Below are 204,605 nucleotides of genomic sequence, written 5' to 3' on the forward strand. Positions count from 1 at the left end.
ACACTTGTTGGGCCAGTCCGTCTTTCAACACGTACAAACAATTTCAGAAGCTGGAAAATATATGGCTAAATGCGCGGAGCTCTACGTACGCGGGCTTGAAGAAAGAGGCCATCATGACGCTGCCTCATTCTTTGAAGAAGATTCATTTAACAGGCGATGTGGAAGCTTTGCATGTGAGCCTTCGTTTACTTGCTAACAGGTACAAAGAAGGCACATTGCCTAAGCTCCGCGAAATTGCTGTAGGATGCTGGTGCGACGATTGTGTAGAGACTCGTCGAGCATTCCGACTGGCTGGTGTTGAGAGTGTCAAGAAAGGGGTTTCCACGCCGAACAACTGGTTACTGACATAATTATCTCTTCAGAGCTATCGTCTACATCATAGGTGATTGTCTTCGTTCTGAACGCAATGTAGCAATAAATTAGTTCAGGATCGCAACCTATTGTCGCATACCTCCCAGACCAGAGCGAGTAGCCAGGCGCGGAATTGAGAAATGCCGAGTAAGGTGTGGGAGTAAACCGCTCGAAAATATGATTCAGATCCCCAGATCTTAGTCTCATCATATAAAAGGTCATCTTCAAATATAGTGATGATATTACAAACTATTTGCCATAGATCTCATCAGAAGCCCGGCATCGTGTCCACTTCCTTCCAGGCCCGCACGCCGACCTTGGCAAGCGCTTCACAAGTTAGTGCAAGGAATTGCTCTGCAGATGGGTCGCTGAGCATCATATCCTCGAAAACAACCTCCCGAAGATGCGGCAGCAAAGTTGGCTTGCAACTCTCAGCGAGCCATTGCATGCCGTTGAGGATACGACGTGGTTCGCCGGCCAAGTGCAGGCGTTTTAGAGATGAGGGGAGAGCTTTCAAAACGTCTTCTTCAAGATCTTGGAGACTGTTGCAAGTCGCTCCGTTCACCTCATCGTCGTCCTGGTGGCCCTGTTCAAGCATCGCGGCGAAGTAACTGAGGTCGAGGAATAGATGCTCCAAATTGGACATGTCCTTGAAAATGTCTAAGGATTCCCCTTCTAAAACGAAAAAAAGGGAAGAATAATAACAGAAAGTCTTTAATGTCGAAGCGTGTTGTTCCAAGGCCTTCACGACTTTTCCACATGATAAAGGCGAATCTTCGATGTCGATAACCAGGTATTTGAAGGCTCTCAGATTACGGAGTTGCTGAACGGCCTCGCGCAACTCTGCCACTGTGGTTGAGACATCTCGCAGAGTTATAGAAGTGATGTTGTCGTTTGCCTGCTTCGGCATGCAATGGGGGACAATGGCGTCGAGGAGGAGATTGCTAACCCAGACTTCGGAAAGTTTGGGAAACAGATTCAGCCCCATGAAAGACTTCCACAGATTGCATCCATAATTATGCCCCTTCCAATCGAAGACGGATGGGTAACAAACGCCTACAGCCAAGGATGTCAGCCTTGAAAGGCTCAAGCATTTCTCTGGGTTTTGTGTTGTGTATGTGTCCACCAGCTGGGCTGCAAATTTGAAAGTGCCGGGTGTTGCTGTCACGCTCAGGCCTCTGACATCAGGAATGTTGAGGAGAAGGAGGAACAGAAGGTAGCCTCGCCATTTTTCCACGGCACCTGATCCAGGCGCTGCTTCAATCGCTTGCCTCAAGCATGACTCGAATTCTGGGCCAACAATATTGGCGATAGATTGCCACGGAGGTGTGATTTTGCCTTCACCGTCCCAAACATCAGGTAAGATGTCACCATAGGACAAAAAATGCACGTGGATTTGCCGAACCCAACCACGAACATCGCGTCGTTCCTCGAGCAAGCGTATGAAGTTTAGCAACTTGTAAGCGTTCTTGTCCTCTGTCAGAGGCTGCAGATTGAAGACAGTCAAGTTGTAGCACGCCTCGGGTTCAACAATAGACCTGAGAGCTTTGCAGGCTCCTGCAAGACTTAAAAGTGATGTCGTCTCAAGCTTCAGTGCTGATTCAAGCTCGCGAGGGTCCGTCTCGGCCCGGATCAAGGGCGAGTCGAAAGACCTCATGCGTTTCGCGATTTTGATCACAATTTCTGGTGGGAGATCTGGCAGGTTCGCCATGATATCTTCAAGAAGCAACAGTTGTTGAGATGCGAGCGCGTCGTACGTTGATGGTGAGGATGAGACTCGGCGATAAATTTGGCGCCTTCCATTTCAAGTTTTGTTTCCTTCTTCCCATATTTCCCGTCTCAGTCGTACAACAGTCAACAAGGTGCGCCTCCAGGCGGCAAACTGCAAAAGAAAAGTTTGAATGGAAGAAGAGTTACGTGAGGTGTCACCAGAGGTGGCTCACCAGGTTTGGGCGATTTCAGACCAGACGTTGCCATCAAACAAAAAGGTCAATGGCGTTGAAGAGGTTGATGCATCCTGGACCCACTATTGTAAGCTTTGTAGTTTCCTATTACGCCCACATTTTCATCCGATTCGCCAGCATGGCCAAGTGGTAAGGCATCGCACTTGTAATGCGGGGATCCTGTGTTCGATCCACAGTGTTGGCATTAATTTTTGTTTTTGGCCCTCTCGTGCACTCTCCATACATACAACCTTGGTGGTTGTGTATTTTTATCAATGATGAAATATTCACTGGATTGGATTAAATATCTGAACTTTACCCCTCTACGTATCTAGTTTCAAAGTCTACTTCGCGCGCCACAGTTTCAGGAAAAACCTCTTTATTCTCACAAGTCTTGAGCTTTTACTTGTATCACCCATGACCCATTTCGCATTACGCTTACGTTCCCTCCACGCCCATCGACATCGACATAGCAATCAGTCATGCTGCATCATGGTCGGTTCTCAAGCTGCCAGCCCACGAAATCTTTAATCCCAAACGTCGCATCAGCTCAACCCAACGACCATGACCCATCAAACCCCTCCGCATCACCAGGTGCTACTAAGGCTTGCATTACGAGCCTCCCAGAGGAGCTCACGCTCCAAATCTGCCATCATCTCCTAAGCGACCTCCGCCCATGGAGGTATCTGTATCTACTCGATGACCGATATCAGATGTCGGAGGTTATACAGCAGCGGCAAGAACACTGCCTATGGATTTTCAGTCTTACTTGCAGGCGTCATCGTCGAATCGTACGCGGCTTTTTAGGAGACACTATTGCCATTTCGCGTTTCGATCATCAACAACGCATCATCAACCAGTTGCGGCAAATCGAAGACAAGGAAGCCACTACCGATGGCGTCAAAAGAATGATTTTCTGCCTTCCTTCTGAGCTTGATCTCAAACAAGTTGAAATCCCGTTAGTCGAGCCCATGAAAGTCAAGGCGGAGTTCCCAAAGCAATTCGGCAAACTTCCGCTGGAAATGCCTGCTTCAAGAGTTACATATTACGGCTGCCTTGCAGCAGTTATTCTCTGTCAACTTCACAATCTACGACATATCGCACTGGCGAGCTCGGGGCGCTACCTAGAGCAGATCGTTGAAGCCTGCAGCTCCGCCAATGAGCCGCCCCTTCCGATGCTCCAATCCGTCACTTTGAGGTCTGAAAGAGCTGGTAGATCGCAGGAAGTTTCCAAAATTCCGCAAGAGATGATCACAGCATCAACATTATCTGGTATTCTACGTCTTGGAAAGCAGGTCTCGGAACTCTGCATACAAGATTTCGACATTTCACGGTATCAACGAATACCCGCTGTCGATCATTTGAAATCCGTCACGTTGAAAGAAACGCTCCTTGAACGAGAGGAATTTCAGACACTATTTGGTCAATGTGAGCACATGGAGCACTTTGTTTATGTTCGCAAGTGCAACTACTCGATGGAAGTGGAGGCGTCAGATATTGCAGCCGCACTGGGGAAGAGCACCAAGACTTTGACGACACTTTGCATACACACTTTGAAGTATCCCTGGTGGCTCTATCCATTTGTGCCGCCCTTTTCTGTTGAGGAATTCAAGAATTTGAGGAATTTATGGATCGACACCTTTAGCACCGCCAGTTGTGTGACTTGCATACCTCACTATCCTCCTGTGACTGGCCAAGATATAGCCAGCACCTTTATGTCGACGCTTTTAACATCATTAAGGAAACTGCATTTAAAGGGTATGTTGTAATTTTGCCTGTGTCAGCGTTGGAGGCGAGGACACGTGCGCGGGGTGGCAGCTCTGTGGAGATTTGACGCTTTTGGCGGATGATGGTGTCTGGGGAAAACTGCCCAACTTGGAAGAACTAGCGGTCGAGCAGAAATATATCTCAGTGGACATGGGAGGAGGGTTTTGCGGAAATGGGAGAAACCTGGTCTTAGAATTTTGCGCGACGCTGATGCGTTTCCGGAGCTTTGGTAAGGCCTGAAATGGGTACCGCTACGACATTTCATGAAATGTCTGAATAGTGAACTGAGTCGGATCATTGTTTCTGAATCTAGAGTGGGCAGTGGGAATGAAAATGATGAATGACCATTGACGGTGCTGAAGCACAATCAGTTGCTGCTAACAATAGAACCAAATTTTCTTTAATCTGCCAGCAGCGGCCATATTATGGATGACATTCCGTATTGGCAAATGCGAAATGGACTGGAAAACACTTTGGGGCACCAGGACACATCAACATGGTTCGTTCGGACATCATCAGCTGGCAGCAGGTGCCTCTGTGCGAATCATCCAGTGTAACGAAGACAAATACTCGTCTGCGGCTGACTCATCTCAGATTGGGGCAGCAACGGTTCGAAAGAAGAACGCCACAAGCTCAAAGGGGTTCGCGATTCCTCCGAAACTCACCAGACATTTCATAAACCCAATTCAGCAAAGCAAGAAGTGCGAGCGAACTCTTCACCACCTCCTTACCTCAAACACAACGTATATTCTTCCAAACTCTTATCTCAACATCGAACATCGAAGAGCGTTCTTGATCATGACGGATCGCCAAAACTTTTCCGCGTCGCATCTCGTGGCGCCAGCTTCGCGACAAGAGCTACCTCAGGCAAAACAAACCGATATTGCGAGCCGTGCCCACCTGCTCGAGCTTCCAGCGGAGATAATCCTTCAAATCGTCGACGCTATATTCAACAGCGATCTCAAGTCGCTAAGGAAGGGCTACGACGAACCCGAGGAGTGTGAAAATGGCTGGTACCCGGATTTCAACCGTTTTTCGATCTGGAGAACGGCCATCAGACTCGCCAAAACTTGCAAGGCCCTTAACTCTATCGTGACGCCTGCCATCTACCAGGCCGACATCAAATGGAACCGTGGCTCGAGTCTCCTCTTAGGAGCCAAGACTGGCAGCGCTTCGACCATTCAAAAGGCTCTCGAAGCTGGTGCTGAGATAGACATGTGGGACTTCACGGAGCTTTACGACGACTTTTTTGAACTTCAACAATCAATGTCCAACCGGGACGTCACAAGAAACCCGACTGAAATTGACATGACGGCCCTACACTGGGCCGCATATCACCGGAATGTCGATGCAATCACTGTTCTGCTCGAACACGGCGCGAACGTCAGGACAACAGGCGCTCTTGGCCCTCATTCTCAGGACATATTACGATTTGCATGCGCAGCTTGGTTTCGAGTGGTATCATACTTCAAGAAGTACTTTCCAATCCTTCAGAAGGGCGGGTATCGAACTTGGCTAGACTACATTCTGCAAGGACTCGCAGAGGGCAAGGGTCCAAATGTGCTGTACTACGCATTAACACAGAAATATGAGACAGAATGTTGGTACGGATTGGTCGCCTACACCAAAGATCAACAAGACCGACGACAGAAAAACAAACTGGGGGCGGTTAAGACACTACTGCAGGCGGGAGCTTCGATGACGACGCACTCTACCACTCTTCTCCATGCGCTGCACCAGGCATGTGGCAATTGGGACGAGGAAATAGTGGCGTTCTTGCTGGAGCAAGGGGCGGACGTCAATGTCAGGGACAGACTCGGAAACACACCGCTTCACTTCGTGTCCATGTGCAAGCATCACGAGGAACCGCCTCGAGAGGTCGTTCGCGTACTGTTGCGTTACGGTGCCGATATCAACGCCACGAACATTTTCACTCGGACACCGCTCCAAGTCTGTTTCGAAGATGAATCCAGGCCAAACTTTGCAACAGCCGTCGCGCTTCTGGAATCGGGGGCTCGACTATTTCCTGGAATCAAGACGCGGATGAAGCGGGGCTCGCACGACGGTTTCAACAACAGCATACAACGATACTCTGACCGTGTCAATGCTCTCCTTTTGGAGAAGGAAGAAACCGCCGTGGACGAAAAGCAGTACTTTCTGGATGTTCCGACTCGTCATGCGTTAGAGAAGAAGGCGATGTATCTTGTTACGTATGAGATGCTCCGTGACTACTCGTTCAATAAGACGCGTTACCCTGAGACTTCGAAAAGCTTACAAAATTGGTCGATCGAGGATTGGGAGGCTTACTGGAGCGACAAAAGACGATTTACGGACCATAAAGGAGTATTCCTGGGGTTCCACTGAATAAGTTCCTCATCGCATTCAGGCATGTCTCAAAACAATCGGTATTTTGGGATTATATTCTCCATCAACCGTCGTGGTGAGGTGGAGGTTTGGGTCAAATGTCTACTTGCATTCTCTGGGGCTGAATTATGGATCTCGAGTGCTTGAAATAGGCGGATATGGCCGTCGTTGGTATGGTAGCACTTCCCAGTGCTTTCCTTTCTTCTTCCTACCCCTTGGGATTACTTATTTTAGTACTACTGTATTGTTCAAAGAAAAGACAGTACATCACAATGATCGCTCTCATGGCCTCATTAGGGCCGTCCCTTATCGACACATTAGAGCAGCTATACCAGCCTATAGCCAGAAGAATAACACTAACAAAGATCCTAAGAAACCATTTTGTGAAGAATTCTTTTATGAATTTTTATATAACTAGGGATATATAAGAGGTCCCTCTTACTCTAACTACCCCCTATATATCTAACTACTACTATACTATAGCGATTATATATATATCTTTAAGTTCTTTTAATAAAGCGCTATACTTTAATAATATAAAATACTTAATTTAATTAATATTATATAATTTATTTATTTTAAAGTTTATTTTAATATATTTAAAATGTTACGGGCTACGCCTATTATTAACGTCTAGGCGGTGCTATAGACCTAAGAGAATTCTACCCTTAGTAACTATATTTACTTAACTACTACCCTATACCTATTTTTCCTCTATATAAGAGGTTTCTTAGAACTCTCCCCTCTTTAGTTTAGATTCCTATAATTAAGGTACCCCTAAATTAAATAAACTAAAAACTAGCTCCTTATATATTTAAGCTTAATTTAAATACTTATTTTGCTAATTATATAGAGTAATAGATAGTAAGTAGAAAATAGAGCTAATTAAGCTAGAAGTAGTTAGCCTAAAACTAATATTAGTAAATAAAGAGGTATTTAAAGTAATCTATATAGCTATTAATAAGCTTAGTAACTAGCTTAATAACTTAATAATCTTATAGTAGATTAATAATAAGCTAGCTATAGATCTAATATAAATAATAGTAACTAATAATATATTAGTATTAGTAATACTAAACCTTATAATAACTCTATTAGTATTACTACTAGTATTACTACTGCTTCCTAAACTAAATATTACTTAGGAAATAAGTAGTATTTAGTACTTAAAACCCCTTTTTAACCCCTCTAAATTTAAGGGAAGTTATAATAAATATACTATATAAACGTAATAGATATATAATAAGATTAGGATAGATTAAGCTTTCTACCTAAGTAACTAAGAAATATAATATCTTATTAACTCTTACTTAAAACCTAAAGTATAGTTAATAGTTATAGCTTTTTATAACTTAAGAAGTAGTAATAGCTTATTTAAGCTAGATGCCTTTTTAGTATACTTAAATTATACTTATAGTAACCTAAATATAGAAAATAAAACCCTTAGAAGACTATTAAAGCTTAAAATAAAATATAATAAAGCTTTTACTTTATTTCTTTCTTACTTTAAATATATTATTATAGAGGTAAGTAGTATAACTTAGCTAAATAGTATTTAGATTAATTACCTATATAAAGTACTATTATATAAGCTTCTTAATTATCTAGTTAACTACTTAACTCCCTATAAGTATACTAAATATATAAACTTTATATAGGATATTATATAGAAATTAGAGGGATTATACTATATTTATAATATTTCATACTAGCTTAAGACCTTTAGAATAAAGTTATTACTTCTAAAAGTAGATATAAATAAGGATATTAGGATAATAGGTTTAATATATACCTTATATAAAAGAATAGATAAAAACCTTAGTAAGGAAATATATTATTATTTTAAGTATAATTAAGTTAGCTATCTATAGAAGGACTACTAAAAAACTAAGAGGTTAAAAGATAGCTTTAGAGTAGTAAAAGCTATTAAAGAAATAATATATTTAAACTTAAAAGAGACTAAAAAAGAAGAAAACACTTCTAACTTAGGAAATAAATAACCTTAGTGTGAAATTAAATATTAAGGATAATAAAAAAAGAGTAAGCTAATTAGAAATAGTTCTAGTTAGAATATAATATAAGTAAACCTTCTATAATATTAGTAGTTAAAGTTAATAAAAGTACTCCTACTAATATTTTAATAAACTATAACTATAATATCTATATAATAGTAGACTACTAATATACCTACTACCTCTATTTACTATATATTAACTACTAAGTATAGTAATTATAAGGCTTTATTAATAATTTAGCTTAAACTATTATAAAAAGAGTAACTATATTATACCTTAAAATTAAGGGCTATATATAGTAACTTTTTACTTATATAGTAAGAAAGTTAGATACTAACCTCTTCTTAGGGAAACTATAAATAGAATAAAATAATATTATTTATAATATAGTAGAGAAATATATATTCTATAAGAAAGTAGAGGTTATAGTTACTTTATAAGGATAGAAAAAGCCCTAAAAGGTGAGGGAAATCTAAAAAACTTATTAATTAAACGCTACTTTATTTATAGTAATCTACTAGAAAGTTAGTAGAAATAAGCTATTTAAAGTAGTAGTAGAGATATAAGCTATAAGTTTAAAAGATATTAAGAAAGTGCTTAAAGTAAAGAAACTAAAAGATTATTCTAAGAGATTACTATAATATATTTATAAAGAATTTATAAAGCTCTTTAAAGCTACTAAATTATATCCCCTACTCCTAAGTTACTTTAGTATAAATTATAAAATCTACTTTAATTATAATACTTCTAGTTAAGAGGTGCTCTTACTTTAAAGCTCTCTCTATAGTATATTAAAAGAAGAGTTATTAATACTTAAAAAGATACTTACTAACTTACTTAATAAGAGGTTTATTTAAGCTAATAAATTACCTATAAGTATACTAGTCCTCTTTATCTAAAAACTAAATAGGGGATTATAGTTCTATTATAATTATAAAGCGTTAAATATAATTATAAAATAAAACTATTACCCTCTACTTTTAATCTAAGAGACCTTTTAGAGAGTTAATATAATAAAGTAGTATACTAAACTAAATATTATAGTAGCTTTCTATAAGATTTATATAATAGAAAAGTACTAAGAGAAGACTACTTTTTATATATAATATAAGTTTTTTAAATAGCTAATCTACTTATTTAAGCTAAGTAAAGCCTTAGTAATATTCTAATAATATATTAATAGTATACTTTAGGAGTTCCTTAATAACTTTATAATAGTATATATTAATAATATACTAATTTATAGTAATAGCTCCTAAGTAAACTATAAGTAAAAAGTTTATAAAATCTTTTAAACGCTTAAAAAAGCTAATCTTAACCTTAACTTAGTAAAATATAAGTTCTCTATAAAAACAGTAAAGTATATAAAGTTTATCCTTAAAATAAGAAAAAGTATTACTTATAATATAGAGAAAATATAGGTAATTATTAAATAAGAAGCACCTACTTCTATAAAAAGGCTATAAAGTTTCCTTAAGTTTACTAATTATTACTAAATCTTTATATTAGAGTATTTAGAGGTTACTAAACCTCTTACTCTCTTTATAAAAAAAAGAGTTCTATTTATCTAAAATAAAAAATAAAAAGATATATTCTAAACGCTTAAATACTATTTTTAGACTATATTAATATTATACTACTTTAATTTATAAACCTTAATAACTATTAAAACAGACTACTTAAAGTTTATACTAAGAGGAGTATTAACTTAAGAAGACTTATAGAGGTAATAATATCCTATTACTTTCTACTTATAGAAGCTAACTCTAGCTTAATATAACTACTTAATCTATAATAAAAAGCTATTAATAATAATTATATACTTAAGCATATAAGATATAAAATTAAAAAGCTACCCTAAATTTAAGGTCTTAACTAACTATAAAGGCCTTAAATACTTCACGTAAAAGTAATATTTAATAGAACGCTAAAATTATTAGATAGAATAGCTTTTAAGATATAACTTCTTCTTAAAATACTAATTAGGTTACTTTATAGTTATACTTAATACACTCTTATACTATAAATAAAACATTCTAAAAAGTTAAGAGGATAAATAAGAAAAAGGAAAAGTAATATAAATAATCCCTAACTTTATTTTAAGAAAAGTATATAGATTAATACCTATAGAAGCCCCTAAAATATTAATATTTAAAGACCTAGCTTTTTAGTACACTTAGAATAAAGTATAAGTAAGTAATAATTAATACTAAAAAGCTTATTCTATAATAAAAAGGAGGAATTAAAGTTTCCCCTCTTAGTTAAGCTTAAAACTATAAATCGCTAAGTATAATATAAACACCCTTAACTAATTAATATTTAGAGACTAAATTTAAGTATTAGGATTAATAAATAAAAACTACTTATAGAACACCCTCTAAACGCAGTTAATCTAAAAGTATTATAACTTAGTAATAATAAGCTATTTTAGCTAAAATAATATACTAGCTATTTTAGCTTAGTAGTACTTCTAGCTAGAGTAGTCTATAACTATTTATTATTTTATAAAGAACTATAATAGCTATAACTAGGGAATAATATAGTAATAAGTAAAATATAAACTCCTTTAGCTATTACTAATAGTAAAATAGCTATATTATAACCTTACTATAAACTTTATAATAGATCTTCTATATATAGTGAAAATAAGATCTAAATATCTCTAAATAATAATTAATAAACTCTTAAAAATAATAACACTAAAAAGGATAATATTAATAAATATAAAAGTATATATAAAATACTTTATAAACTATTATTATTAGTTCTATAGTATACTAAAGTTAATTATTAGTAATAGAAGTAGTAACTAAATAAACTAATTCTAGTAATAATTCTATATACTTATTAAGATTAAATAATATTTAAGTACTACCTTCTACTTATAGATAGATAAAATAACTAAACGCTTTAACTAAGAGATCTAAGTAGTCCTATAGATAACAGTTAACTTTACCTAAGATAACTAAAAAGTTTACTTACTATTTATTTAATTAGTAATTAATAGTTATAATATAGCTATAATAAGAGTAAGCTTATTCTTCTTTACTTATAAGTATTATATTAACTTAATATTAGTAATTTAGCTTATATTAAAGCTAGCAAACTTATATAAGTTAGCTACTAATAAGTTTATTAGTAAACTAAGGTTAACTGTAAAATTAGCTTAAACTACTATTATAGTAGCTTAATAGATAATAGAGTAATTAGTAAATACTAAAAAGATATTAATAAAGCGCTATAAAATAAGTAATAAGGTTTAGTTATTATTAGCAAACTTCTATATAAAATAACCTTATAAGAAGTTAGATTAGTTATATCTAAAATATAAAATAACTAAAGTAATCTTACTAACTATAGTTAAGTTAAATATTCTAAGTAAAATCTATAACTATTTTTATATTAGTTTATTATAATATATTATAAATAACCTACTCTTAGGTTAAAAGGTTAATAATCCCTAACTACTACCTATTTTTAAAGATAGAAAAGATAAATAAGAAGTTAAATTCATTCTAGTAGCATAGTAAAAATATATAAGTAGAAGTAAACGCTATAAGTTACTAATTAAGTAGTTAAGATATAGCTAGCTTACTTAAAAACCCTTATAATCTCTATAAAATAACTAAGTAGTAAATAAGTTTAAAAAAAAATATAGCTCTATAGATAAAAATAATAATAACCCCTAATATAATATTATAATTAAATAATAGTAAGTAAATATAAATAGAATAAAGAGAAGGGTAGTAAAGTAGTTTATAAGTAAAAAAATAAAAAGTAGTAAAAAGACTTTATTATAGTATAAAGCTATAAAAAAGCGTAATAAAGCTAAGATAAGCCTAAAATAAGTAAATAAGTAAGTAAAATAAAAACTCTAGAAATAAACCTTTTACTCTTCCTATTTAGTATAAGTAATAGTAGTAATATTAATAAGCTAAAAAGAGTTAAAATACTAAAAATAGAAGTAAAATAAAAATATAATAAACCTTATAGAGAACCTTAACTATATCTAAGTAAGCTTAAATAAAATAGTATAGCTAAGCCTTATTAAGCTTAACTAAGAGAGATATTAAAGTAGAAGTAGTAGTAAGAGCGCTAAAGATAAAAGTAGCTAAAAAATTAGTAGAAAGTATAAGGGAAATATTAGTATTAATAATAGCTTTAGTAGTAACCTTAGTAGTATACTTTTCTTTAACCTTAGTATAAATCTTATAGCTCTAAATAGAAGTAATATAGAGGAGCTTTATATAAGCCTTAACTTATATAAAAAGCTAATAAAAAAGTTAATAACTTTATTAGAATAATAAAGTAATAAGGACTTATTAAGGTTTCTTTATTAATATTATAATAAGTAAAATAGTTATAACTAAGAGAAGTAAACTCCTCTTAGTAGTAAATTACACTCTTATTACTCTAATAAATTATTAGCTTTATAGTATTAGAATAGTAGAAAATAAATACTTATATTAATATAAGCTAATTTAATAAACTTATTAAAGTAATAGATATATTAAGTAATATTACCTAAAGAAATAATTAGTTTTAAAATAAACCTAAAGCATAAAAATAATACACTTTACTTAAGGATATTATAATAAGCTATAATATTACTAAGCCTCTTAGCTTTAGCTATAGTAGATATATACTTTAAGTAAGGGACTTTATAAAGAGGTCCCTAAGTATTATCTAAAAGGATATTACTAAAGATAAGCTAGTATAAATAAAAACCCTAATAGAATATTAAAAAAGTAATAGAAGAATAAAATAGAAATATATAAAAATAGGTATCTTAATAATAAAGTAGGAAGAGAGAGGCTAATTAAAATAAGTATATAAACCTTAACCCTCTAGAGTATAGAGGAGGTTATTAAAGAGGTTAAACTCCTTAAGAATAAGCTTTTTATAGTTAGAAAAACTAGTAAACTTAAAACGCTTAGAGAATAAAGTATTACTAATAATAGTAAAAAGAGATTTTATCTCTATATTAAAGTCTAATAAAGTAAGCTATATTAAGTTAATTATAATAAAATAATAGGGAAAAAGTAGGTATTTTTATATAAGTAGCGCTATTATAAAAATAGAGAGAGTAGATTAATTAGATCTAAATAAGTTAGTAATTAATAAGGATTAAAAGTTAATTAACTTATATAAATAATAAGCTAAAAGTATACTAGAAATACTACTAAAATAATAAAAAGTTAGCTAAAATAATATTATAATTAATTAATTAACTTACTACTATATAAGTTAATAAGAGAAAGAAAAATAAAAAACAAACTAAGTATAAAAAATCCTATTATTATATTATTTACTTATAGGGCGTAAGGTAGTTAGTAGCTTAAATTAATATAATACTAGCCTTATTTATAGCTTATACTAACTACCCTTAGCCTATACTATAACTATACTTATATAAGAGCTAGAAAGGGGGGTATATATTATAGACTACGCCTATTATTAATATCTAGGTAGTACTATAGACCTAGGAGAATTCTACTCTTAGTAACTATATTTGCTTAACTACTACCCTATACCTATTTTTCCTCTATATAAGGGGCTTCCTAGAACCCTCCCCTCTTTAGCTTAGATTCTTATAATTAAGGCACCCCTAAGTTAAACAAACTAAAGGCTAGCCCCTTACATAAAATATCTCTATATTTTAGCTTAATAATATATTATTTTATTAAAGTATATTAGTAAAAAGTAATAATATATTTAATATACTATTAAACTTTATATTAAAGGATTAGATTATATATATAAAAATCTATATACTTTATTTTAGTTCTTTTAAGTAATTATAAAAAAACTATTATTACTTTTAAAATAATAATAAATAGTATTAATATAATATAGTAATAATATCTTAATATTAAAAGAGTAATAAGTTATAGTAGTATAATAAAAGAGATATTTACTCTCTATAATTAAAGTAATTCGCGCTCTTTTTATATACCCCTATAAGTAGCTATAGAGGTTTCTCTATAAACTATCCTAGCTTTTAATTATTTCCCTATAAGAGTTATATAGTAGTTAATAAGGTGTGCTTCTAGGTAGTAAACTGCAGAAGAAAAGTTAGAAGGGAAGAAAGATCCTAAGAAACTTTGAAATCTCAGCCGAAACAAAATATAAGAATGCAGATTATTGTTGTACTAACTCCATGTCTTGATAGTATCTAATGATCATATCTGTCTTAAGCAGTTGTTTGGACCGCCGCGTGGAGCGTGAAGGAGCAACATGAAGGTCGCGATGTAGGTAGGTCCTTACTGAGAAACGAAACTTAGCGGGTTTCCGACTTCGAATCCGGAATACTCTGAATAGTTCTGCAGAGTGAGTGCATGTCTTAGCGCGTCAAAGAGGCGGGTGGTTCCATTCACCTCTGTTTGCACCTTCCGGCAAACGGCAAACCGCGTCTGCCTCCTGCCTCCTACCTCACCTTCGCACCTGCCCACCTCCTCAATCAATCTGCAATTTCACTTCACCTTTCACTCCCAAACCAAGTCAAAATTCTCCCTTCCTCTCCCGACTCGATCTTCCTTCCGTTCCTCGGGATCCCCTTCATTGCACAATCAACACAGCCAGCACTTGGTTCCCCCATACTTTGATATTCGCAGCAATCAAGAGCTCCTTGCCGTCTGTGGGCTTACTGCCGCCGTCCACCGAAACTGTGAGTTCTCAAAGCCGCCGTCCGGGATCAGTTCGAACTGACACACTTGCAGAAAGACAGCAGCGAATCCAAGCGCTTCGACCAAGCTTCCCTATTCTCCTCCCCCTCCTCCTCCTCCTCCTCCTCCTCCTCCTCCTCCTCCTCCTCCTCCTCCTTGCCGCTGCTGCTGGAGCGGTATCGCAAGTCATCTGCGTCCTTTTCCATCCCGTCCATCGTCTGCGCTATCTGCGTCGTCGCCTCCCGATCAATTCGTACAAATCATCGGATTCGCCAGAGGTATTCCCACTCGTCAAGGGCGCCCTCCGCCACCCTCGGCCGTCATTCACACCATTGCCTTCTTCGTCGTCCTTGTCGTCCTTGTCGTCCTTGTCGTCCTTGTCGTCCTTGTCGTCACTGTCGTCACTGTCATTTTCGTCTTCCTGGTTGTTCTCGTCCACTTTCGCCATTATCGATCGTCGCTCTTGAACAGATGATCCATCAACTTGAAAAATGACGGACAAGCAAAGGATCAGGCCCGCCGCGGCAGCTACTCGATGGGAACATAAAGCGTTCAGGAAGTTGTGTGCGCTTCTCGCTCAACTTCAAGGGTTGAACACATATCATGGCAGCAAGATTTCGCTTGACGGACGCAAGCTCATCGCCGCTGATTTGGGTGCAGAAGGAAATCAGAAGCGGAGAGAATTCGAAGTGCTTGAGTGTCTTTCGGGCTTAGTCCCAGGTCTTATGGCATTCACGCCTTCGGCTGTCGGTGATGCACTGATGAAGGGTTCAGACCACGGTTCATGGGTGATCTTCGCATCCATCAATTCCCAGTGGGGAGAGGTGGAGGAGTCGGATACTGCTCTTCCCAAGAATGGCCCCCGGCTCTTCGTCAATTTTCAAGATATCGGCGAAACGCCCGGTCTGATTGAGATCCTCCAGAAGGAAGGAGGCGTGGCCTTTTGGTTCGACCAAATCAGCGAGGGCCACAAATTGACGTCCAACGAGATGCTGCTTCGGCATTCGAAGAACCTCCTTGCAATTCTCAAGAAGCACTACCATGCCGCCGATCAATTAACATCTACACCGGAAGGAAAAGGCAAGGGGAAGGCTGTCACTTCGCCTACGCCAACCGTCGACGGCCAATTCTGGGCCCATGCCTTCTCAGACTTGACTCACACTTGGATGTTCCCCGATGTTATTGACCGTATTGAGCACGGTTTCGAGCGACGAAATTTCGGTACCATCTTGGCCACTTCAGTCGATGATGTCTTCAAGGTTCAATCGAAGCGCGACGGCGCGAAGGCATTGGTGCCAGAGGATGAAATGGGCGGGCTGAAAGCACACGTCTGTTACGGACCCGAAGAAACGAATCGAGCCAAATGTTCCGTCAACGGTATTGCTTTCTCGAAGGGAGGACGTACGCATGCGCAAGACTTTCTAGACGTCGCTCATCGTATGCGTCAGAGCAAAGTTCAGGCAGAGGTTTTGTCCAGCATCTACGACCAGATTTCCACGTGGAAAGCCAAAGGCATCATCAAAGTTGACGACGACACGAACATCGAATGGATGACAAGCCCCCTCAATGCGCAAGGTGATCCTGAGAAGATCTTTTACGACATGTCCGGTCGTTTGGCATTTCAGTCTCTTCTCTCGACAATTCTGACTACAGTAACTGCTATGGCCAAAAAGGCCAAGCAAGCGTTTCGAGAGTTGAGCGAGGAAGCTGCAAAGCACAAGTCGATGATCGCAAGGAGAAGACTTGGAAGGGAGCCTACTATTGCCAAGGAGCAAGAGCGCAAGACAGAGCGGCAGAGACTGACTGACAAATTCGTCGACGACTTGCATGCTTACATGGAAGCGTCCCTCTGTTTGGTCTTTCTCAGACGTCACTTTTCGGATATTCTACAATCTCACTGCCGTTGGCTTGAAGAGATCTTCCGTCCCACTTCGACGCATCTTCCGGGAAAAGGTTGGCTAGCTCCGACGGTGATCAAAGCCAACGAAGGCAAAAAGAAAAAGGGGCAACAAGCTCAGGATACATCTCAAGGCCAAACCCCTACCGCAGGCCCGTCCAATCCCCCGACAACGAAGCCAAACCGCAAGTCGATCTTGAGCGAACCGGGATCCGCGAGCAAGCCCTTCTGGCAGTTCGCGTCCGGGTCGAATACCCCCGCTTCTGACGTTCCGACCGCTCGACAACAGAAACAGTCGACTGCTCCCCCGACCGAGGGCATCCAAGATCTGAATATTTCGGGTTCTTCAAAGACTGAAGAGAAGGACACTGACGATGAAAAGTTGTTTCTCGATCAAGTCTCCGATCAATACAACTGGAACACCGGCGCATTCGAGTGTTTGGGGCTAATTTGCCGACTCCAAGAAGCAATTCACAGCGTTCTCAATGTTGAAGAGGACCTACGTATTCAACTCAAGCAGGCAATCATACAGCCAGTTGTTGCAAGTCTTGTTCAACGTGATATGGAGATGATCTCCACCACCGAATTCTTCACGCACTTCCCGCCAAAGGGTGTCACGTTGACGGACGAGGAGGTAGCAACCCTGGCGCAATGGTTCGACGATAGATTCAGCGGAGGGACCGAATATTTCAGCGGCGCCGCTGCTCATGCTGAAGCGTTGTTTCTTGTTTTCTTGCTTTTCAATTGGAGAAAGAAAGAGAGCAACATTACCGAACCGGAAACGGATTACGACTCGGGCTTGACGCTTCCCAGTCAAGAAGTCATCGACGCCTTTGAGAAGCTTGGGCCTGCTATCGCGGTAAACAAACGTTGCTGCCCAATTTGATTCCGCCTGTTGCAGCACGTGGAGCGTGTCACGGGTGTGAAGTTCCTTTACGCTGGCGACCATAGTGATTGGTCAAGTGTCAGTCTCCCCCCGTTCACACCAAAGGAAGACTTCGATGCGATTTTTGAAGATGCTCTGCAGGAGCTCTGGAGGCTTCACCACGTACGTGTCGAGGCAGACCGCATGGGTCGTTCGACGGAGAGCGGAGGCGCCCGGAGTGCGCCCACAAGGACGACCCCTAGCGACGCACATCCCACCCTCGGCCATGAACTCCGAGGCGTTCGTCAGTATGAGAAGATGGCCCCTGGACGCCCGACCTCCACCACTCCCATCGCCACATCTACGTCTGGAAAGTCGGTCGGCACTGTCAGCCCCTCGGATAGACGTAAGGATACCTTAGAGAGGAAGAGAGAGGCAGTCGCAGACGCTAAGGAGGCCCGCCAAACACCACTTGGATGTACAGAGACGAAGACGCCAGCGGAGACAAAGGAGACCGCGAAGGCAACGGAAACAGAAAAGGCGAAGGAGACCGAAGAGGTGAAGGAGACCGAAGAGGTGAAGGAGACCGAAGAGGTGAAGGAGACGGCAGAGACGCTGGCGAAGACAATGGGGAAGCCGGCAGAGGCAAAAGAGACGACAGCAGAGGCGCAGGAGACCCCGGCAAAGGCAAAGAAGACCTCAGCAAAGGCCTCGAAGACGCCTGTAAAGGGAAAGGAGACGTCAGAGACTCCAGAGTCCAAGGCATTGAAGTCGTCGGAAAAGAAACGCCAACCCCTATTGCCGCCTTTGAGGCACGATGTGCTCACGAATAAGTGGGTACGCGACCAGGAACGCTTCCACACAGGCCTTCAGCCATCTACCCCGATCAACCGCGATACTGGACCCTGGAACGTTTCTCGTCCAGCTTCTGCGCTTTTTGATACGCCTTCCCAAGGTTCCGGCTCAGCCTCTCAGCCTCACTCGGCCCCTCGCCCCCCCTCGGATCCATCTCCCTCGATCCCTCCACCGCCCACCTTCCCCCGACTTCCTTCAGCCTCTCAGGAAGTCGATGTCAGACAGCCGCCAACGTCTGACCCCTTCTTCAGCGGTTCGATTCCAGGTACCATGGGCGCTTGGGCCTCCAACAGACTTGCTTCAAGCCTGTTTAACCCAAACAATCCACGCGCTCCTCAGCCCCCTTCCAAGCGCCAAGCCTCAACGGAGCTGCCACGTGACGCGGATCCTCCATCGCCGTCGAAGAAGCGTCGGGACTAGTAGACCAGAGCCAGCGAATCAGGATAGATGCAGCGGCTCTGTCTCTGGGCTCCGTCTCTGGGCTCCGTCTCTGGGCTTCGTCTCTGAGATCTTTCTCTGTCTGTTTTGGGCTCTGTTTTCGACCGTCTTTCTGGTTCCATGCTCTCGTTGGTCTTCAGGTCATCTAGTCCGCTTGGAAGGAGTCTGAGACGCTGACTTGGAGACGGCATACCACCGACCGAGGAAAGAGATATTTTGTTGCTTTGTTGGTTCGCACCAGGCCGGGGGTATACCCTGAACCCACAGGACACAAATACGGGGGAGGAAATGCAGAAAGGAAAAGAAAACGACAAAAAGAAAATAGACGAGGGGATCGGCAGGCTGTTAATATTGTTTTAACTTGTGTTGGATTCTATTGGGATGGGGGCATACTGCCACGGATGGCTATGGAAAAGGAAAAAGGAAAGAGCCTCTCACGCTTGGAGGAGCTATTAGAAGGAAGGGCCCATCAGATTGTTTTGTCAACTCCAGTTGGCTTCGGGAACCCTTCTCTTCTCTTCTTGAAGGGCATTAATAGAACATTAGGTAGTCTCAAGGATTGATTTTCTTGATGTGAGTTTCTCATTTGCGTGGTTCCAGGTGAGACATTGATGAACTTGCTTCCCATGTTCTAGAAGAACAACGAAGACGAACAACGAAGACGAACAACGAAGACGAACAACGAAGACGAACAACGAAGACAAAGACGGGAGAGAAGTCGTCAATGATAAAGAACTACATCAAAGAGGGGCAACAAACAGAAATATCGCACATGGTATCTGGACTTCTTTACAACTCCATCAGAATGCACTCGAGCAACAAAGGGCGTCCCCTTCATGGTCAGTATTTGATGGCAAGCGTCAGCGGACACCAGACCTCTGGTGATATCTCCCGTAAAGTCCGGCATCAAGATGTCAATTTGAACGAACGCAAACGGCAAGAATTCGCCGAAAACACGGTGTTCCGGAGTCATTAATATCGCCGGCCCGATCCCGTCCTCGGTTTCGGTTTCGGCGCCGGGTGTGGTGGCTTGGACCCGCTGCGGTCACGGCGGGTCCTTCGGCAGGCATTTGGGGATGTGTGACTCCTCGCCGTCATGGGCAGCGGGAGATGATCTCCATGCCGATCGCGAAGAGCTCGATTGTTTATCTCGCGTTTTGACCTTTGCTGGCTGGGGAAGTGGTGCTCGGTGGGTGTAGGACTCCATTATCCCTTTGGTCTTGAACCTCTTTGTTCGTCCTCATTGTCTCTGTTGCTCGAATTGAACCTACTGTCCTCATTCTAGTGGCTGCTGTTACTTACCAAATCCTCCATGTTTCTTTTCCCTCCGGCCGTACATGTCGTCCCTTCCGATCCAATCCTCCCAGTTGATCTGCAGTGGGAGCGCAAGGTCGAATGTAACCCAGATCGTACCCGTAGACCTACCGCGTGCCCTACGCAAATTGAGCCTAAAGCGAAGGCAGATTGAGCCCCCACTGCGGTAGCACCGGCGCCTCGCATTCGGTTTGCAGAAAAGGGGGCGCAAGAAGAATCTATCAATGATGATGAACTGAGCCACACATGTCAACCCGACGACTGGTGAAGAGAAACCGAGATTTCGTGACGGATGATGGGCGAATACTTATACCTGGCGACATGCCAGACTATAGGGATGTTTTACTTGCCTTGGCATTGCTTCAGTGTTGATTATCGTCTCGAAACATATTGGCAATGTTACGCAATAACCTCTCTGTCTTGCTTGCAGCAATTCATGCCGCGTCTGCGGCGGCAACAACCAACGCATCATGTAAATGCGTAAGTAATCCATCCCAGCCCAACTCTTGAACCACGAAGACGCCCGCTAACACGACTCTCGATCCCAGGCACCAGGAGACGCCTGCTGGCCCTCCCCTTCAACATGGGACGCCTTCAACACCTCTATCTCGGGCAAACTCATCGCAACAAAACCCGTCGCCATCTCCTGCTACCCAGGCTCCGACTACAACCCCTCCGCCTGCGCCAGCGTGCAGCAGAACTGGTTCACCGGAAGCTGGCAGTCCGCCAACCCCGTCGGCCTCGACTACCCCCTGAACATAACCTGCCTTCCCCCCTCCTCGACCGCAACAAACTCCACGGCAATGGGATCCTGCAACCTGGGCACTAACCCGCCCTTCGCCGTGAACGTCACTAGCACAGACGACATCGTCGCGGCCCTCCGCTTCGCGCGGGAGAATAACCTGCGCGTGGTGGTCAAGAGCACCGGCCACGACGTCCTGGGCCGCAGCGACGGCCTGGGGGGATTGGAGATCTGGCTGCGCTACTTCCGCAACGGCATCGACTTCCAGCCGTCGTACGCCTCTTCAACTGGGTGTGATGCGGCCTCATGGACGGGGAGCGCGATGAAGTTGGGCGGTGCCTACATGTGGGGCGAGAGTTACGCCGCCGCGCGCGAGAACAACGTCGTCGTCGTTGGCGGCGGGAGCTCAACGGTCTGTAGTACCGGCGGGTGGATGCAGGGCGGTGGGCATGGGCCCGCGAGCCACACCTTCGGCCTCGGCGCGGACCAGGTTCTTGAGGCGGAGGTAGTGCTTGCGAACGGGACGCTGCTCACGGCGAACGCGTGCCAGAATCAAGACCTCTTTTATGCCATCCGTGGAGGAGGGCCGGGGACGTACGGGGTTGTGGTGTCGACTACGATCAAGGCGTACCCGCAGCTCAAGGCCACTGTTCAGAACCTGCAGATCGCAGCGAAAGACGGCGCGTCAAGAGACACTTTCCTCGACGCCCTGACGACGTTGTACACCTCCATCCCGGAGCTCGTCGAGGCGGGCTTCGCAGGGTACCCCCACTGGCAAGTCGACGGCCCCGCGCCCTCGTTCAACAACTTCACAACCGCCTACTCCCACGCCATCTACGCCTTCAACAAATCCCAAGACGAAGTCGAGGCGGCCGGCAAGTTCCTCCTCGACCGCATCAGCAACTTCAGCGACGTGCTCTTCGTCAACTCAAGCTACGTCAGCTACCCCGACTACTGGTCCTTCTTTGGCAACACCAGCGTCGACGACAACCCCGTCGGCCTCATGGCCGCCTCTGGCTCGCGCCTCCTCGACACCGCCGCCGTGAGCAACCGCACCGCCGTCCGCTCACTTCTCAACGTCTTAGCAGGCGCGCCGGGCGAATTCGTAACCAACGTAATCTCCCTCGTCTCCGGCGGGCAGGTCTGGAAAGACGGCAGCGACAAGTCGTCAGCCGTCCTCCCGGCGTGGCGGACGGCGGTACTGCACCAATCCGTCGCGCGCATCCTCAGCAACGACGTCAGCGCGGAGACGTGGGACGCGGTGCACCATGACGTCACGTACAATAAGATCGGGGCCATGAAGGCGTTGGCGCCCAGGATGGGGTCGTATATGAACGAGGGCGACGCGCTTGATCCGGACTGGAAGGCGAGCTTTTACGGGGAGAACTATGATAAGCTCTTGGGGATCAAGACTGTGTATGACCCCGAGTCGGTGTTTTATTGTCCCACGTGTGTGGGAAGCGACATGTGGGAGGCGGATGGTGCTGGGCGGCTTTGTCGAGCGTTGTGAGTGGTGGTTTGAGATAGAAGCGCTCTAATATAGTGTGGAATAAAACGCCTGCTAAATTTTGTGAATCAATATGGCTGTGCTTTTTGTGTACTTCGTATGTGTGAACTTACATTTCGATTGAGGGTGACTGCAATGAGCAGCAGGAGTCATGGCGACGACAGTGGACGACGACAGAGGACAATCCCATTGGCCAAGACGACGATGGCCAATACGATGACAACGGCCAATATGATGACAACAGCCAAGTAGACGATATTAGCCTAGACAATGTTGGCCAAGGAGACGACAACGGCTAAGTAGATAATATTAGCCCAGACGACAATGGCTAAAGAAAAGACAATGGCCAAAGAAACGTCAATGGCCGAAGAAACGACAATGGCCAACATGATATTGACCGATACGACCATGACGGCAACGACGGCCATAGTAGGGAAGACATTGGGACAATAATCTATTCTCCTTAAAGGAGACTTGGTAGTCGTGTCTGACGGCCTATAACTATAACAGCAGCAATTACATGTAATCCATCCGGCCTGTCCGTTGAAAACGAACAATAGGCATAGTCAAACCCGGGTATCCATACCAAACAATAGCAACCTAACGCCATACCGTCCCTTGATTTCACACCTGTTCCTGAGAGCCTAAGACCGTCCCTTGACCTTATGAGCCTCGAAGCCGTCCTCGTCCTTGCCGACGACGAACTTCTGACCATTTGGCGTTTCAACCTCAAGGCCGCCCTTGGCACTGACGGGAGACATCTCGTAGAGCCATCTGGCAAGAAGGTAACTTCCAGCGGCCCAGGTCCAAACGAGGATGCCAACGGAGCATGTGAAGAAGAGCGTGGGCACGAGAACGAGGAGGGCGACGCCGACCCAGAATAGAGCGAAGATGACGGCAGCACCAAGGGCGAAGACGAGGGTGGAGACGGCAAAGGTCGAGAAGACGATGATGGGCAGGGAGGAGAAGATGGCTTGGGCAACAATGAAGGCCTGGACAAAGTCAATTAGCGAGGTCATCCAATTGGAAGCCAGGTGGGCTTACGAAGAGGAGGGGTCGCTCCTGGGCGAAGTTGGAGACGTTGGAATAGGCTCTCTGTCTGGTGTCGAAGCTGACGACACGGTTTATCTGGCGCTGTCCATAATTGTAGACGCCGACGGCACTGTCCTTGGCAGTGGTCTTGATGTCGTTGTAGTCGGAGTGGGTGGCCATTTTCGGATTGCAGATGGGGGGCTTCTGATGCAAGTTCGTGGGGATATCAGGGGGTGTTGGAGATGTGACTGGGGTTTGTAGATCGGGATTCGGGTGTCTGGTCATTTATCAATCGAACAATCAAGGGATGACGGACGGCACTAGAGAGGACAAGGACAGAAGAGGGGTCGGGGGATGACGGGCGACGACGGGGGACGACGACGACGGACGACGGGGAAGGGAGACACTACAGAAGGCAGGTGCAGTGGGGGATGAGGTGATGCAGGTGCAAGTCAGCGGCTGAAAAGGAAGCTAAACGGAAAGAGCCCCCTCAGTGTCTCTGGAGGCAGGTGCAGTACTGCTGACGTTGTGGTGACTTCCTTCCTTCCGTCTGGGCTTGGTGCAGGAACGGACGGCGACGTGGACGGGAAGTCGCGTCCGGCCGGCGTTGGCGCGTCTGCAGGTCGCAATTTAGCTCCTTCGTGCCTGCAGTTTCCCCCCAGCTTAATTGGCATGGGCAGGCACTTTCCACTGCCACTTCCACCTCCACAGCCCACTTTCACCTCGGCAGGTGGTGCGAAAGCCACACCACAAACAGCAGCAGCGAGCAGCAGCCACAACCCTGCCTCCTGCTGTGATTGGATCCGGAGCTTGGGCCAGTTGCACCCGTGCGGATCTCAGGGAAGGTACCCACTAAAGTTCCCATTCCAGCAAGACACTACCTAGGTACGTACCTATCCGCGTACCTTCGGTCCTTCCCAGATCTCTCACGGCTCCCACCTCCTTCTCTCCCCAAAGGAGTCACGTGCTCGTATCGGCCGGCCCGGAACGGCAAGGTCGCCCAAGTCCGTGACATGGTCGAGAACCTACCTCTCCTCCTCCCCTTTTTCAACGGCTGTCAAGCAATTCCGTCATCTTTCTGATGTCGCGCCTTGCCCGTTGAGAGGGGTTGAAAGAAGCTCAGCAATCTGAAGGCTGATACGATACGGATCGCGCTCGGTCGACCTCGCTGCTGTTGTCGTGCATGCTGCAAGGCACATACATGGGTCCCGACCCGTAACACCAAGCTTGGAACACCACACTAGGAACGCAGCAGGACCCGGGTACCTCGTACCTCCACTTCACTCCTCGTCCTGATGCTCTTCCTCTCCACCACCAACACTACCACTACTTCCACAACCACCATTTGAGTACCACCTCGCGCTGTCGCGCATGCCATGCAGCCCGGCAGTATGAGAAGACGCCACAAGCTTGGGGATCAGATACCTTGGATCACCTCAGAGTCCAAGCGCCAAAACATTCCTTGAGACACACAAACATTCCGTCATTCGCGGATCGACCAGGAACACCTTCGTTCCTCATCCTCTCAACGTCCAGCCCTCTCACCACGCCCAAATGCCAGTGCCATGAACGGCGACTCCCCAGGGACAGACTCGCCCTCTCTCAAGGCGGAGGTCACCCGCCTCGAAAATGGAAATGGGAACGCGAACGGCGGGAAGCAGAAGACGGCGTCTGGCGTGCGCGGCACCCGCATCGGCCACAAGAAGTCGCGGAACGGCTGCCAGCAGTGTAAGAAGCGCCGAGTCAAGGTCAGTTCATGAGTGGGACCGGGGTCGGTCGGGGTCCTACCTAAGGTCGAAGGATGCCAAGTCCCGACACTAGATGGCCCAATTGCTTGCGAATGGGAGCTAACGGTTCTCAGTGCGACGAAGCCCGCCCGTGTCGGAACTGTGTCCGGCACGATGTCAAGTGCAGTCTGGTCCTGACTCCTTTTGCCCCGCAGCTTCCCGCTGTCACCGAGTCGCCCAAGCCGGCCCCGGAGGCGGCGAGCACTGCGACCCCCGGCAGCGTCGGTGAGGCTTCAACGAGCAGTCGCCCGGCCAGTCGGCGGGACAGGAACTCGCCTCAGCTATCGTTGTTGAAGGAGAAGCTTGCTGCCATGCAGGGGCTCCTGTCCGAGTTCTCAGCCGAGATGGATGCGCTCAACCATCAGGGAGTAAACGGAAACTCGAGCGAGACCTTTTCGGAATCGACGCGAGGAGACTCTGGGGACTCTCAGGGGGTTCCTCAGGCAGATTGGCTCACTGACATGCAGCTGGTTCACCACTTCACGTCTAATACGGCACACACCCTGTCAGAGAATCCGGACTTCATCCACTTGTGGACAACCACTGTGCCGCAGATTGCGTTCGCCAACGTAAGTCGACATCATGACATTTGTCGTTGCCTGCTGACTCGGGCAGGACTTTCTCCTTCACGGCATCCTCGCCGTTTCGGCCATCCACCTTTCACACCTCAACCCTGAGAAGAGGGACGAGTACACAACCATCTCCACACGGCACCAAAACATCGCCCTCAGCAAATTCTCTCCCGGCTTGAACGATATTGGAGAAAACAACGCGGACGCCTACGTCCTCCACGCCATCTGCATCTTCCTTCTAAACACATACTCAATAGCACATCCTCATGGTCCCATCACATCCAAGGACGTGGCTCAGTCCTTCATCTTGCTGCAGGGTGAGGTTTCATCCGTATGATTTCAAAGGGAAGCTAACAGGCGTAGGCATCAAGAGTATCCTTACACTACCTTTCGCTCATCGCTATATCTCCAACGGACCACTAGCACGATGGCTTTATCAGGGCGGTGTCGAGCCGGCCGTGGGTGGAAACTACGCCACCAAGATCGACGATCTCCTCAACCTTACCCGAAGCATGGCTCCATCCGAAGATACGTCGATGTGCCAATCCGCCCTCGAAGGCCTCAAGCTCACCTTTGCCGCCGTCTCAACGCCGTCCCACCGATCCGGCCTCGTCTGGCGATGGGCAGTCTCGCTTCCCCAGTCCTTCCTCGAACTCATGAGCCAGAACCACCCCATGGCTCTCGTTATTCTCATGTACTACGCCGCATTGGTTCACGCCTTTGAGCGAAAGCTATGGTACCTCAATGGATGGGGTGTGAATGTTGCTTCCGCCCTGGACAAGGCGATCCAGGAGCCGTGGAGAGAGTGGATTCAATGGCCGTTGCGGTGTGTCCGTGACGGCGTTGACATCAGGCAAGTCGAGCCTAACCCGCCGCCAGACACAATACCCAAGCCGCTGTCGCCCAGCATCATGCCTCCATTGTTCAAGATGGATCTATTCAGACTGGGCGAGCCTCCACCATGAACAGCCATAGCCTTGAGCCGATCGGTCCAGAGCTCGCTGCGGGCTTCACAAGACCGGAAACGCTCATGTATAACACCTTGAACCATTTACATCGACAGCGGCTAAGACCAACCCAGTTGACGAGAGATCAACGAGCGCCACGAGTTGACGCGCTTTGAGCATGCCGGGCGGGCCAAGAGAACTGCTGACTCGGAAACCCCGAGAAAACACAGCAAGCAGCGTGCGCGACACGGCCTTGTTGATGTGGGCATGGGCCTCGAGTGGTCCCGGGGCAGATCCGGGCTGCTGCCCAGTGTGAACTGATATCGGCTCGAGCGCCGAAGATATCGCGCCTCCGACACTTGTTGAGAACCAATCGTCACATCAGAAACGCCAACGTGCCGCCCCCTACTTGGGTCCATTCACCAAACATAGGACGCCTCGTACCACCGGAGCCTAGTGTATTGCTGGAGCTTTGTCGCACATTCGTGTAAATAACCATACATACATTGGACATATGATGACCGAATAATTATATCCTTGATACCAGATTTTGTGCAGGAGCGCAGACGCGGCCTTCAGGGGCGTCGTGGTGTCTCGATGAATGAGGACCTTGTCTGGGTGCACTCAGATCTTTGAGTGCGCCGGCCGACAACTGGACTGCGAATTAAGTAAAAAAAAAAAAAAAAAAAACACAATGCGACCGGCAGGAATGAGCAAATGATTGACGGTAAGAAGTGTCAAAAAGCAAAAGGATGTCCTCGGAGAGGCTCGAACTCTCGACCTTTGGATGTCTCTATCTGTGACAGAGTCATATTGAGTAATATGAGACCAACGCTCTACCGACTGAGCCACGAAGACTGGGTTGATGAAGGGCGGCAGGTTTGTGGACTATGTTCCTTGCAGCGCATCTTGGCCAATCAGAAGTCTTGCTCGCCCGGTCGCCCCACCCCGTCCACTCGGCCCCCTCCGCGGTTCCATCCCGCACTTTGAATCCTCCCGACCGCCATCCACATGGAACCTCACTGACAACACCCACGATCCTCACTTACAACACCAAGGGCCCCTAATCTCAGCATCACCGCACCCTCTTTATCACTTTGTCTGCAAGGCCCACGACGACACTTACGCGTTTGACAGGACCCCCGGACCCCATCACCCAAAACTCTGTGCTTCTCTTCATCATCAACAACGTCTGCCACCACCACCGCCATCACCCCTCCTCATCCACGAACCCTTCCCTTCTCCCTTTGTTTCCCGCACCTTACCTTACTCCAGCCCCTCGAGCTAGAACCCCAAAGGGCCGCCTACGCACTTACCACATGAAACAAACCTTGCACGCAGCACCCACCAGCAACATGGGATGATATCTCGCGCGCCTGCTCCAAGCCTAATGAACCCCTGTCCCGCAGCCCCTCATCCAGTCTCCTTCTCTGCTCCGTCCCGTGTGCGCCTCCACGAGTGTCGCCCCCGCGCCTAGGCCTCCGTACGCAAAATGCGCCTCGTTGATTATGAGCAATGAGCACGGGAGGGCATTGTCTTTTCCCGGACACACGCCCCATTGGACGAAATTCAAAAACGAATCACCCACCAGAGTATTTCCCGGTTTTCTTCGTAAGGCCAGACCCAGCGACGCCCAGAACCCAGACCTTAGACCCCTCGCCGCCGCACACCATCTTTCCCACAGATTTCGCTTCGACGCCCTCTTGACTCCAACCCAGGCCTCTCGTCCCTCCCCTCCCCAGGCCACATCCATGATGACGCTCCAAGACTGTCCAAACTCCCTCCCATAGCACCGCCCGTAGTCAGTAGACCAAAACGTATATCATCACCCTCAAACCTCACCTCGCCTCTTCCCCCCTCTGCCCTCCTCTCCTCTCTCCATACCCATCATCCACCTCATGATACCTTCAAAATGCCTTCCTACCAAGAAGACGACCTCCAATCAATAGGCCCCGCGCCCTCCTACACCTCCCGCACATCCACCCTCCGCCGCCGCCTCAAGAACCCCTTCCACCGCTCCTCCTCCTACCCGAAACCCCCCGGCCGCGGCGTCTCCCACCACGTCCACCGCGTCACCACAACACTCGGCCACCCCATCAACCGCGCCGCCCACCTCCTCGGCGCCGAGGGCTTCATGCCCTCCACCATGCCCAACGAGTGCGCCAAAGCAGCCCGCATCCTGCACGCCTTCACCGACGACCCCTCCCCGCCCCCGTCCGCCCGCGGCGGCCAGCCCCTCCACCCCCTCGGCCTCTCCACAAAGTCCCTCGTCTCCATCCCCCCCAAGATCCTCGCCTCCTGCGCCGGCCTCGCTATCTTCAACACCCTCCGCGCCGGCGCCTACATGGGCTCCCTCTCCGCCGGCTCCGGCCTCGTCGTCGCCCGCCGCCCCGACGGCTCCTGGTCCCCGCCCTCCTCCTTCGTCATCTCCACCCTCGGCGCGGGTTTCATGATCGGCCTCGACATCTACGACTGCGTCCTCGTCCTCTCCACCGCAGCCCAAGTCGCCGCCTTCACCCACCCGCGCGTCTCCCTCGGCGCAGAGTCCTCCGTCGCCATCGGGCCCCTCGGCACCGGCGGCGCCGTCGAGGCCGCCCTCTCCAAGACCTCGCGGCCCATGTTCTCCTACATCAAGTCCCGCGGCTTCTGGGCCGGTGTGCAGGTCGAGGGGACCATCATCCTCGCGCGGCAGGACTGCAACGCCGTCGCGTACCAGGACCGGCGCACCTCCGCGAAAAAGATCCTCGCCTGCCAGGCCGAGTGGCCTGAGGGCTCGCAGCCGCTGTGGCACGCGCTCATGGCCATGGACGGGTACTACTCCGCCGTGATGGACGCGGACATTGCGCGCGAAGTGGCGCTGCTGGGCCCGCCTGGCGACGGGGAGGTGCCGCAGGGGTACGCGAGCCCGCCGCCCGACGTGGAGGACGACACGCCCGCGCCGGCGTACACGCCGTCCGTGGCGTCGGCGTGGCGGTACGGGAGCGAGGAGGGCGTGACGGAGGCGCCGCTGCCGCCGGTACCACAACTGCCACCGCCGCCACCGCCGCCGCCGCCGGTGCCGGTGCCAGTATACGACAAAGACAGGTTGCGAAGGCTGGTGCAATGATGAACAAAAAGTTTAATCCGTGAATATCTTCATTTTGGGCAGAGGGGAGTTCGTTTCATTCGGGACGGGGTGTTAGACTGTACCTTTCCATAGCGGCAATACCAAATTCCATCAAATTCGCACTCTCAAGATTCCCATCTTCTGCAAGAGGGGGAAACCCAAACATTCGCCTTCGTTCCCCAGGGCCCATCCCTGAGCCGAAACAGCCGCAGCTCACCCTCTCGGTAAGCACCCATATCCTCAAATCATGCGTTTTGCCGTGGGGCGAAGTTAGAGTTCGTCTCTTTCCGCGTGGCCAACGTTGCCGAGACCGGGGATTGTGCCAGCTCTGGATGCGGGCCCAGGGTCAATTCTGCCCGGCCTAGACCCGTGGTGAGTTTTTGGGGTTGAGGGGTATTAGTAAGTGATGGTTTGGGAGGCGGTTCGGAAGCATGCGAGCGTTTTGGTGATGATGGTTTGGCTGGTAGTTGAATGGCCGGTTAAGGTCGAGATTGTTCGTTCTTATTATAGACCTGCTTGGTGATTGGAGGGAGTTGTTGCTCTGCAAGCAAAGACAGTGACAGCTTGTCCGCGTCCTTTTTCGTCCTCGATGACCGGGGTGCTGCTTGTCCTCTGCTTGGCCACCGACGGACTCTAGCTGCTGTGGCCATCCTTCCCCGTACTGGAAGGCAGAGAGCACTTCCGACATGTCTATGAGAGTGAGTAGTCGTGGCCTTGGTAGGTTCGTGCCGCAAGCAGGAGAGTGTGCCGGGAGGCTTGTGTTTGTGTCTGTCCCTGTCATCTCGTGAGTGCATCTACACCATAGTTCGAAGGTCAGTATAGTTTCTATTGGGTTTCCCATGAGCATTGGAAGGGACTGGTGCCAACTTGAAACGGCTCAGATTCCTGCTTAGTTCGCAGGACTCTCGGTTCCCTCTCAGTCCTTCCAAAGCTGGTTGCTTTTATACCCTTTCAAAAGGCCACGCCTGCATCACTGTCATGCACGATGCGGGCTATCATCAGACATGCTTGCTATTATCTCTATCGTAGCTGTCTGTCTCCGCCGTCGTCCGGCTTCGTCCGCCCTCGTCCTCGTCCGTCTCTATCTATGCCAGTCATACACGTGAAACTCTTACAAGTACAAGCCCTCGGGCTCGCTCTCCTGCTTAGTGCGCAGGACTCTCTCCCTAGCAGACCGGAAGTCCGCCATCTGCACGCGCATACGGCGCTCGCGCAGGGCAAGCAGACCGGCCTCGGAGCAAATGGCCTTGATGTCGGCACCGGAGAGATCGTCCTTCTGCGAGATGAACTCCTCGAGGTCGACGTCATCGTTGAGCGACATCTTGGAGGTGTGCAGTGTGAAGATCTTGCGCTTGGTGTTCTGGTCGGGGTTCTCGAAGAGAATCTTTCGGTCGATACGTCCGGGACGGATCAGGGCAGGGTCGAGCGTCTCGATCTTGTTGGTAGCCATGATGACCTTGACGTCACCACGGTCGTCGAAACCGTCGAGCTGGTTCAGAAGCTCCAGCATGGTTCTCTGGACTTCACGCTCACCTCCGGATGTCGAGTCGTAACGCTTCGTGCCAATAGCATCGATCTCGTCAATGAAGACGATGGAGGGGGCGTTCTCGCCGGCAACCTAGTGACGTTAGTAATATGACAGTAGCAGAGAGTGATTGTGCGTACCTGGAAGAGTTGGCGAACGAGACGGGGACCGTCACCGAGGTACTTCTGGATGAGCTCACTTCCGACTATACGCAGGAAGGTGGCCGAAGTCTGGTTGGCAACTGCCTTGGCGAGCAGGGTCTTTCCGGTACCGGGAGCACCGTAGAGAATGACACCCTTGGGCGGCTTGATACCCATCTCCTCGTAGAGCTCGGGGTGGAGCAAGGGCAACTCGACCGACTCTCTGACTTCCTGGATCTGTGTCTCCAGACCACCAATATCGGCGTATGACTCTGTGGGTGCCTTGTCCAGCTTCATGACGCTGACGAGAGGGTCGGCGTCGTCGGTCAAGACACCAACGATGCTGACGCTCTTATGGTGAAGCAGCACACTGGCACCAGGCTCGAGCAGATCCTTGTCGACGAAGCTCATGATGCTAACATAGTACTCGGGACCAGTAGTACTGCTCACGATGGCGTGGTCGTCATCAATCATCTCCTCGAGCGTGCCGACACCCATTGGGCTACCACGCATGTCATCGACCCGACCGCGCTCATCGGCGAGACGGTCGACATCGCCTTCGGGGCCGACGGCAGCTCCTTCCTTAGCCGCCTTGGCCTTGCGGAGGCGCTCCTGGTTCTCGACGTACTCCTCCTCGAGGATGAGATGGTCGTGGATTCGTTGCATTCGCAGCAAGCGGAGCTTGCATCTGCTCGTAGGGAAGACGGCCGGGAGCTTGGCCGCAGCGCTGGTGCCGGCAGCCTTTCTCTTCTTGCGGCCGACTCTGGTGGTAGGGCGTGGGGGAGGCTCGTACTTGGGCTTCTCCTTCTGTAGAGATGCCAGTTAGATTGATAATTGATGATCGGATTCACTTCAACGTACCTTCTTGTCCTTGTCGTCCTTGCCGTCGCCTCCCCCGCCCATTCCACTCTGGTTCTGTCCCATGGCGTCTCTCTAGCTGTCGTCCGTCGTCTCTGTGGCTCTTGTGTGTGTCGTGTGTGAGTAAACAGCAAAAAATGGACGGCGTGGTGGTGGTGGTGGTGGGAGCTCGTGATGATGATGGAGTTGGGTGGATGCGAGCGACCAGGCCAGGGTAGAGGTCGACGAGGTGCGAGGCTGCTACTGCTTGCGTCTTGCGTAGGTAAGCACGTTGGTGGCCGTACCTGCCTCGTACCTTCCTTGAGCACAGACCCTCCACGGCAGGCGCCAGAGGAACGCGCAGCTTCCCTCCCTCGGGCTATCCCTTTTCCGGAAAGAACGCTCCAAAATCACGTGCCCTCCCACACTGATTAGTCACCTCCAAGGTTAGAGGTAGGTGCGACCCGATGCTCCGTCCCTCGGCGCCGGCTTCTCCACTTTTAGGGCGGCCGGCACCCAGAACACGGAAGCTGAACGAAGCTTACTCTACTATGTAGACCTGCCCATTTATCTCAATTCTTACACCCTGTGGTGGTCATTCGACAGATCTACAAGCTGCTGACTCTTGTGACTCGTCCTCGTCATTCTTTTTGTCCTCATTGTCCTTGGTCTTGTCGTCCATCATCGTCGTCCGTCGTCGTCGTCCGTCGTCGTCGTCCGTCGTCGTCGTCCCTCTTCGTCTTCGTTGCTGTCCTTGTCGCTCTTGTTGTCCTTACTCTTGTCGTCCTTTATCGTCTGTTATTATCTCCTCTATATTTACTTCTTCCTGCTACCTACCCTTCCCTTTATCTACCTCACTATCTACTCACTTCACCACCTACCTACTTCTCCTTTTGCTTACCTCTTCCTTACCTACCTTAATCTTATCACCTCCTCAATATTTACGCAGAATCGTGACGGCACGATATTTAATCCAAAAAGCCTCTGCACGCCTTGTACATCCCCTGTAATATCTCATTTGACGCTGGAGTCCGCCATTCAAGCCGGCCTGCCCGGTTCTGAACCTTTCGGTAACTCCGTGCTTGCCATCGTGGTTTAGCATTCTTGCATCAGGGCAACTAACCCAGCGAATCGTTTTGCGCCTCCACTCCCGGAGCCTCGCCACTGGAGCGTCGATGAGCTCGCGTGACGTCGAAGGGGTACAAATGAAGCATTTCCTTTCCCTCAAGGTTACGGAAGATAGATCCACAAGAGTCACGCGGTAAACAAGGTTTCATGAACTGACCGTAAGACTTGCAAATCCCGAATAAATATCCAGCACCTCTTTAGCTAGAACTTCAAATTAGTTGACGATAAAAGACCGCCTGTGTACCATACCTTACTTCTTCTGACTTTCCACATCGGACTGATCCTCGTCACTCACAACACCATGTCTCGTCAAGGATATCGAACCGCACAATGGGAAGGACAACCCCCTCCGATTGAGCAGCGTCCGTGGTGGAACGTCCGACATCCAACTGCAGAGAAGTCCCCCCACGGTCACGACAAAGACAAACCCTTCCCGTGGATGATTTCCTCCAATCATGTGGCCCCAGGCTTTGATCACCCATTCAAGCAAGAGAACTCGCCGTGGTGTCTGCTTCTCAGATTCATGCTGATGGACCTTCAACATCAGATGATGCATGGTATAAGCCTTCGGCCATGGGCCGAGCATCCCGTCCCACAAACCAAAGCAGCCCTCCAACGCCCTTCTGATATTGCTCCCTATGGCAAGCAACAGCAGAGATGGGGCCGCCGGTTTCTATTTTCACCACCGACCTCCAGCCAATCTCACGAAAGCAACGGGAAATGGCTGGTTGTTGCTTATCTCTGGGGGGAGAGCGAGGAGTGGCTAGACACCGTGGATATAGGGTGACTCGTAGCGTCTTCGCATTGTATTTGGTAAGAAAATGCAAGTTCCAACGGTAAAACAAGGTTGACTGACATTTCCAGCCACAAGTTTCATGAAAGGTTGCTTGACTCCCCCTCAGGTACCAAACATCGTCAGGATTGGTACAAGATGTACGAATTTCGGCGCATATCGGCCGGACATTCGATCACGCTAGTCGATCTCCTGCGTACAAAACCAAAGTCTTATGCGGAGAAGAGGGAACAGGTCGGCGCAGAACCTAGAATTTTCTCCGATCAACTCAGAGCGTACATTAACGCATTCTGCGACATTCTGGATAGCGGCGGAAGGCAAAAGCCTAGTTCAACCGCCCAAAAGCTACCTGAAAGAGAAGCCGAAGTACATGCTGAGGCTGTGTGTCAAGGTAAGATCCCTCATGAAAGGGAAGTTGAGGGACATATTGAAGCCGTTAGTCCTAATTAAGCATGATCTGAAAAGCGCGTTAAGGGAGATATTCTCAGTTTCACGTTTGCGATTGGGGTCACTCCAAGATATTAGCCAGTCATGTACAACGATGAACTCTTGTGGTAGCTTCGCAAGGCTGACGTTGGTGGGATTTATTAAAGCTTCAATTATGCTACGAGGTATGTAGTACGCGTAAAAGCGCTTCTTAAAGAGCTGGCAAAGGCATCGCAAGACCATTAGCAAACTCTCGTAGATCCAGTGAATAATCTTAAAAAATTGTTTGCTACTTTCTTACAGATTCATACCTTATGCTACGATTGCTGGGCGAATCCGGGTCTACAGCCCCTTCATACGTTACCACTCCATTCTCGTTGATATTGTATCATGCCTCTGGAAACTACTACATCCACTCGCTGAATTTCTCTTTTAAGTTGCAAGAAGAAGTCTCGTATTATCAAAGCTGATAGATTGAAGTAAACAATCCACAAGGTTGTCGGCTACATTACTGTACAGGTTCCACCTCTAGCCTTAGGCTGGCTTTCAAGCTTCTCAACCACGACGGCCTCGTCTTCAAAAAACTCTTTCATGTGAACTTCATCGGCTGTCGGAGCGATGGACTTATCCTCAGAAGACTCATTGACAGGAGCCTCGTCAACTATCACATATGACGAGTCTCTCGCACACGGACACGACCCCGGCCGCTGTCGCTTCTCATTAAGAACCTGGGATTCATTCATCCTCAACTGCCTGAGGTTTTGGTTTATTGATGCAAGGTTTCCCGTCAATGTCGCCGTCGTAAAGGCCCCGTAATCTTCGTCATCAACTGGCTCATCGACAACATCACGCGACTTGCCATCTTTGGATACCTTCTTCTGGTAGACCAGGTCCCAGTGATGAAGAATGAGGTTATCTGGGCCCTTTTCTTCGACCCGGTGGTGAACATCGTGGCTGGGACTAAGATTAGCCGAGTTCCCTACGCGTCGGATTAGAGATGCGGACGGGAGTGGCTCACCGTATGATTGGGGAGAAGGCTGCCAGGCGTCTGATATCGACGCTGTCTACCCACTCTTGGCTCTCTCCCCATACGTAGGCAGCTATAAGCCAACTACCAACGCATTCGGGATTGCCAACGCAAAACATGCCGTCAGACTTTTGGGGTGCTACGTCTGCGAACACAGTTCGGCGGACCCATTTCTGGTTAGCCTTGTTTGTGGGACTGTTCAGAGGCTGCCGTGTTAACGGTTCTGGCACTAGATGATCCTCCTCGTCGTCCCACGATTGTAAAGTGCCGTCGGTCTTTTCCTGATGCGGGTCAATCAACATTGACACGAGTAAGAGACGCCAAGGTGAGGCCGCTGGTCGGGTCTGGAAGCCCGGGGCGACGTGGAAGGACGAGACTTTCCATTTGAAAGGACCCTCTGTGTTCTCTTTGATGTCGGAATCTAGGATGTCCCAGTATGGAAGATGATTTGAGGGAGGAGGACTGCGGCCTTCACCCTCCACGGTCTGAGTTGCTGAACGAGGCATGCTGGCGATGATGATACTAGAGGAGAATGTTGAATGAATTTGGGAGGTACCGGAAAGTGATCCGTCACAGCTGCTTAAATATTGAATAATAAGCCACCTGGGTCATGGGGTTACAAACTTCGCAGCAGACCACAATGGTGGGTTTGAATTTTCAGCCCACACACGGTCTCCGACAGCCTCAACCGTCAATATTTGGCCACACAACCTTGGGGCGAGCGGCAATTGAACCAAGGTTAGAATTAAGTGAAGCCATAAATGCAGGAAGCTCATCAAGGAAATATGCGGGCATCTTGATCAAAACAGTTGGAAGGGCATCACCCAGGTACATCACATATTTGTAAGTATACGGCGTCGGGGTTAAACTTTAGCAGCCGACACAAACACATGCGGGCATTCTTCAACGTCCATGATATCGCAGCTAGATCAGAGGAAGAAATTCTCTCAATAGAAAGTTCGAACGATTGGGGCCGTGGGGACTTTGTACATTGAGGAGAGATAAGTACTGTAATTACAACACCCATACTGGCACTCAAAATTTGGTCTTGCCACTTGCTGTGGTAGTATTCGAGGTTCCTAAATCAGTTACTTGGCATAGATATCTTAGAGAAAATAACTGAACTTCCATCGCAGATCTTCTTCTCAGTTATTCCTGTTGTGTTTGTGATCTCTTATTGTTTTCCCTGTCCCTTTGTCCCTGGGATCCTTATTGTCACTTCTTTCATCTAGGATTTGGGAGTCTTCATGTAACAAGACAAAGCAGAAAATTGCTCTCATTTGACATGTCAATCTTCACTGATTCGTTAAATATAGCAGCCCAATCACCATCAACCATCAGTACTCAGCTCTGTGCAGCACATAATAATTGGCTGCAATAAGACGTTCAAACATGACAGCACCAGTGACATATGCTCCAGAACCCCTCCGAACCCCACAGACCCGTTCCAGGTCTTCCCCTCCAGCGGGTGCAAGGGCGCTAATGTTAGTGCCGGTCCGCACGGACCATTCCAGCATTATCTTTCTGAGGGGCACGTCCGCCCTCCATCTTTCCACCTCCCGCTTTGCAGAGACCAGACCCAAACACTTCAGTGCGCCTCACTTGACCTCACCACCTTTTAACTGCGAATCCCCACGAAGAGTCTTTGAGGGAAGACATCTAGCACGACGACAGGTGTGAGAGACAGCATCAATACCAGCAACAGCAGTTCAAATACCCAATTCCATCATCAGATAACTAAGCCACCCACCATGTCGAGCCCGAAGGAGAGGCGAATCCTCAAGGAGCTGAGCGACATCAGGAGCGACCAGGATAACTCTGGCGTCTTCGCCCAGCCGATTCAGGAGAACAACCTGTTGCACCTGAAGGGCACCTTCCCCGCGCCCCCCGACACCCCCTACGCTGGCGGCCAGTACACGGTCGACATCAAGATCCCAGACAGCTACCCGTTCAAGTCGCCCATCATCAAGTTCGACACCAAGATCTGGCACCCCAACGTCAGCTCCCAAACCGTATATCTTCCCTCCCCTTCCCTTCGTGGCGTCAGCTAACCAAATTCCCCCACCAGGGCGCAATCTGCCTCGACACCCTCGGCTCCGGCTGGTCCCCCGTCCAGACGATCAAGACAGCCCTCCTCTCCCTCCGCATGCTCCTCGAGTTCCCGAACCCCAAAGACCCGCAAGACGCCGAGGTCGCCAAGATGATGCTCGAGAACCCCGAGGCCTTCGCGAAGAAGGCGCACGAGTGGGCCGTCCTGCACGCAGGCGCGCCCTCGAAGGACTTTGACACGACAAAGTACCGCCAGGAGGCGGCCGTAACCAAGGGCGACGACTCCCAAAGGTGGGTTTGCTTGATGTTTGAGCAGAATGGAACATCCGACTGACAGTGGAAAACACAGGTACATGGGCTACAACAAGGACCTCGTCGACCGCTTCGTGAACATGGGCTTCGAAGTCGACGCCGTCGTCGAGGCCTTCGTCTTCGTGGGTATCGACCGCAACGGCGGGGAGGACTACGAGCTGGAGGAAGCATATATGGGCGATATCACGGCTCGGCTCCTCGGCGAGCAATGATCCCCGTGATCCGAAAACAGCGACATCACTTTGCATCATCACAGATGGGGAAGCATCACAATGTGAAATGGAACATGAGGGAGAGAGGGGGATTGCATCGAACAGGGAGTCACACTTAACATTATAGAATCAGGGCGGGTCGGGCATCGAACATGGCTGGCGAGCGGACGGGGAAGAGGCCGGATCTTGCTTTTTTTTCACGCACAAGAGGGGAGAGGACTGTGCCGCAACGCATGGACTCGGCATACATATTCTTTTCTTACGAGGCTGCCGGACTTTGTGTCTTCCCAAACCTCATGGCGGCACGACAAACACGCAGCTTCCGTGGCATGCGTTTCGAAGGGCGGCCCCGGGGGTTAGGCGGGAATTAGGCCAACGGCCGGAGCACTCTCCCTCCATCAGACATTGGCTAAAAGTCATCAGAGACTTTTGTTTCTTACCTGCATCACGGATATGGCGTTAAAGGAGGAGGGAGTTTACAGTTGGAACCGCATGGGGACACTCTTACAGTCGTCTTTTAGTTTCTCGCTTCTCCAAATTTCAAGCTTCAAAAGTAGAGCACTCCCTTTTCATCGTGTAAAATGCATCAAGCCAATGCATGGAATGTTGCATCCAGCGCTTCCAAGCTGCAGGTCACGTTCCCCGATTACGGATCCCTCACAATGTGAAAGGTCAGGCAAGGCTGTCTGAGGTGTCTGCCAAATGCCTGCATCCATTGATCCGGCGTCTGCTCGCCCCATATTTCTACCTGCGTCGGGCCGGCCCAGGCGTGATTGTTTCCCCTCGGGGTTCGGAGACGGACGACCCCTGGCACTCCCCTCCACCCCCGGTATGGGGAGTCGTACGACGGGACGAATTAGATGCGGGAGGGGTGCTGTTTTGTGTAGCAGTCGGCAAGGACGCCAAAGCAGCAAAATATATAAGGCACTTCCACGATATACGGCGCACGCGAGGAACAAAAACCGGGGCATTTTCTCTAATTCTTTCTTGAATTTCCCTCCCTGCCCAGCGTTGCCGAATTCCAGTCTATCGAGTTTCATGGTGGGGGAAGCGGCGCGGCGGCAAACATCTCGACGACGTTACACACATACGACACACGATGCAGGAAAATCGCCTCGTTTCCTCCACGCCCGGATGAGCGCGCCTTTGGGCACCGCGTCGGCGGACTGCTACCACGCTTCAAACAGGTCTCTTTAACATGTTACATACACAGGTTCACTTAGTATTTTCCTCCTCTTCTTTACGGTTTCGTCCCACGCAGGAGGTGATGGTTTCATCGAGAGTTCTGAACGTCGAGCGCGCGATTTACAAGAGGTCGCGGCGGACGAACTCGTCGTACAGGGCCTTGCCGAGGCCGGCGGGGGAGGGCTCGACGATGACGCCGGCGGACTTGAGGGCGGAGATCTTGGAGTCGGCACCGCCCTTGCCGCCGGAGACGATGGCACCGGCGTGACCCATGCGGCGGCCGGGGGGCGCGGAGATACCGGCGATGAAGGAGACGACGGGCTTGCCGCCGTTGACGGTGTTGTTGGCGCGCAGGAAGTCGGCGGCGTCCTCCTCGGCGGAACCACCGATCTCGCCGATCATGATAATGCCGTCCGTCTCCTCGTCCTTGAGGAAGACGTTGAGGCAGTCGATGAAGTTGGTGCCGGAGAAGGGGTCACCGCCGATGCCGACGACGAGGGACTGGCCGAGGCCGGCCTGGGTGGTCTGGTTGACGGCCTCGTAGGTCAGGGTGCCGGAGCGGGAGACGATACCGATGCGGCCGCGCTTGTGGATGAAGCCGGGCATGATGCCGATCTTGCACTGGCCGGGGGCGATGATGCCGGGGCAGTTGGGGCCGACGAGGCGGGTCTTGGATTGCGTCTTGAGCATGTTGGTGATGCGGACCATGTCTGTCGAGGTGAGTGTGAGCTTATCGGAGCTTGCAAGTGGGGAAGCTTCGGTGTGGGATGTGAGGTGAGTATCACGACGTACCATGCTGGGGGATACCCTCAGTAATGCAGACGACGAGGGGGATCTCGGCGGCGATGGCCTCCTCGATACCGGCGGCGGCCAGAGGGGGGCTGTGTGCTGGGGTGTCAACTCGGATCTCTTGATATGTTCAAGCAAGCTTCTTTCGCGACGTGATGACGTACGGGACGAAGATGGCAGTGGCAGTAGCGCCAGTCTCCTTGACGGCCTCGCTGACGTTGCCGAAGACGGGGAGACCGAGATGCTCCTGGCCGGCCTTCTTGGGGTTCGTTCCACCGACGACCTTGGTGCCTACACGGGTGGGGGAGAAAAGATATCAGCCTCGGAGATTGTCTTTATAGACGCGCGGGATGCGCAATTGCGGTTCGGAAATAGCATCGCGTACCGTAGTCGATGGCCTGTTGCGCGTGGAAGCTATCGCGAGGGAGATAAGTGTTAGCCAGCTTGCCCACACCATTGCTGTTGCGTCCTGATATCGCCAGCCGGCCGAGCCAGGGGCGGCGGGCGTCGGACAAAGATAACACCACTTACGTTCCCTGCTTGCCGGTGAAGCCCTGGAAGAGGACCTTGGTCTCGCCGTTGATGCGCAGGTTGTCGATGGTCTTGGTGTAAGGGCCGGCGGCGGCGCTGTAGGACCGTCTGGCGGCCTGGTTCAGCAGCTTGCCTGCCGGGCGCATCTGTCTCGAGAAGGACTGCATGCTGGGCGTCTGTGTGGTTGCGTGTGGGAAGTGCGTTTAAAGGAGAAGGAAAGGATGCGCAACACAAAACGGTGTGGCGCAATTAAAGAGACCGAGTCGGTGGGGGGGCGGTGGGAGAACGGAGGATGGAGGGGAGAGTGGCCGAGGAGAGCGAGATGCTGCAAAGTTGGAGTATCTCGGTAAGGTAGGTATCGTAAAAAGAGACAGGACAGGAGGAGCTGCAGCAATTCACGTCACTTTCCGAAAAGAAGGGTCGAACTGGCACCAAGCAAAACTTGAACCGAGCTCTTTCGAGACAATCGGGTCTGCAGCGCGAGCCACGGGGCCTGCAGCCCGGGAAAACCCGCACCAGTCGGTCACTCAGGATAATCCGGCCGGGCCAATAACCGGCTGCAGATTGGGGCACGGTCAGCACCCCACTGCTGTCTGACGTGTGGCGGTGCGTTTTCTCTCATTGTGTGGCTGATTACCCCACCATCCCACGCCAGCGACCTGCATTTGACGGTCCCTCCAAAATTTCCCAAAAGTGAGGGACAGCGACTAGTGGTGACTCCAGCTCTTTGACCTTGCGGAGATTGATATTGCAAACAACAAACCCCACGACGAGCCGGACGAAACGAGCCCCCCAAAAATTGCGGATCGAAACGGAACTTCCATCTAACCACCCACATCATCGCCCAACATGGCGACCGCGACCGCCACCGTCACCAAGACGCGGACCTCCAACGTCAACCTGCCCCCCGAGAACGAGCGCTTCCTGCGATGCTGCGCAGACATCGCCAACGCCCTGATCGAGGACCATGAGGCCGTCCGCGACCCCAAGAAGCCCCAGAGGGATCTGAACCTCAACTCCCTGCGCAACAAGTTTGCGCGCAAGCACAAGCTCGCCAATATCCCGCCCTTGACAGCCATCATCGCGGCCATTCCCGAGCACTACAAGAAGTATATTCTACCGAAGCTCATTGCGAAGCCAATCCGTGGGTCTCTCTTACTCCTAACGACACGACTTAGACTGACACATCCCAGGCACATCATCTGGTATCGCAGTCGTCGCCGTTATGTGCAAGCCTCACAGGTGTCCGCATATCGCCTACACCGGTAACATCTGCGTCTACTGTCCAGGCGGCCCCGACTCCGACTTTGAGTACAGCACACAGTCCTACACCGGATACGAGCCGACATCGATGCGCGCCATTCGAGCACGATACGACCCTTTCGAGCAGGCCCGCGGCCGTGTCGACCAGCTCAAGTCCCTCGGCCACTCCGTCGACAAGGTCGAGTACATCATCATGGGCGGCACCTTCATGTCGCTGCCGGTCTCTTACAGAGAAGACTTCATCGCACAGCTGCACAACGCTCTGAGCGGCTACCAGACGTCGAACGTGGACGAGGCAGTGGAGGCCAGCGAGATGAGCAACATCAAGTGCGTCGGCATCACGATCGAGACGAGACCAGACTACTGCTGGCAGCCTCACCTGACCGACATGCTGCGGTACGGATGCACGAGACTGGAGATTGGAGTGCAGTCGCTTTACGAGGACGTTGCGAGAGACACAAATCGTGGTCACACGGTCGCTGCCGTCGCCGAGACCTTCTGCCTCGCCAAGGATGCCGGGTTCAAGGTCGTCAGCCACATGATGCCCGACCTGCCGAACGTGGGCATGGAGAGAGACCTAGACCAGTTCAGAGAGTACTTTGAGAGCCCCGCTTTCAGAACAGACGGCCTCAAGATTTACCCGACGCTTGTTATCAGAGGCACAGGTCTCTACGAGCTGTGGCGCACAGGACGTTACCAGAACTACACACCAAACGGGCTCATCGATCTAGTCGCGAGGATATTGGCATTGATCCCACCATGGACCCGTATCTACCGTGTCCAGCGAGATATCCCCATGCCCCTGGTTACCTCCGGCGTTGAGAACGGCAATCTGCGCGAGTTGGCGCTGGCGAGGATGAAGGACTTTGGCACCACATGTCGAGACGTGAGGACGCGCGAGGTGGGCGTGAACGAGGTGAAGAACAAGATCCGGCCGAATCAGATTGAGCTGGTGCGACGAGACTACACGGCCAACGGCGGTTGGGAGACGTTCCTCGCCTATGAGGACCCGAAGCAGGACATCCTTGTGGCCCTCCTGCGTCTGCGCAAGTGTACCGAGAAGTACACCTACCGCGAGGAGCTCGTCGGCCAGCCGACCAGTCTCGTCAGAGAGCTCCACGTATACGGCACGGCGGTGCCGGTGCATGCGCGCGACCCGAAGAAGTTCCAGCACCAGGGATTCGGCACCCTCCTCATGGAGGAGGCGGAGAGGATAGCGAGGGATGAGCATGGCAGTGAGAAGATTAGTGTCATTTCTGGTGTTGGTGTGAGGAGTTACTACGCCAAGCTCGGGTATTGGCTTGACGGGCCGTATATGAGCAAGTGGCTCGACGGCCGACCCGGACCGGACCAGGCTTGAGCGGAGGGGTAATGCATCCAAGACCGAATTTTGGCGGGTATCGGAGGCTGATGTAAACGGAGGACCTTGGCCAACATCAAGGGAGCCGCCAATGGATATGGCATCCAGGCGCAGCAGGCCCATTCATCAGCACGCCGTCTCCGCCGTAGTATGCATAGCGAGCATTTGAACCACACCGGCGGGCCTCATTCTGCAGCCTGCGACTTGGGGAGCTTTGCGTACTCCTCCAGCTTCTTCTCAAAGTCGGCCAGGGCTAGCAAGACCTCAGGCACCGCCTCATCAAGCGCGCGCGTCTCCGTGTCCGTCATGGGACGAAGCACATAGCTAGAAACCTCCTCCCGGTCGCGCCCCTCGGGCCGGCCAATGCCAACCGATATCCTCGCCCACCTCGCGCCCTCGTAGTCTGACTTTTTCAGGTTCCTATTGATGCTCTTGACGCCGTTGTGGCCCCTGTGACTGCTCAACCACTTGCGCAGCCGGACGTCGCCCAGGCCCAGCTCGAGGTCGTCGTGGACGACGACAAGATGCAGCAGGTCGACGCGGCCACCCATGCGGCGCAGCTCGCGCTCGAAGGCGCGATTGACGAAGCCGCCTGACACGTTCATCTGCGTGGGCGACTGCAGGAGGGAGTAGCGCTCGCCGATGGAGGCCTGGCAGCCCTTGCCGGCGCTGAAGTCGGTTGTCCTGGAGAAGGCGGGCTGGGCGGGGAGGTAGGTTTGCAGGTGCTTGAGGATGCGGTGGCCGGCGGAGTGGAGGGTGTCGGTGTAGGGGCGCGGGTTGCCGAGGGAGATGAGGAGGATGCGGGCGGCGGCTTGTTTTGGGGCCGCCATCGTGTGCGTCGGCTGCGGTGGTGGTGGAGGATGAATATTGTTCGGGTTCGGGTTCGGGGATTTTGGAGATTTTTGGGTGACGGTTGGAGCTTGAAGAATTGGAGGTTGCGATTAGAGGTGGGGGCTAGATTGCATAAGGCTGCATAAGGCCGGTGTGTGTGTTGTGCACAAGGTTTGCGGTTCCTGGATGAGTTATGTAAGCGAGGGATAGCTCTGTTGCTGGTGACAACTCCTGCACTTTGAAAAGGAAGCTGACACCGTCACTAGGAGCTACTGACAGCACAAAGGAGAAGGTGAAACGGTCCTAGATAAATGCCTGGGCAACCAAGAGTCTGGAGTCTTGAAGAAGAAATAGTTTGGATGAGCAATGGACAAAGGGGATTTGCTTTCTCAGGTGTTGCATGGGACTATAGGATAAGGGACAGTGGGATGAGAAGAAAGTATCTTCCCACGTGCAACTCTCACTTACAGTAAAGTAAAGACAAAACAGTCAAAACAATCTGAAGTTGGAGACACTTCCAACTGAAGCTAGCTCCTTCATTTGCTAATCTTTGAAGTGATTCACATTCAGCCCTGTTAAGCATAAAAAAGCAGCCCAACCAGAGTGGACCCGGCAAAGCGGCACTTGCGGCCAGCGCTGCGCCACAGCTCACCCGGCGCTAGGCACACCACAGCACCTGTTGGAGGGGCCAAGGCCGCTAAGGACGTGGCGCAGTCTGAGCCTCTGTCGCTGACGTCGGTTTTCCCGCTTGTTGCTGCCCACTGTTGCACTGCACTGCACTGCACTGTCTTCCATTGTCGTTGGGTTTCCCCAGCCTGGGTTTGAGTGATTCGTCCGCGCAATCAAAACCACCAAAGCCGCCCTTTCCCTTCACCTACAACAAACCCTCAGACGACGAAACAAACTCCCACCCTCACAGGACGCACGCACCTACCACGAAACAGAGATACCCGACGACGACACGCGAGAATTAATACCTCAGCACAACGAGCACGACTCCCCGATTGGCATTTTGTGTGTTTTTTTAAGTGGATTTGCCTGAGTGAGAGGAAACCAGCAAGATGTCGTGGGCAGGTACGCATTACGCCACTCGCGAAACCGAACGAAACCAAACCCCCTCCGCGCAGAGGGACCGCGAAACACAGATTGGCCAGGAACGGAGGCTGACGGGCTGCAGGATTCAAGAAGAATGTCAACCGCGCGACGACGCAGGTGATGATGAAGACGGGTTCGTCATCCAACGGCATTTCCCCCCGACGATCGGTTCTGACGCTTGGCAGGGCATGTGGAGAAGACGAACGACCGAGACTACGAGGTTGAGGAAAGGTGAGCACGACACACACGCGACACGCCCGACCGAGAGCGAATTGCTGATTGTGCATTTCCTTTTGAATAGACGATTCAGAACCATGGAGGCCGCATCGTTACGGCTGCAGAAGGAGGCGAAGGGATACCTTGATTCGTTGCGAGGTGAGTTGCGTGTCGCCAAGAAGGACGGTGGACTGGTTGGGCTGACGGATTGAAGCCATGACGGCGTCCCAGATGCGCATCGCCGAGACGATAGATGCGTTCTACGGCGACTCGGGCGCCAAGGACGGCGTGAGCAGGAGTTACAAGCAGGCCGTGGAGGATCTCGACGCCGAGACGATCAAGGCGCTCGACGGACCGTACCAGTACGTGCTTGCGGCCCCCCGCCGGTGAAGTAAGCGACTAACGAGACCACAGACAAGCCGTCCTCGAACCCATCTCCCGCTTCTGCGCATACTTCCCCGACGTAAACGAGTGTACGTGCTCTCGACCCACCACCACGTTGGCTAACATACTAACACCATAACCCCGCAGGCATTAAGAAGCGCGGCCACAAGCTCCTCGACTACGACGCCCTCCGTGCCAAGGTCAAGAAGCTGGTCGAGAAGCCCGACAAGGACGTGACGAAGCTGCCGCGCGCCGAGAAGGAGATGGAGATGGCCAAGGCGGCGTACGAGCAGCTCAACGAGCAGCTGTCGACGGAGCTGCCGCAGCTCATCGACCTGCGCGTGCCGTACCTCGACCCGTCGTTCGAGGCGCTCGTCAAGATCCAGCTGCGCTTCTGCGCGGAGGCGTACAGCCGCATGGCGCAGGTGCAGCAGTACCTCGACGCCGACACGAGAGAGCAGTACGCGCAGGGACACCTGGACCAGCGGGTCGAGCAGGTGTTGCAGGAGATTCGGGAGCTGAGCATCAGCGGCACGGTATGAGTCTGCGGCTAGGCTGCTCTGGGGACGTTTTCATGTGGTAATGGCGGTTCACGGCCGGAAATGGGATTGGGGGGGATTTCATTAATAGAGGATGGCCCCTAGACCTGCGTCACGACTGAGGGAGGGATGCGTCTCCTGCCCCTTTTTCTCTCATGTATGAAAAATGACTTTTCTTAATTATGGGTATCATTGCTTTTTTCCGTTGCTCATCTCATCGAGCCCTACCCTTCATCTCTATGCCGTTGTCGTAATGCTGGCATCCATCTTCGTAGTCTTGTTCCTTAGACTAGATGCTCGTGAATCTGACTTTTATCCTCTACACCACTCCGCAGCGCCCTCCCACCCCTGACTCCTCCTCATCAACTCCACACCTCTAGCCTTCGCATCCCGCACCATGAGCTCCTAGCCCTTGACCCCGTTCTGCGCGCCAAACAGGTCGCTCAGGCTCAGCTTCCTCCCAATGGCCTGCATCGCGGGGCCGAGCTCCTCCTCCTGCGGCGGCAGCTGCTGTGCGGCGCCGCTCTCCTGGAAGGCGCGGACCTGCTTCAGCGTCTCGCCGATCATGGCGGCGTTCATGACGCGGGTGTCGTCCTTGTCGGCGTGGATCCAGATGCCCATGACCTTGTTCTCCTCGGCGGCGCCGCGCAGGCGGAAGATGTAGATCTCGTCCATGACCTCGAAGTCGGCGACGTCGCCGAGGTCGAGGATGACGTTCTCGAGGCCGCGGCGGTTGAGGACGAAGATGCACGCCCGCGGGGCCGCAGGTACACCAGGCAGGGGGTCCTGCATGCAGAGGAAGTAGGTGCCCTCGATGCCGGTCTTGTCCCAGCCGGGCAGGGAGGGGTTGAAGGTGTAGACGACGGCGTTGGCGGCGATGGAGAGGGTGGCGTTGATGGAGGGGAGGTAGCGGCGCAGGACGGAGAGGTTGAGGTCGGTGTTTGTGCGGTGGAGGAGGGCCGGGTTCGGGTCCGGGACGGGGTGGGTGTCGAGGTAGTGCGCGGCGTCGGATTCGTAGTCGGACTGGACGGGGCGCGGGCCGTTGGAGGGGTGGCGGTTGTGGCCGCGTTTGCGGGGGGTTTGGCGGGACATTTTGTGTTGTCTGGTGGTGGTGATGGTGTTTGGTGACGGAATCGCGAGGTGTGAAGGCGCGGTTCGTAAGGCTGTGAGGTCGTGGATGAGGTCAGTTCTGAGGTGGGTCCGGCAGCCTTATCGTGGCCGGATCATCTTATCGCAGCTCACTCACCCCGCCAATGCCGGCTGTGGCAGTGCATCTCATACTGAGGGGATGTGCTGGACCTCAGCTGGGCCTCCCCCTGTCATTCCAAGTGACCCCCAAAAACACGGGCACTGGCCACTGAGGAAAGGGAGCGAGGGAGGGATGCACGTCACTGATGCCACCCACCGAAAAGTGCCCGACTCGCCCTGCCGCCCGGAGTCACAGACACTGACTGACTGGACTGTCACTGCTACGTATTGTCACTGCAGAACAAGATCCCTGGGCACATCGCCTCGTGCTTCAATCCTTTCTTCAATCTGGACCCTTTTCCTCCTCTCCCACATTTCATTCCCCTATATTGAAGTGCTCTCAACACCACCACCAACACTACAGCCTCGCAGCAGCCTCGTCCGGTATCCCTACTACCCTTGGGCTAGCTCCCGTCTCGTCTTCCGGCCTCCCTTTCCCCAACGCATAATCCTCACCATCCTGGTCCGTGACCTCACTTACGACGACTCTGCACCGAAAATACGAACATCATGCGCCGGACGACTCCGGCCTGATCGACCACCATCCAATCCCAACCCACACGCTCCCTCCCGAGCCCACCGGCGCAGCCGCTGTCCCCCCCTATATCCGCATCTAAGACCCCTTCCAAACGTCTTTCCCAAAGTTCGAACACTGCTCTGAGTACACACAGAGGCACCGCAAGCCTCGCCCTCCGCGATGGCGCCCTCCGACACCATCCCCTCGACGAACTTCGACCCCGTCGACCTCACCTCGACGCCCCAGTCCCTCGCCCGTGCCGTCTTCGCCCGCCGCGCAGAGTATGTCCGCCCGCACCGCATCCGCGTTAAGATCGGCACCTGGAACGTCGCCGCGTGCCCCGGCACCGACAAGGACCTCGCGAGCTGGTTCGTGGACGGGTACGGGCTCGATGCGGCCCTGTCACGGCTGAATGTGGGCGATGGCGAGACCGTCGAGACGAACCCGCCCATCCCTCCCACGCCGACGCTGGACACCAAGCTCGCTGCTGAAGATGACAATGAGGTGGCTGAGAGCTCTTCGAACCCAAAGTCTCCAACTTCGACAACGTCGAATCCGAAGTCTCCAATCTCGAATTCGAACCCAAAGTCACCAGTGCCGGCTGCGGCTACGGCCACCCAGCCGGACGCCGTGCACGTGGTCGGAGGCGACAAGATCGGCCTGTATGTGCTCGGCCTGCAGGAGATTGTCGACCTGAACATGGCGAGGGACTACATGAACCGAATGTACTCCGACCCGGGGCCCATAAACAAGTGGAAGGACGCTTTAGAAGCGGCCATGCCACCCGGCTACGAGCTTGTGGCGGCAGAGCAAATGTCAGGTTTGTGCCTCCTGGCGTACGCATCTCCGGAGGTCGCCCCGACAATCAGCAACGTGAGCACCGTCTCTGTGGGCACGGGATTGTTTGGATACCTCGGCAACAAGGGCGCAGTGACTACGAGGATGCTGCTGGGCGAGACGACGCGCATGGTCTTTGTCAACTGCCACCTTGCTAGCGGCGCGGAGCAAACGTATCTTGATCGTAGACTTTGGGATGTCGGGCAGATTATGTCTCGGACGCAGTTCGACCCGATTAACCTGGCCGGGGAGAACGACGCAGAGCCGGAGAAGATTGGCGACGAGGACTTTGCGTTTTGGCTTGGTGATCTAAATTTCAGGGTAGACGGGCTTCCTGGAAACGATATCCGACGGCTGTTGTTGCTGCATACACGTGGAGAGTACGATTTGGATAAACGGGGGCGCAAGGTCATCGCGGGCGGCGAAGTGCTGGTAGTGAAGAGCTCCAAGAGCGGCAAGGCGGAAGATAGTGACGATGATACGTCCACTATCGAAACGACGCTCTCGTCGGAGCCCAGTGAGCACGACTCGGCGAGCTCGCTGCCGGATCCTGACGAGTTTCTGCCGGACCCGAGCGATGACCCTGCTTCATTGCAGGCGACGCTGGATTCGCTGCTGCCGCATGACCAGCTGCGGAGAATCATCCAGGAGAAGAAGGCCTTCCATGACGGGTGGCGGGAAGGGCCGATTACGTTTTTGCCGTCTTATAAATACGATGTTGGGACTATTAGTCTGTTTGATTCGAGCGAGAAGCAGAGGGCACCGAGCTGGTGTGATCGAATTCTGTACCGCACACGGAAGGACAGGGAGGAGTACGAGCAAATGGTCAAGGATGCTGAGGAGGCGAAGAAGAAAGACGAAGAGATGACGGCACAGGGGCTAGATCATGCGACTGATGATGAGAGCGTGCTGTTCGACTACGACCCAGACGCGGACGGTGAAGAGCCTCCGCCGACTGGCGAAGCTGGCGTCGATTATGATGAGTACGACGAGGATGACAACGAGCCGGAGGAAGTTGTAACGAAAGAAGGCTTCACTGATAGGATACAGCTGGACCTTTACACCTCACATCAACGGATCATCTCCTCGGACCACAAGCCCATCATTTCCGTCTTCACACTTGACTACGACGCCGTGGTGCCCGACCTGAAAGCAAAGGTCCACGCCGAAGTGGCAAAGGAGCTGGACCGGGCCGAAAATGAGGGGCGGCCGCTTATCACAGTTATTTTGGATAACCACGATCTCCAGGCCAAGGATGAGACGGGGGCGGTGGATATTGGCGAAGCGGTCGACTTTGGCGACATTGGATATCGCAGTAGGCACACTGCCACGCTGACTCTCGCAAATACCGGCCGCGTCCCAGCCAAGTTTGCTTTTGTCGAGACGCCCACCATCGAGGACGACTCTGATTCGTCTAGTTCGCCGTCATGGCTCAGAACATCATTCAAACGGGCCGACGTTGAAGACGGAGAACAGCCGGACCTCGGCAGTGAGGTAACACTCGAACCAGGGGAGACAATCAGCGCTGTCTTGGAGGTTCACGTCAGCGACATGTCTCATGTACGAGCCCTTAACGACGGCCGCTCATCCCTGGAAGAGATCCTCGTCCTTCGCGTGGAAGACGGCAGGGACCACTTCATCCCCGTCCGCGCCTCCTGGCTCCCGACATGTTTCGGCAGATCGATCGACGAACTCATCCGCATCCCGGACGGAGGAATCTGCAAGTTCGTCAGGTCGCGGGTCCCCAACGGCTCAGGCTCGATCCCTTATGATCTCGACGTCCACTGCGCGGCCCCCAAGGAGCTCTTCAAACTAACCGAGGCTGTCGAAGTGATGACCTCCCGCGCCATCGCCGACGCAAACATGATTGAGGAGCACCTTATCCCAGGCGACAAGCCCGGCTGGCCGTTCGACGACACGGCGTGGCTGTTCAAGGATAGAGACGCCCGCGACGCGCAGGTGCTTGCACTCATCGAGGCCCTCGACACAGACCAGCCCCTGGTTGACGCCCTCCCCGTTGAGACGCCCTCCTTGCACCGCCTTGAGGTCATCGCCGAGGTCATCCTCCTCTTCCTGTCAGGCCTCACGGATGGCATCATCACCGCCTCCCTCTGGGCCAAGATCGAGGTCGCCATCCCGCAAGTCGCCACAACCTCCCGCCCCGCTCCCGAGATCGAGGACGACAAGACGGCCGTCCTCGACATCCTCGCCACCGCACCGAACCACAACATCGCCTTCGTGTTTCTGACGGCCACGCTGTCCAAGGTCGTCTCGGAGCTCGCGCCGATCTCGAGGTCTGAGGTAGAGGCGCTGACGATGCCGAAGCCGAACCGGCGGAGTCTGAGTTTCAGGCGGTTGACGGGCGGGAATGCCGCGGCGGAGGCCGCGTTGGCGAGGCGGCGGACGAGGGAGAGACGGGTCGCGGAGGTGTGTGGACGGGCGGTTTGTCGGATTGGCGTACCGGCTGCGGCGAAGGAGAAGAAGGCTGTAGAGGATAGGGTCAGGGGGGTTTTGGAGATTTTCGTGAGGAGGCCGTTGGAGGAGGGATAAACGGGCAATTGAGCTAGATGAATGAATGGAAATGTGGCCTGAGTGAGTGCACGTGTCTGTGATAGTTATATTTGTTCTGCGAGTGTGGTGCCGGCGTCCCCGTTGTCGTCGTCGTCGTCGTTGTCGTTGTCGTCGTTGTCGTTGTCGTTGTCGTCGTCGTCGTCGTCGTCGTCGTCGTCGTTGTCGTCGTCTTCGTCGTCATCATAGTCTTATCACCATGCAAAGACTGGAGTGATGAGATCGGTAGATCTCACCGAGTAAGCCCAATTCGTCGTACCATGAGCGAGAGGGTTACTGTTATGCGAGTACTGGGAGTGGATACACATACGCTATATATCTTGTAGTCCGAGACGTGCTTGGTCATTTCCTTTGGAGCGGCAATCGGCCGGGAGCTTGGCGTGCAAGTAGATATTTGGATGCTGGGGTATAAATTCGGTCATCAGAAGTCGATGGCATGGGAGGCCGGGGCAATGCGCGCGCTCAAATCGCATCTTTGTTTGATTCATGGATGAGTACACAGATCGTCTTCATGTCATGTGTGGGCGCTGGGGCTTGGGCGAGCTGTGGCGGGACAGGAGGTCTCTATGTTGTTGATTGGATGTTGGTGTCCTGTTATCAGGGGAGAGTGAGAGCGAATACTTAGTCGATGGTGACGAGTGACGGAGTGAGGATGTAGGCGCGACGCCTGGCGGGCCATTAGTTACTGTTGCTGCGGTTGTTGTGGTTGTTATCTTGTTGTGGCTGATTCTTGAGCAGCTTGAATGGCTTGGTAAGCACACACACAGCTCACACACATTTGTGTTTGCTTTGGAAGTTGAAGTTGATCGTAGACTTGTACTTACACGCAAGGATGACAGTAGGGGGCTGCTCGGGGGGTTGGGGCAACAGCGGGCTGCGGCAAGACATGGCTGGGGAAGGGGGGAGAGTGTGAGAGACTGAAGAGTTGCAGGTATAAAAGGGGTGGGTACTGCGAATTTCAAAAGCTGTAGACAATACAGTCTCATTAGAGTGGGTGCTATGTGCCGCGTGGCATGCGACGATGGACAGCGCGTTGGCGTCAGGCGGGTAGTCGGGTAGTCGTTGACTTGACGCGGCGTTAGGACTTTGCCAGTGTCCTGCTTCATCTCTCTTGGAATATCTGTTGGGTATTCTGATGTGAGCTCGAATGGTCAAGGACATGTCTACAGAGACTCAATCTGCCCTGTCTGGCCATAGCCTAAAGAGATGGGGAGACAAATCTGGAGACCTCGATGATCTGCCGCCCGTTTGGTTTGCGATATTATTGGCTGGTCTATCCTTAACTGATGCCCTGCTTCCATATTTATACCCTTGGGGATTTGAAGACCACGAGAATCAGTAAGCGTCCTGTGAAGGTATAAAATGGCAAGCGAACTTGTTTTTGAAGGTACAGGAAGCAAATCTGATTGCTTCCTCTATTCCGAAATGAATGTGAAGCTGGCAAGATCTGTCGCCTAACGCTTTTGCATGGTAATCAAAGATCACGCAGAACAGCTTAAGTTCACGCCTTGGTGGTACTGTTCTGTTGTCGTCTTGCTTGGCAGTGGGAGGGATACGCGAGAAACAGAATGGTTTCTAAGTTCGGAACACAACATCCGACCATTCCAAGCGTCAAGTATGTTCAGTCAACAGATCAGTCGGTGGTTGCCGTGGGCTTGCGATGAATGTTAGTAGCCGGGCAGCGCAATGCTCGATTGTCTGTTCCATGAGTTGGAACGATGTTCACGGGGTTTATATGCATCTCACCAGTATGCGAGTTTGGTAGTGGGCTACGTACGAGTTGAATGGTAAAGTACTTATGACACGTGTGGGACAGGATCCTAATATTTCCAGAGCAGGCGACAAGTTCTCCGAGAGGTCGCCGGACAGTCTTCTAATGAGTTGACCGTTGAGGAACATCTAATTGCAAAATCTAGGGCACCTTGGCTTCTGACGCAAGATTTAGAGACATCGTTTCCATATCCCGTCATCCGTCATTGTGGCAGTTGGTGGATTCCTCTAGAATACTTCGCGGACAAGATGTACGTCCAGGAAGGCAAGTCTCTCACATTTCAAATGCCCATGAGACTAGTGCCAACGGTTGCAGGTCCCGGCCCGGCTGAATAACCTTTTCCAACTCGTCGATAATTGCTGAAGGTATGAGCATGGGAGTATTTGGGGCTTTTATAATAGAAAAGGCTGGTCAGTATGGAGCTCGTGCATCTCGAGTAGCAGACTTCGGGAGGGCGACAGTAATAACGAATGAGACGCCTTATCTTTCCTGGGATAGACCGACGACTTTTTCGGTATGCTTGCTATAGTTATCGTTGTCGTCGTCGTTCTCGTCGTCGTTGTCGTTACCGTTGTCGTTTTCCACTAACATGGTTCTGTAAACTTTAAATTTAAGTACTCAAGTGATTTCATACCTGTTTATCTCACCTTATTCGAAAGAAATATGAGCAGCGTTAATCTTCAAGGCGTAGCAATCTACTTTAATTGGACCAAACACAAAAGAGCAACATGCATATTCCTAAGCAGACGTGGATTGACTTTTGATGTTCGCCGAATGACTGCCGATTTTGGACGTGGCTAAGCTGCCGCAGTGCCAAGGGCTCCGTGAACAACCGCGGCAACGGACACTGTGAGTGTGTTGGCAATGGTTGAAAACCTGTGGAAAAGGCACCAGTAGAGGGAGAATGCCAGCGACAACGATATGATGTAGATCAGCGAGTTACTCGACGACGAACAAAGATCAGAGAGAGGAAGAAACTTCACATTTGCAGGAGGATACCTCTGTACTAAGCCAGTATGACCACCAACAAGACCACAGCCGAATGGCAGAAGGCAGTTTAAGTACCTCCACCAGGTCAGTCTACGGTGCGCTACTCTTGTAGTGAGCCTGACCTTTGACTGGCAAACGATTCCTACTGGTATCAAAGACTGAGTTCGCTACAAGCTGTAGATGGCGACTCGTAGCACAGTCATAGCGGCAGAGATCACGGACTTATGGCATTCATTACCAGCACCGTGATTTTCGTAATACCGAATGACATGATTCAATGCCGATAACACTGAAGGCCGTGCGTGGCGGCACAATAGTACTTTAGGAAGTCCTCAAATCATCACGCAGGTAGAAATATCCAAATCAGCACGGGGCATCCGTGTCAGAGGTTGATCAAGTGATGTGACAGCTGTGCCAATTCCGCGACTATTTGTTGAATGTAAAGAAATTACTATGTTGAATGAGAATGATCGGCAGTTGCAGAATGCGCTTCATCCTCATATCACACACCAGCATATGGTCGTCGACAGCACAAAATCCTTTCAGATTGAATAAGATGAGATCATATACCGAATTGAGATGAGAAAGATCAACTCGAGGAAAGATTTGTTCGCATATGGAGGTCTGGGTCACTGTATCTCACTGGCAATGTAGCCCTAGTTGGTCGATGAAGCCGTGAATTGAGATACTTCTCCAGTTGCTGAGTCTGCTTGTTCTTCGTGACACCGTGGCAAATCTCCTGTTACGCCCTTCAGCAGGGCATTTCGATCGTCAGCGACCATTCTTACGGTAAACATGGGTCATTGATGAAGCAAGCGCACTTTGAGTCCGACTTTCTGAATCGTGAACGGCAGCAAACCTTGAGCAATGTGTCGCCGAGCTTTTGGTGTCGCCGAGCATTGACCACAAGAAGAGGTGATCGTGAATAGGTCGGAGCGTGGGCGGCGTTGCCGATGAGAATTTGAACAAAGTTGAATGAAATGTCCAAAGGGGCTACTTTTGAAGCACTTCTCAGACGTCTTGTCGGTGGTAAGGTGCAGCATGGGCAAGGTCAATTGCGACGTCACGAACTACAGAGAATTTCATATGGGCACATCCCAGTAGCTGTCGGAAAGTGTTTTCCGACTATCTGGCAATGACTAGACGTGACATTGACGTTATGATGTTATTGAGATGCCGCTGCTGCGCGGGCCACGCGGATTACGCGGGCCACGCGGTCCGCGCAAATTTGGAAAGGAAAATCGATGGGATGAACCCTTGTAATCTGGTTGGCTCGAAAAGTAGGAGCACCGCCAACATACAGCCAAGTGCCTCCGTTGTAGGCATACTGGCAACGAACATGAAATTCATGAATTCAGATTTGATCTCCTTTACGTTAACATATTCATTGACTGGTTCCTAAAGCTCCAAGTCAGCGCCCCCGCGCCTTAGGCATTGCAGCAGCTGAAGAGAGTCTTCCTACCGACATTTATTCTCTTACCACTTTATCGTCACGATCTACGTGATTTCATAGTTGTTCTGGGCCAACGACATTACCCCCACACAGTACCAACAACTTCACCGACAACGCCGGCTAACGGTTCAGACCTTCACCTCAACTAGAGCTGCAGAATCCTAGCAGCCAAGGCGTGTTTTAATAGACTCGCGTCTACTATAAGAGCATCAAGATGGCACGTTGGTTTTCTCACACGATATTGGCAGAGACTGACGTTGAACAGTCGACCCTGGAACAAAGACGCAGCATTTGGCTTGCAAAATTGGAAAGTTATCAGCACCGTTTCCATGTAGCAAGAGAAGACGTCACGGCCAAGTTTCACAGCCAGCAGCAGATAGTGGACCAGGAATTACGCAAGGACTTCTATCTTATGAACCAGAGGCGCCTGGAACGCGATGTCACAAGCCTCTTTGATCGGTATCAAACAGAGATACGGGCACTTCGAAGAGCCGAAATTGAAAGAGAGTACGCACATTCTCTAGAACATTTGGACAGAGAAGAGCAAGAGGTGATTCATCAGCATCAATTATTGTTTCCGCTACCGACAACTTCAGCAGCAAGGGTACCGGATGGGACACCATTTTGGCCGTCGTCCAACCGCCACGGGACAGCCTCGGCAAATTCTGCTATGGTGCCATCCCCGACAGAGGCCCCCTCACGGTCAAGACAAATCCAGGTTTCCCTACCACATGACGCTGGTTTTCGAGAAGAACCATTCCAGCAGAGGCACATTCTATCAACGCGGCGTCCAGCCAACACTTCTGAGTTTGCTCTTCGCTTTGATGGTGAACTGTCCAGCTCGCACAGCACGATGGCTAGGTCTCACACAGGCTTCCACCATTTAAACGAGACGCCGGAAACCGACAGACTTCATCACGAAACATCCGGCGCTTCCCCTGGACACGCTTTGGGTTCATGGCATGCCGCAATTGACGGTCGTTCTGAACGAAGGACTGATCAGTTCCGGCCAAGTAAGGCCAGCCACAGTTTACCACGAGACCACGCCACATTGTTACAAACAGCGAGGCATGACCAATTAATGAGACTCGATGGCCGAAGTGGCCGACAAACAAACTCCAATAATTGGTATCGCGAGCCTGCAAAGCCGAGTAATGAACGGATTGAGTTTGACGAAGTTTACCAAGACGGCAAAGCGGAGTTCAAACATACGATTGTGAAATTCTCGAATAAATTTTACATTTTGAAGTATGCCTTATTGAAGCAACCAAATCAAGAGTAATCCACTAACTGATAGCAGGTGCGACAGGCATGGCGTTCACTTCAAACAGAATGCTCTCATCGCTGCCGCGAAACATCTTAATAGTGCCCTTCACGGATTCATGAGAAAGGACTTCCGCCAGGCCATTGAGTCACTTGGCATTCGTGTCCTCAACTGTACTGATGAGCTAGCTAAGCTCAACAACGATGTCGTGCGGCATGCCTTTGAAATGGGATACAAGCCCATGAATTTATTGCGAAGCCGATACAATTCGTCTAAGCACCAATTAAGCCACGACACGCCAACGCCTCCTCCTGAACGCGCGCTGTCATCGCCAGCCGTCTCTCAGCAGACACCAGAGAAGGAAGACGTATCTGAAGGTGTTTTGAATCCCAAGCCGGGAGAGCTCTACTTGGCCAACTGCCCGAAGACGAATAGAACGTCTGTCGTAATGGCCTTGGGATGGAAGGACCTTTCAATGTGTGGGCGGGGCGAGATGTTTTGCGATCTAGCTTTATACAAAGACAAGCCCAGGCCTCGTTGTTATGAATTTGACAACGAGGGTATTATCGGCTGGGCCCCGGGTTACGGCGACGGGGAGTCGCTCGAGTCCTCTCGCGAGGTACCGGTCATGCGGTGCGAGAGTAATGGAGAAGACTGTTTCGTATGGACGAACGTACGACTGTTGACGCCGTTTCGCCTCGACGAACCTGACCGACGCTGTGATGCCGACGCAGGCGAACTTCGAATACGGCAGGTTTATGCTAGAGTCCGCGGCTTTGAGTCGTTCGAGAGCATGCTCGCTTACCAAGCCATCAAGGGGGATCCACGCCCGGAATGTACCCTGACCAAATCGCATCGCATGGGAAGCCATTCGGAATTTGAGCTGCAAAGCACTGGATCACCCAGCCTTCAGCCACTTGGGTCTGGCGCGCAAGTCTTGGGAGATGAGGCTGGTCCAGAAATGCGGAGTACACCATCGACAGATTCAAGGGACTTTGACAATGTTCAGGACACTTTGCGAAGCACCGTCAAATCTTCCTGTCCATCTCTCTCGCACAGGCCCGGTATCCAGACAGCCGAGTCAGTCTGCCATGAAATCCGCCGCAAGGACTCTCCAGCGACTCCTGGACCACTGAATGTTGAGAGGCAAAACCGGCCAGAGAAATTTCAGACTTTTGAAACCAGCTCTTCACCCAAGTCTAGGGAGAAGACTGCATCTCGTAGCCCAGAAGCATCGGTGCCGTCGCTCCTGGAACAGGTTCGCCCAGGCCGAGACAGAGAGGAGGGGACCAGAACGTGCACACCGCATGCTGAGCACCACGCGGACACCATAGAGGTCTTGCTATCCCCGCCGAATGGATCATTTCCCCAGCAACCACGACTTGAAGCCGACCAACCGCATCCGGCTTCCACGCGAGCTGGACACAGAAGACAGTCGCAGCGTGCAGTTGTCCGGCAATTGAGAGGTCGGTTCGTGCCAACTGACAGTCACTCGTCCGGAACACGGCGCAAATAGCAAGAACGCGGAAGCCACAGCTCATTGCTTCAATGTCAAGAATTGGTCGGAGACCGACCAAACTCCTATCTGGAAGGCTGCTAAGGATAGGCTCAGTGGCATTTCTCTGACGATTAAGAACATCCAGACACCAACCTTGGGGTAGTTAATGTGGTGGTCGCAACGCACACAGGTCTATGAATACCACGATATTGGCCTTCTGCTGTTAAGTTCGTGTTCTTTTTACGCGAACGTAGTAGTCTTCTGTTAAGACCCTGACCTCGTATCTTTAACATGCGAGGCAGGAGGTGAGGAATGCGGAATCCGTCAACAGTTACGTTAGAGGTAGGCTCTATTGCCGAGAGCTCAACAGACAATTTTGATGGATTGCAATGCTCAATTGTTGCCGAGGTATTGCGATTCATAACTTCACCCAGTGGCTTGTGATTAATCCAGAGTTTTGCTATACGGGCGGGTAATAGGCATAGACGACAATGGGGAAAAAGGCGACAGAATCAATAGGGACGAGAGGGACAACAAGGTTATATAATAAAGTTACTCAAAATAAGGAAAGGAAAAAAGAAATCTTAGGTCTAATATAATACCTCAACTGTCCGCAGACTCTTAACCTAAACGTCACCCCTTATCTCAATAACATTTCTTTTTTCTTTATTTAACCCTACCTAGCACTTCATAAAGATCAAGACCTTGTCAAGTAGGCTGCGTATGGGTGTGTCTTAACTCAAAATACCTACCTATAATTGGCCGAGTGAATGCTCTCTGTATTGAATGAAAACTGGTTGTTAGTAGCACGAATACAGTCAAAATGTGGCAGCACCAAATCTCCGTCACTCATGCCATTCGACCCGTTTGGTAGGTTGGGTAGTTGGAGGCATTCAAGCCAAGCTGGAACCCTTGACGGCTTCATAAGTGCCCTTCCAATCATCTCAACGTGGTGCTACCTTTGATGCAGTGAAGTGGCACAAGATGGGCTGCGAGAAGCAGGCTCTCGGCTGCTCTCCTCGACTTGACCAATCGAGGCGCATAAAAGCTTCGCTACATGAGTTCCGACCCACCACAATGCATGCACTGCCACGCACAGTATTATCAGTCAGCCGAGCAGCCTGATTGAGCATGCATGCATGTGTCTCTGGAGCGAGGTCTTATTGACTGACATGACTCCCCGTCATTATGCCTGCCGAAGTCTCACTTTTTCGATTGATCAAATCCCCTCGCTTTCTGAAAAGCACAGATTACTTCATTTACAGCCTGGTTTCTGTATCGATCGAAGGTCACTTCATCATGCAGTACTTTGCCAAGCTGCGGAAGAAACATCGATCCAAGCGGACCGATGGACCATCATCGACCAACCTGGAATCGGAGACTCCTCCCACTTCATTAACGACACCCACGCCGGTATCCGCACTCTCAGAATTCCCCGTCAATGAAATGCCCACGACCACAATTGCACCGGTCTCTATCAGTCTTCAGGATGTGCGAAAGCAAATCTGGAACGATGCTTACGACGAAGCTAAAAAAGATGAACCGAAAATATTCGAACAATACGAGCAGATTCTATCTGTCCACCTGCGAGAGACTAGCAATCGAACTTCCGATGCTGAAAACGGAACGAATGCCATCAAACAGGACACGCTGGGTCGGCAGTTGCAGATGACGAAGCTCGTCGAAATGGGTCTAGAGAAAACAGAGAAGAGCGCAATGGCAAAAGGAAAGATCAAGGAAGGAATGCAGCCTGTCCTTAACATCAAAGAGTTCGTCGCCACTGCTGTCAAATCTGAGCCAACTGCTGCTATCGCCTGGGTGGGCGTTATGACCTGCATGGATGTAAGGAGATCCAATAAGCTTCAATGCTCCCGCTAACAGTCTCACAGATCATAACCAATCCCGTCACTGAGCCGGGCGTCAATCGTGACGGTGTCAAGTTTGTACTCGAACGAAGCCGGTGGCATTGGGAGTTGACGCAACTTCTACTCGATATCCGCAAGACTGACACGTCTCTGACCGAGCTGCAAACGCAACTGAAAGCGCATATTGCTCGTCTCTACAAGAAGCTCCTGCTTTATCAAATCCAGAGCGTTGTCTTGTACAACAGAAGACTGGTGGGCGTCCTCATTAGAGACGTTTTCAAAGTTGACGATTGGCAACAAAAGATTGATGCGATTCTGGGTGTTGAAGAAGCTTTGCGCAAAGATGTGGAACAGCATAACTCTGAAGAGCTGAAAGGACGGCTTCGAGATATTGACAGCACCCTGAAGGACCTGCGACTGGACATCAAAGCAGTGGAAACTGCGGTTGAACAGCAGACCCGGGTCTTACACAAGCTTCACCACGACGACAAGGACAAGGAATGCTTGGCACGTTTATGTGTTATCAATCCAGAAACCCATAAGGCAAAAATTCAGCGGACAGGAGGCGGACTACTGAAAGATTCGTACGAATGGATTCTCGACCATGAAGACTTCCAGAGGTTCCGTTCTAACCCAGAGAGTCGCCTACTCTGGATCAGAGGTGATCCAGGCAAGGGAAAGACAATGCTTCTCTGTGGTATTATTGACGAGCTGAAGAACGAGTCGTCACGTCCGTTGACGTATGCCTTCTGCCAGGCAACTCATGGTGATTTCAGGAGTGCGACCTCGGTACTCCGCAGTCTGATATGGCTTCTCTGCAAGGATCACCCAGAGCTAGTCTCGCATGTTCGAGAGAGATACGATGTTGAGGGCGAGACCCCACTCAAAGACATCACTGCCTTACAAAGCATACTCGGACAAATGCTTGGAGAGACCTATTTGAGAGATGCTGTCTTACTGGTCGATGCTCTAGATGAGTATTTGGCGGATCGAACAGAGCTCATCGACATTATAAGCGACTTCTCAGGCTCCTTTCCAGCCAAGTGGATTGTCTCGAGCAGAAACTGGCCTGATATCAACGGACAACTACAACATGCTCAGAAAGACATCTTGTCTCTCGAGTTGAATAATGATGCCATATCCCAAGCTGTCAGTGTGTTCGTTGAACACAAGGCCAAAGAACTGGCATTACGCAAAAGGTACAGCCCAACGATGCAAGAAGCTGTTCTCAAAACGCTTCTCCAGAAAGCCAGGGACACCTTTATCTGGGTAGCATTGGTATGCGCAGAGCTTGACCGTGTCCCAGAACGACATACTATGGCGCATTTGAAATCGATCCCTGGAGATCTCACGAGACTATATGACCGTATGCTGGATCATGCAGTTGTTTCTCGCGATGCAGATTCCTGTCAGAATATTCTCCGCGTTGCTTGCATAACGTTCCGGCCACTCACCCTCAGTGAACTTCAAGTTCTCGTTGAGGAGCTGGGTGATCACAGCCACGATGTACTGCGAGAGATAGTGGGAGAATGCGGTTCATTTCTTACTATACAAGAGGATACGGTCTATTTTATTCATCAGTCGGCCAAAGATTTCCTGATTCAGCAAGGGAAGGACAGACTCTCCCACCTCAGCAGTCGGGACCTGCATCACCAATTGTTCGTCCGATCACTGAGCATTTTGATGGGGCTAAAGCGAAATCCTTATAATTTGGACTCCCCTGGGGTTTTGGCCAGCGATATTGTACGGCCTGAGTCTGACCCATTGGCCTCGCTCGAATATTCGTGCGTCTATTGGATTGATCATTGCAACGAGCTCGGTGACGCGAGGGCATTATCAGACGATAAGCGGATTGAGGTATTCGCCAGAAAGTCCTTCTTACACTGGCTAGAGGCTCTCAGCATATTCCAAGAAGTACCAGAGGCTGTCAAAGGTATACAGACACTCGCTAAAATCATGGTAAGTTTGCACGTGAAAAGCCCGAAATCCTCTGCATTCAGGTCTGATACGTCGGTCAGGGCGACACAGCAAACCATGACCCGAAGAAAATTGTTGACGACATGAGACGGTTCGTGCTTTTGCACATAGACACCATCAGGATCGCCCCTCTCCAGATCTATAACTCGGCGCTTGTCTTCTGCCCTTTCGGCAGTACGATCAGAGGGATGTTCGAACATGAAGAACCGGACTGGATCAGGCCGAAGCCGAACATCCCAAGCAACTGGGAAACCTACATTCAGACAATTGAATTAGATTTTGCGGATGGTGGCATTGTAAATATGCAGTTCTCCGAGGGAAATTTGCTCCTTTTGACGGAGTGGAGTCATATCATCATTTGGGACGTACTTTCCGGTCGCCGCCTACACACAATCTACAACAATTACGACGCTGATAAACATTATTTCTCCTCTGTTCCGATGGACATAGTGACGTTGCACCACAATGGCAGATTTCTCGTGGGTTCATCTTTTTGGGGTTTCCACATATGGGATGTCGAATCTGGTGAAAGCATGGATTCTCTGCGACCACCTTACGACTGCACCTGCACTATTGAGAGAATTGCATCTTCGCCTGACGGACAGTCTCTGGCTATCATTTCAGCGTCTTTGACACCGGAAGAGAACATAGTCCTGACGATGACGATATGGGATTGGCCTACTTTCAAACGGCAGGTAGTGCTACAGTATCCAGAATGCCGTTGTGCACCATTCTTATCTTTCTCGTCGGATAGCAAGTTACTATCGTCAACTCTTGACACAGGCTTCAAAGTCTGGAATTTGGCAGATGGCAGTTGTTTATTGGAGGTTGGAGAATTCCCCGAACTCATCAGAAGCCCCACATTCGTCTTCTTGGACGAAAGTCGCCTTGTTTGTTGGTCGGCTGGCACGACTGTCAATATCTGGGACACAGAAACCCAACGTTGTGTTCATACTCTTCAACTTCAGGACGAAGTTGATGCAATCGCACCCATAAGAAGAAATGGGCAACTTGCCATCGCCTCGGGCTACTCCATCTCCGTATGGGATGACGCGGGGTCTTGTGTCCAAACTTTTCAAACAAGGACGAAAGACATGTCGCTCGCATTCTTTCCTGATCAGGGACTGCTCGCTTCAGGGAGTTGCTACAGTGGCGACCCAATCAGCCTGTGGGACTTGTCGACAACCTCCTCCACACCATTGAATGAGAAACACGTAGACTTAGGCTCGGTGCGGCTGTGTCCGCCTGATGGCAGATACATTGCGGAGTCAGTTGACAACATAATCAGACTGTGGAACGTAGAGACCGTCCGCTGCCTTCGTACACTTGTTGGTCACAAGACCAAGGTTGAGTTTCTCACGTTCTCGCCAGATGGCCTGTACGTTCTATCAGTCTGCAAAAGGGAAGTCAAACTCTGGGATGCAGACAAAGGTTGCTGCCTCACCACATTCCAGCGTTCAAATGCGTCAAGGCCCGTTTGGTCTCCCAACAGTCAATGGTTCGCACTAGTTGGCCATTCAGCAATCGAGATTTGGAATGTCTTGGATCACGTTTGTATACAGCAGTACGACTACTCGTCAGATTCCAACGAACCAGTGAAGCTGGCCTTCGCGGGTGATGGTGGGACTCTGGCATCTATCGACTCCCTTAATCTAAAGATTTGGGACATTAGAAACAAACGCTGCACCCTAACAATGAGGATAATTCGCAGCATGGATGTGTGTATTGCAGTGTCAGCACACGCCGAACGGGTTGCTCTGGGCATGTATAGCACCATCTACGTCCTAGATGTTAGCGAAGGCAGGGTGCTCTGGGAACGCGAGGTTGATGCTAGGAATTCTAGCGTGCAATCGGTCGCATTGTCACCGAACGAGGAATGGCTCGCGTCAACGTCAACAGACGGTGGTTCACGCGAGATGGTGCAAATTTGGCGTATCGACACACAAACATGCGTTCGTAGGCTTGTATTCACTCATGCCAGCAGATTCACTTACAATCTTCGATTCAACCCACTAAACAGCTCGCAGCTCCACACAAGCACAGGAACGTTAGAACTTCAACTTGGGTCTGACATAGGCTCTGGAGAAGATCCTATTGAAGCTGAATACTGTGGGTATGGGTTGAGTAATGATGGTATGTGGATCTGTAAAAATAGCGAAAGGCAACTGTTTCTACCGTCGGAATATCGGGATTATATACGGATTACGGGGTCAACAGTTGCCCTTCAAAGTCGGTCAGGGCGGGATATATGGTTTCATATGGCCTGATTTGAAAGTGGAGAACTAGAGGTACAAAGTGCAGATAGCTTCATATCGAGAACAACGGTTTATCAGACAGTTTGGCTGTGGATACAGGTAGACATGCATCTTTAGAGATGCGGCTACCTACCTGAATTAGTGCGTGATTAAAGCCTTATGTAAAGCAAATGTTCACTAACTTGAGCAAAGCTGAAACTATGACCGGATTATCAAGCTGGCAGCAACCGCAACCTAAGTCGCTTACAGCATTAACATCTGAAGCTATCTTATAGAAAGGTAATAAAACCCCAATTTCAAAGAAAGTGAGCGACCAACTTTATGCGACTAACCCACCCCGTTTCGCACCAATCTCGGCAAATCCTACTACTGAAATCTAGAATTGATCAAAGTTTACTGTCAAAGGATCGGGCTTACATCAGAGACGTTTCAGCTAAAATGTGCAGCAGCTATCACCACCACTTTTGTGATATGGGCAGTCTATTTCGAACCACTTTGAGAAGAGCGCAAGAAATTGTCCGTGGCCTTTCGGGCGATACGACAAGGTGTATCATCACATCATGGCTGAATGATGTTGCTCACCTAGTGTTGGTGGACAGAAAGCGCGTGCCCTAGAGAAAGCAGGGCCGAGTGAGTGAGTCACAAGGAGCTGTAGGCTGCCCACAGAAAGTAATGTGTGATAAGTGTGATGGAACAGCAGAGCAATTGTATTTCAAAGTATGTAGACACCACAGTGCATGTTTGCGATGCAGCTGTGACAAGCTAGGGAAGTATCGCAAAACATAACTTCTCATGCATTCATTTGACGTTGAACGCTACATGTTGGCTGGCTACTTACCTTTACCGAGCAGTGGACTTCATGAATTGTTTCAAATTCTGCTTTGGGTGCCTCACTATCGTCCGCGGTATTATCCCGCCGCCATTGTCTTTGTCGCAATCATCGTCGTCGTCTCGTAATGTCGTCGTAGCTGTTGATATTGTTGAGGTCGTTGCTGTTGTCGTGCAGCAATAATCATCAGCACCAGTGATCATGAAGGGCCGGCGCTGATCTAGACTAGGTAAGCGACTGTTTCGTAGTTTCGGCGCTTGAGCACTATATATGCCCATTAATCGTCATTACTTTTCCGCTTGGCAAGAGAACCAAAATAAACGTAAACGTGTGTGAACATGTTCATCCAAAGTGCGCAATTTAATTAAGTTGGTTGTGCATTGAGTACTGAAGTGACTTCTTGAACTTTATTTCAATAAAACAGGGGCTTGAGCCAACAATAGCTCTGCTTACCGCGTGCTGCGGCAGCGGGGTGGCCGGCCTACGGCTGCATACATGTGCTTGGGGACGAGTCAAGCATGGACGGGCCTGTCCGCAATTGATTAAGCAACGGCCAGTCCGGCCCCGCTCCGCCGGGCCCATGACACCATGCTTGGTCCGTTAATCAACTTTCCAGATATTCTCCAATGATAGAGATGCTCGAAGCCGATCATTCCTTTCCAACGAGGTTGCCTATTAAAGGATTTGAGCACCGCACACGCCTTTTCGCGTGTGGTTGTTTGGCATTTGTCCTGCGTGTTGTTGCTGCGTCTTCCAACTACCTGTCAGTCTTTACTTTCACCAATGTCTCGCACTAGTCATTCGTTTGCGCCGGGAACCTTCCGTGTATTGTTCCTATGGCTTTCACTCCTTAACGTCTTACTCCCCATCAGCGCATCGCCCACGCCTGCTACCTCCGATCGAAAGCTTGCTAAGCGGGTGAAACAACAGTTCCCTTGGTTCGACGACACTTACGAAGGCCGTGCGGACAAGGGAGAATGGCTGAAGGGTCTTCTGCCCTTGGATCCCGCAAAAGCGCAAGAATATAATGGTGGAGCGTCGGTGGCTAGCCCGTACCAGAACCCGGAGGATGTTTTGGCCTGGGGCTGGACACCGAATGTCTATTTCTTCCCGTATGCAGGCGGTCGAAAGCCCGATTTCGAGAACCGGCTAGACCCTGCATTCGCGGACACAGCTTTCCCGGTAAACAAAGCGGACAACACAGTCTGGAATCTGGTCCACGATCGAGAATTCAAGAAGGCAAATGGCCAAACAGGATATGTGAGCAGAGCTATGACACCTCAACTGTCCCACCGTACTAATCTTCTCGTTCTGTCAGCCCACGATGGCGCACTACACCAACGTTGTAAACCCGAAGTCTGGTGCATTCATTTTCGACTCAAATTACAGCCCAACTTATGCAAAGAACACGAATAAAAAGGGGGATATCCCCGACTTAGACACGGCGTCCGATATTGCCTACTTCCAGTGGCGAGACGGCTGTCTATCTGGAGGTGATGATCCGAAGAAGTTGAAGGTCGTTTTTCGGTCGCACATTGTCTATAACAAGACATTCCAAATTGTGATGGAGGCATTGCGAAGGGCAAAATATACCCAGGTCCCAGAATGGGACCAACGAATTACATTCAAGATGGATACTGACGAGGGTCTTGCCATCCTGGGAAGCACCCACGGCGCTTCAACAGCTTGGATGCTCATTCAGCACAAGGAGGAGCTTGGGTTGAAGGACATCACGGAAGTGGTGGTTTGGGCAGCGAACGGGGCCTTCCCGTTGACACGAAACCCAAATTTGGCTAATCTGAACTTGAGGTTTACGATAGTCGACGTTTAAGACATCAAAGGATATATCAGCATAGCGTTTAATTCAATTATGACTTGAAGATTTCCAGCTCTGCCGTCAATCCATCGTGCGGTGTCTTCGCTCGCGATGAAAAAAGTTCGGAAACAACATGCAGAGTTCGGTTCAATGGACTACGTCTTTGGGAAGCTCTTCTTCGCCAATGCTTGCTAGCTTATTCCAGGCAGCTGGCCAAATTACCTGATAGGCTTAACATAATGATGTTTTAGTACACCGGAAGAACGAGAATACATTGGCATAGTTAGCGACCGACACCCCGGCCAACCCAGACAGCCTCTCCTACACGCTTGTTCTGAGCATAGGAAGAGGGGGGGGGGAAGGCTGCGGCGTGGCTTTCTACTGATCCTACGTTCTGGGGAGTCCTCCAAAGTTTCGTCTTCGTCCGTCAGGCACGTATGTCTTGCTCTGGCTGCTCTGTCTGCGACGGTCCTTCTGTCGCCCGAAGCTGACCCGTTTCTCGGTTGCCGTTGATTGGGCTGTCCTCAGAGCTGTCCTCAATTCCTGCCATTCGAGGGAAACCGAAGAGACCCAACATCCTTCTGTCATACTAGGCTTTCGGGTGTGCCGGATCAATAATGCGAATGCTGGTCTATCGGTGCCGTACGGGGCTCGTATTTCAACGCCCAGAGTATTGCACGACTAGCATCAAATTCCTCATGCAGATTGAAAACGGCATGCTGCTACCGGAATATCAAGTAGCTTACCAAGTTGAGATGCGGAAGTCTCCGGGCTATCACATTCCGAGAGCTAAAAAGAACTCAACCAGAGACCAACCGGCAGACCCAGACGCAGGCAATCACCATCCATCGGCTGTCCGCACCTGAAGTTGGCCCGTCAGAGTCAGTGGTTGCGACCACTTCGCACCTCTTTCATCTCCGGGTCAGAGATCCACCGACGAACGTACTTATGATGGCGAAATCGTTGTTTTGTATTGATGGTAGGAGATACCTTTGTTGCGTTGATTGAAGTCATTTTCAAAGCCGCAGTCCCTGAGTACACTGCCAGGATGGATGACGAAAAAAGAAACGCAGACAGCTCACTACGGCGAGGATCAAACGTTATCACCTCCTTCGGATCCGGTCGTGACAAGTGGAAAGATCTCATCCACCGAAAGTGAGGCTTCCACAGGCAAGTGGAAAAGATACGCGGAATTGCGTTTTACGTGGGTCGAATTGCTTCCAGTAAGGATGTGAATGGAATCCTTCTCAGACTTCTACTCCCATTCGGGTATTTTGAGAGCTGTTGTAGTAGATCTGCTGTGTTCAATACCGACGTAGAGGGGTTTCATAGTTCAATGCGATTAGCAGTCTCTTCTATTCATGTGTGTCCGATGAGTTTTGAGAGACAATGGGATGAGTGGGGCGAGGGTTGTCGACCATGATCTTGAAATAGTCGTTTCGTTTACGCTACAGGCACATCTGCTTTAACGTAACTGTCTCTAACTGCTTGTAGGGGTAGGTACGGCAGAACACACGAGATTTAACACCACTCAGCACTGTCATAGGGGACCAACAGTTCATGATCTAAAATCCTTTATTTACGATGTAAAGAAACTTTATACAGAGTCTAGAAGGAAACATATACGATGAAGGCTCGGGAGGGTTAACTCATGACATCAACTAATACAACCCCCCCCAGTGGTGTCCGCTCAGCACTTGAGGGCTACCTAGTACTTGTGCATGTGGACATGGCGTCTGAAGCGCATGGCCTGGCGAGCAGCGCGCTTCTCGGAGCGCTTGCAGTTCTCGGGGGCAGGGGTGGTGGTCGAGTTGCTGCCGGAGCCGCTGACCTTGAAGGCAGCGATCTTCTCGGCGGCGTGCTCGGCGGTGATCATGATGATGGCCTGGGTGTTGCCGGTGGGGAGGTCCGGGTGGATGGAGGCGTCGACGACGAAGAGGTTGTCGGTGCCGTAGACCTTGGTGTCGAGATCGACGACGGCGGTGCCGTTGCCGGAGCGGCCGTCGTCGGTGCCCATCTTGGCGGAGCCGACCCAGTGGTCGCCCGAGATCATCTTGGTGGAGATGATATCCTCGGGGGTGGCGCCCGGGGTGACGTAGCTGAGGGTGGAGTTGCTGCCGCTGGTGAGGTCGAGCCAGTACTGGACAAAGTCGGACATGGCCTTGCGGTCCTCGGTGTCGATGAGCCAGGGCTTGGTGTTGAGGACGGTGTTGCCCGAGGCGGAGATGCCGAGCTCGCCGAGAGTGGAGGTGCCGTGGGTGAGGAACGTGCGGACGGTGATGATGCCGTTCTGCATGGCGGAGGCGGTGCCCTGGAGGTAGCGGGTGCGGCCGTCGGCGCCCTCGGCGGAGGTCCAGAGGTGCATGCGCTGCGCGGCCTGGGTGATGGGGCCGGAGCCCTCCTCGTAGAGGGCCAGGTCGGAGGTGACGGGGCTGGAGGCGATGGCGTTGAAGCCGTAGGCGGTGAAGTTGGTCTGGGAGTTGAACTGGAGCATCACCTGGGCGTGGTCCTGGAGGTGGTGGCCGACGGGGAGGTCGATCCAGTCAGCCTCGGCGGGGAGAGTGACGCCGGTGGAGGCAGCGCCCTGCTTGACGATGGCGAGGGCGTCAGACTTGCCGATGCCGGAGTTCCAGAGGATACGGGGGGAGGACATGGCGCCGGCGGCGAGGACGACCTTGCCGCCCTGGTTGACCTTGATGATCTGCTTGCTGCCGTCGGCGGCCTGGGTGAGGACACCGGTGATGGTGCTGCCGGTACGCTCGACCTGGATCACCTTGGTCTCGAGCTTGAGGGTGAAGTTGGGCAGCTGCTGGGCGAAAGGCATGTAGGTGCGGGCAGGACCGGCACGGAGGTTGTCCTTGATGGACCATGAGGGACGGGAGAAGACGGCCTGCTTCTCGTTGGGGGACTCGATGGAGTCGACCTCCTTCCAGCCCTTGCCGCTCAGGAGGCCGGAGAGGACCCTGTAGGTGAGGTCATCGTAGTACTTCTTGTCGTCGGAGGGCTCCGTGGTGCCGGGGTTGCGCTCGTACAGACGCTCGGCGGCGGCGGACATGTCGGCCCAGTTCCAGCCCTTAGGCCAGCGCTGGAAGTCGTGCTCAGGGGGGTGGATGAAGTTGAGGCCGTTGATGGAGCTGGAACCACCCAACAGGCAGCCGGCGGTGGAGGCAGTGTCACTACACATGCTGATGCCAGAGAGAGAGGTCATGGAGCTGCCAAGGGCGGGAATGTCGTAGGGGGTGAGGGTGTCGTTCCAGGGGAGAGCCAGGTCAGAGCCCAGGGGGACAGTGTTGGCAGGGCCACGCTCGATGAGGAGGACGCTGGCACCGCTCTCAGCAATACGCTCGGCAGCGATGATGCCAGCAGGGCCACCACCGACAACAATGACATCGTAGGTGCTGTTGGAGGTAGTGATGGGAGTGGTGCTGTTGCCGGGAACGGGGGTGGTGGTGCCGTTACCAGGGACAGGAGTCGTCTCAACCTCCTTCGCGTACTTGGACCACTCCTCGAACTTGGCGGACTTGGCACTGGCGATGTCAAGACCGAACTGGCCGAAGCCAGCAGAGTGGTAGTTGAGTGCACTCGCGGGGTCGGAGGGAGTGGTCGGGCTGGTGTCGGAGAAAGCCCAACCCAGGATGGGAGACTCGCCGGCCAGGGTTGTCGCGGTGGAGTCGACGCAGTTGCTGCACAGGAAAGTGTACGAGAAGTGGGTGCTGTTAACGAAGGTACCGTTGGCGATGGGGGTGGCCTTGACCTCGGTCTTGGTGTAGACGTCGGGGTTGGAGTACGCGCTGCCCATTCTGAACGAGGTGACGATGTCCTCGCCATCGGCCCAGGCGACGAACAGCAGACCGTTCAACATGCCTCCCTTCAACGACACGGCACCCCAGTTGCCCTTGGTGGAGATGGGCACAACCATCTGGCCGATGAAGTCGGTGCCGGTGGTCTCGGGGACGGCAATACCGAAACTGTACGGGTAGGCGTCGGGCTTGTATCGCTGGAAGTCGATGCCGGTCTGGGGATCGGTGTAAGCCGAGGCGCGGAGCTGGGCGGAGGCGGATCCGGCGAGCCCAAGAAGGGCCGCGGCTCCCGAGATCGTGTAACGCATGGTGAGAATCGCTTTCTAGGTGTCTTCTAGTTTCGAGTTTTGGAGGTGATCGGGGTGAATGAGTGGCTTGGAGGTTGTCCAAAAGTGAATGTAAGTGTTGCGAGAGAACGAACGCTAACCGCTAGGGTCAACAGGATGATTTCTGAAAAGAATGACAAAACACCGTACTAGCGGTGACTCGAAAAAGAAGGAATGCAGCGAAGATGCGGCTCAACAAACAAAGAGAGAAACACAAGATCTGCGTCGGAGCAGCTATGGTGTTCATGTTATATCTCTTCAACCAGGAACACTCCGTCTCTGTCTTGGCATCTTTGCACTGGTCTGAACAATTAGGAAATACCCCCACTCAAGCAAGTTTCCTTAATCTCGAGCACCTAAGGGGTGCATACCGGTAGGCCGGGGTCCGTTGGCGCCAGACCGGGGGCCAGAGATTCTCCGTGTTGGTCTCGGTCTTCGGCAGCCCCACTCGACCCCGGGATGCGCATCCTCGGGTCCGTTAGAATGTTTGAAATAAACCTGCCCGCTATCACCAGCCAAGCGCGCCAACAGCGCGTGCTGCCGTGCCGTTTCAAATAAGGATCCCGTCATTGGCAGACCTTCCAAACAAGGGCATGGCCTCGTCTGCAGGCGCTGTCTCCCTATGACGTGCAACGTAATTTGGCCCTCTGTTTTACTTACATGTGAGGAGTGTCCACAGCTCAAGGATTGAAGGACGCCCTGCAGGTCGAATCACGGCCCCTTTGTTGACCTTTGGCTCTGATGGATCTGGGTCGTTGCACCTGCTCTTGGCTTCCCTCGCCTATTCGCTGGGCCGCCCAGAAATGTTCGGATGAACCTACCGAAGAGGGGCCTCGGCCGAGTGGATAACACGGCTGGGGGAGGAGCAACTTTGAAGGCAGCCGCTGTGATCCCTTTCCAGACATGCAGGGAGCGGCAAGGTAATTAGAATCGTACGTGATGGAATGTCTAGCCTGGCGCCGCCTCCTTGGAGCGTGCAGGTGCGCTGTCAATCTAACACCGCATTGCCGCCATCTGCCGTAATGATTTGACTTGATCACTAATTCTCCTAGCCCCTATGGCGAAGCTAGGCGAGGCCGTCAAGTGACAAGTCAGTCTGCAAAAGCAAGCCGTTGGCGCTGAGTCGTTCTCATGTTGGACCAGAAAAAAGGTTCACTGTACCCGAGACTGTCCAGCCGCTTCAGGTGGTTCTCACCCCCATGTTATGGTCCACAATTACCCCTCATAAGCTGGATTACGGCCTGCTTAATTGGCGGAAAATGTTTGTGTCGATTTATGAAGACATGGGTCTGTCAGTTCACCAGTCCTCGCCTCGCGTCAAGTTGCTCAAATTACCTCGCCCCTGCCTGGCGATCGACGAAATTGAAAGACGTGAATGGAAAAATGCCCGGCGAAATTCCCTCGACATGCGAGACATATCGGCCTTGTGTCTTTGCTCGTCTGGTCTTGCCATCCGCGCTGCCCTCTTCTCATCGAGAAAGATCTGTGATTTTGATTAGCGTGGCATTGTTCGTCCCAATTTTGGGTTAATGCGTTCTTGGCGTCTTGGCGGTATCTAAATGATTGTGATGCGAAGATTCTGTTCACAAGGGCTGTCGAATCCGAGGAGTTCGGAACGAAAACTAGAAAAACGATGCATTTCCCGCCGTGTGAACGCATTTGTGAGCGGACCATGTTAGCCATCCATGCGAGTGAAATCTCTGGAAAGATTGAATATGCCGACCAAATCACTCCAGAGGACGCAGCCCAGGGGCTGTTGGCTACGCGACTGGTCTACCCTCGCCCGCACAGCGCACCTTTACACGCGGTATTCATCTCTTGCTTCTCTAGCCTTGGGCTTGGGCAGCAATGTCCTATTAACCAGCGATTGTTTTGAGAAATGTCGCCCCAAAAACACAAGGTAATCTACAGCAGCGGAATTGAACAGCAGACTCAAAGGTCAAGTGTCTAGATCTCGTAGGCTGCTCACTAACGCCATGCGAGTCCAATGTCACCCTACACGAAGATTGCCGCGCATAGACGCAGGGTGATCATATGCCGATCAGTAAGATGCAACAGAACTTTTCAGCCGTCATTCAAAGTTTTTCCAGAGACGGATAATCGGCAGCAACGAAAAGTCTAGATAAATTGATGAATTCTTCAGCCACTCGATTGACGTGCAAATGCTCTGATCGATGCTATGAATGTATTTGAAACGCCCAACTTCACCGCTAATTCCGTGCCCTCTCTCACCACGACTCACAACTCAGTCCCTCCTGCTTGCAAGGATAGTATGGCTTCACCTACAATCATTTTTTGTCAGCAAACAGTCCCAGAGAGCAATCCTCCCGCGACTCGACTTACCACATCAGGGTGCTCCGGCCACGGCGTCCCATGAACACTCAGGTCATCGAAGTCCTTCGGCGGGTTCTCCAAAATCGTGTCCATCAAATACTTGGTGCAGTGCAGCGTGTGCGTGTAGTTCCACGGGGCGTCGTAGCCGTTGATGAGCCACAGGTGCGTCTGCCTCAGCGTGTACATGCAGTGGAAAGTGTGCTCCTTCCTCGACACCCAACCTGCGGTCAGCACCTCGCTGGTCGGCGGGATTTCGTGCTTGCCGCCCTTGTCGTAGTACCTGTGCCACGGGCCCTGATCATGGAACTCCCTAAGGAGCGCCTGATTGTCCTTGTCGTTGAAGGCCTCCTTGGGGTACCACTTGAACGACATGGTGTCGAACTCGCAGCCTCTGTCGCGGGCGATCTTGGGGAGGGCGCCGTTGGGTGCGCAGACGTAGCCGGATGTGTCTTGTTTGCGGCACGGCTCACATGATGGGAAGAAAGCCAGCCCCGCGAGGATGAAGAAAATGAGGCCGAGGGGGACGAAGAGATACCATGACTTCCAGGCCGGGTCGAATTGCCATGGTATGCGAAGCTGCCTCTTCACTTTGACGGCTCCGGACTCTTGATCGACTGATGATGACGATGAAGATGGCCGTGGTGCTTCTTCTTCTTCGTAGGACTCTCTCCCGGTCTCATCTTTCAGGGGAGAGTACTTTTCCTCCTTCTTACTTGGACCGGATGGCATCATCATGGTAAGAAAAAAGAACAGATAGTGGAAGCCCTGAATGACTGAGTGAAGAGTGCACTGAATATTTTACAGAGCCAGAACGATGCAGAAGCTCTATTACACAACAAAGGAGCGTCCCTTGCCGGTGCGATACCAAGATCGGCTGCTGTGCCTGTCGGCGCAATTATTCAGGGATTGCCAGTCGTTAGAAAATTCGTGAAGGCGCGATTTCTGGACGAACTCCAGGCAAAGACGTCGAACCAGGCACCTGGACCTAGGACTCGCAATTGAGCTGATTGCTTCCAGCGATACAGCAATAGAGAACGGCCTCGAGCTCCCATTGGATGATGCCAGCGGACCGAAGGGTTCGGCATCGGACTGAAGCGGGGACCCACTTCGGTCCGAACTCCTCACATTGAGTCGGACACGCAACCACTCGCCACCCACCCTGAGCGCCATTATGCCGGTCGAAGCTCGCAGTTGAGCAACATGATTTGGAGTCGTAGAATTGATTGGCGTTGAGCTCACAGACAAAGCCAGAATCATTGCGAAGGAATACCATTGTTTGACGTCAATATTCGGTGTGATGGGGCCAAATAAGCTTATCCGTGATAAAGTGCATTCCACATTTCGGTAACCCATCATTCGGCTTTATGGGCCGAGCCACTAGTGATGCTGTATTGAGACACATAGAGCATGAAGCCGGTCGAAGCTGGCGATACGGTTAGATTCCACAGATGCTCGAGTGATACCTGTACCATAATGACGAAGTGCACAGTATGGGAGAATTGATAGTCAGTTCACAGAAGTAAACTTGAAGCAGAAAAAAAAAAAGTCCCTATCTCAATTGACATACACAGTATTTATCTATTAGAATTGTCTCATGGTCTTCGGCGATCAGTAATTATGAATTCAACACAGCCTTCATATCTCCAACCGTCCTATGCCTGCCACCGACCAGCATCTGAAGAATGCGACAGTAGGCCTCCGCTAACGTGTTCAGCGTCTGCTTCGAGAAAAGAGACTCGTAGTAAGTCAAGGATGCATCGAGTTTAGAAGGTTCCTCGTTGAAAGCAAGGACTAAGAGTTGCTGTAAATCGGTGTTAGTCTCGGGCCACTCGTGTAAATCACTCCGATGGCTTACCTCGTGCGGATCTTGCTTCCAGACGGATTTGAAATTAACATCTGTATCACCTCCGGAATATTTCACTTTTCTGTAGTTGACAAGAGTATTGAAGAGTCCAGTCTTTTGGCATCCGAGCTGGCGCTCCACTTCCGTCAGATCGAAGATCTTGTGCCTCAAGCTGAGGATGCTGTCCTCTTGGAATGCGCGCAAAGCGTCCACCAGGACTGTCGAGTCTTTCACGGCTGCCCGGGCTATCATGAGCGACAGCATTGGCCCCACTATGTCGTCGGCGTGAGGTAGATCAATGTCGCGATCCGACACAAGGTGGCCGAAGCAAATGGTTGCATGGCCCGTGTACACGTGCAAGACCATCGCCCATGTGAACTGCAACAGGTTGGACAAGGTGATGCCAGCTTCGCGGAGGAAATACTTCATCTCGTCCGTGATGTCCAGAGAGAAGTTGACTGCACCCATGGAGTGGTGATCGCTGCCGTTTACCATAGACTCCGACGGAACCATGTACGGCTTCACATCCTTCAACTTGTTGACCCAGAACTGGTTGCTGGCAGGGATTTCTCGGGTTTGCGACAGCTGCTGAATGTAGCTTCCAAACCCGGCGGGCAGCGTTGCAGGTGCTGGGGTTTGTCCCCGGTAAAAGCTCGCAAAGTCTGCAAAGACGTGATCCAAGCTGACGTGATCTATGACTATGTGCCCCATCACGAGATGAACGTAGACTTGCTGGTCCAGAGTCATCAAGATCCGCACAGACAACGGTGGGGCGTTGTTCTTGAAGAGAGACATCCGGGTAGCGTTGAGGTGACCTTGGCTCTGGGTGATGGCGTCTGCTTCAGACATGGCCGAGAGAGTTGCAATGTCGGCCTTGTGCCTCTTCAAGACCTTCTGAATGACTTTGCCTGCTGCCTGGTCGGGGATGAAGACGGTTCTCAGAATGGCATGGCGGTCTACTGTCTGTTGCCAGGCTTGGAACAACCGGTTGAGGTTTACAGCGGCACCATCATCGATGCCCTTCAACAGGACGAGGCTGTTGAAGAGGTATGGTTTCTGGGGCTTCTTGACGAAGGCCCGGTACATTCTCTCTTGAAACGGCGTGCAGGGGACCACAGCTTCGACATTGCCGTCTCTGGCGGAGAGATATTTGACGAATGGGGAGTGGTGAATCGGTTCTTCCGGTGATCGAGGAGGCGTCGGCATTATCGGCATGAACGGTTCTCTCGGTGTGGTTGGCGCAGATACAGATGTAATGGTTCGCGTAGCAACGGGCGAGGCGGCCGAGGTGTTGGCCCGAGACATTGACCGAGACATTGGTGGCCGAGTTGTCACAATGATCTCGGGAACAGGCTTTGGAGTCGCGATAACTGCGAGCTGCTTCACTGTCGGGTTGGCAAGGACGTCTTGGGTCGTGACGTGGAGGCCGGCAGTTTTGCAAAGCCGCATAACTTGCATCGCTGTGTGTCTCATTAGCCTTCAGCTCAAGGACTATCCGGAGAACTTACCGTAGATGGAGTCACCTCCTAGTCTGAAGAATGACTGGTCAAGCGCGATGCGGTCTTGCACTGTCAGCTTTGAATATTGTAGGAGTAGTCTTCATGGACTCACCAGGATCCATGCCCAACACCTCTCCCCAGATCTTTCGGACGGTTTCCTCAATCTCAGACCCATGCTGAGCCTCAGCCCCGGCGTGTTGGCTTAGTTCGAGAACTGACTGGAGGACTGCTTTGTCAAGACCTTCCACCCAATTCGTGACACGCTGGCGATCCAGCTTGAGTGACAGTTGCACAGGCAGACTCTGCACGATGAGCCATGTTTCCGGTATCATGTAGTGAGGCAGGTCCTTCTCCAGCATGGACGTGATGTCATCCAACGTTTGGCTCACTCTCTTGCGACCCTCGTCACCTAGAGCTTCCTTGTTGACCGTCTTGAGAGCCTGAACACCGTAATTGCCTGTATCGAGCCCCGCAGAAAGAGCAGTCAAGCTCGCCACCGCAACAAGTCGGCCCTTGAGGAGACCGACCTTGGGCATAAACACCATACTGTGCTGAATGACACCCGACAACTTGTTAAGGTGGTGCTGAATCTCACCCAGTTCCACACGCTGACCACGGATTTTGACTTGAGAATGATCCTTGCGTCGCTGGATAAGGAGACTACCATCTTCGGCAAACCTGACGAGATCACCCGTCTTGTACATCTTCCTTTCAGGCGGGCTGCTGCCAAAGATCGACTCAGCCTGAACCGCCCATGAAGGCGGGTCGATGAAGGCAGCGTCAGTCTTGGCATCGTCGTTGAGATAGCCTTTGCCTACAATCGGTCCGTCGAGAAGCAGCTCGCCCACAGCACCGACGGGCATCAAGATCTCTTGGTTGTCGGGGTGCACGATCCACCCTCGGCAACCGATGGGGAAACCAATGTTCGTGGCGTCCGTGTCAGGCGTGAAGCGAAGACCAACGGTGCTGGTGACCGAACACTCAGTCGGGCCGTAACTTGGCCGCATGTGTATCTTGTCTGCCCATCGAGCCACCAGGTCTTGACCCATGGGTTCGGCGTGCACGGTGATGAACTTCACCGACTTCAGGTCATAGGGGTCGAGAGTTCGAAGGAAGGAGGGAGTAAAAGCGGCCCAGTTGACCTTCTTTCGTTCCACGAAACCGGGAATGTCAGTCATGCGTTCCTTTTCAGATGGGATGCAGATGCAACCGCCCGCGACCAACACAGTGAAAATCTCCTCGAGCGAAGCGTCGAAGCAGTAATTGGTGAACTGAAGGACGCGGGAGTTGGCCCGAATTTGGAGCCATGATCTGTTCGCCACCACAGCTGAGCAGAATGACTTGTGCTGAATCACCACTCCTTTGGGTGTGCCCGTCGTTCCCGATGTGAAGATGATGTAGAGGGTGTTGAAGGGCTCCGCAGAAGCAGAGACAACATCGTTCACGTTCGGTGTCGGCAGTCCCACGACTGACGGTTTGTTCACAATTAGGATTGTGTCAACCTGAGATACGAAGTTCTCGTATTGCTCCAATGAAGCCAGCCCAATTCGTGCCTTGGTCTGCTTGATGACGAACTCAGTCCTCTTCGGTGCGCCCTTGGGATCGATGTGAACGAATGCTGCGCCAGCCTTGGCGACGGCGAGCATGGAAACAACTGCCCACATGGACTTCTCGAAGCATAGAACAACCACCTCATCTGGTTTGGCCCCGATGGCTTGTAGCTGAGCGGCGAGTTTCGTGGACAAAAGGTCCAGCTGCGCGTAGGTGAGATCGCCGTCCCAGGAGGAGATGGCGGGTTTTGCGGGCTGGCGAAGTGTTGTCTCTGAGATCATTTCGTGGATGCAGCGCTTGCTGGTCTCGAGTTCAACGGAGTTCCATTCTTGCAGCTGGTCCCTATCCATGTCGGTGGCGAGGCACAGTTCGCTGATGCTGACGTCTGGATCTCGGATCATCATCTGCACGGCGGCAATGTAGACCGATAGCAGACGTTGTGCCTGAGTCTCGGAGAGGAAATGGTGCGGATACTCGAGCGTGACCTCAAGATGGTCTTGATCTTGGGTTATGCAGACGGCGAGATCGTATTCGCTCGTGTCGTGGGCGTACAGCAGCTCTGTTGTGACGTTTGAGGAAGGAGACGCCGCGCTAGTCTTCTGGAAGTTGAGAATGGTGTTGAACATGTCGTCGCCGGTTCTCTTCACAGAATGCTGGATACGAGCCAGGGAAATTGTTTGCCGAGACATGTGCGCAATGCCGTCTTCCCACATGGCTTTGATAGCGTCAGAAACCTTTGTCGTCGGACTGAGGTGAGACCTCACAGGCACGATGCTGGCCATAGGTCCTATAATCTCCTGAGCTCCCACAATTGGCGCATCCCGGCCATGCGAAAGTAGCCCAAAGACTACGTCGTCAGAGTTCAGATACGTGGATAAGACCACGCTCCAGGCCGTTTGGAAGATAATCGGGAGAGTCACGTCCAGTGACCGGCAAGCCTTCTCCAGAGAGGCCGTGTTCGGGAAGGCGGATGATGTGCGAGCGAACTCCATGTGCTGGCCGGAGGTAACCTTTGCGTGGGAAAGCTTTGGAAATTGGCAGCTAGTAGCACCATCTAGATAACGTGTCCAGTAGCTGATGATGTCAGCCATGTTCTGCTCCGAGGTGTACTTGATGTAGTTCGAGTACGGGCGTGCATCGCCTCTCGGTCGGCCTTCGTATGCGTCCAGGAAATTCCGGATCAGAAGCCTCGACGTCGTGCCATCGGTGATGATGTGGTTCTTGTCCAGGAAGCAGTAGACCGAGCCATCTTTAGCTGAGTAGATCCGCAACTTGTGTAGGATCTTGCCACTGAGAGGGGACGGCCCACGTGAAGTGGACTGTTTCTCCCAGAGCTCCTGCAGGTCTTCTTCATCCTCGAGTCTCAAAATCTCAATCTCAGGCGCCACAGCTTTCACAACAACCTGCAGGAAACCTCCGTCGTCCTCTTCCAGGAACACGGTACGCAGGATGGGATGGGCTGCGACAACCTGTTTCCAGGCCGTATAGAGCTTCTCGGGCTGTATGGGGTCGTCTCCAGATAGCTTGAAGAGAAAATGTTGGCTGTAGACATTGCTGGGTTTCTTCAACTGGGAAAGCATGAGACTGTCTTGAATCGGGGAGCAAGGATAAACAGCTTCAATCTGGCTTGGTTGGAGGCGAAGTTTGGACTTTGCCAAGCCCATGACAGACATGAGTCTCTTTGAGTTGAGGCCAACTGAAGGAGGAAGATTTTCGATGGGCGAATCGGGAAGGTCTTGAGTCGCCAGTCGATTGGTGACCTGCTCGAAGCTCTGCTCAAGCTGAGACACCCAATCTTTGAGCTGATCTTGGTGGTTCATCTGAGAGTTCCACTCCACCTCGATCGACAACTGTTCGTCCTTCATCACCGCAAGGATAGAGATGAGGGAGTATCTCGTCGACTTAGCGCGCTGTTGACGCCTAAGTTCTGATAGTCTGGATTGAAGGCCGTCATCGCATCTGTTGAAAAGTGAAGCTTGTCTCTCAAACTGTTGGAAGGCGCCGAGGTAATTGAGGGTGATTTCCATCGGCCAGTGGCGATATTTGAACGCATCGATACCCTCGCTGTTGAGGAACCGTGACATGAAATATGGCAGCCCACTCAACGGAGTGTTGGCGCGGAGCTCACGGACACTGTTCAGCGTCGCTAGACTATCATCGTGATGCTGAACGAGGACAGGTAAGAACGTCGTGAACCAACCCACGGTTTCCCATGGATTCATATCGTGAGAGAATGTCTCTCGGCCGTGTCCTTCAATGAAAACCGCGGGGGAGCGTCCGAACGTTTCGTAGAATGACTCCCCAATGGCAGCGATCATGATATCCAAGGCCGCGAAGTTCGAGGTACCGCGCGCAGAGGACAGAGATTTCGTCAACTCCGGAGTCAGCGAGATTTTATGAGTGACGGTAGACTTGAAGGTGTTGCTCTTGTCGTCCATACTCCAGAATGCTAGGTCAGTTGAGGGTATCTTATTCACGGATGGCAGGACCTCATCGATCTGCAGATCCGCGGCGTGTTGCTTCTGAGCATGACACCATGATTGGAATGTTGTGGCTTCCGCCTCTATCTGCCCGCCGAAGAGAAGGAAGTTCTCCAGCTCGCGGAAGAGGGTTCGCCAAGACACAGTGTCGACAACGAGATGGTGGATCGTGATGGAAAGCAGTGTCTGTCGTCTCGATTCGAAGAAGTCGATTCCTACTAGAGGCCCAGAGGCAATGTTGAGCGATCGCTTGGACTCGCTAATACATTCAACGACATAATCAAGTTGATCTCGGCTGTGGAACCTAGCTCGGCAATTCTGGTGTAATTCCGAGTTCGTGGTCTTCTGAGTCCATTCGCCGTTGTGGCATTCGAATCGGGCGCGAAGCATAGGGTGGGCTTCAATAAGAGACTCGAAAGCACTAAGCAGAGTTTCTTGGTCGACCTTCTTTGTCACCTGCACAACCATGGTCTGCTGATCCAGGCTATCTCCGGTGGGCGAGGCCTGGAAGTGAAGCTGCTGGATAGGCGAGAGGGGAAACGGCTCTCCGGCGGCTGGCTCAACTGCTGATTCTGAAGCGGCAACGGGCTTATGACTGTCCTGGGTGATTCGAAAAGTCGATTTCGCCAGACGCTCAATCGATCGGGATCGCAGAACGTCAGCGGCCGATACATTCAGGCCCTTCTGTCTCGCCATGCTGCTGACCGTCATTGCAGATATCGAATCACCCCCTGAAATGATGTTAGTGACGTATTACATCAAGCCTATTTGAAGACTTACCGAGGTAGTAGAAGGAACTGTTCCACCGGATCTCTTCCTCGGGCGCATTTAATACTTCGCTCCAGACACTTCTCAATAGCAGCTCTGTCTCGTTTCCTGGGCGCTCAGAGTTCTCATCTTGCAACCGGGACAGGAAGCTTGTATACTGGTCCTGAGTGAGATGCTCGAGGTACTTGTTCAATCGTTTCCTATCAATTTTCCCAGAGGAGTTCCCGGGCATGGACTTCAAGACGATCCACAGTTCCGGACTCATGTAGGGTGGGATTCTGTCGAGGAGGAAGTCTCTGATTCGACTGATGTGCTCTGACCAAGAACCACTCAACGTCTCAATCGGTGTCGACAGCGTCATGATCGCGGAGTGTGTCGTCGTGCTAGCTTCAGCCAAAGTCACGAACGCAACCAGCCTTTTAGCACATGGCCCTGCCTTGGGAACAAGAGCGAGACAATGCTGGACGCTCGGCTCTAGCACCAGCTGCTGTTCAATCTCACCGAGCTCCATTCGTTGACCCCTGAGCTTGACCTGGCCATCCCGCCGTCCCACGAAGTGAAGCTTTCCGTCAGAGTCGTACTTGACGAGATCTCCAGTCCGGTAGAGCCGTTTCTCAGGTGCCCACGTAAGACCAGTCACGAACGCCTCATCCGTCAGTTCTGGACTGTCCAAGTAGCCTCGGGCCAGAATTGGACCCTCCATCAGCAGCTCTCCGACAGCCCCGACGGCTTGCAGAATATTAGGGTCTTCCTGACGTACAACCCATGCAGAACATCCTGGCACTGGGGTACCGATGTTCGTCGGATCACCGTTGGCGGACATTTCTGCTCCGATGGTGCTGGTCACGCAACATTCTGATGGCCCATAGACTTGTATCAGCTTCGTCTGGCCTGGTTTCGCCCAGGTCTGGACGTTCTTTCCAGACATGGCCTCGCCTCCGAGAACCATGGTCTTCATCGTCGGCATGAGACTCGGGCTCAGCATTTCAGCGAAGGAGGGAGTCAGGTGAGCCCAGTTTGCTTTCGATTTCGTCGCGAAAGCCGCCAAGTCCGGAATACTCAGTCGTGCGCTTTCGGACGGGACGCAGAGGCAAGCACCCTGCGCGAATGTCGTGAGGTGATCTTCCATGCTGGTATCGAATCCGTACGAGGCAAATTGAAGGACACGAGATGCAGAATCAATCTGAATGCCCTTGCTGTGGGCTCGGGTGGCGTATGAATACGAGCCGTGCTCGATGACAACACCTTTTGGAGTTCCAGTAGATCCTGACGTGAAGATCACATAGGCTGGGTCCTTGGGGGTGACGGTTGGAAGAGGCGGTGCGGTCTTTGCAGAAGCAATGGCTGACAGTTGCTCTTCGTCTAGTTCCAAAACATTGCGGGCTGAGCAGGCCAAGTCTGAAGCTTGTTGTGGTGAGCAGATGATCAGTCCATGATCTTCCGAGATTCCTAGCTGTTTGAGAATCTCCTGGATTCTCGCGGGAGGATTAGATAAGTCTAGCGGGACGAATGCGTTTCCACTCTTCATCACGGCTAAGAGAGCCACAGAGTACCACCTTGATTTCTGAAAGCAGAGAGGGACGTATGACCCAGGACCTATGCCAAGATTTGTGATGTAGCTGGCGACATGAGTCGCTGCGGCGTCCAGTTCTTGGTAAGTCATCTCGCCATCCCACGCACAGATCGCAGGCGCATCAGGCTGGGAACGAGCTCTCTCCTCTATGAGGCGATGAACACAGGTTGGTGACAATTCCTGAACTGAGTTCTGGTGGTTCCATTCTGTGATGTCTCGCAAGCCTTGTGGGCTGATCGCTGCGGTAGACCGGACGGAGGTATCCGGCTCACTTGCCTCAACGAGACTCTTGAGAATGGCAGAAAATGTGTGAGAAACCCCTTTCGCCATTGCTGGGGACAAAGTGCCTGTTGAGTAGGCCAGCCGCACGCGGATGTCGGAATCGGAATAGACAACCTTCAGGACGATGTCGAAGTCCGACGCATTATGTGATGCGACGAGCTTGAACATGTTGCTAGTCTCATTGCTCAAGGTGGGGGAATAGTAGGAGGTCATTATCGTGTTGAAAAGCTTGCTCTCGTTCGTGCCCAGGATTCGCTGTACTTTGCCAATGGAGAAGCATTGATGCGGCAGAGAGTGAACAAAATCGTGTCTGATCTCACCCAGTAGGTCGCTAAGAGACTTACTCGTCATATCGCGCACGCGACAGACCAATAAGTTCATCATGGGCCCAACGATCTCAGAGACTCCGAGTATAGGTAAACTGCGTCCAGAAGACAGGTAGCCGAAGCACACGTTGGAGTCGCCGGTGTATGTGTAGAGAACGAGAGCCCAAACGGCCTGCAGCGTGTTCGATACTGTTGCGTTGAAATTGCGGCAGAAGTTCCGCAGCTGCTCAAGTGAGGTGTCCAGAGACATCTCCAGGACCTCAAAAGACCCACCATCTCCCTTCATGTTGTCGTTCATGGTTGGGAAGTAACATGGCTCTGCTCCGTCGAGATAGTCGATCCAGTAATCCAGTGCGCCGTCCTCATCCACTTGATTCCGTAGATGGTCGATATACTTTCCGTAGCCTGTAGCAGGCCCGAGACTTGGAACTCCTCTCAAGCCCTTCACGAGCTCTTCGACGATAATCATGAGAGAGCTGCCATCCACGGTCAGATGATTAAGATCCACCTGAAAAAAGACTCTTCCGTGATGTTGCTTTTTTGAGCTGGCGTAGATAATTATTTGATGTTGATCGTCCCCATTTTCTCCGTCATCAATTGCACCGTCGTGGAATTTTCGATGTACTTCCGATTCCTCATCGTAGTGACTGATCTTCACCTGCCCCGGCTTGTTCTTGAGTACAACTGCGTCAAGTAGGCGGCCTGACGTGGGGTCCGCAGTCTCGATGTAAACTGTCCGAAGAGTTTGGTGTCGTTGAACGATGTCGTTCCAAGCGCCCTTGAACTTATCAAAGTCAAACGCGGAGTCTGCTTCGAATAATCCGCGTGACCGGTAAAGCCGCTTGGAGCTCATCTTCTGGCCGATGTACATGTTCTCCTGCATAGGACTGCAGGGGTAGATGTCCTCGACGTCATCTGGGCTCACACCGTACTTTGCCTTCAGTTCATCGAACACCTTGGTGAAGTCGTACTCTGAAGGCATCAGGTGGTACGTCTCGTCTCTATCAGAGCCTTTTCTGCTTGAAGATCCGGCTTCATCTCCCTCCGCAGTCTTCTCTGCATAGGCTGCTACATCGACTAATGGCTTGTGGAGAAGATCTTGGAAGCGCACTGCGAGCCCCTGTTCTGTGCATTTCTGGAATAGAGTCACGGCTCTAAAAGAATCGCCTGTACATGTCATCAGTGATCGAAGTGATGCGGGAGGACGATATTGTGATGCTCACCGCCAAGAGAAACAAATGATGAGCCATCGTCAATATCCTCGACTGAAATGGAAAGGACGCTGGAGCAGAGAGCTTTCAGCCGTTGCATAGCTCCCTCGCCCCCGTTACTGGAAGCTGCTCCGTTCATAATGAACCACTACTATTATCCGCTTGTAATCAAAAATGAATATGGGAAATCTAGTCGCAATGGCGATGCAGGCGGTCCACTCTGAATGAGGAATGAATATGCAACGATCCAGATCACAAAAAGGCCGAGTCAGGTATCAGAAAAGTGACGTTGGATGACCAGCAGGCTGTATCTGAACTGTCAAAACTGCTTGTGGCGATGCGTCCCAGGGCAGTCCCAGGTAAACCATGTGATTTCCAGCGGCGAACAATTGGCTTTGGAAACCTTTTCGTGCAAGAGTCGGCGAAACGGCGCGTACCCCGTTCCGACATGCCTGTGATGCCGCGTCCAGAATGAGCCACATACACTCCAGCGATCACGTCTCGGACCGAAGTCTAACTCTAATGCCGACCACACCAACCAGCCTGCGAAACCTCTTAACAGAGGCAAATCCCCCAAAACTTCAGCTCGCTTGGAAACGAACATCAGATCTTACTGGCATTGTTGACACATCTGTTAGGGAATGTCAGTGCGCATGACACCTACATTGCCGCCGATGTAGACATGCAACCGCCAAGACTCTCGTCTGATGTGGCAGACGACACACGAATACTACGAGCCAATCGTATCGACCATTTCGCTTCGAAATCATAAGAAACAGGAGGATAATTGGATTACTACGTTATGCGTTGGGAAGGATCTTTGACCATAGCTAGATTCAAGCTTCCTGTTCCCGTTGCCCAGCCGGCTGGCTGCAATCATAGCCAACTCAGTTTCCCACGGACCTCAATGACTTGACAACTTAGTTAATGGCGAGGAACCAGGCCCGATTGGTTCATGATACATAGAACCGTTTAAATGTTCAACGGCGCCGTGCCAACCGGATGGAACACGCGTCTGCATGGCTGACTGGGAGCCATGCTGGCGGGCTATTCCACTTGAGACGGCAAGGCGAGGCATCATTCAAACAAGTTTCTGGATGTCTGGTCTCTACATCCAATCCTGTCCAATGAAAATCAGAAGTCATGGTGTGGCCAACCACGTGTTGCAGTCCGGAACTGGCACATTTTGGCAACCCAAGCGAAGATATTCTCGTCGCCAAGACCTGCGTAGTATCATCACCACGCAGGCTTAGCAATTCGCGAGAACTAGGGAGCTGAAATCAGCCCAATGTTTCTCTCGACTTTTGGCTTCTTGTGTTTACTTTAGCATTTCGGTTCATCGGTGGTGGTGTTCATTAATCTTGAAGATTAGTTTTGTTGATTGCCGAACGATGACGTGCTGCTAAATATTGCACCCTGCGTGCTGTTTCTCGTTTGAATAAAAGCCGATAGGTCCTTGTATATGATGCAATCATGCAATTGCCGAAGCCTGCCAGCTGAAAACAAGCGGAACAAGTCCCCACAGCGCCGTCCACTGCTCCGGAACAAATGTCAAGACCGAACGGCCTTTGTTGTTGCCGTGGATCGGCTGCGGAGGACGAAAAGTCGGCCGGTTGCGGGAACCGGCGGAGAGAATTTCACTGAAGCCGACACCGAGCATTTTCATCACAACTTCTGCCAGAGTTCACACAGAAACCAAGCGGCTTACTCCCGGGACGTTATTAGCGTTACAGCGGTCGGATGGCTAAGGCGGATTCGGTGTGCCTTAATGGCGGCCGTGCTTGGTCCGAAATTCGTTTGCTTTGACGTAGTGGTGATCACAGGCAGTGAACTGCATCATTTTCTGCAAGTTTTGGGGAACGGCGGTGGGGATACTGAAGACACCTCAGCGACCATACCTGCTCCAACAAATAGCCCTGTCTGATTAGAGTTGACAGGGCAGTAAACAAGTTTGGTATCCTCAATTGCGCTGAAGTTTGACGAGAAGGATAAGCAAGCTGGACCATAGGAAGAACTTTCGAACAAGAGTAAAAGCAGAATATGACCAGATTGGGACACTCGTACATGTATTGTGTGTAGGCACCACCGAAAGCTCCGGCTTGTGGCGCCTTGACTCTGCTCAGCCAGGGCCCGGATAGGAGGGGCGGGATGGATATGCAGTGAGCCGGCAGCAGAGCTAAGTGCCTTCAGGGGTTCAAAAATAGGTCACAACAGGCGGCATCAACGGTATTTGGCTGCCTGCCAGCCCCTGTGAGCCAAGCCACCCTCGAGGGAATTGGTGATGCTTTAGCCTAGGGCTGAACATGTCAGTGGTCGCTCTTCACCAACGTCCACTCTTGATGATCAGCTGATGAGACGATTAGAGGCCGCGATGTTCAGGAACCGTCTGTATCAGTAATGGATGTGCAGTGCCTCCTACAGATCCTTGGGCCGGCGCATTTGTCCTCCGGCTGCAACCTACGCACCGGTGCGGACTATGACTCCGTTTGACTTCGAAAACTTCGCATGATTCGCCCGTTTTGTCCGTAAGTGTCGGTCCAAATGGCCGCGGTGATATTGAGCTTCAGCTCACTACATTGGTCACAAATAAGATGGATCACCAGCTCTAGCTTTCTGACTGCATGGCCCAACAAAATTCACAGACGATCCGGTAGACTTTTCAGAAGGCTCTCAGAGTAGCCTACGTCCAGTCTTTGCCCAATTACAATGAAAACCAATCAGAGAATTCGGACGAGATGATGGGCATATTCATCTTATTGCGATCACGGCCCTACAAATCTGAAATCGTATGTCAACGGCGTCAATTGAGCCTCACTCACGTCATCACAGGCCTGGTCGTTCTGCAACGAATGCCGCATACGGAAGCTCGAATACAGGTCATGTTCAGGTTGAAAATAGCGGGCCGCAGGGCATGCTTGAAAATGCTGACATTCGGGCTTTTTCTTGCTCAGCTGTGCCTCCCACCTGCAGGCTTTGATTGCGCCGATCCTGGAGGATCTCATCTCCACGTGTTAGCGCGCCACACCCCTGCAGCCCTGCTGTTCCTGTGTCACTGTCCCTTGAAACGCGCCACGATCTCACCGCCAGGCGCGAAGCGGCATCGTACTTGTCTGTGTTTTCGGGGCTGTCGTTTGCTCGGTTTCACTGTGTTGAAGGGTTGAGATTTCAACAGCTTGACGAAGAAGGCTGTCATATTCATGAAGCCTCCACCTTACCATGTGGCTCTCTTGGCACATAACAAAGAGAAACACGCTCACCGGCCAACGTCAGACCTGTCCATTCCCGCACTGAGCATCATGTTGAAGGGCCAAAACTCCAAAGTAAGCTGGGGCCGTTTACGAACCCCAAATCAGCCCAATAGAAGCACAGAAAGGCCGGGAGTGGAGGCTGAGATGGACGCCAGCTCACGGCACTAGACAAGCTAGCGCCGGCCCGGTATCCTGTTGGACCCCCGGCTCCAAGCTGAGCCCATCCAAACTGTTCTGCCTGGCTAGTGCCGCCACACAGCCTCTTCCCGCCGCTGCGTTAAGGTTACTCCTCGCTTGTTGTCACTCGCGATTTCCCCAGGCGCGGTTCATGGGGCTGGGCAAGCTTGGTGGAGAGTAAAGAAAGACACCAGCAGGATGGCACCGACACTAGAGAGCATGTCATGTCGGTCAGCATGTTGGCTTATAATAGTCAACAGAACTCCCGTCGTTCTAGTTCATGTTTGGTTCATCAGTTTATATCTTGGCCACAACATTGAAGAGTTATAACGCATACGAGAGCGCCATTGTTTTCTCTTTCCTTCTTCCATCATTTGATTTGACGAGACAGAATAGCGTGTTTTCTTGCCATATTTCAATATGCGGTCAACCTTCACTTGGGCGCTGGCCCTCATCGGCACTGTTTCTGCCGCCAACCTCCACGCGGCTAACAAGGCCAATGCCAAACCGACAACCACCACAGCACCATCACAAGACGCTTGCGGTATCGTAAAGGCGGAGGCCAAATCACTACTCGCAGCAGCCCCCACCGCAACCGCTGCTTTGATCAAACCGTCGCTAGCATACAACTGCTTGCACTCAGTACCCGTCGACAAAGAGAGAGACTTAGACCTTCTGAACTATCTGGAACCTTACCTTGAATTTCAAAGCACACTGGAGCCTTTGTCACACCCGCCTGAGGGATACCTGATTCCTGGAGTTGACGTCCTAGGCGGAATTGGACAAATTCGTGCCAAGTTGAGCAAGGATCAGTACAAGAGCCAGTTGGACTTTGCACTAGAACTCAAGTATCTGGTGAGACCAACCTTATTTTATCGACTGACATAATTGCTTACGAAGGATCAGTTTTTCCAAGCATCAGACGGCCACTTTACCTACAACCCAGCTATTCTCAGTGTTTTCCCCTTTACTAGCTTGAATGGGGTAGTATCGGTCGCAGACGAAGTAACAGGCATTCCAAGAGTCTATCTCCGGAGCGATTTCGAGAAGTCCGTCGTAAACGACACCGATGTCTACGATATCGAAAGCATTGATGGCACTCCTATACGCGAGTTCATCGAAGCTCAGGCTTCCCGGCAGCTGACCCAGGATCCCGATGCGAAGTACAACAAAATGTTCACGAACCCGGCGCAGTTTGCTAGGGGGTTGACTGCGGGCTTCACTTCCCGTCTCCCAGGCGACTGCCCTGATGAGGAAGTTATCAAGTTCACCAACGATACGACTTATACGAACGAGCTCTACGCGAAGGTCTTCAGGACATCACTTGAATGGCTTGACACTGCCGAGAAGCTTCACAACCACTTCGAAGTCCCGGCTACAACCACCTCAGCGGCAGCCAGTACGACAGCACCTTCGAAATCTACATCTGTGGCCAGCTCTACGCCCAGCCCGACCTCCCTCCCAGGCTACCCAAAGCCAGTAGCTTTCCACAAGCATGAATGGATCTCGGGCTACTTCATGGAAGGCAAAGGTTACGAGGATACCGCTGTTCTTGCCGTTCTGGGCTTCACCCCATGGACTATCTCAAAGCCGAACGGCACTTTCGAGATTCTAGAGGCTTTCCGTACGGTCGCCGAGTTCCTGGAAAAGGCCAAGGACGCCGGGAAGAAGAAACTCATCATCGATGTTCAGGGAAACGGTGGTGGCTTCGTCGCCGCGGGATTCCAGCTTTACAACCAGCTCTTCCCGAAGACCGACATATGGGATGGTAGCCGTATCCGTGCCACCGAGGCCTTCAATGCAATTGGCATTACCGCCTGGGATTCCTCGCCTGATGTCTTGGATATCTTCGTTGGAACATACCTCGATGAGGATCGAAAGCCGTACAAGGACTGGGAAGACCTATTCGGGCCTGAGGTCGTCGCTGGCCAGAATACCACCAAGCTACTTCGTTACAACCAGACGGAGTTGTCCTACACGAAGACCAAGGGAGATCCGCTTTTCGCCCCTGAGAATATCGTTATCGTAACCGACGGTGGCTGTGCATCGACTTGCACGATTTTCACTGGTCTGATGGCCCGGGAACAGGGCGTCCGCACAATTGCCCTCGGCGGTCGTCCCATGGAGACAGCCATGCAAGCAGTCGGCGGCGTTGAGGGTGCTCAGGTTCTGCAGTTCACTGACCTGAGACAAACAATCATGCAGGTCAGTCGTGATGCCGTCAAGAACAACAACACGAAGTATCTCAAGGAGGCATTCGACGTTCTGCCTGATATCGGCGAGCCTCCTCTCCTGCCGCCCCTAGCCAGCTCTGGTAGCTTCAACTACCGCAACGCCTACTCCCGCGAGAACGCCCACGGCGAGCCCGAGCAGTTCAGATACGAAGCAGCCAACTGCCGCCTTTTCTATACGGAGAAGATGATAGTGGACCCCGTTGCTGTTTGGACTGCCAGCTATGATGCCACCTGGAACAAGGGCAAGTGCGTTGCGAGATCGACTGTCAACACGGATGACACCATTGGCGATAAAACCGTCGCATACAGCGCTGGTGTCAAGAGTAAGGCATCGGCTTACGCCGGACCGGGTGCCCTGTCTTACAAGGGTGCCTACGAGGCTTGTCGGCCATACGTCCAGAAGAAGAAGGGTTCCCAGAAGCGAGCAGTTGAAGACGCCGACTTGAACCCTCCTGACGATTTTGAGTACGAGTTCAAGTACCGAATTGGTGACATCGAGGAGTACGTCCGGGACAATGTTCCCGAGGACTGGGAATATGAGCAGAAGCACAGAATTGGCTTTGCCCAGGCAGTCGACTTTTGATAATACTTATGCGGCATATAGGAAGCATGGATGATGGATGATGGGTGATTGGTTTATGGCAGTTGTAACTGCTTTCATGTTTTGACAGATTCCGCTTTCGCTGGCACTCCCCCGTATGACAGAGCATTAGACAATCACTGATACCCAATGAAGAATGTGTGTGCGGCAAATGCCACCGGTACAGCTGCAGCTTAAATAAGTCAATTAATTTCACCGTGGAGAATTCAATGTAAGCCCATGATTTCCTCCCAAAAGGTTTCTTCCGTGATACGACACTACAAACAGTGCCGTCTCCATTTTGTCGCATCTATTGTTCCTTCAGCTATGCCCACCCAACGTTGTGCATCATCTTTTACCCGCTTTCTGCTTCTTCCACGATACCTGATTTCAAATCGCCAGTACCTACTCGTCGATTACCGTCATTAACCTTAGACTGACTCGGGCTCATCACACCAAGTGGGCTACGCAGATCTCCGCGGCTCCATAACACTACGGCTGTGCCGTGATATCAAACAATGCGTCAGTGCTTCAGGCGAGGCTCTTCAAGATGAGGCGGGAGTCGGGGCCATGCTAAATGGTTCTGAAATAACTTGATAAACTGTATCGAACGTTGACTCTCTAGTGTGAGAACTAATGAATCAGGATGGTTCCACAGCCCTTTGGCCCGCGGCTATTGCGATCGCACTTTTAGACTGTACCGGCCATGCGGATACTCTGGTTAAAGTTCAGACAGAGGCGACCTTCAACTGTAACTATCATTTCTCCTAAAAGCGACTCTAAAAATACGGGTATTCGTCGAATACCACCTAATAGGCGCAATATTATTGCCGATTATTATGTAATGCAGCGTTACCGGTCAATTATTCACTCAACACCATTAATTCGTGCCTTCGTATCAATTTGCCCAGCAAACATGGTCAACGGTTCGAGAACACCCCTTGACACGTGGATTTGCCCACTTGTAATACTCCAGTCTCCCCAGACTATTCGGCGTTACTACCCTGCCCCCGATCTTCAAGCAACTCCAGATAAAGAGACAACGGTCCACAACCCCACAACGAGGGACACTGGAGGACACATGAATCGTGCTCTGCGTGTTTTCTCCTCGACCCCAGTTTCAGCGAGCAAAACTACTCAGGCTACCTATCAAAGAGTTGAAATAAGCTTTTTTTCCACTCGGCGGATTGATCCGAATTTGGTGTCAACACCCCGGCTGGTCCCTTAACCCACCTGCAGTTTCCGAGGGGGCAGGCCGCCTTTTCTATGAAGAAGTGGCACAATGTGTTCCAAGCTCTCTAGTGGCGGTAGGAACACGGGAGAACGATTCAACAGTCGTCCAATCAGGGCTGACGCATAGGAAAAGCTGCTCGCTATTTCTATTGCACCGAGAATTGGGAACTTTCGCAGAGCTATGGTCAACTGCGTCAGACTAGTTGCGTGCATCGATCGACCGAATGCGAGTTGCTCGGGAACAGACAGACGCCAAAGGCGAAACTGGTAGCTTGCCTCATGATTTCTTTCTCTAGCATGACCTAAGTCATGTTTTCTTTTACAGTATGTTATGGATTCTTGGATGCTGTTTCCGCAGTTCTAAATATGCCAATTGTCTCTTCCGCTCTGCCGTGATTATGGATAATGGCAGGATAGCCTGTACATTCAGACAAGCTTGAACCTGGTCAACCATACCCTGTAGAGCTTCTTAATGCTCAACCCCTCTTTCTAGCGAGTATCATGTGAACCTGCCATTGCAACTCCAATGGCCCGCCTCCCACCGCTTGTTCAATCTCCTTCCACTTTGGTGAATTCCAAGAATCCTCCGTAAACCCAAAACGCATTGACTCCAGGGATTGCTTGAGCCACTCAACCGTGGCTGAAATTTGCCAATCCTCGTTATCGTCAATGGAGACACGCTCTGAAGTTCCCAAGTGGGCGACCGGATCCTCTGTACCCTCCATTGGCTCATAATCCTTGGCATACCACCCGTCCCGACAGTTCACCTCAACTCGCTTCACATCCTGCCACACATCATCTAGAAGTGGCACGCAGTCCATGCCGTGAAACATTTGACGCGCAGCTCGCTTCCAGTTTTCAGTCATCCACTCTTGCTTGAGCAAATGCGCGGCATGTTCTCCAATGAAACTCTTGAAAGCTGCATTGGCGACCTTGTTATTGGTGATTCCTGGAAACGGTCCGTAGATGACAGCTGCAAATGTCCCACCGGGTCGGAGGCTCTTTGCGATGTTCTCCGTGGTTGGTCCGAGGACAGTCCAGTGGATCGATTCGCACGCCATTGCAAAGTCGACGTGCTCCAGTCCGGCGGGTGGATCCCAGGGGTCTTCGCCACGACAGGTTCGGTACGAGAATTCGGTCCCGGGGAAGCGGTCTTTGAACCGAGCACGGCAGTCCGCGATGTTGATCTCTCGTGGTTCGGTAAGCACAACATGCTTCAGCGGTGGAGTTGTGTGCGTCAATAGTCCTTCGGCACCGTTTCCGCTGCCCGAGCCAATGTCGTGAGCGCTTGTAAGAGGTCCTTGATGGTAACTCGTCCAGAGCTTCCACATTGAGTCCGGGTAAGGCGGCCTGTGATCGACATAGTGCTTCGCCTCTTTAGCAATGGCCATCTTTGGCGGATTGTTGACATCTGGCTGATGGGTAGTGAGGGGTGTGGTCATTGTTGACAAGGGACAGCAGCGTGGGGGTCGGTGTTAGGTGTTTTCGAGGGGCTTGGGGCAGCCTGATCTCGATTGAGAATGGAAAGTGAGGCGAGCCGGCGGCGGCGGGCAGTGATTCCGAGTGTTCGTAAGCGGGCTGTGGTATTGGTCTTGAGCAAGGGGTCCACTGAGTCTACTTATTGCTGCAGTCGGTATGAAATCTTGAGTGATGATCTTCGGTTCCGGAATTCCAGTCCGCTGCATTCGCTATCACAAGCCGAGCAAAGTGCTAGTTGAAGATTCACAGGGTATCTCGCTCACTCTCGGCACCGGCGGGATTAGGATGAAGAAAGATGCTAGACCATGGACCGAGTCGGAACGTATTGAGATGCTCCAGGGGCCTGACTCAATTCACAGTTGCATTGGTTTAAGGTTTGAGGTGTTGATTGTCAGGTCATCCTAAATACGCGCGTTGATCGAGCATATAACCGCTTCTTCTGGCTACCACCGAGCTGCCACGCAACTCTGAGAGTTAAGATTTGGCGCTGGTAATGCTAGTGGAAGTTTGTCAGTGTTGTTTCGCGGTGCCTGACTCAACGTCAGCTTCCGAGTTAACTGCGTAGTACTGTCCAAGACTGCAGGCGGGGCGGGACGAAAAATTAAACCATTGGTTTTCTAGAGACTTTATTTGAGTTGATATCTTGGCAAAATTTATCCCCTACTTGATTTGCAGAATCTTGCGTGCTCAATGTGAGCGGGTAGATGCGAAATGAGTGGGCTCCGTGGATACAGATTCAGACTGCCCGAGCGGTTTTTTCGGCGGGTCCTGAGGGGTTGGGACCAGACTCTGGGGTTTCCTTATCCATGCTACCGGTGTCTAGGGATGTCAAGGGTTGGGCGAGTCATCCACAAAGCATAACACCTTCTGGACATGCCAGGTAAGTGGCGCGAAACCAGCTCAGCGTTACGCGGTGAGGGGAACTCAAAGTTAAAAAAAAAAATAACCGCATGGCTATCACAACACCGAGAGAACCGCTCAATCTCTGTAGAGAGAGCTACCCTTGAGCATCTGGGAAAGCTGGTCCCGGCCGAAAAAATTCGGCTTCTTAGGGTCTGTAGTTAGACTCTAGAGCTGGAGAAGCTTGGACACGCTTGAACAACATGGGCACAGGGTTCCCGTCGTTGACAGAAACCATGCCACGGGAACCGTCCCATGGAGGGGTGTTCCCGCCTTGGTTGATATTTAGTCAAGTCCAATACCGTCTGAATCCATCCAAGTGTGAACCTTGAGAGAGTAATCCTCCTTCCTCGTTGGCAAACTCAGCTTCAATAGTATTTAGACCAAGCTAATCTTGCATTTCACACGGCACCGCCCGTCAAGTCGCGAGGCCATATGCCGTCGGGATTCTGCTCAACTTTCTGTTAGCTTTCGTCTCAACATTCTAGAAGACTTTCAGGCGGTTCGGCTGTCAAGCCTTTTCTGGACAAACCAACATGCGAAGAATCACACGTCGGAGGGGCGCCTGCCAAGCGTGCAGGTCTAGGAAAGTACGATGTGAGTGAACACCACTGTTGTTGGTGAAGCATACTCTGACATATTGAAGGTGACGGAGCAGACCCATGTCTCAATTGTGATGTACGAGAGATGTGCCTCTGTGTCAACCAACTTTCTGACTGTGTGTATGTAGCGTAACGGACAAGCATGTTACTATCCGCCTTTAGCCCCCAGACCTCGCCGATCGACCGCACCAGGAACGAACACCAACTCACAACCTCCCAATGTCCGTAGACTCGATATCAACACCAATGACAGTCTCCCACCGTACGATGCATGGCAACAGCTCACGTGCGATGGCACGCTGCTAACGCCTATTTCGACCGACGATACTGTAAACAATGATGAGAGGGGGGACATGGACGGCTTAAACTGCTTATTACAATTCTCAATGCCCGATGCTTATTCGAGCAATCGACAAGATGAACACCCGAGCATGTTGGATCTGCCCTTGCCGGGAGAGGATGAGTTGATGGATCTACTCGACACAACACCGTCGGACTCCAACTCTGCAGGATTCAACTTCGACATGCCGTCTCCGATGATCGACAACAAGTTCTCCGCTTCACCGGCACCGCAAACAACAAGTCAACGAGATAATGCACAACAGTCCAGACCAGAAACGACCAGCCCACCTGATTACAACATGGTACGCCTGTATGCAAAAGCAGTCGTGATTTGCCTTCTGACTCTTGGCAGCTATTCAATTTCGATGAAGCGACCGAAACGAGAAAACCGGCAACCGAAAGACATGAAAAGACGCCAAACCCTCGCGACTCACCAATGGAAGTCGACTTTGCGGCGTCGAGTCTGTACGGCCTGCCAAGCTACATCGCTCGAAGCAGCAAAGAGCCTCGCCGGACAGAGATGATCAAAACTGTCAACGGACTCAAGCGCGTACTCTGCGGCAACCGTGTAATGCCGGCAAACAAGAGCCCACACGATCGCTCCAGACGGTGGCCAGATAGCGACATCACCATGTCACGTTATTGCGATGGTGGGTTTTTCGAAGTGACTGAATGGGGCTCAATGCTAATGAGGCGCTTTCTACAGCCTGTTTCGAAGATTGCTGCCCGTAAGTTCATGATGGATTACCTGCATGAGCATGAAGACAGCTGACATGTGATATAGGATCAGCAACTTTCTTACCAGACAAACAGTCGATAAAATCATCAAACAGTCGCGAGAAGCCGATGCCAGTCCGCTCGCTACGGCCTTCGTAGAGGCAATCATGTCAATCGGATACTATACCGCCTGCCAACGTAGTCGGGAGCCACCTACACCGGATGAGGCTCGCGATGCCCAACGGCGGCTTGGAACAGCTTTGGGCCTTTACAAGACCATTCAAGGTTGCCCTAACAGCTTACTGAAGCTTCAGGCGACGCTTATCATGGTGCGAGACCAGATGTTCCCTTTGGGATCACTTTACTGACATATTACAGGCCGTCATTGCATGCATGTGCGATGAGTCGCTGGTTTGGGAAAAGATCACGGGAGCAGTTTGCTGCGCAAGGGATCTTCGTTTGGTCCACTCCGCAAGGGGCCAGCAGCCAAATATGAGCGAGCAAGAGCAAGAACTGGCACAGCGCAGCGTATGGTTTCTTTACAGCCTGGAGACTGAGTATGCCATTCATCATGGAATGCTCCCTGTGAGTCTTCTACCGAGACGGTCAAATTTGGAACCACCCTTTTGCTAACGCTACACAGATTCTCGATCTTGGATGGGGCAGTCAATTCCCCTCATTCGACCGCGGCGACGACATGGTCGCTGTGTCCTACACGTTTTCGGAGTTACTCCATTCGGTGCTCAAGTTCCAGTACAGCCCGCGTGCACTGAACAAGTCGACTTCTGCATACGACCGACGGGACCGTCTGCAAGCCAGCTGCCACGTCCTCAACGAGTGGGTGACGGGACTCCCGGCTCCTCTGAACGAGGCGCACAACGCCAAGACGCTGCAGGGGATCAAGGACGACCGGCAGTTGAGGAAGGCTTTCCGCGTGTTCTGCATGTATCACCGGGCTGTTTTCTTCGTGCACTGCCCATGGATTACACCCTTGTTATCGGAAGACGGGGAAATGGCGGGAGTAGCCGGGCAGATGCGGGACAGGTGCATGGAGCGCTGTGCCGAGTCGGCCTTTGCCGTAGTCAAGTTGGCAAACAGCGGTCTATTCTGGGAGAAGGGACTCGAAAGGTATGTTCCCTATTCACATCACACTGCGTTTATGAAACTAATCAAGCCAGGGACATTGGTTCGCCAAGCACACGGTGGGGCGATATGGGCCATCTTCTTCTGGTCTCCCTCTGCTTCATCGTGTACTATCTCATGAATGGTGAAAAGGGGAATCGCAAGGCAGCCATGCCTTATCTTGCAATTTGTGGCGGTCTTTTCGGAAGGCTCAGTCTCGAGAGTGATGAAGCATCGTTGATGGATCATTATCTGGAGTTGATTCAAGTAGTGAGAGCTAGTTAGATTTTCGTGGGGCATTTTCACAGGCATAGCAAGCAACGCAACGACGGCATTAGACCAGAATGAGATCAACGATTGCATAGGTAGCGAATACGAGTGAACTTTCTTTTATCCAGGTTGCAACTCACATCTTGCTTCAATGATGCCGAAAGGCGTTGCCGAAATCGCACGATTATCATCTTTCAGAAGGATCGTCACGTCCTTGGCAGAAATCTTAGCCGCTCGCTTAGAAGGGGCTGAGCCGCCTGACAACGGCAGTTGTGAAGACCATTTCCGCTTGCCACGCAGATTATCAGATATCACAATACTGCTCATCTGGGCCGAGACGCCCCGGCTAGGGCCTTTAGATACGCGATACAGATGGTATGTTACCAACGGCCAAGACGGGCCAAGCCGACACTAATCACTGGTAGGTGCAACTGCGAGTTCGTTTACACTTTGGACGACCCCAAGTGAGGAATAGTCTTGTTTCTACTCCCTGCAGTCTAATCCGGCTCAACCCCCTGCGCCCCCCTTAAACAATCCCAACTATGGCGGCAAACAACGTTCAAGCCATGTGGACCACAGAAGTTTAAAAGTGCACCTCCTCCTTCCTGCGCCTAACAAGCACCTTGACAAAGGGATTGGCCAGCATCGAGAACCCAAATTCCATGGGGCTCGTGTTGCTGTTCTCGGCCAACTTTATGTCATACTTGAGCAGCAAATGGCACATGACTAGCTTTACTGTGTTGGCGCCGAAGAAGCGGCCGGGGCAGGCGTGGATGCCCAAACCGAACCCAAGATGTTCAGGCGAAGTGCTGACCAGCTGAGCCGTCTTCTCGCCCTGCTCCGAAGCTTCTCGCATGCGCAGGAAGCGGTACCCATCGAACTCCCGGGGGTTTTGATAGATCTCCGGATCCCACATCTTCTCAGCTGAAACGGCGATTCCAGACTCCTTGGGGAGGAGAGTGCCGTCCTGCAGGCGCACCTCTGACATGACTCGGCGACCTAGACCAACTGCGAAATTGTTAGCAAAACACTAATCCAGTCAAGCTCCGAAAACATCTGCCCAGTTCATCGGGAAATGGAAACGCCCAATTTGGAAATGCCCGAACCTGTCAAACAAAGGATAGGATGATGACGACGAACTTACCAGCTGCAACAGGCTTCAAGCGCAAGGTTTCCTTCAGAACGCTATCGAGTAGCTTCATGTTGTAGAGAGTCGTGGGCTTCCAGCCGCCATCTCCAAGGACTGAGCGAATTTCGTTTCGAAGGGGCTCGAACATGTCGGGGTTTTTGCACAGGTCCATAATACTCTGCGACATGAGGTCGTTGCTAGTCAGGATCGCAGATACGGACAGACCCAGCTGCTGAGCGGCGGGATCGTATTCGACGCCCATTTTCTTTGCAGCCGACTCATACCAGTCCAGAGCGTCGTGGAATTCGAGGCTGGGATCAGCTGTCTTCTGCGCTCGTCGCTTCTCCAGGACGGGGGCAATAGTCGCACGTGCCTCGTTCATCATAACACGGACGGTCTGGCACTCGGGGAGGAACCAGTGGATAAACTTGTACATGAACACTGGCCATCGGCGGAGAACCTTTGCTGCGTTGGTGGCGGTGTTCGTGTAGTTGACCGTGATCTTCAGCCAATCCGGGTTGCGGCACAGCTCCGGGCCAAGGAAGATGACGGAGGAAACACGGGCCACAATGCGAATGAGAACATCGCCGAGCAGGACCTCATGCCATTCTGCGGTTGTGTCAATTGGATGTCGCGCAAGTAATCTCCGTAAACAGATGCATACCTTCGTTATCGGTCAAGATGTCTCTCAAAGCCGCGTCGGCCTCGTCGGACAATGGCTTGTTAAGCTTGGCTGCCATAGTTCAGCAATTGATAATCATGACGGTACCAGACCGACTCACAGATTCCGGCTGGTGTCAGGTTCCACTTGATAACGTTGTGCAAGATCTCTGTTCCCAGAGCGATGTATGGCTCAAAGCCGGGAATTCCAGCTTGCCAGTACTAATAACGCATTAATAATGCGCTTGTGAGGAGACAATGGTGACTGACCTGCAACAGGAACTTTGTAGAGTCGAAGCGTTGGTCATTTCGAACCTCTGGCATCACGCTAGGATTCAAGATGATTACTCCACCACCGAGGCCGGTGTTGACTCTGAACGGCTTGTTGCCGTACTGCTCCTTGCCCCGCGCCAACATGGCACGGCCCGCTCGCAAATACTCATTTTTGCTTCCGTTGATGACGGGAAACGCAGATAGCTTGTTCCTGCGGAACGACACTGCCATCACAGAGGCAACGAGAATAATGGCCATCAAGTACGGAACATATCCGTTGGCCTCGATCGAGCCTGGCAGCCCGAACGGGCCCAAGTCCACCCATGACGGCTTCGGCGGACTCAAAGTCGTATGGTGGTTGACATTAGCGTTGAATTGGTTAGACATTCTCGCTCGTTGTTGATGAGATTGCAATGCTGAAACATACAGAACGAGCGTGGTCGTGGATGCTCAGCAACAGCAATTGTGAACCTGTGAGCCAGACTCAAAGCTCTTCAGACAGTGCCAATCCACTCATTGCTAGTGGGCCGGGGAATAGCTTGCATCGGCTCCGATCCTCTGGCATCCGGTCGACCCCGGACCCACTTCCGAATTGCGACTATGCGGACCAATACCACAGGTAGACACGCATGGCAGACGACTCGGTCCGAGCGACACGGAGCCGGGGCCACGACTTGAAGCAGTGGAGGGAGCATGCAACGTTGGCCAATGCATTACCGAGGAGCGGCGTTTCAAACTACCTCCTCTGTTTCCGAAAGCTTATGCTTGCTTCCCCTCATGCCCCGCGAGTTTCTCTGTTCTCCTGACCGGAGCGGGAAAAACGGCTGGCCCTTGGAACTGGGCAGGGCGACTTTAGACCCAGCTCTGGGCGCGCGGGTGAGGGGACATCGTTTCCTGCCAAAGCACCTGCACAATCGTCCGTCCCATGCATCCCCTCCAAAAATGGACAAAGGCTTGAGTCGCTCATTCTTGGAGCGCCACAAGCCTTCGTTGCTGGTACTGGCCTCACAGATTTCGGCGGCAGCTCTCAATGGCTTGGCCAAGCTCCTAGAGACTGGCGATGAACCCATCCACCCATTTCAAGTCCTCTTCGTTCGTTTCTTCATTACCGGCATCGGCGCCACAATCGTTCTATGGCGCACCCAGGCACCCAGCTTCCCATGGGGTCTACCTGAGTTGAGGCCGCTGCTGGCCTTGAGAGCAGCGGCTGGTGTCTTCGGTGCTTTCGGGTTCTACTGTAAGGTCTAATGAGGCATCGCGTATGAATGACTCCTTATTGACATGTGGCCAGTCTCTATCATGTACCTTAAGCTCAGTGAAGCCACTGCGCTCAATTTCCTTGGTCCTCTTATCGCCATGATTCTCATAAGATACTTGGACTTTGGCACCTTTGAAGTAGTCGACAGAATCGGCGCCCTCGTCGCGCTTATTGGCGTCATTCTCGTCGTACAACCTGATGGCTTATTTGACCACAAAGCAGCCATTCTAAGCGCTACCCAGACAGTCACCGGGGGAGACACGAAAGGTCGTATGATGGGCTTCGGTTTTGGTCTACTCAGCGTCTGTGGAGGAGCTGTGAGTATTTGCCCATGGAGACAAGGCCTTCGCTAACTCCGCAGGTCGCACTGACAGCAATCCGATCAATCGGCCCACGGGCGCATCCGCTCTTCAGCGTGAACTACTTTGCGTGGACCGTCGTGTCACTCACCTCAATCTCATTCATCCTCATGAAGAGCATTCATCTCACGAGAGACCCCATCGCCTGGCTAAAATTGACGCCACTTGGTGTCTTTGGTTTCACGATGGTGAGTGCTTTGACCCCCTCATCACGTGCATCACAGCATACTGAAACGCGGACCAGGAGTACCTTCTGACGGCAGGGATCGCGAACGATTCTTCGTCTGCAGCAACGATAATGATCTACTCTCAGGTGCTGTGGGCGCTCTTGCTTGATTGGGTTATTTGGCGCGCGAGCGTGAATCTGTTGGCTATGATTGGGATTGCGAGTGTGGTGACAAGTCTGTTCGTGGTTACATCTGCAAAAGAGTGGCAATGGTTTCGAAAGACTAGGTACCAGGCCGTGGAGCAGAGCGTGTCAGAGGAAGGCGAAGAGTCTGATGAAGAGCTTGTAGAGATGCCACCCAACAGCTCCTCGGTGGTATGAGAGACACATTTACGATACAGGAGCGACGCTTCATGAAATCCTATATAGAATGAAATGATTACGAAAAGACCCATACAGAAAGTTCTCTGTAGCATGCACCCAAGTACCAAAGTATTCACCGAGATAACTGACCTACTCACATACGGTAGAGGACAAAGACGTGCAATATCACATGTGGTTGTTGAACCCCTCCAGATGAATAATATGAATATGCTTATCATATCATGTGCTTGCAAAGGACCACAAAGCAACCGAGAAACATTGATGGAAAATATCAATTGAAATAAAACGTGTCTCATACGAATGCTGCTACTCTATGAAATGTGTCTGCAACCAATGAAAAGATCACCTCCTAACTCCTACGCCCCTGAACCTCTTAATACCCGAACAGAATTGTCAATGTTTCAATCTATGTTTATGCCGATGCAATCAACTCTTCAATAATCTTCTCCGACAAATGCATCAACGAGGTGCACTGAGTAACCTCCATTGAGGTCATGCCAATATGAAATTGATTGTGGATCCAGTCAACCAGCTCGATAGAGATGATTGAGTCCAGTCCAATTGAAGTCAGGGTCTCGGTGAGAGGGAAGTCCTCAACTGGTCTCAGCATCAAATGACTCAAGGTCGCGCTGATGAAGCGAGCCAAGGTGGTCACGGTGGCGCTGTCGCGCAGCGTGGTGGGATCAGACCTGGCCAGAGAGATGAACGTCTCCGCCTCGTCACTCTCCTTGGCCTCGCCAGAGGCAGCGGCCTTGGACTTGTGGAAGTAGTGAGACTGCGCGAAGCGAACATCCCTCTTCCAGTTGACACGGTTGGAGGGGTCCGACAGCGGCTTCTCAGACAGGCCGCCCAGGCAGAAGCTGCTGTACGGGCCTCCGCTGGAGTTGCCGATAGCGATGGCGGCTGAGTCGAGAACATCTTGCTCTTTGAGGAAGAAGAAGCCGCCATTCTTGAAACCCTCGTAGAGATCGTCACGCTCCAGGAGGTAGCCGACATCGCCGACAACTCCGAGGTCGATGATGGAGGCGGGGAGACCCAGGTTGTGGCGGTACTCGACAAAGGCGTCCAAGTAGGTGTTGGCCGCGCTGTAGTTGGCTTGGCCGTAGTATCCGGTGTGGCCACCTCCAGAACCGAAGATGACGAAGAAGTCCAGAGGAACTTGGGCGTCAACCAGAGCTTGGTGAACGTTCCAGGTTCCGCGGACACGAGGGTCAACGACACCACTCCACTCTTCGTATGTCATCTCAGCAGTGGAGTTGTCCTGCACTAATGTTAGATCATGTATGTGGGAATGATGAGACGAAGATGTGACTTACCTTGAGAATCAGCGAAAGTTGAAGAACTCCAGCAACGGGCTTAGGAGCCTCGTTGATAGCCTTGAGAACATCCTCCGCGTTGCTGACATCACCCGAAACGGTCTTGATGACCGCACCGGGGTAACTCTCCAGCTCCTTGACGAAAGGCTCATTCTGGGCGCTGGCAGCGGATCTGGAAAGGAAGACCAAGTTGCGAGCACCGTGCTCGAGCAACCAGGTAGCAACTGACCGACCCAGACCTCCAAAGCCTCCGACGAGGAGGTAGGAAGCGCCGTCGCGGAACATGGGGGAATCCTTGGTCTCGGGAAGAGACTTGCTGACAGCAGGCTCTGAGAAGCCGAACCAGTACATGCGGGGGATGTGCACCTTGCCGTTCAGGATGGCGTAGTCGTAGTCGGCATCCAGGTCACCGCCCTTGCGCCTCTTGGGGAGGCTCTGGCAGATCTTGTAGATGGCCTTGGCAAAGTTGCTTCCAGCAATAGAGAGATCATCGGCTTCTACGAGGGTGATGTCCGCCTTATTCTCCATGCGGACGGTTCTGGCGGTACCCTGGATCATGGCCGGGCGAGCATCCTTGCAGGTACCGTGAACAGAGGGAAGAACCCAGATGAGAGAGCCCTTCAGGTTGCAGAGGCTGTCCATAAACGGTCGGAAAGACTCGGAGTTGAGGTCGTAGACGGTGGTGCTGTCAACGTCCAGGAGTGAAATTGTGAAGGAGCTCTCCGAGGGGACGGTCTTGTCGTTGCAGATGTGAGCCTTGAAGCCCTGTCCCTCGAAATAGGTCTGAACATCCTTCGCAAGCTTGCTTCCATGAGCAGTGTCTTGAGCGAGAATGGTGATCTTGGTGTTCTGGTCGAGATCGGCAGACTTAGTGGGCTCAGCAAGGATCAAGCCAGAGCTGGTCTTGGAGTGAAGCTTGTAGCCCAGGCTCTGCAGGCGCTGCTTGAGCTTCTCCTCGTCAGCCTTGGCATCAGGTTGGCCGCCAAAGTTGTGCACAAGAAGTCTGCCACCAACTGTCTGAAGGCCGTTCAACTCAGTAAGGTCGTCCAGCAGGTAGCGATCATCAGACAGCAAAGTGGCCAAAGGCAGAAGAATCACGTCGGCAGCGTTGCAGAGTGAGAGCTGCTCCATGTCCACGACAGACACCTCGTTGCCCTCTACCTCATTCAGCGACTCAGTCACTTGTTCGACTTCCTCTTCGGAGGTGCAGACGTAAGTGTAGTCAGAGTACAGGCGCTTGTGCTCTGAGGGATGGGCAGCTTCAAGGGCAATGCGAGTGACGTCAGTTGCTCCGGAGCCAATCTCAATGATCCTAGCGTCGGGAATCTTGAATGATAGAAGACCGATCAGGTCGCGGAGCTCTTGAGTAGCGTCGGTGGTCTCTACTTCGGCGACAGAATCAACCATAGTGATGTCCTGCTTCCACTCGAAGGTAGAGCCGAGCAAAACCTCCTCCCGCTTCGCGACCGGGAGCTCAGAGTACGACAGACCCTCCAGGTAGACAGTCGGGCGGCCTTCCTCAGTGTAGATAACAGCATTGGCGGTCATGCCCTCGGCACTGTCCTTGATGCTGCCGTAAGCTCTCATGCGAAGGTCCTGGTCACCTAAGACGCCTAAGCGAGAGATGAACGTCGGCAGGAGAATGCTGTCAAGACGTCTCTTCTGACCATGAGTTTGGGCAACGAGGTTGATTTGAAGCATCTGATCCAAGAGGGTTGGATGAGCCGCGTAGTGTGTGGTGTCTTCAAAGTCGTAGACAGTTGCGGTGGCCTCTCTAGTGGTAGTGCTGGCAGTGATCTGGTCAAGGCCTTGGAAAGCAGTTTGCCAGTCAATACCAACAGCCTTGACGGCCTTGTACCATCCCTCAGCATCGATCTCACGCGCAAACTCCTGCTCGGCCTGGGCACTTGTAATGGAGGTCTTCTCAGCCTCCGCACCAGAGCGGATGAATCCGGAGCAGTGGGTGACCCAGTGATGACCGTCGCAAGACATGATCTTGAAGTTGTACCACTGTCCCTCGGCGCTGGGCTTGTCCTCAGGGATCATACGGGTGTACAACTCCATCTTCTTCTCCTTGGGGACGGTCATGCCAGTGGTGATGGACATGTCTCGAATGGTGTAGGAGTCCTGGCCATTCGCGACCTGGCGCATGGCCTCTCCAGCCATAGCCATGTAGCCAGCACCTGGGAAGACGATCTGCCCATTGACAATGTGGTCCATCAGCCAAGGCACCTCCTTCAGGTCCAGCATGTTGCGCCAAGCAGGCTCAATGTCGTTACCCTCAAGAACTCTGGCTCCGAGAAGGACGTGGCGGGTGTGCTTCCTCTGCTTGTAGCGGGACGCGTTTTTGGGCTCTTCGAAGTAGGACACATCGTGAAGCCAAGGGTAGTTGGGCAAGTCGGTCAGAACTCGGCCCTTGGGGATGATGGTCGACATGCCAACTGGTGTGCCCTGAACGAAGAGCTCACCAGCGAGGCGAAGCATGGAGATGTTGGTATCCTCCGCTCTGCGGAGAGTCGAGATGTACTCGCAGGCGGCCTCGGGAATGCTGCGGAGAATTTCGTTCATCGGCCTTTGAAGGGCTGGGTGAGGTCCGACCTCAATGAAGAGGTTGTTGCTGTTGCTCTTCATGAGGGTGCGAAGAGCCGTGTTAAACAGGACAGGCTGGACAAAGTTGCGGCGCCAGTAGTTTGCGCCAAATTCGTCTCCCTTCATCTCCAGACCAGTGACACTGGAGAAGTGAGGAACAGTGGGAGCCTTGGCATCGGCGAGGTATGGCTTGAGAAGGTCCTCGTAAGGTCCAGCCAGGGGCTCGATCCATGGAGAGTGGAAGGCAGTCTCGAGGTTGAGCACCTTAGCCTTGACGTCAGGGTGACGACGGGTGATCTGGTCGATGCAGTGCTGAATGCAGACTGGGTCACCAGACAGAGTTGTGTTCAGCTGACTGTTCTCACATCCAACGACGACGCCGGGAATGAGGAACGGCTCGACTTCCTTGGGACCGAGACTAACAGCAGCCATGGTACCAGGAGGCACAGTGCCGTTGACCAAAAGCCATCCACGGAAGTAGGCGACTGCAAGAGCAGCTTCGGCAGAAATGCTTCCCGCAGCGTAAGCAGCAGCAGCCTCACCACCAGAGTGACCGGTAACTGCATCAGGCTTGATGTTCAGGCTGGCAAGGACATCCGTGAGAGCAATCTGGACAGCAGTGGCGCATGGGTGAGAGTAGCCGCGCTGACCAACTCTGCTGGACCCGTCGTCGATGGACAGCTCCTTCTCGAGTGTCCAATCAGGACGGTGAGCTTCGGGAAGAGATTGAAGCCAAGTATCCAGTTTGCGAATGGAAGCACGGAAGACGTCATTGGTCTCAATGAGAGCTTTGCCCATGCCGGCCCAGTGAACACCCTGACCGGTGAACACCAGAACGGTTCGTCGAGCGACAGTGGGCTTGCGCTTGAAGCTGCTGGGCTCGAATGCACCGTTCTCATCGGCGATAGCATACGCGCGACAGCTGAGATGCTCACGGTGGCGGCTGAGAGTGTAGGCGAGATCATCCAGATCGGATGACTTCTTCTCGAGATACTCCTTGTGCTGGTCCACTTGCTTCTCCAGAGATGTCTGGTGGGCGGCGGAGAAGAGGAGCAAGCGTTGACCGGGAGCCCGTACACTCACGCCAGAGTCGGAACTGACAGAACTGGCATCATCTTGCAGTTTCAGCCAGCCCTCATAAGACTCCAAGATAACCTATGGAAGGTTAGAACGGAAAGAGAGTGACATTACTCGGGCCATACTTACGTGAGCGTTGGAGCCAGCAACACCAAAAGAGTTAACGCTGATACGCTCGTCGCGATCGGCTGGCCAAGCTGTGGGCTCAGTCGGGACTGAAAGCTTGGCCTCCTCCCAGGGAATTCTGGGGTTCGGGTTCTCCATGTAAATGTTGGGAGGAATGACTCGGTTTTCGAGAGCCAGGATAGCCTTGATGACACTGGTCAGACCAGCAGCACCTTCGGAGTGTCCAACATTGGGTTTGACCTATGTGAATTAGCGATTGAAAACAGCCCCCGAAGATGAAAATAGACTTACAGCGCCAATAAGGACACCGTCGTGATCCTTCCAAATGCGAGCAACAGCAGCCACCTCAAGAGGGTCACCGGTAGGTGTACCAGTGCCGTGGCACTCAAAGAAAGCCGTCTTGTTAAACGGCAGGCCGGCCTTTTCGTATGTCTTTCTAATTAGTGCTTCTTGGAGATATGTGTTGGGACTCATGATTCCGTTGGACCGGCCATCGTTATTAGTTCCGCTTGCGCGGAGGATTGCACGGACGGGGTTGCCGTCCCTAATAGCGTCGCTTAATCTTTTGACGTAAACTGCGTTGACTGCTTCACCGCGACCGTAGCCGTCGGCGAGCAGGTCAAATGTCTTGCACTTGCCGCTCGGAGAGAGGACACCTGTCTCAGTGAAGACGATGGATGTGATGACAGAGGTGATGAGGTTGCAGCCAAGGGCCATCGCAGACTTGCAGGCGCCGCTTTGGACTGCTTCCGCTGCCAAATGCAGGGCCACCATGGAAGATGAGCAGCCAGTCTTGACAAGCATACTGGTTCATGTTAGACAATGTTCATCGGGTATCAGAAACAGGGCTTAGACTTACCTGGGACCTGTCCAGCCATATTCGTAAGACACACGGTTAGGCTGGAGGAAGTCGAGATATCCTGAACCACGGTACAGACCAGACGCGTGGGGGTCCATGGACAAATCATCTTGCCAATCTGAAGAAAAGTTGCCAACGTAGCAGCCAATCTCTTCGCCGCGCCAGTTGGTCTCGCCCGCATTGTCCAGGCACTCGCGTGTGATCTCTAGCAGCTGACGCTGCATAGGATCCATGCGCTCAATCTCCTTCTCACCACATGTGAAGTACGACGCATCGAACTTGGTGAGATCGTTGTCAGCCTGGCTGAACATGTAGGCCTCCTTGTTCTGAACGGTTCCCCATTTCGCGACAGGGCTGTAGAAGCCCTCGCTGTTCCACCTCTCTTTGGGAATGGGAATGAGACCGCTCCGCTTGTTCATCATCAGATCCCAAAAGTCCTCGGTGTTGCGGACACCGCCGGGCAGCCTGACGGCCATGCCCACAATGGCGATGGGATCTGAGGCGTCCATCTCGGACGACGGCGTCGTGATGCCCGACTTGGGTGACATCGTCCAATGTTGTCAATGTGAATGAGTGATAAGATTCCGCAACGCCTTAGAACTTGAAGTCAAAATATGTGATGGTATCGTGAGGTTTAAGGGCGTATCCTGCGTGAGTTGCGAGTTACTTCGACGCTAAAAAAAAGCTTCTTAATACAAGAGACGAACAAAGTGCTGACGATAGTGCATTCGGTCTAATGCGTCATTCTACAACATCACCCGATTCGTCCAGACCGACGATTGCGAAAGTCAGATACCCAATTCCGAAAAGTCACAAAGAATTGTTTCTTCTGATTGGCCGTCTGATTGGCGTTGTTTGTGAGGTGCTCGTGGCCTGGCCCCTGCACAAAGCGCGGTCCGAAGAACGGATGGCACACTCACGTCAATTCCGGGGACGGTGGGCCACTCCGATTGCTCAGGTACAGACGTATGGGTGCTAGGAACAGGCTGTACTCACAATCGAAATTACTGTAGTCACTGGGATTGGAATGCTTCTCGAAGACCATGTTGACTCTGGCATTGCAGGTAACTTGACGTTATTTCCCATCATCACCAGGTCTGCCATACTTCATTCACTTGTTGTGGCTCAATCGCGTTTATCACTTTTTGAAACTTCATCAACTTTATCAGGTCTTGTAGCTTCCAGTCAACAAAAGTCATGTCGTCGAACCTTCCCAGCGAGATGAAGGCCATCATGATCAAGGGCCGTGGCGAGGCCGCAATCACCACGGCGCCTTTGCCGAAATTGAGGGGTGGATACATCATGGTGAAAACCACAGCGGTTGCCATCAACCCGTCAGACTGGAAGCACATCGACTTCATGTGGGTGGGAAACCCCACAGGCACACGTCCGGGACTTGAGTACTCCGGCGTGGTCGTCGAAGTGGGCAATGGTGTGGATAAGGACTTCAAAGTCGGTGACAGGGTCTTCGGCATTGTCAACGGATCGTGAGTGATAATGATTCCGTGCATGAGACAGCCTGCTAACATGTTTGAAGAAACGTGAGGCAGAAGGAAGACGGCGCGTTTGCCGAATACCTCATCGCCAAAGCCAGCCTTCAGTTGAAGATCCCAGATCATGTGGATGACACCGAAGCTGCCGCAATTACCTCAGGTCTCGTCGCAGTGGTAAGTGCGCCTGCAGGAAATGTCACAGAACGTTCCTCATTTGTGATGTAGGGCCAAGGACTATACCAGTCCCTTGAACTTCCTCTGCCCACCAAGCCGTCGCCTGAGCCCATTCCGCTCCTGATCTACGGCGGCAGCACAGCATCCGGCATCATGGGCATCCAATTCGCAAAGATGTCTAACTGCACTGTCGTGGTCACATGCTCACCCAAGAACTTCGACTATGTCAAGTCCTTCGGAGCCGACTTTTGCGTCGACTACAGAGCGGAAGACTGCTCAGAACAGATCAAGGCATTCACCAAGGGAAGACTGAGGCATGCATGGGATTGCATCGCAACAGCTCAATCCGCCCGCATCTGTGCAGCTGCAATGTCAATCCGGGGTGGTCACTACAGCAGTCTTTTGTACTTGGTGCCTTCAATTGTCAAGAAGATCAACCCCAAAGTGAATTGCTCAACAACGCTGGGGTACACAATTTTAGGAGAGACGATCGAGAAGGAAACAGTTGTCGAGCCGAGGCCCGAGGACCATGAGTTCGGAAAGATGTTTTGGGCCGTGAGTGACAAGTTGCTTCAAGAGGATAAGTTTCGCCCGGTGAGACAAATCGTCAATGAAGGCGGCTCAGGGCTGGAAGGTGTGTTGCATGGAATTAAGTACTTGAAGCAAGGCAACGTCAGTGCAGGAAAGTTGGTGTACACTATTTAAGCTTAGATAGACTCATGAATCGAGCTGTTCATTTACTATATCCGAGAGCGTTTTTGATTGCGCTCATCACTGCATGCAACGAGGATATTTCAATCGCCAGTCTTCCATTGAAAGTTCTTTGAAGACAATCAGGCACTGGCATCACCACAATCCCTGGGGAGCTCGTGGTGACACGAGGGGTGGTGGACCACCGAACGCATGACTCAAACCCCGGCCACCTTCCCAAAATCGCTGTGAATTTTCATGATTCGCTTCGAGATTCGTCCTTTCCGAGCGGACCGTCGCACCGGAGTCAAAAATGACCCACTTCGCTCACTGTGAACTGACCGTCTCTTTCCGGTGGCTCAACTGAGGCTCCATGATCTGGGGGAAACCAGCAGGAATAGCGGACGCATTCTCATATTGTGGACTTTCGTACTCAGGTCAGCCTCGATTCCGCGGCGGCAAACACACGTCTTTGCAACCAGCTGTTACCATGTCAGCAACGAAAGTATCAACAACCCTGCCTACCTCAGCCACAGGGGCATCTGAGGGCAAGCTCACGACTGGTGATGAGCCACAGTTCGTGGTGCCCTACGCCACAGCGCTTTCATCTTTCCAAGAAACAAAGTCAAACACCGACAACATCGTTACGGAAGCCGGATTCGCGGGATACTACGAAAATGTTCACGAACGTCAGAAAAAGCTGATTGTACTCCTGATCATCAAAGCATTTCAAAAACTACGATGTGACGTTGGAAGGACAAAACCAGGACAGAAGCTACGCCCAATCAAGTCTGTTGCCAATGTCCAGAAGCAACTGGAGTTCTGCTACGAGTCGCTCATAGAGGCCGGTCTCATCCGTAAAGAAGGAGACCAGTATGTCCGCACAGATACGCCGATCCCACCTGGCAACGAGAAGGAGGCCCTTCAGGCAATATTGAGCGACTATCCAACATACACGTCACTCAACAAACTTGTGGCACATGCAGGCAATAATCTCGCAGAAATCTACGCCGGCCGGACAGACGGTGTGAGATCGATTTTCGGCTCGCCAGAGGGCCGAGAGTATCTCGAAGACATCTACGGAGCCGCACATCCCAGCAAGGCCTTTCACAAACTCATGGAAGACTTCATGGCCCGTTTCACGAAGAACATTGATGTGCAGTCCGGGGCCCAGCTAAAGATCCTCGAGCTCGGCGCTGGCACTGGCGGCACGACAAAATGGCTTGCGCCACTACTCGCCAAGTCTGGCGTTCCGGTAGAATACACATTCACGGATCTTGCCGGTGGTTTCACTGCCCAAGCTGCGCGGAAGTTTCAAGAATATCCATTCATGACCTTCCGGACGCAAGATATCGAGAAACCGCCGCCCGCGGAGTTGATTGGGACTCAACACGTCGTGATTGCGGTAAATGCCGTTCATGCCACTCCCGATATGGTCAAGTCACTCCGCAACACGCGACAATTCCTTCGTCCGGATGGGTTTGCGGTCGTGATGGAGGTGCAGGAACGGCTATGTTGGGCAGACTTTGTGTTCGGCCTGTTCGAAGGCTGGTGGCTATTCAAAGATGGCCGGACACATGCGACGGCGGATGAGATGGTGTGGAAAGATTCGTTCAAGACTGCTGGTTTTGGCCACGTTGACTGGACTGGGGGTAATTTGAGAGACTCGGGTTTGCAAAGGGTGTTTTTGGCTACCGCATCAGACAGCCCATGATTCTCTGTGCGTATTGCGCCAGATCAAGACTCAATTATTACAAGGCCTTCTAAGCTTACTGTACAATATGAAAATGGGTACTGTAGCTTTCAGTGCACGCTGTGCATACCATCGCTTTGGTCCGCAGAAGCCCAATCTGGATCGCTACTGCGTACAATAGGAAACGTTCTCTGTCAGGCGGTTTCAGATCTTCGTTCAGACGGAAGTTTTGCTTAAGTCCCAGTGTGGGGAATGCCCCTGCTTAAGTTGTTACTCTCCGTAGAGCACGTGTATTGATACTCCATATTCCCAGCTACTCAAACTTCTTCGCTGACGGAGAACTAAGATAAGCTCCGTCTGAGTCTGACGCAACCCAAAGTCGACGATTTAATCGATTGGCTTTGCGCCATGGTAGTCCAGAAGATGTCAGAGCTTGTTCAATCATTGTCCATAACCCCCACAAAGCTGCAGTTTCCCCTCTCTGGTGTGGTGGAGACTTGGGATGATCGAACTCAGTTTTGTGTTACATTCGTCTTAACCGAGAGTATCGCAAGACATGAACCGGGCAACACGTATGAAGCTGAGAGTTTGCAATAATGTCTAAAGTTTCATCTCTCTCTAAGCGAAGGTTGCCGCAATAGCCGATATGATCTGTACATTTACGTCCCATAGATGCTACGTGCAGAAAGAGTTTTGGACCGTCTGACTGGCGGCTAAACCGCAAACCTTGCTGCATTCCTAGCAGTCCTGGGGTATCCTGACTATGCCGTGCTCGTTCAATATGCATCCTGGTTGGCGCCTCGGGAAAGAAGTGCCAGCTGATGGTCGGGCGCGATTCCCTTGGGGTTAGGCGAAGGATACTCCCGCAGCTATCTCTGTATGGGTCTCGAATTTGCATCTCAGCTTCCAGATCAGTGTTGGTGTGTCGGTACTATCAACCAGAAAGCGAAACATCTCGCCTGTGCTAGGTCACAACCGGGTCAATTGCATATCCAACGTGTTCGACAAGTTGTGTCTTGTCTTGCATTCGTTCACTCTCGACCTTTTGGGGAAATTCTCGGAGCAGCAACTCTCATTGAATGCCAAGATGTTCCGCGAAAAGGTTCGCGAGAAGCGCGCCGAAGAGGTCAACATTGAGCTACGGGACGAGCAAGGAAACGTCGTCGTTGATTGGGACGGGGAAGACGACAAGAGCAAACCTATCAACTGGCCCGCATTGGACAAGTTCATTAATGTCGGTCTTGTTAGTATTCTCACGTTCATCGCGTAAGAGTCACAGCCCTTGAATTCACGTCACGATGCCATCACTCACAGCGAAGTAGGTCCGTGGCGTCTGCGATGTGTGCTCCCGGTGTTCCAGACATGATGGCAGAGTTCCATAGCGACAGTCAGATACTATCATCATTCATCGTATCCATTTTCATCTTAGGCTACGCCGTGGGCCCAATGTAAGTTTGATCAAAGTGCCATACATTCTTTGTACGTGTCTCACATGATGCCAGAATGTTTGCACCTCTGTCCGAGGTATATGGAAGAGCCGTCTTGTATCATATCTCCAACGTCACGTTCACTCTCTTCAGCATCTTAAGTGCGGTATCACCAAACCTGGCGGCACTCATTATCTTTCGCTTTCTTTCCGGCGCATCGGGCGCAGCTCCGCTAGCCATCGGCGGTGGAACCATCGCGGACCTCATCCGACCTGAGCGTCGTGGAGTGGTTGTGTCCGTCTACTTTGTTGGGCCCATGCTTGGTCCGGCCATTGGCCCCGTGGCTGCTGGATATATCACTCAAGGCCTGGGATGGAGATGGATCTTTTGGTTGACAGCCATTCCGGTATGTCGCAATTCAGCTGCTATCGTTCGATCCGTGTAGTTGACATGATTTGCACTAGTCCGGCGCGTTTACAGTCATATCCTTTTTCGGGCTGCGTGAGACATATCCTCCGCGACTCTTACAGAACAAAGCCGCCGCTTTCCAGAAACAATATCCGGAGCTCAATTTCGTCGTCCATGGACAGATGACAGCAGCACCAGTCTCAACTTTGCTCCTCAATGCGCTGGTCCGTCCCCTAAAGATGTTCTTTTTCAGTCCTATCGTTTTCCTTTTATCTACCATTCTCGCGCTAGCATACGGGTACACTGTAAGTTATGAAATCCCAGCTAGATGGTTCAACTTTCTCACTAAGCATTAGTATATACTTCTCACCACGTTTACAAACGTCTTTACTTCAGAGTATGGCTTTACAACCGGAACCGTCGGCCTAGTTTACCTCGGGTTGGGCGTTGGCTTCAGTATAGGCGCCATCAGCAACGGAATATTCAACGATCGCATGGCCAACCTTCGGACTAAGAAAAACAATGGAAATCGTATGCCAGAGTACCGCCTGCCACTAATGGCACGGTCCATTCTACTGACTCCCGTGGGGTTATTCTTCTACGGATGGACAGCCCAGTACCACTTGCACTGGATATTGCCCATCATTGGGTCGGCCATCCTTGGTGTCGGGCTTATCTTAGTAATGGTATGTCCAAACACCACCGTACTGTTTCTAAGTTTCTCACTCAAACGTAGATGCCGCTGCATACGTACCTTATTGATGCGTTTACCAAGTATGCCGCGTCAGCAATTGCAGCAGCAACCATCTTCAGATGTGTCGTCGGCACATTTTTACCTTTGGCAGGCGAACCTCTGTTTGATCATCTGGGTCTTGGATGGGGTAGTAGCCTCCTAGGGTTCATTGCATTGCTGTTTTGTCCGGTGCCTCTCTTATTGCAGAGATACGGAGAAGAAGTGCGCACACGCTTCCCGGTGAAGCTGTAAATAATTGCATGCCTGTACTTTCAGAAGCAATCGTACAATACGCAAATTACTATGCCAAGTACAATGAAAACATTCGAATTATTTGTGTGCTCTGAAAACGAACAACATGGAGTTGGGGTGTAGTTCAGATTTCCATGTTGTGATTGAACCATGTACGCATCGATCTACCACGTTTTCGCCCGTGCAATCGTTCTGTCCTCCGCGATAGTCACACAAGGTGTGTACTCGATATCAAGATGAGAGTTGATCGTAAAAGGGTCATCCGTGTGCATGTTTATCAATACATGATCCGCGCAATGAACAGAATGATTCCAGTTCACTGAATAACCCGGCACCGTTGTTCCCCAACGAGCTGCACTACTGAGAATTTTCCAAGTCGCAACGCAGTGCCAACGATGTAAATCCATAGAAACCCATTTGATGTCCTGCGTTCCCTTTCTCACGTCCTGGATGGATATTTGGCTAGTCGCATTCTGATCTTCAAAGAATTCCCACGGCCACACATGTTCGAACTCATCTATGAGCACAGGGGACGAACAGGATTGTGGCATCCAATGCAGGAGAACGTCGTCGTAAATGCAGCCTGCAGCTATGGCTTTCTCCGGAGTGTCTCCGCATTGAGCGGATGGTGCCCAGGCGCGGAACCGTTGGCCACCGTCGATGACTGTCCATTCGGGTACGGAGACAGAGTTGTCTGTTGGGAAATGCCAATGAGACATCATCAGATCAACAAGAAACCCTGCGAGAACTCCTGCGGAAACGTAGAATACACCTTCGCAGATCTTTCTCCATGGCCGATGTCGCGCATTGCGTTCAACTGCTTGTTGTGCTGCCAATTCCTCAAGTATCTCGTCATCGTGGCTGCTACCCCTCGAGGATAGAAGTCGCTCTTCCGACCCTTCGTCTGTGTGGTGAGATTTGTGAGACATTGCTCTAGTTGTGATGGGGATGAATCAAGCAAGCGACGAGGTGCAGCAGTTGCCCTTGGATTCGATGAGTGTGATAGCATGCTCTCTAAGTCTAGACAGTTGAACATGGATCGCTCATTCGGAGAGAAAATCCGATATACACACCGTCCCCGCGCGGGCTCGCTCTCGATACTTCCTAAGTTGATTGATCACCATAACCTTGTAGTCTGAGCGCCGGGGGCTTATACTCGAATTAGCTCCCGCGGCGGGAAGCTAAAGCAAGAAAGCTTGTCTCATAACCGCTTATATCCCGAGTCCCATGATCCTTGTTGCATGTTGTAGCTCTGGCTGCAGTGCAACCCCGCAACGGCTTCAAAGATTTCCATGACGGATTATATGCTGCTCATATGGCTGACATCATAGTTAGCAATAGACTACAATACACTAGAGTTTGAGAGTCGGGATCCCACCCCGAGGCTATGTCTATTACAAGTGTAGATGCGAGAGCGTTGAGCTCCGAGTGCGTCGTGCGGTAGGGAGGTTTGCTGCAGGTGTTTTAGTCGAGGGGAAGGCTGGCGCTTAGTTTCATTCTACAAGGATTACATTAACTTGCACATTGCTTTCGTTATCCTCCTCGCTGCTGAATCTATCTACGCTACTATTGCTTCTGTCCTTTCATTCTATTCACTGCACCAGAGCATGGCAAACCGTAACGATATCCCCAGCCCGATGATGCCTCGGAGCACCGCCCTCCCGCTGTGTGTCAAGATACTTCTCTTTCTCATAGGGTCCGCAACCTTTGTTCTCATCAGCCTCATTCAGGTAACTGATCCATCAGCCCAAATCGAGGACGTCACCCTTGGGCATACAAAGGGTCTGGGCCTTGTGACCGGTCTCATGGCAGACAAATGGCCCTGTGGCAGAGACAGCTCCACGGCAAAATCTCGAGGATGCAGGTTTGAATCCTACACGGCTACATGGCAACCCCCCAACTGTTTCGATGCCGCCTTGGATGCGGAGTTTCGCTCCGCGAAACCATGGACCTTCTTCACGGATCGCAATGCGACCACGCAGCAGTCATGGACTGACGTGGAAGCGGGAACGAGCGCACAGGCTTGGACGACGTGGGAGTTCCATCTCTACTCTTGCGCATTCATCTGGAAAAAGGAGGTGAAAATTGTCCACGGGCTTGTGTCTGGAACCATCGACTACCACCAGTGCCTTGATCACGCACTGATGCAAGACTATGCGAGACCGAAGGAACACGTCAGCATCCCTTGTTGGCCGCGATTCACTTCTTGCAGGCCACCAAGCGATATATCGGTTCACCAGTTTGACCTCAGGCCGGGGGCCAAGAAAGGGTCTGATCAAGGCGGGAAGCTTGCTGATGTCCATGAGCATTCGCATCTCCATGGGTCCAACAAGGAGTTCGATCACAGGGGCTGGTAGTTATGCAGCATGTGGAATCATTGTATGAGAATAGTTTCTTCATCAGGAAGTTAGGGCGCGATCTCAGTACCAGGTGTATGTACTAGGTAGGGTGTGCACTATTATTAAGTTGCAGGTTCACAACAATTTCCTAAATAGGCATAAGTCGTTAGGTCGTATGATGCCCGAGACCCGAGTCAATTGTGCCATGATGGAGTATGGGGTGGTGAGTAGTCATCAGCTACCATTACGAAGAAACCAATGGTTTACCGAGACAAGTAGACACATGATTATGAGCCTCAGCTTCACGTCCACCGTGCCGAAACCGAAATTGTATTGTCCACTCACCATTCGTGTTGTACACGAACCAACCTTGATGTGTTTGGAAATATGCCTTCCGCGGGAGTTTAATTCAAGCTGTAAAGCATCCCACCTGCCCCGAATTTGACTTCCGTCATCCCACACGCCAAAATTAGGTTTCAGTATGCGGATGTAGGCAGCCTCCCCGGCCTCTAGATAATCTACGTTCGTTCGATAGTTCTGTACCATGTTGAACGGAACCAAGCAAAAGGCCTCGTTTGTACGACAAGTGTGTATCATGCTTGTTGAAGTTACGATGCTATGGGAACTTCGAAATACACCGACTCTACTATGCGGGTGGAACCTTAGTAAAATATCGGTAAGCTCCAGTGAAGGTGACCAATCCATTACGGCGGAATCACTAACCTATTCTATGTCTATTGACGTAGCAGACTTGTAGTTCGGCAAATACGGTGAACGAGGTATCAGATGCCGACAGGATATATGAACACATGTGGCCGAACCATTCTCTGAGGGCCTGTTGCGTAGAGCAATCGTATCAGAATACTCAACAACATAACAAATTAAAACACAGCAATCTCTTCAGTGCACAATATGAGAGTCTCAACCATCATCTCCATCGCCAGCTTGGTGGCTGCCTCCTTTGCTGCTCCAGCGATCCAGCGAGACGAAAAGCGTGGTTTTGTGACCGATGACCTTGGTATGTCCACGCCTTTCCCCGGGACTTCATGCATCCAAGGCAGCGCAGTACTGATAATTGAGTCAGATCCTCGATCTTTTGTCACCGAGGATAAGAGGAGCTTTGTGACGGAGCCCGAGAAGCGAGGGTTCGTAACCGAGGACAAGCGAAGCTTTGTTACCGAGCCTGAGAAACGTTCATTCATCACCGAACCACACAAGAGAGGTTTTGTTACTGAGAAGAGAAGCTTCGTGACCGAGCCAGAGAAGCGCAATTTCGTCACCGACAAGAGGGGCTTCGTGACCGAAGACAAACGCAGCTTTGTTACGGAGCCCGAGAAGAGAGGCTTTGTCACCGAGGACAAGCGCTCTTTCGTCACCGAGCCTGAGAAACGAGGGTTTGTGACGGAGGACAAGCGCTCCTTTGTCACTGAGCCGGAGAAGAGGGCTTTTGTGACTGAAGAGAAGCGGTCTTTTGTTACAGAGCCTGAGAAGAGAGGATTCGTGACGGAGGAGAAGCGGGGGTTTGTGACTGAGCCGGAAAAGAGATCGTTCATCACGGAGCGTGGCTTCGTCACTGAACCGGAGAAGAGGTCCTTCATTACTGAGAAGAGGGGTTTTGTTACTGAACCCGAGAAGAGGGGCTTCGTCACCGAAGACAAGCGTAGCTTCGTTACGGAGCCCGAGAAGAGAGGCTTTGTTACCGAGGACAAGCGATCTTTCGTCACCGAGGACAAGCGAAGCTTCGTTACCGATGACATCGAGAAACGTGGCTTCATGACTGAGGAAGACATGGACTAAAGGCCTGACATCTGGCGGAGTTCAGATTGAACATCTCCTGTCTTATTTGGAGCAAAATAAGGTGAACTGCACTGTACGTCAAAAGGATAGTCTTTCGTTTCGATCTATTGTAGAAACTGTCACTCCTTTACTTCGTTGTATCCGACGCGATGCGCATCTTTGAGTGAGTGCAATGTAACAGCCACGTCAGCGCAAGAGTGGAAAATCACCATTTGCCCTTCGTGCATAGCACCCGTTGATTTCTCCACTTCTATTCGCTCGTTTGTCAAAGTCTGGTCTAGCCTTCTATCTCATTGAAACGGTTTGCATGGTGGAAAGAGCTACTCAGTATCACCCGTAAGCCAGATTTCATGGCCGTTTCCTTCCTTAACAATCCTGCTATTCAGGCATCCCACTGCAGCTACTGCACTGGCTATCCACCAAACGAGGCCTGTAATGTTGTGCGAGGATCCGTAACTGTATACAACGCCAGCAATTGATGACGTCGCTGACCTCACCAAGCCCGTGAGAAGAAAGGCGCTGCTGTGTGTTCGTGCTAGAGCGGATGGATGGGGCGAGGACCTGACGGTGGTTAGCATCCGTTGAGACACTAATCATTTCGGAGGTATGGAACTTACAGGTTTGTCAACACCAGCTGTGCGGGAACAACAAATGTCGAAGTTCCGACCATGAGAACTTGGGCCAAGACAATGAGGAACCAGACCCAAAAGCCTTCTTTACCTGCCGGTGGAGCCTTAGTAGACGGCGCGGCTGCGATGTACGGAATGATGAAGTAAAGCACAGGCATGCCCATCATGAAGGTCCGCCACATTTTCAGTGTCCCCAAGCGGCGGTTGATGCGCGGGTAGATGAATAGTTGCGTCGGAAGTCCCATCACTCCCACGATGAATAGAGACCACATGATGCGGTCTGGCTTCATTCCAGCCCCGCCCGAGAAGAAGAACGGCAATCGAGCTTGATTCTTTGTGTCAACCGGGTCGCTAAGAAAGCTCGTCCACAGAGTGTTGTAAGTCGTGATGTGGTACTCCTGGATTGCGTATGACACGAGCGTCAGACACATGTTCCTGGTGAACATCCGTTTCAGTGGAAGAATCCGCTGGGGTTTGGCGGGCTTTAGCGATTCAGGGTGCTCTTCAGAGTCCCTCTCCTCTGCTGCCTCCGCATCGTCGGTGATCATGCGGGACATTTCCTCGTGCGAAGCCTCCTCCTGGGCGACTCTGCTCGCTGATGGAACCTTTCTTCCAAATATCATTGCGCTAACCTTTCTCGTGAAAGCTATGCCCGGGTCGTAGCGATCTTTGAGCGGCTCGAGAGTCTACAGTAGAGTTAGATACCTAGTATGCATGGTTCTGAATGGAAAGGAGTCGAAGGTCACCTACCTCTTCTAGGAAAAAGAAGACGGCGCCGAACGCAATCAGAAGGAAAAAACCGCTCAGCAGTGCCGGTGGTGCGTAAGGCCAGGCCTTCAGGAAAGCGTTGTTCCCGAACTTTTCAGGGTATTTTCCTGCGAGGTCCGCTAACTGTCCGGCCATCAGGGGACTGAACATCGCCGCGACGTTGAACGAGATTGGAAGCAGCAAGAAGGCATGCGGCTGATATCTGGTTTTCTTCTTAGTATTTTCTTCTTGGGGCGTCTCTCTGGAGGACCATCGATGAAGAATACGCACCTCTTTTCAGCTACAACCTCCGAGACCATGGTTCTAATGGTTGCGACATTGCCGTTGACGAGGCCTTCGAGGATGCGTAGAGCCAGCGCTTGCTTGAAATTAGTGATGAAGCCAAATGAAACGCAGCCAATCAGTGATCCAGCCACTCCCAAAAGGAGCACCGGCTTTCGTCCTCCTCGGTGGGAATCTGCCAGTCTTCCGAGGAACATCGACGAGAAGCATTGGGAGAGCATGAAGCTCGTTTGCATGTACGCAACTTGCCGGACGACTGCGCCCGAGTCCAGATTAGGGTCTAATGATTGAAGCTGGTAGAAAAGATAGGTCTGTCACGCTCAAGTCAGCATGATCGGTTCACAGGCCCCATCACTGTGCCGCCGGGACGTCACGTACAAGCAACGAGATGCTAACAACCGGCTCGGCAAACCGTAAAAAGCACAGAATCGCCAGTTGATCTTTTCTTGGGAGTGACCTCCATGTCACTTCATCTTTCTTTGCATCCATTGCCGATGGGTTGCTGTTCCTGAATCCTGCTGAGGGGACGTTTGTGCTCGTAGGATGAGTTTCTTCCGTGGCGATATACAATGCTGCTATCACCAGTGGAAGATTGGTGAAATGCCAGTAAACGTGATCATCTGCAGCGCTGAACAAGCTGAACCCTTTGGTTCCAGGGAGGGGGAGCTAGCTGTCTGGCGGTAGACTGACTCGTAGCTCCTAAAGCGGTCGCCATGGGTGTCTTCGGTCCGCTGTGGGTACCTGGCTGCGATTGAAACAACAGCATAAACCTTGCCCCTTCGGTCCGCTGCTGAGGGTTACGACCGCAATCGCTTGCAGGTGTCAGTCGAAGTCTCGGTGGTTGTGGTGGTGCAGGACCTGTCATCTGGGCTCGCGCAGCCATTATCATCACTTTATAGGTTGAACGCATTGTTGACCAGACGATTGATTAGTCACCATGGATAAGAGCAAGAGCGTGAAGTTTGCCAAAGACATGGAGCGGATGAAGTACAGCGCTCTCGACGAGGCAGATGCCGACGATGAGCTTGACAGTCTCGACGGTATGGAGCTGGAAGGCCGGGACGGCCATGGACACTCGCCCACTTTTCCCGATGAATGGAATCACGACCGGATGCTTTGGGATCAACGGCTACGCCGAGTTCAGAAGATTGTATGGGTCGAGGGCGTGATCATCGCGATGCTTTTCGGCTTGGTGGTGTTTCTAGGGCTTCAGCTGATATGGCCAAAACAACGCGGTGTTCCACTTGGTGTTGATCCTAGTGGATTCGTTCCCCCAGGTATGAATTCTCCAAAATTCAGGCATGTGCCTACTGCTAATTAGTGAACGAAACAGAGATCGGACAACCTGTAAAATGGATGAAGTACGACGATGACACCGATCCGCACTTTTTCCCGCCCGATGTATTCGACAGCATTGAGAAAGTGCAAGCTGCAGCCAGAGATTTCAAGATGCTACATAACGGTACGCCAGGCTCAGCTGCTCGATTTGCGAGACTGTTGTTACTGACTAGTTATTCTGCTGGCAGCTTCGAATGTGCGGATCAACGGCAAATACACGACTTACATGGATTTCAACGACGAAAGGCAACCGCTGCCCGCGTATGTTACCAGAAAAGGGTCCGAGTTGTACAGCATCAGAGCCTTCCATCAAATGCACTGCGTTGTAAGTCTAAGTACAGAGAAAGCGTGTATACATGAATACTGACTGCATTTCAGTCTATCATCTTCGAAGACATTGGCTACCGAGTTCTCAACAAGACGTCTAAGTGGGAGCCTGGGCATGTTATCCACTGCCTGAACACGGTCCGGTCAGCCGTGACCTGCCTGGCTGACGCAACACCGATATCATACGTGCATGGAATGGGAGTTGGACATACAACGGATGATCAGAAGTCTCATTGCCGTGATTTCTTCGCGCTGAGGGAGTGGGCTCACGATCCAGTCCGGGCGGTGCAGTGGAAGAACGTGGCACCGGACGACGAGAAGGACCGGTACGAGCAGATTTTGCCGTAAAGCGATAACTAGACCTGCATCATTTTGCCCCATTCCACAGCATTGCGGGTTAAGACGTAGATGCATCAGATTTAGCGTTATGTAGACAGTGTCCACATTGGTATTTGATGAGCATGAACACTTTCCGCAGGAGCTTGCATCAAAGATTCACGGAGAATACTGAATTGTCATCAACGTCTATTGGTACCTGAAACAACTTTCTTGCAGAGGCCTGTGGGAGCATGTTCAGCGTCATACCCGGTTTCTGCGATCTAGTCTAACGCCATGTCTAAACTTTTCCTGATGTGTGCCGTGATACCATCGATCTGCGAGCGAAATGTTCAATAAACTGATTCGCCAGTGAGGAAATTTGTGTAACTTACATATTCCTGATCGAAGATGCTGTAGTGATTTCCGGCCGTCTCAATGACCTGTTCCACGAAGCCCTCCTGCATATCTTCCCAGCCGAGCTGTGGCAAAAACCTGGTTCGATCGAGCGGGCACTTCTCGCCAGGATCAGCCATCGGCACCATATCCTTCGCTCTGATCAAGATCGCGTGCGGTGGCGTTGGGTCAACGCCGTACGACCGCGCCGTTCCAAGGACTCCCGTCCTCGGCATCGACCACTGTGGAGGGTCCCACTGATCGGAGAGGCATGTCGCTCTCATTAGCGCCGTCATCAACTTGTCACGAGTCTCTTCATTGACACCAGGCAGAGCTGGCGCGTGATGGAGTTTCGCGGGCTCTTTTTGTGCTTCGGGTCGTGGGCATCTTGGGTAGACTGAGTCGATGAGGATGATTCGTGATACGCGAAGGCCGCGACCTGAAGTAGCCAACATGTGGGCGATCTGCACGGAGAGAACGCCTCCAAAAGACCAGCCTGAGGAGGATTTGGGTCAGAAAAAAGCTCGGCACGTTACTGAGATCTACATACCACCGAGTACGATCTCGCCTCTCAGCATTACCCGCTTGATTAGGCGGACATACGCTTCAGCGATGTCCCGAACGCTTTGCCATCCACCGATACCATCGGCATCGAACTTGGGATCCCAGATACCGTAGACCTTTCGGCCCAGGGTGCCGACCTTGAAATAGCTTGTCAACAGGCCGCTCGCATCGTGAATGAGGAAAATCGGTGGCGGCTCGCTGCGAGAGCGCGGGAAGTCTTGGATTAGGACTGGATTGGCGGCAGGCATTGCGGCGGCTGAAGTGCTGTGGCTGTCCTCGTGATCCAAATGCAGTGTGAGAGCTGAGAAGAAGGACGCCACCAGTAAGAACCAAAATGACGATCGAAGTGTGAGTTCGAAGGTAGCTCCGGTAAGGCTTCACAATATTGTTAGTGACATTCGGGCGGGGAACTGTTTGGTCGCCAGCACGTTGCGCGAACTCTGAACGAGGGTGTCTCCTGCAACTGATCCCAGACCACAGCAAAGTCCAATCTCTGTCAGCTTCCTCATTGGTCTGTCTTCTACAGCTCCGAGTCCTTGGACGAGGGTGGCATCCGCGGTCCGAAATGCTGTTCAAACTTTAATCTGGCTGCACACAGTTGCTGGCTCAGTCCGGCACAAGTTGAGAGTACCCACCGCCCTCCCAACTCATCGTCAACCCCTGCTCATCCCAGCGTTAGGCTTTCACCAAGAGGAACTAGACGCAAGATTTCAGTGAAGTGAGTATTGTCATGTTTAAATGTCTCCAGCGTTTTTAGCCTTACCTTACGATCTCACAGGCGCTAAAGAGCAACTAAAGACTTCGATATGGAGAAACACACTCTCCTGAACGAGCAGCGAGAAAGCGAAGAAACGACTGCAGGGCGTAGCAGCTATCATGACGAGACAGACTCAGTCGAATACACCTCCGAGGTGATCACCAAGCGCAAAGCCCACCGTAGCCGCATATGGTCCGTTATCGGCAAAGCAGCTCTAGTCCCAGCCGCCTTTGCCATCTTCTACCTCGGTCGCGCAACCCACGACATGACCCCCTCACGGCCTCCCGAGCCCATCTCTCTCGGAAAATGCTCGCCGGATTGGAAAGAGTCGAAAGCCCGAGGCTGCGTCTACGACTTTGTCCTCTCGACGTGGATGCATCCGAAATGCTTCAACGAGGAGATGCACGAGCGGTACTTGGGCTACATGAAGTGGCGGAACACGACCTTCTGGTACGAGCGGGAGCGAATCAACGAGGTGCCCTTTGATGTGGCGGCCAAGGGGGAGCATGGGGAGATTTTCACGGACGGGACGGTTCACCACATGCACTGCAGCTACGTGTGGGACAGGATCACGTATGCTTCGCACTTCAAGCCGAGAGTGTTGGACTCGCTGTGCAGAGACCCCAAGCACGTCGAGCATTGTATCTTGTACAATGGCATTCCTCAATCTTGGGAGATTGACCTGCCGAACATTACGAGGGTGTACAACGAGCCTCATGAGGTGGATTGTTTGATTGGATGAAGTTGATATCGGTTTGGCCGGAAACGTCTTCCATTCACCGGAGCGTGCATTGAATAGGTCACGATTTTGCATCAAAAGCCAGTTCTAGTTTGTTTCAATGCATGCCCACTATCCATATCTTTTACTATCCAATGGCAATAATGCACATCTCGCTACTACAGACTCGAGGGGGAACAATGTGTAAAGTCTATCCTCTGCGGTGTTGTTCACAGTAGGATGAGAACTCTCTCAACTAACAGTAACTATGGACCTTCTTCAGTAAGGTTTTGTGAAGTCGCAAATATGCCATGTACCTTTCCTACGATAAGTCTAACGATTGCTTCGCTACATGCAACGGAAAATTGTAAGCTCAGTTATCCAAGGTTTGAGGAATTCTCAGGCCAGTCCAATCTCTTCATCCGGGGACAACTTCGGGAACGGAATGATCTCAGTGTAGTTGTCATGCTTCGCCCCTTCAGGTGCCAGGTTCTTGTACCGCACACCTCTAACAGGGTCGTTTGCCCACTTCCTCAAAGCAGACCAGTCTCTGCACATAAACTTCTGGTCATCCGTGACATGGCCCACCGCGAAACCATTGACATAGGTCATCGGAGACGCATCCGCAAGGCACATGATTGCTTCGCGGATAGTGTTCAGGCAGTGGGCGACGTGTTGAGGAGCCCATTGTGACGAGACGTTGTGAACCCGGTGGCCGTATTCTTCGGTAATGGAAATCTGTTGTCAATTCAGTCAGTAAACGTCGAAAATGGCCATCTGATATCTTGCAAACTTACGAGGCAGTGCATTTGATGAAAAGAGCGGATGATGTATGTCTGTCGGTATGATACCGTTGAATAATACGCCGGCAGTTTTGCAACGGTGCCGTCAGGCTTGTGCCAATCCGCCCAATTGTCGTTGACCAACACATTTGAAGCTGCTCGAACTGTTAGCAGCGTTTAACCCTGAAGCAACCACGAAAAGGCTTACAGTTATGCAAACTCTTCAGCTTCTTGACGACCATTTTCGTCTTATTCAGGTCGTAAAATGTGTCTTCTTCGATGTAGTACGGAGAAGACTTGTCGAAAATTGTCCATCTTCCTGGTTCGCCGATCTCTGTGGCACTGTTAACAAGGTGCCCTCCTCGTTTCGCAACTCTGCACACTTACCCGGCGGGACGAAGCCGCTGTGGTCGCTACCGATGTGCCCGCATTTATGGGCATCTCTGACGGACGTAACGCGATCAAAGACAGCAAATACAGTTACTAGCATAAGAGCCACGACTGTAATTAGCAAGCTCACGCGCAGGCACCAGACGTTGCTTTCCAAGGTTGCGATTTGTTCGCGCAAATTCTCCTCCGAGCCTTCGGACTGTCGCTCATCGTCATCGGATTGGCTGGTGCGAACTTCTTTGTACGCGTGTGTGGGCGGCCACAGCGACTTCAATCTATCCATCTTCTTTTGCAGTTTGTCTCCGTTAGTTATCGAGGTTTGCAGTCGTTGGGTGCGAGCAATCAGTCCCGCGACTGTTGATCAGGTTGGGGGAAATCACCACAAGGATCGCGAATAGTGTCAGCTACAAGCTTCTTTCAGCACTCGAACAGAGCCAAAGTGCCTGGATGCACCCCAGATTGGTTACTGTGGTCGTCGGTCGAAGCGCTGTTAGGTGGAAGTCGAGTCAGGGACAGGGGCTTCATAAAGACTGCCGGACCGAACATGGCCTCCTATCAGAAGCCCCAATTCGCGCGGTCCGAACTCATTTTACCCCCCAAAGGTTTCCGCTATGGAGACAGATTGGGATCCCATGTCACTGAACGTCAACCCTGGAGTGAGCAACGCGTCATGGGCGTTGCAGCTGAACGCTGAGACTGCATTCTCAGAAACGCATGCATTTCAGTCCGAATTCTCAGTTAGTGGAAAACATCTAGAAACATTCTGATCCAATTTGAGTTGTCCAGATTCGATACGTCAATATACGCCGTGCCACCACGTCCATCATGGCATCAGATGGCCTCCCAAAAGAGGACAACACGCAAGCACCAAACGACAATAGACCAACACCGATCGCAATCTGCGGCATAGGCCTAAGACTTCCAGGCGGGATCAACACCCCGACATCTCTCTACAACTTCCTCATCTCCCGCAAAGATGCGCGCTCGAAACCAGACCAGCCGCGGTACGCATCTGAAAACCACCACTTCACAGCAACCGGAAAGTCTGGGTCACTCCCGACGGAGGAGGGCTACTGGCTCTCCAACGACGATGTCACGCGATTCGATCCCTCATTATTCTCGATGAACCCAAAAGAGATGTCAAAGCTTGACCCGCAACAGCGACTATTATTACAGGTGGTCTGGGAAGCGCTGGAGAGCGCTGCAGAAACGGAATGGCAGGGCCAGAGGATCGGTTGCTACGTGGGCAGCTTTGGAGATGACTGGCGGGAGATGCACGCCGTTGACACGCAGGACGACGGCATGTATCGTCTCACGGGGTACATGGACTTCGTCCAGGCGAACAGGATATCTCATGCCTTTGATCTGAGAGGACCAAGGTGAGCATGCCGGCCCGTAACTATGGTGGCCATCACTGATTTTAATGTAGCATGACCGTTCGCACAGCGTGTTCAGCGGCAGGACTCGCTGTGCATCTTGCTTGCCAAGCCATCCGTGCCGGCGAATGCGACTCAGCTGTTGTGGCAGGGTCCAATCTCATGCTGTCGCCAGGCTTCAGCAAGCTCATGGCTGAGCAGAGCGTTTTATCGCCAGATGCATCCTGCAAGACCTTCGACTCTAGCGCCAACGGTTATGTCCGCGCTGAAGCGGTCAATTGCCTGTTTGTCAAAAGACTCGACTTAGCGATCAGGGACGGGAATCCTATTCGGGCGGTGATTCGCGGGTCAGCGACAAATTCAGACGGCAAGACTCTCGGGTTGACAACACCAAGTGCCCAGGCTCAACAGGAGTTGATTCGCGATGCATATCACTACGCCGGCATTCCTGAGAGTGACATGTGGCAGACGGCCATGGTTGAGTGTCACGGCACTGGGACGGCTGTTGGAGATACCATTGAAGCATGCACTGTTGGGACAGTGTTCGGTGACAAGGGCATGCTGATCGGTTCCGTAAGTGCTGCATGCCCTGAGAGATGACATGCGTGCTAATGACCATTCAGGTGAAACCGAACCTGGGACATTCAGAAGCTGCTTCAGCCATTACCAGCATCGTAAAAGCCGTTTTATCACTCGAAACTCGTACCATTATACCCAATATCAAATTTGAGAATCCAAGCGTTAGCAGTAAGTCCCCAGCTTCAGATGCACAGGAGTTGTTCTGATGGGTCATGTTCGCAGTACCGTTTTCATCAGCTGGCCTGAAAGTCCCGACCGAACCCATGCCTTGGCCCGAAGATCGCGCTGAGCGGATCGGGGTGAACAGTTTTGGCATAGGAGGAACCAACATACATGTACGAACGTTTCCTATTTTCTCCTGCATGGCAAGGTTACTAAAACGTTCAGATAATTCTAGAATCGGCGGCATCGGTGACAAGGCCGACCGCCGTCCGGGGTCCCGGCAACGTGGATACCCCGCCGCCATCTCCGCCTCTCCGCAGAGAACCGGCAACTCTGCTCCTTTTCTCTGCTGGCCACGAGGAGTCCCTAAAGGCCATGGTTCAGGATTACAAGACATTTCTGAAAATGCAGCCGTCGAGTCTGGAGGGACTTGCTCACACTTTGACACATCGCCGGTCACATTTGGGCTACCGAACGTTTACTGTTGTGACCGATGAGTGCGAGAACTTGGTCTTTAACCAACCGTCATTACCAAGTTTCAGATCCAACACACAGAATGCCGGTATCGCGTTTGTTTTTACTGGCCAGGGCGCCCAGTGGGCAAGGATGGGCTCTCACCTCCTGAAGACCAGTTGGGAATTCCTGCAAGATATTCGTGAGATGGATGCGGCTTTGAAGAGTCTTCCGAAAGACCACCGGCCGAGCTGGGACATCAGAGGTATGTCATCAACTCAGCTTCAAGATTCTAATGGACACTAACCAAGTCCTGACAGGCGAATTGATGCGATCTGAGGCAATGTCTCGTCTAGGCGAAGCGGAATATGCTCAGCCAATTTGCACAGCCCTGCAGGCTGCCCTTGTACGGCACCTTGCCCGATACCGCGTTGTACCAAAAGCAGTGGTCGGTCACTCCAGTGGCGAGATTGCAGCTGCGTACGCTGCTGGTGTGCTCACCCTCAAAGAGGCCATCATAGTTGCATACTACCGTGGCTTCACGGCCAAGAAGTTGAAGAAACAGGGTGCCATGGCCGCCATTGGTCTCGGAAGAGACCAAGTAACGCCTTTTCTGGCTGCTGGGGTTACGATCGCCTGTGAAAACAGCAACTCCAGTATCACTCTTTCTGGCGATGTCGAGCCTCTCGAGGGTGTCTGCAATGCCATCAAAGAGGCGAAGCCGGACGCTTTGGTCCGACTGTTGAAGGTTGACAAGGCCTATCATTCTCGTAAGCTGCGACTGTTACTGCCAAATAAAGACTGCAGAGCACTAACATCGCTTCTTTCCAGATCACATGCGCGTGGTGGGTGCAGAGTACCAAGCCCTTCTGAAGCCATATCTGAGCCCCAACGCCCCCAAGATCCCCTTCTTCTCAAGTGTCTCGCTGCAGAGGTTAGAACGCGCATCAGACTTTGGCCCAGATTACTGGCAACGCAATCTCGAGTCTCCTGTGCTTTTCCGTCAAGCTGTCACACGACTTCTTCAAACATCCTCGACAAGTCTTCACCTTGAAGTTGGCCCACACTCGGCGCTCGCAGGTCCGCTCAAGCAAATTTACTCGGAAAACGCAATGACGCCGGCATACATCACCGCACAGAAGCGCGGCGCAAACAGCATGGTCTCGTTCTTGTCAGCAGTTGGCGAGCTCCACTGCCGCGGCGTGCCAGTGGTGTTCCCGGTGTTGGACGGTGTCCGTCCGCTGACGGATCTTCCGCCGTATCCTTGGCACCTGAGCAAGACGTACTGGCCAGAATCAAGAGTCATCAAGGCGTGGCAGTTTCCTAAGCATCCCCCTCATGAGCTGTTAGGCTCGCGTGTGCCTGATCACAACAGCTCGACGCCCAGCTGGTGGTGTGTTCTATCACTCGAGAAGGTTCCTTGGCTTAAGGACCACTGCGTAGGCTCAGATGTCGTTTTCCCCGCCGCCGGATATATCGCTATGGTTGGAGAAGCCGTCCGCCAAGTATCTGGTCAGACCGATTTCACAATTCGAAATCTACAGGTCATGAATGCTTTGGTTCTCTCCACGGGACAGGGTTTGGAGCTTCTGACATCGACACGCCGTGAAAGTCTCACTCAATCCGATGCCTCTGACTGGTGGGAGGTCAGTATTCAGAGCTACAAGTCCGGAGCATGGACTACGCACTGCACCTGTCGCGTGAAAGATGGACAGGCCTCGCAAGGCCCTGACTTTTCATCTCTTGCAGATGAATCATTCCTGCGTCCTGTCGAATCTCGGCGGTGGTACAAAGCTATGTCTAAAGTGGGGTATAACTATGGTCCTCTATTCAGGGGCATGCGGAACATCAGAGCGAGCGTGAGTTCACCTGCTGCCGCCGTGGAAATTTCAGACGCTCGTGAATGCAACGAGTTGAAGTCGACGTACGCCCTCCACCCCAGAGCCATAGACCAAGTCCTCCAGTCTTTGGTGGTAGCCAACAGCTCCGGACAACCACGTCTGCTGGACAAGTTGTATCTACCCACCCACGTTGACGAGATCTTCATCAGCGGCTCCGCATCGTCCGGGTTGATTCATTTGCAGACCTCGACGAAGGGAGGTTCTGCCACCTGTGAGGGCAGCAGCTTTGGGTATCTTTCTGGAAAGGCCAACGAACCCCCGGTCATCTTCATGAAAGATCTGCGTTTCTCTCCGGTGGACCTTGAGACCTCCGACGACAAGTCAGTCGACTCCAGGGTAGCCCAATTCCTGTGGAAGCCAGACCTCGACCTCGTCGATCCGAGACATTTGGTCTCCTCGCAGGCCGATGAGTCGTTTTCGTCCATCCATGGACTGCTTGAGAATCTCTTCTTACTTTGTGGTGCTGCTGCCTTGGATGATCTAAACGGCTTGGATCTGGACTTGGAGAGCCAGCCACATCTCAAGAGGCACTACAATTGGCTGCAACGCCACGTCTCAGACGCGCACATCGGACGCCACATGCCTTCAGAAGACCGTTTGTTGCGGATAGCTAGCATCTCCAGGCAGCTTGCACAAACACCCGCCTCGTCAGTGGCCACCCTGATCAAGCGCTGCTTTACCCATGCACGAGAATTCTTCAACTCCGAGCGGGTGCCTCTTGAAGTGTTCCTCCAAGACAACGCGCTACACGAACTTTACGACTGGATGAATACTTTGTTCTCTTATAAGCCTCTGCTAGAACTCCTGTCGCACAAGCGCGGCAGACATCTCAGGGTTCTGGAAGTTGGCGCCGGGACAGGTGGCTTGACGGCTCGGATCTTGAGACATCTCGTATCTTGCTTCAGTGAGGGACAGGCAGTCGGCAAGTACGTCTTCACAGACGTGTCCGCTGGTTTCTTTCCAGCAGCACAGAAGAGATTCGAAGATGTCCCGTCTGGATTCGTTGACTACCGTGTCTTGGATATCAGCCGTTGCCCTGCCGAACAGGGTTTTGGTGGCGAACAGTATGATTTGATTGTCGCCAGCAACGTAAGACAACCCATGCGTCCTCAATCAAGAACGGAGTTCATCAATCATGCTGACATTTCCCTCAGGTTCTTCACGCCACCCCAGACTTGACGCAGACCTTGAGACATGCCAGGTCACTCTTAAAGCCAGATGGCCGACTGCTTATGCACGAGCTATGCAGTGGTGAGTAGCGCACTTCTTCAAATTACATGGGATTTCGTACTAAGACTCAACAGAAACCAAATGGATCAACTTCATCTTTGGCTATTTCTCGGGGTGGTGGCTCGGAGAGGCTGACCAACGCGTCAACGAACCGTACATCTCCCCAGCACAATGGCAAGAGCGTCTGCAAGCCGCAGGCTTCTCTACGCCAAATGTCTTCTACGATGGCGTCGGGGAGGATAAGTTGAACGCCACCATTGTTGCTCAGCCCACTCCACAGGACCTGCAGCCATCGCCACAAGCAAAGCAAGTCACATTGCTCTACGAAGACGATGAGACGCATCTCGTGGTATCTCAGCTGCGTCTAACACTAGAAGGTCAAGGCTACAAGGTCACTTGCACAGGCTTGATGTCGAAGGATGTCGAAATTGCTGGCGCCGTTGTGTCTGCCGTGGACCTTTGCCGGGGAGACGGCTACTTCCACGACATGACGCAGGAGAAGCTTGATGCTTTCAAGCGGTTGGTGAAAGCCATGGAGTCAACGAATTCTGGTCTCCTCTGGATCACCAAGTCTTGCCAGTTCAAACCCACCGATCCGACCTATGCCCCTGTACTCGGCGTAGCGCGTACAGTTCGCGCCGAGATGGGCCTCACATTCGTCACGTTGGAGCTGGATAACGTGCAAGACGGCGCCCTACATGCGGTCTCTCAGATCTTGCACAGAGCCATCCTTGATCAAAACCAATCCCGCGAGATGGAGTTCGCAATTTCCTCAGGGAAGGTCTTGATTCCACGTTGCCAATGGACACCAATATCCCGATCCCTTCAAGCAACCAGGCCCCCGTCTCCCACAAAGATGTTACAAATTGGCAGACCAGGGGCCCTTCAGACTCTCCATTGGGTATCTCGCACACTGCCTGAGGAGCTCCTTCCCAACTCCGTACAGATCAAGGTCCACGCAGCCGGCCTCAACTTCAAAGACGTCGTCACGGCCATGGGTCTCATCATCCCTTCTTCGTCCGAAGGTCTCGGCTGTGAAGCCAGCGGCACAGTGACAGCCACGGGATCTTCAGTCACGAACCTGCGTGTCGGAGATCGCGTCATGGTCTTCGCCCCGCAAGCCGCTTGCTTCTCGACCGACGTACAAGCTCCAGCTCAGCTATGCGCTCGCATCCCCGATTCTCTAAGCTTCGCAGATGCCGCTGGTATGCCATGCAATTTCATCACGGTGTTACGAGCTCTGGTTGAAAAGGCCGGACTTCGAGCTGGGCAGAGCGTGTTGATTCACAGTGCTGCCGGCGGCGTTGGTATTGCTGCCATGCAGATTGCCAGATGGATCGGGGCCAAGGTCTATGCGACGGTCGGCAGCGATGAGAAAGCCGACTTCGTGTCTAGCGAGTGGGGCGTCCCGAGAGAAAGCATCTTCTGCTCGCGGGACACGAGTTTCGTTGAGGGTGTCAAGGCAGCAACTGGTGGCCGTGGCGTAGACGTCGTGCTCAACTCTCTCTCGGGCGAGCTGCTTCATGCCTCGTGGGAATGCGTAGCTCCCCACGGAACGTTCGTCGAGCTCGGCAAACGCGACACCCTCGCTGGTGGTCGACTTTCTATGGCGGCTTTTGACGAGAATCGGTCATTTGTGGGCGTTGAGATGGCGAACCTTGCTGCTCAGGATCCGAGCATCGTGGGTCGTCTGTTGGAGCAGGCAGTTGCGCTTTATGAGAAGAGACTGATCTCGCCGGTAACTCCGTCACGCATCTTCTGTTGTGGAGATGTCCAAGATGCCTTCCGCTACCTCTACAAGGGCACCCACATTGGCAAGGTCGTCATCGATCTCAGCGATGAAACGCAAGATGCTTTAAAGGTGGCCCGCCCAACGCCAAGTCCAGCATTCAAGAATGACGCTACCTACATGCTAGTAGGTGGCATGGGAGGTCTTGGTGGCTCAATTGCACGATGGATGGTCTCTCACGGCGCACGAGACTTGGTTTTCATTTCCAGGTCAGCCGGTGCTGGCGCTGAAGACCAATTCCCCATGGCCGAGCTGGAGGGAATGGGCTGCAGAACAACTGCCATTGCATGCGACATCACCGACGAATCAGCTGTCGAAGCCATCGTTTCGAGGGTGTCTTCATCGAAGCGCATCGCCGGCGTCATCAATCTTGCAATGGTCCTTGCAGACGGGTCCCTGTCAACGCTTAGCCTGTCTCAATGGCAGACAGCAACGAACCCCAAGATTCGCGGAACGTGGAATCTGCACCGCGTTCTCCCGGATGACATAGACTTCTTTGTGTTATTCGGCAGCATGTCTGGTGTCCATGGGTACCCGGGCCAAGCAAATTATGCCGCAGCCAACACCTTCCTAGACAGTTTCGCACAGTATCGTCGCGGTCACGGAATGCCGTGCTCAGTTGTTGACCTCGGTGGCGTGGAAGACGTTGGCTATGTTAGCCGAACTCAGGATGTCGAGGATGCCATGCGAAAGGCCGGTGCAAAGTTGGTTTCCGAGTCGGAGATGCTGAAGGGCTTGCAGCTTGCGATCGTCACATCGCGAGACACTGGCAACGAAGACAACAGCCGTTTGGATAGCCAACTTGTTGTCGGCCTCGACTGCACTATCCCCATCGATGATCCAAGCAACCGCGTCGTGTGGAAGCAAGACCCGCGCATGGTTCACTATCTGAATAACTCAGAAGACGCCGCCTCATCGCAAAACAATTCTGGTCGACCTGGATTAGCCGACTACATCGTCCGTCTTCAAGGCAACCCACAGGAGCTGGATTCTCAAGCCACTGTCGCATATTTATCAAAGGAAATTGCTCAGAGGGTCTTTGGTTTCTTGATGAGAGAGATTGACGAAGGGGGAGTAGATACAAGCCTGTCACCGTCGGCGCTTGGTGTCGACTCGCTCATGACGATTGAGATCCGCAACTGGTGGAAGCATACAATGGGAGTTGATGTGAGTGTGCTTCAGCTGACGAGTGCCCAGAGCTTCGATCAACTGGGACAGCTGGCTGTTGGACAATTGAAAAATAAAATATCGACTTAAACAGAACGTACTATTAGAATTAAAGGAATGGGAGCAAGCACATAACGGCGGATATCAGGAGTTTTATTTATGAAATGTAATTTGATAATTATTGATCATTAAATAGAAAACGGCGAGAAAGAATCGACGACAAAGCGGAACCTTCTATTAGGATTAGGATGAGTTGATAATAAAGATGAATCGACAGTGCAGTTTTCGGCTCGAATGCAAAAATGAGTATTGTGTTCTATTCGACCTGTGTGGTCGTTACACGATCGCGCCGTTATGGAGCATGAGACAAGAGCCGGCGTAACTGATTGAAGTTGGGGATCATAGTTTGCCCCGAGGCCCGATCCAGCATCGGAATTCGGGGTTACTCAGTTCCGTCCACTTGCGCCGATGGTTTAGTGGTAAAATTCTCCGTTGCCATCAAGCAGCGTCGGGGAGCCGGGGGTTCGATTCCCCCTCGGCGCAGTCTTTTGCTTTTGCGTTATCGGCTTTAGGCTGTCCCGCCTAGGTATTCTTTTTGAACACACTGTGATTGACAATCAGTCCACTGCTTTGGCTATGAAGACAAACAATACAACGGTCCTTAGTGAGAGAATAATTGTACATGTGCATGCAGCTGTGTTTCCACTGCGTTCAAATTTGCTGTGGCGTAACCTGCGCCTATCTTACCCACTCTCAAGGAACCTTATGTGTAAGATCGTCAATATCGGGAAAAGAACTGCACTATTCGATACCCGGCCAAGAGCATGTTTGTTTCGAGAGACGCGACAGTGGGCTTGAAACTGGCCTTGTCACTGCGGCCACCAAAGGACAAGACATCCCATCCCGGTGTAATCTAATGAGCGTTATTTGGGTTTTCTCTAGTAGTTCGTTCGGACGTTGACATAGGCTGCGAAACGGCTCGCGGGCTGCCTCGGTATCGCTCCCGGGAGCTCTGACGGGGTCAATAGGTGGTGCTTGCGCTACACGATTAACCTTCTTTTGTTTATAATTCCGCATCGCATCGAAACACGTCGTGGTTTGTGAAATCACCAGCAGCCAACAATGGCTCAGTCGGCGATAACCGAAGGCTGGCCTCGCTGATTGCTTTGTCTTGATAAGTGCTAAGTCAACGTCTCTAACGGCTTGTCATAGCTTACAAGCAGCTGCAAGGTCACGCACGTCGCCGGCTTTTCAAAACAGACTTGCCGCCCCAGATGCGCGTTTAAGGTTGCAGGAGCACTTCACTTAGCCTTTGGCTTCACGCCCAAGGCCGCATCAGTGCCACCACCCCAACGTAAGCTGGAAGACATGAGATGAAGGTGTTACATTATTAAGCTATGACGAGAGCATTTGATGATGCCGACTGTACGGACAGACCTGTAGGCTAACCACCGCGTAGGCTCGCTCAGATGAACCTTCACTTTGCCCGTCTCCTCCTCTCGCCTTCCCACCCCACGGCTATTCGACGATGCGACGCTGGCCAGCCATACGGCTATCGCGCTCCGCGAAGCCCACCGGTTTCTTGCTGCCCGTCCGCGACGGCCGTGCTTACGGTAAATCCCGGTGCCTTGCAGCCCTGCTGAAAGATCCCTGCTTGGCGCCGGAAGACACGGGGATTGACCCTTTTCCACCCACCGTTATGAACAAGGGGCAGAAAAACCGACTCTGAAAGTTGCAGCTCCCGAAACCTGTTGGTTCCCCTCAAACTCCGGGGAGAAAAAAACGAGGTGCCTGTTGCGCCTTCGTCTTAGGGGGGCCAAGCTCGCTAATGAACGGAGAGCGGCCGGCGTGAGAATCCCGCCGTTGAAGAACGACCGGGGCTCGCAGCTTGCGCCTCTGCCTGGGCAGTCAGTGTCATCAATCGGGTGTTATCTCCGACTGTCAGTCGAGTCTCGAACTCCACGCGCTCAGACAATTCTTACCCGCAGGGAATGAGAATTGTCAACCCACTTCGGCCCCATCTGACGCTGGCGGGTGCAACGGTCAGGCCAGGATTGCTCGGATTTTCTCAGCCTTCAAATTGCGTAAAAAGAGGCTTGCGTTGGCAGAAAGTGGGTAATGGCGAGCGCTTTGACAGAGCAGACATCTTTGGTTCTGACGACTCCATCCAATGCCCGACATTCCATATCAGGACATCAGATCGTTGGAGGGAGCGTCTTCCCTGGCATTCACGCGACGAGCGGACATTGGCGCAGTTGCGAGATAACCTGACCTCATTATCATTATCTTTTCATAGAAACTAAAGCAACATTCAAACGCATAACAGCTCAATTCCAGGGCAGGTCGTGACGGTACTGTGGCCTCCTCTGCCGGGTATCTGATGACGTGCGCTTTTTCATAGTACTTCCCCCAACACCGTAGCATGCGTAAGCTCCTTGTGAGCTGCGTGTACTTGAGAATCTCAACCGGCTCCGTCTCATAATGGTGACTGCTTTCCTGCCCTTGCTGTAGATGCTTCGCTCTCAACGTCTTCTTCAGAAACCCAGAACTCTGTCCTCTTTTGGATGCCGGGTTCTAATGGTATTTCGCTGTGGTCGCTTTTCACAGATGGTCGTCGTTCGGAGCGGATGTATGTGTCGGTTCCACCAGGGCCGGCGTTGTCGCCGCGTAACCTGCTGTTGAGATACGCGGACCTAGTTTGGGAGTTTGCGTATGAGTTGCTGGCGTACCCTGAAGGGTGCGATTGCGGCTGCTTCTCGCCGAAGAAATAGAAGAAGATTGAACGCGACAGTGCGAGGTTTCCGGCAATGATGCCGAGGTAAAGTTCGAGATTGGACCAAATTGCTGTTACAGCATAGACGTCTGATTTTCGAAGTCAGTTTTGAAGTGCTTGAAGAGGGAAGATACAATACATACAACTGAGATCGTTGGTGACGAGACCAAGCGAAGCAGCTCTCGCGATTCCAAAGCCGGTCGCACTGTCGAGGAGTTAGCGTCAGTCAAATCGCTGTATGTGACGAGATTCTTACATCAGTCCAAGACTCATCAGTCCACCAACGGAAATCTTCGTTGTCAAGGGAATTCGGACTTGCCAGACGACCGCCAGAGGCAGGAATGAGCAAAGCAAGTCGGTCAAAACAGAATAAGCTATTCAACGTTAGCCAAAGTCCGAGCAAAGCCTTGAGGTAGGTGAGCTCACAAATCGTCAAGTAGATGGCGTAAATCCGGATCTTCGCATCCCAGCACTTCCCCACTCCGGTCCAGTACGCCTCCACGGGATCACACTCTGCCAGAAGGATAATGATGACGCCGAAGTTGGTGATCACCAGTCCCCCCATAACCGTCCAGAGGAAGTACTTCATCCGGCTGGAATCCTTGATGCGCAGCAACAGCAGCATAATCGAGCACTTGAGCAGACAGACGCTGGCGAAGAGGAGAATCTGCCCGAACCATCCCAGCATGTTGTTGTTGACGTACTCCTCCGACGAAATGTACCACCTATGCCTCCCATTTCCGGTCGCGCCTTGCGCACACTGAACGCCGTATCTGACGATGCCGAGACTGGCGGTGATTGCCATCAAGTAGTCGTCCCATCCTAGGTGCCGTAGCGAAAAGCGCACGTAGAGCCGCAGAGTCGTTGTGAAGATGACGAAGAAGATGAGCACGCCGGATATCGCTAACAGAGTCGGGTTCACATTCTCGTCCGGCGGCAGCGGGTTCGGAGGAGTCACTGGCGCCATCGTCATCGTCGTCGTTAAACACTGTTCGCTGACGATGGGCTGACAAAAGCAAAGAAAATGGCAGGTTCCCAGATCAGACCTGGTAGCCTGAGTGCCAGGAAGCAAGGAACGAGGGTTTGTGCGCGGGAGCCAGGAGCTGGGCCATCCGCTGGATAAATGTAAGAGATTGAAGAAGGGGCGCCGCGCGGGAGGGACCCACGGCTGGCGGTCGTGGGTGTGCTGTGCTGGCGAATGGCTGCACAGGGCAAAGGCGACGACGATCGCCAAGATCTGCTTTGAGATGGCAGCTCGTCTTGTTGCCCCGGACTTTGAACGGGGACGCTAAGAAGTAAGGGACGAGGGGGGAGGGCGTGTTAAGGGCTTTGTAGCCGTCTTAAGAGAGCTGCGACGAAAAGGAAAGAGTACCCAGGTGTAGCTGATGCAGGTAATTCAGTTTCCGCCGCACAGCCTGCATGCGTGAGGCCGAGTGGTGGTCTGGTCTGCAAGGAAACGGAGGAGGTCAGGGCACACGGCGCATATGTCTCAGAAAGGCGAAGACCCAACCTGTTCATCCCGCGGGCCTTGTGGGAAAGGGTGGTAGCGATGCTTCGACGTGTTGTCGTGCAGTTGCAGTGGACTTGTGAATTTGTGGATGGGAGATCGTCCAACATACTTTTTGTTAATGGGCTTTAAGCATTCAGGTGGGCGCTTGTTCGTCACCTCGGAAACAATTTTGAGTGCCAGGCACGGGAACTTAGAGCCAGGAACGTGGCTGCGCGTGGCGTGCAATGTCTCTCTCGCATGCCTATCTTGGGTGTTGGCGTGTCTCAGCCGAGAGACTGACCCCGGAGAACAAAAGTCTCGCCCCAGTCTCCCGTTGTGGACGGCCGTGAGAGAGAGGAGAGGAGAGAAAAGGGCAGCATTCTTGCAGCTTCGCGTTACCCCCTCCAAGGCTTTGCCCGGTGTGGCCATGGATACAAATTGAGTTTGAGTGGCCTCCAATCTTCCGATGCATGCTGTTGCCGCTGCTGAAGACAATTCGTCAAGAATCCCTGGGCTGATGTGGGTTTCTCCTGCGCCGCTGCTGCACATATGACAGGGACGAAAAGCCGCACGTCGACTGTTGCGCAGAATGCCGCAAGGGGGTGTGATGATTTCCAGATTTGTGGATTTGGCCAAAATGACAAAGCAGGGCTGTCATGCTGCTTCGAGGCATGTTGACGGCGATCATGTTCTCGTCTTTGGCTTTGCACACTCTGGCCATCCGATCATCCCGTCAACTCTCACATCGACAAGACAATTTGAAGATTGCCTTGAGACAGATACGGACGCGGACGTGAAGTATATCAGAGGAGCTGGGTGGCATCGCTCCTCTTTTTCTACACCACCCAACCAGAAGAGCACTAGGTAACAACGAAGGTTTCGGGCGAGGTGAGGGAGGTGGCCGAGTCTAATGGCGGCAACGTCGCGGGTGTCAAGGGTGTCCCAGGGGAAGCCTGTTCGCTCTGAGGGTCGTGCTGTAAACAAAAATTGCGAGGAGACGGGGAAAGCCCGGAAGACAACGTCGTCAATGCCTGGCGACGTGGGATTGTGGTGGAATTGTTCATTATTGACTAAGACGGCTGATTTGCCCAGACAAGGACCTGTCAGGTTGTCGGATGGGTCTGGCAGGGGACATCCTTGAGTCATGAACCCTCCCCCGGAGGAACGACCGGCCGGCGCAGCTCCGCATTGCCAACCGTTCCCGCCGGAACAGAAACGTCGATGGTACGGTAGCATTCGCCGGGCACAGCCAACGTGCCGGCGAGGGCGTGTCGTTCGTCTTTAACCGTTGGGGCCCGGCCGAGCATAAGACTGTGCTATGCCCGCTTACGAACTACTCATGCAATTCCCCCTCCTCTCTCCTCCTAGCTCGTCGGGGTAGTTGGCTCGCGTATCTTTTTCATGTAAAAAGGTGTGCGTTGGCCTGGCGTAGCGTCCGTAGTGTCGGGACTTAATAAGTGCTTACTATGTGTGGCCTGTCTTCCTCTCCCCTCACACGCTTCCAACCGTCGTTCTACCAGACGTCCCGCGTATATGGCAAAATGATGGTTCGGAACCCCACCGATTCTGGCCCTTGTGCCGTTGTAGAACTTGGCAAGCGGCGACCTGGGGCGGCGACTAGGATATTTGCTGGGCCGCGTGGCTCATGATCAGCACATTCTGGCTGGACGATATTGCCCGTGGTGGTCTTAATATCCGTACTATCGAATTGCGACTTTTATTCGCTATCTTGTGGGATGTACAAAAAGGCTCAGCTCAGCCCGTTTCTCTCACCGGAGGTGACGCATGGTCAAGGCACGCCACCGTTCCTCCATCGTCGTACATGAGTGTGTTGTTGGTTTTCGTCCAGGAGGCCTGACGTGCAGATATCGCGCAACATTGGTTTGAGCTTTTTCGCGAATCCTCGTCTCTCGTTTCGTGATCTCTCAATCGCTGAACCGACGATTCCTCAAACCTTATTGTTTGTTCCATTTCGGGAAAAAGATCGCTGCATACCACCGTCTTAGCCATGCTTGTCAAGTCGAGTCTCGCATTTGCTGCCCTCGCGGCCCATGTCTTTGCAGCGCCTGCGCCGCAGCCCTATGGAGACGACTCCTACGATTATGTAAGTCTTCACGTCCATTTTCAGACCTTTTGGTCCTTTTGTTGCTTTTTTCGACAGGGGTTGGCGCTTCGCTTTCTCCTCGGATTGATTTGATTGCAACGTTTGTTGGCTGGCGGCGGCGGCGTTCGGACTCGACACACTGACCCCTTTAACCAGATCGTCGTCGGTGGCGGTACGGCCGGTGTAGCCGTGGCTGCGCGCCTGAGCGAGGGCCTCCCTGACTCGAAGATTCTCTTAATCGAGGCGGGCCCCGAGGCCTGGGACGAGCCCAAGATCAATGTCCCTGGCATGAAGGGCTCGACGCTGGCGACCAAGTATGACTGGAACTTCACCACCGTGGCGCAGACCAACGTCAACAACCGTGTCTTTTCCGTGAACCGCGGTAAGGTCCTCGGTGGCAGCTCTGCTCTCAACCTCATGTCCTATGATCGGTCTGCTGCTGAGGAATATGACAGCTGGGAAGCACTGGGTAATGCGGGGTGGAACTGGGAGACCATGATTGCCGCCATGAAGAAGTCGGAGAACTTCACTGGCATCAACACTGACACCTACGGCTCCGAGGGCGTTGGTGACAGCGGTCCGGTCAAGGCGGTCATCAACCGGATTATTCCCGAGCATCAGGAGACATGGATCCCGACGATGAACACCCTGGGCATCAAGACCAACCTTGAGTCTCTAGGTGGTAACCCCTTGGGCGTCATGTATCAGCCCAGCAGCATTGATGCTACCCACTACAACCGCTCGTACAGCGCCAACGCCTACGTCCCCATTGCTGGCTCCAACTTGGAGATCCTCTCCGACACCACCGTTGTAAAGGTCAACCTCGAGCAGGTTGGCGATGAGCAGCAGGCCACCGGGGTTACTCTGCAGGATGGTACTGTCATTGCAGCTAACAAGGAGGTCATTTTGTCTGCTGGTTCCATCCAGAGCCCCGGTCTTCTGGAACTGTCCGGAATCGGCCAGGCCTCCGTCCTCAACTCATCGGGCATCGCCCAAGTCATTGACCTCCCCGGTGTCGGCGAGAACCTGCAGGACCACCTCCGTATCCAGAGCTCTTACCAGCTGAAGCCCGAGTACACCTCCTTCGATATCCTGCGCAGCAACACCACCTACGCCGCCGAGCAGCTGGCCCTCTGGAACGCCGGCGAAGTCTCCCTGTACGACTACACCGGCAGTGGCTACACCTTCACCACCTGGGCGCAAGCCCTCGGCAACGACTCCCAAATGGTCGCCCTTGCCAAGGAAGCCGCCGGTGAGGACCCCAGCAAGGTCGACGCGAAGAAGCTCGAGTTCATGACCAACCCGGCCATCCCCCAGCTGGAGGTCATCTTCTCCGATGGTTACACCGGCGTTAAGGGCTACCCGGCCTCCACCTCCCCCCTCTTCGGCAAGGGCTTCTTCACCCTTATCGCAGCCATCATGCACCCCATGAGCCGCGGTAACATCCACATCAACCCCGCCGACACCACCGGCAAGCCCATCATCAACCCCAACTACTTTGCCCACGAGCACGATCTCGAGGCCGCCATCCAGGCCATCAAGTACTGCCGCAAGATCGCTACCACCGAGCCCATGGCCTCCATCTGGGAGAGCGAGTACGAGCCCGGTCTGGATGTTGTCCAGACGGACGAGCAGTGGAAGGAGTTCGCTCTTAACACTACGCTGAGCATCTTCCACCCTGTCGGCACGTGCTCGATGCTGCCCAAGGAGGACGGAGGTGTTGTTGACGCCAACTTGAAGGTCTACGGCACTTCAAACCTGCGCGTTGTGGATGCCAGTGTTATTCCCCTGCTGGTTTCTGCCCATGTTCAGACTGCTGTTTACGGCATTGCTGAAATTGCGGCTGAGCGTATTATCGCTGACGCCAAGCAGTAGAGTGGAGATGCATCACAGATGATTAGACTTCATATCATTTAATAATAATGATAATTTACTATTTGTGCACCTTGATTTGCATGTGGGCTTCGAGCTTTAGACGTTGGAACTCCGTGATGCTTATAGTACAACGAGTTTACCACGAGTGACAGAATCATCAATGAAATCCATGCCACTTACTATGCCATCAGATGCTGCGCCGCAACAAAACTTAAACGCCTGTTGCGTCGCATCAGTATTGAGTACCATTTGATCTTATGAAAGGCAGCAATCTCATAACTGAAGTTATTTCGTGTGGACTCAGTCGACTTCGGCCATCCGTTGTACAACTACCTTTTCTTTCTCAACTACATTATCTCCTCGTATCTCTAAGACGTGCAAAAGGAAAACAGGTCAAGCTATATCTTGCGCATCTGGTTATCAATGTGACGGAAACAACTATTCATTCGACGATCGGTTCACGCAGCTGAAACTGTAGGGTATGGCTCTTGTCTGGTTGGCCATACTAGGCCACGTAGACATCCGCAGGGCTGGTGTCCACTTGAAATTGTACCAACAGCCTACCATAGGTAGAACAGATACCCATCCACGCAGTAACACGTTCCGGATGTTCGTTGGTACAACAAGTCGGATGTGCGCATATTATACCTGTGACTCAATGTGTATTTTTGGTCAGTATTCACGCCAGATTGACGCCAGGACGACCTCCGCCCTCTCACCGTTCGCATAACTAGACACTTCCCCTCCCCTTCAAACCTAAGCTCATTTCCTTTCGCTTTTATTTCGGCATCAGTCTTCTCAAATCTGCGGTCACAACCAATGATGGCGCCCGTTGAATGACAAGCGCACCGTGCTTTTTATACATGCCCCTCAAGCTTCAAGCAGTTTGGGATCTCGCGCTTTTACGACTATTCGGGTCGTTTTGAAATACATTTTGTGCGGTTGCTTCGATGTCTTCCTGCACCGTTTGCTATGACTTGGAACCTCCAGCTAGTTCAGAGCATCCTAGCAATGGCTATGTCTACAAAATCTCTGATATTCAAAACGCCTCCTATCATGGTTGCAAGACCTGTAAGCTCTTACTGGACAGTTGCATCGGCCTATTGGGTGAATCATTTGCATCCCTCGACTACAACATCAAGATCAGGCTGTGTTTTGGACGGGAACCTCATTTCCAAACTGAAAACTTTGTGATATGGGGTTTTGGGATGGGATGCACCCACGTGAAACCTTCTGGTTAGTGCTCCGGGGTTCAGACATCCAAACACGATCTGGATAGGGATTTGTGATCACTGACACCGGGCAGAGAAGGATTGCCCATGGGCTGGCAAGAGCCTCGAGCCAGCTAAAGGTTGCTGTGTCAATCTGGATGACTACATCCACTTTATCCGTGCCAATCTAGCAATATGTGCTGGCTCGCACAAACTGTGCTCGTCCATCTCAGCTTCGAAAACATCATATACGCCTACAAGACTTGTACGTGTGGGCTCTTTCGAGCACGACGTATTTCTTGTCGAAACTGGCGACCAAGGGAAAGCATACGGCGATTACTGCAATTATGTTGCTCTAAGTCACTGCTGGGGTCAGCATCAACCTGCCAAGACAACGAAGACCACCCTCGGTCGTTACAAATCGCGACTAATCTGGGCCGATCTGCCAAAGACCTTTCAAGATGCCATCACTGTTACCCGTGCACTAGGGATAGACTTTATCTGGGTCGATTCTTTATGCATAATCCAAGATGACCCCGATGACTGGGCTAAGGAGGCCAGCCAAGTGGCTTCCATCTATCGGAATGCCTACATCACCATCGCGGCGACATCAGCGGCTGGTGGAGAAGAAGGCTTTCTATACGACCGGAGGCGGCGAATCTATAAGTCTACTGTCGAGTTGAGCGGGAAAATACGGCATTTCTTTACCCGGTGCTTCATCGACCACTCTTCATTTTCGAGGCCTGATATGGCCAGATTAAGTCGTCCTTTACCACTGATCACTCGAGGCTGGTGTCTTCAAGAACAGATACTGTCGCCACACGTGGTTCATTTTACCAGCCAGGAACTGATGTGGGAGTGTCATGATGGTGTATTCTGCGAGTGTAGCGGCAAGATCCCGGGCTCATACATCAAGATGGAAATCGGAAAGATCTTCACGAGTGCCTCACCAACCGGGCTGTCAAAGACATGGACAAAGATTCTTGAAGAGTATTGTCAACGGCAACTTACGTTTCCGAAAGACAGACTACCAGCACTTTCAGGCGTTGCTGAAGACTTTGACAGACACGGGGTGATGGGTAGATATCTCGCTGGACACTGGGAGCGAGATCTCCCTTTCTCTTTGCTATGGGTCAGCAAAGCAAGCATTGGACGACGGGAAACTAGGCCTGCCGCCGCATCTTTACTATCTACAAAATCATCAACCCCATCTTGGTCATGGGCATCACTCGAGGCAGCGGACATGTCCTGGCAAAGATGGGTTCCGGAGCTCGAAAGCGAAGTGCAGATTCTGGAAGCGTCCTCTAGTCCAAATACTGCTGATCTTCGAGGACAAGTATCCGAAGGCCACATAACCTTTCGTGGGCAGGTATTTGTGGTAGAAGTGGCTGAGTATCACCCTGTGCTGGACTGTACGACACTGAGGCACCGCAGGCCCTTCGCCACAGACCAAGGCAGTGATGCGAATCCTGTGGAATGTTTCTTCCAAGGAGACGGGAACATCATCCAAACGCCTGCTGCAGATGAGGTCCTATTGTTCCTCGTCCTTGCCTCAAGATTGAAGTCGGAATCTGGGAACCGGAGCTTTTCCGGGATATACCTGCTGGCTTCCGAACGGCCAGCCTGTTCTGAGGCTCGGAAGCTGAAAGACCGCACCGGGTGTGACTATGTGGCGGTGAGAATTGGGGCAGGGGCCTTGAACTCTGCGGTGGACTACACAACTTCCACCACAAGGATTGTCACAATCATTTGATTGGGTTGTTCTCACAGGAGTCAGCACTGATCTAATTGATTATTTAGAAGAGTGTCATTAGGAGCGAAGAGCTAAAGATCTACTACTCGTGAGTAGTAAGCTTTAGAAGTCGTTCAAGCTACCTGGCGCCCTTCCGTTTAACTCGAGAAAGCCGTTGAGCATTTGTTCAATCTCATAATGTCCTAATAACACCCACAAGGCTAGACATACACAAAATCAGGATCATATCTCCATTGACGGGGAATTGAACCTCGGCCTAGGGCTTTTCAAAGAATGTGGTTTTATAGGTTTGTAGATGCAACCAATTATAGATGACCCACGTACTCAATCAACATCTTTGCATACCAAAAAGAACACTTAAATTATAATGCAAGAGTCAGATCGTTCCTTTTCATCTTTCAACGTGAAAAAGAACTCTGCTTCTCTATTCTAAGACAAGCACTGTACAACTTGAGATTCACATGGTTACCTTCTCTTCCCCACTAACCATAAAGGAGTGTTGTGAGGTCTCACGATATTATGATAAAACACTTCGAAGAGCAAAAAGCGCAAAAATGAAGTGAATTCTCCTCGACGGGGAATTGAACCCCGGTCCCCGGCGCTTTGCCGTAATGACAAGCCGATATCCTCACCACTAGACTATCGAGGATGGTTGTTGCTGTGAAGCGATGTGGGTTGAGGCCCGCAGAGGGCTGATGACCCGCACCAGCCCCCCACGCCCAAGCCTAGATCAATTTGCAATTGAATTGCTGGTTTCTAGAAACTGAATACCTACTCGCTGTTGAGATAAATCCTCAATTTGGTCTCCGCATGCGAATCGAATAGAGAGCGACAGAGTTGTCATTCGCAGCTCGCATTGAGATTATTGGAGACTCTCATGTTGTTGGAGACAGATTCAACTTCAGATCGTTGACTCCACCCGTAATGTCACTGCTCGCCCATCTCCGCGAGTGGACTCATTTATCTCTTCCGGGCGCTGAATAAGTGACATGCATCTCAGAATATTTCCCATTCGAGAATGATTGATATCTGTTGGTGAATGATGCACAATGTCTCAGACTACCGCAGCCAGGCCAAGTGAGTGAGAGCTGCCCGGTTCCATTGGATGAGAGGAAAAGCTTGGCCCTCACTATCGCCACGTGCAGCCTAGCTTGCTGCGCAACGAAGATCTCTCTCATCTCTCCTCAAGACAAAGCTAGCTCATCAGCACTGTTCGTAGGGCTGGTTGGCTGGTTTCCGAACGCTGGAAGCCTGCGCCGCAACTCTGAAGGATTCAGCCCCGCCTTACCTGATTAGGATAATGAGCTGGCCAAGACCTGCACTCCGCCCCCTGGTCTCACGTCCCACTTCTGCGATGTCATCTCCAAGCTGAAAGTCCGTCCGATCACTTAATAAACTCATCCCCAAACGGCAGACGTGCATGGAGGTGCCGTCGATTACTTGCAATAGCCCAAAACGTGCCATCAGTCACTTCGGGTCACCATTCCGAGAAACAGACAATGACCTCAACAGCTCGTCGGATAGCGCTGGCCACGGCGGCAGACCACCCTGCCGCTGGCGGTGGAAGAAAGCAGTGCTGGGAATGCCAGCGTCGTCGTGTTGTCTGCGACGCTGTTCGTCCCGTATGCGGCAAGTGTAAGGCGACTGGCGTCGTATGTCCTGGCTATGAGGACAAGAAACCGTTGACGTGGCTGGCGCCCGGCAAGGTCAAGACTCGCACCTGGAAGCGGAAGAAGCCAGCCGCAAAGAAGGAATCGTCAAAGACGACCTCCGAACAGGACAGTAGTCCTGATTCTAACAAGGCGGTTACGCGAGCCGGCTCGCAGATGGTCCACATCTTTCCTCCCTCCCCTGGAATGGAACTTCGGTCGGAGGTGTGTGACATTATTGAGGCGACTTCGTACTGTGAGTGACCAGCATTCAAGGGAGTTGGGCCTGTATGTATGTGCTAACTTGTTACTTCACACTGTAGGGAACGAGTCGGTCTACCCGTCCTTTGAAACGACCCAGTTGATGAAGAGCCCGTGGATCATACCGGTTCGGTTCATCCACTACATGCCTGCCGCCACCCGGCACGCTCTGGTATCCATGGCCATTGAGCACCGCATGCTGCGTCTGTCACATAAGAAAACGGACCCCTTCATGATGGAAATCCGAGCGCGGTTCCACCACCATCGATGCTTGGCGATACAAGCTCTCAACGATGACGTTTGCAACGACGCGACCCGCGGAAGTGACATGACTATGGCCAGTGTTATGGTCTTCTTATACGCAGATGTGAGCCTATACAAATGATGGGGTTCTCTCAAGATTGCTGACTTATGCTAGCTGATGGGTTCGGCAACCGCGTCCAACTGGCGACACCACTTGAACGGCTACAAAAGTCTAGTCGACATTCGAGGGGGGTTTGAGAGCGTGTACCGCCTGACACCTTACATGGCACCCATGCTACTTTTCCCGAAAATGTGAGTGGCCAATTCGAACCGCCTGCGTGTCCCTTCGCCGTGCAGTTTCTTGAGATCATATCACTTGAACAAGCAAGCTAGACCTGGCTTCTAACCTGTAGACAGCGTTGAAACCTTCGCGAACTCAACAAGTCCCGCAGACGACCAATCAGAACCAAATCACAGCTACGATAATATCGACTTGATAGCTGAGCTTTATCAGTCTGGTTACTACCCGTTCCTTCCATGCCCCGTAGATTTGTTCACCGACATCATCCGCATCAACTATCTCCGCTACCTGATAGCAACGGACAGTCTTCCCGAAGACATGGGAACTCCACAGTCCGCTTCGGAAGACTTGATAGAAGACATCATCGAATTCTCGCCCGAGAGTTGGGTCGAGACAAGAGATGCTGACATACGGGAAGAGCTGCTGCTTATGGCTCAGGCTTACCAGTCTGCTATTGCACTGTACGCCATATCATCACTTCAGGGCCTCAGAGCGCTGCCTTCGTCGGCGGGCTGGAGAGCTGTGAGAACCATCCACTACGGACGGCTCATTTCCCTCCTTGAGAAGGCGGCGGAGGCGCCACTGATGAAGAACTGTGTAGAGTGGCCCCTCATTGTTGCTGGCTTCGAGGCGTCTACTGGGAGTGCGGCAGGGAGAGTGATGGTGGTGAAACAGTTGGTCTCGATGAGCCAAGACTTGGGTACCTACCTTCCGTTGGCAGCCGTTGGAATGTTGGAGAAGTTTTGGTCCTCAGGGAAGAGAACATGGGATGACTGTTTTGACGAGCCGTATGCGCTCTTCGCTTAGATAAAGTATGCATGATGTGTGACAGCGGGATCTTCTGCCAACCTCAACGGACTGTCTGGCTGCGCCTCATCGAGACAGCCGTTGGATTCCAGGACCATATGTTCCATTAGCAGCGGATGAGAAGTGGTCTAAGAGATTTGAGGGCATGCCAAAGGTGTTCTTGGCCGAGGACTTTCGTCAGCTCATCATAAATCACCCAAATCTACGTGAAGTGACGGGGCAACGGGCTCTCCAACACTGGAGGGTAGAGGAGATGAAAGCTTTGCTTTCATTCCTCCAAGCCGAACAACTGCTTTTCGTCGTGGGTGGTGAATGTAAACGCATGGGAGACGCCGTGAGCTAGAAGATGAAGAGTTTGTCAGATAATCCAGTGGGACTTCTTTATCTACGAGTATCCAAAACAAAATGAGTTCAGCTTTTGTACCTGTGCGGAGGTTGTTCAAGATTTGATAGCATCTTAGTTCACGAGACCTAGCCCCACAATTCCGAATCCGTCCGAGCGACGGCGGACGAAAAGACGGACGAACTTCATCCCCCAATCCTCATCTCGTCCGGCCAGACTCGAACGAACAACATCACCCACCACACCTTTTTCATCGATACCTTCTGCCAGGGTATCATGCAATGACTGCAACGCCGGATTCGACCACCGGCAGCAGCCGTCACACAGCCTCGGAGCGGGCCGCCACGAAACGTCGAGCTGTCCGTAAGGGAACGCGGAGCTGTTGGGAATGCCGGCGGCGCAAGATCCGCTGTCTGTTCGACGAAAACGGTCCCCGTGACACGTGTCGGCGATGCTGGCAGAAGGGCACGCCGTGCGTGAGCCAGGAGTTTCCGGAGGATCACCTGCCGCGGACGCAGGCCCCGGTCGGCAATGTCGGGGACCGATTGGGCCGGATGGAGAGGCTGGTTGAGCAGCTGTATCGGAAGAATTCGAGGGAGTCTACTCAACAGATCGATGAAGAGGATGAGATTGGGGTTGAGTCGAATTGGGGAATCTCTGTGTCGCTGGGGTCTCCACAGCGTGATGCTGATGATGGCGATGAGCTTGGCGCGGACGAGGGCATTGCTCACGGTCATGATACATCATGTTCACAAGGGCGTTCTCAGCCAGCAACCACACATGAACGCATGCCTACAATCCCCAAGTCACCGTCTTGCACACCAACCACAGAACTACAGACCACCAATGGCGAATCACAACGGACACTTCACCAGCTACTTCATGACAGCCACAATACACCAGCCCTTCACCGATCTTCGGAAAACGGACCCCTAGCAGCCCTCTTCAAAGAGCTTACTGCTGCATTACCATCTAAGAAGGATTGCGAGATCATACACGAACTATATTCAGATGCCGACCTCGTGTTTCAACTCTTGCTCACGCCGCATCAAGTCCTTGAAAGTCTTCAACCAGAACCAGTAGAGCACTTCGTCGCGGGCTTATACCACCTCATGCATCCTGTCCTCTTGGCAAAAAGGATGCTCACACTAGCCACAATGTTGCAGAGGATCCCGTCCACCTACAAGTGCACGCCCTCAACCTCAGCAACCCCACGCAAGATCATGGAGCGACTCGCCGATGCGGCGATTTCGCTGGTCTGTGAAAACAACAATCTGATGGGAACCATCGACGCTCTTCAGTGTGTCATTCTCCAAACCGTGTATCTGGCAAACGGTGGAAATCTCAGACTATCTCTCTTGGCCTGCCGTAGAGCAGTATCAATCGCCCAACTCATGGGCATCCACCGCCCCCACGACCAATCGCCCGTCGAGACAGTCGACCCCTCCGGTGCCCCTGATACTCGCTTCGTCTGGTTCCGGATAGTCTATATTGAACGTTTTATCTGCCTGCTCTTAGGCTTGCCGGACAGCACCAGAGACCACCACTCCGGCCTGGCCTCGGACGGAACTATCCTTCCACCCCTCGACGATCATCCATTATGCAGGCTTGAGCAGGTACACTGCGCAGTTGCATCCAGAATTATTCAAAGGAATCAGAAAGACTCTCATGCCAGCATGTTCGAAACAACTCATACCCTCGACCTCGAAATGCGCATGGCAGCCGCCGCCATGCCGCCAAGATGGTGGACTCTCCCTAAGTTCACCTCACTCGGCAGTAAAGCACTCAACTCGGTGACAGAAAGCCTGCGTCTCTGCGGCCAAATATTTCACTACTTCCTTCTGGTTCAGCTCCATCTCCCCTTTATGCTTCGCAGCACACCCTCTGGTGCGGCAAGCACCAGCAGAATCGCCTGCGTCGATGCATCCCGCGAAATACTCTCGCGGTTTGTGACTATACGCAGCGCCATAGGTGTGTGTAGCATCCCCGATGCCGCAGATTTCTTCGCCCTCATAGCCGCCATGACTCTTCTCCTGGCTCATATTGATGCGCGCAGACGGGATGGTGGGAACGATGTGCTGGCGCACCAGAGACATACAGATCGTGACAAGATAGAAGAGACGCTGGACCTGATGCGAGAGGGTAGCTCGACGTCGACCGACATGCTGGCGATGAAAAGTGCGGATGTCCTGGTGAGACTACTAGATATCGAGGCTCATGCAGCAAGATGCTCAGCATTTACTACAAACTCAACAACTGGCTCGATGTTGACACCATCTTCGGAAAGCAGAGAGGTTCATGGGGGAGAGTCGAGTATTCTGCGGCTCAAGATCCCGTGCTATGGCACCGTCACTATCTCGCCCGATGCGCTGCTTTCGCGTGAGCCTTTCAGGCCGATCAATCACCAAGTCCAGCAAGAACAAGCGCGTATCGATGCTTGTACCGCTTCGGCCGTTTCGCCGGCTGCGCTGATGGAGATGGATGAGACAACCGGAGCAGGACCTGGACCAAGCGTGCCTTTCAGCTCCGATCAAGGTCTCCTATTGCATCCAAGCACTGAGGGCAATTGGCTCACAGATGGCCCAAGCCATCAGCTTTATCGTTCTGGGTTCTCTGTAGGAGTGGAAGACTGGGCATTTCAAGGAGTGGATGCGGCATTCTTTGACAGCATGATTAGGGGGTTCGAGGAATCGGACTCAACATGAGGTATTAGTTATCAATGTTGTAATTGACTGGGAGGCTTCGAAGGTACTTGTAAGTTTTTAACACAATGTTACAATACCATTATCCAATTTGCTAAGGCGCAATCTGTTGCCGGAGTCAAAAAAGAAAAGTGACCAGTTTCTTGCTGTGCGTCGCTTCCATCTTGATTCCATGCACCCACCAGGCTTCCAGATAACGATATTCCCCAGACAGAACAGATTTTGTTTTCAGACGAAATACTTGGATCGATTGCAAATACAACAACCTGCCTCTTTTGAAACAAAGAGAGTGGCCCATTCGCTCTGTTCCAACCGACATGCGGCACAGAATGCAGCTGCCTGCGCCAACACACCAGTGGCAACACCCAAACGCCGAAAGCCCCCAGGCAGCCGAATAACACACAGAAGTCCCAAGCCATCTGCTCTGTTCCTGCAGCAACCGTCATTCATTTTCCACCGTGTAAACATCACGTAAAGCGACGAAGGGCGCCAACCGACATCGCCCGAATTTGTAATGCAGGATCCACCCAATCTGAGAAATGTCGCGGCGTGACTCAAGATGGCCTGTCCCACCACGCACAAACTCATGTACCGCACGTGGATTCCAGGCTTCTTCAAAACGGATAGGCAGTCGCTTACCGGGTGCAGGCATCCGTTTAAACAAGACCGTGTCGGTGGTCTGGGCCCCTCCGGAGGTTTGGGCCGAAAGGCGGCGGAGGGCCCGAGGAGTCCGGACGAATCAGGGGGTAGGCATTTTCGGCGTTAAGGGGCGTGTTGTTTCGGCAATGATACCTGATAAATGGTGGATATGTCCCTGGAAATGCTCAGGTGAAGACACTGGTTTTGTGTACCCCCTTTCCATCATTTCAGTCAAGTGTTCCTGCCTTCAGTATGCGTGAGATCGTAAGTATTGCGTGGTCACCATCGTAAGCTGGGAAAAGTGTGAGTAAGCCTTACTGACGAATGTCATCAACAGATCCACCTCCAGACCGGTCAATGTGTAAGTCGCCGTCTGTCCTGTGTCATTGACGTCTCGCTGACGGCTTGCTACAGGGCAACCAAGTCGGAACTGCCTTCTGGTACATCCCCTAAGCGTCCCTCCTGAGACTCGAGCTTACACCGAGTGACTGAACAGGCAAACAATCCATGATGAACATGGCCTGGACCAAGATGGCTACTTCCGCGGCGAATCCACGCAACAGTCCGACCGCCTGAGCGTCTACTTTACCGAAGCCTCCAACAACAAATACGTCCCCCGCGCGGTCCTCGTGGACCTCGAGCCGGCGACAATGGACGCGATCCGCTCGGGCCCGCTGGGCAACTTCTTCCGTCCGGATAACATGGTTCACGGCCAATCCGGCGCGGGCAATAACTGGGCCAAGGGGCATTATACCGAAGGCGCGGAGCTGGTGGACCAAGTCCTAGACGTGGTGCGGCGCGAGGCCGAAACGTGCGATTCCCTGCAGGGATTTCAGATCACGCACTCGCTGGGCGGCGGAACGGGCTCGGGCATGGGCACGCTGCTCATCGCCAAGGTGAGAGAAGAGTTCCCGGACCGGATGATGGCTACTTTTTCGGTGCTGCCGTCGCCCAAAGTGTCGGAGGTCGTCGTGGAGCCGTACAATGCAACGCTGTCGGTCCATCAACTTGTCGAAAACAGCGACGAGACGTTTTGTATCGATAACGAAGCGTTGTACGATATCTGTCGCCGGACGCTGAAGCAGGCGCATCCTTCGTATGGGGATCTGAATAAGCTGGTGTCCATGGTGATGTCCGGGCTGACGACGGGATTCCGCTTCCCCGGACAGTTGAATGCGGATCTAAGGAAGTTGGCCGTGAATCTGGTGCCGTTTCCGAGGCTGCATTTCTTCACTGTTGGGTTTGCGCCGCTGACAACTGCGGCGGCGTACCAGAATCTCGGGGTGGCTGAGTTGACACAGCAGATGTTCGATCCGAAGAATGTCATGTCGGCCTCGGATTTCCGGAACGGGCGGTTCTTGACCTGCTCTGCGATTTACCGCGGAAAGGTGTCGACAAAGCAGATTGAAGAGCAGATCCGTGGTGTGCAGGCGAAGAACTCCGCATATTTCGTGGAATGGATTCCGAATAATGTGCAGACGGCGCACTGTTCTATCCCACCTGTTGGAATGAATGCTTCCTCGACTTTCATCGGAAATTCAACGGCTATTCAGGACATTTTCAGGCGGGTTGGGGACCAGTTTAGCGTCATGTTTCGCAGAAAGGCGTTCTTGCATTGGTACACTGGGGAAGGCATGGATGAGATGGAGTTCACGGAGGCGGAGTCCAATATGAACGATCTCGTGTCAGAATATCAGCAGTATCAGGATGCTGGTATGGATGACGACGAGGCCGAGGAAGCATATGAGGAGGAGGAGCCGGTGGAGGAGTAGTCAGTTAGGCATCTATCTTGGGGGTTCAATTCTGTTGATATGGACGTAGTAATAGTCGGGGCTTGTCATCGGCGATAAAATACACATCGAATTCGCTTCCACCACCCCCAATGTGCAGCGCTCATCCTTGCGACGGAGAAGTGAGTGAGCATCGGAACCTTTGATGAGTCTTATATACTCTATTCCAACACTCCGTTCGTATGCTATGTACGCATACACCTCGTCTGATCCATTCATGGCCTCATGCATGGCAACTCCCATTCATAGCAAAGCTCAAAAGTTATCGTTCATTTGCCGAAAAGTGGTGACGGCTTGTACTGGCCGAAGATGCCCCACCGGCTTCCATCGGCTCGGGCCCGAAGCGGGGCCATCCGGGTTCTCCGGGATGACTCAGCTCGGTGTGGTCAGAGTCACTCAGTCGGTGAGAGCTCAGGTGGGGCTGGCAAATGGAATTGTCGTCATTGCTAATTCATTCTGCCGCTTCTTCCTCCACACAAGCTTCCACGCGCGACAGGTCCAACCGCCTCAGCGATAGGTTTTTGGCCGTCACGTTTGACCATGAACCATTCTTGAAGGCCCTTCGTATCATTTTGAAGCGAACATCTGCCCATAATGTCCAGGATTTGGGCGCTCAGCAGTCGAGCTCGCCTGCCCATGGCGGGGCCGATTCGAGCTTTTCGACCGTTGAACTTCTCGACGACGAGCGCAGCACGTGCCGCCGAAATCCGCGAAGTCTCCTCTCTTCCTCGAAGAATAGTCCCGAAGTACCGAGATCCCCCAAACTCGACTTCAGGCCTGTTGTCCCTCCACTGGCCGACACCACCACGAAACATCCTCCTAATGCCGAAGCTGCGATCACCCCAAGTCCTGCGTGCGACGATCGATTTTGCAAAGCACCTGAATAGCACATATACAGGCCTCAACCTGATTTTCGAGCCGCGAGTTGCGACGATGGTCCACGAGTCGCTCAACTTCCCCATCTACACCTGCGATCCCTCGAGTTTCCCCGACAAGATCGACATGATTACCACACTAGGCGGCGACGGAACGATCTTGCGCGCAGCCAGCCACTTTAGCATGTACTCCTCTGTACCACCGATTCTCGCTTTCAACTTTGGTACGATCGGGTTCCTGGCCGAGTGGAAGTTTGAGGAATACAAGAGAGCGTGGAGGGAGGCATATATGAGCGGCAGCGGGGTTGCGACCGAGGATCTGATGGGGCCGCACACGAGGGTCGCCAGCGGAGAGATGGAGCACGAGCCGAAGAACAAGGAGAACGGATGGCATCATTCTCCCGGAAAGAGTATGGGACCGAGCAGGGCGGCGAAGATCCTCCTTCGACACCGCTTGCGAGTCGGGGTTTTCGACACGAATGGCCAGAATATCAATAGCCAGCTGTTGCCGACGACTAAGTCCCAGGCGCATCTCCCTGCGACACCACCCGAAGACACGATCTTGACAAAGCGAGACATACCACAGCCTATCCACGCGCTCAACGAACTGCTCATTCACCGTGGCCCGAAACCACACCTCGCCCATATCGACATCTACCTGAACAACCGCTTCCTCACAGAAGCCGTCGCCGACGGCATACTCCTGAGCACGCCCACCGGCTCAACCGCTTACAGCCTCAGCGCCGGCGGTTCCATCATCCACCCCCTCGTCAAATCTCTCCTCATCACACCAATCTGCCCCCGAAGTCTCAGCTTCCGTCCGCTGGTGCTTCCCCTCAACACCAAAGTCACGCTTAAGGTCAGTAGCAAGAATCGCGACGGCGAGCTCGAGGTCAGTATCGACGGCAAGCGCAGCGCTGGCGCCCCGATCGGCACCGAGATCCGCGTCGAAGGTGAGATGGTAGGAGAGTCTGGCAGCGGCGACTGGAAGGGCGGCGTACCCTGTGTCATCTGCGGTCCTGGTAAGGGCGACGCGGCCGAATATGACGATGACGGCTGGGTTGGCGGTTTGAACGGGCTGTTGATGTTCAACTACCCCATCGGAAGGGGACAGTGAATCTATTCTTGATACCCGAATGTAACACCAAAAGTCTTTCTGGATGGCGTTGGAGGAATCCTGCACAATAGCATTGTATGGGAAAAGGAATCGGCTTTCATCTTTGTGGGTAGTACTCATTCTTTCACCTTCACAAAAGCAATGCACATCGGCGAACTACTTGCTTTGAGCCAAGTCCACATAGACTTTGTCATGAAGTCTGTCTTTGAGCTCAGGTTGATGTGATGGAATCTTTGATCTTGAACATCGCTGTGGCTAACAATGGCGTTATTTACAAGGCCTCGGCCTATATCATGAAGGCATCGTAACATTCCGAGTTATCGACTCCAACATCATCAGCTTCTCTCTCATCAACATTCAAACCATCAATAATATCTACTAGACTCACGACTACTACGTTTGCTTGTTACAACTTCATTTCAACCAATTCTCACCCATCTTAACCAAGACTACGCCAGAGATAACGACAGACAAGACAACCGGGACAACGACAGAGGACAGAGACAACGACAGAGACGAAACTCCCATTTACACATAGCGTCCGCCATCTCAAGCCCAACATGAGCAACGTCAACTCCAATACCTGGAGCTTCAACGATCTTCCTGTCCACCCCTTTTGCAACCTACCCGGGGAGCTACAGGATGAAATCTATGAGGTTGCTAGTGCTGCGGAACCTGACCAACCGCAGATTCGCTTCGTGAACTTTAGAGAACACCGCACTCACCAGCCAAATTGCCCTCCGTTTAGCATCACCCCCTGCCCCTGCAAAAATGCCCACTACCTCACCTTCCACCCCCTTCGACGTCAAGACGTCGCCAACCAAACAAGCTGGCGCCAAATCATCCATGCAATTGAGTCTTCCACCCCAGATGTGCACGTTGCAAGTATTAACCACCGAAGTCGCGACGCATCTGACCGCTTCAACGTGTTGAACCGTTTCCCTCAGCAGCAGGGCAACTGGTCCTTGACCACCGTGTCCACCATGACCTCAGCCGAACGTGCGGCATGCCGACACACCCCGAAGACCTTCATCGGCGACCCAACGCGTTGCAGGTTGCAGGATCTCGTCCTCGTCCACTTCCCCGGAAACCAAACCATGCCGGTGACGTGGATCGGGAAGCCCTTGTTCTTCGACCCGCTGTGCGGTGACCTCAAGGCCATCGCTGTGACTATGGACAACTGGAAGGACCAGGCCTATAGCAACTACCTCGGCAAGTGGCTGAAGTTGATGGATGACGGGCGAGCAAGGTCCTGGAAACTTCTTGAGCAGTACGGTGCTGACAACGTTGCCGACGGGAATTATCCGACGGACTGGGTAACAACCGGCCAGACCCCAGGTTATGTCCCATGGTACCCTTGGTATCCCCAGCGCAGGCTGAACTACGACATGCCCTCAGGAAACATGAATTTACGCATCCTGTATGACATCTTCACCGACGTCAAGGAGTTGTGGCTCCTAGACCTTGACGCACTGGATTACGACGTCAATCTCAAAGAAATCCTCAGGTATCGCAACACGTACGTCACACCCCCCAGACTCTGTCGCGAGTGTAGGTATGTGCACGATGGGTATCCTAAGGTCTTTGGGGGTGTGGATGCGTATGAGTTCATGGAGCTGCGGCTGTGTGACACATGGTTCCAAAGGAAGTTTGGCATTGCATATGATGCGACGGATTTCTTGGATGCTCAAAGACAGCTGTCGATGGACTGGTCGAGGGATAGAGATTGCCATGACCGCTCTTGGACTCGGTCGCAGCCGGTGGCGAAGTTGCTTGTGCCGATTCCCAAGATGCCGTGAGTGGCATCAAGATAGGGGTATTGATAAGGATAGCGACGATGGACGACAACGATAGATGACGACGATAGACGACGATAGACGACGATGATAGACACTGCACGGCGAGTAAAGCTCCACGATATACGTAGGTAGGTTGATTTTCAAGAGTATAGAGACGGGATACATAGCATTTGTTTTGAACATGTCGTTTTGATAGTTTCCGCTCTCCCTTTCACAAGGGGAATTGTTTAAACACTAAGATAAAATGGGATCACCCCAGGATCCATACCCGTCCAGATGAATGGCATTCCTTGGCTCAATCCTTGGTCGTCAAACTTGCGCGTGCTGATTTCCTTGCTGATCGTGCCCATTGTCATCATGAACTGTTCATTGGCAGTCTTCACAGCTTCTCCAGTGCCAGAGAGCAGAGTCTCAATATGAAACATGTGGAGCAGCGTCTCATTGTTCTCAACAATCTTTGGCCTGTTGAACCGTGCCAGGAGCGAGATCTGCTCGACAGACTTCTGCTCGTTCGGCAACCACGGGAGAAGATCTTTAATGCCGCCCTTGGCTGTTGGCACGGGGGCGTACAGCGAAGCCGGATGGAGAGGCAGGACTCCTGAGGTGGTGAAGGGCTCGCCTTGGTTCAGGACGTGGTGGGAAACGCCTGTAAGCCAGGCCACGTGCGTAAGGATCTCAACAAGCTGCTTCCGGGTGTTGATCGGGGCGGGAGGGAAGTCGACTACTTTGGCGGGACCGTTGGCCTCGGTAATCCAGGCCTGGAGTTCCGAATCTTCAGTCAGAACTTTGTCAGACTCGTAGATCGTATCGACGAAGGTTTCAATGAACGTGCGGATGGCGTCGAAAATCTTTTGGCCATCTTCGTGGAAAGGGAAATGAGGCAGCTCCGGACCGTAGGAGGCGTTCAACAGCCCTCTCGCACGGAGGTCTTCCTCAAAGTAGTTCGCCTGGAATGGCCCAGCGACGGTGGGATAGAAATCTGTCGCAAACTTCCTCGCATACACGTTGGAGAACGCAAAGCTCTGATCAAACAGCCCACCCGGGTTGAACAGCGCAACCTCACCGGTCGCTCTGATGGCGTACGCCTGGAACATGAGTCGCTGCAGGAGTCCGAAGACGGGATGCCGACTGCTGAGCGTGCGGATGGCAGCCAGGTTGACAATCTCAGCGACAGCATGGGAGTTGGCGAGGTGGTAGATCTGGCCATGAAAGAAGTCGTTCACGTTGTACATGATCTTGGCGAGAAGCCAGTCATTGGGGTCATCTAGGGGTGTGTAAACCAGGTCGGAGCCGACATTGGTCTTGATGGCCAGTGGGAGGAAGTGCCCGGACCTCTCATCGAGGAAGAAGAGCGCCTGACAGGCGGCTGAGTAACGGCCATCTTGGGCTGTGTATTCGGCTTGATAGCTGTGGTCTGCCAGGAACAGACTGCCGGACTTGAAGAGGGCGTCGAGGGTTGTCCCCGTAAGATGGGTGACGTTATTGGCGTCGACAGAGAATGGGATTTTGTCGGAGTTCGGGTTGAGGCGACGGACAACGTAGGGATTTGTAGACAGCCGCTCCATTGCGAAGAGGAGGTCTGAGGTGAAGTTGCTGAATTGGCCTTGGGCGATGCCGCCGGGTACTGAGCCTGACCAGTGGCCATCGTACAGGATCTTGAAGTCTTCCAAAGTCTTGAGTCCGCCATGCTATAAATGATTAGTTATATTTGCGACCGGCTTTTCTGGGAACCAAAGTGAACTTACATCTTGAATGGCCTTGAGCGATGCGTTACCCTCCCTGAAGGCATCTTGCTGCACTGGAGTCAAGTCCTGGATCCACTTGGCTTGCTCCTGTCTAACTATCTGGGTTCCAACAGAACCTCCCATGAAGAGAGAGGTTTCTCCAATGATCGAGGGTACGTAGGTTATGGTGTCACGCTTGAGCTTGATTTCGACATTCCTTTCTTGGAGGTTTTGGTCATTCTGTGGGAGTGCGTATTGTGTGGGAGTTGGGAACCCGGTCCAGGCAGTGGGAGTGGCTACTGCTGTTGAAGATGTGACATTTCCATCAGCCCTTACAGCTAGAGCATTGACAGCGGCCGTGAGACTGGTAATGGATAAAAGAAGTCGCATGTCGACTGAAGGATGGAAGATGGTGTGATGAGGTAAGTAGTTGCTTGTACTGCTGATGAGAACACATCTTCAGCATCTCGAGAAACACGTCGCTTTTAACACCAATAATTTGTTCCATGCAAGGTCAATGAGGCCAAAACTGAATTGAGACAACAATCCAGAAGTGGTCATCTTCCCGCCGGTCGCCTAGTCTCTATGCCTTACTGCGCCATTTCACGCTGACAATTGCCCGAGACCTCAGTGGATGACGAACAAAGAATAAGCCTCGATGGTTCCTAAGCAAGGGTTCATACGACATCAGCATCCCAAATAGGACAGAATATTGCAGTTTGCCATTCATCTCGGATAAGACTCGTATCTAGGCACCAAACCACTGAGTCATTTAATTGTTCACCTGTCCGCGGGCAAACTACAGGACTTGATGCGGCTGGTTCGGCCCGGGCCTGCTTCAACAATTCATGTCAAGTGCGAGAATGTGATTGCTCATCTGACAATGAAGGGAACAATATGATATCGGTGAGATATGTACGCGTTGAGATACGAAGGATGGCCAAAGTGAGATCCGTGCCAAGGCCTGTGCCTCAAGACCATGTTTTCACGACCTGTCTATGCTCGTTCTGATGTAGTTTGTGACCTGTCCGAGTTTTCGCTCTTCCTTCATTCCCTTTTCGCAAGTTCTGCCTGCATCTGCTTCCATCCATTCTCGAAGGATGAACACCGAAATGGCGGTGATTGTGACAAAGGATTTTGCCATCACAAACTTCTGCCTGCTTCGTGCCAACTAGCAATGTGGCGAGGCGGCTTTTCGACTTTATGACGAGCTCGGAGACAAGCAAACGATCCAGGTGTCGAGATTCCCTTAGGATTTGTACCATGATCGAGACATAGTATGAGTCCTTGGGCTCTTTTGAAGGAACGTTCGGACAACATAAAAGGGCTGTTACGGAAACACAGTCCCAACATTCTTAATCTGTGCATACCCAGCCTTCTTGCAAATATGTTGAACCTCGAAAGCGCTCTGTTGCTCTTTGCAGCCATCTTGCCCTCTGCATTTTCCTTTCCTAGTCATCAGGAGTGGATCTTGGCTGCGCGGGACCAAGTCGCCATCGGTCACAACGACCTCTTCATCCCCGACCCGAAGAACCCCACGCCTTACAAGGAACCTTTCACATGGGACGAAAAGACCAATTACTATGAGAAACAAACCAACGGCTCAGGCGACGGCTACTATCGGCGAGCTTCATGTCCAGCGCTGAACACACTCGCCAACCGCGGTTTTATCAACCGCTCCGGCCGCAACATCAGCTACGACGACATCGCACAGGCTATGCGGGTGGTGTGGAACTTTGGTGATGACAATGTAAGCCGCTTGTTGCCTGCTGAATACGACCATCCACTCACAGCCTGCAGATCGCACTTGTACTAAGCCCGACCAGCCAATTACATCCCGGCCCTCGTATCGACCTTGATAACTTCAACGACGACCCCGTGCAGTTCATAGTCAACTGCATCGCCGCGCCGACCCGAAACGACAGGGGCATGGGTGACAACGTCAACATGAACCACACCCTCTTCGAGCAGCTCCTCTCAGCCTCAAAGGATGGCGAGACTCTAACGCTTGAAGACGCCGCGGAGCACCACCACCGCCGACACAACGAGTCCAAGGCCATAAACCCCAAGTTCAGGTTCGGCAACCACGGCGCTGTCTGCTCGTTGGCGCAGTATGCCAACTTGTTTGGTGTCCTAGGCCGTCGCGGTAAGCATGGACCAACCACGTTGTACATCGAGGACGTGAAGAAGTTTTACCTAGATGATGATTGGCCTGTTGGATACGAGAGACGTCAGCTGCCTTACTATTCAACTGAGGCGGGTAGCTTTCTTGAGCGGATGGCTAGACACATTGGGTACGAGATTCAGAGGCCTTATCCTGCGAATGAGTCAGAGTTGTACGATGTTGAGGGTGACATTGCTGTCTTTGATGTGCTGCCTCCCTGGAAGCTGCCCGAGAAGTACACGTCAAACGAGTAAAGGCGGATACATCCCATGTAACCTGAGATAGCTTTTATTCAACACTTGGTTTTGATTGCCCAGATTGTGGTTTACTATGCGACTACCGATTTCATCAGCCTAAACATTTTTGTCGTTCGTAACCTTCCGGTGGTCCATTTACGCCTGCCACATAGTCGCCTACTTATCAATGGCTATGCTCGTTATCAATGTTTGTGTTCAAATTTCACAGCTTGTGCTGTTTCTTTTGAGGCTGGGCCTTCTTCCAAGCTGCGGCAGTCTCATTCATCTTCGAGCACTTGACGCTCAGAGCTTCGTAAAGATCCTTATGAACACCCCCGGCTTCCACCAGATTCGCAACCTTGCCCTTTCCGTAGTCGAAGAACACGATCCATCCTTCCGACTCGGCCACTGGAGCTTGCTGCCTAAGAGACCACATGGTCGTGGTGATGAAGTAGCGATCGGGTCTTACTTCGCCTAGCCGAACGGCACAGATGATCTGATTCCCATATGGCAATGTCAGCGTGGCGAACCGCCAAGGCATGGCAATTGGCCCCCAAGACTATAACGGCCCGACTTACCGAGTCGGGGTAAGAAACGGGTCTTTTGATGTCAACGGTGAACTGCTTGACCATGACCCCGATGCCCTTTGCATTGATGAAGTCGTTGATCTTGTCACCGAGCTGCGCCTCAAAGCTCTCAAACACGCGGAAGTTGCATGAAGACGCGAAGTGGGAGAAGCCTGCGTTCATGATGTGCCCGAAAGGATCTTGGTCGTCGGCCCACACCACGCCCTGCCACAATGATGAGCTCATGATATGATTAATAGTCACAAAGGCGACTACTCACGTGCTCAATCATTGTTTCCTCATCGTAGCCTTGTTCCAAAACCTTCTTGATCAGGTTCTCCCGAAGGGGCTGATAGGCTGCGCCGCCGCCCGGTGCATGGTAGGACGACGCCCCGAGGCGAGACGTAAAGGTCTTGATTTTGCGAGACATGGCAGAATTGATAAATACTTCAGATTGAACTTTTGTCTTGAGCACGAAGGTTTGTTGCAAAGCACAGATTACCCGTCACGAAGCATGAAGGATTCACCCTGTCAAGATATGGACGCACGCAGCAACGAGCACGCTCCGGCCGCTGCTGACATCCAGCCATTGAACCGAGGCTGAATTCGTTCTGTGTGACATTGATTACATATATTTCCAGGGCGTTGAAGACATGTGACGTAAGCCGGGCGAAGAAGGAATTCAGCCGCTGTTCTGTGTTATCTCCACCGTCAGTTGACCACCTGAGACCTTCCCAAAGCCTCTTAGTCAACCCCCAAAGTAAGCCGTACGTCTTGTTTCCTTGATGTTTGGCATATTTGCATAAATAGTCCTTCATAACTACCTAGTTGAGGTTACAATTTCCGGTCCTTTGCCAAGGTTCTCAAGAGCATGCACCCGGATAGCTTGACTCTTTCGCTTGATCACCGCCGCTAGGAATGGACGATCATAGTGAATGCCTTGAGACTTTCTAAGCCTCATCTGCGTATTTCGAAAGGAGGAAGCGACTTTGAAATAGGTGGAATTAAAGTTTCTATTCATAAGGCCTTCTTTTGCCTGGATGCCTTGTTCGAGTGTGGCGTCACCGAGCAAAGTAAACTCTCGGGTTGGTCGACGCCTATTTACAATGCACCCGGGCTAGGTGGCAGTTCGCCCGAGTCCCACTCCTGCGGTCCCGCGCCCATCACGAACTCAAGCTTGCCTCCTACACCATTCTCGCCTAGAAGATCATCATGCGTGACCCAGCTCTTGTCCCATTCCTTGCCATTCACCTTCAAAGACTGGATATACGGACCTTGATCGAGCCCAGTGGCTGTGAGCTGTAATTGACCGCCGTCTTTGCCGAGCTTGATGGTTGTGTTCTCGAATCGAGGTGAAAGAATCAGGTAAACAGGCTGAGTAACCACAGGGTAGAGTCCGAGCATGTTCCACACGAGCCAGCTGCTCATACTTCCGGCATCGTCGTTGCCTGGAATACCGCTGGGTCCGACGTGGTAATACTCATCCACGACGAACTTGCTCCTCATCACGCTCTTCCACTGTCTCCCCTTTATATAGTTGTAGAGAAACGGAGTCATGAAACTAGGTTCGTTGCCAGGGTTGTAAATCATGCTGCCGATGCCATTGTTTCCCTGCTCCTGCTCTCCAAGGCCAGGGATGAAGCTGGTGTCAAGTCGGCTTTCGAACTTGGCAGGGCCTCCCATCAAAGTGATCAAGGTCGACATGTCGTGAGGCGCAGTGAAGCTGTATTCCCAAGGGGTGCCTTCGTAAGAGATGGCCTCCCAGTTGCACTCCCCGCATGCAAGGGGGCTGTAACCGGGGAGAACGGTGCCATTAGACTGCAGAGGGGCGAGGAAACCGGTAAAGTTCAGCGCAGCTACATCAGCTAGCCAGATCTTCTGCCATCCACTATTCATGCTATGTCAGTCATGTCTTCACAAAAGCACTTGATGCTTCTGAGATGTCTTACGTGGATCTGTTCAAGTACTTCCCGGCTTCTTCCGGGGCTTCCCCCTTAGCAATTTGAGAAACGGCAAAGTCGTTCAAAGAGTACTCCACAGTCTTGCTGACGCTTCGCCCATAGTTGGTAGACACGTATCCATACTTCTTCCAGTCATCCAAGGCGCCTCTTCCTTCCTTGGTACTTCCCGTGGGATCGTTGAAGTCAAAGTTGTTGTAAGGCTGCAGCTCGGCATTGGTGCGGACGGCAGCATAGCCGTCTGCCCAGTTGATGAGCTTATCCTTATCAAGCTTCTTCACGTACGCGTCGGCAAGAACATTGTCGGAGTTAGAGCCACCTTGGACACGGCCGTTGTGGTTGTGGCTGCGGCCTTCGGGCAAGAAGCGTTCGTGTCGCCAGATATCAATCATGGCCCGGACTAAATTGTGTAAGCTGGAAGCTTCAGTACGTCTGGGAGAATCTTACTCATGTCGACCTGACGGTTCGGTAGGATGAGAGAGATGAGCGCATGTGTGCAGCGGAAGGTGTCCCACAAGGTATAGAAATCGTCATAGTACGGCTCTTTCGACTCCCAGGCAGGGTTCTCCCCCGTGCGATCAGAAGGCATCAGATGCGAGTGGTAAAGACCAGTGTAGAACATCTCGAGCTGTGTCTCGTTCTGAGTTTGGACATCAATCTTGGACAACACCTCATCGTTCCATGCGGCCTTCGCCTCAGTCACGGTCTTGTTCAAGTCCCAATGAGGAATCTCATCCTTGATGAACTGGCAAGCTTTCTCGGTTGAGATCCACGAGACGCCCACTTTTGACGTCAAGGTAGACACGGTCGAGGGGAATGAGAAGATGCCTCCAATACGGTCGGCATATTGATAGCCATCGATGCCTCCATGGATCGACGTCGCGTTGTTGTAAAACGGCTTGACGTCCGTCGTGTTGGGCCAGTACGGATCTGTGTAGATGCCAGAGAACAGGCCGACGTCTTCCGGCACGCTGTCAAACTGGCCACAAAAGTAGATCTTGAAATCGCCGCCTGCAAAGGGTCGGTCAGCCTAGACTTCTACTCCAGCATCTTGTGACCTACCAAGTGACCAGCCTTCCCTGTATATACCATATCCAGAGTATGTTGAGCCGTCTTCACTGCGCTCGAGGAACCCATTGCTGTACCACTGAGATTCCTTACCACGTGTCGGGAGGTAGTGACTTAGATCGACCAGGACATGGCGGCCGCCATCCTTGGAGAACTCATACTTGATGATGCCTGCGTGCATGCTGGCGCTCATCTCTGCCGTGACTCCGTTTTCCAGCACCGTCTTGTAGTATCCGACCTCTGCCACATCATGCCCGACTCTTGGCTGCATGTATGTGATGTTATCCAGCAGATTCACGCCCTCAAGTGTAGTGAGGGGCATCTGAGGAATCAAACCATAGGTGGGAGCACCTCCCGTTCCGCTGACGTGGAGCATGGTAATAGCGGTGACGTTGCCTTCGACTGTGTAGCCCGCGTTTGCCTGGTACCTGGTGTCCCATCTCGTGGTGTCGATGCCGACCTTGACGGCGCCAAACGGCAGAGTTGGTCCGGGGAAGACATTACCGCCTTGGTACGACGAACCGTCAGGCCCTTCTGTCCCAAGGAACAAGTCGACGTGTGGCGTGAAGTCCTTCGCCTCGGCGACTCCAGAAAGCCCGGCCACAATGGCGCTCACGCCGACGGCGAACGTACGAAACCCTCCCATGATGTCGGACTTGGCTGATCAATCGGGTGCAACGCGACGTGCCGCCCTCATCTGGGTTCGAGGAGGTTTTATGCTCACGAATCGCACGCTCATTTGGCGGGCGGCATTGACCCGAAGGGTCGGATTCGGTGCTGTCGATCTACATGATTGCGACCTTGGAAATGTTGTTTATATCCACTTTCCCCGCATAGAACGAATGACTTTATGGGGAACTGCCGGGAGACGATACTTGGATTGGTTAGGGCGCCGGCATCGCCAGATTGTTTAAAAAGAAGTCTCGTCCCCCCTCACCTTGGCAGCTCCGCGAAACTCCGCTGCCAATTAGCTAAGAGAACCTGTTCGCTTGTTTGATGATGTCAGTGCCAGGAAGGCCTGGCTTGTGGGGGGTCAAGTGATGCCAATTGATTTTAGGTCGAGAGTTTAAGCATCACTTCGGCCTTAGGATCATGGTGTTTTTGTGAAGTTGTGTACGCTTCCATTGCAACTGGATTCTGGGCAGCTTAACTGTGTTGATTGGTCTTGAATACTCTTTCAGTTTTGATGTGCGCGAAATTCATCCATGGCCGGATGCGCTGGACAAGCCGGGCAATTCGCACTGGCTTTACGGTTAAATTGAGAGTTCAGCCATGAGTTTATCCAGCGCTACCGGCTGTGTGGGGGAACGCCGTTGCCGGAGTATTCTCCACTCACTAAAGACATGGGTCCGGGAACAACCCAACGACAAGATGGGATGAACCGCAAGACATGAGCTGCGAGAAGAACGGCGGCTAGGTTGGTCATTTAAAACGCAGTGTCGGATCTTTATCGGCGAGTTTGGCCTGAAATTTCATCACCAAGTCTTCATTAAGATCCAAAGTCTTGCCCAAATAAGTCCATCCTCAAGTGTTGTAAGAGACAGTTCAAGTCTTGTTGGCCCGTTCGTTACTTGGCATTGCTAATTGAAAGCATTTCGATAGAAACTTCATCTTCGAAGGGCTTGCGGATCACCTCGAGGGTAGAAGAGTATTTTATTTGGCTTATTGCTCATTCTACCACGTTTCCCTTCGCCAGAGGTCCTAACACCAGTTTGGAATCCACACGTACAACCTCAATTATCGAGCGATGAGGTCTTAGCTGCTCAAGTGTGGATCCACGTTGTCAACTTCAAGCCTCTCACAGCGACAGCTCCATGAGAGCGGGCCTCAGGACTATTAACAGGCGATGTCCATTTCCTAAGCACAACCTCCAAGGGGCTTCGAATTGTCGTAGGGACACTGGCGGGTCTCCAACTCAGGCTGAACTTGAGGGTTGGTGGGAGCAGCGAAGGCCAAGGTGGCTGTCGGCAATGATGTGATTAGTACTTGTCACTGTGCAACGTTTGGATCGAGGGCCGAAGACATACCGAAAAGGGCGAAAACTTAAAGGAACTTCATTTTGATGAGGTGATTGGGTTGATAGTTGTCTGAAGTAGTCCGGATGATTTTGAGTTGTGTAGCGGTGAGGACGAGAGCGAGGAGCTTACGGAGCTAATGTGCCTCCTTTATAGGCGACCGCTCTCTGTTGACTACGAGCTTGCTATCAGATTAAGCTATCTCACCCCATTATTTGACCTAACTGTCTGCGCAAGGAGTGTGTGCCAGGCGATCAGATGCCGGCTTGGCGCGTAAAGCTTGTCCTGACCACGCTGCCGTCGGGTAGATGATGCATATGAAACGATCTGATAAGATGAGATAGAGAGGCCGAGCCCCACGATCCACGAACCCGTGTCATTGTGGGCGTATTGAATGTGACGCTAGTCGCATTTCATTGGAACCCATGGCAGACGCGAGCCGTGAGAGGATCGCTTCAGGTTTTCCTGCCCCAGTGATTTGCCTCGTACTCCATCCCGCGCAACACGAGCCCGCGCGGTTGCCCATTCCAGCGCCTTGCACGGCCCAAATCAACCGACCATCGAATCTCCGAGAGCCATACGATCTCCGAGTTTGAAAAGTGAGAAAATTGAGGTTTTATGACTGTAGGGTCAGAAATGCGGCGAAGGATAATTGCTATTCGACCTCTTCGCATTTTTGAAGGAACATGTATCTAAGCTGGTCCATGGCAGTGCGACGAACTTCAGGATTTCTTGTATTTTCGCTCGAGACGAGGAACGGTTAGGAGCCGGGAGGAGAATGAAGAGAAGCAAATGAGCGAGAATTAAGTTTCTTGAACTTGCATCGTCTACTCGGCATGGACAGAGATTGAAACCTGGAAGTATCCTCGCAGGTGTGGAGTAAGGACGTAGACAGTATTCGATAAGATGTCTTACGTTAGGAATACAAAGCCTTCCAAGTTGCTCACAAAGCATTGGAAATGATAACCTAGATTCTCTACCTCAGGTTTGACGAAAGATCCGAATCATGATTCTCAACAAGACATTCCCGACTAAGAGGAACCTTTCTAGCGATCAAGGTATCGGGACTTCTTATGATCTTCAAATGCAACTTGTTGTCTTGCCCCAGCATGACTGACCATCAAAATCAAGCTTCCAGGGAGAAATCTTCTGTCTCGACAGGTTTGTTGGATTATCAGCTAACCGAAAGTTTCGTGCAATATCGAGAACATTGACATGGACTGGTGGAAAGGATAAAGGGTTGAAGAAACGGGAAGAATAACGCCAAAAGGTTATGTTGGTTTCGAAGACTCTGCGTAACCTAAGATGATGAAGTTGATTGGCAAGGAACCTTTATAGACATGTTGAAGGTATCTCCCGTCCTACCTGCGCCTGGCGAGTGAGGTTATGTTATTGTCACCCCAAGACATCGGCGAAATTTAGTGCCAGCGTTAATGGTGCGCTGCCCTCGTCCGGAGCACCATGATGAGTTGTCGACATGTGCGAGGAACAGCCCAGAGTATCAAAAAAAGAAAAGAAAAAAAAAGACAAATAAAAAAGAGGAGAAATAAAAAGACAGCCGAGTCATCCTTCAAGGTCCCAGAGTGAGTAATAGTTACTAGGTAGACTATTTAGAATGGGTTTAGTTGAACTCAAATCAACCCCTCGTTGAAGGCTCCCGGGTCCGAGAGGTACAACCCGTACAGGTGGACGCCTCTTTGGTCGAAGCTATCGCAACTTCAATTCAATGCGTGTGACCATAGATGGTCTCAAGAAAGTGGTTATAAGCCCGGGATTTCGGGCTTTCTCTTGTTTCCTCTTGATCTTTTTCTTCATTCGCAATCATCCAATTTCTCAGCTTTCAGCTTGTTGACGCGCTTTTTAACCACGCTTGATAATTCAACCCACTTGATTATTCACGCAAGTTGATTACTTGCAACTCGATTATTCACAACTCGACTGCCCACTACTCACATACATACCACTCTTACGTACCACTCTTACATTGCCACTCTTACATTGCCACTCTTGCATTACCACTCTTATATACCACTTTTACTCGCCACTCTTACTTACCACTCTTACTCGCCACTTTTACTTGCTACCATTAATTGTCACTCGACTACTTACCAGTCGATTACTTACTACTCAATTACTCAGCACTTGGTTATATACCACTCCATCCATCATGTCTTGCATCACCAGCTTCTTCCGCGGCATCGTCCGCCTCTTCAACAAGAAGACGGCCCTCCCTGATGATCCCACTACCATCTGGACTCCGCGTAAGTATGTCGGCATTAAGCCAATCGTGGACACCTGTTCCCCTCAACTCGCCAAGCGATACGCCTCCAATGTCGCCAAGGATCAGCAAGACCAGTGGTTTCGCATCCACGACCAAGAGCAGCACCAACTCAACCACAATGCAGCAGCATGGACCGACCAGCGCCAAAATATGGATCTCGCCGGCATCGAGCTCCAGGAGAGCCACCGAGACGAGAAGATCCAGCGCGAAGTCATTGTCTCGAAGTATCTGGCGCGCAAGCAACGGGCCATGGGGCAGTTCTACCGAGACTGGCACAAGGACCCGACTACTAGTGACTTCCCCTTCTGGGGCAACTTGAAGTATTTGTACGATTACTAGCTATTGGTTTTGGTTTTCCTCGCAAGAGGCTTTTTCTTTCTCCGCCAACGCACTTTTGCGGTTGGTCAATACATACACTTATGCTCAATACACTTGCCCATTGTGATGTCTGTGATGTCTGCTATCTGTCTCTGCTGTTGTCGTCCTTTGCCATAGTCGTCCCTGTCGTCTGTCGTTGTCTGCCGTTATTCTCTTTCGTGTTTGTCACTTGTTATTGTAACTCCCTGCCATCATTGCCCCTTGCTATCATCGAGCCTTGCAGGGCTGCAATGAGCTATCTTGTGTACCTCACGTCTTGCCAGCACCAATATGTCTGCCACAAAGCTGGCCTGCACGCTGCTGAGCACATGTGCTCAAGTAAGGTAACTATGCGAATAGCTCCACTGTATTTTGTTGGCCACAAAGTGTGGAGATGGATGCATTTCACTAGGCTCATAGACATTAACATGGCTAGAGTGCTATCATGTTTTCTTATTCATACATCTACATCATCCATTTCATTAATACATGAATACATCGTCATCCGACACTATCTACATAGCCAACAGAGCAAGCAAGCTCACAGCCAGCGCACCCATGCTGACGGAAACCATGGCCGCACCGCTCTCACCGGTGGCGGTAGGTGCCGCGGTACCGGAAGCAGTGCTCGAAGGTGAGGTCGCAGTACCGTTGCTCTGGACAATGCGGCCCTCGATCTTGGCATCGATGGGGCTCTTGGCCTCTACATACTGAACAAGAACCTCGTCCTGGGTATCAAGCGAAACAAAGTCGGTCGTCGCAACAAAGATGTTGTCACCGCCGCCCGCAAGGAAGTCAAGAGTGACGACACGGTAATCCTTGGCGTCGTCCAGGGCCTCGCCGCCGATCTCAACCGACACAAGCTTGGAGCCGTTGTTGCCGGCGGGGTTGTACTCGACGACGATGTTCTTGGACACCTGGAAGAAGGAGGTGATGGGCTCGTTGTTGAACTGGTTGACCTTGGTCACGGCGCCCTCGAGCACCTTGCGCAGGTCAGAGCCGGAGTATGTGATCTCGACGATGGAGTTGCCGAAGGGGAAGGAGGTCAGGACCTCGCCGCGGGTGATGTTGCCCTCGTCGATTGTGGCGCGGATGCCGCCGGCGTTGATGAGCGCGAAGTCGGGCTTGGCGGAGTCGGAGTTGTTGAGGCGGTACTCGTACATGGCGTCCGTCATGACGTTGCCGAGGATGCACTCCTGCTTCTGGCAGAGGGTCTGGTCGAGCTCGACGTTGGAGACGCCGACGACCTCGGCGGCGAAGGCCTCAAAGGGGCCGCGCCACGACTCGATCTGCGCCTGCAACTCGGGGTCCTGCTCAGTGGTGTTGGTGAGGTGGATAGGCCCGCCGTGGTAGGCGAGGACCTTGCCCTCGGCGTCGTAGGTGACGTCGATGTAGCCGACGTACTCGCCCCAGCGGTAGGCTGTGACGATGAAGACGTCGTCGCCGTCCTTGTTCTGCTTGATGGTCGGGTAGGGGCCCTCGGCGTCCTCCATGGAGCCGAGAAGGGTGTGGGAGTGGCCGCCCATGATGAGGTACAGGCCGGTGGTCTGCTCGGCGAGCTTCTGGTCCTCGTCGTAGCCGATGTGGGTGAGGGCGGCGATGCGCGTGATGTTGGTGGTGGACTTGATGTGGTCGATGGTGGACTGGACGGTGGTCACGACGTCGAGGAACTTCGTGCCCGCGCCCGGCGAGGAGATGCCCGGGGTGGTGGGCGTGGTGACGCCGATGACAGCCAGCTGCTGGTCCTCGAAGATGTGGTAGGGCTTGATGGTCTTGTTGAGCTTCTCGTTGTCGGAGACGATATTGGCCGAGACGATAGGGAAGGTGAGGTTCTGCAGGAAGTCACCGAGCTCGTCGTCACCGCCGTCGAACTCGTGGTTGCCGAGGGTCATGGCGTCGAAGCCGAGCTGGTTGATCGTTTCGGCGATCTTCTCGCCCTTGTAGAAGGAGTAGAAGAGGGTTCCCTGGAACTCATCGCCGGCGTTCAGCCAGAGGGAGTCGTTGTACTGGGGTCGCAGCTCGTCGACGGTGTGCTTGATGCGGGCATAGCCGCCGTAGCAGCCACGCTCGGGGCGGGTGCAGTCGGTGCCTGAGGAGGAGTACTCGTCGAGATGGGCGTGAACGTCATTCACGTGGAAGAAGGACATGTTGAAGTTGCCCTCGGCGTCGATGCCGCGCTTGGAGAGGCGGGAGGAGTAGAGGTGGTCGGCATCCTGCTTCTCGGGGACCGCGAGCGCGGTGCCAGCGAGGGCGAGGGCCAGCGCTGAGATGGATTGACGCATCTTGAATGAGGCCGGAATGTGGGAGGGAGGTGAAGAATCACGAGCAATTGAGGCTGCGATTGAGAGCAGATGCAGTAGAAGTCAATGAAGGCTCCACGATGCTGCGATTGACGATGCGCCGCGTTGAGGACGTGGGGGAGGGAGGAAGAGATCTTCGGCACGCTGACGTCGCGAAAGAGGAAGCTATCGTCAACTGTCACGAGCTTCCCCTCGGTGGGATTATATATGGAATTTTCTAATCTCTTGCCAAGACCTTTCAGAGACACGCCGATCTCTGCAGCTTCGTTGTGGGCGGGTTGCGACGGTGCCACGGGCAACGAGCAGAAAATCTCACGAGGCCCTGCATGCGAATTGCGCTCTGCGGTCTGCTCTCTTTCGCGAGAAAGGTGAGTGGCTGGAAGGGCCCGTTGGCGGCGCGCGCAGCCAAGACCTTAGCAAGGTTGAATGATGCCGGGAGAACAGCTCCTTTGGTGACGATGTTGCATTTGCCAAGCCTCAAGCGCAGATGAGGGGTGTAATACACGTGTGGTCGTGGTTCAGATGATTGGCTTATCAGCGGCTCCTTTGCCTCTTTCGACCTTGGGGGAGGGACGGGGAAAGGGTTCCTGGGGTTCGTCCGTCTACGTCCGCCGGAGATGGGGGCACGATTGTTGGTGCAAGCTCCTTGGCTTGGAGACGGGCAGTGACCAATCTGAACTCTGCGAATCGTCACGGTCTCGCTGAAGCCTGTTCCACGTTCCTGAACGGCGACCGAGGAATGCCTTGTTGTGGTGTGATAGAATGTCTTGGATGTTTGGAAGATTCCATGTCGGATAGCTGGGCAGCCGCATGCTCACCGGCTTCGGTTGGTTCGTGTCATGCAACATGAAAAACCACCCTGATGAACCAGATCAACAAGCGGAGTACGCAGTAGCTTGATGTCCACAACCCGCCGCCCCGTCCATGATGAGCCCAACATGCACATCGAAACAGTCTCTCGGTACCACAGCATAACAGCTGGGGTGGCGATCCCACGTCGCCGTGATGTTGTGCCAGACCGGCTTGGCAGCACCTCTGCTCCCCCATCACCAATCTCATCCGTCCTTCTCTTTTCATGCAAGCTTCAATATCGAATGTCTCACGAGCTGTCCGTCGAAACCCGGGAGGGAGGACCAACTCTGCACCCCAGTTGGCGCGGCCGTCCGCTGGTAACAATCCCTGACAGCCAGTGGGGTTCAGCGGAGGAGCACAAATAACGTTAATCCATTCAGCGGTCGTTCCCCAGCTGTGCCCTCAAACTTTGCTCTGATAACGTTGGGTTCCTAGGCCGAACACGGAAGGTGAGCTGCTGATGGCGCTGAGCTCCGCTCCGCCAAGGCTGAGAGCTTTTCAATTTCAGCGAGAAGCTGCGGTTCCGGCCCCGGGGGTTGGTTGGAGGGGCATTAACCATTTACCGCGGGTGGAATGGAGCTTGCGTGAACGCGTCGCGTTGAGTGAGGGACAGCTGGGGTGAGAGATAAGAAGACGGATGCCAACGCTGTGGCTGCTCAGCTCGGTGATGAGCTACCCTTCTTGGGCAACAAGGCACGCGAGCCTATCTTGAATGCAGAGCATGTTGGTTGTCTAGAATCGCTGCAGGTGATTGATATTAATTCATGAGTCGGATGTCGCCGAGCAGCGGTGCCTGGATTCGGTGTGCTTGATAGCTAGATGCGGGCGGCACAGCATCGTGTACCAGTTGGCTCTGTACTTGTGCTGGCAAGACAGCATCCGCATCGTGAAGAAATGAGGAAACTAACAATTGCATTATGGATCGAAAAATTAATAAGGATGATTATATCAAAACAATTGTTGTGTGACCATGACATGGCCAATCTAAGCCCAAGTACGTTCGTTGCATTGATTTTAGTGAGCTCCTCACTACACCCAGGGGCTCACCGAAAGTTTCAGTGAGAAGCTCGGTAAGCGGGATTGCACGCTACGACTGACAATACCAACAACGCCATGGGGGCCTTCATGCTCTTCATTCCCCATGGATGACTGAATGCAATCATCCTCACTTTAGGTGCTGAAATGGATGCTGTTATATTTTCCTGGGAACTGGTCAGCGCGCCGCTTGTCGCATCCAGCATCAAGCTGTGGATGCACCTCTTGGAGTGACCTTTAGGGACTTGAGCTTCATATTTGAGGTACCTCGTCTACTCAGTGTTAAATATGATTCCGGCAGATAAACTTGATGTTACAAAGGGTTTCGCTATCCGGGTGGATACTTCAGGTAATCCGGTGGATAGCTCATTGCTTAGTACTCATGTTAAGCCTAGGTAGTCGTCTGTTATATTTTAATAATTCAACTATTACTATCGTCCCCATCGCCCCTTCTATACCTCTGAGTATACTCTACCCATCCGTAGGTATGCCTATTATCGTTGTCGTCGGTATCCCTATCGCCATCTATGCCCTCCACCCGCCCGGGTAGCTAGAAGTATCCGCCCAGATAGCAAGACAGGTAGGCGAACTTCGACCGTAGGGGTTATACCTCAATGGTTTTACGCCTTGACAGAACCAGCAGTCTAGGTACCTGTGATCACGACCTTGATACTGCCTTGAAAATGTTTTCACCATCTATAAAATCACATTCCGTGCTGCGCATCCCCGAACATCATTCTACCTATCACTTTCTAAGCGCATTCCGAAATCTAACGATCAACCCTGTCGACCATGGTAAATCTTACCGATCTCCCCGAGGAGCTGATTGTGGAAATTTGTCGTCATATTTGCTTCGACCGAGCGACCTGGAAGCAATTAATCGACAGATATGGACCTCCTTCCCCAGTCAGCCAACGCGAGAAGAATGGCGTTGCAAACCTCGCAGCTACATGCAGATTGCTACAAAGAGTTGCGACCCCAGAACTCCGAAAACATATCTTTGTCACAGATTACGCTGTCCCCAGTAGCGCACTGCAGCTAGCCAGACTGCTGGACTGTGTTGCCGCGGATCCGTTCGCTTTCGCCCCATCAATCGAATATGCCTTCCTTGAATTTGATTGGGACTATGCGTGGCACTTCAAACTAGCCGATGAGATGGACCGACTTTGTCTTGCTACGAAACGGGCGAAGGAGGCTAGCCAGATCGTCTTGTCAGACGAAGGCTACCGAGCATCACAACGCAATGCATACTATACAGATAAGCTTGCAGTTGCATTCCTGAGCCAGCTGAAGAATCTCAAGGAGCTTAAGCTTGATTCTGATGGTTTCATCTTGGCTGGCATCGCACAATACGTTCAAACACACTACCAATCCTTTCTTCCTTGTCTTGAGTCCCTCACTCTCCATAGTAGGCTGGGGATGTTCAAGGAAGAGGGATCCTGTATTGTTGCCAGTATAGCACACTTCGGAGAAAGACTAAAAGCTGTGGAAATTCATGGTATGCCATTTGCGAGTGTCACCGGCTCGACCTTCAAAAACTTAACCTCAGTCAAACTCATGGAGGCATCAATGCAGCTGGAATTACTGCGCCCTTTGTTGAGTGAGTGTCGCCTCGAGGAATTCGTCTTCTGTCGCGCCCGAAACAACAGCTTCAGCGCGGCTGATGTTCTCGACGCCCTCACGCCGAGCGCGGATACCTTGAGATCTCTCTTCCTTACTCTGGGTGATTATTGGGCCCGGCCTGAGTTTCCTTCGAATTTCAAAGGTCAGCAACGTCCATTCTCAATGGATCATTTCAAGATTCTGGAGAACTTCAGGATCGATGATTGGCGTGTACCGCGGCTTGCACTGCATGCTGCAGGAGCGCTTCCAACGGACATTAGCAGCACGAATAATAGCATGAGGCTTACCACGTACGCTGTTCTCCCATCAAATTTGCCGGAATCACTTATGCGATTCCATTTATATCGATTCATCCCCACTACCTCCCCGAATAGCACCTTCAGCGCTGGGGCCTTGAAGCTACTCGACGTCATCGCGGACGAGTGCTCGAGGGGACGGAGGAAATGTCTCAAAGAGGTAGCATTTCAGCCTGCTGGGGAAGAAACCAAAGAGATTTCCGAGAAGCTCCAGGCCGCAGGCGTTGACGTGGTTGGGATGCCAGCAAGTGGCCCGAGGGACTGGCATTACATTTGAGGAGGCATGAAAATGCTGTGATTTGATGAGCAGTTACCTATGATACATATGCAAGAGCTACATAGTAGGTTCGTGCATCTGAGATCGCAACGGGGCAGATTTGAGTAGAAGAGATCACATATTCAACTTTTGAGCTAGGAAAAGATCAAATACCCCGTCACGTCCCACCATCCTCGCCATCCTGCCCTCGCTACCGTACATTTGTCCTCAAACTAGGCTATCACTACCTGAAGCTCAAGGTGGTGTGCGTGATTTCCATTGGCTCATCATCGTCGGATAGATAGATCTTCTCGACTTTCGTTTTTTGGCTCATTTGCGGGAGCGCATCGCCCTTCATCTTAGAAGTGTCGATGTATGTGCCAGTTTGCTGTAAACGAGACGTGTCGATGGGCAGCCCAAAGCTCTCATATGCCCGGTTTGTATCCATAGGCTGCTCCAACTTACGCTTGAAATCGGGATCCCATTGGGGTTCGCTAGGCCCGGATTCCGGCTCCTTCTTCTTCTCCTCACTAGACTTCAAGAATCCGAGTTCTTGGATTCGTCTGTAGGCACGGCTCGAACGCGCTATGTCGTTGACAAGCTTCGTGTTGAACAAGTCTTTCGCAGCTCTCAACACGTCTGCACCCTCTGGCATTGCGGCAAGAGCCTGTAGGATCCACACTGTGACCAGAGGAACGTTGATCTTTGCCTTCATTGGTGTGGCCAGCGGGCCGAGGATCGGAACCAGCATCGGCTCGCACCTGTCGCGTACGAGCTTGAGGATTCTGAATGCTTCGGCGTGAAGGATCAAGAACGGCAGGTTGGCAAGGAGAAGCTCGTCTTCAAGAAGCGTAGCAAGCTCCACGATCAGCTCTACGGGGTACTTGGGTTTGAAACCCGCACCGCTAGCCCTTTCGACCAGAGATGTCACGTCCTCAAAGGTCCAGTTCTCCGATCCCGTCTGTCCATTGAAGGTGACGTATCTGTCATAAAACGCCGAGTGCATCGGAGTCCGCTCAGTGATCTTGCCCTTCTTGCCATCGAGGAGTCTGGCTCTTCGGGGCTGGGTCTTTGCTTCGTCGACGAAGTTGTGAATTGAGAATCCCAGGTGCATGGCAATGTTCCTCATGTAGCCAGGGTTGTAGTCGGCGCCTTCGCCATCCAGAAAAAAGTCTTCCGCCTGATCCTCCGTAATCATGCCTAACAAGCGGGAGTCCACCCACTCGCTTGCAAGAAAGTCCACCGCACCGCCTACCTCACTGCCTATTGCTTCCCAGAGATGAATCGCGCAGACGATGGACCGCGAAACATTAGCGATGGCAATTCCGGTCTTGTAAAGAATCATGCGATACCTGTACAGTGCCAGACCGCACATCATGGCGTTGTACTTGAACAGACGATGTTTCTCCAGCTCCCTTTTGGCCTGCCCCCTCTCGCGCCCGGGGAATTTCTTGATCTTGGCCTGCCAGACGGGGTCCTCGTCCAACAGCCACTTGATCTCCCGATCCATCTCTCTGATACGTGCATCGTACGGCTCCATCTCCTCCAACGACTCCGCCTCTCTGATAGCAGTGTAGTAATCTGCGGCTATCCCTCGCACTGCTCCTATTGTCTCGATGAACTTGTCAATGATGTGGTTCTCGACGTTGAGGTGCTCGCCTTGGCTGAAGAAGTTGTGCATGTCCGAAATGATGGCCGTTGCGAAAACGAGATAGAAAGGCACCTGGCGAGTCTCGACAGCTTCTCTGACGCCACGCAAGAGTGTGTCTTCTACAGGCCAGTTTGGAACAGATTCAATAACGACCCTAAGATCCTCAAAGAGGCGCTTCAGTATGGCGAATGTTTCGGCGTAGTCGCGGTATTCCATTCCGAGCTCGTAAGCCGGGTCCCTGGGGATGAATGGGAATGGCGGCCCTGGGGGTGCGGTAGAAGGTAGAAGTTCAGCCAGCATGTTGTAAGCATTCGCGAAGCTCCACAAGCCAGCTCCGTACATGATTTGGTCATCGCTGATAGATTCTTGGGGCTGGCCGGGCTTCAAAAGACCAAAGTAAGGGTCAGTGGGATTCGCCTTCACACGATAGTGCATCAGGGTGGCGTGCTCCTTCATGACGGCATAAATGCCGCCTTCAACGCCCTCAAAAGCTGGGATGTACTCATCGATCACATGGCGTGCCAAGTCCAATGCAGTGTTGGCAGAAACTGCAGCGGCAGCCATGTCGTGGCCTTGCATGTGTCGGCGCCAGGAGACTCTGATGCGCATGCGGAGATCAAGCAGATCCTTCCATAGCATTTGGAAGAAGAAGATTGAATCTTCCGGTGATGTGCCCATGTCTGCCTCATAAAGAGCTCCGTCATCACGTGCCGGTAGCTCGATGTCCGGGGCGTCGAGAAAGCTTTGGCTTGGCTCGAAGAGAGACAAGCCGGCGAATCTGTTGGCGAGATTGTCCAATCCATTGTGACTAGCTTGCGATCCAGCCGCGGTCATGCGCGGCCTCAATACATCGCGAACTTGAATGAGGATGCCGAGGAAGTAGCTGTGCTTCAAGTCGCTGGCAGTAGCCGGCTTGGCTCCGTCTTGGGTGAGTTTGGCGCTGAACCTCGTGCGGAGGTCAATAACCCTGTTGAGAGCGGAGACGAGAATGTCGGGAACATTGGAGGATTTGTGTTTCGCTGTTGAGATGTACTGGGCAAGAGGAATAAACTCCTTGACGGCAACAGTGTACTTCTTCGGGGCTTGATCGGTCTGCTTCTTCTTCTTCTTCCCTTTACCGCCTTTGGTCTTGTTCTTGGCTGGTTTGGACGACTCTTCTTTGGCCTGGATCTCGGAGAGGAGGTCGGATGGCTATCCGCATGACTTGGCTGTGGTAGCTAGCCATGCAGCAACAAAATTGGTGTCCTGCTTGTACTGCTGGTACAAGCTGAGAAGTGGCGCAGGGACAACCATTGTGTATGTAAATCGGTGCCGGCACGGTTGCGACAGGGATATCAAACGGTATGTTTACCTCTCAATTGACAGAGAGCAAGCGTGCTCTTACGAGTCGATTCATGAATATGTCTCATAGTGAACGTGAAATAAAGTTGAATAAAGAGGGGCGAACATGGTCGCGTCTTTGTCATGGTTCAACTCCCTGGCATCAGGCGTAGAACATCTATTAGATTGCAGGGGTTAAAATAGCGCTTCTTAGCCACTAGGGGGCGGCCTAGATAAATAAATAATCCGCTTAATAAGAGTAATAGGTTTTATAAAAACTATGTATAGAGTTTTTACTTATACCTAAGGATATATAGTTAATATATATCTAAGTTAATTTATTAATTAATAGTTTAATTTATATTAATTAATATATTAATAAGCTATTTATAGTATTAAAGAATAGCTTATAAGTATATAATAATACCTCTAAATAGTAAAAAGATCTCTCTAAAAAGTATAAAAGATTAGGTTTTTTAGATTAACTAAGTTTAAGCTTTTTATTACTCTTATTAGTTATAATATATTATAAACTTTAAGAAGTTCTCTAAGAGTACTATTTAGGTTTATAAGTCTACTTTTTAGAAACTTATAGTACTTCTAAGATACTTTTATATCTCTAACTATTTAGTATAAAGAAATATAACTATAATAGTTCTCTATAAGAATAATATAGAGATTCCTTAAGTAATAAGATTTATAGATCTCTCTTAAATAAACTATACTCTCTATAATAAACTTAGAGTAAACTATAGTTTTTTTAAAAAGGAGTAAGATAGTATAATAAAAAGTATATAAGAGGTTTAGTAGTTTATAAGGGAGATAATATCTATAGAGCTTTTATAATACTACTATATTATTAATATAAGTATTAATAAGTAGCTTTATAAGCTAAAAACCTATATTAGCTATAATAAAGGAGAATAAAAAACTTAAGTAATCTTTAAATATATAATAATAATTATAGCTTTTAATTAAAAGTTCTTCTTAATAAAGAAGGATATAGAGGTATAAATCTCTTAATAAGAAAATATAATCTATAAAAAGTAAAACTATAAAGTTCTAAATAACTTAAATTTCTTAATTTAATTTCCTAAATATATTAATATACTTATTTAGAGCTACTTTAATATATAGATATTTACTTACTATATAATTAAACTCTTCTTAGTAACTTAATAAAGCTTTATAGTTAATAAAATTATTTTTAATACTTAAATATATCTTATATACTTTAAAACTACTTTATAGAAATCTAAAATAAGTAGAAGTATATTTAACTTTATAATTTAAAATAGAAAACTTTAACTAAATAAATCTAAGTAACTTAATAAAATAACTAACTATAGAATAAACTATAGAAAAAGCTTTTAAAGAGGATAAAACTTAAAGTAACTCTTAGTAGTAATAAGAACTTACTAAAAGTGAGAAGAATCTCTTTTAGATATTTAAAATATAGAGAAACTATATTATAAACTATATTATAATATATATACTCTCTCTAAATACTTTTATATTAATACTATAATTTAACTAAAAGTATAAATACCCTAAATAGTTATTTAATATATCCTTAATAGAAGAATAGAGAATAATAAGGTTTTTATAAAGTATATTTATAAAGTAATAAAGTATACTTTAAAGTTAGTATAACTTTATAGGAGAGCTAAAAAGTATATTAAAGTAGTATTTATAATATTAAGAGAATACTTTCTTATAAGATCTATAATATTAGATTTAAGCTTTATAATATATATATTTAATTATATAAAATAGTTTATTACCCTATAAAGCGCTCTAGTAAGAGATTTCTTATAAGCTAGAATATATAAAATCCTTATTAAGATATATAGTATAGCTAAAATCTTAGTAAGAAGTATAAATAGTATAATAAAATTATAACTATTTAATATAACTTTATATCTTAGACTTATTAGTAACTTAGTATTTCTATAAAAGTTATATTAAAGAGGGATATAGTAAGATATAAACTTTAATAATAATTATTTATAAAAGTTAAACTATATATTTTTATACTTACTTAAGAATATTAATAACTAATATATTCTTAATTATAGATTACTTAATAAAGTAGCTCTTATTATAATTATACTTTTATTAGCTTTTATATAAGATAAAGTTTTAGAACTAAGAAAAAGATATAACTATATAACCTTAATATATTATAAGTTTATTAAAGGATTAGTAAAGCTTTAGTATTAAAAGCTTAGATATTTAAAGCTAAAAGCTTTTTAGTATCTATCTAACTTTATAAAAGAGGTTTAGATATTAAATAAGTACTTAAGAATTTTAACTATTAACTATAATATATATAAATAAGGGAAATTATATTACTAAGTATAATATATACTAAGAGAAGTAGTTATATAAGCTTTTTTAAATAAGAGAATTACTTTAGATTTCTATAACTATAAAAAAGAATATAAAAATTATATTTTAAGTATAATTATTATTAATAAAGCTTTAAGCTTAATTTAAAACTTCTATTTAAGAAGTAAGAAAATAGACTTACTTTTTAATACTTTAAATAAGTTTCTAAACTACTTTTAAACTATATTTAATATCTAAGTTAAGAAAATTAAAATAGATAATAAAATATTAAAGTATAAATAAGTTAAAAAAGAATTATATATAAAAGGTATTAAGATTAAGCTATCCTCTCTATATATATAGGTATAAAATAGAGAAGTAGAAAGAGTAGCTATAACTATTAAGTAGTATATAAAAGTAATAGTAATAAGTATAAAGTTATTAGATATACTTTAGCTAGAAATTAATAAAGTAGCTATATATATATATAATTATATATTAATAATAAGTTAAGGATAGAAGACTTTATATAAGCTCTTTTATAGCTACTTCTAATTATAAGAAAACTTATATTTAGTATAGCTAGACTTTTTATATCTTTAAGCGTATAGATATTATATATATATAATAACTAGAGATATTTAACTTAGAAGAAATAAATATTAGAAACTTATACTAAGAGTATTTATTAGTTTTCTTTTAAACTATATATTAAGTAATTCCTTCTATATATAGAACTTACTAAAAAGTAAAGTATTTATTATATAAGATATAATATTTAATAAGAAGAAGTTTTATAGTAGAAATCTAGCGTATATAGTAGAAGAGTTTTATTATATAGACTTTAAAGTAATCTAAAAATATATTATTTAGCTTATTAAGGTGTTTTATAGTACTTTTATAAGATAGAAAGCTAATAAAGAAGTAGATAAAATCTTTAATTATATTAAAACTACTATAAAAAAAGAGATTAACTAAGAATAGCTAGAGAAAATAATACTATATATAAATATATAGTTTAAGCTTTAGCTAATACTACTTCTTTCTTTAGAACTAATAAATTTATTTATAATATTTAGTAAAGCTTTTTAAAAAGTTTTTAATATAAAGAAGTGAGAAATAAACTTATTAGTAATAAAAATAACCTTTAGAACCTTATTTAAAGCTATATTCTTAATAAGAAGTAATCTATATAAAAACTTTTATATTCTTTAGAGATTAAATAGTTTAAATAACTTATATATATAGCTTAATTAGCTTTATATAGCTATAAGGGAAAATTAATCTATAGATATAATAGAAAGGCTATAAAGTGAGGGAGTAGAGATTAAAAACTTAAAAGTTTTTAGAAAAAGCTTAAAGAAGTATAAAATACTTTTTAGAAACTCTCTCTTATTAAGAGTAGCTTAGTTTATATATTTATACTTTATAAGTACTTATTAATAAGAGTTACCTCCTTTTTTAATATTATATTAATAACTCCTAAATTAAGAAAAATAGCTAAACTATAAAAAGAAATATAATCTCTTAAAGCTTAACTACTACTTTTTAATAGAAAGTTTCCTATAAATAGAAAAATCTTACTTATAAAGTTATAAGAAGTCTAAGTTATAAGAAGAAATTATAAGAAATACTTTAAGAAATTAATAAGTCTTTAGATATTATTAAGTATATATTTATAAGTTTAATAAGTATAGTAAACTTATAAAGCTAAAAGCTTATTTAGTAATTTAAAGAGATTAATAAATAAAAAATATTTAAGATATTTATACTATAACTCTTATAGGAATATTATTTTAAACTCTAATAGCTATAATAAACTACTTTAACTTAGAGCTTCTCTAATATAATATAATAAATATATTTATATATATTAAATTTAATAAAATAGTATATATAAAGTTCTTATTTAGCTATAAGAAGCTTAGAAAAGTATTTAAGCTTAAAAAAGCCTTATATAGACTTTATTAATCTCCTTTCTTATAGTAATATTATCTTAAAAAGGGACTAAAAGAATTAAACTTTTTATAAATAATAAAAGAGGATTACTACTAAAGAAAGAGTTAAATATATTTTTTCTTCTATATAGATAACTATATACTTATTTACTTAATAGTTTCTTAAAAAGAAGCTAAAGAAGTAATTAAGAAACTCTAAAAAAAATATTACTTTAAAAGTAATAAAAGTTTATAATAGTTTCTTAGTATTAAAGTTTTTTATAATTAAAAAATAAAGAAACTCTAGTTTTTATAATTAGTTTATATAGAAAAAGTGAGAAGACTTCTCTTATTAAGATACTCTTTAAAGATATAAAATAGAACTTCTATAAAATATATTAAGTTACTTTTATATAAAGAAAAAGTTTTAAATAATAAAGTTAATCTCTATTAGAGAAAAATAAGAACTATCTAATATATAGTAGTAATAATAAGATTAGATTTTATATTTATAATAAGTTATTTAGCTTATTTTAACTAAAATCTTAAATTAAAATATTAATAAGCTATAAATTAAGCTTTATAGTATCTCTATAAAATATATTACTTATATATTAAGTATAAAGTTAAAGCTAAAAGCTTATATAATACTCTTAAAGTAGCTTCTAATATAAGTTTTAGTAATAATATTTTAGATTAAAAGAACTTTTAGGGATTTATAATAAAGCTTTTTAGAAGTATTATTATATAGAAAGTAAATAAATAAATAACTATAATAACTTTAATTATAAAAATAAAGCTCTTCTTACTCTTATTTATAGTTTAAGAAGTAATATTTATAAGCTACTTTATAATATCTCTCTAAGTATAACTCCTTAGAGAGATAAAATAAAAAGTATCTTTTTAACTTATAAAAAATACTCCTATAATAATATAAATCTAATATAATAACTAATAGATAGTTAAGTTAGTTACTAAGAAGTTTATCTATCTCTAAATAAAATTATACTATATTAATATCTATAACTATTAGTTTTATTAAGAGATCTATAAGAAATATATATTAATAATATATACTTTTTCTATATAGTTAATAATAGATAATCTTATAAAATTCCTTTTATAATAAGCTTTTAAGAACTTCTAAGTATAGCTAGGAATAATTAGTTAAAAAGAAACCTTTAAAAAAAACTATATTTCTAAGCTTAAAAGAGATAAAGAGAGCTAAAAAAAAAAAATAGAGAAAGAAGATATTTAGAATAACTTTATATAATAAATATAAAGAGTTATAGAGATAAAGAGTAGAGAGTATAAAAGAACTTCTATTTAAAGTAAAAAACTACTAAAAAAACTAAATATTTATAAGTTTATAGTTTAAAAATAGAACTATTTTAAACTAAAGCTTCTAAAACGTTAAGAAATTATAAAATAAGAATATTTAAATATTTTTAGAAGTAAGAATAAAAAGGATAGCTTTATAAGAAGTAGCTAGGGAGATAGCTAACTTAAAAACGTTAAATTAGTTATAAAACTCCTTAAAGTTAATATAGCTAAACTTAGAAGTATAGAGGAGAGTATAATTAAAGTTATAATAAATAGCTATAATAATACTCTAAGTATAACTTAAAATAGAGTAAAAACTAGAGAAAATACTTAAAAAAGTAAGAGAGATATAAACTAAAATCTCTAAATAAAGAAAAAATAAACTAAGAGGAGGTATAATAATAGAGAGTATAAAAACTAAAATAGAGTAATAAATATATAAAGTATACTTAAGAGAGGTAATATCTTACTTCTTAATAGCTTTATAAACTATAATAACTTTATAAGTAATATCTTAAAAGTCCTTTTAAGTAATATTAATTCTTTATAAAAAATTAATAACTATATAGAAATACTTAATAGGAGATAATTTATATTTTAGCTAAAATAGACTTATTACTCTTAGTATACTCCTTTATTTTATAAAACTTATAGTAGAAAGTAATAATCTTTTTAATACTTATAAAGTAACTATTATTCTTTATATAGTAGTAGTAATAAATATTCTTATTAGGGAAATAGTAATTAAAGTATAAATAGCTTCTACTAAAAAAGAGAGAGTAGCTAAAGTAAAGCTTATCCTCTAACTTAAAAGAGGAGTCTATAAAGTTAAAGAGGTTACTAATATTTATAATAACTTTACTCTCCTCTTTTTCTTCTTCTTTACTAATAATAGTAATAATAATAATCTCTATATTAGTATAGATAACTTAGAGAGTAGCTTCCTCTTTCTCTTATTTTTTCTTTTTAGTAGTAATATATTTAATAAGATATTTAGTAATATAATCTTTTTTTTTCTACTTAGTAAGGGAGAAAATAAGAGCTTTGGTTTCTTTAATCTCTTTCTTCTCTTTAGCTTCTTTTTTAGCTTAATATTAGATATTAGAGGGGTAGCTATATTTCTTCTTAATAGGGGTCTCTTTAACTTAGCTATTATTAAAGTCCTCCTCTTTAATAAACTAAGTAGTAAAGTACTTAGTATAGCTAGAAAAGTAAGTAAGTAAAGTAAAAATAAGAATTATAAGAAGAGGATTAATAATAAAAGATATTTATAAAAAAAGTATAAACTAATAGCTAAAACTAATAAGAGAAGTTAGTTTATCTTCCTTAAAATTATTAAAGAAACTAAAAAAGAAATAAGCTAAGTAATAATACTTAAAGGTCTTAAGTATATATATATAGCTAATATAAGAAGTAGTAAAGTAAGCTTTATATTTAGTATTAAAAATACTATAAAAAGATATTATAAAATATTTAATTTACTTAAAATAAGTATTAATATAGTAATAAAAAAGTAGTATAAAGATAATATATAATTTATAAAATCTTAAAAGCTAAAGAAAAAAGAGAAGAAAAATAATAAGAAGTATAAATAGTAAAAAATTATTTATTTACTTTCTTACTTTTAAGGAGAGCTAAGGTAGTTAGTAAAACTATAACTAATTAGAAACTTTAAGCTAGTTAAGTAAAGTAGAAGATATTTTATTCTATTACTCTAACTACTTATAATAAACAAAACTATTATTTTATAACTTATAAAACTATTAAAACTATAATAATAGGAAGTAATTAAAGCTATTTAGAAATACTTAATTAAGCTATAAGGATAATTATATAATTATATTAATTATCTCTAAGGGGGTATATTAGATTATAGGGGTTAAAATAGCGCTTCTTAGCTACTAAGGGGCAGCTTAGATAAATAGATAATCTGCTTAATAAGAGTAATAAGCCTTATAAAAACTACGCGTAGAGTTTTTACTTATGCCTAGGGATATATAGTTAATATATATCTAAGTTAATTTGTTAATATCTATATCTAGTAGATAAAAAAAAATTAAGAGATTATTATCTCTTATATAAAGTAGCTTAATTAATCTAGCTATAAGTATTAGGCGCAGCTAGCTATAAAGTAATATAGCTAATCCTTTATATAAAAGTAGGATTTAAGCTAGGATTTAAGCTTTAAGCTTAAACTTAGCTAACTACTATTTTATACTCCTTTTTTAATTAATATTTCTAGTATTCTAAGTAAAACTATTTTTATCCTAAAGTAGTAATTTAATTAATTATATAGTAGTTTTATATTATTCTTATTTCTATATATTATTCTTATTTTTCTATATTATTATTATTATTTTATCTTAATTTTAAAATATTTTTTAACTTTTTTTAGTTTTTATATAACTAATTAATATTATAACTACTATTTAAGTTATCTCTATAAAGATAATTAAATAGCTATTTAGTATAATTAATATTACTTTTTATTTTTAACTTAAGTTAAATTTTTAAATTAATAACTTAGAAGTTTACTATTTAAAACTTTTTTATAAAATTAATTTTTAATTTAAATAAATTTAAAAACTATTTTCTTTAATTTAATTTTAAATTTTATATTCTAAATAGTTCTTTCTCTTTAAAAGTAATAATCTTTAAATTATTAATTAGTTTTATAATATTTCTTTTTTAATTTATTAATTATATTAAGTTAAGTATTAAATATAATAGTTCTTAATTAATATTACTTTTAAAATTAATTTTCTTATAATACTTTTAAAATTTAATTAATTAATTTTTTATTTTTCTAAATTTTAAATTTATATTAATTTTATCTAAGTTTAAAGTTAATTAACTTTTATTAATTAAACTTAATATAATTATAATTTAGAGAAATATTAACTAAGATATCTAACTTAATAATAAACTTATAATTTAGTAAAGTTATAGTTTTTAATTACTTTTTAAACCTTTATTATTAAATAACTTTTTATATAAAAGACTTTTATAGTTAGTAATTTAACTATTAAATAAAGTAAATTAAAGTAATTAAAATAATATAAAGTCTAACTATAAAAATTAATTAGTTAATAAAATATAAAGGAATAAAGTTATTATATATAAAAAAATAAATAAATAAAAGGGATTTAATTAAGATTAAATCTTAAAATATTATCTCTAAATTAAAACTTATTATTAGTTATAAGTAGTTTAAATAAACTTAATATTCTAATAAAGTTATAATATTTCTCTACTATTAGTAATTTAATAAAACTATTAATAACTATCTTATAAATTAAAATATAGTTAATCTTAAAATCCTTATTACTAATATTATTAATAATTTAGTAATACTTAATCTTAATATAGTATAGTTTAAATAACTATTTACTTAATAGATAATTATTAAAAGTATTTATAAAATCTATATATACTTAGAAAGGTAATTAAATAAAGATATTTATCTTTTTAAAGAGATCTATAATATATAATAAAGCTTTCCCTCTAAGTATTAGATTTATCTACTTAACTTTATAAATTAATATAGCTATAAATAATTATAATACTAATTTCTAAGTAATTAATACTCCTCTATATATAACTTTATAATTAACTATTAACTTATTTATTCTTTTATAATTAGATTAGCTAATATTATAAAATACTAATAATTTAAAATTATTAATAAAATATCTTAAACTACTAAAGTAGAGTACTAATTATTATAAACTATAGAGATATCTCTATATTAATCTTAGTAGTTTATTATACTTTTTAGAAGTATATTATTAATTTCTAATAACTTTACTTATAAATATTATAATATTTAGTTATATACTATTTATAATTTACTATAACTTACTTAGATTACTTTAATATTTATATATCTTAATAAGTATTTTATATTATTCTATAATTTTTAATAGCTAAATATTACTAAAGTAATAAAATACTTAGTTATATTTAGTAATACTTTTCTCTATTAATATATTATTAATATATTTAGCTTATAAGATCTAAAATTATCTTATTTTATAGTAGTAAATAATCTTAAACTTAAAGAATTATTATACTTTATTTAAATCCTTAATTTAAAAGAAGTTATATAAATTATCTTTAAAATTATTAACTTACTTAATATTAAGTACTATAATAAGTATATTATTAATATAAAGTAATATTATAATACTATCTTTATTAATAAAAATATAAAGTTCTTTTAGTAGTAAATAAAACTTTAATTATTTAAAGATAGTAATAATTTATTTATACTAGAGAAAAAAAGATTCTTTTAGTTTATAAAAAGCTCTTTTTAATTTATAGAACTAGTTAGATCTATTATTAAACCTATAAAGTTAAATAATAAAAATATCTTAATCTATTATAAAAGTATTTAGAAAAACTATAACTATATTAATTTAATAAAGTTTTAGATTTTTAAATATTATAATTAATAAAAAGATTTATAAAATAATAAAATTAGTAATAATAGTATAAACTATTTTATTATCTTTATTTTAAAAGTTACTATAGATAACCTATTTTACTCTAACTTTATTAAGTTTTCTATCTATAATAACTTTTTTATTATATACTTATTTACTTAAGAGATATTTAAAGCTATTTAGAAGCTCTTTAAGCTACTAATAATCTATCCCCTATAAGTTATTAACTTAAGTCTTTATAATATTAAAAATAGTTAATTTTAGAGGTTTTTCTTCTATTATATTTTATTTCTTAAAAGTTATAAATAAATAAATTTCTAAGCTAAAAGCTTATAATAAGTTAGATATTAAAAAAATAAAAATAACTAATTCTTAATCTATTTTATTATTAATTAGGTTAATTTCTATAACTTCTATCTTACTATATTCCTTATTAAACTTCTTTATATTATATAGTATTTAGGTTTTAAATATTTAAATTATTTAACTAAAAAAGAAATAATTATTCTTAGTAATTTTATAAAGATAAAACTTCTATTACTATTTTTTAGTTTTTTTTTTAGTTTTCTTTATATTAAGTAAGAAGTTTAAAATAAAATATTAAGAGAGTTTTATTATTATTATAGATTATTAATTAGTATTTATTATCTCTAAAAAGTAATAAGAGATCTTTATTTTAAAAAAGTAATAAAAGAATATTACTTTAGAGAAGTAATAAGAGAATATTATTATAAAGAAGAAACTTTTTTTAATATTAATTATACTTATATATTTATAGTACTAATATTTAGTATTAATAAATATAGTTTTAGATTTAAAGTTAATAAACTACTAATATATATCATATTAGTAATATAGTTATAGTAATATATATATTAAGAAGGTTAACTATATTTAAAGCCTTAGGCGTGTTAAACACCCTAAAAACTTTAAGAACCTTTACTATATTTAACATACTAACTATATTAATTACATTAAGTATAGTTAGGATACTTATTATACTAAAAATAGTAAACGCTTTTACTACGTTATATATTAATTACTACGAATAAAAAGAAAGAACGTTATCTATAATAATAAGTATAATTTCTATTTATACTTTATTATAGCTAATATAACTATATATAACTTAAACCTTATTTCTATATACTCTATCTTATAATCCTATCTTTACTAATATAGCTTATAGTTAATTTTCTATTTACTTATCTAAATATATATATTTTAAAGAAGGCGTTCTTAGTATTAAATACTATTTAAATAGTACTATACTTATTAAAAGTAAGAACGTTTAAAGTTTCCTCTTTTTTATTATTATCTTTAATAATAATAATATTATAAAAAAGGTTAGTAATATTAATATTATAGGTATTAGTTAGTTTATAATTATTAGTAAATACTTTAAAGTAAGTAGCTTTAGTATTAATAGTAACTTTAGGGAAATATTTAATTATAGAGTTCTTAATTACTATAATAGAAGTAGTAAAGTTAGTAACTTTAGTATAAAATATATTTAAGTTTATACTTTTATAGCGCTATATAAGTAATATAGCTTTAGCTTTATTATTATTAATATTAATAATATTATAAGCTACTTTTAAGTTAGTATCTAACGCTTTAACTATATCTATAGTTAAATACTTAGTAGTATAAATAGCTAAGAACTTAACCTTTAATATAACTTTTATTATAAACTAAGGGTTAGTAGAGCTAAATATAGTGTTAATTTTAATATAATTTTTAATAAACACTTTAAGTACTTTAATAAATATATAAGGGTTAAATATAATATAAGTATTATAAAGAAGTATATATATCTTATTAGTAGTATAAAGAATAAGGTTATTAATAATAATAATAGTAATATTATGTTAGTATTTATAGAATACCTCTTAATTATTAATAATAGTATTAAGCGCTTTAGCTAATTAATAGTAACTATTAGCTTTAAATATAGCGTTAAGGTCTGAGATAATAGTATTTATAAATATATTAGATATCTAGCTTATTTTAGGTATAATAAGTATTTAAGCGTTATTAATATTTATAGTAGTAGTAACTTTTTTAGAAAGTATAGTAATAAAGGGGTTATTAAGGTTAATAGTAGATATAGTGTATTTATACTTAAGGAAGGCGTTAAGGCTTATATAACTAAGTGTTAAGTTAACTATAAGCTTAAGTATAGATACCTTTATCGCCTTATTTTTAGTGTTAATAGTATTAATAAACTTAGTAATATTTATACTAACTTAGTTAAAATTATTAATATTATTAGATATTATTAAGGCGTAAAGCTTATTATAAGCTTTATAAAAGCTTTTAAATAAAGTAGTAATAATATTAATATATTTATTATGTACTTCTAAGGTCTTAGCTATAGATATAGGGGGTGTAATATTAGCTATCTTAACTTTATTAGCATTCTTTATAGTAATAGTAAGCTTTATAGTACTAATAACCTTAATGTTAATAGGTTTAACTATATTAATATTAATAAGGATATTAATAAACTTAATACTAGTGTTACTATTATTATCTAACTTATTACTTTTAATATTAGAGAGGTTACTACTAGTAATATTACTATAGTTTTTAATATTAATAGGTTTTATAGAGGAAGAATAGTATTAAGAGTTTTAAGAAGTAAAGTTAATAGTATATTACTTATAAGGAGAGATAGCTAAAAGGAATCTTTAGTAGAACTTACTTAGCTTAATAAGCTTAAAGTAATTAATACTTACTATATTAATACTTATATAAATAATAAATAAGTATTATAAGATATTCTTATTATAACTATAGTAGTTCTATTTAAAGTTAATAATATATTAAAAAGTAGTAAGGTTATAAATATAGTAAGTAAGCTTAATATAATCTTTCTCTTTAATATTAAATATATAGTAATATATAAAATTAAAAGTATAAAGAAAATAAGGTTTATTATTCTTTATATAATAACTATTTAACTAATATTAAACCTTAAGTATAAATATATTCTAATAATAATATACTTTAAATAAAATAAAAGTATTAGCTATATAGCTAGTATTAAAAGTATTAAAAAGTGTTAATAGTAATAATTATAATAAATAGAATAAAGATAATAATAGTATTAATAACTAAAGATTATATAATATAAGTATAAAATATAAAGGTATTATATATATAAGAGAGAAAAGTATTAATATTATATTAAGAAGGATAATAGTAATAAGTATAATAGTTACTTAGTAATATATTTTTTTTTTTTATAGGTAATTAGTTACTTTAATTTTTACTATTAACTAATAGTTTAAAGTAAAAAATAACTTTTAAATAAGGATAGTAATTAAGGTTATAAAGGTTCTTACTTATACTTATTATAGTAAGAGTAAATATATTAAGTTATATATAGCTTTAAAGTAAGTATAAATAACTTATTATTAACTAATAATAGATATTTTATACTATATCTTATAACTATAAAGACTAAATAATATGCTTTAAATAATAAGTGTTTTATTTTAGATTAATATTTTATTAACTAAGTTTTTAATTTAGATTTTTTTTTAGTCTTCTTCTTTTATATACTAGTTATTTAGGTCTTTCTCTAGGTTTAAGGGATTATTTTTTTAAACTAATAATTAGTCTTTAAGCTTAAGCTTATTAGTATAATAGTTTTATTTTATATTTATATTTTTTAAAAGTAGAAATAAGTTTATCTATATTTATTATATCTTTATTTATCTATATAGTATAAGTAAGTAGATATCTTTTCTATTTAATTAAGTATTAAACCTTTCTTTAAGTAGTTATTTACTTTTTAAGGATACTTTTAACTATAAAGTATTTATATACTTTAAGCTAATATATATCTTTATCTTCTTATATATTAATAAAGCTATAATAATTATCTTACTAATTAAAAAGGTTAATATTAAGTATTAATACTACTATAAATTAAGTTATTAATATTATTAGATATATATTTATATTTAGTAGAATATTTAGATAATAAGCTAATTTACTAACTTAGTTAATAACTTTAAAAAGGATATATTAGTAGCTATACTTTAATATTAAGTATCTTAATAGAAAATATCTTAATCCTATCTTAAAATATATTTAATTTTTTAGTTTAAATATAATAGAATAGTGTTTTTTATTATAATATTCCTTTATATAAAGCTAAGCTATAGTAATTAAGATTTTTACTTCCTCTTAGAATATTTTATAGTTAAGTTTTAAATTTAAATCTCTTAAGATATTTAAAGTATTATTTATATTTATATTATAAAAAATCTAATTTAGTAAGTAGCTAATTATTTAAGAATAAGTATTATTTAGATTATACTAAAAATTAAGAAGTAGTTTATTTTAATTACTATTTATAATATTTAAAGAATACTTAATAGTTAGTTTAATAATTTAGTTTTTTCTTTTTAATATTCTATTAATTTATAGATAATATATAGTTAAAAACTTTAGCTTAGTATTAAGTTTAATTTAAAGTAATATCTAAAATTTTAATAAGAATTTATAATTATAGTTTAAAATAATTACCTTAGGAATTCCTTAATTTCTATATTAGAGTTCTTAAAGAAGTAAATATCCTTAGATTTTAGTAATATATATTAAATATCTTAAGATAAATAATATTACTTTTAAGAATTTATTATTAATTATAAGGATAGTACTAAGTAACAAGAAGTTTTCCTATTTATAACTAGAATATCTTAATAGTATTTTAGGAAAATTAATAATAAAGTTTATTATAATAATATAAAATAGAATAAGTAGTATTAAAATTAGTTATATAATTCTTAATAGTAGTTAATAATTAGTACTAAGTATTTTATAATAAAAATAGTTTTAAATATATATTTTTATTTAGTAATATAACTTTTAAATATAAAAGTTATTATTTAGTATTTTTTATATTTATTACTTTTTAAAATAATAATAATTATTATAAGCCTCTTTAATTAATAGTATTATTATTTCCTTTAATATATAAAGTTATTACTTAAAGTTATAGTAATTAATATAATAAAAGAGGCTATTATATATAATAAAGTTAAGCTTAATATTATTTTACTAATTACTTAATATATTATATATTTTCTTTTATAATTTTGATTTTTTATATACTTAGATAAGTTTAGTTTTAAAATTATTATCTAATAAAGCTTTAGTTATAAAATTAACTCTTATTAGTATATTATCCTATATTTTATTAAGTTTACTAATATTTTCTATTAATATTTTAGTAGTTAGTAAATATAATAAAATATTTATTATAATATTAGATATTCTTAGGATATAGTAGTATATTAGTGAGAATTAGCTAAAGTATTTAAATAATAGAGTAAGATATAGGTTTAACTTTATTTTATTTTTAGTTTATAATAATATTTACTTAATTATATTATAAGTTACTAAATAGTTAGTGAGAATAATTATAGGTTTATTATAAGATAATTATATTAATAGTTTAGTTTTTTTAACTATTTATACTAAATAAGCTACTTTAAGTTTAATAAGCTAATATTTTAATTTAGCTATATTAAGCGCCTTATTTATATAAGTAATAAGTAGTATATCTATTTATTTAATAATATTATAGGGTTTTTAAATAATACTATCCTTAAGTTAGAAAATTAAGGCTAAATATTTATATTCTTTTGAGGAATTAAGCTAGATAAATAACTATTTATTAGGATTATAGTGAAATATTATATTATTATTTATTAAAGTATTCTTAATATTATTAAAGCTTATAATTTCTTCTTTAGTTAGAATAAAATAAGTATTTTAGTAGAATACTTTTCTAGCTATACTTTTATCTTTACTTTATATATAAACTTATACTAATAATAAGGTTTTTTATTCTTATAGTAATTATATATAATTACTATATTATAGTATAATATATTAAAGAAATCTTATAACTCTAATTTAATATTTAAGTTAATAAAAATTATATAGGTATTTTATTTTTATAATAACGTTAATATAGTTTTATATATTAGATAAGCTAAAAGTATTAATAGTAAATCTTAATAATTTAATAGATAGATATCTAATAAATAACTTTTAAGTAAATAGTAATAGATTAATATCTAAAAATAGTTTAAAAATAGTATTAAGATACTTTAAGTAGCTTTTAAAGTTAGTTAATATTATTATAATATTATTAATAAAAGTATATATAAACTCTTTATAAAGTTATAAAAGCTTATCTATAATACGTTAAGTATATATTAGAAAGTTATAAAAACCTATAAGTATAACTTTTAACTACTCTTAGCTTTAATAACTAATAATTATAAAGCATTCTCTATATTCCTTCTTAATAAGAAACTAATAAAAAAATAATTAAGCGTTAATAACTATAATTTAAGCTTTTCCCCTTAAATATTTAATAATATCTTATTAGAGAGGTATTAGATATATATTTAGAACTATAGCTTTATTTAAAGTATATAAATTAATAACTATTTAGCTCTTATATTTACTATTAATAATATATTATATTATAAATATAAGAACTTTAAATAGAGTAAGTTTAAATTTCCTCTATTCTATTTAATCTTAAGTATATAGCTTATTAAAAATAGTATTTATTAGTTTCTTATTTTCTTTACTTATTAAGTATAAATATTATCTTATATTTATTTTTTACTAACTATTAATAAGTTTAATATATAAGTATTAGTCTTCTAAAAAATTAATTAAACCTTAGTTAATCTAAATTTTAAGATAATATAAGATTATTTCCTTAAAGTATTATATAGCTTCTTTACTATAATTATAGATATAAACGCCTTTATTAATAATAATAGTAAGTAGGCTTTTTAGCTTAGTAATACCTATCTTACTATTTATATTAATAGTTCCTTTATAAATATCTCCTTATTTTAGTATAAAATTATTTTTAGTATTATTTTAAACTATAAGAGATTTATTTAAGTTAGAGGCTAGGAGTTAGCCCTATTTAGTAGCTAACTACTTAGGTAATTAGACTAAAGTAGCTAGTTTTTAATCTATAAAGTAAAAAGTAAAATAATATATTAAGTATTTATTTAGTAATATTAATATAGTAGCTTATAAATAATTATAAGTTTATAGTTTAATAAAACTATTAGATTTAAATAGTAATAACATTCTAAGTTTTATTTTATATTTAATCTTTAAAGGGTAATATTATAACCTATTATATATAGATAACAGTTAACTAACCTACTTAAATATTAGGCAGCTAAGATAGGATATTTATACTACTAAATTATAGGAATAATAGGGACTTACTTAGGGATAGAAGAACTATAGTATAAGTTATATAATAATAAGATAATAATTATATTAGATTAATATAATCTAATATAACTTAGAAGCTAAATAATTATTTTAGATTAAAATAATCTAAAATAACCTAAAGTATAAAGGAATATATTTAGAATTAGACTTATATATAGTATAACTTTAAACTTAGTTTATAGTTAGACTTTTATAGCTCTTTAGTAATTAACTTAGTATTTATTTTTAGGATATTTTTAGCTTATTTTTACTATAAATTACTTATTAAGTTTAAAACTAATTACTTTAATCTCTAAAAACCTAATTTACTATAGTTTATAACCTTTAACTTAGATTATAACTTAGTATACTATTAGAATATATTAATCTTTAGCTTCTATTAATAAACTTTATTATTAGAAAGTTAACTATAATATTTTAATTACTCTTATTTAGTAAGTTAACTATTAATTCCTATTAATAGTAATAAATAATAATATCTTTTTATATTTCTATTAAGTTATTTATTTTTAAACTTTTATTTACTTTTAGAAGATAAGCTATTTAGAATTTAGTTTAAGAACTAAGAGATTAGAAAATAAAAAATAATTTAGATAATAAGGATAATACTAAAAAACTAAAATATTAGTTTAATAAAACTAATAATAACTTTAAAGTAATATATAAAATATTTAATTATAATATTATAACTTTTAGTAAATTCTAAGAATAAGCTTATAAGAATTAAAACTTAGAAAAAGAAGTTATTACTTTTTAAACTACTATTAATATTATCTTAGTTTTAGTTAAAAAATAAGAATAACTTAAACTTAATTTCTCTACTACTTTTAATAAGATTTTAAAATAATTTAAGGGATATTTAGTTTAGATATAAATTTATTAAGCTTTCTATATAAATACTTTTTAAAATAAAACTAAATAAGTAGTATATATAGTTACTTTTTTTAGAGGATAAGTTTTAGCTTAATTTAAACCCCTTTAATAGGAATAGTTTAATAACTTTATTAAAAAATATAGCTAAGAAGTTAAAGATATTTTCTTTAACTTTATAGGATATATTAAAACTTTTTAATTATTTTTCTTAGAACTTAATAAAAAGAAATAAACTAAATATAATTTAGCTTATTTTAGATAAATTAAGTTTACTTCTCTCTATATAGCTAAGTTCTAAAGAATTATTTCTTAACTTAATATAACTAATAAGAGTAAAGTTTTTACTTTTTATTAAAAACTTAAAAATAATATTAAAAATAAAATAGCTAAAATTAATAAACTTCTTAGTTTCAAAGATTATATTAAATATATTATTAAGATTAATAACTAACTTTTTAAATATTATAAAGAAAAAAGAAAAAGAAAACTAAACCTTAATATAAGATATAAATATTAATAATAACTATAATATAAGTTTAATAACTAATAAAATAATAGTAAACTATATAATAACTAGAATAATACTTATTAAAGTACTATTTATAGATAATATAGTAAACTTATAAACTTTAATATAATAACTAAACTTAATAATAAGAAACCTTAGAACTTTAAGTATTATAACTATAATAAATAAAGATATATTATTAGAGATTATAAATAACTTAAGAAGCTCTCTTAGAAATTTATAACTAAGTAACCTTAATAAGTTAATATAATTATAAAGACTTTATATATATCTTAGTTATAAATTAGATACTATAATAATAAATATTAAATCTACTTTAAAAATAAGGAAATATTAAGATACTATCTAAAAGATAATAACTTTAGATAATCTAAATATAATATAACTATTTCTAATATTTACTTTAAGACTTTAGCTATAATATATTTTAGTAATAATAGAATTATTAAGAAACTAGCTAAACTATTTAATAAAAAGCTATAAATCTAATAATTAGAGCTAATTACTTTATATATAACTTCTTAATAACTCTATTATAAAGAATAATAAATCTAAAAAGAAATAGAGATAATCTAATAAGAAGATACTAAATAAGTATAACTATACTAATAAGAAGAGTTAAAAAAAGAACTAAAATATTAATATAACTTACTAATAGAATAATAACTCCTTAATATAACTAATAACTAAATTTTTAGAGAAAGTAAAAGTTTACTTTATAACTTAGATAAACTTTATAATATTATTTAATAATATATTTAAATAAAAATTACTTATAGTTTTACTCCTAATATAGATAACTTTAGCTCTAGAGAAAAATTTAATAATTAAGAAAATAAAATTAAATAACTCTTAAAATACTAAGAAATTAATATACTTTAAGATAAATAATAATACTAATTCTATAGTACTTTAATAAATTAGTAAAACTAAGATTATACTTTTTAGATATATATAGAAGATTATCTTACTCTATAAAATAACTATTAATAATACTAAACTTTCTTCTAGCTTTAGTACTTTTATAATAAGTATAAAGAATATATAAGAGATAAGTATAATTATTAATTCTATTTTAAAAAACTTAATAATAAACTTATTAAGAATATTTATACTATATATATTATAATTAGATAGATTATAATAGCTTTTAATAGAAGGATTACTACTTTTTAATTAAATTTATAGTTCCTTATAAGATATTAATATAATAATAGTATAAAATAAGATAAATACTAATATAATAAATACTAAGTTTACTATTAAAATAAAGCTTATATATAGAGAATTATAAAAAATAGATTAAAACCTCTATAAATTAAAATCTATAAAAATAGCTTTACTAAAGTAGTTTAAGAAAGAAAATAAATTACTTACTTAAGATAATTAGAGTAATTAAAAAACTAAACTTACTTACTAATAATAAATTATAATAAATAATAAAAAAAAGATCTATCTATTAAATATTATAAAGATATAAAAAGAACTTAAAACTTAAAGTTATTATTAATAAATAAATAATACTTATACTAATTAATAATAGAGCTAAAATAAATTTTATTACTTTTTAAGCTATTAATAAGTTAAAAATATAATAAAGAGGAAAAGAATAATTATACTTTTTATATATAATAAAGAGAGAAGAATTTAAGTATAAAAGAGGTATTATCTATAATAAGATTATACTCCTTAAAATAAGTTATTTAGATTAAAAAGAAAGAATTTAATTTAATATTACTAATATAAAAATATATAATATAGTATTAGGATTATCTTAGCTATAAATAAATAACTTATAAATAGATTAAAATAAAAGCTAACTTTAATAAGATTATAATAGTTTAGTTATTAAGTAATTTTATAAAAAGTAAGTTTTAAATAAATTAATATAGTAAGAAATAATAAAATAGTATATTTACTATTTTAAAATAAAAGAAGCTATAATATAATAATTAATAATAGAGGATTTTAAGAATAATTTACTTCTATCTATATTAGAAGAATATAGAATTTATAAGAAACTTTTTATAGCTAAATTAGAAACTAAACTACTTAAATATATAAACTTTAATTATAAAATCCTTTTTAAAGAAAGAAAAGAATTATAATTTAATAAAATCTATAGCTTTAATTTAATAGAAATAGAAGTTTTAGATAAATATTTTAAAGAAAATCTTAAAAAAAGATATATTAAACCTTTAATATTATTAATAAGAAATTTAATCTTATTTATACTAAAGGAAAATAGAAAATTATAACTATATATTAATTATTATATACTTAATAAAATAATAATTAAGAATTACTATTTATTACTATTTATTAATAAAATAAAGAAACTTATCTATAAAATTAATTAGTTTATAGCTTTTAACTTTAAAAAGGTTTATAACTTAATTAGAATAAAATAAAAAAAAGAATAGAAGATAGCTTTTAGAACTTAAAAAGGATATTTTAAATACTTTATTATACTTTTTAGTCTTATTAACACCTTTATAATATTCTAAAATATAATTAATTTAGTTTTATATAAATATATTAATATTTATATAGTTATCTATTTAAATAATATCTTTATATTTTTATTAATATTAGAGAAATATAAAGAAAATATTTATTATATTTTATAAGTTTTTTAGGAAGTTAAACTTTTAGTAGAACTTAAGAAAAGTAAATTTTATACTTAAAAAATAGAATATCTTAGATTTACTATTACTTTTAGAAAAGTTTAAATATTAGAGAATAAGATTAAAACTATTAAAGAATAATTAGAACTTAAGAACTTTAAAGAAGTTTAAAGATTTTTAAGTTTTATTAATTTTTATTAAAAATTTATTAAGAGCTATAGTAAGATTAATATAGCCCTTATTAACCTTAGCTATAAAGATATTTTTTTTATATAAGAGAAATCTTAATAAATAGCTTTTTAAAAAATTAAGGACTTTATTAATAATAAACTAATTTTAATAATATTAAACCTTATTAAGTAGTTTAAAATAGAATTAAACTTTTTAGATTATACTTTTAAAGTATAGTTATTATAATAAAACTTAAAAAGAAAGCTATATTTATATACCTTTTTCTCTTAGAAACTCTATAAACTTAAGCTTAACTATTAAATTTATAATAAAGAACTTATAGTAATAATTAAAGTTTTTAAAGAATAGAGACCTAAACTCTTAAAAATAGTTTATAAAGTATTTATATACTTAAACTATAAGAACTTTTTATATTTTACTACTTCTAAAATATTAAATAAATAATAAGTTAAATAGTTAGAATTCTTTTTTAAATTTAACTTCTAAATTAATTATTAAAAAAGATTAAATAACAGTAGAGCTAATATTTTTAGCTAATAACTAGATTATAATATCTTAATATTTAAAGAAATTTAAGTAATTCTTAAAAGAAATAATAATAAAGACTTAATATTAATAACTAAACTCTTAATAATAGCTAGATAATCTAAGATTAGTCTACTTAGTAAACTAAATAATAAAGTAATTATAGAGTTTTATACTTAATTTATATATAATTACTAAGGAATTATAAAAACTTAGAAATAACTATAATAGTAATATAGAGAAAAGGTTACTAGAGAATATATAATAAAAATAATTAAGAATTATAAAGTTTACTTTAAAAATAAACTTACTTAATATTAACTTTATAATATATTATAACTTTTATTTATATTATAAACTACTTAGTAATCTATATTACTTAACTTTATTATTAAACTACTAAAGTTTTAAGAACTCCTTATAAGAGTATATTATAATAGTATTCTTATTATTATAAATTAACTTATAAAGTATACTTACTTTATTTTATATAAAGAATTAAGTAATACTAAAGAATATACCTATATATTTCTTAAATATATTATTATTAATTATAGAACACTTAAGGAAATTATATTAAATAGAGATAAAATATTTACTTCTAAATTCTAGAAGTTAATTATATTATAACTTAGTATTAAGTAAGTAATATTTATTATATTTTACTTATAAACTAATAAATAAATAGAATAAATTAATTAAATTTTTAAAATATATCTCTATATTTATATTAATTATAACTAAGATAATTAAGTTATATTACTACTAATAGCTTAATTTACTTATAATAGTATAATTAGAGAAAGTATTAAAAAATCCTCTTTCTATTTTAACTATAAATTTAAACCTACTATTTATAGAGAATTATAACTAAGCTTAATAGTAGTTAAAGCTATTACTTCTATATAATAAATTAAAGATATTTAAAAAAATATATATAAAAAACTTAAATTTATATAAAAAATAATAAAATTTAGTAATAAATAAAAGATTAAAGGATTAACCTTAAAAGAGGGAAATAGCACCTACTTTATATAGTGAAATATTAAAATAAAATAACTAAATAATAAACTTAATTATAAAAGACTTAGATTTTTTAAAATTTTATAAGTAATTTTATTAGTTAACTATAAACTTAAACTCCTAGAAATTATAAAGTATTACTTAGTATTTTATATCTTACTTCTTAAATTAATACTATATAGATTATAAATAAATAATATTATTATTATAGAAGATAATAAATTAGAATATAAAGTTAAATAAATTATTAATTATCTTAAAGAACTAAAAAGATATTAATATCTTATTAAATAGAAAGGATATAAATATAAAGATAATATATAGAAACTAACTAAAAATATTACTAATA

At 47.6% G+C, this 204,605-nt stretch overlaps 48 protein-coding genes across 48 annotated transcripts; 27 read left to right on the plus strand and 21 right to left on the minus strand.

Moving 5' to 3' along the window:
* Window positions 1-4,859: 4,859 nt before the first annotated feature.
* ANKRD54 (Ankyrin repeat domain-containing protein 54) lies at window positions 4,860-6,425 on the plus strand (the record flags this gene model as incomplete). The annotated part of the gene is made up of 1 exon (XM_036639705.1): window positions 4,860-6,425. One exon carries the CDS (start codon window positions 4,860-4,862, stop codon window positions 6,423-6,425), a length of 1,566 nt encoding a protein of 521 aa, XP_036495130.1.
* Window positions 6,426-20,870: 14,445 nt separating this feature from the next.
* Window positions 20,871-22,726, plus strand: hpm9-2 (FAD-linked oxidoreductase hmp9; the record flags this gene model as incomplete). The annotated part of the gene is made up of 2 exons (XM_036639706.1): window positions 20,871-20,954; window positions 21,023-22,726. The coding sequence occupies 2 exons, from the start codon at window positions 20,871-20,873 to the stop codon at window positions 22,724-22,726; spliced, it is 1,788 nt and encodes a 595-aa protein (XP_036495132.1).
* Window positions 22,727-23,367: 641 nt separating this feature from the next.
* CGCS363_v007858 (uncharacterized protein) lies at window positions 23,368-23,935 on the minus strand (the record flags this gene model as incomplete). The annotated part of the gene is made up of 2 exons (XM_036639707.1): window positions 23,368-23,715; window positions 23,768-23,935. The coding sequence occupies 2 exons, from the start codon at window positions 23,933-23,935 to the stop codon at window positions 23,368-23,370; spliced, it is 516 nt and encodes a 171-aa protein (XP_036494957.1).
* Window positions 23,936-25,320: 1,385 nt separating this feature from the next.
* Window positions 25,321-27,079, plus strand: CGCS363_v007859 (Sterol uptake control protein 2; the record flags this gene model as incomplete). The annotated part of the gene is made up of 4 exons (XM_036639708.1): window positions 25,321-25,503; window positions 25,617-26,111; window positions 26,158-26,431; window positions 26,478-27,079. 4 exons carry the CDS (start codon window positions 25,321-25,323, stop codon window positions 27,077-27,079), a joined length of 1,554 nt encoding a protein of 517 aa, XP_036494958.1.
* Window positions 27,080-28,973: 1,894 nt separating this feature from the next.
* On the plus strand, window positions 28,974-30,167 carry CGCS363_v007860 (SH3 domain-containing protein; the record flags this gene model as incomplete). The annotated part of the gene is made up of 1 exon (XM_036639709.1): window positions 28,974-30,167. The coding sequence occupies one exon, from the start codon at window positions 28,974-28,976 to the stop codon at window positions 30,165-30,167; it is 1,194 nt and encodes a 397-aa protein (XP_036494331.1).
* A 1,111-nt stretch (window positions 30,168-31,278) lies between these two features.
* Window positions 31,279-32,756, minus strand: CGCS363_v007861 (26S proteasome regulatory subunit 4-like protein; the record flags this gene model as incomplete). The annotated part of the gene is made up of 3 exons (XM_036639710.1): window positions 31,279-31,785; window positions 31,833-32,639; window positions 32,694-32,756. The coding sequence occupies 3 exons, from the start codon at window positions 32,754-32,756 to the stop codon at window positions 31,279-31,281; spliced, it is 1,377 nt and encodes a 458-aa protein (XP_036494330.1).
* A 2,763-nt stretch (window positions 32,757-35,519) lies between these two features.
* CGCS363_v007862 (uncharacterized protein) lies at window positions 35,520-36,549 on the minus strand (the record flags this gene model as incomplete). The annotated part of the gene is made up of 2 exons (XM_036639711.1): window positions 35,520-35,970; window positions 36,035-36,549. The coding sequence occupies 2 exons, from the start codon at window positions 36,547-36,549 to the stop codon at window positions 35,520-35,522; spliced, it is 966 nt and encodes a 321-aa protein (XP_036494333.1).
* A 1,245-nt stretch (window positions 36,550-37,794) lies between these two features.
* CGCS363_v007863 (Ubiquitin-conjugating enzyme E2 1) lies at window positions 37,795-38,616 on the plus strand (the record flags this gene model as incomplete). Its single annotated transcript, XM_036639712.1, has 3 exons — window positions 37,795-38,055; window positions 38,112-38,383; window positions 38,442-38,616. The coding sequence occupies 3 exons, from the start codon at window positions 37,795-37,797 to the stop codon at window positions 38,614-38,616; spliced, it is 708 nt and encodes a 235-aa protein (XP_036494332.1).
* A 1,305-nt stretch (window positions 38,617-39,921) lies between these two features.
* On the minus strand, window positions 39,922-41,288 carry CGCS363_v007864 (Succinate--CoA ligase [ADP-forming] subunit alpha; the record flags this gene model as incomplete). The annotated part of the gene is made up of 5 exons (XM_036639713.1): window positions 39,922-40,511; window positions 40,594-40,682; window positions 40,755-40,881; window positions 40,976-41,004; window positions 41,122-41,288. The coding sequence occupies 5 exons, from the start codon at window positions 41,286-41,288 to the stop codon at window positions 39,922-39,924; spliced, it is 1,002 nt and encodes a 333-aa protein (XP_036494335.1).
* A 2,641-nt stretch (window positions 41,289-43,929) lies between these two features.
* pth1 (putative peptidyl-tRNA hydrolase) lies at window positions 43,930-44,574 on the minus strand (the record flags this gene model as incomplete). The annotated part of the gene is made up of 1 exon (XM_036639714.1): window positions 43,930-44,574. The coding sequence occupies one exon, from the start codon at window positions 44,572-44,574 to the stop codon at window positions 43,930-43,932; it is 645 nt and encodes a 214-aa protein (XP_036494334.1).
* Window positions 44,575-45,636: 1,062 nt separating this feature from the next.
* Window positions 45,637-46,812, plus strand: hob3 (the record flags this gene model as incomplete). The annotated part of the gene is made up of 7 exons (XM_036639715.1): window positions 45,637-45,649; window positions 45,753-45,803; window positions 45,856-45,901; window positions 45,972-46,045; window positions 46,101-46,248; window positions 46,301-46,359; window positions 46,418-46,812. The coding sequence occupies 7 exons, from the start codon at window positions 45,637-45,639 to the stop codon at window positions 46,810-46,812; spliced, it is 786 nt and encodes a 261-aa protein (XP_036494337.1).
* A 402-nt stretch (window positions 46,813-47,214) lies between these two features.
* Window positions 47,215-47,901, minus strand: DCP1B (mRNA-decapping enzyme 1B; the record flags this gene model as incomplete). Its single annotated transcript, XM_036639716.1, has 1 exon — window positions 47,215-47,901. One exon carries the CDS (start codon window positions 47,899-47,901, stop codon window positions 47,215-47,217), a length of 687 nt encoding a protein of 228 aa, XP_036494336.1.
* An 853-nt stretch (window positions 47,902-48,754) lies between these two features.
* On the plus strand, window positions 48,755-51,961 carry IP5P8 (Type I inositol polyphosphate 5-phosphatase 8; the record flags this gene model as incomplete). Its single annotated transcript, XM_036639717.1, has 1 exon — window positions 48,755-51,961. One exon carries the CDS (start codon window positions 48,755-48,757, stop codon window positions 51,959-51,961), a length of 3,207 nt encoding a protein of 1,068 aa, XP_036494329.1.
* Window positions 51,962-60,254: 8,293 nt separating this feature from the next.
* On the plus strand, window positions 60,255-63,250 carry CGCS363_v007869 (Vegetative incompatibility protein HET-E-1; the record flags this gene model as incomplete). The annotated part of the gene is made up of 4 exons (XM_036639718.1): window positions 60,255-60,797; window positions 60,845-62,779; window positions 62,839-63,162; window positions 63,248-63,250. The coding sequence occupies 4 exons, from the start codon at window positions 60,255-60,257 to the stop codon at window positions 63,248-63,250; spliced, it is 2,805 nt and encodes a 934-aa protein (XP_036494328.1).
* Window positions 63,251-66,664: 3,414 nt separating this feature from the next.
* On the plus strand, window positions 66,665-67,712 carry CGCS363_v007870 (uncharacterized protein; the record flags this gene model as incomplete). Its single annotated transcript, XM_036639719.1, has 2 exons — window positions 66,665-67,141; window positions 67,200-67,712. 2 exons carry the CDS (start codon window positions 66,665-66,667, stop codon window positions 67,710-67,712), a joined length of 990 nt encoding a protein of 329 aa, XP_036495022.1.
* Window positions 67,713-69,405: 1,693 nt separating this feature from the next.
* On the minus strand, window positions 69,406-71,805 carry CDH-1-8 (Cellobiose dehydrogenase; the record flags this gene model as incomplete). Its single annotated transcript, XM_036639720.1, has 1 exon — window positions 69,406-71,805. The coding sequence occupies one exon, from the start codon at window positions 71,803-71,805 to the stop codon at window positions 69,406-69,408; it is 2,400 nt and encodes a 799-aa protein (XP_036495023.1).
* A 2,246-nt stretch (window positions 71,806-74,051) lies between these two features.
* On the minus strand, window positions 74,052-74,892 carry CGCS363_v007872 (uncharacterized protein; the record flags this gene model as incomplete). The annotated part of the gene is made up of 2 exons (XM_036639721.1): window positions 74,052-74,105; window positions 74,167-74,892. The coding sequence occupies 2 exons, from the start codon at window positions 74,890-74,892 to the stop codon at window positions 74,052-74,054; spliced, it is 780 nt and encodes a 259-aa protein (XP_036495020.1).
* Window positions 74,893-75,772: 880 nt separating this feature from the next.
* On the minus strand, window positions 75,773-85,829 carry NRPS8-0 (Nonribosomal peptide synthetase 8; the record flags this gene model as incomplete). Its single annotated transcript, XM_036639722.1, has 6 exons — window positions 75,773-75,958; window positions 76,013-77,460; window positions 77,509-77,562; window positions 77,612-82,261; window positions 82,311-85,646; window positions 85,703-85,829. 6 exons carry the CDS (start codon window positions 85,827-85,829, stop codon window positions 75,773-75,775), a joined length of 9,801 nt encoding a protein of 3,266 aa, XP_036495021.1.
* Window positions 85,830-89,535: 3,706 nt separating this feature from the next.
* Window positions 89,536-91,932, plus strand: ustP-8 (Peptidase S41 family protein ustP; the record flags this gene model as incomplete). Its single annotated transcript, XM_036639723.1, has 2 exons — window positions 89,536-89,970; window positions 90,022-91,932. The coding sequence occupies 2 exons, from the start codon at window positions 89,536-89,538 to the stop codon at window positions 91,930-91,932; spliced, it is 2,346 nt and encodes a 781-aa protein (XP_036495018.1).
* A 1,706-nt stretch (window positions 91,933-93,638) lies between these two features.
* On the minus strand, window positions 93,639-94,553 carry CGCS363_v007875 (Methyltransferase; the record flags this gene model as incomplete). Its single annotated transcript, XM_036639724.1, has 1 exon — window positions 93,639-94,553. One exon carries the CDS (start codon window positions 94,551-94,553, stop codon window positions 93,639-93,641), a length of 915 nt encoding a protein of 304 aa, XP_036495019.1.
* Window positions 94,554-96,529: 1,976 nt separating this feature from the next.
* terR-1 (Terrein cluster-specific transcription factor terR) lies at window positions 96,530-98,609 on the plus strand (the record flags this gene model as incomplete). The annotated part of the gene is made up of 7 exons (XM_036639725.1): window positions 96,530-96,787; window positions 96,838-97,135; window positions 97,192-97,213; window positions 97,270-97,531; window positions 97,581-97,787; window positions 97,846-98,330; window positions 98,381-98,609. The coding sequence occupies 7 exons, from the start codon at window positions 96,530-96,532 to the stop codon at window positions 98,607-98,609; spliced, it is 1,761 nt and encodes a 586-aa protein (XP_036495016.1).
* A 568-nt stretch (window positions 98,610-99,177) lies between these two features.
* Window positions 99,178-101,043, minus strand: P450-1-8 (Cytochrome P450 monooygenase 1; the record flags this gene model as incomplete). Its single annotated transcript, XM_036639726.1, has 5 exons — window positions 99,178-99,602; window positions 99,739-100,332; window positions 100,388-100,456; window positions 100,506-100,605; window positions 100,654-101,043. 5 exons carry the CDS (start codon window positions 101,041-101,043, stop codon window positions 99,178-99,180), a joined length of 1,578 nt encoding a protein of 525 aa, XP_036495017.1.
* Window positions 101,044-101,598: 555 nt separating this feature from the next.
* CGCS363_v007878 (uncharacterized protein) lies at window positions 101,599-102,820 on the plus strand (the record flags this gene model as incomplete). The annotated part of the gene is made up of 4 exons (XM_036639727.1): window positions 101,599-101,893; window positions 101,948-102,231; window positions 102,276-102,461; window positions 102,518-102,820. The coding sequence occupies 4 exons, from the start codon at window positions 101,599-101,601 to the stop codon at window positions 102,818-102,820; spliced, it is 1,068 nt and encodes a 355-aa protein (XP_036495024.1).
* Window positions 102,821-103,235: 415 nt separating this feature from the next.
* On the minus strand, window positions 103,236-109,338 carry gloL-1 (Highly reducing polyketide synthase gloL; the record flags this gene model as incomplete). Its single annotated transcript, XM_036639728.1, has 5 exons — window positions 103,236-104,084; window positions 104,140-107,883; window positions 107,935-108,171; window positions 108,223-108,736; window positions 108,791-109,338. 5 exons carry the CDS (start codon window positions 109,336-109,338, stop codon window positions 103,236-103,238), a joined length of 5,892 nt encoding a protein of 1,963 aa, XP_036495025.1.
* Window positions 109,339-109,987: 649 nt separating this feature from the next.
* On the plus strand, window positions 109,988-111,162 carry TOXD-1 (Protein TOXD; the record flags this gene model as incomplete). The annotated part of the gene is made up of 3 exons (XM_036639729.1): window positions 109,988-110,277; window positions 110,328-110,457; window positions 110,509-111,162. 3 exons carry the CDS (start codon window positions 109,988-109,990, stop codon window positions 111,160-111,162), a joined length of 1,074 nt encoding a protein of 357 aa, XP_036494575.1.
* Window positions 111,163-111,637: 475 nt separating this feature from the next.
* On the plus strand, window positions 111,638-112,861 carry sor2 (Non-reducing polyketide synthase sor2; the record flags this gene model as incomplete). Its single annotated transcript, XM_036639730.1, has 1 exon — window positions 111,638-112,861. The coding sequence occupies one exon, from the start codon at window positions 111,638-111,640 to the stop codon at window positions 112,859-112,861; it is 1,224 nt and encodes a 407-aa protein (XP_036494574.1).
* A 1,066-nt stretch (window positions 112,862-113,927) lies between these two features.
* On the plus strand, window positions 113,928-115,660 carry prlG-6 (MFS transporter prlG; the record flags this gene model as incomplete). Its single annotated transcript, XM_036639731.1, has 6 exons — window positions 113,928-114,106; window positions 114,163-114,288; window positions 114,343-114,673; window positions 114,732-114,980; window positions 115,032-115,361; window positions 115,412-115,660. The coding sequence occupies 6 exons, from the start codon at window positions 113,928-113,930 to the stop codon at window positions 115,658-115,660; spliced, it is 1,464 nt and encodes a 487-aa protein (XP_036494573.1).
* Window positions 115,661-117,267: 1,607 nt separating this feature from the next.
* Window positions 117,268-118,017, plus strand: CGCS363_v007883 (uncharacterized protein; the record flags this gene model as incomplete). Its single annotated transcript, XM_036639732.1, has 1 exon — window positions 117,268-118,017. The coding sequence occupies one exon, from the start codon at window positions 117,268-117,270 to the stop codon at window positions 118,015-118,017; it is 750 nt and encodes a 249-aa protein (XP_036494572.1).
* Window positions 118,018-118,911: 894 nt separating this feature from the next.
* ent1-1 (Epsin-1) lies at window positions 118,912-119,796 on the plus strand (the record flags this gene model as incomplete). Its single annotated transcript, XM_036639733.1, has 2 exons — window positions 118,912-119,017; window positions 119,084-119,796. The coding sequence occupies 2 exons, from the start codon at window positions 118,912-118,914 to the stop codon at window positions 119,794-119,796; spliced, it is 819 nt and encodes a 272-aa protein (XP_036494579.1).
* Window positions 119,797-120,409: 613 nt separating this feature from the next.
* On the minus strand, window positions 120,410-121,964 carry CGCS363_v007885 (uncharacterized protein; the record flags this gene model as incomplete). The annotated part of the gene is made up of 4 exons (XM_036639734.1): window positions 120,410-121,111; window positions 121,176-121,395; window positions 121,464-121,786; window positions 121,854-121,964. 4 exons carry the CDS (start codon window positions 121,962-121,964, stop codon window positions 120,410-120,412), a joined length of 1,356 nt encoding a protein of 451 aa, XP_036494578.1.
* A 448-nt stretch (window positions 121,965-122,412) lies between these two features.
* CGCS363_v007886 (uncharacterized protein) lies at window positions 122,413-123,488 on the plus strand (the record flags this gene model as incomplete). The annotated part of the gene is made up of 4 exons (XM_036639735.1): window positions 122,413-122,752; window positions 122,809-122,937; window positions 123,002-123,138; window positions 123,192-123,488. The coding sequence occupies 4 exons, from the start codon at window positions 122,413-122,415 to the stop codon at window positions 123,486-123,488; spliced, it is 903 nt and encodes a 300-aa protein (XP_036494577.1).
* Window positions 123,489-123,739: 251 nt separating this feature from the next.
* On the minus strand, window positions 123,740-124,663 carry AMT4-1 (Thioesterase AMT4; the record flags this gene model as incomplete). Its single annotated transcript, XM_036639736.1, has 3 exons — window positions 123,740-123,793; window positions 123,851-124,347; window positions 124,402-124,663. The coding sequence occupies 3 exons, from the start codon at window positions 124,661-124,663 to the stop codon at window positions 123,740-123,742; spliced, it is 813 nt and encodes a 270-aa protein (XP_036494576.1).
* Window positions 124,664-125,221: 558 nt separating this feature from the next.
* Window positions 125,222-125,914, plus strand: CGCS363_v007888 (uncharacterized protein; the record flags this gene model as incomplete). The annotated part of the gene is made up of 1 exon (XM_036639737.1): window positions 125,222-125,914. The coding sequence occupies one exon, from the start codon at window positions 125,222-125,224 to the stop codon at window positions 125,912-125,914; it is 693 nt and encodes a 230-aa protein (XP_036494570.1).
* Window positions 125,915-126,289: 375 nt separating this feature from the next.
* cctR-1 (Cyclochlorotine biosynthesis protein R) lies at window positions 126,290-127,345 on the minus strand (the record flags this gene model as incomplete). The annotated part of the gene is made up of 4 exons (XM_036639738.1): window positions 126,290-126,628; window positions 126,688-126,827; window positions 126,881-127,006; window positions 127,060-127,345. The coding sequence occupies 4 exons, from the start codon at window positions 127,343-127,345 to the stop codon at window positions 126,290-126,292; spliced, it is 891 nt and encodes a 296-aa protein (XP_036494569.1).
* A 542-nt stretch (window positions 127,346-127,887) lies between these two features.
* FUM1-4 (Highly reducing polyketide synthase FUM1) lies at window positions 127,888-135,809 on the plus strand (the record flags this gene model as incomplete). Its single annotated transcript, XM_036639739.1, has 9 exons — window positions 127,888-128,441; window positions 128,492-129,011; window positions 129,062-129,185; window positions 129,240-129,352; window positions 129,405-129,897; window positions 129,953-130,402; window positions 130,464-132,622; window positions 132,688-132,784; window positions 132,838-135,809. The coding sequence occupies 9 exons, from the start codon at window positions 127,888-127,890 to the stop codon at window positions 135,807-135,809; spliced, it is 7,482 nt and encodes a 2,493-aa protein (XP_036493966.1).
* Window positions 135,810-138,195: 2,386 nt separating this feature from the next.
* CGCS363_v007891 (uncharacterized protein) lies at window positions 138,196-139,459 on the minus strand (the record flags this gene model as incomplete). Its single annotated transcript, XM_036639740.1, has 4 exons — window positions 138,196-138,581; window positions 138,636-138,697; window positions 138,749-138,866; window positions 138,919-139,459. The coding sequence occupies 4 exons, from the start codon at window positions 139,457-139,459 to the stop codon at window positions 138,196-138,198; spliced, it is 1,107 nt and encodes a 368-aa protein (XP_036493967.1).
* Window positions 139,460-141,989: 2,530 nt separating this feature from the next.
* citC-4 (Dehydrogenase citC) lies at window positions 141,990-143,960 on the plus strand (the record flags this gene model as incomplete). The annotated part of the gene is made up of 2 exons (XM_036639741.1): window positions 141,990-142,085; window positions 142,242-143,960. The coding sequence occupies 2 exons, from the start codon at window positions 141,990-141,992 to the stop codon at window positions 143,958-143,960; spliced, it is 1,815 nt and encodes a 604-aa protein (XP_036493968.1).
* Window positions 143,961-148,423: 4,463 nt separating this feature from the next.
* On the plus strand, window positions 148,424-150,185 carry CGCS363_v007893 (uncharacterized protein; the record flags this gene model as incomplete). Its single annotated transcript, XM_036639742.1, has 4 exons — window positions 148,424-148,829; window positions 148,897-149,201; window positions 149,253-149,389; window positions 149,495-150,185. The coding sequence occupies 4 exons, from the start codon at window positions 148,424-148,426 to the stop codon at window positions 150,183-150,185; spliced, it is 1,539 nt and encodes a 512-aa protein (XP_036493969.1).
* Window positions 150,186-151,685: 1,500 nt separating this feature from the next.
* Window positions 151,686-153,233, plus strand: curR (Dehydrocurvularin biosynthesis regulator; the record flags this gene model as incomplete). The annotated part of the gene is made up of 1 exon (XM_036639743.1): window positions 151,686-153,233. The coding sequence occupies one exon, from the start codon at window positions 151,686-151,688 to the stop codon at window positions 153,231-153,233; it is 1,548 nt and encodes a 515-aa protein (XP_036493970.1).
* Window positions 153,234-156,253: 3,020 nt separating this feature from the next.
* Window positions 156,254-157,651, plus strand: CGCS363_v007895 (putative NAD kinase 2; the record flags this gene model as incomplete). The annotated part of the gene is made up of 1 exon (XM_036639744.1): window positions 156,254-157,651. The coding sequence occupies one exon, from the start codon at window positions 156,254-156,256 to the stop codon at window positions 157,649-157,651; it is 1,398 nt and encodes a 465-aa protein (XP_036493971.1).
* Window positions 157,652-158,211: 560 nt separating this feature from the next.
* CGCS363_v007896 (uncharacterized protein) lies at window positions 158,212-159,450 on the plus strand (the record flags this gene model as incomplete). Its single annotated transcript, XM_036639745.1, has 1 exon — window positions 158,212-159,450. The coding sequence occupies one exon, from the start codon at window positions 158,212-158,214 to the stop codon at window positions 159,448-159,450; it is 1,239 nt and encodes a 412-aa protein (XP_036493972.1).
* A 227-nt stretch (window positions 159,451-159,677) lies between these two features.
* Window positions 159,678-161,564, minus strand: CGCS363_v007897 (Manganese lipoxygenase; the record flags this gene model as incomplete). Its single annotated transcript, XM_036639746.1, has 2 exons — window positions 159,678-161,138; window positions 161,196-161,564. The coding sequence occupies 2 exons, from the start codon at window positions 161,562-161,564 to the stop codon at window positions 159,678-159,680; spliced, it is 1,830 nt and encodes a 609-aa protein (XP_036493973.1).
* Window positions 161,565-162,561: 997 nt separating this feature from the next.
* Window positions 162,562-163,592, plus strand: CGCS363_v007898 (putative sterigmatocystin biosynthesis peroxidase stcC; the record flags this gene model as incomplete). Its single annotated transcript, XM_036639747.1, has 2 exons — window positions 162,562-162,924; window positions 162,975-163,592. The coding sequence occupies 2 exons, from the start codon at window positions 162,562-162,564 to the stop codon at window positions 163,590-163,592; spliced, it is 981 nt and encodes a 326-aa protein (XP_036493964.1).
* A 205-nt stretch (window positions 163,593-163,797) lies between these two features.
* CGCS363_v007899 (uncharacterized protein) lies at window positions 163,798-164,570 on the minus strand (the record flags this gene model as incomplete). The annotated part of the gene is made up of 3 exons (XM_036639748.1): window positions 163,798-164,070; window positions 164,153-164,365; window positions 164,421-164,570. The coding sequence occupies 3 exons, from the start codon at window positions 164,568-164,570 to the stop codon at window positions 163,798-163,800; spliced, it is 636 nt and encodes a 211-aa protein (XP_036493965.1).
* Window positions 164,571-165,241: 671 nt separating this feature from the next.
* Window positions 165,242-167,812, minus strand: CGCS363_v007900 (putative secreted glycosidase; the record flags this gene model as incomplete). Its single annotated transcript, XM_036639749.1, has 4 exons — window positions 165,242-166,028; window positions 166,090-166,498; window positions 166,546-167,109; window positions 167,161-167,812. The coding sequence occupies 4 exons, from the start codon at window positions 167,810-167,812 to the stop codon at window positions 165,242-165,244; spliced, it is 2,412 nt and encodes an 803-aa protein (XP_036494681.1).
* Window positions 167,813-171,348: 3,536 nt separating this feature from the next.
* On the plus strand, window positions 171,349-171,801 carry CGCS363_v007901 (uncharacterized protein; the record flags this gene model as incomplete). The annotated part of the gene is made up of 1 exon (XM_036639750.1): window positions 171,349-171,801. One exon carries the CDS (start codon window positions 171,349-171,351, stop codon window positions 171,799-171,801), a length of 453 nt encoding a protein of 150 aa, XP_036494720.1.
* A 533-nt stretch (window positions 171,802-172,334) lies between these two features.
* Window positions 172,335-174,101, minus strand: NT5E (5'-nucleotidase; the record flags this gene model as incomplete). Its single annotated transcript, XM_036639751.1, has 1 exon — window positions 172,335-174,101. The coding sequence occupies one exon, from the start codon at window positions 174,099-174,101 to the stop codon at window positions 172,335-172,337; it is 1,767 nt and encodes a 588-aa protein (XP_036494679.1).
* A 4,324-nt stretch (window positions 174,102-178,425) lies between these two features.
* On the minus strand, window positions 178,426-180,666 carry CGCS363_v007903 (uncharacterized protein; the record flags this gene model as incomplete). The annotated part of the gene is made up of 1 exon (XM_036639752.1): window positions 178,426-180,666. One exon carries the CDS (start codon window positions 180,664-180,666, stop codon window positions 178,426-178,428), a length of 2,241 nt encoding a protein of 746 aa, XP_036494680.1.
* Between the last annotated feature and the right edge of the window lie 23,939 nt (window positions 180,667-204,605).

Source organism: Colletotrichum siamense (genome assembly GCF_013390195.1).
Source record: "Colletotrichum siamense strain Cg363 chromosome Unknown KSG_Cg363_contig05, whole genome shotgun sequence".
In the NCBI taxonomy this organism is placed as follows: Eukaryota; Fungi; Ascomycota; class Sordariomycetes; order Glomerellales; family Glomerellaceae; genus Colletotrichum; species Colletotrichum siamense.